Here is a 255009-nt window from a genome sequence, read left to right as displayed (position 1 = left end):
GCGGAGGGCGGAGGGCGCAGTCGTAGTCCGAGGCCGCTGGTGCCGGGAGCGTGGGAGGGGGTAGCGCTGCCCACGACTCCCTCCCTGCCTAAAGGGAGGAGGCGCTGGGAGCTAGGGAATGGGGACCGGGTGCAGGGTGGGGATGGGGTGGAAACGGGGTGGGTGGGGGTAGACCGGGGAACGGGGTGGGGGTGCAGGGGCGCGATGGGGGGACGGCAGGAACCGGATGAGGAGACCCGAGGAGCGGGATGGGGAGTGGCGCTGGGCGGGATGGTGGGCAGGCGCGAGCCCCCGGCTAAGGGATGGGAGAACCCGGGGGTTCGAGCCGGGTCGTCCTCCCAGCCTGCAGGCCTCTTAGACCTCGAGTAAAGGCCGGAGAAGATCATCCAGGTTGGATTCTTCCGAGATTCCTTCAAGCCTCAGTGCCCAGCAGTTCCAAAGGCCAGAGTGCTGACTTGTGATACCTTTTTTATTTGCTTTATGCAGAAAAAGCAAGTCTCTTTTTTTCTTTTTTTTAATTTGATCTCCACAACCTACAGTTCAGACCCGAGAACCTGCCCTGTTCCTTCCTGCCTCCCTTCTCCACCCAACCCCAACTGCCGTGAGCCGGGCCTAGGAAAATGGCAACAGCCAGGAGCTGTGCAGTCTGAACTGACTGGCCTTGGCTGTTACAACCCAGCAGTTGGAGGGATGTGCCGCGCCCTGTAGGACTGCCATCTGGGGTGACTTGGAGTGAACAGCTGCCGCCTCCCTAACGCGGTGTCCAGAATCTTGGGAGCATGAGTCAACTCCCAGGACTCTCCGAAAATGAACAGCAATCTGATCACGCAGCTTCGTCTGCCTTTCACTTCTGAAGGAAAGCACCACCAAACAAAAACAGTGTATCAGCCACTCCTCCCTGGAGATCCAGGGCTGCCCTGCTTTTGAATTGCATCTCTGTTGGTCCGGCTCACCGTCGCACTGAGATTGCAGTATTATGGCAGGCAAGCTATGCCTGCACTGCTTTCCCGAGCTGGGAGGCCACCGAAAATTTGCCTGAACCGTGTGTTTTGAATTTTGCATCGGAAATGTGGTGAGATAAAAGGAAATTTAAAATGCTTTGAGATTTAAGGTGCTTTTGTAGCCTTAGTCCTCCACATCCCCAAGGTCCTTTTTAAAAAAAAAATAGTGGTCTCAGAACAGTAAGCAATCAGGCAGATCAGGAAGACAGCTTCTCCTCAAATGTTCCCTGACCACCTTCCTGTGCCCAGGAACCCTCTCCACCACGGCCAGCCCACCTTTGAGGAAAAGTCTTTCTAGGACTCCACATGCTCTTTCTCCAGAAAAGTACCCATAAGCCACTGCTGTGTGTGGTAGAAATAACATCCCCAGCTTTCCACTGCCAGGGCTTCTGTGAACCAGGCTGGGAGATTAACTTTGGTTGTTCCGGGATGTTCTGTCTGAGGGCTGAACAGGAGCCTGGGAAGTAATTTGTGGAACACATATGCCTCTAAATTGGGGACATCAGTCTGTCCGTTGTTAAGCCTCTCCAAACCCTGCAAGACTATAGGAAAGTGAGTGCTTGAGTAAGCATAACCCCAAATGCCAGTTCTGCCAACCTTCGTAGTGTGCTGGTTCTGGGAAAATTCTCCAGGCTTTCAGCTCCGTTCACAGCGTTTTGCTTTTGAATGACAAAGTGTCGCTCCTTTCAAAGACCTCTTATCCACGCTCTGACCTCCTTGGCACATTTCCAACAATGGTCCTTTCTTCTGCAGGCTCAAGTCCACGGATAGGGTGACTTATTCTTACACAATCATGGGGGGATCCCCTCGGCCCACACACTACTTTACCTCTACTGGGTCTTACAAAACAGAACAGGCACACAGTTCCTGACCGCCCCCTGTTCCCCACCCTATAGTGTTTGCCCTGTTCCCTTCCTTGTCAGTCTGCTACAGGTCCCCGGGAATGACTGAACACCTCTCCGCTCCGACCTCCCTGTGGGGCCCAAACCCCATTTCCTACATCCTGTCGCGGTTTCTGTGAGTATATCGGACACTTCTCTTGCACTCAGCATCGTATGCCCCCAAACCATTCAGCGTCCAGCCCTGTGGGCACAGCTCCGCTACGTCCATCCCGCCTGGCAGTCCTGGCGGACACTTCTTACTTCCTCAAGGCCCCTGTTTTCTGTAACTCCTGCCCTTCTCCGGATGGGTGTCAGGGTTCCAGCCTCACGCCCCTCCTCCCCACTTCTTCACAGCCGCATTGAAGAGCGGCCTTGGTCCCGAGGCTCAATGCCCCGACAGGAAACAGACCACGGGACACATGCCTTAAACTTGAGTGTGACGGCAGTGCCCCAGATCAAGTGTATTTCGGAGCCAGATAAAACTGGAGTGTGAACTTTCTATGTCGGGAATAAGTTAGATAGGAGCGGGGCTGCCCTCCAGGAAGAGTGGGAGGAAAGATAGAAAGGCCCAGGGCCCAGGGCGGGCAAGGACCGTCAGCAGCCAGAGGGCGATGAAGCTAGAAGGGCCTCCGGGAGGTCTGAGGGCTGCTGGAACCCCACCAGTGTGCCCTACTTCCCCTTGCACATCTCCCCAAGCTCCCCTGTGTCCTCAGTGCACCTCCACCACCTCCCCGTGCCCAGTGCTCCGAGTGTCCTGGGTACCTGCCTGGCCACCTCCCTTTCCTCAAAGCGGGCAGCTGTGATGACCCGTGATGGATAGATCATGTCGGAGTAGGGAAACCAAACTGTACACGCGCCCCCAGGAGGGAGCGTGCAGCCTGTGCAGAGGCAGCCAGCGCCTGGTCTCCCCAGAGCGCCCCTTCCTGGTGCTCCCGGTAAAGCTGTGTGGGGAACCCGCTTTGCAGCACTAAATCTTCTGGACACCGGGGGGCTGGTCAGTCCGGTGTATGGAATGCCTGCACAGGGGATCCAGCTCCTCCGGGGAGGCTGCACTGAGAGGGGCTGGGGGCCTCGAGGGCCACTCGCAGCCCAGTCTGGAGTCACCACCCAACGCATGTCCGTCTTCCTGCAGGAATTCCTGTTCTCATTACGTGGTTATAAGAGCTGCTAGAGTGCCCCTCCCTCCAAGACTAACAGAACATCTAGGGGACAGTCATAGACCTGCAGGTGATGGAGGGACAAAGGTGACATCTGAACTTCTGACCCATTGCCAATCACTGCAGCAGCCCACTGGACACCGAGTGCTTCCCAATGTGAGGCAAAGGGTGCCCAGCGCCACGCTGGGTCTGCTTGCCATGTCCTTAGACCCGAAGCCAATAGAGCTTTTGCACATGCTGTGGGGTTGCAGGAGTCACAGGTGTCGGGGAAGGGTGTCTTACCCAAATTACAGCTGTGCTGCTCAGACGCTCACCTGGGAACTCAGCGAGATGTGGATCCTGATTCAGCGGGGCAGGGCAGGGCAAGGCAGGGGTGGGGTAGTCTGAGACTCTGCATTTCTCATAGGCTCCCACATCTGGTCCATGAGCCATAGTCTATACAACAGTGTGACCCACTGTTCAGCAAAGGGCTGGATGGGGAGACCATTACAGATGAAAAGAGGCTTACGAGAGGGGACAACCAGATGCAACATGCGGCCAAAAACCAAGAGTAAAGGTGTTGCTGGCTACTGGGAGGGAATTTAATATGGACTGGGTAGTAGATGAGACTAATGAACTGTTAATGATATCGAGTGTGTTAATGATATTGAGGTGATGTTGTTAAGCCTTTATTTGATCTACACGTTGGTATGTATGTGCGTATTTTAATGGAAACTAACTGTTGAACTTTCCGGGCCCCATGGCCTTGGAAAACAGTAAAGGTTAAAACACAGCCCATCACTTCGTGTTCTGGAAAATGGCTCACCAGAGAGAACCCTCTGTCCCATGTGATTTAGATGAGACTTGGGGTGTTCCCTGTTCATCTAGGACAGGGGTGGGGAACCTTTTTTCTGCCAAGGGCCATTTGTGTATTTATAACATCATTCGTGGGCCAAAATTATCAACATAAAAATTAGCCTGCTATATTTGGTCAAACATTTAATTAACTCAGCCCTAATGCCTTGGCAGGGCCGGACCAAATGATTTAGAGGTCTTATACAACTCTCAGGTCGGACACCCCCCCCCCCCCCCCCCCCCAGCTCTTAGGTTCTAGACCTAATGGTCAGAGTTCTTACTATGGCTATAGTGCCCCACACACTTGCAATCATCCTTTTTTTTTTTTTTTTTTAAATAAGGTACTAAGTCCAGATTTGTTTTTATTTGACAAAAAAGAGTACTTATGGATGAAGTGATATGAAGTCTAGAATTGGATTTAACTACACTCCAGCAAGGAGAAAAAAAGGAAGAGGGTAGATGAAAAAAAAAGGGGGGGGGGGCGGCAAAATTGTTGAAGATGGGTATTAAATACCTGAAGGGCTCTTTGTGTCTATTTGAAAATTTCCATAATAATATATTTAAACAGTAAAGGAGGGATGCCCTCTCCTTCTGGGGGAAGAAGGGGACAGCAGGGAGCTAGAGGACCTTGGAACTGATCCTCTTGCCTTGAGGCCCAGCCTTGACTTTGGCCCCCATCCACCTGGCTGTGCACCTCAGCTCCCTGGTCTGGGGCAGGGCCAGCACCCAGCCTTATAGGCCTATTTTGACTCTGGGGATTAATGTGCACAAATGTATGCCTCCCACCCAGAAGGTCTGAATGGGTTCAGAACTGGCCTCTTCAAGATGCACTGTTTTGGTAGGTGAATTGTTTTGAGCTGAAGGCAATTGAGACCCCGCAGGATCATGAGAAACTTTTACCTCTCCCTTCAAGGATTTAAATTAGGGGCTTTGTCCGTAATAAAGTTATGATCAGCCCTGGCCAGGTAGCACAAACAAGAAGCAACCAATGAATGCAGAAAGGTTGATTTGTTGTTCCACGTATGTATGCATTCATTGGTTGCTTCTTGTTTGTGCTACCTGGCCAGGGCTGATGACGAGGCTTCGGTTCTTGTCTTCTTGAAGGAAAGATTTTCATCGAGAGACAAAGTGCAGCCAAGCAAGCAATCATTTATTGGCTGAAGCAAAAACACACTCAGGACAGTGAATCAAGGAAGGGCATAGAAGAAGCAATAGGAGAGCCTCGGCTGGGCTGCTTTGGCTCACTGGGAAGGGGGCCTCGGAGACAGGTTCAGGGGGTTAGCCCAGGATCAGCTGCCACTGCCCATTGCTCCCCTGGTTGCAAGTCTCCTGCAGTCCCTTAGAGGGAAGAAGGGGGGAAGGGAATGGCGTGGCCTGCTCCCCGAGGAGAGAGCTTACTCTGGGTCCTTCATCCTGCGCGTATTTATCTCTCTCTTGCAGGTGGGACTCTTAGGGGAGGTTTCTGGGGAGATTCTCAATAGAATATTTATCAGCTCTCTTTCAGGGTCCTGCTGTCACTGATTAGTTGGAGCCAGGCCACAGGGTTATTAATCAATGCAGCTGGTCCTGAGGCAGCCATGGCATCACTTGTCTGGTTTTGCTGGTTTTCTGGGCCAGGAGTTGAAATACAACTGAGGCCTAGATGTTATCTTTAGGGAGGAAAGGTCATGTGGTCTAAACTGCGTGATCATGACCATCGATATGCTGGGGGAGGAGAGATTAGCCTGGGCGAGGTCCTTGTTTTCCCAGTTTTGCCCCTTGCTGGGCACCTGACTTGGTGGGTTTCTGTCCCTGGCCCATCATCCTCGCTCTGCTCAAGTCCTCTAACTGCCTAGAACATTATCCCCAGAAGTAACTTTATATGGCCTATCTATAGGGCAGGGCAAATGGCTAATTACTGAGTATCTACTCTTCTTATCGTCCTGCCAATATCCTTCTCCCCCAGGGAATATTATCCCACCCTTAGCTCAGAATGTCACAGATACCTCATTTTCTCTTTCTGCCTTTGAACTCCTCATGTATGTGGGATTCCCACACGCATGTATGTAATTAAATTGGGTCATTTTCTCTTGTTAACCTGTCTCATGCCTATTTAATTATTAGCCCAAAGAACCTTGAGCATAGAGAAAAGTGTTTTCCTCCCCCACAGGCTCTTATTAGGCCACCTGCTCCTGCCCTTCCCAGAAAGCAAACAGAAACATATGCAGATGTTATGAGTAAGGATTGAGAACTGGGGTGGGGGACATAAAAAATGACCAAAGTAGGGAGACTATGAGGTTTCCAGTGACCACCCAAATGCCCACATCTTCACGTGGAAGCTGAGCGGGGCTCCTGCCTTGAGCAAGCACAGGAGGCTTTGCTTGGACAGATTTCCCTTCTGTCCCTCCCGCCCTTCTCCTTATTCTCTAGGTGAGGTCCAGGCCAGGACAACTGGGTGAAATAATTGTGCTGGGACCCCAGGCAACAACCAGAACTGTCCCAGAAACACCAGGCCACAGGGTCACCCTACGTGGGCCCTTGTCTTTGGGAGAGCCGCCCTCTTCGAGACTGCAGTGAGTAAGAACGGGGGCCCCGGAGACTGTGCAGGTTCAAGTCATCGCTTCTGGGTGTGCGACCCTGGCTGGGCCATGTCACCTCGTGCACAGAAGGAACTTAGCGATGTCTGGTGCATGGAACATGCTCAGTGGATGCTTGGCACTTTGTTGTTCCTGTTACACATCCTCCCAAACTCAAGTGTTTCGCATGCGTTTTTGCCCAGGTGCGTTTTTATCTGAGAGAAGATTCCTGGCTCCGAAGGCCCCACATGCCCCATGTGCCCTGCAGGAAATCACCTTAGAGTCTTCCCTGAACACATTTAAAGAAGAAAAACAGGTTTAGGGAGATGGCAGGTCCAAAGTCTTCTTGCACTCTGCTATGCCCCAGTAGTTTACAGCTATCTGTAGGGAGAACTGTGCAAACAAGAGGCATGGTTATAAAGCAAGGAGATGGATTTTGAGTATTGCTTATAAACCAGACTCTTACAGTTTGTTTTGGTTCCCTTGTTCTTTCAATACAGATTCGAATGTAAGGTATTTTGTAGGCTCTGAGCATTACAGGAAGCTTATAATTAGGTTCCTGAGACAATTTTATGAGTGTTACTCATAAGCAAGATTTATTTTTATAAGGTAAAATGAACATTTTTTTTTGGTTTGTTTGTTAGTCCTCACCCAAGAATATTTTTCCATTGATTTTTAGAGAGAGTGGAAGGGAGGGGGAGAGACACACACAGAGAGAAACATCGATGTGAGAGAGACATCAATTGGTTGCCTTCTGCAGGGGGATCGAGCCTGCAACCAACATATGTGCCCTTGACCAGAATCAAACCTGGAATCCTTCAGTCCATGGGCTGACACTCTGTCCACTGAGCCACACCGGCTAGGGCTAAAATGAACATTTTAAAGAAAAATATTGTGATGCATGACATTATGGAACAACCCTAATAAAGTTTATTTTTTACAAGATACTATCATTCATGAGAGGGAGCAGGTACTTACCTCTGTACAGGTCAAGGAGGCCTCACCCAGGAAGTGTTGTTTGTCAAGTCTTAATGGACGGTGGGGACCTGGGAAGTAGACTTCTACCTCCACCTGCGCCCCTGACAGACAAGTCCTCAGGAAAGGCAGAAGGACAACAGGTGAGGACACTCTGCAGACACTGTGGTGGTCTCCACCATCTTTTCTCCTCTTCTTCCTTTCATAATAGAACCCCCAAGTTTTCGTTTTGTATTATTCAGCTCAGGCCACCGTAACAAAGTACCACAGCCTGGGGTGCTTGAACAACTGGGGTTTATTTTCTCACAGTCCTGAGGACTAGAAACCTGAAGTCAGAGCATTGACAGGGTTGGTTTCTCCTGAGGCCTCGCTCCTCAGCTTGCCGACAGCCATCCTCTCCCTGTGTCCTCATATGGTCATTCTTCTGTGCATGTCCGTGTCTTACTCACCTTATCTTAGAAGGACACCAGTCGTATGGGATTAGGACCTGCCATAAAGACCCCATTTTAGCTTGATCACCCCTTGAAAGGCCCTATCTCCAAATGCAGTCACATTAAAAATATTTCTACTGTTGAAAAAGAATGATGCTCTTAACTTTGGCAATTAAGGCAAAAAAATAAAATAAATAAAGTTCCAGCCCTAGATGGTTTTGCTCAGTGGATAGAGCGTCAACCTGAGGACTGAAGGGTCCTGGGTTCGATTCTGGCCAATAGCACAGGCCCGGGTTGGGGGCTCAATCCCCAGTAGGGGGCATTCAGGAGGCAGCTGGTCAATGATTCTCTCTCATCACTGATGTTTCTATCTCTCTCCCCTTCTCCTTTCCTCTCTGAAATCAATAAAAATATATATATTTAAAAATATGTTTAAAAAAAAATGTTCCAGATTCATGACATGGAAGTTACACACTTGGAGAAACCCACTTCACTTACTTCTAAAATAGGGCTGACAGATTTAGCAAATGAAAATACACATACAGGGCACCCAGTATGGGACATACTTATACCAACAAGGTATTCATGTGCGTCTGCGCTTCCGATTTGACTGGCAGTCTGTATCTCAGCTGGCAACCCTTTCCTGAAGGCATGTGGGACATGGTGACCCAGATTTCTTTAAATAAGAGGTCAGATCTTTTTTCCTTGAGAGTTTTTCCTTAAGAGGCCATTTGTCAGAAAACATAATAATGTCCTTTGTTTCTCAGCTTTTTTATTTTGATGTTTTCTAGCAATCTGAGCACCGACCTGCCTCTCTGTCACTCTAGAAAAGCTGGCAGCGCCCTTCGCCTCGGATGCAGAGGAGGGCTCACTCTGGTACTTAACCCGGGGTTTCAGGTGAAGAGGGATTGGGACTTCCTAGGTTAGGAAGCAGTGAGGTACAGTGCCTTCAAGGCCAGTGGGGAATGCTTTGAATACACAAAGCTAATTATCAACCATCTAGACTAGGAACCCAATCATTAGAATATGAATTTTTAAATAAATATTTGAATTTGGAATTAGTGTCATGTCAAAAACTTATTCAAAATCTTATTCAAACCCAAGAGCACAAACTTCTGAGGGATTTCTGTGTGTGATCAGTCAGTCAAACAAATCGATTCAAGGCCACTGTGATTACTGTCAAGGTAAATGCAAATCTAAACAATAAATTTTAATTTAAAAATGTCCCTAATGCCCAGTGTGGCTCGGTGGTTGAGTGTCAACCTATGAAGCAGGAGGTCACAGTTTGATTCCTGGTCAGGGCACATGCCCGGGTTGCTGGCTCGATCCCCAGTGTGGGGAATGTAGGAGGCAGCTGATCAATGATTCTCTCTCATCATTGATGTTTCCATCTGTATCTCCCTTTCCTCTCCTCTCTGAAATCAATACAAAAGATATTTAAAAAAATAAAAGTGTTCCTAGTTCCAAAAAACGGAGCAATAACTCCCACCTCCTTATCAACATCTTCTTTAGAAAACTCAACACCATACATGCTCCCTCCCTCTTTGAGATGCAGGTAAAACGTTCTAAAAGCCGGAGCGGCCTTCAGATAGGCTTTCGTCTCAGGATGTCTATCTTGGGCGTGCAGCCCTGTCTTTGAAATGTGAACGTGGAAGAGGGGCCCCTGTCTGGAGAAACTTAGCCCAGGAGCTTGTCTGCACAATGCAACTTCCTCTGGTCGAAAGGCAGAAGTTTCATTTCTCCTTTGGAAAAAGACAACCGACATGTACACTGTGGGTGACTTCACAAAAGGGTGGGATTCTTTCTGTCTTCACCATCTCTTGTTGGGCTGCCTGTAATGAGCACCATATTCAGGCTTCATGCTCATTCAATAACGCAACCGTTTCTTTCTTGCCTACCTTGGTGGAGAGGTTTTCTGGGCTAGGAGGAGATTTGGCTGGTACTTTCGTTAGGCTGAGGTGCAGGCTTGGGGATCGTTAAAACTCCTCTACGGTGATTCCCACGCACTGCCCCCATGCACTGCCCCCCATCCCGGAGAGTGAGGTCTCTGCTTAGACCTTGAAAGTGCTGAGTCCACTTCCTTTCCTGAAGTAAGTGCTGACTCCCAGACCTTTACCTCAGGCTCCTACCCCTTTCCTGAGCTCTAGTCCTGTGTTTCATCAACCGAATGGACATTGTCACCAAGATGTCGAGAGGGTACCTCCAACTCAACCCAGAAAACCTGGGCTCATCTCCCTGCAACACTGTGCTGTTCTCACGGCTCCTGCCTTGCTTTGGGGGCACCACCAATTAATCTATCTGCTCAAGTCAGGAGCCTGGGGGTCACTCCTCAAAAATACAAAGGAATTGAAATCATACAGAATTGAGGCAAAAAGAAAAGGTAGTCCTCACTACTCTCTCCTATTCCCATTTTTCAGGGGCCTCTGATAGTTAGACTTTTGTGTATATTTCCTTCCAGACTTTCTATCCTTAAAGGGAATAGAAGAGCATACACATGCACACACCTGCACACACAGATACATGCACACACACATGCATAAAGGCAGACATAAACGTGTGCACCCACACATACACTCTTTTTAATGGGCTCTCATTCCACATAATGTTAGAGCCTCTCTTGAATCCTCAACCCACATTCACTCAGTAACCAAAGCCCACCCTTTCTACCACCTCTAAGACCAAGAATAAAGGTTGTTGGATGAATTCCATTCAATGTATCCAAATTAAAATTCAAAATTAACAATACCATGCTAAGTAAAAGAGCCGACCCAAAAGAGTATATAGAGTACAATTCATTTGTATGATGTTCAAGAATAATGAATCTAACCTGTAGTGATTGAAATTGGAGCAGCGGCTGCCAAGAGGGTTGGAGACGATGTCAAAGGGAACGAGGGAACTTTCTGGGCCAAGGAAAATGCCTGACCTCGATGTGTTATGCGTGTCAAAACTCATTAGATTATGCACTTGAGATCTGTGCAATTCACTGCATATACATTTTATCTCCATTTTTTAAAATGTGAAAATATGAACTGCGGTGCTTTATCCGGAGACCTGCATCTATGCAGAATAAAGGCCACGCAGAACTGGCATAATACCGAAGAAGAGACAAGTGAAAGAGAGCATCCCAATCAGATATCCAGACTTGTAGTAATTACGTTATAGTAATTCAGGCAGTGTGTCATTTTCACTAGGATAGACAGACTGACCAAACGGATGTGTTCCCTGTGGCTGTCCTAACCAAATACCACAGACTTGGTGACTTAAACAACATAAATCCATTTTCTCACAGTTCTGGAAGCTACCGTAGATGTCCAACATCAAGGTGCTGGCAGGGCTGTGCTCCTTCTGAAACCTGTAGGGGAAGGTTCTCCCTGCCTCTTCCTGCTTCTGGAATTCCTTGGCTTGTGGATGCATCACTCCAACCTCTTCCTCTGTTGGCCACACAGACTTCTTCCCTTTAAATGGCTCTTCTTATAAGGACACCAGTCCTTGGATTTAGGGCCCACCCTAATCCAGCATTATTTCATTTGAGCTAATTAAATAGGACACCAATGGAGCCAAATAGAGATTTCAGAAACAAACCCAAGAATATATGAAAACTTGACTGATGAAAAAAGGTACAGCTTGGTGGGGAAAGAAAGACTGTGCTGGGACACTTGGTTGGGGGGCGGGGGAGAGAGAGAGGGAGAGAGAGAGAGAGAGAGAGAGAGAGAGAGAATGCATTCTCAGTGTTCTGTACCAAGTTGGCCAGTGGATTTCAGGGCCTGGTAGCTTTCTCTGGAGCCTCAGCACAAGAACTTCTTTTTAAAGAAAACTTCATCATCTAGCAGGTCAGTACCTCTATATCAGCCACGGTTCTTTGGTTGCCGTGAATGGGTCATCAACGAATACAGTATTTGTGACCAGAAATCCACTTATATCCCTTAGAATCCAGCTTCCAGAACAAACGCCCTTTGATGTGCTTTCACACCGTGAGCAGATGTCTGTGTCTTGCTCACAGAGGGAGTGTCTGCTGGGCAACCTTCCATCTACAGGCTCCACTGTCCCCTGAGGCGTTGGGGTGGTGCATGGAGAGAGTGCACACCTGCTTCCTAACCATGCCGTTCCAGCTGTGACATGTATGACTTCTCTCATATCCTACTTGGGAGCATTTGTTACAGGACCGGGAAGCCAAGGGGGCCAGGAAAGGTGGCCTGGCTGACAGGCTGCTTCCAGCAAAGACGTCACACTGTGGAAAGAAGCATGAATCGTGGGTGCAGAGTCCCCATCACCCCCACAGCATTCAAAACAGCTTAGACCACAGCCAAGCTCCCAGGAAGGCCTGCAGCTGTCCTGGAAGAATTCACTTGCTCCACTCCATAAGAGACGATATGTCCTATTTTATGACATTTTGCCTCTATGTGGGCATCTCTGAGTGCGCCCTATCATGTCAGTGCCGAATGATCAAAGTTAAAAACGGGTCGGCACCGGGCTTGACTGTATTGGTGCCGTATGTGTAATCACTACAGTTTTCATCTTCCTCTATGGTTTTTAAAAAAATATATGTTTTTATTGATTTTTAGAGAGAGAGGAAGGGAGAGGGAAAGAGATAGGAACATTGATGAAAGAGAAACATCATCGATTGGCTGCCTCCTGCACACCCCCCTAGTGGGGGTCAGGCGTGCGCCCTAACAGGAATCAGAATTGAACAGGTGACCTCTTGGTCGATGCTCAACCACTGAGCCACACTGGCTGGATCCACTATTGTTTTTATATCAAGAGTAATTAGAATTTGGTGGCGATATCTCACTACAGGCCCCACCTCTGCCAATTCCATGTAACCCGCAGACGAGTGTATGTCTCACGGGAAGTGGCATCTCTCAGAGGTGGGGTACTGTTAGCCTAGTATTTACTAGCTTTTCTGCAGCTGGGGTTTGGTTTTCATGAACTTCAGCTTCATTAACAGTCGGGTATTTCTTTTTTCCCCTTTGAGCTTTTTTTTAGAAAAATGAAATAAAATAATCTGCATAATCTTGGGAACAAAGGTGTCATAAAAAGTTCAACCAGAAAAAAATGAGAAGCTTGCTTTTCATGTTTTAAAGCTTTCTACAAAACATCCTAACGATTTTCTCAGATTCCTTGGAGGGTTTCACATAAATTGAAACTGTGGCGAACAGCCTGGGAAAAAAAGGAGTATAAAGCTAATTTTGTACACTTCCCGTTCCTTCAAGTGAACAGTCAAGCAAATTGCTCACAATGACCCAAAGAAACCAAATCAATAAAAAAGTAAATGTGCTTATTTTCCCAGGATTTGCTTGGAGGCATTGCTTGGGGAAAAAAAAAAAAAAATTGAACAAACAGTCTAGAGTGGCAGAAGTTCAGGAGGATGTTTATTTTTAGAGACTTGTTGACATTTCTCAACAACCATCTCCAGGCTGGGTGGCCGCAACCCCGAATCTTAACACGTGGGGGCACCCAGCTGTTCCCAAACACAGCCAGCCAGGAAAGGGACCTGCTGGTGGCCTCCGCTCCTCCCCTCCTGTCAGGGCTATCCCTTCAGCCTTCCAACCTGGACGCACCCCCTCCTGCCCATCAGTGCCAGGTCCACGTAGTGACCGCTCCCCCATTGTAAATTGTGGTAAATTACACTTAACATAACATTGACCACTGCGACCATGTTTAAGTGCACTGTTTAGTGCCATTAAGCATATTTGCATTGCTGTGACACCATCACCACCGTGCATTTCCAAACTTTCTCCTCTTCCCAAACTGAAAATCTGCACCCACTAAACAACTCCCCATCCCCCCCTCCTCCAGCCCATGACACCCACCACTCTACTTTCTGTCTCTGCAAATTTTACTACTCCAGAGACCTCATATGAGTGGGACACAGTATTTATCCTTTTGTGTCTGGTTTATTTATCTTTTTTAAAAAAACATAATTTTATTGATTTCAGAAAGAGGAAGGGAGACGGAAAGAGAGATTGAAATATCAATGATGAGAGAGAATCATTGATCAGCTGCCTCCTGCACGCCCCCCCCCCCCCACTGGGGATCAAACTCGCAACCCCGGCATGTGCCCTTGACTGGAATCGAACCCAGGACCCTTCAGTCCACAGGGCAATGCTCTATCCACTGAGCTAAACCAGCTAGGGCTGGCTTATTTATCTTAACATTAGGTCCTCAAGGTCCACCCACACTGTGGTGCAGGGTGGTTTCAAATAGTTTTGTAGCCCACAGAACCTTTCTACAGCTGGGAGGTGCTCAAGACATAATTTCGGTTGATTCTATTTTCCTCTGTGAGCCTACCGGACACGTTTCTGGCTGGGTGGGTCAGGGCACAGTGAGAAGAAATCGCTTTGTGGAGAAGGAAAGAGTGAGGGTCCTACATCTCTGAGAGGTCAGTCTTCAACCTTGGAGAAAGTCGGGAAGGAAAGGGCTCCACCAGAGCATGCCAAAACGGACCAGTTTAACCTCCATTTGCCAAAGCCATTGGAAAGAAAAGCATATCCAGAAAGAGAATATCAGGCCCGGTCGGTGTGGCTCAGTGGCTGAGCATCAACCTATGAACCAGGAGATCACGGTGTGATTCCTGGTCAGGGCACATGCCCAGTTGTGAGGCATGCAGGAGGCAGTCAATAAATGATTCTCACTCATCATTGATGTTTCTATCTCTCTCTCCCTCTCCCTTCCTCTCTAAAATCAATAAAAATATATTTTTAAAAAATAAATAAAAATAGCCTATCAGCATAAAACCTATTGAATTTTCCTAGGAAGAAGCTTGAGACTTACAGTGGATTACCCTCCGAAAGGGCATGTTTTTCTCAGAAAAGGTGTGGAGAAGAAATATTAATTGGCTCATAGGTTAGAGAGAGCTGACAGGATTCAGGGAAAGTTAAGGCCCACGGTGCTAAGGTTTCCTGGAGAGCGAATGCAAGAACCTAAGAGCTGGCGTCACAGGAGGTAACACGAGGGGTAGGGTTGGGAGTTTGTCCTCAGCAGAGAGCACTGATGGCCACTCCTGCATTCACTCACCCTGAAGAGCAGCGGCGACTTACTCCTGCGGGAAGGGCACCACCGCTGGCCTGTGTGTCTGCCACGTGACCCTGTTTATCTCTGAGCCTCAGGGATGCTGACCGAGTCCTCTGGCGCCTATGACTGTCTCACAGACAAGAGGACAGGACAAAGGAGGTAAGGTTACATCCTTGCTCCCACAGCAAACCCCCTATAACTGACACCTGCCAGGGTCAGGAGTCACGGGGCAGAGGCAGGAGGGTATCCCACAGAGGGGCCCATGGGTCAGCTCAGGTGTGCCAGGCCAGTGCCAGGAGCTTCCGTCCTCCACAGACAGGAAGTGCTGAGCCTGGACGGGCACCTCCCGAATGACCACTCCTGGTCAGAGAGAGGGAGGCCCCCACTCTGCTGTAATAAGGATAACAGCCACGCTGTGCCAGGCAGTGCCCAGAGCTGAATGCACGGAGCCTGGTGCTCACACAGCCCCATGGGGTAGATGCTACAATTCTTATCTCAGTGTAGAGGAAGCTGAGGAGCTGAGGAGCATGCACCCACACGAGGATCTCCCCCCCCCCCACCTCAGATACACCCCCACACACGTACACACTTATGCACACACAAGGAACTTTCCCGAGGTCTGTGGCAAGACAGGGCTCAAAACCAGCAGCTGGCTACAGGGCTCCATCCTGGTCCCACAGCCACTGCACCTCTCTGGAACCCCAAGGGAAGGAGAGAGCCCCCGAGGCTGGGCCGCTCGTGCAGGCAGGGTCAGGTCCAGGAAGGGATGGAGGAACCCGTGTGCCTGTGCCGAGCCACGCGAAAAGGCCCTCTCGGGGTGCACAGCTGAAAGCAGGGATCACCAAAGCGATGTAGGACTCTTGTGCTCTGACTCCCATGCACTCACTCCTTTCTAGCCTGGCTCTAGCAAACCCCATGGGCCACAGATCTCAGGACCCAACTCACAGGAGCCCACAGTGCCCTCTGGTGGCCATGGAGCCCGCTGTGGCTCTGTCATTTCCAGAACTAGGGTTTCTGAGGAGGTCCTGGCTGAAGGGCTTGTGGGCGATGACCGCCATGAGTCCTGTCCCTGAAATGCCCCCATGCCTCCCCTGGAAGAGTGGGCACGGAGCGTGGGTGAGGGCACAGGACGTGGGCCAGGACAGGGCTGGAAAGTCCAGCTGGACCCGCCCTCTGTCTAAGGTGCCTTCACTCTATCACAGACCCCACATGACAAGCCCTGGACCCAGTGACCACATGACCATCCGGAACCTGACAGGCAGGACTGGTTACCACCCCAACAAAGAAGCGGGGAAGCCAAGATCTGGAAGTTCGCTGACTTGGGCAAAGTCACGCAGCTGTAACAGAGGCTCTGGGTTACGTATGCAGCGCTAAACTGGGTCCCGGGACACTTGAAAACATAGGTACTTCATTTCTGGTCATAAAATGTCTCCATACATTTAAATTAACTTGGAAAACAGTGACAAATACAAAGACGAGAGAAAGAAAGTACCGGTAGATTCACCATCCAGGATAACCAATGCCTGCTTTTCTGTTTATTTTTTTTTTTTGTTTTCTTCCCCTTTTGATAGGCAGTTAGACACACATAAACAGAGCAAGGACGATGAGCCAGGTACAGAGGTCACCTGGGTAGAAAGCCCCATGTACCTAGCAAAGGACAATTGTAAGGTGGGACTTTCCCTCCCCTAGCATCATATCGCTGGTCCTAAGGTTTGGACCCCCTGACCTTTCCACCCTAGAGATAATATCTAGGCCTCAGTTGTATTTCAGTTCCAGGCCCAGAAAAGCAATAAAACCAGAGAAGCTACGTCAAGGCTGACCTCAGGACCAGCTGCATTGAATAATGACCCTGGTGCCGGCCAGTCAATCAATGGAGACCACAACCCTGAAAAGACACACCTGGAAAACTGCTGAATATTCTATTAAGATCTTCCCCTGGGACCTCCCCTAAAATCTCCACCCTTAAAACCCTAAGGACAGAGGACCCAGTGAGCTCTCCCTCCCGGGAGCACAGTGCCTTTCCCTTCCCCTCCCCCTTCCCACCCACTAGGCACGTTACCCTTAGCTTCCCACTCCCAAGTTCCTAGGTCCCGCCGCTCCTCTGCCTTCATACCTTGTTTCCTAAGCCCATTACTTCTTCTACCTCTGTGATTTACCAAATAAATGTTCTCTTACAGTCTGGGTCTTAGCTCTGAATTCTTTCCTAGCCGGAACCTAAGCACCAAGGTTGCTGAACCCAGGTTTGGTGTGACCCCACGGGTCAGACACCTGGTGCCATTCCCACCACCTACAACACCTTTACATGTAGTTTATATGTGTAGATCTATTGTTTTTGTATTGAATTTTAAACATATATATATATATATACTGCCCTAGCTGGTTTGGCTCAATGGATAGAGTGTTGGTCCGGGGACTGAAGGGTCCCAGGTTGATTCCAGTCAAGGGCACATGCCCCGGTTGCAGGCTCAAACCCCAGTAGGGGGCACGCAGGAAGCAGCCAATTAATGATTCTCTCTCATCATTGATGTTTCTCTCCCTCTCCCTTTCTCTTTGAAATAAATAAAAATATATTAAAAAAAATTAAATGGTAAACTATTATCCATTTCCTAAAATGATTTTTAAGCATGATTTTAGATGACTGCATATATCTCACTAAGTAGATTATGCAATAATCCATTTAATCCATCTCTGTGGGGGGGGGGGCAGACATTTGTGTCATGTATGTCTCTGTCTTGAATAATATCATACTGAATGGATTGTTTTTTATATGTCTATGAAAAAAAAAAAAGAATGTGTCCTTAATGAGATCCCTAAAAAGGTAGAGTTACTGGGCTAAGGACCCACACTCTCCAAAGGCTCTGGATACTGATTACCATATCGCTTTACAAAGGGCGGCACCAATTTGGGACCCATTAGAAATGCCTGTCTCAGCGCATTCTCCAAAGTAATGAGTGTTAATGTTTCCTTAAAAAAAAAAAAAAATGGGGGCAAGGCGGGGGAAGAGGGGGGAGAAGGTTTGCCAGTTTGCCAGCCCAGAGTCATATTCCATCCTTGCGTGCTCAGGCCCATCAGCCTATCCTGATTTAGGCCCTGTCTGCACGTGTGTTCTATTGGGTGTTGCTGTAGCCCTGCACCTGGGCTTTGGCTATAGGAGCCGAATCCGCACCAGCAAATGTCAGCAGAAAGGGAGTCAGCAAGTGGTATGAAGTAGCCAAAGGTTCGTTGGTGGGAGTGTAAGAAGGCCTGTGACCCACTGGGGGGTTTGACCTGTGCAAAGGAGCCAGGATTTGCCTGTGGGGCACTGGGAAATGTAGAAAAATAATAAGATAGTTTTCTGTACATCAGGACAACACTAACCTGTGGCCCTGTAGTATTGTGATTGAAGGGGAGCAGAGTTTGCTACCCCAAAATATGCCTCTTTGGGGTATTGATTATTTTAGGCTGGTTAATTTTAAGAAAGAGCAGACGTGGGAGAAGCTGCGAAAACCAAGTAGAAGGGACCCTTTGTAAAGGACATTTACATTTGTCAGGGAAACTTCCGTCTGTAAGGGTGACTCCCTCACTGTACCAGGCCTACCTTCACCATCAAAGGAGAAGGCTTGCACTTTTAAATCTGCATAACCAGCTTACCTTGTATACTGTATTTTTCCTGGTCACCTACTGTAACAGAATCTGCACCCTCAGCATCTTTTGTCTTTAGCTGAAGGTGGTATTTAAGGTGATTGCTAACGCCAATTTTCCTGGGTGTCTCCCATGGATACAGGAGGCATGCACGTTATTAAACTTTAATGTGTTTTCCTGCTAACCTGTCTCATGTTAATTTGATTATTGGTCCAGCCAGAAGAACCTTGAAAAGTAGAGGATAATTTTTCCTCCCCGACATAATTAATGAGAAATAGGCATTTGGTCTTTGTCCCCAGTTCCTGGCTCAGAGCTCCTAAAACCTTGGGTATTACCTGAGTGTTGGGGTGAGGAGGGTATCTTTTGTTATTCATAATAAGCCCTTTCAACCCTACCTGAGTTTATGCTAACCAGGTTACCCTGGGAGGAGGGAGGCTGGTTGCCTGGGAGACCGACTCTGTGACTAGAGAGTTGGAACTTTTAGCCCCACACTAGATCTGGGGAAAGGTAGGGGGACAGGGCACTGGAGATTGAGTTCATCACCAATGGCCAATGATTTAATCAATCATGCCTACCTAATGGGACCTTCATAAAAACCTTAAACAACTGGGTTTGGAGAACTTTTTTTTTTTTTAATATATTTTATTGATTTTTTTACAGCGAGGAAGGGAGAGGGATAGAGAGTTAGAAACAACGATGAGAGAGAAACATCGATCAGCTGCCTCCTGCACACTCCCTACTGGGGATGTGCCCGCAACCAAGGTACATGCCCTTGACCGGAATCGAACCTGGGACCCTTGAGTCCGCAGGCCGACGCTCTATCCACTGAGCCATGGGTTTGGAGAACTTCTGGAGGGAATAGTCATGTGTGGAGGGTGGCACACCCCAACTCCACGGAGACAGAAGCTCCTGCGCCACAGGCCCCATCTTCTCCCCGCACCTGCCCCACCTGGCTCTATGGACCTCTTCATCCGCCTGTTCATTTGTAACTTTATAATACCCTTTATAATAAACTGCTAATAGCAATTCTCTGAGTTCTGGGAGCTGCTATAGCAAATGATCAAACCTGAGGAGGGGGTCATGGGAACCCCTGATTTGTAGCCAGGTTGGACAGACGTGTGGAAACCTGGGGGCCCAATGCTGCAATTGGGGCTGAGCACTTAACCTGTGGGGTGTGCACCAGCCCCAGGCAGATGGTGTCAGAATTGAATTGAATAGTAGGACACCCAGCTCACTCACAAATTGAGTGTCCAGTACCTTCCTGATCTTGGACTGAATTCTGCCCACCACCCAGGGGCTACGGACCCCAGCCAAGTCAGTTCTCTGTCCTCAGAGAAATGAGTTAGCTGTGGGCCTTTTGCAGGTTCTTATCCAAAATCCTCCCCTGGCAGGAGGAGAGGGGACTGGGTGATCTCATCTTAGGTAGCTCCTGATGCTAAGGAACATTTTAGGACCTTGGTCTTCCCAAACCCTCTTCCAGGAGCAGCGCTCAGTGCCCCCTTGGGCCAAGCCGCCCTGGGGAGGACAGGGGCACAGGCTCACCCTGAGGAGGGGGTTATGGGAACCCCCTGACCAGGTTGGACAGCCTTCGTGCTCCCCACCGTGGACGAAGGAGCTCTTCCTCTCCCACGATGCTAAGAACTCGCAGGCCCCGCTCAGGGCACAGCAGTTTTTCTGAAGGTCCTGGAGGGAAGTGGAGTTCGAATTACTGTACCCTGACCCCTGGCCTCCCACGCTCCTCTTCTGTGCAGTCTGTCCCGGGCATCTCCCAGGGGCGGCTCGGCTGGCACCTGAGCTCCCCCTCCACTTGGCCTGGCCTGGGGAGCAGGGTTGTTTATTCTCTTCTGGCCCTAGGTGGTGTCCTGGAAGCCCTGCTTGTTTTTACTCAGCATGCCCAGAGGGATTCTCCTCCCAAGTCCGGGGCCTCCCAGATTGGAGGATGGAGGAGCCACTCCTCTCCTTTGCTGACCGAATCTCCCCACACTGTGGTCAGCACTCCAGTGCTTGCCCCTGGCCCCGCAGCTGCTTTCTGACATGAAATCCCTACCTCCTTCAGGCAGTCCCTCAAAGAGGCAAGGAAGAGTGATATATTTTATTTTCTTTTATTGATAATATTTCCAGCTGGATAAAGTTAGTAAAAATTCAAAAGAGAATACAACAAAATATATTTGGTTTCTTTTTTTCCTAATGAATCCATTTTAGAGTTTGTATACAAAGGAGAATAAAACGAAGAACGTTGAGCTGCGGGTTAACCTTTTGCACTCGGATGTACACGGTTAGCATTAGAATAAAGGAATCGAGAAAAAAGCAAGCGAGTGCAAAGGGTTAATACATAATTCAATAATTAAAAGATTGTAACTCAAACGGCAAAGATGCCCTTGTAAAAAATAAAATAAATAAGGAAGTGGTGCTGAATTCGTAAAATTCTAAACAGTGACATTCCCGAAGGAGCGTCTAAAATACACTGTGATTCTTCATAGGAGTTTCCTCTGGGAGCCACCCCTCCCCTGCAGGCACATACCACAGGCGTGGCTCACAGATGAGTCTGTAAACAGCAGAAGGAGCTGTAAAAATCTGAAGTGGGGTGTAAGTTGATAAGCTGCTCAGATGTGCAGAATCAAGTGGGCCAGCTAAAAAGTTCACAGATATTTACTGTGGGTTTCATTGAAGGTGCCCACCACCCTTCTGCAATAATCATTTCAACCCAGGAGGCCTCCTGGGTCTTTGGCAGAAACGGCCGTCACGTCTGCACTGTAAACTCGTACTTCAAGTGTATTGTGAATGCACACTGACCACTAGGAAGTCCTGATGAAAAACCGCTCCTGATTCTTTCCCACGGAGTGGCTCCAGCAGTGGCGTGGAGGGCAGCCTAACCTGCGACCGTATTTGGTGAAACCAGAGCCAGGCCCCTCCTGCTGGCCGGGTCAGGGACTCGCCCTGCGCCTGCCAGATGTCCAGAGGAACTCGGTGTACGACTTCTTAGGAGCCGCAGCCCGGAGGAGATTCTGATCGTTTTTTCCCCCACCACTTAAAAATAATACTCAGTTCATTCTCCAATGGGCTTTCTGGACTATTTAAAAATAGCGTCGGAACTCCACTGCTTCTTATTTTAAAAAGGGAACACCCAGTAAATATAATATTTTTATCTCCTCGGTCGGTCATCAAGTTCTTTGCCAAACACTGCTTTAAATCCTTTGTGAAACAAAGGACAAATAAAGAAAGAAAACAAATAAGATGGCGCCCCACCAGGTGCGTTATCAGAAAGTCACCTTCCCCGCTCTAGCAAAGACACCCCTGGGTGTGAGCAGGTGTGGGCGATGGGACTGAAAAAAGCCCCAGCATCTGTGGGCCTCTTCGGGGACCCTGAGTATTTATTTGTCTCACAAGCCTCCTGGGTTTGCAGCTCTGAGAAGCTGAACCCAAGTCTAGATGCAGCCTTCCCCTGGAGTGGGGACACCTTGGATCTCCGTAGCCTGTGCTCTTTGAGACAATGGGCACCCGACGGCTCAGTGGAGGTGGAATGGCACCAGAGCCAGAGGTGCATGGCCAGCCCTCAACTCCAAGTGGAAGCAAAAGGCACTGAGTGAGGTGTCTCCCCAAAGCTCCCCAACACAGAGGTTGGGGTCCTCATCCAGATGCCCAGACACTAGACACGGGGCAGCGCCACCCATGTAAGTAACTGTCACACACACCGCCTCCTGCTGCTAACAGCTAGCAACCAGGCACACCCCCTCCTGGTTAAACCCAGGGCACTGGCCCTGCTGTACATAGGAGCAACCCAAGCAGCCCTCTGAGGGGTGACCGAGGGAGACCAGCACCCTAGTCCACCATCAGCTCCCATGGGGCTCTCAGGCTCACCTGACATTGCAGTTGAGGAGCCTCTAATCGGCCTGATTTTAAATTAATTGCCTGATTGGAGAGAGGAGGCTGCCAGGAAATGAGCCCCGCCCCTGGACAAAGCCCAGCTGCGTGCACGGACCTCACGTTTCCTGCTTAGCCTCACCGAGCTCAGTGCCGCTTTGGCCACCAGGCACGTCCGGCACATCTGGCTGACCTGTCCTGAGAGGAGACACCACAGCGACCTGGCCCTCACCATGGACAGGGTGAAAACTGACAAACCCAGCTCTTCCTAAGCACCCAACCAAAGCTTAAATAAAAAAAAATCCCTTCTGGCCCTGGCTGGTGTGCTCAGTGGTTAGAGCACTGGCCCGCCCACTAAAGGGTCTCAGGTTCAATTCCGGGTCAAGGGCACACACTGGGTTGCAGGTTCAATCCCCAGCCCAGTCTGGGTGCATGGGGGAGGCAACCAATCGATGTCTCCTCTCTCTCTCTCTCTTTCTCCCTCTCCCTCCCACCCTCCCTCCTTTCTAATCTCTCTAAAAATCAATGGAAAAAATATCCTCAGGTGAGGATTGACGACAACAACAACAACAAAATAAAATAAACCCCCTCCTGTAAATGAACATCCAAGTCAGAGAATAAAGGAGGTTGCAGCACACATCAGGGAAGCTTCTCCGGGAAGAAAAGTCTAGAAAATCGCTCAGTGGCAAAGGCAGCAAACATCAAGAAGTCTTCAAAACACAGAAATCCATCTTCTGCAAGAGAACAGCATCGACAAGAGTGTGCTGGGCAGGGAGGGCTCACAGCGTCAGCTTCTCTGAAAACCCGGGGCCCACGTGTGTCCACAGAACCCGAGATGCACACGCGTTACGTTTCAAAGACACTCTGCGGCCCCTGAAAGTGCGTGCCCTGTAACATTCAATCTTAAAACTGGACACACGACGTGGCTCCTTGTGCATCTGGGTTATAGAAAAAGTAGCCGAGGGAAAAGTCGGGAGAAAAAACAGTCCAAGGTAGTTCCAAAAATCCTCTGAAGGTAACGTGGTTATGGGTGATTTTTATTTCGGTCCTTATACTGTTACTAGAGGCCCAGTGCATGAAATTCGTGCACGGGGGTGGGGGGGTGGGGGGAGGTGTCCCTCAGCCCAGCCTGCACCCTCTTCAATCTGGGACTCCGGGAGGCTGCTGTGATGACTGTGAAAGACGGAGACGGTGTGACATTGTACTTTCCTCACCACAGCGGTTCCTAAACGAAAACTTCCTTGGACTCGTGCACCTGGAAACACGGTGCTGAAAACGACCTTCCGATCACTCTGCATCCTCACCTTCCTCTGTAATTGACTCGCGTATTTCCCGTGATCGGTTCTGCTCCGGACCAGCTGGGCCCAGGTGCAGGAACAGGATGTGCCAGAGCCCGGATCCCAGTGTCCTCACTCCACCTTCCTGACCGTCATCAAGAAGGTAAAGATAGATTATCTTCCCCCGGGGAGAAGCTGCGACAAACCGAAGCTCTTAGCCCTTATCCCAGAATGTGTCAGGACAGGTGTCTGCGTTGAAGTCACGGCCCCTTGGCCGAGGCCCTCTGTGTGCGACTCGCCTGCCCAAGTCACACGCACTGGCTGTGTCTGAGTGAGGCAGGGGCCACAGTCTGAGGCCCACCGCATCCATGCCTGCCGATGACCCGCAAGGAGACGGTGCCTTCAAAGGCCGAAGCTGGCGGAGCCCCCCAAGAGCGGCCAGGACAGACACATGCCAAGTTCAGCACCAAACCTTAAAGTGCCAAAAGCAACTCGGCTCTGTGAAAAGGTAGAAGTGTGTGCTTGGACGAACTCCAAGTATAGATGCCTCAAGTGACATAAGGAACAGACCCACGGGGACAAAGGCCTGGTGTGCCTGGCACTTTCCTCGTCCTCGCTGTGCACAGCTCCCGGGAAGCCCATGTGCACTGAGAACACGGAGCAGGGCTCCACAGCACATGCAGGCAACACGTCTGTCGCTGTGGGGTCAGTTACTGTGAGAGTGAAAGGAAACCACTATCCAGGGGGCCGTTCAAAGCTCCTCTGGAGGCCGGAAAACAGCCTGGAACCTGAGTGAGGAGCAGAAACGGAGGCCTCAGACGTGCCAGTGGTCCCGACGTGGGGGTGGGGGGTGGGGTCCTTCACTTTGGAAGTTCGAACGTGTCATTGGCCCTGATAACTTTGGCTCTAAAGGACAAATCAAAGGACCTCTGGTCGCAGAAGCTTTGGGCTTTATACTTTGCAAACCTTCTCTGATGTTCGCGGTCCAGTGTGCTTCTTCCTGCCCAGGAGATGTCTGGGGGCCCCTCCTGGGCTGGGGCACCGGGCGTCTGGCCGCCCCCAGCCTTGGGCGTGGGCACTGCAGAGCCTTGCGCTGGCTCGGGACGGGCGGACGGCTGGCTCTTGGCCACCTGCAGACTGTGTTCTCCCGCCTCCTGTGGCCCTCCAGGTGGCCCCTGGCCACCCGTGGGGGCTGGTCTCTGGGGCTGCCCACTTGCACCTGTGGTAGGTGCAGGTGCCACAGCCAATGAATTGCCTGTGGGCTGCACCAAGTGGTGGGGTGCCATCCTGCCGGCCTGGGCCTGTGCCGGGCGCCCCTGCCGCTCTTCAGTGTGGACACCGTGTTGCCCTGAGGGGTCCTCGACAGTCTGCACCCACTGCCCTGGGGGGCGATCCGGACCCTTCTCAGCGTGTTGGCAAGGAGTCTCCACATCAGCGGTCGCCCTGTCACTGCCCACCACGTCATCCTGGGGCTGTGTCTGAGCCTCTTCAGAGCCACACAAGGGGGTCTTCTGGTTTGAAGGAGGGACTCCCTTCTGACCAGGACCCTTCGGCCCCACAGGCCCTGACACCCTCTCCTCTCCACCCCCCAGGCCTGCCTGTGTCTGTGGCCTGTCTCCAACCTTGATTTTCCCTGGGTCCAAAGGAGCAACGCCCTTCTGATCAGGACCCTTCGGCCCCACAGGCCCTGAGACTCCCTCCTCTCCACCCCCCAGGCCTGCCTGTGTCTGTGGCCTCTCTCTGACCTCTGTGTCCTGCAGGACACCAGCTTGTGTGCGGGATGCAGGCAGCAGGTGTGCCTGGAGGCCGGGACACGTCTGGGGGGCCCCTTCTACTCCTGTCGATGGCACTGAGGGGAACGGATGGGAAACCCCAGCAACAAGAGGAAGCCGTTTTTCAGACACGACATGCTTCTCATCCCTGGCCCGCTGCTCCTCAGAAGACGCTGGGGGCTTGTCCAAACCGTGGCGCGGAGGCCCCACTATGCCACCTTCCTGCGGTGCGGGGTGATGTGAGGGTGGAACCGCGGACTTCGTGTTATTCCCCCGAGGACCTACTTGAGCAGCCGCAGTATTTCTGCTTCCTACTGCGGCATTCGCTTTGTTGGCTGCCGGTTCATTTGAAACCCCCAAGCCGGGTTCGTCAGGCGTGAGTGGGGGGCCCGCGGCTGCCTGTGGGAGCGTGGTCAGTGATTCTGAGGTCTCAGGCAGGCGCTGCCTCGAGTCTCTGCAGCCATGACCCTCTGCCACTCTGCCGCTGGGCGGCTTCGAGGACCCTCCTGGTGCCAAGAAGAGGTGGCTGTTGGGTGCATGACCGAGATCCTCTGCTACAAGACTGTGACCTGTTGGTGAGGAGCCAGATTCTCTCTTGTGTAAAGGGCTCCCCGGTTCAGGAGAACTGATTTCGGGGTCCACGGTGTTCCCTGGTGCTGCTGCTGTGTGACTCTTGGTGACCTCTGTGGCTGCCCCTCGTCCGGGGGCTTTGGTACTTGGTTTGGGGCCTTCATTTAAGGAGGTTGGTCTGTTCTCACCAACGTCCTGGCTGGCACCCCTTTCAGCCATCAGTAGGCGCTGAGTGGACTCAGTTAGTGGTGGCCCCCTGCGTTCTGCTTGCTCACGCAGGATGTTCTGACCCGCTGTGGTCACAGGCTCAGACCTCGCCCAGTCCTCGGCCGGTGTCGCTAGCAGTGTTGGGGCGTCCGTCGAGTCTCCCTCATTGGGAGGTGGCACTTGCTGACCACACAGGGCAGAGCGGCTGTTTCCCCTGGGACGATTTTCCGAAGCTGTGGAGTGATGTGCTGGGTTGCCCTCGTCACGGACTGGCATTCCCTCTGATTCTGGCAACGGATGCTTCTCAGACCTGAGCTCAGACGCTTCCTGTCCTGAAATACGCTCATGGTCCTTGAGTTTGTTTGAATTCCCACGGCTGCGTTGGTCTTCCTTTCCGCCAGCAGGACTTGGAGGTTTCACCGTTGGAGCTGCCTCTGGGGTGTCACCATCAGTGCTGGCAGCACCCTTTAGGGGCGTGAGAGACAGGTCTGCCCAGGAGTCCTGCTGAGAAGGGGTGCTGAGTCCCCTGGGCGTCCCGGCAGGCTTGCTCGCTCCCATCGGGGCCACCTCGGTGCTTTTACTCCCTGGCGTAGTGGGAAATAGCGCGGGTGTCTGTTCAACCTTGCCCTCTCCTCCCCGCACAGGAGAAGGTCGGTCTGCATGACCCGCTGCCGTCTGCAGCGCGACGGGAGGGAGTGGCATCTCGTGGACCACCGGGAGTCTGACGGTTATCTGCGGAGGCTCGCAGGCCAGCTGGGTGCGCCGGGCAGCCTGGGCGGCCGGTACCCTGAGCGGCGGGATCTGCCCTGGGACTGGCTGTTCCGGAAAATTCTCCTGGACGGCAAAGAGAGGGTCTTGCTCCGAGTCTGAAATGACTCTTTCCGTTTCATCCTCTGAACTGCAAACCATGAGGTCCACCTGCGGGGCCTCCTCTGCTACCTCACCTGGGGGTCCAGGGCGGGGGCCTGCCCTTGGCCCCTTCGCCCCCTGGGTATCATCTGAGGTGATCCCTGCTCGGGGGCCCTCCATCCTGTCACCTCCCAACACGCTGGCGTGCCCTGGGCTGGCTGGCGTGAGCGAGGAGAACTTGGGTTCCAGGCCAGGAGGGGCTTCCCCGCTCGGGGAGGCGGGCGAGGGGGCGGGCTCAGGGAGGCACTCAGGCCCTGCACTCAGGGAGGCTGCTTGCAGGCTGGGAGCCATGGCCTGCGCTGCCAAGGCCTGGGGGGCCCCCCCATCCAGCAGCTCCTTTCCTGGTGTTTTGTTCCCATCAGGCACCATCTCCCCCGCGTTGGGGGACCTGCTGGTTTCTTTTGGGGGCATGCGCCTCAGGTCCGAGTGTCTGATCTTGGCGCAGTGGGACAGCCAGCTCCGGGGGCCGCAGACGACGGTGGCGATGCTGAAGGCTGGCATGGGCTCCGCCGAGCAGGCCAGAAAGCGGGCAGCGGGCATCCTGATGCAGGAGCTGGCCCAGGTGGCCGTGCAGAGCACGCGGGTCTCAGGCCGGTGCATTTTCTTCCTCTGCAGGTTCTTCTTCTTTCGCTCCTCCGTGTGGAGCGGCAGCACGCCGGCCTCGGAGCAAAGACACCCGCTCTGCTCAAACCGCTCCCGCAGCTTGGCGAGGACCGAGCCCTTCTTGCCCACGATCTTAGGCAGGAGGCCCCTGGAGGCTTTGGACTGCTGCGCCGGAGGTTTCTCGCGAAGCCTCTTCTCCTCGGCCTCCTTCTCCTCTGCGGCCAAGAACTTCTTCAGAATGTTTTTCACGGTGTTTCTCCCGGCGGGCAGGCCCCACCGGGGCTTATCACCGCAGAGGGGCTCCTGGCCCCCCGCGGAACTGCCGGCCCCCTCCCTGGTCTTCTCCAGGAGCTTGTTGATGGTGGCGGCCACCACGTTCCTGCCTGGGCCTTGCTTGTCCTTGATGATCAGCCTTCCCACCTCCCGGGTCTTCTTGAGCCAGGGCTCCCGGCCAGTGCCCATGAACTTGGCCTGCAGGAGCTGGAAACGCGTGGGCCGCCGGTTGGCGTCTTGGGGCTCAGGCTTCCGGCTCCCCTGGCTGTCTCTACTCTCTGCCCTCTTGGTGGGAGGCGGCCCCTGGGGCCCGCCCTCACGGTGGGTGATGTAGAGCAGCAGGCTTCTGAGGACTGCACGGACAGCGGGGTCGCAGGTCGCCTTGCTGAGCTTCTTCTTCAGGGCTTGGGCATCAACAGGTGTGTTACGACTGAAAATCTTGACACTCTTGGGGCTGTAGGGAAAAAACACACACACAGTCATCACAGACATCATTTTTTCCAAGGTGACTCCATAGAACATTTCTTTTTTATTAAAATTTTTAAAAATATATTTTTATTGATTTCAGAGAGGAAGAGAGAGGGAGAGAGAGATAGAAACATCAATGATGAGAGAGAATTATTGATTGGCTGCCTCCTGCACACCCCACACTGGGGATTGAACCCTGACTGGGAATCACACTGTGACCTCCTTGTTCATAGGTTGACACTCATCCACTGAGCCACACCAGCTGGACCACAATCCCATTTTAAATACCCAGGGATTCCAGGGGGAAGAACGGAAGAGTGGGAGGCAAGAGACTTGTATTCTAGTGCATCTCCGCCCACAACTCAGAGATGTCAGGGACGCCCATTGCCTCCCTGGGTTGCTGTTCCCTTTTCTGTGAAAGAGCAATCATTTCTGACCTAATGTCCTCCTAGCGGCTTTGGCTAGTTGACATTAAATAGTTTTGTGAAAGCTGTTTTGAAAACGACTTTACATGTGGAAGGTATTTAATAATAATGGACAATATCATAACTTGAATAAATGGGGGGAAAGCAAGCATAAAGAACTTATATTCTCTGTGTGGGTCTGTGCATATCTCTCACTTTAAGTATGAGAGATGGGGTTAACATCACAGTTATATCCTGACTCAATCACAAACTGAGCCTCTGAGAGCAATCAGTGAGATCCCCAGCCCTGGGTATGAGGGGACTCAGCTTCGAGGTGGGGGTCACTGGGGCAGAACACCTGGGCAGTGGGTGGTGAACCCCAAAGCAGGCGGGAGAGGGCTTTGCTACGGAGTGGCAAGAGGTCTGGGGCACCGGTGGGACCTGCCTTCCTGAACCCCTTTGAAAATGCTCCCAGAGAAACCCTCAGGCAGAGGGAGCCCGAGCCATCAGCAAGCCATTCTATGCCTGTGAGACCCTTCTCAGCAAGGCTGCAGATTCCCTCATCTCAGCCAAGCCACTGGCAGGCTGTGACCTCAGCTCTCTTGGGGGCCGGGTCTCTGATCTATGACAAGGTTACTCAGCATCCGGGCTGAGCCGCTCTCTCTTGAGCAGCTGGCACCCAGGGGTGCACCTGCCAACTACCCTGTCAGAGCCAGAGTGTCCTTCCTGGTGGGGAGAACCACCTCCAGCCTCTTCAAACGGTATTTTGTCAATCTGCACCCAGAATTATAGCCTCGCCATGACACGGTCCCGTAGGATTAGGTCCCTCACCAGGTCTCCAAGGACATGATCAGGATGTAGAGCAAAGATTATGTAGTGCATGGAAAGTCTTCACAGCTCTTTAGAATCCTCTCTAATAAAATGGCAATATGCAAATTAACCATCACTCCGCTACATAAGCCACACCCACCAGCCAATCAGGGCGAGCATGCAAATTAACCCAAACCAAGATTGCTACAGCCACAGAGAGCAAGGTTTCCCAGGTAACAGAGCAAGCCAAGCTTTCCATAGCCGTTGCAGGCCTAAGCCTCCACTCAAGCTACAAAGTTTCAGTTATAGAAGGTAAACAAATTCAAACAAATGGCGGCAGAATAGAGCTTGAGAGAGCAGGCCAGGGTTGCCGGTGGCAACAGGGGAAGCAAAGCTTTCCGCACACCCTGGCCGGGCTCACCCACTTAAGGCTACAAAGTTTCAATTGTAGAAGGTGAATTAACTGCCACAGAAATGGCTGCCGCCCCACAGGGAGCAGCAGGCTTGGCTCCGCTCCAGGCTACAAAGTTTCAATTGTAGAAGGAAAATAAATCCCAGATACCAGGGCCTCCCCTTGGGTTGCCAGGGGGCGTGGCCGGCCTGCAAACCACCACAGGCCCCTCGCTCAGGCCGCCCCACACCCCAAGGGAACCCCCACCTGATCCGGGATGCCCTTCAGGGCAAACCAGCTGGCCCCCACCCCTGTACCAGGCCTCTATCCTATCTAATAAAAGAGTAATATGCAGATTGATCATCACTGCAACACACAATATAGCTGCCCCCATGTGGTCAAAGATCCTGCCCCCATGTGGACACAAGATGGCCACCACAAGATGGCCAGCAGGAGAGGGCAGTTGGGAGGCACCCGGCCTGCAAGGGAGGGCAGTTGAGAGGGACCAAGCCTGCAAGGGAGGGCAGTTGGAGGTGATCAACCCTGCAGGAGAGGGCAGTTAGGGGTGACCAAGCCGGCAGAGGTGGGAAGTTGGGGGCAAACAGGTTGGTAGCAGAGTGGTTAGGGGGTGATCAGGCTGGCAGGCATAAGCGGTTAGGGGCAATCAGGAAGGCAGGCAGGCAAGCAGTTGGGAGCCAGCAGTCCTGGATTGTGAGAGGGATGTCCGACTGCCCGTTTAGGCCCGATCCCAACAGGATCGGGCCTAAACGGGCAGTCGGACATCCCTCCAAGAGTCCCAGATTGGCGAGGGTACAGGCTGGGCTGAGGGACAACCCCCTGCCGTGCACGAATTTCGTGCACCGGGCTTCTAGTATAAAAATAATTGAAAATACCCTACATATCTAACACCAGGCTGCTTAAATAACATGAATATTTACAGGAAAATAATCTGGTGCAGGAAAGTGCTTGTGATGTAAAGTTAGTTAGAAGTGCAAGCTGCAAAGCTGTATGTGGACTTTGGCCCAACTGTGTTTTTAAAAAATTGCGCAGACACACAGAGACGGAAAACAGATGGGAAGGAAATACACTAACACATTTTTCTTTTTGTGTTTTTCCAAAAAAACATGCATTTTTCCAAAAAAAGAGAGTTCTATTTTTAGAAGGCACATACAAATGTCCTTTTAAAAAGCTGTCCTGATCACGTATGGGGGAGCACCAGCAGCCCTCCCCTTCAATGGCCCCCCTCACGGACAGGAATGGGGGGCAATCTGACCCCGCCCACTGGGGAGCCCACAGGATCACCCAATGCCGGGGGATGGATCTCAATACAGAGAATTTCAAGGCAAAGATAACCTTGGAGTTCTGCCTCCGTAGCTCCCTGGCAACCTCCAATTCACCTCCATGCAGTGAATTCACACAGAGAGTGCCTGATGTCTCGGACCCTCAAAGACATCAGAGCCCAGAGGGGACTCCTTAAAACCCAGAGCGCTGGGCGGCCCCACCACAATTCTGACTCCGTCTGTCTTTGAGGGCCCAAGAACTTGGCATTTCAAACAAGTTTCCTGCGTGGCCAATGTGGCTGTACAGGGACCCCAGTTTGAGAACCCCGGATTAGACTGAGATCTTTCTCAACCTTAGACAACTGGGGATTTGGAGAACTAAAGCAGTGGATTAGGCTCCTAAAACAGAACAATATATGAACCCACTCCTAAGCCACGACGTGGTGTGAGCCAGCACGGCCTGGAAGTAACCACTGCACAGAAATCACGGGGACACGGCCGCCCACCAGCACCAACGAGGCTGAGAGGCCTGATGCTCACTGAGAACTGGCAGGAGGGGCCAGCCCACCCGGGACGGTGCCTGGCTGTGTCCTCGAAACTGGAAAGCCCTCCCCCGCCCCCCTCCCCCCCCCCCCCAGGCCACTGAAGGTCCTGGACGAGCGTCAGGGATTAGGGAAGACAGAGGAACAGCTGAGTTCTGTGCTGTTTCAGCCTTTGGTGCATCCTGCTCCATTTGAGAAGGTTGGCATCACACCTCGCCTGTCTGTGGCCCCGGGATCATTGCCACATTGCTCACTTTCCCTGAACCCCCAGGTGGTCGGCCGGGACGGCCTCTCTCCCATAGGATTAGGTCCCTCACCAAGGGCTGCACCAGGTTACCTGCGACCTCCTTTGACCTGAGAACAGCAGCCAACACCAGGGACTCAGTGGCCCAGCCCAAAGCATTTCAGGGGCTTCCTCCACAGCCCTCAATGCATCTCTGTCAGTCTTACAAAGGCAGCCTGAAAGAGACCTGGCCCAGGAGCCATAGGGAGGGAGAGCGGGGGGAGCTGGTCCCTATGGCTGAGTGCTGGGGCATCAGGGGAAAGCCCTGCTCAATGCAGGTGCTCTATCCGTGATCTGAGAGTTGTCACGTCTCACATCTCTGAAATAAATGAACGTAGTGACCGGTGGCATCATGGCCTGGTGGGTAGCTTGATTGGCTGGTGACATTTCTTGTTTCCCAGAGGCACATGGACCGTGGGCATCTCTGGGTTGGCTCAGTGGAATTCACCACGATGCTCTGCCACTAACTCCCTGGGCTTTTCCAGTGCCTGCTGGTGAGCGCTCCTGCTCCTCACACTGGAGGCTTCACTGTATCTCGTTGTCTCTTAGGGATGGTTGTCACCCCTTCCGCATCTGGGAAGTCAAAGCTGGAGATAGTCAGTGGCTTGCTGGAGTTCACAGGGCTGATGAAGTGCAGAACCGGGATGAGGTGGGTGTCCAGCTTCGTGGAACATCATGGGGATCGCCCCTGGGCACTGCCCAGGTCTCAGCACCTCGTGGACATCTAGGGCCTCACGGGCACATCACACGTGGCTGAACTGACCTCCCTGCACCCCAATCCCTCCTCCCGTTTTTTCCTGCCTTGGCAAATGGCTCCAGCTGCCCCTAGAAACACCAGAATCATCATCCTTGGCTCCCACACCCACACCCACGCGTGGCTGAGCTCTGCAGTCCTATGGCCTGAGGGTGGAGGAATCGTCTCTGCCACCCTCGCCGACGACACAAAAACCTCCTCTACTTGCTCCGGCTCCGCTCCCGCCTGCTGTTTTCTCTGGATCACGCCAGTGAAGGTTGCGTCCCAACAGTGGCTGCCACTGACTTTAGAACTGAACGTGAACTGCCAGCGAGCCCCCAGGACCCAAGCCTCACTTTGTGCCAATTCCTCCCGTTTACTGGGCCTGAGCTGCTCGGCCCTGCCCTCTCCCAAGTGTTCCTCTTTCTTTCTGCGACTCTACCCCACCTTCCTCATCTTCCTTGCTCAGATCTTGGCATAAGTGCCACCGTTCAAGGAGGTCCTCCCTGACCCCTCTTGTTTTGCTTTGTTTTGTTAATCCTCACCCAAGGATATTTTTTCCATTGACTTTTAGGGAGAGTGGAAGGGAGGGGGAGAGACACAGAGAGAGAAACATCAATTGGTTACCTTCCGCACAGGCCCCGACCAGAGACTGAGCCTGCAACTGAGGTACATACCTTTGATAGGAATTGAACCCGTGACCCTTCAATACCCAGGCCTACACTCTAACCACCGAGCAAAACCAGCTAGGGCAAAAATATGTGTGTGTTTTTAAATTGATTTCAGAGAGAGGAAGGGAGAGGGAGAGAGAGATAGAAGTGTCAATGATGAAAGAGAATCATTGATCAGCTGCCTCCCACACATCCCCTACTGGGGATCGCAACCCGGGCATATGCCCTGACCGGGAATCGAACTGGCTTCGTGGGTCGATGCTCCGCTGAGCCATGCAGGCCAGGCTCGAGAGCGTTTCTTTGGCAGCACTCTCATAGTGATACTGAATTCTTGGCTTAATTACCTAACATCTATCTCCGCTATATTACGTGAGACTCTTCACACAGAGTGAAACACGTAGCTCAGTTCCTGGCACATGCAGGGTCCTCCATAGGCTTTTATGGACTGAATAACACACCTGTGACTAAGCGATGTGCTGAGGGCCTCCTGCATCATCATCATTCCCTTCTATCAACGAGCCTCCCACGCTAACTGTGACGTGCGGAGAGTCCAGCTAAATGGGGAAGGGTTACAGCAGCGGTTACAGCAGCAGTGACAGCGCATTCAGCACCAGAGTCGGCTGTCCACACACCACAGGGGAGCCTCTGGGTCTAGGACTCAGTTTCCAGGAGGGGCCTGGAAGCAGCCTGGTCTGGTGCCAGGTAGGACCAAGCTTCCGGGCCTCTCGAGTCACGTTGCCGGGCGGACTCCCAGCTTGGAGTCATTTGCTCACTTGGTCATTTCAATCATCTTTATGACTTCGCAGGTTGAGTCATTCAGATAACTGAAATAGTTACCCTGACAGCGTCCTTTGGGGACATTCGGATGTCTGAATAACGGCCCTGAGGGTCAGCCGTGTCTGAGCTCATCCGCCACTCCGTGGACCTTGCCAGCAGGTTCTGAGTCTCATGGTCTAAATAGAAAGATGAAGAATGCAGCTGACAGCACGCTCCTGTCAGCCTCCTGTCTTAGGAGGCGCATCGGAGAGCACATGAAGCTCGATGCTGATTTTATCCGTTCCTCTCTCGTCCGTCTGCGGCACATCTCAGTGACCAGATACCACTTCCCCATGCTCCACGCCACGGTTTTGATGCTGAGCATCCGTCTCCTCTGGGAAGGACAGTGGTGCTCCGGCATGATGACAATGACACGTACCCGGTTGGACTTGCCATATGTCCTTATGGTGCATTATCAGGACAAGTCTTAACCCACGCCAGTTCACTGTTCCAGCCAGCTCAGGGCTTCCACATCACATGTACATTTGTGAGCCAGTTATGAGGTTGATTGCGTTATCAAGACATTGATCAGCATCCCACTAAGCGAACAGCCCCCCAAAACTCCATGTCTCAGAGATGCTCCAAGCTGCCTAGGAGAGCCCCAGGTATATATCACAACTGGCTTTCTCTACCAGCCCACGGGTAGAGTTTCAAAACATTCTGAAATGCTTCCATAATCAGCTAAGAAGTGTCTTCTCTCCCAGAGAAGGTCAGGATGCTTTTCTAAGATTTATAAGCCAAGGAATAGGAGCTTCACCAGGACCATAAAGTTCTTTTTTATGTGAGCCCCGCCTTGCCAAGGTGGCCTTGCCCATGAGCCCGTGGCATCTGAAGTATGTCAGATGCAGGACGACATTCTGGGACTGTGACAAGAGAAAGGGCATGGCATGACCTCCTTCCATAAGTCATTACTGAGCTGGGCTCTGCGTTCCTTGCAGGGATGCCCTACCTGCTCTTCAGGCCCATGAGCTCAGCCCATCTGGCCCTTTGACCCCACCTTGTACTATGCTCCAGCTGCACTGGCCTTCGAATGTTCCCAGCTCATTCCTACCCCAGGGCCTTTGCTCAAACTATTCCCTCTGCTTAGTGCAGTCTGCCCTCGGGGCCTCCCGCATCCCCTCCCGAGGTCACTCTCTGAGCACACAACCCACAGTGCTCTCCAGCACATCCCCTGGATAACTGTCGCTGGAGCATTTTTAACCCTCTGAGACGCATGGTGTGTTTGTGCAGTTTCAAACACACCATGCATGTTTTTGTCTGCCCCCCCCCCCCCACTAGAATGTGGGCTCCACATGGGCAGGAACTCATTTTGTTCCCCACTTTCCTCCGGGGCTGTCGGCAAGGCCTGGCCAGCGCAGGCACTCAGCAAACCCCTGTGGAAGGGCCTTGTTTGGAGGCTTTGGGTCACCCTACAGGTCACTGCCAGGTGTGCCTGAAGCTTCGAGCAGCAGCAGGTACCGCTCATCCACCCCGGACCTTCTTCCGGGCTCCCTCCCCTGCCTCACTCCATCCCTGGAGTGCCAGCCTCCTGAGCGTCTGTGACCTGACCAGGCCGTGCTCTTTCCCATTTCCAGACTTTGCCAGTGCTGAGCCTTCTGGCCTGGAACAGCCGCACGCCCGACGAGCTCCTATTCATCCTTCACAATCTAGTTCAGATGCCCCTGCTCAGTGGAGCCTTTTCCAGTGGCCCAGCTGTGCCAGCCACCAACCCCCAACCGTTTCCACGGAGGCCTTTCAGTATCCTTCATGGGGTGACAGTAGGGACCTCTGGACCCCTGGACCCCCAAAGTCATTGAATCAGAGCGTGGGAGGGTGAGGGTGGTCCCTATTTTGGGGCACCCACATCATTCACCAGGGACCAGACAGCAGCCTGGGGTGGGCAGCTGAGAGCCAGCCCATGTGGCTATTACAGCGGTGACTCATAAGGCCAATTCTAATGTTGAGTATTCATCATAATTTGTAGGCTCATTTTAACAGTAACTATTTTTTCTAGTAAAGCACGATAACCAATGTCTGTTGGCCATTCCATATTTTTTGTTAGTGACTAAGGAGCTCACAGTTGAAACTGTGCCAATGAACCAGTCAGAGAACTGAACCTCTGCATTTTCCTTGAAATAAATCTGGCTACAAATTGGTGGGTGGCCTTCTGGGCTGGGGTACCCCATGGCCATGCACCTGAACCTCACAGGCGTGGCCTTGGCTGTGGTGGACAGAGGGGTGCCTGTCCAACCCAGCTGACTGAGGCCCCTGAGTCTTGAATACTTTTCCAGGCCCTGAGATTTATTAAGTGAACAAGCATTCTTAAAACACTCCTCTCACACTTACTTACAACTACTGCTGTGTGTGTGTGTGTGTGTGTGTGTGTGTGTGTGTGTATGTGTGTGTGATGTATATCTCTGTGTGTGTCTATGTGTACACCTCTCTTTGTGTGTCTGTGTGTAAGTGTATACCTGTGTGTGTGTGTGTGTCTATGTGTGTCTGTGTGTGCAGTGAGAGGGAGATAAAATGATAAGGCAAATGTGCCCAGTGTTAACAGTTGATGAAGCTGGGTGAAGGGGAACATGGGAGTTCTTGGAGCTATTTTGGTAACTTCTGTGTGTGTGAAGTACTTAAAAACAAACAATTAGGATGGACAGGAGGAAGCAAAGCCATGGGAGACAAGTGCATTCCAGGGTCCTGAGAGCACAGATAAGCCCTGGTCCGCGGTGACACTGGGGATCTGCAGTGCGCTGACACCGTAGGCCTGGCGCCAGGGGAGGACTCCGGGTTTTCTCAGGAGTGAGGGACATGAGGCTGTCTACACCAGTAGCTTCGGGCTCAGAAAAGGCCCGTGTTCCCAGCGTCACCCTCCTGTGGGGTGTCCCCGTGGCGATGAGGGTGGTGGTTGGGTGGTTGTTGAGGCCGAAATGCTGCCCTTGGGCCGTGTGATGGGCTGTGAGCCCACCTTTTTGCCTGCAGCTTGGGCACCGTCACAGCGCCCGCTGTGCCCATGCAGATGAAGTGGGGTCAAGCACTTGGTGCCAGAGCTGCTGCACGTGTGTAAGCTCCCATTCGCGGGCTTGCCCACTCGTTCAGTGCTGGGGCACCCGGAACCCACCGGGAGGCTCAAGGCTGACATTTTCCTTCCCGTGTTGATTCCCCCTAGAATATTCTGTGGGAGCTTACCCTTTATTTCTACTTGAAAACTGGAAATAAGTCAACACGTGAAGGATTCTTAACCCAAGTGGTCACAGTGCCTGCACTGTTACTTAAAAGTTACCCCCACTTAAAGGAGCTTTTGGGATGAAGTGTATAAAACCCAGATGTTTGGAGGGGACAGTAATTTGGGCAGTTCCATCAGTTGACATCTGATCGATTTTTCCAGTTCTGTCTGCTAGGCGTGCTGGGGTTTCATAACTCACTGAGGGTCTCCCTGGGGGATTGAGGACTGTGGTCAAGTCTCGCTGAATTAGGGTGGCCGGCTGGAGATTGAGAGGTAGGAGCTGGGTTGTCAGACAGGCTGGATTTAAATTTCCACTCTCCGTTCACTACCGGCTCCAACCCCATGAAATATAAATCCCAAACCAAAGAGTTTGGGGACACGAATTCATCAAAATCAGCCTGAAGTCGGAAAACTTGTGAGCAGCGCAGGGAACCTACTCCAACACTGGAGCCCCAGGAGCCATGTGCCTGTCCGTGGGACACGTGCCGCCAGAGGGCAAACCCTTCCTGACGGCCATGACATTTCCCAGCCACGGCCCCTGTCCACAGAGTCCCAGGCTCAGCCCTCACCTCCATGTGCTGCGTCAGCCATGGGGCCATGAATAAAGGGGTGTGGGCTGTAGAGGTAGGAGGAAAACAGGGTGTGGTCAGTCACATCTCAGGACACACACCGCCACTGAGTCATCCTTACTTGTCCCCTGGGAATAAGAGGTAATAATACCCCCTCATCTGAAGTTTACAGGGGCTGTGATTTCACATGGTGTTTAACAGCGTTCTTGGATCTAACGTGCTATGGATTGTCAGAGGGCTGTTACTTTGTAAATCTCAGGAAAAGAAAAATAAATTCTGCCAATTAAATGATCAGGCACAATGAAATATTAAATGCAAAAAAAATGCATTCTGGAATTAAGAAATCACTGTGCTATTGGTTATGTTTAATTTCTTTCCAGAGGAGATGGAGAAGCAACATTTTGAAGTAAACATGTGGAGCAGTGTTTTAAAATGCCCCTTGGAAAATGAAAACAACCTAAGGATGGCATCAATAGGGGTCATTATGGTCCCTATGTAAATGGAATAAAAAGCAACATGTAGAGATATATAGGATGATACTGAAAAATATTTAAAAACCCATTAAGTGAACAAATCCAAAGGAAACCATTATGAATACTATAATCTTATTTGTGGAGAGTAATCGTATGTGTGTGTGTGTGTGTGTGTGTGTGTGTGCACAACACACAGATGCAAGTGTGCAACACACACAAACCTCTGATTGTCTGTGTAGAGGAGGTTTCTGGAAGGAGACACAGGCATCATCACCTACGGCTTTCCCTGGGGCCTGGTGATGGAGTCGGGCTGAGGTTTGGAAGAATCTTACTTTCCGCATGCGCCATTAATGACATTTGAATTTCTGAAGCTGTGCCCGTGTACGACTTTTATCATAAAAATGCAATCAGCAAGTGTTAAATTTCTAAAAGTTCAAGGAAGTGCAGTATTCATTACTTTTGGTAGTTTTTCTTTTCAACTTTCACATTTCCCTGTAATAGGAAAATGTAATGGGGAAGCAGTTTCACTCATTTGTGATGCTTATAAATTTTTCCTCACATGTTTTAATTTATAATTAATCTGTAAATAGACTCATTCCCTGATTCTTATAGTTCCTAAAAATCCTCACCCGAGGATATTTTTCCCATTAATTTTCAGAGTGAAAAGGAGGAACGAGGAAGGGGAGAGGGAGAGAGAGAAAGAGAGAGAAACATTGATGTGAGAGAGACACATTAACTGGCTGCCTTTCCTATGGGCCCCCATCAGGGGCAGAGAGTGAACCCACAACCGAGGTACATTCCCTTGACGGGAATTGAGCCCATGACCCTTCAGTCCACGGGCCAATGCTCTAGTCACTGAGCAAACTGGCCAGGGCCACTCCCTGATTCTTAAGGGTGGTTTGAATTCTCCTAAATCGTCAATAAGGTAGACACTGAGTGACTTCCTTCTAAACCATTTGCACTCAACTCGCTTGAGATCCACTTCTCTTTTGCACAGCAGAGTCAAAAGGGCCACTTTTAAGGTAAGCTGGTAAAACCAGATATCCCTTTAAAACAGTAAGCCGCTGTGTTATGTACCTCTAGGCCAGTGATGGCGAACCTATGACACGCGTGTCAGCACTGACACACGTAGCCATTTCTGATGACACGCGGCCGCTGAGGCGGCCGCATGCCGAGGATGAAACATTTGTGAAATAATGTTTTTTCCTCAAAGTGACACACTACCCGAGTTATGCTCAGTTTTTTGGCGAAGTTTAACACACCAAGCTCAAAAGGTTGCCCATCACTGCTCTAGGAAAAGTGTCAACTTACCTTAATTGGGTTTCTTTTCCTGGAAGATAACTCTCCGTTAATTTCTGCACACCCACTAACCCTGGCTTGGACCCTGGAGTGATGGGAGAACCCTTCACCCACTCTGTCTTTCTGCCTCTCTTGATTGAAAAGCATCAGTAGCAGCAGTTAGTTCAGTTATTCAGAAACCTGATGTGAAAAACACTTTGGTGCAATAGGCTTAGTAGACAATGGCCCACAGGTTCTTTCATCAACATAGAGGGAGGCCTTCACACTTTCCTAAGAAATGGAAAGAGATGTATTCTATTGAAAACTATCCTCTCCTGTTCCACAGCCCAGGACACCAGGGTGCCCCGGGAGGGGAGGCAGGGTGCCTGGGGGAGACCAGGTGGTCTCAGGAAACCTCAACGTCTGAGTGTCCTCCGAGTGTCTGTGAGCAAGCATCCCCGAATACCGGGATCCCGAGGGCTCTGGGGGCCGCGCCTGGCTGTGCTCAGAGGCAAGCTTTCAATGAAAAGATGTCACCATCAACAAGATAGAGCCCAGCTAAGCCGCCAAAGCGCCATGTTAAACGTCAGTCACCAACTGCTGTTTTATTCACACCAGATGCTACTTGGAAAAGATAGCGTCCAGGGTTATTTTTAACAAGAGCAGGTTATCTCCTTTTCAAGATTCTCAGAGAGAGAGAGAAACATGGGCCACAGGGAGCAGCTCTGTTTCCTTCAGCAAATCCGGGTGGAGCTGGCCACAGGCCCTCTCTGCGGCGTGGGCCTCACCCACGCACGCGTGACAGCTGCAGACCCAGAGCAGAGAGATGCGGGTGCCGGCGTGAGAACTTGGTTGCCTGGTTTTCTCACTTAGTTGTTCCAAAAGGTTGGCTTTAAGATCTAGTGTGATTAAAAACGTGGGCTGGCGGGTTAAACGCAGTGCTTTTGGCTGCATCCCGAAGGCACCCATGCGGACTGTTCTGATGGGGAAACACGGCCGTGAGAATGCAAGTGCAGCAGGCGCCTGTGAGGGGTGGCACGGCTGGGGCGGGGGAGCAGTGGGCAGTAGCTGAAAGCATGTCTAAGGGCTAGACACGGACAGTGGGGGAAGGTTCTGCAGATGGAGGAGGCCCTTCTGAGCAGAGCCGTTGTGGTTAGTTGGAGTGAGTGAGCGAAGGTCATTAGCTATGCAACAGAATAAAATACACCAGTTGTCCAAGAGACTATTTGCGACCACTGTAGGTGGAGGTTTGAGGGTAGCAAATCCAGGGTGACCTCCAGCATGCACTGGATTTGGGCCAGGAGGGGAAAATACTCTTGTAGGACAAATAATGTATTTTATAAGCATGGTCAATTGGGCATGGGCTCTCAGCACGCGGAGAGTCGAGGGAGCTGCCTGTGGGCTCCCCTGGGGCCCCGGGGCTGGAAGGGCTCCCTGGCAGGGGCGATGGCTTTACTTCTCCTCCGTGGACAGGCGGTGGAGAGCCTCGCCCAGGTGCAGCAGCTCCGCCCGGTGCTCCAGCTCCCGGTGCAGGCCTTCGGGAACAGCGCCCAGGCCGTGGAGCAGTCCGAACAGGCAGCCCGCGATGGTCCCTGTGGCCCCACTCTCACCTGGAACGGAAACACAGGTCCTCAGGGATCCCAAGGGCAGCGTGGGAAGGGGCACATCACCGTGAACTTGACACTAACCAGGGCCTCTTTGCAAGGGCCTGTCTCAGAGATGCTCCTGGGCTGATGGCTCTATAGCAGGCAGCACCAGGGCTTTCTCAGCCTCCTCCCCCTCCCTCTGCCAAACCCCAGTTTTGCCAATGGGCCCTGGGTGGCTTTTGCTGTCCCCAAGTAAGGGGATAGGTGTTCCCCTTCCGTCCCTCCCCAGACACCCTGACAACACACAATGTGTGCAGATGCCTTTGTTTTCAGGGGTGCTGGGTGCCCAGGAAGTCCTCCCCTCCAGGCTCTGCAGGTGGCCAGAGTCTATGCGGGCTCCCTCACAAGCTGTCTGCACCTCACGAAGACTCCGGTATACCCTCCCCGCTGCTCTCAGCTAGGGGTGCTGGGTTGTGTGGGTCACTGCGCCCCTTGGAAAGTCCCCTTCTCCCAAGTTCATGGCCACCCTGCTGCCCTTGGCTCCCATCACTCTCTCCTGGGCTCCTCCTCCCCCAGTGGGAGCCCCCAGGCTCTCAAAGAAGCACCCCGTTGGCCTCCAGGAAGTGCAAACTTCTCAGTCATCTCAGTCCCAGGAGCAGCACTCTGCTCTGACAACAGCCACTCTGATAGTGATGGAACCCATGCCCACCCGGAGGTAACATGTACAGGTATCCGCTTTGCACTCACAGGAGAAAATGGCACCAGGGAGTGAGGCAAGGCTCTCAGCCCTGCAGCAGCCATCACTGCTGCTCAGTGGTGCAGTGGGGAACTCCTGGCACCGTGTACCCAGCTGCCTCACAGCCCTGTGCGTTGGGTTTGATCCTCTGACCTCACAGAGAGACTGGCCTGGAACTGCCTTTGAGCCCAGGACGGCCTGATTCTAAAGTGCAACCTCTCTGTGACTGCAGAGTCTGTAGAGGTGAGGGACAAGACGATGGTGATTGCAGAGGTGAGAATGCTGCACGGCCAGCACCAGTGGAATCTGCGTGCTCTTCAACCAGCAGCCACGAGGGAGAGGACCCTGCACCCCAGCGACCTGAACACTGTATCTCTCCCAGCTCAGACCCACAGGGCCACCCAAGGCAGCGCGGCAACCTGCCTGCCGTCTGTGATGTCTGTGCACGAGTGTGCTGGAGCCAGCGCCCTGCCCAGAGAGGAACCCATGGTCTGGGGCTCCCTCACGCCTGAAACCTCAGACATCCTGACAGAATGCACAGGGATAGGGATGGGGTGCTGGCCTCTTGGAAGTTCACGGCCATTGAAGAAGGACATCTCACCTCCGTGAAACATGGCCCGGTGACAGAGCTCTGTCCAGTTGTTCCCGGCTCCTAAGAGAGCGTCGTAGGCAATCATGGGGGCATCATGGCCCCGTCGCCCCCCTCGGCCTTCTGAGCTCCATTTCTTGTAGGTCTGAAGAGAGAGCCAGGGGTCAGAGGCATGAGCCCAAAGCAGAACCGTGTCAGAACCTGAGCTCCCCGGGTCTGTCCAGTGGGCTGTTCGTGTACTCACTGAGCACTGATGGAGTACCACCGAGTGCCAGGCTGGCGCTGCCCGGGGCTGGGGAGGGGCAGCGAGCAGGAAGGGCTCACTGCTCATGGCTCCTACATGGCAGCCATTCGCAGATAAACAAGCACTGACAGCGTGTCAGGCAGCCACGAAGCCCACGAGGAGAAATCGAGCCGGGCAAAGGGGCTGAGGGTGCAGTGACAGGCGTTACGACACCACATCCAGGAAGCCACTTGCTGGTGACATTCGGTCTGAGTAGGGCAAAGGGACAACGAGATCTTCCACGATCCCTCCCACATGCAGCTGTTCCCTCAGGCCGTCTGTACTGACTGCTTGGGGCTAAGATGGCAATAACAGCCCAGGTGCAGGTGGACCCCGTGGGCAGTGGGACCCTGAGAGCTCCCGGTCCCCGGCTGCCACCTCGGACCCAGCAAGGCTTACCTTGTCCCTCTCCTCTGCATCGTAATGGTCAGGGAAGGCGGCTTTACTTTCGGTGTCTTCACTGAGCTTCCTCTCTTCCAGGTAAAACTGCCATTTAGCTTCAAAGTAAAACCAGTGCTCCTGGTACTCTAAATGCAGAGAACAGGGTGGCAGGGGGGTTGGGAAGCTGGGGAATAGAGCGCTGACCAGAGAGGGGCTAGGTGGTCACGGGGTGTGGAGGCCAGGGGGGTGAGTGGGGCTCGGGGCGGAGGGGCTGGGCCCAGGACGTTGTGGGCAGTGAGCGGGAGGGAACAGAAGACACAGGGCAATGCCCTTTATCCCGGGTGGGGACAAGGGGACGGAGGAGACCTGGCATCTGGCTTTCGTGATGGCTCTAGACATTCAAACATGCTTATTATTTGTAGCTACTCTGAAACAAAAGCAAGCAAGATGGTGATGGGGGACAAAGGCCATTCAAAGAATTGCTTAACTCTCTTCTGAAACTAGACAGCGACTGCAATATTTTTAAGTGCATTCTTTGAAAATTCTGAACCTGGGCATTTTTATTAATTCAACACTGCCCGCAAGGTAGGGAGAGAGGACGTTTTACTATCCCAATGACCACCAGCTCGACATCTAAACCCCAGAAGGGGGTGAAGCAAGTTTTCTGAGGTCATTTGGAGAAGAGGATGTTGACTCAGAAAGGAGCTGGAGCAGCAGCTACACTTGCTGGTAGCAGATAGGAGATGGCTCTCTGAGTCTCAGAGCTCCTAGGAAGTCACGAGGGCTTCGCCATCCCTCTGGGTTAACACACTTGACTTTGTCCTCCTTGAGAGCAGGCAGAACCACGGCTCCATGGCTCGCCCAGGATGCCAACTGAGTAGAGTGGTGAAGTGGTCAGTGAGGCCCAAGGGAATCAACTAACTCAGGAGGAAACACAGATTCTGCCGTGTCTGCTTATGGTTGGGAAGCTGGGGAATAGAGCGCTGACCAGAGGGGGCTAGGTGGTCACGGGCTGCAGAGGAAAGCAGTGTTCCTCTGCCCTTCTAACCTTGGGGACAGCAGGAGGTGCCTGGGGTGGGTCGTGGGATGACATTCCAGATGACAATCTGTTTTATAAAACTAAAGGTGAGGCCCATTTAAGGTCTATTTCAGTGAAATAAGATTAAAAGTGAAAGACAGAAGCAACAGGGCGGGGACCAGAATCCACAAATCCCATTAGCCCTGCAGAGACCTGTATTTCTAACAGAGAGCTCATGCTGGTGTGGGTGCAAGCTCTGACAGAGCCTCCTTCCCAAGCAAATGGCCAGTCACCTTCGGAAGTAGATCTTCAAACACAAAAGCATGGAACTTACTTGCTAGCTGTCCTTGCTGCCGATGGATGTTGTCCTAGACTTAGCAGAGGCCCCAGAAGAATATTTTCCAGGGGTGCTCTATAGAACATTATTTTTCTAGATGATTTTTGGTATTTTGTTAAAAAGGGATTAAGAAGAATGAATGGAGAAAAAAAATGTAAAGGGGTCGTTACAAAATAGTCATGAGGATGTAAAGTACAACATAGGGAATATGGTTAATAATATTGTCATAATTATGTATGGGGCCAGGTGGGTACTAGACTTATGGGGGGAAGCTAACCACTATGCTGGTACACCTGAAACTGAAATGAACTAATACTGACTGTTAACTGTGATTGACAAATAAAAAAATAAAATTGAAAAAGGGTTCTGCCATAGAGGTTCATAAAACTCTGAGTTAAACAAATTTAAAATTAAACAGAAAGAATAAAGTCTCAAAATTATCTGACCAATGACTCTTTTCGTTTCTGTTCATGGAACATCTTTGACTATTTGTTCTTCAGAAAACACTGGGGAAAACCATTTTGATACTAGAGTTCTGGGGAAATGTTGATTAATATAATGTGAATAATGCAGTGACTGTGTAGTTTAATACACTCATGTTATTTACCTCTTTCAGATGGTTTAAGGTGAACCTACTTGAGGGGGGAGGGGGATGACTAACCCAGTGACCACAGACCAATCTCCCCAGGGCGGGAGAGAAGCCAGGGATAACAATGACTTAGACCAGATGAAAATAAACAGGGTGGGGTTGCCTCCTGTGTTCTATAATTAAGCTTATAGAGTGACTGCTTAGGGACACTTTGACTGCTGTGAACATGGAGGCTTCTTATTTCTCACTGGAACAGGGACCTTGTGGAGAAGTGTTTCCCAGCATTGGGTCCAGGCAGGGATAAATGCAAAAGTCTCCTTGAAAAGTTGTTCTAAAGCTCCCCACTCGGCCTTCTAGAAGTTCCTAGGGCTTGGAGGGTGGCAGTAAAGTGATTTGTTCGTTTTGTGTTTCAGGACTTCAGCCTCAGGCTATTATGAAAAATCAACCACCCTGCTCCTACATTCAAACCCTTCATCTCCCTCTCCTCCAGGACAAATTGGATACTTTATTCTAGAAGTTCTCCCCCACAATTTTAGAATGTCAAAGGCCACATGAAGCTGTCTGTGTTCCTCAGGCAGCCCGTGACCCTCTGTGGGTCAGCCGCCCGAGGAGAAAGCCATGGGTGGCCTGGTCCTGTGCCCGCTCTCCCTCGGATCCCATGGGGAAAGGGAAGCAAGCCGAGAGGAGCTCAGAGGCCAAAACGCCAGCAGCACCGTGATCCCCTAGGACCTTTGCTGGGCTGGCTGCGTTTGGCTGGGTTGACCGTACTCGTGGCCAAAAGGAGTGAAGCATTTAATGAGTCAACTGGGACAGATGGAACTTCCTGGGACTTAATGTCATCAGTGGGCACAGACCTCTGTCTGGCCTTCATGTGAGAGACTTTAAGTCCCCTGGGTTAGGCACAGCTGTCCATTAGGTCCTTGGAGCAGTGTCAACTAGCATCTCTCATTCCCCTCTGAGACATGGGCTACTTAAGGATAATTTGGAAAATTAAATCTAAGTACAGTAAGTTCTCACTTAACATCTTCAATAGGTTCTGTGACTTTAAGAGAAATGATGTATAAGGAAACCAATTTTACCATAGGCTAATTGATATCAGCAAGACTCAAGTTCCTCATCAATGATTTAACAAAATGCCATTGAATGAAACACATACTTCAAGGATCTGCTGTATGCACCCCATTATTGTTGGTACCTCTGTGGCTCTCCGTGGGCTTCTTTGTGGGATCCGCCTGCTCACATGGACCCTACGGGGATGCTCTTGGTTTCACTGTGGGGCAAATAGACCTTGACCTCTTTGGGAGCCAGGTCTGTGCAAATTTGCACTGAGTGTGAATTGAGACCAAACTCTGCCTCCTTTCCTATAAGTGGCAGGAAAGGAGAGGCTCACCTGCCAGGTGACGGATGGTCTTCTTACAATATTCTTCAGCCAGTGGGACCGTCTTCATCATGTCTCTCCCCCACTGCTCCAGCGGCTTGCCTTGTATGGCGTAAGATGCAAACAGGGCTGTGCAGAGGGCCCCTAGGAAGCCTGGAGGGCGGAGGGGAGAGAACAACAATGGCACCTGAGCCATACCCCTGCTCTGGGATGCTGGATGTGTGTTAACAGAGGTAGGACCATGGGCAGTTGCTTCATGCATTTTGACCTTTGTGACCTTTTGTTTCCTCTCTGCACAAAAAGGCACAGTACCCATCCTTCAAGGCCTTGTAGGGACAGATGATTCTAATCACAAACGAGTGCTTGCCAGCTCATAGTGATGGCCACACCAAGACTGTGCCCATCAGAGGAAGGGCACTGCCATCTTTTTTTCTTTCTTTTTATTTTATTTTATTGATTTCAGAGAGGAAGAGAAAGAGAGAGAGAGAGAGAGAGAGAGACAGATAGAAACATCAATTATGAGAGGGAATCACCTATCGGCTGCCTCCTGCACGCCCCCCATTGGGGATCGAGCCCACAACCCAGGCATGTGCCCTTGACTGGAATCGAACCCGGGACCCTTCAGTCCGCAGGCCGACGCTCTATCCACTGAGCAAAACCAGCCAGGGCAGGGCACTGCCATCTTGCTGAGACACTCTTGTGGCTCTTTGGTCACTCCTCGAGGCATCAGTGAGGGATCATTTCAAGGGCAGGGGATAAGCATCTCGTTCTCAAACCCACGGTTCAATTACTGTCCTGCCATCACTCCCCCTCCTCTCATGGAGTGTTTCAGCTCGCATCTGAGATAATGCACACTGAAATAAAAGTTCTGACACTTGCTGTCAAAGGTGGTTCAAAAATTGAAAAGGAGCCCTAGCTGGTTAGGCTATGTGTTAGAGCATTGGCTCAAGGACTGAAGAATCCTGGGTTCGATTCCAGTCGAGGGTATGTACCTTGGTTGCAGGCTCAATCCCCACCCCGGTCAGGGCCTGGGGCAAGTGCAGGAGGCAACCAATCGATGTTTCTCACATCGATGATCCTCTCTCTCTGTCTCTCCCCCTCTCTTCCACTCTCTCTAAAAAAAAAAAAAAAAAAAAATCAATGAAAAAAATATCCTCTGGTAAGGATTAACACAAAAAAATTGTAAACGAGAGTGGACTTAATTGAAAAGGAGAATGCACATCTTAGTGTTAATTGAGTACAATCAACCCTTTAAAACATTTTCAGTCATCATTCTAGAAATACATAAATAAATTAGCTATTAAACATGGAAAACAACATTTCTTTAATAAGATTGGGTAATATATTAGCCAATGTTTTAGGTGTTCAAATTCTCAACCCAGATTCTTTTTTTCTTTTTTTTTGGGATACAATTTTAAATTTAATTTTACTTGAATTTCACAAAAGAAAAAGAAAGAAAAGTTAATGGAATTATTGAGTTAATATAAATATTTCCTCTAGACAAGAGATTATTTCCCCTAAAATATCCCTTCAAGATTAAAAAAAAGAAACTGTGAGAACATTAGAGGTTGAAGTCATTATGATTTTCCCAAGGACATATTTCCCTTTTTGTTTGTATAGACTGAGTTCTTGCTGTGAAAGATGAGTTCGTTGGCCCAGCCACACTGGCATGAACACGCAGCTCTGAAAATATTGAGCCCTTCTGTACCAGTTAGTAAATATCAGCCACCGACTCTCCCCAGGGCTCTCCCCTCTCCTGGCTGCCCCACCCCACCGCCAGGACCAACCCCAACCCCCATCTCCCCGGACCCCGAGCTACAAGGGAAAGGGGACTCTGGTCCCAGCTCCCAGGCGCCTTCAATACCCACCACTTGGCCCCAAGCAGCTTAGTTTCCACCTGTTTTATATAATGGCTGTCAGGTAAGGCTTTGTTTGCTGAAAGTATTCCGTGGGAAAACCCCTGCTCAAGGTCAGCCCTCAGGCCCTTGAAGTTTGCACTGTCCAGGGATTTCTGAGACTGGAGGGAGGCCTTTCTCCAAACACACTAGCTCCTTAGGAAGTCAAGTGCACGTCTGCATCCTGTTGTAATTACCTTGCATCCAAATGGGCACAGTCACAGGCCTGGAGACTGCCCCTGAGCCGGCTCCAAATTGGATGAGGCAGAAGGTGCTGGAGCCCAGGCTCAAGGGGAGGCGGCAGGAAGGGAGTGGGCTTTGCTCCGTGCCCAGCCCCGTGCCAGGTGCTCACGGTCCAGATCCCCTCCAATCCTATGAGAGGTGTTTCTTTGCTCCCTTCCCTCCCTCCCTCCTTCCCTTCCTTCCGGATTTACTGAGCACCTGTCTGTGCCAGGGGCTGGGGTTCAAAGGCAAAGCTAGCATCACCACCCTGTGAGAGCATCATCCAGAAAACGGCTGTGACTGGGGTGGGTGCAGGATGCAGGGGGAGCCCCAAGCGACTCAGGGAAGGTTCTCCAGTGGAGTTAAAGCCGAGCTGGGATTTGAAGGATGAGGAAGGGCATTCCAGGTGGAGGGAACTGCATTGCGAAGGCAGGGAGGCAGGAAATAGCCCTCCTGTGGGAGGGTGAAGGAGCCCAGGTCCAGGAAATCTGCTGGGTGAGGTTGGGGTCCCAGAACCCACACCTGGACCCTCTGCCTCCTTGACCTCCTTTGCTGCCTGGCCAGGAAGAGGCCCTCATCTACCTGCACAAAAGGAGGCTTTGAAGTTGGAGAGAGGGAGTGAAGAAGGAGGGGCCAGCTGCTTTGTATTTTGGGGTTGCTTCTCAGAAATCTCCTCCTCCTCCTCCTCCTCCTCCTCCTCCTCCTCCTCCTCCTCCTCCTCTTCCTCCTCCTCCTCCTCCTCTTTCTCCTCCTCTTCCTCCTCCTCCTCTTCCTCCTTGTCTGACACCATGGCAATCAAGTGACAGCTGGGGGAGCCACCTGTGAGCAGGGCTGCGTTGAGGGGGAGGTGGGCTGGGGGTAGGGGCCTCAGTTTTGGCATCTAGAATATGTGCACGACAACCCAGCTGCTGGCTTCTCTCAATCCAGGTGCTCCAAGAAGCGGAGGCCCAGGCTGCACTCATTAGGGGGAAGGCCTGGGAGGTAAGGACAGGGCTGGGGAGTACCCTGCCTCTTCCTGTAGCTGGGGTCCCCAACCCCTTGTTCATGTGCCCACTTCTGGTTGATCACGTGGCCCTGCCCCCTTGTCCACGTGACCACTTCCAGTCGATCATGTGACCTCACCCACTTGTTCACGTGCCTACACTCGTGAGTTCATGTGGCCCCATCCCCTTGAGACCTGTGATGGTCTCTGTTTCAGGGGTGCCACCTCCCTGGTTGGCTGTCTGCCCCTGCTCTCACACCTGTCAACAGTCCCTTTGCCAAAGTCCTTCCAGAAAATCGTTTGAGTGTGCCATCTCTTTCCTGCTGGGACTGTGACAGCGGGGATTGAGAAGGAGACAGGAGAGCAGTGGCTCGTCCAGAGTCCATGCAAGAGGTCCAGAGGGGCCTGTGCAGTCCCTGGAAGGCTGGGGGAGGGGAGGGTGGTGAGGCGAGGGTGCTGATTAGGGAGTGGAAAGCCCTCAGGGCAAGTGGGGCACACACACAATCACCCCACACTCCTGTGAGAAGCAGCTGTAGCCCATTGTACAGGTGAGGCTATTGCAGCACAGAGAAGGCGAGCAACTTCCTCGAGGGCACACAGCAGTAAAAGGGCAGAGCTAAAAATGGAACCCTGGGCTGCCCACAGCCTGTGTCTCCTTTACCTGTGACCTCTTGGTAAACGGCCCCTCATCCTGTGGCCATTTGCTCTGATGGGCTTCACCCTTCCCCCCACCCCCTCCTCCACCACTAGCAGACAGGGGTCCTGTCATTGCACCAGTGCCTCTGGGCAGCTGCTCTCTTTGTCCCGAGGTCCCTCCCAGCTGGTAACCTTGGCGGAGTCCCGCTGCATTGGGGCGAGGGCCTTGTGTGGCAAACACCCCACCTCCCCTCCCCATCTGTGGCTTAGATTACAAAGTGCCATTATTTTTCCTGTGTCTGGCTTCCGCCACCTGCCTCCCCTGGCAGATTTTGTTTTACCTCGAAAAGAAATTGATTCGGGCACTGCAAACCGGCTGACTTCCTAAATCGCTCTGTGAGATGTGGCTCTGCCCCAGTGCTGCCTGGTCCAAGTCCCTGATGCCACCCGACCTCCGTGGCAGCATCTCTCATTCCCTAGTTCTCAAACCCAGGGTTCAATTACAGCATTTCTCATCAGTGCACAGCACCCTCAGCGCTCCCTGCAGCTCCAGGGACCTGCTGAGCCTAGGGCCCCAGCCTGTCACTAGTCTCCCAGGTCTGGCCTGTAGCCCTCGGGTCCTCAAACCAGTTTGGGAGGGGCTGGTGGGTTGATCCCTTAAACAGAGGGGTGCAGACACCAGGTGGGCACCCCGCCCTTCCTACCTCCACCCCATCTTCTGGAAATGCCCTGAGCACTGAGTCTGTGCTGACATCCTACCCCTGAAGGGCTCGGCCTGCGCAGTGCGGCCACCAGAGGGGACCTGTCTGCAGAGTGGCTTCCCAGGGCAGCTGGATGCCCACCTGGCCCCAAAGCCATCCTTCAGCCTCCCACTTACCCCTTCTGAAGGGTAACCGGGTGTCAACCCAGATTCTTGTACTCATCATATTGTTTCCATATGTTCAACATTTTCACGTTTGAGGTTTTTTAATGTTTAACTTACTTCTAATTGAATCAGTTAGTGTTAATTCCTTTTCAATCATCCCAGATGTTGCCAACTGGCTGAATTACATGCCTTTCTGTGTAAACTTTAAAGATCTAAAAAACATATTTGTAGAAGTTATGGCTTAGCCTGTCGCTGCCTTTGGTGAACTCATTGGCATGTTTTGCCACATCCACTTAGTAGGGGTTACATCGCCCACTACAGTTCACACCCACGAAAGAGTACTTTCCAGAAAGACACGGGATAGCCCCTGAAGGTGACCTTGCAAAAGGACAACAGTCACCGGAGAGCAGCTGGCAGCCTCAGGACTTCGGGGCGGGGGGGCGGGGGGGAGACTGGGGCACACCACCTGCACTGCCATGACTAAGGGCTGGCCACAGGTACAAGAGTTTCAAGTCATTCTTTTTTTAAAAACCAGGAGCTGATTGCTTTCTAAGTCACATCTCACAGTCAGGCTCTGGGGCTGCCCCCCTGCCCTCCCTCTGTGTGATGGACATGTGGTGGGGGATCCCAGCATGCAGCTGGCCCCACTGTGCACACCGTGCCGTGAGCGTGTGTGGGGGATGAAGTGAGTAGAATAATAAAACCTCCTAGCCCCATAATCATCCCTGTTGCAGGTGAGGAAACGGAGGCACAGGTCATTAAGTGACTCGGTCCAGCTCACATAGCCAGTGGGCCTTGGACCCAGGGGCAGGTCGTGGCAGCGAAGGACGCCTGCTGTCTGGGCTGGCTTCTGTCTTGACAGCAGAACATAAACGCTAGCTCTCATGACTTCAACCCAGATCTCAGATTTCAGCTCTTTTAAGTTGAAAACAGAATTTAAGCAGAACTGAAGATGTAAAAACCCACGTCTGCCAACAAATAGCAAACCAGATAGTGGATGTGGCCACGTAAGGTTCCAGCCTAGTCCGCTGGACTGAGAATGACAGAGCAGGCACCTGTCCTGACGCCAGCGTTACCTGTGGGGTGGTTGTGCGTCATCCTGCCGCACTCGATGCTGACTTCAATCAGGGTCTCCAGCCGCTCGGGCTTCCAGTACCGCATGCCGATGCACATGGCTTTGGTGGCAGCTCCAAACCCCGAACCTGCATGGACCATGAAATACCTCATTTTAGACTTTTGCTCCAATAATTCCACTTCAGGCAATCTGGTTTTCATAAATAATCTTAAAAATGTATAAAAATGATGTAATAACATGTTTATCATAGTGTCATTTGGATGAGTGAAAAATAGACACATCATCCAAATGCCTGACAAAGAAGAGATTGAATAAATTGCAAAGCATCCATGTGTTGGAATGTTATTTAGTCATTAAAAACAGAATTTTTGATGGCATGGAGGAAAATGCTCATACTATGCTTCTACTGGGGACAATGTAGAAGACAGAATTGTGTACACAGTGTGCTTTCAATCACATATATTTCCTCTTTTTAAAAACAACTTCATGAGTTATAATTGACACATAATCAACTGCATATATTTGAAGTATGCAAGTTGATGGTTTTTGACATACCATATACCCATGAAACCAGCTCCTAAAGATAGTGAACATATCCATCACCCCAAAAAGTTTTCCCTGTCCCTCCTGCCATGCCCATCAACCACTGATCTGGCACTACGAATTAGTTTGATGTACATCAACCACTGATCTGGCACTACAAATTAGTTTGCATTTTCTAGAAAGTTATATAAACAGGATCATACAGAATGTACTCTTTCTTTCTGACTTCTTTCACTCTGCATAACTACTTTGAGATACACCACTGATGTGTATCAATAGCTGACTCCCTTTTGTTACTGAATAGTACTCCACTGTATGGATGTACCACAACTGATTTATCCATTTACCTGCTGATGAACATTTGGGTAGTTTCCAGTTTGAGGCTATTACAGATAAGATGCTATGAACATTCATAACCAAATCTTTGTGTGGACATATGCTTTACCTCAGAGTGGAACATGTAGCTCACATGGTAGATGAATGTGTAACTTTTTAGAAACTGAAAACAGGTTTCCAAAGTGGATGTACCATTCCACATCCCATCAGCAGCTCCTCCACGTCTTTGGCCACATTTGCTATGGTCAATCTTTTGTTGTTGTTTTTTTTGAGACTTTTGTTTTTATTACTCAAAAAAGCTTCATTTTTAAATTTATTTAGCTTTCTGACTCTGTGCTTGTGCCTTCACACTTTCACAACAATTTTCTGCTCCTCAATAAGGAAAGCACGCTTGATCCTGTCACGGACACATTTAGCACACATGGATCCACCATAGGCCCTGCTGACGTGTTTTTTCGTTTTAGACAACCTCATTAGAACTTTAGGCCTCACAGCACGAACTCCTCGAAGTTGGCCTGGGCACACACCACATGCAGATTTTGGTGCTTTCCCAACCTTCTGGGTGTAAAGGTAAACAATTCTATTACCAGGGGTTCGGGACAGTCAGTCTAGTTTTGTTAGAGGCTGTATTGTAGGACAGCCTCCGACGGTATGTCAAACGCTGGACCCTGGTGAATACCTGAAGTCACCGTCCCCGGAAGAGGAAAAGGAAAGCGCTTGTGAGTTTAAAGGTCAAGTCGACTGCGCAGGACAGGAAGTTCTATGGTCAATCTTTAACTTCAGCCATTCTCTTAGGTATGCAGTAGTTTCTCATTGTGGTTTTAATTTGCATTTTTGTAATGACTAAGGATGTTGAGTATGTTTTCACCCACTTATTTGCCATCCATATCTCTTCTTTGGTGAAGTGTTCATGTAAACAGTTCTCCCATTTTTGTATTGGATTGCTTGTTTTCTTGTTATTTTTAAGAGTTCTTTATACACTCTGGATTGAAATCTTTTATCAGATATATGCTTTGCAAATATTTCCTCCCAATATGTGGCTTGCCTTTTCATTTTTTTAAAAATTTTTTATTGATTTCAGAGAGGAAAGGAGAAGGAGAGAGAGAGAGAAGTATCAACGATGAGAGAATCATTGATTGGCTGCTTCCTGCATGCCCCCTGCTGGGGACCAAGTCTGCAATCCAGGCATGTGCCCTAATAGGAATCGAACCATGACCTCCTGGTTCATAGGTCAAAGCTCAACCACTGAGCCACATCAGTTGGGCAGCCTTTCATTCTCTAGAAGTGTAAGTTAGGTCTTTTATTATACCTCTTAGTTTCTACCTAACTTTTTATATTCTTGTCAGATAAGTCTAACACCTGTGAGGTTTCATCAAGTTTAATGTATTGATTTTTCTCTTTTTAATTGGCTTTATTTGATTGGATGTCATCCTTCAATGTAAACCCAGAGGGGCAGGTCCCACCTTCAGTATAAACCCAGAGGGGCAGGTCCAGAACCCCAGGAGCCGAGGCCCTGGAGGCAGAGCCTGTGGTTACCTAAATACATCACCCATAAACACGTGAAATTTTCATGCAGACAGACATTTATGCAGGTGGTGTATGTTTTCCTTGATGTTTTAGCAAAAAAAATTTTTACAAACTTAACGAGAAACCAGTGGCAAATATTTCTTAAAATAAACCAGGGATGGATGACAAAACTGCCGGGGAAGCTGGCGTCCTCTAAATAGACGCCCATGCTGCAAGCTGGCTCCCCAGGCGGCACGCTGCCCTGCAAATCCTGGCAAATCCCTCTCTACCCGCACAAAGCGGCCGGGCGGCCAGCTAGTGGGAAGACAGATGGCAGTGCCCCGGGGCGGTTCTCTAGCAGGCGGCTTTAGAGGCAGAAGCAAGCCTTCCCTCACCCTTCTCGTTGAAAGGTGTGTGCCAGGCAAGGAGATAGTTATCCGGCTTCAGCTGTGAGCAGCCGTCAATGGTAGCGGGGTCTGCTCGATGTTCTGGAAGCTTCTCCAGCACTTCCACGTAGTGCTTCACCATCTCCCGGTACAGGTCGTCCAGGCACCAGTAGTCTGGGGGAGGAAGGGGAAGGCGGGGTCAGAGCGAGTGGGAGACGCATCTGCCGGGTAAACCCCAGCACAGCAGTGACAACAGAAGGGCAGCGAGGCGTTGGAAGAGGAGGAAGATTTTAGTGACCCATCTCACACCGCCTGGGCTTCCCAGAGAAATTGGACATGCAGACAAATAACTCGCTTTAGAGTTCACCCAGATTTCAGACATCCTAGTTTGTGGTTGTGTTTATTATTCCAATTACACACAGGACTCTAGAAAAAAACCAAGATGCCCATACGCTAACAGCTCTGTCCATGTGAGGACAAACTAGACCGACATCTGCCTAGTCCTTGGGGTTTCAAGGACCCACGTCGAACGCACCCGGAGCGAGTCTCTCCCATCTCCAGTTCCCTCCTTCTGACACCCATGAAGCAGCCAGTGCTCCCCAGGCATTGTCCCAAACTGCACCCCACTGCGTGAAGGTGTTCTGGGAACAAGTGTGGCCTCAGGCCCTAGAAGATCACAGGGCAGGAGGACAGAGGGGCCAATGCACAGAGACCACCCGCCGTCTGCCCCCGCCGTCTGCCCCGCAGGATACCTTCGAGGATCCCATGCAGTCCTCCCAGGACCCTGTCAGGCTCCTACTTCACACCAAGCATGTCAAACTCGCGGCCTGCGGGCCGCATGTGGCCCAGCTAATATAACAGTATGTAGGAAACGTTTTAATAAAAATTTTGTGATTAATTTTGTATTAATTTTTACAATTTCCTGTTATACATAATTATTAGTAACGAACTACAACGTTCGCTAATGACTGATTACTATAATCATGTTGCATTCATTTCCCTTGTGTGCCTTATACACAGGTGCACCATTTCTCTCCACTAATACTAGCAGGGAATATTTTAGCAGCTGACTGCCACCTCATTAGTCTTATACTGACTTGTATGGTGTGTGCAACAGGAAATATTTCACTTTTGGAGAACAAGAAAAATAGGTTTATTTGTGTTACGCTTATTAATTTGTGCAGTTATTCAGTGTCTGGTAAGTTAATGTTCAAGAAAAAAATATTAATTTTTATTAAAATGTTCTATTATTTTATGTTAATGATTACTCATTTATTTCAGCCCTTTGTACTTAGCATGCCTCTATTGAAATAAACCTACGTTTCTATGAAAATTGAAGCTTTCGTTTATTTGTGGCCCGCATAAACTTAAACCTTGTTTATTTGGCCCATGTTAGCCTTTGAGTGTGACATGCTTGGGTCACACTGTTCTTTTTCCAGATAAGGCGCTGGGAGGTTATGTGACTTGCCCAAGGCCAGGGCTGATAAATGGGTTTCGATTGCAAAGCCTGAGCATTTCTGCCACTAAGTTAATCCACAGCACGGTGGGTTGGTCACATGGGAGAGCAGGCCCTGTGGGTCGGTGGAGGGGCTGCTATGCCAGGCGTGGCAGGCAGGTATGGGGCGCCCCTGCCCATGCATCTCTTACAGCCCCCTCACATTCGCCTGTGCTAAAACTGCGTTTCAGGCATGTGGGCTGACATCAGGAGCCAGCTACTGCCCCTCCTCTCTTTGGGGGTGGATTTCCCATCTCTGGTGGCTGGTGGGGGAGGGGGAGAGAGACCACCTCTTGACCTCCCTGGGCTCAGAGCAGGCAGTGAAGTGTTGTTGGCATGAAAACCCACAGCCCTTCCCTGGATCCAACCAGATCCTCATCAGGCCACCTCAGAGCCAGGGGCCCAGCACAGAGGGCGAGCAAGATCAGAAGTGCACTTGGCAAAACAAAATACTCCCTGGTCCAGGGCGAGGCCTCAGGCCTGGCAGTGGCCATGGCAGGTGGTACCCCGTATCCTAGAGTTGTGACCCGTTGGAGATGGGACCTGGTGAAAGAGTGGCTCTGAGTCCTTTGTTGCCATTCTCCAATCTCTTAATAGCAAGGGGAGTCCCAGGAGGCCCAGCCCACAGCTCTGATACTTGGCATTGCCCCAGTCTTGAGTAGGGAACAGAGAGGATGCGGCCAGACCTTGGTTGGGGAGGAATGAGTTCTGCTGGTCACAACGCCACCAGAATAAAATTAACCCCTGGCCGGAGGTGCGAGCCACTGGGATGGGTCCAGGCTCTGGAGCCAGCACTATCAGTTACAGACAGCCGTTCGTAATTAACTCAATCCTGGATTAACTCAGGTCCAGCGTTGAGAAGCCTGGCCCTTCCAGAGTCCTCCAAAATAATTCCTTTTTATTCTGGAATACCTTTTTAAGGAAAAATAGTCCCTAAAAACAAAATGGCAAGTAAAAGCCTTGTGCTGGTTTCAGGCTAGAACTTAAAGTAGAAACAGAGTTTTTTCCAAAGCTGCAGAGCCTCAGATGCTCTCCCCTGAGTTTCTCCACTTTGTGAAAACACAGATCCTCAACTCATTTCTTCTCTCTCTTACCCACCCAGTCTCCTAAAAGACAAACCAGGTTATAGCATGATCCGTAACTGATCTCATGATAAAGACAAGTCACAATACCAATACCAGGTTCCTTTCAAAGAAAAATGTCAACTTTTCAACATGTTGTACTCAGGGAAACATTGGTGGAGGAAGAGAAATCCGGAGCTGAGTCTGGACAGGCCTCATCTGCTCTTCCTTGGGTCAGGCCCCATGTTCCCCTGCGGGTCATGGACCCACAGGTGGCACTTGCTGTTGTCCCCAGTGGGCAAATGACCCCCCCATTCTTCCTGCACCAACAGTGACAGGGCTACTTGGCTTGGCCACGACAGTTGGAGCTGCTGACCCTTAGACACATAAGACATTGTAAAAATACCGACAGTAATTAATTGCCATGAGTCACCTTCCCATATAACCTAAGCTGTCCCATTTAATCCTCACATAACCTATGACGAAGGTATTACATCCAGAAGTAAGGCTCAGAGAGGGGAAGCGGTTTTCTGACCAGTGAGTGGTAGAGAACTAGGAGTGTCATGCTCCAGAGCCCCTCAAGGGGAGCCCCCCATCCTTGGGTGACGGGCCCACAAGGGAGCCTTCGGTAAATGCGTGTCGAGTGAGCTCTTTGCTCATCAGCTGTGTATACTGGGTTGCCTACCTACCTTGTGGAGTATTAGCTACTTCCTAAATCTGGTCAGTATCTGCTTTAAATTTAACACTGCCCCTTTTAGAGACACACCCAAAAGTAGGACATCACACAGGCTGCACCTGACCTTTCTCATCCTGTTCACTCTGTAGCAGAGCAGTGGCTCACCAGACCACACGGGTACATGGCTTATGGGCTTAAGGCACTTGTTAGCGAAACTTAAGTCTGCCAAGATGTAGTTCCACTTTGTGAAAGTCTGCTTGTCTTTGGAAAACATGTTGAAAAACCACTGTTCATTGGGACCCTTGAAATATTTGCATGTCCAGTAACCTCAGGTGGTCGGGACAGAGCTTACCAAGAATTTAGGCGTTGGAGCCAGGTTGCTTGGGTTCCAATCCCTGACCTGATGCTCACTTGGCTGTGTAGCATTGTGTTGGCTACTTAACCTGTCTGTGTATCGGTTCCCTCATCTGTAAAACTGTGATAATAGCCCGCCGGTGTGTTCAGTGGTGAGCGTCGACCTATGAACCAGGAGGTCATGGTTCGATTCCCGGTCAGGGCATATGCCCGGGTTGGTCTCCAGTGTGGGGCGTGTAGGAGGCAGCCGATTGATGATTCTCTCTCATCATTGATGTTTCTCTCTCTCACTCCTCCCTTACTCTCTGAAATCAATAAAAATATATATTTTTAAATGAGCTGTTTGAAAACTAAATGTAAATGAAATTTCAACTGAAAAAAATATGCTTGCTTGGGTTTTTGAAAGAGAACAATTCAAGGCAGCAGGCTTCTCGCATTTTCTCTCATGACCCCCGAGCCAGAGGGTGCTGCCATGTATAGCAACTCCCCACTTCCCAGGGCTGCTGGCTGTGATCACGTAGCGTGAACTCATATACCTCCTTAAAAGCAATGTCCCAAACATTCACAATCCTCTTAAGTGCATACATTTCACGTGCAGGGTAAATGAGGTCCTATTTCTACCAACAGGACTTGACCCCATCTAACCTCAGGGAGCAGGTTATGGTCAGAGGTGCCCCAACCTGTGCCAGGTACTGTCCTAGGGGTACCACACAGGACAGAGACACACTGTGGATTCTGCCATTCACAAAAACTTATTGAAGAGCTCAAGGAGATGAGGGCAAACACGTGTGGACTGTGGACTGTGTGCATACAGCATCAGTCAGACACAAATGAAGGAAGCAAAGTTTAAGCGTAAGGACCAGCTGCGTGCACCTGACACAAGCCATGCTTTTGTTTTGAAAGCCATGCTCTCCAGCAGGTGCCTGGGGGTGGGCATTGCTGCGTTGGGTTGCTGGAATGCTACTGAGTACTGTTAAACACCAAGCCCATGGGATCTTCCTGAAAACAGACAGGCAACATTTGGATGTCACAGCTGTGTAGACTCAGAAAGACACTTCACCATTTTCAACACGCGGTGACACTTTATCTTATCTGTGGTGCTTTAGCTCGGCTCCTAGCTATTTAGGAACCGGTCACAAAGTAGATGGCATTCTTGTACAATGACCACAGAACTAAATAGAGCGTGCTCACAGCAGACCCATGGAATGGTGAGGTGAGCTCATAACTGAGATTTCATTGACTTAACAGTTGCTCTCAGATTTTAATTTTGCAGCGACATACTAATAACACAGGGTTTTAAAGAGCAAATCACATATAGAAAAACTGTGCTACGTATTTATACACCTGTTTATCTGAAATTCATATAAAAGCTTGTTGATCCTAAAATCAACCTGTTGTTTAAAGAATATTTCACTAAACTTTGTTTCCCCATTCCCCAAATTCAACCAATTTTATAGCATTTTCTTAGGTCATACTTATATATAAGCAACGAGTCAAGCTAAATCATATTTTGGTAGGTGGCGTTTCAACCCTAGTTCAGTGGAATTTAGAAGTAATCCCCAAACGATATTACCTTCATTTGTCCAAATTTCAAAACTGGCATCTTACTTTCTATTCTTTTGAAATAAATTCAGAAGTAAGCTTAATATCTGCAGTGAAAAGTTGAGCCCTCACCTGGAAAGCCCCAAAGTCAGATTGAATTGAATTGAATTTTAGAGACAAGAGAGCTCAGCTTAGTAAACACTTTACAAATGGAAAGCCATTGTTTAAGACCCTGACTTTGCCGATAAGCAGAGTAAAACAATATTGTCATCCAAAAAGACTGCATGAGAAACATGATCTGTGGCACGCCCGATTTGCGGAGGGACACTGGTGTATGTTAAATTGCCACTTTTAGCAGTGGCATTGGGTGACACCACGGCTGAAAGGCCACATCGCCTTCAAAGCTCCAGTGCTTATCACAAGAGCTCGGGTTCACCGGACAGGCCGAGGGGCAGGGGCAGGGGCAGGGGCCGAGCCTTACCTGTGGTGAGGGCCCTGGCCGTCGCCAGGTGCATGATGGTGTTGTCACTCACAGGCCACTTCTCCGGTGAGAGCACCAGGTGGTCCAGCCCCCCGAGTTTTTGCAGGTCCTCCTGGATCTTTGTGCCGATGGCACTGTTCTCCTTGCGGGCGTTTCTGTAACCGAGAGCGTCCCCGACACTCGCCAGCAGCATCGCAGCCTGAAACTTCTCCATTGCGGAGTGGCTCCTCTGTCCGCCCAGCTGCTGAGCACGTCCAGCCCCTGTTGCTTCGCGGCAGTGGCAGCCCTCAGTCCACCCCACTGACCTCCGTTCTGGCCATTGTGTCACTGTCAAGAGCCTCCTCAAATGGCCAAGCACTGCTTTCCTGTCTGCAGGTGGCACCAATGAGAAAACCTCTCTGGACCCCGCAGCTCACAGCGCCTTCTGAAGAGCCACGTGGAAGTGTCAGCTTCCTTCAGCGTCTGGACAGACACTTCAACAGAGGAGCCTGTGTGCTTACCGGGAGCATCTAGGCAGCATCCCGAGCAACTCCAGACGCTCTCTCAAACGCAATGACTTTCCAGTAGTGAGTCTTTCATCCTTGAAGAAATGCACTCATTTCTAAATGCTTTAAAGTGTAATTTACACACCAGGAAATTCACTCATGTCCCGTGCACAGTCTGATGAGCTTGTGTAAAGGGACACTGCTGTGCATCACACCACAGACCAGCTTTAGAACACTTCTGTCACCCCCAAGTCTCCGTTGCCCATCCACTCCCTGTTCCCCCCAATCGCATCCCCAGGCAACCACTTTCCTGCTTTCTGTCTCTATAGTTTTGCTTTTTCCAGAATTTTAAATAGAGATATGCATTATGCAGCCTTTTGTGTCTGGCTTCTTTGACTTAGCATAATGTTGAGATTCATCCATCATGATTCCATTTTTGGGGAAAACTTTTTGGATTATAAAACGTGTTTCTGATAGAACACTGAGAAAATGCAAAGTGTAAAGAACAAAGCATACCCGGCTCCATCCAGTGGGAAAGATTACGAAGTGTTCTCACAATTCAATGTTCAACAAAAGGCTCCAAATAACCAGGCTTCAGATGGCAATGCATGTGAGCACAGAGCAGAGCCTCGCCGTGGCATCTGTGATGGTGCCATCAGCAGCGGGTACTTAAATCAACACCCTGTCCATTCACAAGAACGTTCAAAGATATGAAGAGGCCGGGGGGCGGCGGGGAGAGGGTAGCTGAGATGTCTAAACCAGGGATCTTGATTTGAAACAAGGCGTTAGGAAAGCAGTCATCTCACTGTCCCAGGCCCTCGAGAGTGACTGCCCCCACTGGGACCGTGCTTCCCCCTTGTCCCTAGGACCTGGGCACACATCATACCAGAAGAGGGAGGGTATCATACCTGGACTTCCGAAACACATCTGCTAAAAATGGAATTTCTTTCAACAATAAGAGTATGCTAGGGTGCATTAAAATGAACACATAGCACTATAACAGCCCTTGTTAAAAATAAGGTTCTAGATTCTAGAATTCTAGATTCTAGAACGATTCCAGCTAGCACAGTTCTGAGAGATCCTGAAGCAAATAGTCCTTTAAAAGCCAGTACAGGTCGCCCTGGGTTTCTGGGTAAGCAGATTTCTTATCCACCAGGACAAGACAGACGACAACAGTCCTATTTTAGACAACTCCCACTGTAGGTAGACCAGCACCATTGGGCAGGAACATTTATTGTTGAAGGCAGAGGTATAGTCTAGGGTGAGATTCATTTGCTAATTCTGAGGCAGTGGAAACCTTTATCACAGATGCTAGAAGGAACTCCATACTACGTGGCCTATGTCAGCAAATAGGAAGAGATGAGTTCACTATTTGTTTGTGCAACATTTACTGAGCCCCAACTGTGTGGATGCAGCAACTAACGAAAAAAAATCGACTCTGCCTCCAAGGCGCCTGAAGTCTGCGATAGGCATATTACGCTTAAACTTTTACTGAGTTAAAGTAACACAATGGCATGTATCCATGTATCGTGCCACCAGGACAAAAAAAGCGACATCTATTCCAAAAATTCTTGGCAGGCACTGTATGAAGGCACTAATAATATATACTTATTAAACCTATTATGTTTGGTTAATTTGTGTTTTTTCAATGTATCTATAGCTTGCATTTCAGTGTATTCTGGGTTATATGATTCCTATCAACTCAAGGGCTGTGTATTATGAGATCTGTAATTTTTCACATGAAATTCATATTAAGTGCCACTATGTGACACTTAAAAAAACCTAAATGACTGCAGCTGCCAATGTTGGGACATGACCATTTAACTAGGGTGGCAGGCTCGGCACAGGTAGGAATGTCCCTGTCACTGGGCTACGGAGGTGGCTTTCCTGTAGGTAGCCACCCCATGACTGATCAAGAGGCTGACATCTAGTGGTGAGTACTGGAATAACCGAGGGTAGAATTAAATGTAGACCACACCAGAGAAAATAATTTATTTTAATGTTTCCAAAGTTCTTAGCACTTTCATGGCATGCATGACTTAAATGTATATCATAGGAGAAAAAGAAACCCACCGTTTTTTGAAGACCCTTAGTCCAATTACTAATGTTTTGATATCTACTGAGCCCATAGAACATTTTTTCCTCATATAACTTTAAATCTTAAGAATAAGTCTCTGAGCAGAACATTTACATGTCAAGAATGCACGAAGCCTGAAGGATGCTTTATATTTGTTGAAGTTTTTATTGAAGCTAGCTTTTATTATATAAAATAAATGCTCTCTGAGAATCACAGACTTACAGATAGAGCTGGCCTTGCTTTTTCTTTTATAGACATGGAAGTGGCAGCCTGGGAGAGGTGAAGTGACTTACCTGGGCCCTGCACCTAGTCATGGGCGGGTGACCCCAGCGTAGCCTGTGGTCTCCAGGCCTCAGCCCCCTTTCCAATCCTCCACTGCCTGCTGCCCTCTTTGAAAGACTCTATTCAAAAGTATAAATAGTTCACATAGAGTAAGTATACGCAAACCTTGTGTTGCACATGGGCACTTCCTAAAACACAGTGAATCACACTTTTGGAAGTCAAATCAAAATGACACATTTTAGGCACACCTTCTTTTTACAGGAAATCTGAGTGAATTTCCTGTCCTGAAATAACCCCAATTCACTTGTCTCCTAAACCAGGTTGCGGGCCGGGCAGCAGGCACACTCATGGCGGAAGATCTTCTCAAATAGGAGGTAGGGTCCACACAGTGATTTTTCAAAACTGCAGACAAAACTCCCATCTATCCCTGTGCCGCGGGATGATCCTCTTTGACAAGGCAAACACCAGAAAAATCGGAGGGCAACGTGAGGCAAAGACAAGACTGCAGCTCACAAATGAGATGAAGGTTTCTGGTTCGGTTTTTGGGTTTTTTTGGACAACGTGTATGTTAGCTTCCAAATGTGTACAACCATACGAAGGGCTGGAGAGTGGACATTATGGAGATTACAGGTATGTGAAAGGAACCGACTCTCTTGATTTTTAAATCTATAATTCATCATTCATAAAAGAAATATTCTTCATGGAAAAATGTCTTTTTAAGTGTAATAAAATACATTTCTTTAAAAAAACATACTTTACGAAACTTCTTAGGAAGTTCAAATGACATTATTGGAAGTAAAATAGACCTGCTGACTTGCAAGCTGTTTAAAATAAAACTTTCCTGGAATTATCACATACATGTGCCATCGCTTTGGAAACTAATAGCTATTAAGAACTATAAAATGATTTTCAGATGAACATCTAGAGAAAATTAAAACAAAAATAGATCTGATAAATCTAGATATTTGATAATTCAAAAAATATAAATCTTGAATTCCTGGCACCAAGTTTAAAAAAATGTTAGAATCCACAAGATCATTTCCTTCTGGGCACACACTTTAGCTTTGACTTTATAAAAATACAATATCCTACCAAGGACACAAATACTTTTTTTAAGTGTAATTACAATATAATTCAGTGGACTGTGGTAACTGCTGGTGTTCACCTGAAATCATGAATTATCAGCATGCTCTGCAGTCCTGCTAACAGGCTCTAGTACTTTTTCATAAATAAAAAAATCATGCAGAAATCTCCTAAAGCAACAGCTATGCGACCCATCTGCGGACATTCCACAGCAGCTCTCTTCTGAGGGTCTCCCACGGTGTCCAGGCTCCGCCACCGTTTCCTTTAGGCAGAGTGAGATGGTCATTCCAGTTCCATGGCTTCTGAGATCAGTGACATATGTGCACAGAAACTGACCAAAATGTCTCCTTGCAGGTGGCAGTTCATTTTACAATCCCAATCCATGTTCATTTTCTGCCTAGAAAGGGCTGTGTTTGCCACCTGTGACTACGGGCCGTGCATATTCTACGAAATCATCTATAAGAACAGGCCATGCTCCTAAAAACAAACAAAAAGATTTTTTTTAAATGTACATTTTAGAGCAGTATTTTTTATTCAAAGCACTGTTTTCATAATCTAACACTTACAGTTAAAAAACTCAAATGATTTTTAGTTTCCACAGCTTGTGCTTCACTTAACTGCTGAAGTTATCCACTTCTTCTGCTCTAGCTGCACCAGGGCTGGCAGATCATGGTGTGCTCATGTGGGCATGGCCCTCACTAACAACAGTGGCACACAGGGCCAGCTGAACACTTGGGGGCAGGGGCTACTAAGTGTGTGGTTATGTTCATGTAGGTAAATATAAGCTGGACTCATCAAATTAGCTTAACCAGCCTAACGACCTGAGGCACCAAATGGGATTACGTCCTTGGAGTAGCCTTTTCCAAACACCTGTCTGGTTCTACGGTTCTGCCAGGGGCTCTCTGCACGCCCATATTTTAAATGCTTTAATTTAGAGAACTGTCTTCTTGATTAAATGAACCCTATTTTTCTTTTGTGTGATTTACAAGATATAATGAAGTGGATACTATTATTTTCATCACCACCTCCATTTCAGCAATGGGGTAAAGCCAGGAGTCAACTGGGTCTGTCTGACCCCAGTGTCTGTGTCACCATCACTGTCCTCTATCCTAGGGTTCATCCGACCCCAGCGTCTGTGTCACCATCACTGTCCTCTATTCTAGGGTTCACCCGACCCCAGTGTCTGTGTCACCATCACTGTCCTCTATTCTAGGGTTCACCCGACCCCAGTGTCTGTGTCACCATCACTGTCTTCTATTCTCAGTTCATCCGATCCCACTGTCTATGTCACCATCACTGTCCTCTATTCTCTGGTTCATCTGACCCCAGTGTCGGTGTCACCATCACTGTCCTCTATTCTCTGGTTTGTATGACCCCAGCGTCTGTGTCACCATCGCCGTCCTGTGCTCTAGGGCAGGAGAAGTTAACATACATATCAGCATTTTTGGTGATCACCCAAAGTACTACAACTTCAACTTCTTGTACCTTCTTCGTCATAGTTAGACATGTCATCTGCAATCATATTTCCAAAATCCAGCAACAGGTTCCAAGTGTCCCTTGGGATTGACCTTTTGTGATGCTCCTGATACATAAGAGAAGAAAACCACCAGATTTAAGACAGAGCCATAACTCTCAGGTGTGCTAGTGATCTCAGTACATAATTGGATGAGGAATAAGTATCATAAGAAAACTGTTAAAAGTTAAAAATAGACAAATGTTAAGAGTTACATAATACCGATGCACAAATATAGAAAGTAAACTTTTTTTAAAAACAAAACATGTAAAATACAAAGATTATAAGCTCCTTTTACAGTCAAATACAAGGGTAGCATTTTTAATCTCTTTGTCTCACCCAGAACCAATTCAGAAACAGTGCAGGGCAATTGGCAAGTTGTATTTTGATACATTAATTTTCTATACACTAGATAGGTTTTGCAGTGTATTGGGACAATTTTCTATAAGTATCTTTGTCATTCAATATTCCAGATCTACCAAAGACATGGAGAATAATATAACACCATGTTCTATGGTTCACCATCCAGCTGCAGGGGCAAACCTGCAACCCCAGAACTTCTCTCATCCTGCTCTTTCTTCTTACAGAGGTACTCATCCCCTGGTTAGCATTTATCATTCTCATGCCTGTCTTTGTACATATAGTACATGCATGTGTATTCATAACAACTTAGATGCTTGTCTTACTTTTTTATAATATATTTTTATTGATTTGAGAGGAAGGGAGAGGGAGAGAAACATCAATGATGAGAATCATTGATCGGCTGCCTCCTACACACCCCCTAGTGGGGATTGAGCCTGCAACCCAGGCATGTGCCCTTGACTGGAATCGAACCCGGGACCATTCAGTCTGCAGGCTGATGCTCTATCCACTTAGCCAAACCAACTAGGGCTGTCTTACATTTTAAAACATTTATATAACTACTACCAAATCCTATGTAGTCTTCTGCAACTTGTTTTTGTTTCACTCAACACTGTTTGAAATGTATCCAGCCTATTGCATGTAAATCTAGATTGATTCGTTTTCATTCTCTTCAGTTGTCTTCTATGCATTTATACTCAGTTTTTACCCCCTCTCCTGCTTATAGACACTGGCTGTTCCCAGTGTTGCTGTTAAAAAAATGTGAGAGGCGCTGGGCCGGCATGGCTCAGCAGTTAAGTGTCGACCTATGAACCAGGAGGTCACGGTTTGATTCCTGGTCAGAGCACATGCCTGGGTTGTAAGCTCGATCCCCAGTGTTTGGTGTGCAGAAGGCAGCTGATCAAAGATTCTCTCTCATCACTGATGTTTCTCTCTCTCTCCCCCTTCCTCTCTGAAATCAATAAAAACATATAAAAAGCTATTTTTTAAAAATATGGGCGCAGGTTCTCAGGGGAATATCTGCAACGGAGGTTACTGGCCACAAAACGAGAAAATGTGACCTGTTGTTATTAAGTTGAATGTAGGCATTATCATGCTACTTCAAGGAGGGTCTTAAAATTCAACTGTTCCCAGTGGAGGGGTTTGTCCTCAGCCAGGTCAGGGCTCCTCTCACATCACAGATGGAGCCGACAAGGGAGACCTGGGCACATCTGGTATCACAATTGTCTGTTTTGGAGTCTGGAGTGTCCTTGTACTCCACACACTCCAAATAGCCCAAAGCGACACCAGCTTCCCTTGTTTCACACTGAAAGGAGCCCTCTCACTAAGAAGGCCCAGATGCCCTGGCTGGCTTGGCTCAGTGGATAGAGCGTCAGCCTGGGGACTGAAGGGTCCCAGGTTCGATTCCAGCCAAGGGCACATGCCCAGGTTGTGGGCTCGATCCCCAGTGGGAGTGTGGGGGAGGCAGCTGATCAATGATTCTCTCTCATCATTGATGTTTCTATCTCTCTCTTTCTCCCTTCCTCTCTGAAATCAATAAAGAAATGTAAAAAAAAACCCAAAAACACAATGGAGGATTTTTATTAAAAAACACACACAGAAGGCTCAGATGACTGGAATGTCTGCCTCCAGCATAGACGGACTCCCTCCTAAAGGGGCCAGCTATGCCCTCCTTCCCTTCTAGGCATCATAAAATACATCTTAAAATGGCATCAGACTATGAACCCACACACAGTGGCAGGGTTCCACTGGACGATACAATCCCGCATCTGAAACCCCAGCCCAGAAGGAGTCACTTTCGCAGTCAGCCTGGGAGCAGCCCTGCCTGAAACTCACGGGCTGCCTCACTCCACAGGTGGCTAAACTGATCTTTGCATAGGGCTTTGATTTACCTCCATGCCCAGGTGTAATACTTTGGTGAGATAAAATGCACAGCCACACAACCTGCTGACCCGCTTCACACTGGCTCACATGGCAAGAAGCAGGAGGGCACTTACCAATAAAAAGGTGTTCCAAAGATCTAAAAACTTAAACCTTCCAGATAATACTAAATTCCAATATGCAACAGCCATTTCTAAATCTGGCAAGAAGAGAGAAAGAGCAGTTAGTAAATCCCAATTTCTTTTTCTACTGCACAAAAACAATCACTTCTTAGCACACTGATATTCACTTAACAAAAGAGTAGTCTTACCCAAGAATAATATGAGGCTTAATCCTTACAGAAATGTTCTTTTTTTAAAAAAATATTTTTTTATTGATATTAGAGAGGAAGGGAGAGGGAGAGAGATATATAAACATCAATGATGAGTGTGAATCATCGATCGGCTGCCTCCTGCATGCCACCTACTAGGGATTGAGCCCTCAACTCGGGCATGTTCCCTGACTGGGAATCCAACCTTGATCTCCTGGTTCATAGGTCAATGATCAACCACTGAGCCATGCCAGCTGGGCCAGAAATGTTCTTGAAATTATGGTCAATCTAATTTTATAACTCTAGACAAATATCTTCAAAAAAGGATCTGCATTTTATGTTATTTGAACATGTCAATAATTATCCCCTAATCAATAATTTTTGGAGACTCTCATTTTCATATGCACCGGGCTTTCTTTAAACCTGAGCTAACCTGGATACTATTAATGCATATGGTGTTTTTTTTTAAGTAGGCCAATGTGCTTTCTAAGTGATGAACTACAAGTTAAACAACTTGTTTAGAAAGAAAGTGACAGTGTTTTTCAAACTGACTTGCCTTGCTACTATAAAAATTAAAACAGAATCTGATTCCAAAGTAAATCATACAAGCTTTGTAAGGACTTTGAATTCCTCAAGACACAGTTAAGACAAATAAGCAGGTTTAGGGGAAAGCACTTTCACTGATGTAAGGAGAGTTAAAAATCTAGACAGTTATTAATCAAAGTCAATGTCCTCATTTACCCTCCACTGGAAGGTAGTGATCATTTCACCACTTCTATACAATACTATGTTGTAGAGCTCAATCTTAAGATGACATCTTAATGTAATATGAATGCTGGCTTTTAGGACTGTGTTATGTTATCCCTAATTCATAATTTTTGGAATATTGAGATTCATTCTGTTCAACAGAAGTTTAATATCTTTACTTTTTATATGCTTGACATAGAAAGTACATAAAGAGGCCAAGAAGTTTATTTCTTAAAAATTGATAACCTTTAATCATGTTGAATAGTGCTCACCACTTTTAGATAGTAAAAGAACAATTATAATGACATAATTTCCTAATTATATATTTACATTTGTATGTCAGATAAAACTAATGTGAAGAGCAGGTGAATAAATATTTAAGGTAACATTTTAAATGCAAAATACTAAAAGATTTTCATTTAAATCTTGTTTGGTCCCACTTGGACAAAAATTATTAAAGTTACAGCTCTAACCTGAGATTTCCAGGATAGCTCATTATTAAAAACAGGTGTATGAACAGCCATCAACCTGAAACAACATGCCCATATTTCCTACATGTTTGAAGTCCATGATAGACTTTCTCAGTCTTAAATATCCTGGAGTCTTAATCAGAAAGAAATAAATGGTCAGAAAATGTCAAGGAATCAATAGCATGGAAAGGCTCGCTGAACCTTACCTATGGGGCCCGCAGTATAATGCTAAGATGGTTAGTCTTGTCCAGCTAAGTCTACATCCTTATCACTTAGGAAGAACGTTAATTGAAATCTATACTCAACTCATCTTAATGATGAAAAGTCTCACACTGAGAAATGGAGGTAAACCTGGGAAGGAAAGAAAAATAATTTTATGGCAGACATTTAATCTAGTTAATTCTGGATTAGTTTGGTCCTAGAAATCTCTTATAAAGTTCCTGATTTGTATGTTTGTAAACCATACAACCAAAAGTAAAAGTATGCATTTTCAATATTTAGTATTGCCTATGTAAAAATGTTTAATATTATCCTAGTAAACTCAGCTATTTGCAAGATAACAGCAACAAAACTCAAAATGATAAAACTTGAGAGCTGAAATCATGAACAACAGCTACTCCAGTGGCTATAAAAATAATTTTTATAGTACCTAGATTCTTTCCAATAATCTCTGAAAACTCTCATCTCCTGAGTAAGAAAATGTTTAGATGAAGGTGTTACTACTTTAAATCTATGTTTGTGATGCTCCATTTAGAATTAGATAATAAAAATGACCCTTCTCTCAAAAAAAAAAGATCTTTGAGCGGATATAAAAATTCGCTAATGCCGAAACCGGTTTGGCTCAGTGGATAGAGCATCGGCCTGCGGACTCAAGGGTCCCAGGTTCAATTCCGGTCAAGGGCATGTACCTGGGTTGCGGGCACATCCCCAGTAGGGGGTGTGCAAGAGGCAGCTGATCCATGTTTCTCTCTCATCGATGTTTCTAACTCTCTATCCCTCTCTCTTCCTCTCTGTAAAAAATCAATAAAAAAATATATTAAAATCATGGGACTATTCCTTAAAAAAATCAATTTCCCAAAGCCAACTAATTCCAGACTCTAGACAGTATGAAACTACGCTAAGCTTCTTACATTAAAACTAAGAATCAAGTAGCTTTAATTATCTTCTTTATTATGTTGACTATCAGTTAAGTATAGGCTAAAGAATAATCATACATAAAACAATACTCGAAATAATGAACAACATAAACTGATGAACAAAAACAGATCCAGAGACAGGGAAGCATCGATCAGACTGTCAAACCTCAGAGGGAAGGTAGGGGAGGGTGGGAGTAAGGGGGAGAGATCAACCAAAGGACTTGTATGCATGCATTTAAGCCTAACCAGTGGTCACAGACAACAGGGGGGTGGGGGCATGAGTGGGAGGGGGGGTTGGGAAGGTAATAGAGGGATGAGGACAAATATGTAATACCTTAATCAATAAAGAAATTAAAAAAAAATAAAACAATACTCATAATCTTAACACATACACATAAACAGACACACAAACATGAAGGAAATGAAAGATAAATCTCTTTTTATTACCCTTTCCACTGACACCCATGCTTTTTCTAGGAACTACAGGAACACCTGTATCAATCTCTTTAATTTATACTGAATCTGTTAGGAGGCAGACCATATAATATACTTTGGAAATCATAAATTAAATTGTTCTGTTTAGGGTGTGTAGTCATAAAATTATTTGTCTTGCTTTATTTCTTTAAAAAATACACCTTCAAAACCTTCTAAAACAGAGACTGTAATGTATTTGAAATGTTCAAATAATTTAATCATTTCCTGAAGAGGCTGTTATTTTCTTTAATACAATTTCATATTCTCTCTCTCTTTTTTAATCCTCACCAGAGGATATTTTCCCATTGATTTTTAGAGAGAGTGGGAGAGGGAAAGACAGAGAGAAATAATGATGTGAAAGAAACACATTGATTGGTTGCCTCCTGCACATGGGCCCAGGCTGGGGAGGAGCCTGAACCAAGGTACATGCCCTTGACTGGAATTGAACCCGGGATCATTTGGTCCACTGAGCCAAACCAGCTAGGGCCATGTTCTCTTAATTAGCCTCATAAAGCAAAGAAACAAAATCAGTAACTGTTTTAATTCTCTAGTGATTATTATTTTTTAAATCCTCACCTGGGAAGGAGGCTATTTTTCCCATGTTCTCAGTTAGGACTACTGCACACACACCAGGGACATATCCTCAGTCAGGACTGTACACACACCAGGTGACATGTCCTCAGTCAGGACTGCAGCTCACACACCAGGTGACATGCCCTCAGTCAGGACTGCACACACACCAGGTGACATGTCCTCAGTCAGGACTGCTGCACACACCAGGTGACATGTCCTCAGTCAGGACTGCTGCACACACACCAGGTGACATGTCCTCAGTCAGGACTGCACACACACCAGGTGACATGTCCTCAGTCAGGACTGCTGCACACACCAGGTGACATGTCCTCAGTCAGGACTGCTGCACACACACCAGGTGACATGTCCTCAGTCAGGACTGCACACACACCAGGTGACATGTCCTCAGTCAGGACTGCTGCACACACCAGGTGACATGCCCTCAGTCAGGACTGCACACACACCAGGTGACATGTCCTCAGTCAGGACTGCTGCACACACCAGGTGACATGTCCTCAGTCAGGACTGCTGCACACACACCAGGTGACATGTCCTCAGTCAGGACTGCTGCACACACCAGGTGACATGCCCTCAGTCAGGACTGCACACACACCAGGTGACATGTCCTCAGTCAGGACTGCTGCACACACCAGGTGACATGTCCTCAGTCAGGACTGCTGCACACACACCAGGTGACATGTCCTCAGTCAGGACTGCACACACACCAGGTGACATGTCCTCAGTCAGGACTGCTGCACACACCAGGTGACATGTCCTCAGTCAGGACTGCTGCACACACACCAGGTGACATGTCCTCAGTCAGCACACGCTGCAGCAGCTTTCTGAGAGAGCAAGAAACCTTCTGTCCACACACAGGAGGGAATGAGCAGCACATCACTTTTAAATGGCTCCAGCCCTGGTATAAGCAGATGAGGCAACACTGCATGAGGAAATCACTGTGCTCTTTGGCAATGTCTGTGGCTTTTAAAAGTTGAGGTGAAGTCATTTATGCTAAAACAGAACTGTGGACATTTTAAGAGATTTAGAATTGTAATATGCTCATACAATATATATGCATAGTATATTAAACTGATAAGAACAGATACTACACTTGATCTTAGCCAAAAGGCCAAGAAGCGATATATATACATAGTATAAAACAAGTAAATTGAAACCAAATAATATCAAATGCAAGATGGAGGTAGAATGGGAAATACCTTGGCACAGAGGGTGGCTATAGCGGAGACCTGGAGTGTTTGGAGAATGCGAGGAGGCTGGTGGGAAAACGGCCAGACAGGCTCAGAGGAAAAAGCCCCAGAAGGCAGGCAGTACCCGGGCATGTAGAGTGACCAGAGCGGATGCTCGGGCCAAGACAGACCTGACCCTACTTTGATCATCCAACTTTTCCCTGTTGAGGCCCATGACAGTGAGATGGTGAGACAGGATGCGTGCTGCTGCTCTCCTGTATTAGACTCCCGGTGCACCCCAACCTGGTTCCCTGGCTCTCAGCTCACATCAGGCAGCCTATCAGGCAGGTGTGAACAAATGAGAGGTGACGGTGGGTTCCAAACCCCCCGTCACAGACTGTGTTCATCCCTCCAGAATGTCCTTCCACCTCAACCTGTTTCCCTGTTTATAAAGTGGGCATGAAGCTTGTGTGAATCAGATAAAGGCACTTGGCTGCCACATCGTATGGGCTTCATAAATGCCAGTTTCCACCTTTCTTTCCAGTAACAGGTAAAAGGTAAAAGCTGCCACATACATACAAAAGCCACGCTGACTGTCGCGATCAGTCTTGCATTTGGACATCTGAGTGGCAAAGACACAGAGGGAGACAGCGTGTCCAGGGCTGAGGCGTCTGTGGCGACATGCTATTACTCCACGCCGATGTTAGTCCTTGCTGCTGAGTAGCCCTGCAGGAATTATTTATTTTTAAAGTCTGCCAAGTATTTTAATTTTCCCAAGAGCACAAGACCGTGCTCCACTCTGCACTAACACAACTGGAAGCATCTGAAAGTCTAATTTAACCAGGGCCCTGCTACCAATGCCTCGGAGTCTTGCTTCCTTGCGGTCCTCCTGGAAGCGTCAGGAAAGCTCTTCTCCAGGTGGCACCCCGGCGAGCCACAGAGAGCGCAGGGGCAAGTCAGGGCTCCAGCCGGCAGTGGTCCCTCGGCCCCTTAGCTCAGTCAGCTGACCCATGTCGGTCTCTGTGAGGGGCGAGGACAGACAAAACCCAGCTTCTGCTTCTCCTCACGGCTGATGCTCAACCGTCAACCTGGTGCTGCCGTGGACTCTCCTTTCCATTCAGTCTGTGCACTTGGTTATGAAACCAGATCCTCACTGATGTCAGACCAAACTGGAAATCGATAATTTTCTTCCCAAACAAATGTGTCAGAACCCTCTCTTCCTGTGAGGTCCCACAAATAGTTTTCCATGGCCTTGGCTCTGACTCATGACAAAGAGGACTGTGCGAAGCCCTGTGGTAGGAGACTCCTCGCTGCTGCAACCTCATACAACTAACAGCTCTATTTGCTCACCGGCTTCCTTGCATAGGAAAAGCTACATTCATATTTTCCCAGCGGTTCTTGCATTTCCACCTTCTGAAGTTTTAAGCAGATCCATTCAAGGAAGTTTCTGAACGGGACCCTTGTGGCAGAGGCCTTCTGCAGCGGGTGAAGTGGCAGGTGCATGATCTGTGAGGTGACATGCAGGGCCAGAAGCCCATCCATGGAGGACCAGCCAAGAGAGAGAGGGGATCTGACAAGAGACTCATCCCACATCGATGGCCCACTGGTAAAACTGGTAAAAACGAACGACCCAAAACACTGCAGAAAAACAAAGAAAACAATCCCTGCCATAGGAACCAGGAAATAGTGCTTGGGAAGGACAGCTGCTGGTCCATCTGGTCAAAGACAGAAGAGCCTGCAGCTCCCTTCATGCTCTGAGCATAGTCCTCAGTGCCCCTTCCTGCTCTGAGCACAGTCCTCAGTGCCCCTTCCTGCTCTGAGCACAGTCCTCAGTGCCCCTTCCTGCTCTGAGCACAGTCCTCAGTGCCCCTTCCTGCTCTGAGCACAGTCCTCAGTGCCCCTTCCTGCTGAGGCACAGCCCTCAGTGCCCCTTCCTGCTGAGGCACAGCCCTCAGTGCCCCTTCCTGTTCTGAGCACAGTCCTCAGTGCCCCTTCCTGCTGAGGCACAGTCCTCAGTGCCCCTTCCTGCTGAGGCACAGCCCTCAGTGCCCCTTCCTGCTGAGGCACAGTCCTCAGTGCCCCTTCCTGCTGAGGCACAGCCCTCAGTGCCCCTTCCTGCTGAGGCACAGCCCTCAGTGCCCCTTCCTGTTCTGAGCACAGTCCTCAGTGCCCCTTCCTGCTGAGGCACAGTCCTCAGTGCCCCTTCCTGCTGAGGCACAGTCCTCAGTGCCCCTTCCTGCTCTGAGCACAGTCCTCAGTGCCCCTTCCTGCTGAGGCACAGTCCTCAGTGCCCCTTCCTGTTCTGAGCACAGTCCTCAGTGCCCCTTCCTGCTGAGGCACAGTCCTCAGTGCCCCTTCCTGCTGAGGCACAGCCCTCAGTGCCCCTTCCTGCTGAGGCACAGACCTCAGTGCCCCTTCCTGCTGAGGCACAGTCCTCAGTGCCCCTTCCTGTTCTGAGCACAGTCCTCAGTGCCCCTTCCTGCTGAGGCACAGTCCTCAGTGCCCCTTCCTGCTGAGGCACAGTCCTCAGTGCCCCTTCCTGCTCTGAGCACAGTCCTCAGTGCTCCTTCCTGCTCTGAGCACAGCCCTCAGTGCCCCTTCCTGCTCTGAGCACAGTCCTCAGTGCCCCTTCCTGCTCTGAGCACAGTCCTCAGTGCCCCTTCCTGCTGAGGCACAGTCCTCAGTGCCCCTTCCTGCTGAGGCACAGTCCTCAGTGCCCCTTCCTGCTCTGAGCACAGTCCTCAGTGCCACTTCCTGCTCTGAGCACAGTCCTCAGTGCCCCTTCCTGCTCTGAGCACAGTCCTCAGTGCCCCTTCCTGCTCTGAGCATAGTCCTCAGTGCCCCTTCCTGTTGAGGCACAGCCCTCAGTGCCCCTTCCTGCTCTGAGCACAGTCCTCAGTGCCCCTTCCTGCTCTGAGCACAGTCCTCAGTGCCCCTTCCTGCTCTGAGCACAGTCCTCAGTGCCCCTTCCTGCTGAGGCACAGCCCTCAGTGCCCCTTCCTGCTCTGAGCACAGTCCTCAGTGCCCCTTCCTGCTCTGAGCACAGTCCTCAGTGCCCCTTCCTGCTGAGGCACAGTCCTCAGTGCCCCTTCCTGCTCTGAGCACAGTCCTCAGTGCCCCTTCCTGCTCTGAGCACAGTCCTCAGTGCCCCTTCCTGCTCTGAGCACAGTCCTCAGTGCCCCTTCCTGCTCTGAGCACAGTCCTCAGTGCCCCTTCCTGCTGAGGCACAGTCCTCAGTGCCCCTTCCTGCTGAGGCACAGTCCTCAGTGCCCCTTCCTGCTCTGAGCACAGTCCTCAGTGCCCCTTCCTGCTCTGAGCACAGTCCTCAGTGCCCCTTCCTGCTGAGGCACAGTCCTCAGTGCCCCTTCCTGCTAAGGCACAGTCCTCAGTGCCCCTTCCTGCTCTGAGCACAGTCCTCAGTGCCCCTTCCTGCTGAGGCACAGTCCTCAGTGCCCCTTCCTGCTCTGAGCACAGTCCTCAGTGCCCCTTCCTGCTGTGGCACAGTCCTCAGTGCCCCTTCCTGCTCTGAGCACAGTCCTCAGTGCCCCTTCCTGCTCTGAGCACAGTCCTCAGTGCCCCTTTCTGCTCTGAGCAGAGTCTTCAGTGCCCCTTCCTTCTCTGAGCACAGTCCTCAGTGCCCCTTCCTGCTCTGAGCACAGCCCTCAGTGCCCCTTCCTGCTGAGGCACAGTCCTCAGTGCCCCTTCCTGCTGAGGCACAGCCCTCAGTGCCCCTTCCTGCTCTGAGCACAGCCCTCAGTGCCCCTTCCTGCTCTGAGCACAGTCCTCAGTGCCCCTTCCTGCTGAGGCACAGTCCTCAGTGCCCCTTCTTGCTCTGAGCACAGTCCTCAGTGCCCCTTCCTGCTGAGGCACAGTCCTCAGTGCCCCTTCCTGCTGAGGCACAGTCCTCAGTGCCCCTTCCTGCTCTGAGCACAGTCCTCAGTGCCCCTTCCTGCTCTGAGGCACAGTACTCAGTGGCCCTTCCTGTTGAGGCACAGTCCTCAGTGGCCCTTCCTGCTGAGGCACAGTCCTCAGTGCCCCTTCCTGCTGAGGCACAGTCCTCAGTGCCCCTTCCTGCTGAGGCACAGTTCTTAGTGCCCCACTCCTGCCCATCTCCCTGATCTAACACAGAAGTGTCTGCTGCCTCAATCTGCACCTTCCCTGGATCTGTTGATAAAAGGAAAGAAAGAATGTCAGACAGAGGGTAAGAATATCTACTACACACACACCTGCAAACATTCATGAGTGAAAATCAGGACCTGAGACCAAATGCTTACAATTGATTTTTCTATGAATTTTCAAGTCCCTTTCTGGTTTTCTACCTAATTTTTGTCATCCTATATAATAAAGATGTAATATGCAAATGGTCATTATGCCATGAAGCGTAATGACCGGATCACGGATCAGCAGGAGGGTGGGGCAGTGAGCTACAAGCTGGCGGCGGAGAGCTATAGGAGGGGGCAGGGCAGTAAGCTATGAGAGGGGGGCAGGGGGAGCTACAGGAGGGCAGGGCAGCAGGTGGAGAGCTACTGGAGGGCGGCAGTGAGCTACTGGCGCACGAATTCGTGTGCAGGGCTACTAGTCTTATTATAATGCTTTTATTTATAAAAACTTTTCTTAAAAATGTACTTTCTAATATACCAGCTTAATCCCTATATAATTTCCCTTCCAAACTTATAAGAGATTTTAATGAATGAGACATAAATAAGTTTGCTACAATAGGCAACAAAATGTACGTCAATATAGATTTATTTTTATAAAGAGAAAAGACAAAAATAAACTATATAGTACTTAGGGGCCAAACAAATGAAAATAAGCAGAATAGCCCTGGCCGGTTTGGCTCAGTTGGATTCAGCCCTCAAAGAGACCTGGGTTTGATTCCGGTGAAGAGGACATAACTTGGTTGCAGGTTCTACCCCTGGCCTCTGTCGGGCACAAACCAGAAACAACCAATTTATGTGTTTCTCTCTCACATCAATGTTTCTCTCTCTCGATCTCTCCCCCTCACTTCCACTCTCTCTAAAAATCAATGGGAAACATATCCTCAGGTGAGGATTAACCCAAAAAAAAAAAAAAGAAAAGAAAAAAAAAGAAAAGAAAAAAAAAGAAAAGAAAAGAAGCAGAATAAAACCTTCAAATAAACAAAAAATTAAACTAAAATTTTAAGTTAAAAAATTTCCGAATGTACCATACACAATAACAACACAAGTTATAACAAATAACTGAGCGATGTTGCAGGTTCGGTTCCAGACCACCACAATAAAGCCAATTTCACAATAAAGTGAGTAACACAAATTGTTTGGTTTTCCAGTGCATATAAAATTTACGTTTACAATATACTACAGTCTATTAAGTGTGCAATAGCATTATACTCCCCCAAAACAATGTACATACCTTAGCTTAAAAATACTTTATTGCTACAAAATGCGAATCAACATCTGAGCCTTCCGCCGAAGCCGGTTTGGCTCAGTGGATAGAGTGTCGGCCTGCAGACTGAAAGGTCCTAGGTTTGATTCCAGTCAAGGGCATGTACCTTGGTTGCGGGCACATCCCCAGTAGGGGGTGTGCAGGAGGCAGCTGATCGATGTTTCTCTCTCATTGATGTTTCTAAGTCTCTATCCCTCTCCCTTCCTCTCTGTAAAAAATCAATAAAATATATTTTTAAAAAAACACACAAATAAAACATCTGAGCCTTCAGAGAGTCATAATCATTTTGCTGGTGAAGGGTCCTGCCTCAATGTTACTAAAAATACAGTATCTGTGAAGTACAATAAGACGAGGTGGGCCTGTACTAAAGCAATCCAATGCACATCAGAATTGGTTTCAAGTAAGTTAGTCTAAATCTCCAGACCAGGACAAGACTAATGTCACCTGGCAATCTTAGCAACACCATAGGCGGGATCACACACCTGGCCAGTACAAACGTGCCCATTGCAGACATTAATTACTGACCTCTCTACCTCATTAGTCAATTAGATACCAATATGAGAGAACACAGAGCATTTGCAAATTCATTTACATTTTAAAATTCAAACCCAGAATGTGAGAGTAATATTGGTTGAGGTATTCAAGTATATGGTACTACAAACTGGCCTATCTGCACATGGAGCAAATCAATGGAAAGGGGGGCAAAACGCAAGGAGGGATAATAACATTACAGCAGGCAGGACTGAAATCTTGTTGATCATGTTCACTTAGTCTCAAGATGTGGCTTTTTACAAATTTGGATTTTATACTCACCTAAACCTTTTTGCCCAGGGTTCTTAGCAAAGGTAAAAGTAAACTGATAGAAATCCTTAAACTTCACCGTGTCCTTAAGCTCCTGCTCCAATCTTGGTAGAAGAGTTTTCAGCTTTTCTGTGCTGTCACACCTGTGACGAGAGAGAGAGAGAGAGAGAGAGAGAGAGAGAGAGAGAGAGAGAGAGAGAGAGAGAGAGAGAGAGAGAGAGAAAGAGGGCGCTTTGTTAAGGGGAGGAGACCGGTCTCCCCAATCCCCAGCAATTCTCATCTTCACTGTAATGTGGTGCAGCCTGAGGCTTAGGTCAAAGCGGGGTGGGTAGGTGGAATTCTCATGGGCCTCTTTCTCTAGCTAAAAAGCCTTAAAAAGCCTTGAAATTCTCTAAAACTGATTGTGGTGATGACTGCACAGTTCTTTGAATACACCAAAACCACTGTAAATGAGTGAATTGTACGGCATGTGAATGATGTCTTAAATCTGTCATTAAAAGAAAAAATACAAAATTGCTTGCCCTCCTCTGTGTGAACTGGAATAGGAACATGTTTTATGCAGCTTCAATCACAGAGGCCAATGCCCGGAGATGACAGAGTGACACACCACTTCCTCAGTGACGTCGTGGAACTGAGTTACTCTGCCAGCCCGTACCACTGCTACCACCGTACTGTCCCCTACAGAAGGAAAATAAACCTGTGGCACTTTAGCTACTGTATCAAGGGGTTTCTTCACTACAGTGGCTTAGATTTAAAATATCCAAGTATAACGAAACACAACTCTATTGTTTTAAAATTGAATTTGCCTTCCAAAGTCAATAACCTTTAAGATATTAAAAAGCCTTTAAAGCGGACTCTAGAATAGCAAAACATAAAGTTTGTCGTTTTTATCTTGATTGCACAGCAAGGAAGAGAACAAAAGCAACACTTCATTTATCCACACACCCGAGTAGAGCAGGGCTGAGGAAAGACAACTGAGCAAGTCCTGGAGAGGCCGGAACTATCGGGCCAGCAAGTCCATGAATACACTCAGAGGCACAAATGCACAGCTTCAAGGGCTGTCATGGGTGCTCCGGACAGCCCCCAGCCCCGCCCTGCCCCCAGCCAATCAAGAACCAGCAGGCAGCAGCACCTGGGGCGTGGCTGTGTGTCCTTCCCCATTACAACCCCTTTCCTCCACGTGGCCACTTCCTCGCTCTTCTTTAGGCCTCCATCACTCCAACAAGCATCCTTGACAGTGTGTTAGTTATTCCTGCGTCTGAACTTTTTAAATGGGACCTCACGGTGAGTATTATTCTGTCTCTGACTTTCTGTGCCAACATTATGTTTGTGAGGCTCATTTGTGCTGACAGTGTGGCTGGGGTTGATTCATTTCCATTGTCATATAGCATTCCATTAAATTCCTATTTTATAATTTATATATTCTACTGATGATAAATATTTTGGCTGCTTCTAGTTTTCTGGTTACAAAGAATGTTTAAAATGTTCTGTACATGTGTCCTGGCACACATATGCATGTGTTATGTTAGACACACCCAAGAGTAGAACAGCTGGGTTCACAGGGTCTGTGCACCTTCAGTTTAATAAGTAACGTCAAACAGTTTTCCAACGTGATCATCCCATTTCACATGCCACCAGCAGTACACTAGAGTCCCTGTTGCCTCACATTCTCACTAATATTTGTGACTGTCTTATTTTAGCCACTCTAAAGAGTGGGTTGTGAGGTTCTATTTCATTGCAGTTTTAATTTGTACTTCCCCAATGAATGAGATTGAGCACATTCTTGTATTTTCACTGATCACTTGGAAATTCTCTTTTGTGAAGTGCCTGTTCAAGTCTGTTGCCCATTTTCAATTAGGTTATCCTTTTCTTATTGTTTTATAGGAGATTTTTAAGTATTTTCAAAGTACTTCAGAATATGGGATGCCTTTCTACTTCCTTGATGGTGTGTCTTGATGAGCTGTTATTTTTAGTATAGTACACTCTATCCATTTTCTTTGTAGTGTTTTCTTGGTGATATTTTAAAACTTTCCCAACTGAATAATCATAAAGATATTCTCCTACAATATTTTCTAGAGGCTTCTGCCTTTAGCCTTTCAAATGGAGATCTACAATCCACTTGGATTGTTGGTTCATTTCCATTGTTATATAACATTCCATTAAATTTTATGTGTGGTGTGAGGTAGGGATCAGATGAATTTTTCCCCCATATGCCAATTCTCCCACTACCATTTACTGAAAAGATGTTCTTTCTCCACTTTCCTAATGTGCTGCCTTTGCCATAATCAAATGTACCTGCATACATGGATTTTTTCCTGGGCCCTCCATTCTGTTCCACTGGTATATTCATCTATTCTGGTACTCAATATAGTCTTACTTATTATAGTTTGAAGTCCTGACTAGCTAATAGAGCAAACCTTCTCACCTTGTTCTTTTTTTCTTTGAGAATTGTTGGCTAATCTCGACCATGCATATTCATATACATTTAAAATCTGCTTGTCAAATTACACACACATAAACCTACTACTTATTAGAGATCATATTAAATGTATAGATAAATTTAGGGATCAAACAAAAAGTGTTACAACCTATAAATGAGGTATATTTCTCCATTTATTCAGGTTTCCTATCTCTCAGTGAGTTTTCTCTATGGAGGCAGCACACATATTAAATTAGATTTATCAAATAAATAAATAAATAAATAAATAAATAAATAAATACATAAATTAGATTTACCCTTGGTGTTTTGTATGTTTGATGCTACTGGAAATGATATTTTAAAAAATTCGTTTTATTTTGTTTCATTATTACATTCATTGTTTTGAAATATCAATTTTTGTTTGCTGACCTTGTGTCCTGTAGTCTGGTTAAACTCAAGTCTGAGGTAAATCAAAACTGTGTGGTGTTGGGTGAAGGACAAACAGACCATGGAATACAACAGAGAACCCAGAAATACAGCAACACAGTCAATTTTTTTGTTTTTACAAAGATGTCAAGGTACTTCATAAAGTTTACTCAGCCTACTTAAGAATCCTCAAGCCCCCAATTAAAGTATGTAAGATGAATTGTTAAAGGCAGGTACTCTAGCCACAGTCAACAGTTAACAGCCAGGAAAAAGTATGGAAAAAAACCAAAACAGAGCAAACACAAAAGCCAAAGTATATTTTAAAGCTTAGTGCTATTTAGACTAGAAGCCAACAGTCCTCTGCATCCCTACTAGTAAAAGCACTGAGATTGTCTTTATAATACACTTTTTGAACACATGAATGATACTTTTGCTTGGTACATAACATTTTAATATTTACAAAATGCTTTCAACTTTAACTTCCCTGTGAAATGTGGAGAGCGGTACCATTAACAATCATTAACTGGTAATCTTAAATTACACTCTGTATACTCCATATAAGAGGGCATGAAATATCTAACACATTTTGCAAAGATTCACACTCAAAATCTTTAAAGTATGTTTTAAAAGTTATGACACTTAACAGGATAACAGGCAAGAATTTAAAACATTTACTTGTACAATATATTTCTAGACATTGTCTTAGAAATGCCAGTAAGTGTTTCTATAAGAAGCACTTATTTCCAAATCTCTCATTTTGGGGAGATTTTTAACAGATAGGATAGTGTATAGTATCATGCTCACTTCTTTAATAAGTTGTTTTCCATTCTAAAAGTACTAGTAATTCATCTAGGCTTTCCTAGTGGAAAGAACATGAAGAAATACACTATTGCACCATTGTCACAATGTTCTCTTTTGTTTTTTTGGTTTTACAAAACCACCAGGAATATGGTAAGATAACACTACAAATCAAAGTCTTGTAGAGTTTATCATTTAAACAGACAAGGCTGACAAACATCACAGTTTCATCAGTTTAATGGGAAAAAAGCAAATGCTCTATTCCCCCACCTGCCCTGGAATGCTGAAGCACATGCCTTAAGAACATGTTTACTTTAGGCTTTCAAGCTCCTTGAGCAGCTAAAAAAAGCTAGTTTAAACTGTCAACACTGAAATATCAGAATATCAGCAAGTCAAGCAAGTTGGCTTTTACACGGCCTCATGAAATAGTTCAATAAGTTTAATGATTAAAAGACATTTGTAATGTGCTTTCATTTACTTCTTGGACTTGTCTGACAAGTGAGAAACATCTTAAGCTATTAATGAAGCTTTAATCCCAACCCTGTAGGTGGAACAGGGAAATACTACAAGCAAAAATCAAAATGACATTTTATTAGTGTTTAATATAGCGACACACTAAACTATACATTTAGTACACAGTATTATGAAATAAGCTGAAGAGCTGAAAACAAACAAACAAAAATACCCTGATGCTTACTGTCAATTTAAAACTGGGGAAAAAATTAAAAAGTAGAAAATAAGTTACAAAAGGGATTAATCTAAGAAAAGATTATTAAATAAAACTTAAATTGGAATTTAAAGGGAAACCAAAGGCTTAATATAGTGTAGCTGCATAAGAAATTTATAAGATATACAAATAAAATAAATTAATATGAAATTAATATTTACAGACTGAAAAAGAATTAATGTTGAAAGTATCTTCTTTATGAAAAATTTAAACTGAGACCAATTTACTTACCCAAGATCAGTCATGCCATCTACAAATTCCTTTTTGCTAAATTCACATTGAGTTGCTGCCCTGAATTTCCATGCTATAACCAAAACGCTGATACTGGCAGGATCTAGGCTTAAATCATCACAAAACTGTTGAATCCCATCAATTCCAATTTTATTTTCATCTTGTGGGTCTATAGTTAAAATTAAGGAAAAAAGTTATACTATTTTGGAAAGTATTACTGAAATGTTAGAATTATACATCTACTACATAGTTCTAGAAAGCTTGTTTCAAATACATCAGCAGACTGTAATTTTCTACTCTATGAGAAAGATAGCAACAAATAATAATTTATCCAGCAAATACTCCTATTTTTAAAGTCTAGGTTTCTGGGCTTTAGTGAAAAAAAAAAATCATTGAAACTTCTTTGAGAAGATTTCATCATTAACAAAAAATGTAATTTCCCTAAAATAAAATAAAATTCAAGTTTACAAATTTTTAGTTGGCCCAACGGCAAATTATTACAAAAATACTGCATTGTTACTCATAATATTTTAAGTTTTTATCACAACCCCACCTCAAGATTGCCGCTTTTCTTTTAAAAGTGATTTCATTTGCTATAGTTCTAATGTTACTATACAATACCTATTTTCAAAGTCATTTAGTTTATGCATCCACAATTAACAGCTTAGAAATTCAGGTTCCCGCTCCCCCCCCCTTCATTTCTGGTTTGTAAATAAAATTAAGAAACTTAGCATTTCCCTATCAGAAATTCAAAAAGTAAAATCTCTTAAAAGAAGAATCCCAGCAAGATCTCATCAAACTAGATCTAGTAATTTCAGACAGACTGTGTGTAATCATAATATATTATCATAATGTATGTATTAATTCTGTTAGTTAGAACAGGGGTAGGGAACCTTTTTTCTGCCAAGGGCCATTTGGATATTTATATCATTCATGGGTCATACAAAATCATCAACTTAAAAATTAGCCTGCTCTATTTGGTCAAACATTTAATTAACTCACCCCTAATGCCTTGGCAGGGCCAGACCAAATGATTTCGGGCTGGACATTCCCCACCCTGGTTTAGAAGGTGGAAACAGAAAACGTGTAGCTCCTTTACTTAAATAAAGATTAAGTGTGATAAACTTTTGTCATACAAGATTTAATTTTGGTCACTTAAGTACTATGTATTACATTTTAAATATATAAAAGAAAAACATGATTAAATGAATGAAACCACAAATATCCTTTTACTTCTATTCTAATAATACTATTTCAAAAGTATTAGTGACAGAATAACTGCTGTCATGGGTTTACAGGACAAAGGTTCTGTAAAACATTCTCACTTGTCTTTCTTTCAATTCTATGCTCCTAACACGATAGATTTTTAGGATAATAGAAAAACTGGTCTACAATGCTCTCACCTAATAAGCAATCTTAATAAATGTTATATACAATAATATGAATATTTTAAAGTAACTTTAGAAGCACTTATTCATTTGTATATATTAATGCAATAACCAACATTATATTTGTCCTTGAACAACACTGTATATTTATTTTTAGAACCCCAAATGATTATACCATATATCTACTTTAAATAACTAAAATTACATGGATAATATTAAATGAAGGGATGAAGTTTAAACTAAAGAAAAATGACAATTTTCACTTATATAACTGTATTTTTTCAAAGGCAGCTGCACATATTTGAATAATTTTTAAACTCTGCATAGCATCTGATTTACAAAATTAGCTCAACAATTAACAGCCAAAAAATTTAAAGCACACTAAAGCTTAATTAAAAATGTTCATTTTTTCAAGAACTACAAGTACAAATCTTCTTTTAGCCACAGAGTATGTTTCTGAACCAAGATTTTTTAAAAAATGCAATTCTCAATCCATTCTTCAGATCTAGACAGATTAAAATATACACACAGTATTCTCAAAAGTAAAACATGAAAATAACAAACAAGAATTTAAAGCCACAGGAGTTATACTGTTTGAGTTAATACTTGCTTAAATTAGTGTGTTTTTTTTGTTTTGTTTTACGTTTGGGAAATAAAAGGATTTGCCTTAGAAACTCCTAGAAAAAAAAACACAAGAACAACTCAATAAACTCTTGAATCTTGCTGCCTCTCCCATCACAGCACAGATGTGACATTTCATATGAAATCTAAAAGCCTGCCGAGTGATTTGAATCTGTATACACTCAACATGCAGACTTTTTTTTAATGCAGACTTATTTGTGCAGTATGACTATATTTTTGCTGTTGTTGTTGTTAATCCTCATTCAAGGATTTTTTTCCATTGATTTTTAGAGAGATTGAAAGAGACGGGGAGAAACATCTATGTGAGAGAGACACATGGATTGGTTGCCTCCAGCATGCGCCCCAACTGGGGCCAGGGATCGAGCCCACAACTGAAGTATGTGCCCTTGACTGGAATGGAATCTGGGGCCCTTGGGTGCGGGCCTACTCTCTGACCACTGAACCAAACCAGCCAGAGTGCAGTATGGCTGTATTTTGATATGGAAAGCTCCATTCTTGGTGTTGCTTTCAATAAAAATAACAACTGTTCCCAAGTTCCAACACAGGTTTCTTTAGTAAGAGCTTTTCCCAAAGCTCATGCAATAACTGAAGTTGTTTCAGTGTTACAACACTGCTACACTGTGGTAAGAGATGGATGACTTTTCCTGACACATCAGAACTATTTTTATGACTTGGTACTGTTTATTTATTTATTTATTTTCATATATATTTTAATTTATTTCAGAGAGGAAGGGAAGAGGAAAGAGATAGAAACATCAATGATGAGAGAGAATCATTCATTGGCTGCCTCCTGCACCCCCCCAAGGGGGATCGAGTCCACAACCCGGGCATGTGCCCTGACCGGAATCAAACTGTGACCTCCTGGTTCATAGGTCGATGCTCAACCACTGAGCCACGCCTGGCAAGGCATTTTTGGTAGTTTTTAAACAACTTTCCACTACCAATATTCAGCCTAGATGGACTGCTTGGGGAAAAACACTCTATTCACAGGTGTAGTCACCTGGCCACGACACTATACCATTGATGCTCCCTGCCACTAGTGATCCCAGTAGGGAGAGCTGACTGCCAATCAGTCTTTAGACTCCTCTCTTTTCATCCCACCCATAATCTATATCAACGAATAGTCACAGTTCCATTTAAACTGGATTTTGCAGCTGAGTATTAACACCATCATGAAGGTCTTTTGAACACAGCATCAGAAATTCAAGAAATAACCTTCGTCTGTTCCCTAGGATGGAAGCGAGTTCTTTATTGTCCGCCCTGTTGTCACCGTCACCCCTTACCTTTGTACCTGTTATACAGCTGCTCCAGCTTCTTCTTATCCACTGTGTTTTTCATGGATTCCTTGTGGAACGAGTCTGGGTTTTGGAAGAAGTTGTCGGTGGCCACGTCTAGTTTCCACTCATTCTGTGTTAAGCAGTAGATGGCAGTTCTTTCGCCAGCCTGAGTAAATGCCATAAACTGGCGGACCTTGTCCTTCTGAGATGATTTAAGCTTATGCTTTGGGATGCAAAAGAAGCAGGAAAGCCAATGAAGCCAATCCAGAGGTTTGTTTCAGCATTCTATTCCTAATGCCTATATTTTAACTGGACTTAGTTTTTTTTTTTTTCTTGTTGGGTGACTCAACTTCACTTCAGAATTACAGGAAGACAAAGGCTTGTTCTTCATCAGTTAAAAAGACTGCACAGTCTTCTGAAAATTGAAACGACAGCATCTATATAGCAACAGATATGCAAAGTCTAATCTTCAAAACATTATGAGAATCAGTATTTTATACAAAATACATTTTGATCTCTACCCACTTCAATTTGCATGAAGCACCTTATTTTTCCCCCTAAGTCTCAGTAAATCCCTCTTTAAAACACACGAGGCCCCTGATGAAATGAGGCTGGGTGCCTGACCATATCACTGCCACCCAACTGTTCTCTTTGGCTACAATTAATTTCAGGCTCTAATGAACGGGAGGAGGGCTTCCCAGTTTGAAAACATCTTTTTTTTTAAAGTTTTTCCCAGTTTAAAATCAGCAGAACCACATTGATCAAAACATACACACACAATTAAGCATAGTGAAAAAAATTTACGAAAGTTCCAAAAGCAGGCACAAAAAGCTTGTTACGACTAAATGAATATGATACTAATAGCAAGAATGTCTGTGTACATGAGACAGAAATAAAATAGAAAAATAGGGCAGAGGCTGTGAGGCAGTAAATAGCAAAACTGCCAAGTAACTGTACTATATATAGTATATAATGAAACAAAATAACATCTTAATACTTCCCGATATAGGATGGTAAAGTTTCCATTTATCTAAGGTAACTTGATGAAAATGACACCAGAGATAAAAGTAATACACTAATTTCTGTAAATCAAAATGGACTCAATCTACTAGATGCTAATACTTTACACATAAGGGGGAAATTTTTACTTAATTGAGAATTTAAACTCAATCTTGTTTTTAAAAAGATGAGACTGTTTAAAGAAACACAAAATAAAATAAAACTTACAAAAATCTGTAAATGGAAAACAAGCTATAGATGAAGAAACTGAGAGGAGGGAAAAAGGAAAATAAGAAAGCCGAGGACACGATACAGACATGCACACCATACACAAGAGCTGAAAATTAAGCTCCAACCTTCCCATTTGCCAAAGCAGAGAAGAAAATAGGACTAGTTGGAAAATCTGTTTTTATAAGATTAAAAGACCTACCGGGGGCCCAGAAGAGAGACAGCTCCTCCTGTCACTGAAACTCAAAGGAAGCGTCCCCTGCGGCTGCTCATGAAAGGGCAGTGCGCAATGTCCCCTTCGTACCAGACCAACTCCTCACAAAATGCCAACCACTAACAGCAGGGCAAGCTTCCAGAGCTTTTCTTAAGGCACCCCTCCGTGCATGCTGAAGCCAGAGGAGCACAGCATACATAATTCAGCAGGAGCACAGATAATGCAGTCCAGTACACTGCTCTCCACTATGGTCTGAGGACCCCGGGATCCATGATGACACAACTATCTTCATAACGATTCCAAGCCACTCTCCGCCCTTCTCACTCTCAATGGTGTACCCTAGAGGCTTCCAGAGGCTGCACAACTTGTGACATCACAACAGAGTGAATGCACAACACTTGAGAACCTATCTTTTATTAAGCTGGACATTAAAGATAATTTGCAAAAAGGTAATGTAATCCAAATACATAATGGGTTTATTATTATTGTTATTATTTTTAAGTATATAAATATTTTTAAACTTTCCATTTCCATTTCTAATATGGTACATACCAATGGCTACAACCCCCATAAACAAAAGCTCTTTGGGGTCCCAATAATTTTTTAAAGCGTATAGGGGATGTGGGACTAAACCATTTGAGAACTGATCTATGGTAACACAGAAAATAAAAGACTTGGCTACTAAGAACCATGTTGATCATTTTGGGTGTTAGGTCCCATTTGGAATCTGATGAAAGTCACAGAACTTTCTCCAGGAAAACATATGTGGTACATGTGGTACACACATGTGCATGTAGCTTTGCATATAATTTCAGGGTTTTCACAGAACATTTAAGCCCATCTATTGGTTCCTCAGAGGATAGGGGAAGGTGGAACTCCGATTAAGAACTGATGCTCACAAACAGACTGTCAAATTACAAGGGGAAGGTTACGGAGAGGTGGGGGAGATAAGAGATCAATCAAAGGACTTTTATGCATGCATATAAGCATAACCAATGGATGCAAAACTCTGGGGGGTGGGGGCATATATGGGAGTGGGGTGTGGGGGGGGCAATGGTAAGATATGTACACATATAATACCTTAATAAAAAAATTGGAAAAAAAAAAAGAACTGATGCTCAGCTAGTGTGACTCAGTGGTTGAGTGTCAACTCATGAACCAGGAGGTCATGGTTTGATTCCTGGTCAGAGCACATGCCTGGGTTTCCGACTCAATCCCCAGTCGGGGGTGAGCAGGAGGCAGCTGATCAATAATTCTCTCTCATCATTGATGTTTCTATCTCTCCCTCTCCTTTCCTCTCTCTGAAATCAATTTTTAAAAATGCAGATAAATGCACTTAAAAAAAAAAGAACTGATGAGCAAGATCAGAAGCTGATTGGTCTCTATTGCAGCTACTTAACTTTTCCATTGCAGTGAAAGCAGCCATATACAACATGCAAATAAGTACACATGCTGTGCACCAATAAAACTTTATTTACAGCCAAGGTCAGATGGCTCGGTTGGTTGGAGCATCATCCCCTACACCAAAAGGTTGTGGGTTGGATTCCTGGTCAGAGTGTGTACAAGAGGCAACCATTAGATGTTTCCTTTCTCTCTCTCTCTCGCATCCTCTTTCTCTCTCTCTCTCTCAAATCAATATAAATACATCCTCGGGTGAAGATTAAAAAATATATATTTACAAAAACAGGCAACTAGCCTGTGGTCTGTAGTTTATAATCTTGATCTATATCCTAGGGTTAATACATGGAATATGTATTCTACACATTATTTCCTGAAATTGAGCCTTTGGAAAGAACTAGAAAAAAGAGTTCCAGGTATATTCTTTGGTAAGATCAAATTTATCTAAATTAGGGCAGATCCCATAAGTTCTGATAGTAAGCTGATAAAAATAAAGCTAGCATCTTTTTATGATAGTCTCCCCCAGGGAGGGTGGGCAAAGCCAAGAGTTACCTCAGAAAGCTTAAGATAGAAACAGATGTTCAATCTCAAAATGGCACACCATTAAAAATAACCATGATATATTTATTATGGAAATTGCCATCAATGCTAGATTTAAAAATTTTGTCATGGTTGTAAAACAAAATTCAGTATATACACACCATGAAGCATAGTCATAAAAAGAAATAAAGTACTGATGCTACGATGTGTATGAACCTCGCAAATATGCTGAGTGAAAGAAGTCAGTCACAAAAGGTCATATATTGAATAATTCCATTTTTATGAAATATCCAGAAGAGACAAGTCCATAGAGATTGAATGAAGCAGATTGGTGATTGCTAGGGGCTGGCGTGAGGGGAACCGGGAGTGAGTGTTAATAAATGTGGGATTTTCTTGGGGGTGATGAAAATGTTTGGAAATATACAGAGCTGGTGGTAGTACAACATTGTGAATGTACTAAACAGTACTAAATGCAACTAAAACTCTATACTTTTTAAGTTAATTTTATGTTATATAGATTCCACTTCAAAAGAAAATTCAACGTAGTACCCTTGGAACCTTCTAGATTAATCAACAGAGTAATATACTGTCAGGTAACTTAATTATTTAACCAATTTATATAATTGGTAGATCCATACCAAGTAAGTGTTGACAGACAGCTGGAAGATATGATGATGCCTGATCTCAAGGCACTTTTCTTGATAATCAGCTCTTGAAGCCTTTCCTAATATGTGACAAAAAATTATATCAACGTGTAAAGGAGAATGCTTTCTGGAAACCCTGGAAGAGAGATGCAGGAGTATATGGGCCCAGGCCCACAAAGTGGTCTGAAATGTTACCATGTTAAGTTACAAAATGGGTAGACCTGCAGTTAAGAGAAATAAATAGATCCCTCTTGCATTTATTCCAAGTGACTGCTATGTCATAAGACAGATCCTACAACCTTGAACCTCTGTATGAAGGTACTAGTTCTTAATGAGCAACAGTAGCCATGGGTCTAAGTATAGCCCATAAGTCTCTGGCTAGAATGAAAAGGAAGGGGACTGTCATTAAAGTTGCAACAATTTGATGTTACCCATTACAAGTTTCTCCACAAAATAATAGCAATTAAAAACAAAAATCATTAAGCTAAGTCTAAAGATTGTATGCTAAATTTGCAAACTGCAAGTTGCAATTTGTAAAAAAGGGAACTGGCATAAAGCTGTCTAGAAGAAAAAGCCTCATAAACGAAGTCATTATAGGGGAAAGAAGAAAGCTCTGGTCTATTTGAACAGAACTAAATCCATGTAAAACTAACAAAAGCCCATAAACTGGCAGGACCAGAGCTTACCCTGTCAAGAGAATTAAATTAATGGTAGCTTTTAAGGGGGAGAGGGACATTTTCTATGTTTCATTGTTTTAGAATATTAAATGTACAAAATTCTTGAAATAAAAACTTGGATAATCCAGTAGAAACGTCAAATAAAATCCCTAACCTATGGAAAAAGTCTCAACTATTTTAACTGTGACCTTGTGAAAAAATCATTTACATAATCTGGGCATCAAGACTTAACCACACATAAAATGAAAAAAAAAAAACAACAAAGTTATTCTTACAATGAATGCCCTGCCACTTAATACAACAAATTTTCTCTTAGGGTCAACTTACTAGGGGCTGCCAGGGCAACCATAATGATCAAATTAATTACATAAACTTGGTCACTCTGACTCTGTTTCAGGCTGGGGGCGGTGGTAAACTCAAGTGTTTCCTCGCACACTCTTGGACCTCCAGCCTCGGCCGTGGTTGCACAGACCTCTTCTGCAAGTTAAGCCTTCCTTCCCCTTAAGAGCTGGGGAGAGTGGTCTCTGCCTGCTGAGGGGGGCACGTCCTGCCTAAGTCATCAAGTGCCTCCTGGCTGCACTGCTGACCACCCCCCTGGGTTTCTATGACCCCTCTCTTCAGTCTTCCTGCTTCTCTGACATGACCGTCTTCACCTCCTTCTTGGCCCATCTTCCCAACCTGAGGTTCTGTCTCAGCCTCCACTCTTCCCACTGCACATTCCTCCAGGACTAGTTCTCTCCTGCTTGAAACCTTCTCGCCGGCCTCCCAGTCCCCTGAGGACCACGACTAACACTTTCTTCCTGTGCCCTGGAAGACGGCACAATCTGGTTCCAGTCCCCTTACACGCTTCCTGCTGGGTCGCCTTTTCCCTGACTCTTCGTGCTGAAGCCAGGCAGATCTCCTACCACCTATTCTGTTCTTTCCACCCGGAGTACCGCACACCTCTGGCTGTGCCTCGCAGCCCACTCATTTCCCAGAGCTCAGCTCACACTTTGGCTAAGGCTTCCTTGCCTTGGCATCGGACACCACTCACCCACCCCACCACAAGGGTTCCTGGAACCTGTGCCACTCCCTAGCACTTATCCCAACTGTAATAAAATAGTTGCATGCTTAGTGCTTAGCTCGCCTGCTAGACAGACATGGGTCAGAATACCAAACCCATGTCTGGCTTGCTCACCATCAAACCCCCAACATCTTGCGCACTACCTTCCTCGCAAAGAGAAATCACTGAATTTGCTGAATGACCGATGAAACCCATCGATTGCCATGGTTTCCACTACATTTCCAAGTAATCAGACATTTCCTGAAATGTCTTTTCTGAGCTCCAGATCTATATTTCCAACTAACACATTATATGACCCTTCTATTTCCCCCTCGTTACTATAGTGTCTTCCCGCACAAATCTGTTCTTCCCTCTATATTTCTCTGTTTTGGTCAATAATATCACCAGCTGCTCAGATGCCTAAGCGAGAAACTGCTGCGTCCTTTCTTTCCTTTATTCTCCCTTTCTGAATAGTTCCCTAAAAGTCTTCCCCCCTCCCTCTTTTTCTCCTCCCCCTGTTCCTACAGACAATCTTTGGCTCAAGTCCTCACTTCTTCTGCTCTAAATTATTACAACTTCCTAACTTGTCTCCCTGCAGTCCTGACCACCACCGATCCAACCTATCCTCTTTGCCAAAGGCTTTTTTATAAAATACGAACATGATCAAATCACACACGATCCCACTTCTTTAAAAAATCTCCTAGGGCTCCCGTTATCTCCTAAACTCTACACTCAGCGTCCAAGAGAGGCCCTGCCATTGTCGACCCTGAACTCCGCGTTCCAGCCACAAATGAATTACTGGCCACGCTCAAAGGCACCGTCTTGCCCATTTCACCTCCGAGAGGATGCTGCGTAGGCACGAAACGTCGCCCCTCCTCGGTCACCCGGCTGCTCGTGCTTCGGAGGAGCAATGGTCCGAGCCCCCACGCTTGCCCGGTGCCTCCATCCCGACAAACCACATCACTGCACCGAGGTCACCGCGCAGGTCTCGCCCCAGGTCCTGCGGTTCCCACCTGCGTGCCCCCCTCCAACTCCAGCGGCGCCCACGGCGCAGGAGGGCGGACCGCGACCCGCCGCTCCGGTGACCTTCGAGCCCGGCGCTCCCCGGCCCTCCGACCCCCGAGCCTCCCTCTCCCCCCTCGTCCCCCCGCCCCGGGTGCGCGGGAGGGGCCGGGAAGAAAGCGACGCCGCGGGCCACTTACCATTCTCCCCGGCGCTCCCCGCTGCTCCCCGCTGCTCGCTGGCCCCGCCGTCTGCGCAGGAGCCGCGGCCGCCGCCTCCCGCTCCGCTCCAGCCCCAGCCGCTCCTTCCTCTTCCACGGCTCCCTGGACACCCGCCCGGGGAGGGGCGCAGGGGAGGCGGTGACAGGTCCCGCCGACCGAACTCCAACTCCCGGCGTGCACCATCCGCCCGGGAGCCGACCGGCCCAGGCCTCGCCCCTCTCGACCCGCACGCCCCGCCCCAAACTCCGACTCCTTAAGTGCTAGGGCCGCCCGGTCCCCACAGTCCTCAGGCCCGCCCCTCCTCCAAATCCGGACGTGCACTGCGCCGCCCAGAGCCCCAAGGTACCCGGATCCCGCTCCCTCCTACAAATCCCAGCGAGCACCGCGCCGCCCGGGAGTCGACCCCGGTGCCCACCCCCTTAAAGGGGCAGCTACTCCCTCTTGACCGTGTCTGTGGAGACGGCGACCGCGAGAGGGGGTCGGGCGGCTCGGGGCGTCCCCGCGACCGGACCCGGTCCCTGTCCCTGCACCAGAGGCGGCCCCGCCGCCTGCGAAGGGATGCGGGGAAGCCGCGTCGCTGACCACCCTTCGCCACCCGGCGCCAGAGAGCCGGACCCAGGATGTGCGGCGTCCGGAGCATCCAGGTGAGTGCTGCACGGGGTTCGGGCGCGAGGCGCAGAGCCTCCGGTCCTGCCCCAAGTTCGGGCCCTCGGGGCTCCCTCCCTAGGTCTCTCCTCCCGGGCGTCTTCCCTTCCTGGGGCTTCCCTCGGGGCGGGCCTCCCCTTCTCGCCTCTCCGAGGGTCCCTCAGACGAGGGCCTTTCTGCTCCCAGCGCCCCGCTCTTCATTTCGCCTCCTGCGCGTGTGGCCTGCGGAGTGAGAAGAGGCTTGTCCAGCCTCCCTCACGGCCTCCTGTAGAGACCGAGGGCCCCCGGCAGTGGACCCGGGATTGCGTTCCGGAGGGTGTGATGGGGCCGTGGCGCGAAGTGCCGCCTTGATGGGTAAAGCTGGGGAAGCCGCCCGAGTCAGCAGTTGCACAGCCGGTGGGTTTGCAGACCCTCAGCCGGCTGCATCCTCACTTAGGTGTCCAGCTCCTGTTGCTGTAGCCGGCCTACGAACAGGGTCACACGGAAGACCTAACGCCCTCTGCCAACTGGCTGTTCTGGGCCATCATCACCCAGGAAAGACGGGGGGACCCGACGGGGGGGACCCAGCGATGGCTGGAATTCAGCGGCCAGCTCATCTTCACGCGCCGGAAAGCGGGAGGTGCCAGTGCGGGTCCCTTACTCCTTCCCCTGGACTCCTGCAGTTCCCTGCTTCTTCCCCCACGTCCGCTTTGCTGGCTTTGAAGGAAGAGCAAACGCAGGTCGCTGACCTCCACCCCACCCTCGTAGGCCCTGGGTCTCGATTCTTTTTGGATCTCACCTGATAGCACCTGAGTAAACGTAATGGCTATGGTAAACACCCCTTTGGAACACACGCTCTGACGTTCCCATATTATTAGATCGTATGATGACCTAGGTATAAGGTAGCCCAGCCTTTTCATATTTATACTTCTTTTTTCCTGGTTATTCTTTGGATCAGAGCATCTTACGGGTTTCAAATTTCTCCTGCAATATTAATTTTTTTAAAGTAGTGTCTCAATGATTGGATTACTCGATGGAATATTTCGTTTTTGTAGAGTTTAACTAACAATTAAATACCTTAAAGATTTTTAATGTCCATAAGAATTTTCTTTCTCCCTTTCTTAACTAATTTCCCAATTCTTTTATTAATCGGATATGAATAACCATAGATTGTATTTTCAGGATAATAAGTGCTTTGTTTTTTAATAAATATACTTTACATCCTTCAATTTGTTAAATTTTAAAATAAGCTTTTTAAGTTAAATCCTCCATAAATTAGATTGCGGTAGATTGTGTTGGGGAGTTTCCTCACTAGATCTTTCCACAAGCTCCTCATTTGTTACCAAACAGTTACTGTTTTTTTGCTGAACCTGGAAGTGTTAGTTTTTTGCTGAACCTGGAAGTGTTAGTGGTATCATGAAGAAATTCTGATTTTAAACCATTAAATAGAAATATTCTTCATATTTTAGTTTTTCAGAGGAAGCTAAATAACTGGTACTGGACCCCCTGTTCTTGCCACACCCACATTGCTTGCTCCAGAATTTCCTGCACATAACCCAAGCACCAGGTCAGTACCCCCCACACCTGGGGCCAGGTTCAACTGGGTGGATGGGGCTAGCATCCCCGCTTGGGCTGTCCTGTGAATTGTGGGGTGCAGGTGGCCTGTGCCAGGCAGACAGTGCTGCTGCACTAGTGCAGTGAATAAATTAGACTCTTTTTCAGCAGTTGATCTGGTAAATCTGAGTGGTCGGGAATGTCCCGAGGCAGAGAAGTGAAGGAGGGTCCTGTGACTGCACAGGAGCCAGAGGCTGGGCGGCAGAGCTGCGAGGTTTTCAAATTTTAGCCCATTATAAAAAATTGAAAAAGGACTAACTGCTTCTGTTCCCCTCTGTTGGCCTCCCCTGTCCCTAAAGGGACTCCATAACCCTAGGGCTCTGGGCTCTGGGGGTCCTAGCAGATGTCTAAGAAGAAAGTTTCCTCACATACTCTGTAGTCATGATGGGGCTCACTGTTAGAGGTGTGTGGGAGAAATCTTTAACTTTAGTGACTTTGTTCTGAAAAATCCTAATCTGAGACTACATTATTATGCTTTGCTTTTCAGCTTTTTGTCCAATAAACGATATGTGACATTTCTGAATTGTTAAAAATTTTCTATAGAATAAGAATAATGTGATTTTAATGTAAAATGACAATGAATTAAAAGTATCAGAAGTTCTTTTGAGTGGGCTTATTGGTGAACCCATTTGCCCTTTTATTCTAAATCATTTTAGACATTTATTACAAATATTTTTCTTCTTAACCAAATAACCTTATCAATTTAAAAGTTTTGAGATACCTGTTCTGCACTTACAAAAACAAGCAAAACTCATTAGAAATTTGGTAAGTTGGGGAAATGTGTGTGTGTGCGTGTGTGTGTGTGTGTGTGTGTGTGTGTGTGTATTTATTTATTTTAATCCTAACCTGAGGACATGCTTAAAAAAAGGAAGAGAGAGAAACATTGATCGGTTTGCCTTCCATACTCTTCCTAACTGGGGATCAAACCCACAATCCAAGTATATGCCCTGACCAGGAATTGAACCGGCAACCCTTCAGTGCACAGGAGGATGCTCAACCAAGTGAGCCACTCAGGCCGGGTGGGGAGATATATTTTAATTAATGTTGGAATAGAAACTTTTTCAAATAGAAACTTTGGGGGAGAGGTTGTGCTCACAGTATTGATTTTGCTATTGCTCTAAGTGAAAAGTAACCTAGGGTTTTACTGTAGCTGAGTCATCCTGAAAATGATGACTCTGGCTCTGTTTTAGGGCATTTTCTAGTTTTTTAAAGATAAGAAAAATGTCATGGGCTTGGTTTCTTGCTCTGCAATGTAAAAGGTGGTCATTACATATAATAAAGATTTAATGGGAAAAAGTAAACATTTATATAGAATTTTAAAAACTCTTTTGAGGTGATTAGTAGATTCACATGCAGTTGTAAGAAATAACGCAGAGAAATCGTGCGTTATTTGCCCAGTTTTTCCCAGTGGTAGCTCCTTACAAAACTAGCATAAGCAGGAAATTGCATTGATATAATCCACCCCCTTATTCAGATTGCACCAGTATTACATGCATGTATGTGTGTGTCACGATCTGTACAGTTCTATCACATGCGTAGATTTGTGTTCCCACACCATGCCGGAAACAAATCAGTTTCACTAAAAGAGAGATGTTGACAGGAAGCCAGGAAGGCTGGTCAACAACCTTAATTGCTCTAACCACTCACCCTTTAGTTGTTTACATTGTTAGCTGAAGCAGCCTCCACCTTTGTTTGTCCCATGTAAGTTTCTGTTATTTACTGCCTAAGGGCTACATGTAAGTTTCTGTTATTTACTGCCTAAGGGCTACATGTAAGTTTCTGTTATTTTGCCTAAGATGTTTTCCCCAAAACCTCAATAAAAGGGATGGCAGAGCCAGAGCAGTCGTCAGTTCTCCCACTAGAGGTGGACTACCGCCTGGCCCCCCATTTCGCCAAATTGAATTTCTTCAAGTCTCCATTCATTTGTGTGCGGCCCTTCTCCAGAAACTCGAACCCTGAACCGGAACCCTGGACCACGCTGGACGTGGAAAGGGATTCCTACAACACCACTGTCAAGATACAGAACATTTCTGTCCCACAGGACCCTCCTGCTACCTTATTATAGTCACAACCACTTCCTCACCCTTCCCTGACAACCACAATCTGTTCTCCAGCTCTACAGATTGTCATTCAAGAATGCTGTGTAAATGGAATCGTGCAGTGTGCGTGACAGGCTTGAGATCTGTTCCAGGTTGTATGTATCAGTAGTTCAAGATATAGAAACTTGAAGAATCTATACTAGTAAAAGGGTAATATGCTAATTAGACCGGGAGACCTTCTGGACGTCCTTCTGGACAAAACCATGGTGGTGGGGCCGAGGCAGAGGCAGTTAGGGGCGATCAGGCCAGGAGGGGAGGGCAGTTGGGGGTGATCAGGCTGGCCGGGGGGGGGGGGGGGAAGACAGTTGGGGATGAGCAGGCCAGCAGGAGGGGGCAGTTGGGGGCAAGCAGGCCAGCAGGCAGAGTGGTTAGGGGCGAGCAGGCAGGCAGGCAGGTGAGTGGTTAGGAGCCAGCGGTCCTGGATTGCCAGAGGGATGCCCCCCAAGGGGTCCCAGATTGGAGAGGGTGCAGGCTGGGCTGAGGGACACTCACACAGCCACCCACCCCCCCTGCATGAATTTTATGCACCTGGCCACTAGTTTGTTATAAAAACACAACAAATCCCAAACGTGTCTTTTTAGTAATGAAATATAATAACAAAATAACACTGAAGCTAAAAATGCTTACTATTCACTCAGGAATAAACATGTTACAATTTAGTAGTCCATAGGATTTGGTAGTCAAGTTTGAAGGGAAAATGAGTTTATGAAAAAGGAGTGATTCATGTTTTAAGGGTCTATAAAAAATTTCAGTTTCATGTTGACAATTTAAGCTTGTTTCAGTGGAAATATTAGTTTGACTACAACTAAAATTCTCAAACATTTCTCATAAAAATCAATAACTCCCTCGGGTGTTATGGTTTAGAGGAATAGTTATTTAATTCGAGGGACTTGTTTTAAGGAAGGAACCAGGAATTAAAGAAGGGGTGTTAATTCACACACAAACTATGCAGCAGGTTATTTTTCTGAAGTTTGAAATCCATAAAAATCACTTTGGTGGGGAAATGAGGGGCATTAATGAAGCATCTGAAATTTCTGTCTTGGTTCTGAAATATACTAAAAGTGTACACTTCTGAAGTAACGTTTCAATTCTTGCTCTCCCTTTGGACAATAGAAGCTTAGCAATTAAATGAGTCATTAAACTAACAGATCAACTATATTGTAGGTATTACTGTGATTGGTTAATCGTTTATTTATTTTTAAGGTGGGAACATTTACTTAAAATATTAAAACTGTAACAAACAGTAAGTTCTCATTTATCCTATCTTATTAAGAAGTGAACTGTTCTAGGTAAGTGAATTCTTATAACATTAGGAGCTGAAGTATCTAAAAATGTATTGAAATTGAATAGTCTCCTGACTTTTTAACCAGAATATAGTCTTTTTTTGGTGACTTTTCATTGTTATTTTGAACCTTGGTGGCTCTGCTAGCCTCCAGTAGTGGTATTTTTAGGATCTGCTGAAGTGCATAGAACAGTTCGGCCCTCACCAGGTCACCTAGGCTGCTAGTCTTTGCTGAGTTCTTGTGTTTCTTTTTCCTAAGCTCTGTTTTGTCTCCACTCTCTATTGGCTATCATTTCTGGGTTTGGTCAGAATTCTAGCTGTAGAAATACCACACTTTTATATTTGCTGCATTTAATCTGCTTTACTTCGGAAACCACATTAAACTGATTAGAGTTAGGATTATCAGTGAAATTAAAGTATCAATAAATATTTTAGTAAACAGATCCCCAGGTAGGGGAAATGCTGGTTTATTTTACAGTTGAGTAAGAATTCTTGACATGATAGTCCATTGGATGCTACTATTAAGAATGATTAGATGGTGTATGTGAATGTTTTCTTTCCTGTGTAAAATTGTGTTTTGTTTTCTTTTTTGGCCTATCCTCTTGTGCCCAGTGAGCTCCTAGTTGCCAGGTTAAGTGGATATTTTTTAGGGTGTATCTTACTGGCCTCTCTTGCATTTGTTACTTCTTCCTTCTTTAGTCTATTCTACTACCTCTGAGGTAATTTTTTCTTAGTGACATTGCTGCCACAGCTGCCTCCTGCTCCTTGATAAAGCTTTCCTGCCCTCTAATCTGGACACCACAGCTGCAGCTCCCTCTGCTGCCTGTACTGAAACCTTCAACTTGTCGTGTCCAGGGTCCTCTCTGTGCTTCAGTTGCCAGATAAAATCATATACATTGCTGGAGGCCTTCCTAAAGGGATGGAGCTTGAATTTGGGTGATTGGAAATGTTTAAATGTTTTATAAAGCCCTGGAGACCCAGATGTGATTATATTTGGAGATTTTATTGTCTATCCTTGCTATTTCATTAGCACTTAATAGACTGACTTTGAAAATTTAGCAAAGTTCCAGCTGATTTTGGAAAGCAAATGATATGGCAAAGCAAGCTAATAGTACCTCAAAACATATGTCTGGAATGATCTGGAGCATTCTTCCCCCAGGTGGTTCACTGATTTGTAAAGTGTCTGGCCTTTGATATGTGGAGCCTTTTACATAGAAGTGATTTTGTCTTTTGTCTTTTGCACTTGGTAGACTTAGTAGATATATGAGGCTGAGTTTTTTCTTTAAAAAATATTTCCTTTAAATTCAGACATAACCTTTAGTCTCAGTTCTTACCAGGCACATATTTTAACATTCAGTATTTGAACTTAACCTCAGTGCAATAAATAGTTCAGATGTTAATATTAATATAGGAAAAAATAACTTTTTTCAGAACACTGATAGTTTTCTGGATGTAATTATTTAATACTTTAACTCTGATTTCAATAGTGATGAATCATCATTCAACTATATGTGGTAATAAATCTTTTTTTTTTTTCAGCTGAAAATGTGTATCTAAAATGCAAGCTCAGCTTAGCAGAAATCTTTGGACTGCCTTGCCCTGTCCTCTAAAATTGGATCATGAAGGTATTGGAAAAAAATTACTTCTGGATGTTGCTTCCATTGCTTCATTTGATAGCAAATGCTGCGGAACATGAAGAGGTAGCGAAACACGCCATCAAGTTACACCGAGGCAAAGGGGCAGCTATCATGCAGAGGAAGCAGTGGGTCCTAGATAGCTGCAGAAAGCTCTCCGGGCTTCTTCGCCAGAAGACCGTAGTTCTTAACAAGCTGAAAAATGCCATCAGAGCAGTGGAAAAAGACGCGGGCCTGTCGGATGAAGAGAAGCTGTTCCAGGTGCACACATTTGAAATCTTTCAAAAAGAGCTGAATGAAAGTGAAAATTCCGTCTTCCAGGCTATCTATGGACTCCAAAGAGCCCTGCAGGGAGATTACAAAGATGTGGTGAACATGAAAGAGAGCAGCCGGCAGCGCCTGGAGGCCTTGAGAGAGGCTGCCATAAAGGTTAGCCATCTCGCTCATTTACCAAAAGAGCCATTCACACTCTGAGCTGGGAAGTAGAGGGAAAGGGGAAAGCAGAGGGGGCTAATGCTTCAGCAGGGGTGGTCTGTTAGGGGCACCTGTTCATAATAATCATGCCCAGAGAAAATCTCTTGTGTGGGAAAATCTTTCCCTTTTGCATAATGTCTTAGCGTAGTTACATTTTATCACTTCTAGAAGGAGTCATTCTCTCATGCTTTTCTATATTGTGAAATACTCGGGTTATTAAAATACTTACTGAAGTTATCCCATAAACGGATGTGGAAATAAATATATTTGTAACTGCAGTCAACATTTTGAGTTTCTAACAAGAATTCCTTTCTGTGTGAAGGTTGACTTTCTTCAAGGATTTTAAAAGGATACTTTTAAAATGAGAAGGAACTATTACTGTATCAGATGTGATATTTATTATGTAATTTCTTATAGCCATCATTTAAGCCATGTATTAGGTGCCAGGCACTTAAAATATATAAAATATAATTTCATCTTCATAGAAAGGCTATGGTATTATTGCATAGCTTAAAAAGTAGAGAAGATACAGATTTATTAAACTTTCTTTACCAAAGTAGGGCATTTTGGGTAGAAATACAGTCATACGCCACATAACAGTATTCCCTTCTATGATAAACTGAATATATGATGGTGGTCCTTGACTTTCCCTATTGACGGGAGCTAGAATTATACATTTATGAGCAGGAATATTGGATAGCGTGTTTTGGTGTGGTTGGACCAGGTACCTGAATCGAAGTGATATTCTGGTTTATTTTTTAATAAACCGCATTCTTTATTTCTTACAAATGAATAGGAAGAGACAGAATATGTGGAACTTCTGGCAGCAGAAAAACATCAAGTTGAAGCCCTTAAAAATATGCAACATCAAAACAAAAGTTTATCCATGCTTGATGAAATTCTTGAAGATGTAAGAAAGGCAGCTGATCGTTTAGAGGAGGAAATAGAAGAACATGCTTTTGATGACAATAAATCAGTAAGTAACATTCCAGAAAAAGTTCTTCTTTACCTGCTGAGACTGAGCTACTTACTGAAAGATGTGTTGTTGAAATGGTTTGCATGTATATGTTTAGTGTAGATTGAAAACAAAGAAAACTAAAACATAAAAATAATTTGGCTTGGTGCTACAGAAGTATACTAGTTATCCTTTATTTTCTCATGTTTTGTCAGCCCCCCCTCAATGGCTCATCTTTGTTTTCCAGTTGTGCCCTCAGGAGGATTGGGACTGGTTTCAAGAAGGCTTGCTCTGGACAGTTGGGTGTCAATGCTGACTGGCCAGAGGAGCAATAAACTCCTTATGGGAAATGATCTCCATATCAGAAGCAAGATTTTAGACTGCTCACTGTTACATGTTCAGGATTCTTTGGGGGAATAAATGAGATTAGTGTTGGAAATTGTGAGTTCTGGAATGGACTCAGAAATGGGTTAGGTAATAAAAAGAAAAACAAACAAACAAAAAACACACACAAAAACTGAACAAATTAGAACAAGATCAGAGAAAAAAGGTGGGAGAATGAAAATTGAGTGAAAGGAATGGGGTGTTTTTAAAATTTTCAAATTACGGGATGGAGGAGAACTCATAAGCATTTTAAGGGCTATGAATTTTTGAAAGGATATGCCCTTGAAAGTAAAACACTCGTTCCCTTTAATCACTGCTCCCTGAACACTTCTATACTCCTAGGGCAGTAGTCGGCAAACTCATTAGTCAACAGAGCCAAATATCAACAGTACAACGATTGAAATTTCTTTTGAGAGCTGAAAACCGACTTCTGCGCATGGGCCACCACGAAGTTTCAATCGCACTGTACGTGCGCGCCCGCACGTGGTATTTTGTGGAAGAGCCACACTCAAGGGGCCAAAGAGCCGCATGTGGCTCGCGAGCCGCAGTTTGCCGACCACTGTCCTAGGGCATCAGGGTTTTCCCCCCATGAAACAGTTTTCAAGTTCTGACTCTGCCTGGGCTTAGCACAGACTCCACAGATAAGGGCTCAGTCCAAGACTATTCCCTCAATGTAAGACACCAACCCCAAGTCCCAGGTTGTCACCTTGGAGGATCCCACAACCCTCCTCCACGAGTTCCATAATTTGCTAGAGCAGCTCACAGAACTCAGGAAAGCAGTTTACTTACTAGATTGCCAGTTAAAGGATACAACTCAGGAAGAGCCAGATGGAAGAGGTTCATGGGGCAAGGTGTGAGGAAAGAGTATAGTGTTCCTATGCCCTCTGAACCCCGTTCTTGAAGGATTTTCATGGAAGCTTCATTATGTAGGTTTGTGATTAATTCAGTCTCCAGCCCCTTTCCCCTCTTGGAGGTCTGGGTAGGGCTGAAAGGTCAACCCTCTCATCATATGCTTAGTTCCTCTGATGACCAGCCCAGTCCTGTGGTTACCTAAGGGCTTTCCAAATAGCACCTCACAAATATAAAATCAGGTAAGGTTGCTAGGGCTTGTGCTTAATAATAAGATACTTCTTTCATCTCGCTCGGGAGCTATTTCAGGAACCAAGGACAAAGGACCGACTATAACAAGAGATGTTCCCATCGCTCATTATCCCTTAGAGAATTACATGGGTTTGGGGAGCTATAAGCCAGGAAAGGGGATGAAGACCTATGGGGCAGGCAAAAGTAGGTCTACAGTTCATATGGCAAAAGTCATGCAGGCTATGATTATGAGAATACAAGAATAAACTATTTCATGTACTCACAACTATAAACCTACTTTTGCCTACCCCTGTATTTTTACACATCACAATGTCACCCGCAGAATTAGGTAAAGTAGGTATTTAGAAGTAATAGAAATCTTAAACACTTCCATCCTTAAAATCACTTTTGTAATTGAAAATTTTCAAATTAATGCTAATGAACATTTATTGATCTTTCTTCACACTTGACAAAATACTAAAAACGTAACTATTATTCTTCTGTGTAAAATTTATTCTCTAGATCAGTGATGGGCAACCTTTTGAGCTTGGTGTGTCAAACTTTGCCAAAAAACTGAGCATAACTCGGGTAGTGTGTCACTTTGAGGAAAAAACATTATTTCGCGATATTTATAGTTTAAATAACATAAATGTATAATTGTTATATATAATTGTATTTAATAAACCTCAGCGGCCGCGTGTCATCAGAAATGGCTACGCGTGTCAGTGCTGACACGCGTGTCATAGGTTTGCCATCACTGCTCTAGATATTGAACTTGAAAACATTTTATTGGTTTTCATTACATAATATTGGTTATTCTTACAGGTCAAAGGGGTCAATTTTGAGGCAGTTCTGAGGGTGGAGGAAGAAGAGGCCAACTCCAAGCAAAATCTCACAAAACGGGAAGTGGAGGATGACTTAGGTCTTAGCATGCTGATTGACTCCCAGAACAACCAGTATATTTTGACTAAGCCCAGAGATTCAACAATCCCACGTGCAGATCACCACTTTATAAAGGTATTCTGTCTTGTCTGCTTGCTCTCCTCTCAAAATTGTGTGCTGGGCTTAATTTCCACAACTCCCCTCCCAGCTCCTGGTATACATGTAAAATAAGATCGAGCTCTATTTTCTGAGCATTATATTAGGGTATGCAGCCTTCTTTCTAGTAGAGAGAGTCTACTAGAATTCCCTACGTTTTCTGTAATTTAAAACATTTAATTTTTTATTTTTCCCCAAAAGAATGAAGCATTTTAATGTTTAAAATGAAAATTAATTTTGCTTTGGAGAGTTTGGAAGACTTTTTGAGTTATATAATGGGATTAAAGCTTCAGCTATCTAAAAACGATATTCACTAAAATAGAACATTCTTATGAAGCAGAGAAGTTTTGGCTAAGGTATCGCATATGGCTTTTTTAAATATATATATATATATACATTTTATTGATTTTTTACAGAGAGGAAGGGAGAGGGATAAAGAGTTAGAAACATCGATGAGAGAGAAACATCGATCAGCCGCCTCCTGCACAGCCCCCACTGGGGATGTGCCTGCAACCAAGGTACATGCCCCTGACCGGAATCGAACCCGGGACCCTTCAGTCTGCAGGCCAATGCTCCATGCACTGAGCCAAACTAGTCAGTGCACATATGGCTTTCTTTAGACTGGGAGTGGGGGTTGCAGTGTGAGAACTGTCTCCTCCAACAGTGACTGGCATTCCAGACTGAGTTAGGTACAGACCTCTGAACTCTAAGGAAACCATTCTAGAATATAGAATTACATAAAGGCTTGAAGTTGATGGTGTTATGGTTCAAGATCACTGTTTGGGTTTGGACAGAAAGAGGGAATAGATATGAGTGACATGGTTCAGCCTGCTCAGGGAAGGCTGGCAGGGTCTAGATAAACTGTCAGGTCTCTAGCAGAGCTCCCCGACACAGGAAAAGAAACGCAGGCAAATTACCTACTCTTAGAGATGGTGTCAACACAGACAGGCTGAGAGGAAGATCGGGCTACTGTGAGGGGCAGACCCCTATATTAATAGACTTGAATCATTAGATAAAACTCAGCAGATGTATTGCTTTCTTTGGTTGTGGCTGGAATAGCAACTGGGAAGGGCTGAGTCTGCAAAATGAACACATTAGTGCCCTCTGAATGGGTGCGGTCTCCACTATAAGTTGCTCTTGTTTTTACCTTTGTAGGTAATACATAATTTCTGGGGAAATATTTTGAGACTATAACTATTCTGCTCCTTGTCAAACTTTCACCAGTAGTTGTAGCACCCACTGATGATTCTTGCCTAAGTCAATTACGACTGTGATGGTTATATTGACTTTATGTGGTGGGAAAACCAATGGAGAAGGTAAGTAGTTAAACTAGGACACCAGCTCTGAAGATTTCCTAGATTAGAAGACTAAATAGAGCGCTAGTGCTCAGAATTCTAAGAATACTATTACAGGATTTAAGCAAAACAGACAAATTTTGCTATAATTGTTAGACCATTAGGAGCTAACCTTATCTATTCCCAGAATAGATTCTTAATGTTTTCAACTTCTCTATAGTACACTGTAGTAGTAAAAATTCCCTCCCTTAGTTTCATCATCTGTCCTTTATTCTCATTCAGTGAAATCATGATACTATCCCAGCCTACTTTCTCCATTAACCAGCCTTTCTTGCCAACTATTATCTTAAATTTTTGTATTTCTTGTTTATTCTTGCATTAGGACATTGTTACCATAGGAATGTTGTCTTTACCTTGTGGCTGGCTATGCACAACAATAGGATTGCCTACAATGTTTGGTTATATTATTTGTGGTGTTCTTCTGGGACCTTCAGGACTAAATAGTATTAAGGTAAGAACACAATTTAACCATTGCAGTGTCTGTTTAATAGTACAAAAGAAACATCCATGAAAACATTCATAAAAAGTTTTGAACTTGAATTAATGAAGATAACAATTTCTTATAATTCATATTAAAGAAGATGCCCTTTAACCCTTTGCACTCACTTGCTTTTTTCTCGATTCCTGCTACCGATGCTAACCGTGTCGAGTCACACTCGACATCCGAGTGCAAAAGGTTAATTTTTTAAATACCCCAGATTTTACAAAGCGCGGCAGTAGAATAAAAAACTGGAGTTTCTTTTCATACAAACTTATTTATTTGGATTTTTTTATATTTCAAATTATTGATACATTCAAAGAGTAATTTTAATCTCGATGCTAACCGTGTCGAGTCACACTCGACATCCGAGTGCAAAAGGTTAAAGTTTCATAAGAAAGCTCTACACCATAAGAAAATAATTTTGTTTGTTAAGGAAAGGGTGACTTGACTAGAGAAAATAACCCTGATCATGTCTTTAAATTATATTAGTTTTAAAGATTCTATTTCCATTAGTTGATGGGCTATATTATTCAGAGACTAAAAGCAACTAAAAATGCAAGATTAAATGTATTTTTTAAAATTCTTAGTACAAAAAAAAAATTCTTAGTACATTGAAAACTGATAGAGTAGTGAGGAATTATTAATCATAAATGTAGGGTATTGTGAGAACCCCGAGAGACAGTGAGGCACTGAAGTTGCTTTTGCTAGAGGCTGTTTGCTGAACAAATTGAAGTGAGCGTCATCTTACATTGACAGCATTTTTTACAGTAAGGAGGTTCCCAGCATTTTGGGGGTTTTAAAATTTCTCACTTAAATACGCACAATTTGGACAAAATGGAAAGAGTGCTCCAAGAATAGGTGCCATGAGCCCACACAGAAGGAACAATATAGGACAGTGAAAAATAGGCAACAGAATTTGCAGACCTCACTGACGCTTCCCAGTTGGATAGAATAGGAGTAGGCAAATGGGGGAGAGTTGTGGAATGCTCCACTTGCAGCCTCATTTCCTCACTGCTGATTAACACGTGTATCAGGTCAAAAGGACCTCTGTGATTTACTCAGACTGGAAAACAGCAGAAGAGGGTGCAAAGAAATCATCACACCAAACTAATTATTTTTACGTATTTACTTATTTTAATATATTTTTATTGATTTCAGAGAGGAAGGGAGAAGGAGAGAGAGATAGAAACATCAATGAGAGAGAATCATTGATCGGCTGCCCTCTGCACACCCCCTACTGGGATTGAGCTCGAAACCCGGGCATGTGTCCTTGATCGGAATTGAACCCGGGATCCTTCAGTCCGCAGGCCAACACTCTATCCACTGAGCCAAACCAGCTAGAGCAGCGGTCGCTAACCTTTCAGACCTCACAGACCACCAGTGGTCCACGGACCACCGGTTGGCACCGCTGCTCCAAAGGTTTCCTTAAACCAGTGGTTGCCAACGTTTCGGGCCTCATGGACCACTAGTGGTCCACGGACCACTGGTTGGTGACCGCTGAGCTAGAGCACATCAAACTAATCTTAACAGTGGGTAAGATTAGCTGGGTGAGAAGAAGTTGTGCTCAACTGCTCCAAGCTAAAAGCCTGGAACCTTAGTGAGTGGTAGAATAGCTAACCAATGTGGGAGTGCCCTCATGGACTGGGCTCAACTTGGCACGGTGACCTCTGGGAAGATGGTTTTAATTTAACTTTTTGAATAGGTAATGTTCACATGATTGAAAACAATAATAAGCTGTAAGTGAAAAATCTCTTCCTGTTCATGTCATATCCCTTCCTTTCCAGAGTATTTGCAAGCAATAACAAATACAACTGTTTTCTCCACCCCACCCCCCACCCCCGCTTAACAGCAAAGATAGCTCATAAGCAAAGAATTAAGGCTAACTAGCTAAATAGATACAACTGGATACTATAAATATTATAATTCTTAATAAATCAACTATAACATGGAAAAATAATGTAATTACAGTAGTCCAAGATAAAAATGCAAGAGCACACTAGTCAAAAATGGGAGGTGGGTAAGAGAAAGTATAATTGTACTAAAATATCTATCTTTTCCTAGGAGGAAGTTGATAGGCTTTCATTTATTAAGTTGAGAAGTGCAGGTTTAAGTATGTTACTTTGAAGTCATAGATTACAGCCTAATTTTTAAAAGGGAAGAAAATTAAAATTAAAAATAGCAGTCAGGAAACATAAAAATCAGAAGACATGAAAGAAGTAAGAAAAGTATCTGTTATAACAATAAATGTAAATAGAATAAACTTTCCTATTAAAAGATATAGGTTTGCAGATAATATGGAGGAGAGTACAATAAAGATTAAGTCAAAATAAAGTGCTGGCGAGGATGCGGAGAAAAAGGAACCCTCGTGCACTGCTGATGGGAATGCAGACTGGTGGCAGCCACTGTGGAGAACAGTATAGAGTTTCCTCAAAAAACGAAAAATGGAACGCCCATTTGATCCCGCTTTTAGGAATATATCCCAAGAAACTAGAAACACCAATCAAAAAGGATATATGCACCCCTATGTTCATAGCAGCACAATTCACCATAGCTAAGATTTGGAAACAGCCTAAGTGCCCATCAGCAGGTGAGTGGATTAAAAAACTGTGGTACATCTACACAATGGAATAATACGCTGCTGTAAAAAAAGGAATTCTTACCCTTTGCAACAGCATGGATGGAACTGGAGAGCATTATGCTAAGCAAAATAAGCCAGTCAGAGAAAGATAAATATCACATAATCTCACTCATTTGTGGAATATAATGAACAACATAAACTGATGAACAAAAACAGATCCAGAGACAGAGAAGCATCGATCAGATGGTCGAACCTCAGAGGGAAGGTAGGGGAGGGTGGAGGTAAGGGGGAGAGATCAACCAAAGGACTTGTATGCATGCATATAAGCCTAACCAGTGGACACAGACAATAGGGGGGTGAGGGCATGAGTGGGGGGTTGGTGGGGGGACAATGTGGGGATAAGGACACATATGTAATACCTTAATAAAGAAAAATAAAAGCAACTAAGAAATTAAAATTGAAAGGAGGAGAGATGCCAATAAAGAGGGCAGGATTCATAATGTTAATAGCTGACTGAGTAAGTGTGCTGGGGTCAGGACAGCATACAGATACTTGAGAGCCTGTACTTTATTATCAGATGTTCAGGGAACATTTAAAAAAAAATTGAACAATGAAAATCTCAAATGTAAATACATAATATAAATAGTACCAAATATAGTAGTATAAACAAAATTATCTACTATAATGTAATAACATTAAAAATAAATAGCAAATGAAGGATCAAAACAAATATAGAACCTAAGAACACTGTATATCAAAACCTGTGGGAATGTGACCAAATGTGGTACTCAGGAAGAAATTCATACACTTAGTCATGCTGAAACCCAAATGAGAGTGAACCACTCTAAATTACTTCATCCTTAACTCAGGTTTAATGCCTCCCCATCCCCCAAAGAAAGCTAAAGAAAGGAACTAATGAAGATGACAGATCAGCAGTTAATGAACTTTAAAACAGGTGAATTCATGAGCTAGTTCTTAGAAAATAAAACTATTCCTCCAGATAATCAAGAAAAAAAGAAAAACCCCCACTATAATCTGGAAGTCCAGGTTTTCTCGGATAGAGGAAATTCAAAGAATTACTTGTTTTAAAAATATATTTATTTGGGGGTAGTCCCTATGTTAGTACAAGATGTTCTGGTAAATATGCTTAATGTGTTAAATATATTAAATTACATGTTTTGAAAATTTTCTTGTTTTTCAGTCTATTGTGCAAGTGGAGACATTAGGAGAATTTGGTGTGTTTTTCACTCTTTTTCTTGTTGGCTTAGAATTTTCCCCAGAAAAGCTGAGAAAGGTAAGGATTTATCAATCTGTGTTATTGCCCCCAATTTAATATAATATGGTTTTGGTTTATTTACTGTTAACATCTGTTCATGACTTGGCTATCATTTTGCTGACCTCTTTTCCCATGTGTCTCCTCAGTTCATCCTGTTATTCTTTCACCTTGTTTTCTTTGGCCTCATTTTTTTCTATTGAAAACTCCATTTGTCCATCTTCTGATTAGGATATCACACAGAACAGTTGCACTGCCCTAAAAATCCTCTGTACTCCCCACTAATATCTAGCAACTGAATATGTGACTTTGGGCAGTGTTCTTTGTGTCTTGTGAGCTGGACTCTGTAATGTCCCTTCAACTCTGACATGGATCCTCACTTACCAGTCCCCAAGTCCCCCATGTGCTGTCCCTGAAACTTGACATGCACCAAGAATGCATCCTATCCCTTTCTAGGCCCCTGGGCTCGGATTGCAGAAGACTGATATCTTCTTAATCAACTACATTATTAATTAACACATTTCTTTTTATTTCTCAGATATAAGTAACTGGCAAAATGCTAGAGCACCTGAAGTGTCTAGTGTAGTCGTTCTCAGTTGATAGCGCTTCTGCTGTGTGGGTTGATTACCCAGGTGCTCCTGTAATGGTAGAAAATTACTGAATAGGGTTTTCTAAATAATAATTGTTGGAAGGGCCCTCTGAGGTCTTCGGTGAAATCTCTTAAAGGTCTGACTAGAAACTATTCAAAAACATGGAAATCTGAAAATGACTTCTTCCTTGTCGCTGAGGAAAGCTGTGGTCTTTCTGATCTGCCCACTGGTACCATTGGTTGAGTCATTTATTAGTAAGTCATCATCCATTGCCTTACTTCATTCTTCTAGCTTCACTTAAACTGTTCTTTTAGCTTTATATCATAATTAGTGGCCCGGTGCACAAAATTCGTGCATGAGGAGGGGGTGTCCCTCAGCCTGGCCTGTACCCTCTCCAATCTGGGACCCCTAGGGGATGTCCAACTGCCGGTTTAGGCCCACTGCCTGTGGGATCGGGCCTAAATCGGCGGTCGGACATCCCTCTCGCAATCTGGGACCGCTGGCTCCTAACTGCTCACCTGCCTGCCTGCCTGATTGTCCCTAACCACTCTGCCTGCCAGCCTTCTCGCCCCCAACTGCCCCCCCCTTTTCAGCCTGATCGCCCCCAACTCCCCCCCCCCCCACCAGCCTGATCGCCCCCAACTGCCCCCCCCCCCGCCGGCCTGATCGCCCTTAACTGCCCCCTCCTCCTGGCCTGATCGCCCCTAACCGCCTCTGCCTTGGCCCTGCCACCATGGCTTTGTCTGGAAGGATGTCCAGAAGGTCTCCTGGTCTAATTAGCATATTACCCTTTTATTAGTATAGATAGTTCACCAGCTTTTGTCTCTAAATAGATTATAAAATAATGGAGGCAAGAGTTGTATTTTCTTCTCCTTTATTTCTTATTTGTTCTCTCAACAAACATTTGTTGAGTGTGATGTTCCAGACCTTTGGTAGATTCTGAGTGTAAGGCATTATATACAGTCAACATGATCCCTGTCCTTTGGCGGAAGTCCTAGGAAAAGAAAGAGGAAGAAGAACTGGAGAGGGCAGTTTAGGCTGATGTGTGCATCTGGGTGTGTGGTCCCGAAGCACAGGGAGCAGGGTCTTGGCTGAGAGAACTTTTGTCAGTGCTTCTTAGACTCTGATGTCCGAGGAGTGGCCTGGGGCTCCTGCTGACCTAGAGCTACAGATATGGGCAGCCTGAGGGCCTGCATTTCTGTGAGGGCAAGGTCCCACATTGGACAGGAAGTTTCTGAAAGATGCTCCCTCGGGTCTTTTCTGTCGTTCCCTCCATACCTTGCTTCTCAGGCTAAATAGATCCCAATCCTCTAGACTAGTGGTTCTCAAGCTTTCTAATGCCGTGACCCTTTAATACAGTTCCTCATGTTGTGGTGACCCCCAACCATAAAATTATTTTTGTTGCTACTTCATAACTGTAATTTTGCTACTGTTAATGAATTGTAATGTAAATATCTGTGTTTTCCGATGGTTCTCAGCCTAAGACCATTGGAAAATACAGATATTCACATTACAATTCATTAACAGTAGCAAAATTACAGTTATGAAGTAGCAACGAAAATAATTTTATGGTTGGGGGTCACCACAACATGAGGAACTGTATTAAAGGGTCACGGCATTAGAAAGCTTGAGAATCACTGCTCTAGACCAAGGTGTAGCATGACACCTGACAATAAAGTCAAAGGTTCGCTCTGGGCCTCAGAAATTATTTCGTCTCACTTTTCTCTACAGAGAAAACTTTAGTGGAAACTAAAGAAGAGAGATTATTACCTATTCGAGGTGCACAGCCAGTTAGTGACAGGTTCAAGCCTGAACTCCAGGTGTCCCATGTGGGCAGGAATACTCTTAACTGAGGGCTAACACGACTTACAGAAGGGGCTACCTAATACCTGTGAACCCTACAATCCAACATACTCAGCCTCCTTAGTTGCTGTAGCTGGCTGTGTGGGTCTGCTCTGGTCCTTCATTGCTCCTTAGCTGTAATATACAGGAAGAGGAAGAATGATTTGGAAGAGATTCGTTTTATGATAACATCGCTGCCAAATATAAGAAGTCAAGAACATGAAATTTGAACTTTTGAGGAACAGCCATTGTGAGGGTAACTTGTGCCTTTCTGGAAGGAGAGAGTGGGGCCTGGGGGACCAGAATCACATGGCAGGAGACAGATTTGGCTCTGCTTGGAGGGCCGAGCACTCAATTGAGTGAGCACTCAGTTCAGTTACCTCTTTTGGTCTCCTCCAGTTGGGACTTTATGGAGTTGGGAGGCTCCTGTAATTGATTTCCTGAACAGGTGGACCAGCAGGCTGGCAGCCGGTCATGGCCGTGGTGAGGGCCAGCGTTGGCTTCTGCTTGTTTGGCCACAGCAGGAAATCAATACCAGCCTAGAAAGAGCCTCCCAGCCGCCCTGATTCCCAAAGAAAATGTCATTGGTTTTGCAAGAAGTATTGCTTTGATCACGAACCAGAGCAGGGGAAGGAAAAGCTCACACGCTCTAGGGCACCCAAAGGTGAGTAGATGCGTTGAGACACAGACGAGGTTGCCAGCTGGTGGGGCCTCAGCGTTTGCCTTTGACTTCACTGTTCCAGAGCTGTGCTGAGCCATGCCTCTCCTGCCCCGTTCTTCTGGGCCTCCACGAGCTCTTTGAGCAGAGGGCCTGGATGAGGGAATCAGTTTTAATTGGGAGGGTGCTGTGAGGAGAACAAAACAAGTCCTTTAACGTAGACTAGGATGAGTTTCGGGTTAATTTCTTTTGTTAATATGTAATATTCACATTTGTATAAATATCAGACAGTTTTTATTATGTTGTCTCTTCAACTAGATTGAAAACCCCAGAGGGTTAGAATCAAACCTGATTTCTTTCACATTTTCTATCATGTTTAGTGCAGTGCTAAGTGCATACCGAGGTGTCTAATCAATTTGTGTTTGATTATTAAGCCAAGCTGCCTGGGTTTATGTCCTCACATTGTCTTCCATGGGACCCGGTCAAATGACCTAATAACCTCTGTGGTCTGGTGTTTTCACCTAGAAATGGGGGAGACAATGATATCTACCTCTGAGATGTGTCCTGAGGATTAAATTATATGCACACACATATGTATACACACAGAGACATGTTTGTTTAGTTCCTATAACAATTCCTAGACCTGGGGAAGCCTTAAGTTAGTGTTTACTGTCTCTATTGTGTTAACATTACGATGTTGGATTTGTGCTGATGTATCTACTGCAGAATTTCAGGCCTGCCCCTTTACTGGACAGTATGTATGCACGTGCTCAGCATAATGCTAGTCAAGAGATGGTCTGTCGTCACTAAAATGTATAAATAAATGTGTTCTTTTTAAGGTGTGGAAGATATCCTTACAAGGACCATGTTATATGACACTATTAATGATTGCATTTGGCTTATTATGGGGACACCTTTTACAGATCAGACCCACTCAGAGCGTTTTCATTTCTACTTGTTTGTCCTTATCAAGCACACCCTTAGTGTCCAGATTCCTCGTGGGCAGTGCCCGGGGTGAAAAAGAAGGTAGGTGATGACCTCTTCTAAATATGTGTTGAAGCAGTACATATTTAATTGACTTGAATCCACTCCGAAGGCCTGTTAGAAAAAAATTGCAACTCGTACTCCCTCCTTGGGGCTTTCCTAATACTTATGGACATTCCCTTAGGAATTATTGTCCCTGTAATCTCAGCTTCTCCAAACCTCCATTTGATTAAGCAAAATGTCTTTTTATATGCTCACAAATTGAGAATAGTTTGAGGAGCATTTTAAGAGAAGGGAATCTACATTGAAAACTGTACTGTGGAATTGGTGGGTTAAAGAGATTAGTGTGCTGCACCCAACCTGAAATCACCCAGCTCCAGAATTCTAATTCACTGTGCTTATTGACTACACTACTGCTGACTGGTGGTGTTACAGGCAACCTAAAAAACAATGTGATTGATGTATGTTGCTTTGATTCTGGCAAGTGTTGGGAATTGATGTACGTTTGACACCTTCTTCTATAAAATATATAAGGTACTTTGGTAATTAAAGGTACTTTCACCTCTTCTACTTTGGTGTTAGTGTCATCTATGTGTATGAAACGCTCGCATCTCTAAATCGTTGTGTATAGTGAAGTCAGACTTGATAGGACGCTTAGGAATGAATGTTCTGAGGTGCGGCTCGATGGCACTGTCTTTCGTGCAGTTAAACTTTGACAGCATTGACACTTTTTACATCATGTTTATCCATTATGGTAATTTTCACCGTTTTGCTCTTATTTTGTAAAAGTCAGTAAAAAATAGGGTTCAGATGTCATAGTACCTTCACACTGATACTCACCCTGCAGCAACACAGAGATGAAAGGGAAAACATGAAGAGAGAACAGAGCAGTTTGCCTGAACTCTGCAGTAAAACTGACCTGGCCGTGAGCAGAGCTGGCCAAGGGCCTGGGGCTCCGCGAGTCACAGGGGGCCACAAGGACCACACTTACTCTTTTTTTCTTTTTTTTTAATATGTTTTTATTGATTTCAGAGAGAGGAAAGGAGATGGAGAGAGAGATAGAAACATTGATGAGAGAGAAACAGTGATAGGCTACCTCAGGCATGTCCCCTACTGGGAATCAAGTCCACAGCAACCGGGGCATGTGCCCTGACTGGGAATCAAACCGGTGACCTGCTGCTGGGATAATGCTCAACCAACTGAGCCACACTGGCCAGGCCACACTGTGAGGCTGGAAAAAACTATCTGGTCTCTTCTGCCGATATGTGGACCATGGGTGCAGCCTTCCTGCTAGCAATTAGACTAGCTGTCAGCACCTTTGTGGTTTCATTTATTTCCAGTGTCCCTGTGGCTTGGTGCTTAGGACCTTCTCTCACAAGACCAAGTGATAGAGGGAGGTGAAGGGGTACACCAGTAATGAAGTAGGAAAAAAAGAGGAACTCCTATTATAACCTATCCTATCTAATAAAGAGGGGATATGCTAATTGACCACCACTCCATCACAAAGATGGCTGCACTCACAGCTGAGGCCAACTTCCCTTAAGGAGCCTTAACGAGCAATTAGCAGGGACCTGAGGCTACGCCCTCCCCCGCCCCCATGGGGCTTGACAGGGGACCTCAGGCCATGCCCCCCACCTGGCAGGGCTTGACAGGGGATCTCAGACTGTGCCCCCCGCCCTGGCATCAGGTTGGGGGACCTCAGGCCAAGCCTCCTGCCTTGGCACCAGGCCATGGGACCTCAGGCCATGCCCCCCACCTGGCAGGGCTTGGCAGGGATCTCAGACCTCGCCCCCTGCCCCGGTGACAGGCGCGGGACCTCAGGCTGCAACCCCCGCCCCAGCGCCAGGCCAGGGGACCTGAGGCCACGCCCCCTGCCTGGCAGGGCTTGACAGGGGACCTCAAGGTGCGCTTCCCATCCTGGTGCTGGGCTAGGGGACCTCAGGCTGCTCCCCCAACCCCAGCGCCAGGCCGGGGGACCTCAGGCCACGCCCCCCACCAGGTGGGGTTTGACGGGACTTCAGGCCGCGCCCCCCACCCAGGCACCAGGCCAGGGGACCTCAGGCCGCACCCCCCGCCCCAGCACCGGGCCAGGGGACCTGAGGCTGCGCCCCCCTGCCTGGCGGGGCTTGACAGGGGACCTCAGGCCACACCCCCCACCCAGCGGGGCTTGACAGGGGACCTGAGGCTGCGCCCCCCCGCCTGGCAGGGCTTGACGGGAGACCTCAGGCCATGCCCCCCACCTGGCGGGGCTTGACAGGGGACCACAAGGCACACCCCCCACCCCATCTGGGGGACCTCAGGCCACGGCCCCATCCTGGCACCGGGCCAGGGGACCTGAGGCTACGCCCCCTGTCCGGCGGGGTTTGACAAGGGTGGGACTGGCCAGGTCTGGATCTAGCCCAATGGGGGGGGGGGGTGCAGCCGGGTCTGGGTCTCACGCAATTTTGAAGCACATGTGGGTGGGCGGGGACTTGACTCTGGGTCCCGTGGTGTGCCCCAGACTCTGACAGGAGGAAGGTTTTCATATACATTTTACTAATTTTCTTTTATCTCTGACTTTTCTATTATAGATAAAGGGCAAATAGGAATATTAAATTATTTCCTCTAATTAATCCCCTTTTAATGTGCACGAATTTCGTGCACTGGGCCACTAGTCCTATAAAATAAAAGGCTAATATACAAATCAACCAAACTGTGGAACGGCAGGTCGCTGTGATGTGCACTGACCACCAGGGGGCACACGCTTGACACAGGAGCTGCCCCCTGGTGGTCAATGTGCTCCCACAGGGGGAGCACCGCTCAGCCAAAAGCCCTGAGCCAGGCTCACGACTGTGGAGCGCAGCAGCAGTGGCAGGATCCCCCCTCCCCCACCCAAGTGCATGAATTTCATGCACCAGGCCTCTAGTATACTATAATACCAGTACCTATGAAGACATCAGTGGCTAGAAAAGATGACTAACAAACTCAATTATCAGAATATGAATTCTCTTTATTTGTGGGAAAATCTAATAAACTCTTTAAAACAATCATGTTTGAAACACTCAAACATAAATGAAAAAACCACCATTTTTTTAAAATCTATTTTTTTTAAAGAAATCAAAAGTTCCAAAGCCAAGAGCTATTGGTTGAAAATGGAGACATTTTGAGGCCTATGTGAAGTATTGCGTTCCCCAAAGCTGCATCATTTTCTCTCCAGAGAAATTGTGTAGTCCCTTCAGCCAGTGCTGGTTGCTGCTTTCCTATTCTGTCCATATGAATCAGTATATCTATACCAAATCTGCTTTAGTCACAAAGGGAAGGGATCTTCAGTGTGGTGGTGATGGTGAGTTTGAAGGAAAGTGACCCGTGCCGCTAGGCTCTGCTCAGCAGATGTGACCAGAAAGGGATGGGGCCATGTCTCTCTTGAATAGCTTAGGGAAGAAATAAAGATCGATGATGGAGACTGCTGCTGCATGTGTTTCTTGGACACATTGAAATTGGTATGATTATCCAGGCCTATCATATTGTTTGCCATGCCATCTTTTCATAATGTCATTTTTCTGTAATTTTATAATTAACCAGTAACATGGAAATATTTGGGAGATTTTCTTTACAAAATTTTTTAATCTTTAAAATGTTACAGTGTTTGCTCTCAAATTTTAAAGTTTGTATTCTCATTTAAAGGATCAAAATTATTTAATTATTTTGGAAATATGCATGATGACTTTATTTTGATTTGGGACAATTTAAAATACTGGAAAGATTTGCTTTTCATATTTTGTTTTCTTAAGCAGGTGACCTTGACTATAGTGCTGTGTTGCTTGGAATGCTGGTGATGCAGGATGTACAGCTGGGGTTATTCATAGCTGTCATGCCAACTCTTATCCAAGCAGGAGCCAGTACATACTCTAGGTACATTTTTATATTATTTTATTTCATGGTTTTTCTGGTTTCATATCATTTGTTTATAAAAATACTATTTGATACCTTTTCCCAAAGATATGTTCAGAGCTTGTATAGCATTGTATAGCACAGGCTCGGGAATAACTAGACTCAAACTCTAGCTCTGTGGACATTGGTTGGGCAAGTTATTTAACCTCACTCTTCCTCAGCTTTCTCATCTATAAAGTGGGGATAATATCAGTACTTACTTCATGGAATAGTTAGGATTAAAAGAGTTAAGATATAAATGCCTAGGACATGGTGATGTGTGTGTGTGTGTGTGTGTGTGTGTGTGTGTGTGTGCGCGCGCGCCCACACTATCATTAGTGATTGTCATTGTCATCTTCATTACCATTTTCCCTGATCCTTCTTCCTAGTCTTCTATAAAATAATACCAGAACCCAAACTGTACTTGCTTAGGTTCATATTGGTGGGAAAAGCCAAATGAGAAAAATAAATTTACTCAAAAAGTTGTAGGTTGGGTTGCATATATAATATATTATAAAAATACCCACCAGAAAGTAAATACACTTGTAAAATATAGGGTGCCCTGTACAATTTAAAGGTACATTGCATGTGGGTTAGGATTATAAACTTGAATTTGTTTAAGCAAATATACTATATGCATGTAAATATTGTGCTTTAAATATTTCCAGAGGATACATTTTTTTTTACCTCTTACAGTAATGATACTTTTGGTCAAAAATTAGTAGACTTTGAAATTTCTTTTGGAACCACTTTAAAATGCTAAAATCTTTCTCATTTTACTTTATTTCTTCTGTACTAATCTGTATGACTTCATCTAAACCCAATCACTTCCCAAAGGCCCACCTCCAAGTACTGTCACATTGGGGTTCAACATATGAATTTGGAGGGACACAAATATTAAGTCCATAACACTTTTTGGGTTTATCATATTGGGTGTTCGCTAAGCTGCTTGCATCTGTAGATTTATGTCTCTTGCCTAATTTAGGAATTTCAGCCATTATTTCTTCATGTAATTTTTTAGTTCCATTTGCTTTCTCCTTCTGGGACTCCAGTGATTTGTTTGTTTGTTTTTGTCCCACAGTCCTCTGAGACTTTTCCTTTTTCCCCAGTTTATTTTCTTTCTGTTCCAACTGAATAAAGTCTTTTGATCTGCCCTCAAGTTCACTGATTCTGTCCTCTGTCATCTCCACTCTACTATTTAGCTTATCAAACATTTGGCTCTTCTTTTTATAACTTCTATTTCTTTTCTGAGATTTTCTTTTTTTTTCCCCAAGAGAATTTTTGAGTGCTATTGAGTTAATTTTATGATAGCTGCTTTAAACTCTTTGTCAGATATTTCTAACAATGATTCATCTCTATGTTGGAATCTTTTTATTATCTTTTCTCATTCAAGTTGTGTGTTTTTTTTGTTGTGGTGGTGGTGATAAGTGATTTTCAGTTGTATCCTGGACATTTAGTATGAGTATCTAGGTCCTATTCATCATACTTTTTAAAACAAGCAGTCCTCCATTGAGGTGTGATGTGACATTGTATATGTGCATGTTCATCGCCCTGCTAGGTTCCACCCAAGTGAAGCCCTGACTGACAAACCTACCTCATTGCACATGGGTTGGGTAGAAGTATTTTGTATTTTTAAGTATTTACCTCTGCCAGATATTATAATAAGTTTCAGCAATCCCAGGATGATTAAGATCTCTTCTCTGCTCTCAGATAACTCAGCTATGTTAAAAATGAATGCCTTTTTAACTGAGATTTCCAGAGGTCAGGGCTCATGGCCTGGAGCAGACCTCCCTAGAGTTCTAGCTCAGCCATTTGCCAGCTTTGACAACTTAGCAAACCTCTCTGGGCTTCAGCTTTTCTCACCTATAAAATGGGGACAATATGGAAATAGGACCTGTCTCATGCACTGTATGAGGGCTGTAGGAGAGGATCCCATAAAGCAGTTAGACCAGTCGCTGGTATATGTAACTATTAAAGGTCGTGTATTGAGGTCATTTTCCCTTGAAGACATTATGCTAAGGGAAAGAAGCCAGTCACAAAAGGCCATATATTGTATGATTCCAATTTTATGAAACATCCAGAATAGGTAAATCCATAGGGACAGAAAGGAGATCAGGTGTTGCCAAGCGCAGAGGAAGAAGGAATGGGGAGTGAGTGGGAGTGGATATAGGGTTTCTTTTTGAGGTGGAAATATATTCTAAAATTGATTGTGGTGGTGGTTGCACAACTTTGTGAATATACTAGAAAACCATTGAATTGTACACTTTAAATGGGTAAATTGTATGGAATAATGAGAATTATATCTCAAAACTATTAAAATAATATGCAATATTATCTGAACTACATAAAGAAAAATGCATGGAGAGACCATAAATATATGTATATATGAATAACAAGTATATAATAAGGTATTAATGAGTAGAGTAATAGATTATGGTACTTTTATTATCTATTATGCATACATTTCTATATAATTTGGGAAAAACTTCTTTTCCAATTTTGATAATCAGAGAAAATTTATAGTAAAAAATTTAAATAAAATCAGTTTTAATATTAATATAAACTTTGCCTCTTTAGGAGGCTTTATTCAGAATTAATCTTTTCTTAATCCTTATCCAAGGAAATGTTCATTGATTTTTAGAGAGGGGGGGGGAGAGAGAGAGAGAGAAACATCAATGTGAGAGAGGAACATTGATCAATTGCCTCTTATATACGCCCGACCAATATTGAACCTGAAATCTAGGTCTGTGCCCTGTCTGGGAATTGAACATGCTACCTTTTGTGTATGGGACGATACTCCAAGCAACTGAGCCACCCAGCCAAGCTAGAATTAATCTTGATCTTTCCTAAAGGAAAGAATTAACTTCTTTACCCCAAATATTTCATGGGTAATGAGCAGAGCACAGAGACTATGATAAAGAATACTTTTTAAAAATAAAGTGATTTGAATTATTAGAATTAAAATCTTGCAAAACCATGGAAGTTCTAGAAGAAAGTATGGATGAATTTATAATATTGAAGATGGGAGGGCCTTTCTGCTTCAAGCAGAACACAAATTCTAGAAGCCATAAAGGACAAGAAAAGTGATAAGTATTACTGCATTAAAGTTGTTTAAGTACACACATGTACATGTAAACAACCACACATACACATATGTGCACACATACACACACATATGTACATGTACTCGTTTGGTAAGCAGGCCAAAGACAAATGGAAAAAATATGTTTGTACACATATTGAAGACAGGGGGTTAAGTTTCATATTTCATCAAAATCTCCTACAAATTAATAAATTTTTGAATAACGCAATTTGAAAAATAGGTGAGTAATATAAGCAGCTAACGTAGAAATGAGTAAATGGAAGATGCTCCCTTCATACAATGGAAAAGGAATGGCTCTTTTACCTGTCATATTGCAAACCTTTATAAGTGGGATGATGCCCAGGATTGCAAAATGGCACTCTGGGGTCTTGGTTGGGGGTGGAAATTGGAGCAGCCTTCCCGGCAGCCCATTTGGCAGTGTCTGTCAAGTGTAGACTGTTGCACATGAGTATGCTCCCAGAAGCTCATCATTCAGCAAATCAAGAACCTAGAACAGCCCAGGTGTCTGGCTGAGAAAATGATGACATAGACACATGATGAAATGCTGACTCAGCTGTTGAAATGAGTGAGGCTTGTGCTAGCATAGAAACTTTGCCAAAACCTGATAAACAGAGAAATGGAGATGCAGAATAGTACCTTTCTGAGCTGTTTGGCTATTTTATCCGCACCATCATGCATCTAATAGACAGTGTGGAGGTAGATCTGGATGCAGGCCCTGGACATGGTGATTGCAGAGCCTGTGCAGCAACTAGGAGCACAAGCCCTGGCGCCAGACACCTGGCACGTGACCTGGAGTGATGGCTTGGCCTTTGCCTCCACTTTCTTGTCAGTAATATGGGGATGGTGACAGTGCTTGTCTGGCTGTGGCTGCAATCTCTTCAGAGGCTGCAATCTCTTTATCAGCTAAATAAACTGGACTGAGACTAGAACACTTGTAACATGCTGTGCACAGGGGAGGATGGCCGCTCTTAGGGAGTTGCCATGATGTCTGGGGAAGATATTGAATGAATGATGAGTAAGTGAATGGTCAACAAGAAAATGCCTAGTATAGGTAAGTGCTATGCAAAGAATTATAATGGGGTGATGAGTCCGCAAACAACGGATGACCACTTCAGATTGGCAAGGCATCTGAGCAGTTGACTTTGAGGCTGAACTCTGAAGGACACAGCTGAGCCAGTCAGCGCAGAGAACCTCGGGTGGGGTGGGGTGCACTGGCCCCACAGCTGGGGAGAGTATGGCCTGTCAAGAAGCAAAGGCCGGCCCTGGCTGGTTTGCTCAGTGGATAGAGTGTTGGCCTGCGGACTGAAAGGTCCCAGGTTTGATTCTGGTCAAGGGCACATGCCTAAGTTGCGGGCTGGATCCCCAGTGGGGGGCGTGCAGGAGGCAGCCAATCAATGATTCTCTGTCATCATTGATGTTGCTATCTCTCTTTCCCTCTCCTTTTTTCTCTGAAATCAGTAAGATAATAATAATGACTTCCCAAAAAAAGGTCATACCACATGTGACATCTTGATAAATTAACAATTGGTGCAATAACTTTGGCTATACAGACATTGAAAAAAAAAAAAGCAAAGGCTGGTGTAAGCTACTTTGCAGGTGAGGGAGAGTGGAAGGTGCCGCTGGGTGAAGGAGTCTGGGCTCATCTGAATGTCACAGGAGCTTTGGACATCTGATTGATGTTCCCAGCATGCTGTTTAGGCCTCTGGAGCATGAACAAGATAAGTTAGGAGGGTATCATCACAGTTTTGCAGGGATATTATCACTGATGTAATGTGGAAGACTGGTCAGGAATTTGAGGTAGACTCAGCCTACTTTATTCTGTCACAGTGAGCACATTATTCCTGCCCAGGCTGCAGACCCTGATTTCTCACACTGGCTCCCCCACTTTAAAGACGTGGAGTCATTCACAGTGACTTTGCTTCTTTGCTGCAATCCCAGCTCTGTTCTGATTCCCCTAAGTAATCATGTGCAACTTGAGATTTGTGTCCCGTGCTGCTATTTTAAGCCTGACTGCTGTAATGAATTCTCTCATAGTACAGTAGTCCCTGCTTATCTGTGGGATACGTTTCAAGACCCTCAGTGGATACCAGAAAACACAGATAGTACTGAACCCTATGTATGCTATATTTTTTCCTATGCATACATATCTTTTTACTTAAAGGAAGTATTTTACAGCTTCTGTTTGGCATATCTGAATTGCCAGCATCACTACTCTTGCACTTTGGGATCATGATTAAGTAAAATAAGGGTTATTTGAACACAAGGGCTCTAATACCCCAACAGTTGATCTGATCACCAAGACAGCTACTAAGAGACTAACAGGCAAGTAATGTATACAGCGTGGAGACACTGGACAAAGATGATTCACATACCATGCGGGACAGAGCAGGATGGTGGAGGATTTCATTATGCTACTCAGAACAGTGCACATAAAACTTATGAATTGTGCTGTTGTTGTTTTTGGAATTTTCCATGTAATATTTTCAGGCCATGGTTGACAGTGGATAACTGAAACCAATAAAGCAAAACCACAAATAAGGGGGGAACTACCAAAATAAGATTTGTATTCTTCCATTGAGACCTTCTAAACCGGAACTTTGGACTGAATGGTTTCCTAAATATGGTGGAGAGCCAAGTTTAAGAAAATATGTAGCTGTAGCTCAGTTGGTTAGCTGTCGTCCTGATATGCCAAGATGTTGGGTTCCATCCCTGGTCAGGGCACATACAAGAATCAACCAATGGAATGCATAAATAACTGGAACAACAAATAGATGTTTCTCTCTTTTTCTCTCTCTCTCTCTCTTCCCCTTTCTGAAATCAATAAATAAAAATAAAATATTAAAAAATCAAAATATGTATATTATTGTAAATGCTAGAAATTCATGGTGTCCCAACACATATATACACACATTGACAGCTGATAACTCAGTGGATGTTTCTTTCTTTTCAGCCAGACTAAGCTGAAAAACAAAGGAAATGAACAAAGGAAATTCATCCTAAAATGCTACTGGAAGTTTGAAAATGCAGTTGAAGTACAAACACTGCCTTTATCATTATTCAAAGTGTGTATACATTTTTTTGGGACACAGACTGTCCTTCCCCAAAATAAAGTATACATACTTTAACAGCTGATAACTCACTTAATTTTTACTCCTTTACAGGTCTAACTGATTCGAAATAATGGATAAAGCCAGACTAGCTTTGAACAAAGAAAATTTATCCACTAGACATTTTTATGGGGATACATAAAAGAAAGCTTATGGTAAAAAAATGGCAACAGTTGATGAATTGAGGGCACACAAATACCAAACATAATTGTTCTTAATGTTTGTGACTCCATTGCTTTACGTTATCAGCAGTGCCTGAAACAGAAACAGTCATCAGTTTGAAAACAGGTGTTGACAAAAAAAATTATTCACTTCTGTAGATCACATTAAATTTTGAAAATGAACTGTTTGTTAATAAATACTAACTTTGTAATCATTCAAAGTGTGCAGACATTTTTGGAGACATCCTATATATAGTAGTGCCTTTTTGTGAGCTCAGTACAGAATCCTTTTCTTTATGACTAAGTAATAGACATAAAATTCAGAATACTGACTTGGGATAAGAGAATATTTTGCTGAAAGTCACTGGAATTCTTTAGTTACACTTCTAATGTGAGCCTGCAGTGTAATATTACAGGGTGACTATCAGCTTATAAAGAATTTCAAATGGGGCTTATTTTCTGAGAAGGAATTTTATTATCTATCGTTGAGATATACAAGCTGTCAGTTAAGGATCGTTACATCCTATAAAACGCATTTGCTTCAAAGAATTGATTGCAAAGTAATCGAGCTTCTTTATTGATTCAAATAAAAATTTCTGCGATTAATATGATTGATAGTTTTTATCTTAATATTTGGAAATAAAAATATATGTGATTTGGGTCCTTTATTTTACAACATGTTAGAAAATAGTGGAAGATCATTTTACTGGGTTTTAGAGAAATATGTTTAGAGGTGAAATAACATGTCTCTTTTTTTTCCTTTCCTAGCATTGTCATGGAAATACTACGAATACTGGTTTTGATTGGTCAGATTCTTTTTTCGCTGGCTGCTGTTTTTCTGTTATGTCTTGTTATAAAGACTTACCTTATAGGACCGTATTATCGAAAGCTACATATGGAAAGCAAAGGGAACAAAGAAATCCTTATCTTAGGAATCTCGGCTTTCATCTTTTTAATGTTAACGGTAATTCTCATAATATTTGTTATTTATGTAATTTGACTTATATAATCTGTTCACTGAAAGCTTGTGATCAGTTTCTTACCTTTTTATTTTAATAATAGTTAAAATATTTAAACACTCATTAGTATTTTTTTATTTTATACACAGTTATCATGCTACACATCAATATTAATATGAGTTAAACCTATTTAACTGTTTTAACTCATACTCTTAAGCATTTTGCTAAAAAAGTATTTGTGGAGTGCTGCATTAAAAAACAAATCTAACCCTAGCCGGTGGCTCAGTTAGTTGGAGCATCATCCTGTACACAAAAAACACACACACAAATCTAGCCCTGGTTGGTGTGTTAGAGCACCAGCCGTGCCCCATCGGGTGCGTGCAGGAAGCAACCAATCTCTCTCCCTCCCTCCCTCTCTCTCTCTCTCTCTCTCTCTCTCTCTCTCTCTCTCTCTCTCTTCCTCCGTCAAAAAAATCAATATAAACAGTATCTTCAAGTGAGGAATAACAAAAAGCAAACCTGTGAGAATGAAAAGCCACCAGTGTCAAATATCTTACTCTGTCTTAAACTATTTTTTTAGTGTTTCTTTTTTTTAAATTTAATTTGTTTATTGATTAATGTCTTACATATATGTCCTTATTCCCCCACTACCCCTCCTATCCCCCCCACTCATGCCCTTTTAAACAGCTTTGTATCTGACAAAAGATCAACAATTTAAAAACAAATTTTAGTTCTGTTCCATAATGACAAGGTAGTCAACAGAACTTCTTTTGCCATAAATGTGAAAGGTTAAAAATAAAAGGTTTGTGACCTGGCCAGTTTGGCTTAGTGGATAGAACGTCGGCCTGTGGACTGAAGGGTCCCGGTCAGGGGCATGTACCTTGGTTGCGGGCACATCCCCAGTGGGGAGTGTGCGGGAGGCAGCTGATCGATGTTTCTCTCATCTATGTTTCTGATCTCTGTCCCTCTCCCTTCCTCTCTGTAAAAAATCAATAAAATATATTTTTTAAAAAAATAAAAGGTTTGTTTTGGAGGCAGCCTTCTCCTTATTTAAAGGACAAGCATCACATGAGAATGGGGGAAATGCTGGGAGACCCCCTCCTAAGTGGTTTAACCCTTTGCACTCGCTTTTTTCTCGATTCCTTTATTCTAATGCTAACCGTGTCGAGTCACACTCGACATCCGAGTGCAAAAGGTTAAGTACTAATGGCATCACTAGACTACCAGCACTTGCTCTCCTTGGCCTGTATCCCAGAGAAATGAAGACTAGGTTCATGTAGAAACTTACACGCTAATGTTTACAGCAGCTGCCCAGCTGTCCTTCAGCAGGTGAATGTTTCAGCCGGCTGTGGTCACTGTGGTCCACCCACATCAGGGAAGACTACCCGGTTTTAAAACCATTGGTACATGACTTACCACGGAATTGTGCTGAATGAGAAAAGCCAACCCCAAAGGCTGCATATTGTATGATTCCATTTGTGTGAGATTTATGAAGACAAAATTTCAGAACGGAGGGAAGATTGCTGGTTGCCAGGTATTAAGGAGGGCGTGGGGGTGAGAAGGATCCTCACGGGGACAGAATGTTCCACCTCTCTTCACTGTGACACGTCAGAATCCTGGCTGTGACCCAGTGCTATGATTTGTTAAGATGTTGCCATTGGGGAAACTGTACTTGAAATCTATGATTATCTCAAAATAAAAAGTTTAATTTTAAAAAGGAAATGAGCAAAAATGACTTCCTTATATATGATGTAATTGCCTGCTAGTATTTCATAATTTTGGGAGAAGACTATGATTTGCTTCTGCTCAAAGCTGCTCAAGTATATGACTTATGTAATTTTTTTACATTGCTTTATCCATTCCAGAATATTTTTCTCTTTGAAAATAGCACCCAGCACATTTGTCTTATCTGGATGACTTCCTTACTGTTTCCTCAGTCATTGGTTCTTAGTGTTTTGTTTTGTTTTTCTTCATTTGACTATAATTACTGAGCACCTGCTATAGTTGCCAGGTATGGTGTTAGGTGTTGAACATTTTGCATATTAGGTATTCTCTGTGAGACTCACTCCTCATTTATTGCTGTGTGATATTCCATCATATATTTCACAGTTCATCCTTTCTGTTGTTAGCTACTAGGGTTTGTTTCCATTTAGGGCTGTTATGAATAAAGCTGCTGTATATTCTCATATGTGTTCTTTGTTGGACATGTGATTTCACGTCTGATGAATATATGTCTAGGAGTGGAGTCACTGGGTTGTAGGGTATACATGTGTTTAACTTCAGTAATTTTCCATGCTAGTTTTCCCCAAGTAGTTATACTGGTTTATACCCTTACCAGAGTTGTGTTAGGGTTTAGTTTCTTTTTATCCTCACCAACACTTGTGTTTTCTGTCAGTGTTTGCAATTTTAACCATTCTTCTAGGTGGTAGTATCTCGTCAGGGTTTTGATTCTCATTTCCTTGATGACTGATGGTGTGAGCACCTTGCCAAATGCGTATTAGCCAGATGGACATCCTCCTTGGGGATGCGCCTGGTAGAGTCTTAGGTTATTTCTCTATTGGGTTGGTTATTTTCTTATTTGTATGAGTTTCTTATTTGTCCTGCCAAAATTTTGACAAATTTTTTATTTACTGATTTGAAGTGTACAATTCAGTGGTTTTCAGCATATTCACAATGTTGTACAACCATCACCACTCTCCAATTTCAGAACCAATTTCTATCACCCCAAAAGAAACCCTTTACCTCACAATTCTGTCTGTTTCCCACCCCCTAGTAACCACTTATCTTCTTTCTTTTCCTACGATTTGCCTCTTCTGGACATCTTATATAAATGGGATCATATAATATGTGGCCTTTTCTGTCTGGCTTATTTTACTTTGCATGTTTCAAAGGTTCATCCATGCTGTAGCATGTTTTAGTACTTTGTTCCATTTTATGGCTGAATAATATTCTATGTCAGATATATTTTTCCTACTGTTTCCCAGTTTGTGACTTTCCTTTCACTTGCTGAATGGCTTTTTTTGATGAACAACAGTTCTTAATTTTAATGAAGTCAAGTTACCCATTTTTTTTATGGTTAGCAATTTTTATATTCTATGTAAAAGACTTTTGCCTAGCCATGGCCAGTTTAGCTCAGTGGTTAGAGCATCAGCCCGTGGACCTGCGGGTTTCCGGTTCGATCCCAGGTCAAGGGCACATACCTCAGTTGCAAGGTCGATCCCCAGCCACAGTTGGGGCTTGTGTGAGAGGCAACCAGTTGATGTGTGTCTCTCACATCAATGTTTCTCTCTCTCTCCCCCCCCCTCTTCTCCCCCACTCTCTTCCCTCTTTTCCCCCCTCCCTTTCTCCCTCTCTCCCTCTTCCTCCCTTCCACTCTCTAAAAGTGAATGGAAAAAATATCCTTGGGTGAGGATTAAAGAAAAAGACCTTTGCCTACCCCTGGATCACAAAAGATACTCCCTTTTGTCCTCTAGAAGTGTTACTGCTTTACTTACCTTGTTTAGATCTGTCCATCTGGAGGTGAGTGTAACACATGATGGAAGGAAGTGGAATTGGTTTTTTCACGTGCTTTTCCCCACACTGTGTGCTGAAAGACCCCTCCCCCCCGTTGTGCAGGGTCACCTTGTCAAAAACCAAGAGGCTGTGTGAGTGCTTGTGTGCGTGTGTGTGTGTGTGTGTGTGTGCGTGTTTCTGACCTACACTCTGCTCCCTTGGTCAGCACACCTGCCCTTACAGCTGGCAGTGTAGTGCCAGCTTCCTTCTCCGTCGGGGTTGTCTTGGCTCTGCAGGGTGGGCAAAAGGAGGTTTACCGTTGTTCGTATGAAAAATAATTTCATAATAATACAAGAATAAACTGTATTTTTCGTATTCACAACTATAAACCTACTTTATTCCCACCCTGTATTTGTGGTCTTTCCAGTGTCCATGTATGTTTTTAGATTCAACTTGTCACTTTTCACACACAAGAGGTTTTGTTGTGATTCCAGGGAGCCTGTAGGCCAGTTGAGGGAAAGTGACCTTTGCCCTCCTGAGTGTGGCACACACCCTCTGTTTACCGAGGTCCTCATCTGCGTTTCTCAGCAACATTTTGTAGTGTTTGGTGCGGAAGTTGTGCACTTCTTTTATTTATCCCTAGGTGTTTGATGAGATTTGATGTTATTGTAAATGGTATTTCTTCAAAAGTTCATTTCCCCCCCATGTGTCTGATGCTGCTATTATCTATAGTTTTACTGTCTCAAATTAAAAAGGTATCTTTCTAGTTGTTTTGCATCAGTAATGTCACATAAAGAAGTCTGAAACTGTGCATTTAACAGAACTATACAGGTAGAAGCCTAATGATCCATAACTTTTCTGTCTGAATGTGGCATTATTGAATCTAGTCATGTCTAGATTCGCTGGTGCTTCCCTCTGGTTTCCTGCCATCTCCAGGTAATTGCTTATTAGCTGTGTCTGCTTTCTCTAAGCAGTTTAAGTTGGTGATGGGAATAGTTTTTTATACAAAACATTTTTCTAAATTTTTTTGCTGAATTGAGAGAGGAAAAAATGAGAGAGAGAGAAAGATAAAAGGAACATCGATGTGAGAGAGAGACACATTGATCAGTTGCCTCCCATTTGCGCCCAGACCAGGGATCGAACCTGCAACCTAGGTATGTACCCTGGCTGGGAATCCAACCCCAACCTTCTGGTGCATGGGATGATGCCCCAACCAACTGAGCCACACTGGCCAGGAATACAATACTTTTGTTGTTGTTAATCCTCCTCCATTGATTTTTAGAGAGAGGGGGAAGGAGAGAGAGAGACATTGCTTTGAGAGACATCGATTGGTTGCCTCCTGCAGGTACACTGACCAGGGCCGGGGATCGAGCCTGTGAGCAAGGTTCGTGCCCTTGACTGGAATCGAACCTGGGACCCTTCAGTCCGAGGACCAACGCTCTATCCACTGAGCCAAACTGGCTAGGACTACAATATATTTTTTAAGCCAGAGTCAGGCTCTTCCTTGATTCAAGGTAAAGAAAATGTATCACAAATATTTAAAATAAAATTTGGAAAATACTCTAATTCAAAAATTTCACAGCTATCTAGGTAAATTGTTTCAAATGTTTTAAATTAATTTTTTCTCCCTGTATGGTTAATTCAACTCACGTTAGCGTTCTCATGTCGTCTCTCCTGGTCATCCCCACAGAGGCACCACTGGGGATTTCACAGATGTACAGCAAGATTTGATTTTCACAGCTTTATTGTGATGGTTCTGCTAGACCTAACAAGGCTGTCTTTGGGTGTGAATCCTACTTTGGCAGAAGCTGTTGGTAACTGGTGGCACTGTGTGTGTGTGACGTGGTCCTTCCCTCCTCCCCAGGTCACAGAGCTGCTGGATGTCTCCATGGAGCTGGGCTGCTTTCTGGCCGGAGCGCTCATCTCTTCCCAAGGCCACATGGTCACCGAGGAGATTGTGTCTTACATCGAGCCGATTCGCGACTTCCTGGCTATCATTTTCTTTGCATCCATAGGTAACTTTCTGCTTTACATTGGAATGTTTGAATTGTGTTTGTTAAACACTTGCAGATTACCTCTGTAATCTCTTTATATACTTACTAGTGGCCCGGTGCACAAAATTCGTGCACTCGGGGCGGGGTCCTCCCAGCCTGGCCTGTGCCCTGTCACAGTGTGGGAGCCCTGCGATCCATCGCCCCAAAGAGGTAGGTCTCTGCAAGCCTCACGTCTCTGCGCCCAGCGCCGGGGACGGAGACCAAGCCTCACGCAAGTCCCCGCCCACCCGCACGCAGCCTCCTGCTGATCAGTCATTACGCGTGAGGGCGTCATGACCATTTGCATATTAGCCTTTTATTGTTAAGATTTTTATTTATAGACTACACCAGTGATGGCGAACCTATGACACGCGTGTCAGCACTGACACGCGTAGCCATTTCTGATGACACGCGGCCGCTGAGGCGGCTGCATGCCGAGGATGAAACATTTGCTGCTCCTGAGGATGAAACATTTGCGAAATAATGTTTTTTCCTCAAAGTGACACACTACCCGAGTTATGCTCAGTTTTTTGGCGAAGTTTGACACACCAAGCTCAAAAGGTTGCCCATCACTGGACTAGACAGTGGAAACAGTTCCCATAAAAATTAGAGTCTGAGGCGAAATCTTATTTAAAAAGAGGGAAAGTTTGAATTAAGGGATGTTAATTTGCTGATTGGTTGTCATGCCCCATCAATGCTAAGATGCACGTGTAGGAAGGCAGTGTAAAGGCTCAGGTGTCCTCAGGGAAGACGACTCTTGTTTTGACTCCATAGAAAGGGCCCCGGTGCTCAGCAGGTTAGCAGCTTAATGTCAGTGCATCAAAATGGGAAGTTTGGGAGGAAGTATTAATTTTGATACAAAAAAAAAGGTAAATTGGCAGTGCACGTACTACTCTGGAGATTCCCCTGTGTTGGGGAATCTTAGTGGCCAGTCCCGGAGAGGACCAGCAGTGCAGAATCCCAGCCTCTGTGCTGCAGCATTTCCGCATGGCACCTCCTTGTTCTCGCCCTCTTACGGCCTGGAAAGTCCACACACTCCCCACTGGTCAACAGGTTCTGTGTGGTCCCAGCAAGACTTTCAGAACATGGAAAAGCAGATTCTAAACTTTAAATGGAAATGTGAACGGCCCTGAGGAGCCAAGGCAGTTCTCAAAGGAAACACAAGTGGGAGGGTCACACTTGAAAGAGGTAAAATAAGCCCAGCCAGTGGGGCTCAGGAGTTGAGCGTTGACCTATGGACCAGGAGGTCACAGTTTGATTCCGGGTCGGGGCACATGCCTGGGCTGTGGGCTCGATCCCCTGTGTGGGGTGTGCCGGAGGCAGCCAATCAATGATTCTCTCTCATCATTGATGTTTCTATCTCTCACCCTTTCCCTTCCTCTCTGAAATCAATATAAATATATATTTTTTAAAAGAAAAAGAAAGAGGTGAAATAAGAGCATTCACAAGCAGTTTTAGTAATCGGATGTGTCCCTGAGAGAGCCCCTCTCAATGGATGTTTGCCCCGTCCTCTCTGCCCCTTCGCTCCTCATCCTCTCTGCCCCCACTCTGTGTCTCTCTGTCTCCCCTTCTCCCTCATTTTCTCTCCTTGGCCCTCTCTTCTGCCTCTTCCTTCCCCTTCACTCCACTGCTGGAAACACCCCCTCAGCATGCTAAGTAAGCTCTGCTGATTCTGATTCCTTGAACTTCCATTCCTGGTTGATGATTCACTTCTTTTCTGTCCGTTCTTTTTCAGACAAGGTCTAATAAAATTGATTAAATTGTAACCCTATTCTCACCGCATTCCAGTCCTGCGATCCATTCCTAAGGACCCCCCCCCACACCCCCAGTCACCCTGACTGGTTGTTCCACTCTGTGTCCTACCTGCTCGGGCCTCCTGGAATGCTCGCTTGTTAAAAAACTAAAACTTCATAAATATGTTATTTAAAACAGACATATTTGCTCTAATATTTTTCATTATTTGAAAATAATCATATCTTGATTATTAAGAGCCATGCTTTGTAACAATAACCATTGTACATATTTTTGCTTTGGTTATTCACACTCAATATATCAAAAGGAATTCAAGTTAATTTCCCTGCCAACTGAGAAACACATGTACAATCAGGTTTTTATTCTCTAACTGCTCAGGGACATAATTTTTTTTTGGTTCCAGGGTTCTAAGCAACAAGTTAATAGCATCTGTTTAAGAAGACACCTTTGCTTTTCTGCATATGTAGACCTCGATGTCATGTAAATGAATGGTGGGGTCCTGTTTTTAACAAACATTGATCGACCTCCTGCCCCCGCCAGGCCCTGTCAGAACCACAAAGATGACCTGCACCCAGCTGCTGCATCCAGTGCCCATTAGCCAGTCGGTTCTGGGTGATAAGAGTGGGTCCTGGGGTCACTGCCACCAGCAAGTGGGAGCGAGGGATTCAGGCTGAGATCCTGAGGAGAGGCCTCCTTAGAACGTCACAGCCAAGGGCAGTCTTAGGCCCAGAGTGAAGGGGGGAGAGCACTGCTCATGTGGTTCTTGGAGGTGCCCCGAGGCAGTTGTCACATGTCGGTGTTACCTAGCACCTTGCAGCCCTGGATCCTTGCTCACTTTCATATCTGTGGGCCTGGTGTGTGTACACAGTGACCGTGAGAACAATTGTTTATAAACACGGGTACCGGCTTTACATGTCATGCTGTGTTCATTCACTGCCCAAATCCACAACTACAAATGAGGAAGCTGAGGAAGAGAGAGGTTAAGAGGCATGCCAGTGTCTACAGTTGGTTAGTGGTGGACCTGGGATTTTAGCCCAGAGCCTGTACTGTTTACTGTTGTGCTATTCCAGGTATGCACTTGGTATTTGTTGCAAGAATGAGTGGCTTTAAGTGGAGAAACTGTAGCATAGCTTGCTAGCCCTCCTGTCACAGTTCTGTGTGACAAAGACATTGTAACATGGACTTCATCTCACTCCGCCTTGTTCATGTCACTGAGTACGGGCTCCAGTCGTTCGGTGTCCGCGTTGCTCTCCGCACAGGGCTCTGCTCACGGCCAGAAGGCAGGGGAGTGAGCAGCCTCCACCCTCAGAGCAAAAGCCTCTGCCATCTGGCCTGTGCTGAGCATCCCACTGGTGGTCGGGACAGTGAGGGACTCTGGGGGGGCCCAGGAGCCGCCCACAGCAAATGCTCGGAGAACGCTTAAACAGACAGCACAACAGGATGGTGCTTACAAGAATTCTTCCTTCCGCCGAAACTGGTTTGGCTCAGTGGATAGAGCGTCGGCCTGCGGACTGAAGGGTCCCAGGTTCGATTCCAGTCAAGGGCATGTACCTTGGTTGCGGGCACATCCCCAGTGGGGGGTGTGCAAGAGGCAGCTGATCGATGTTTCTCTCTCATCGATCTAACTCTCTATCTCTCTCCCTTCCTCTCTGTAAAAAATCAATAAAATATATTAAAAAAAAAAAAGAATTCTTCCTTCTATTGAAACAAATCTGAGGAGCTTGGGAGTTAATAGGTTTATCAGTGAGAAACAGGTGTGAATTTGTTCGGAGACGGGCTGTGTGATCCTGAAAGAATTCCCGTGCCCGTCTTCTTCCTCACAGGCCTCCACGTGTTTCCCACTTTCGTGGTGTACGAGCTCACCATCCTGATGGTCCTCACGTTGGCGGTGGTGATCATGAAGGTACGGAGCCTCTCAGTCATTCGTGATTGGTAAAATTCAGGTTATCTTGGGGTTTACATGTCACGCAGCACACATACTTCCTCCTGGGCCTGAGTGCCTGCCCACAGCGATGCCGAGTCTGTGAGCCCCCAGCAGGGCCACTTACCTGGAACACCCTCCTCCCCCTCCTGCTACCCCACCGCCTGGGGACAGGTCTGGGTTAGGATACAGGTGGTTTGGGTTTGTTTTCCTTTGTTTGTCTCAGAATTGAGTATGTTTAAATCTGGGAGTTAGAAAGCTGGAATGGGAGAAATAGCTCTCTGATCCCCTAGAGAAGTCCTTGCACTAGAATTTGACTTTAATCCTAAATGAGTCTGAAGAACCATAGAACCTGCTCTTGTGATGCCTGCAGATACACATCTTCCCGGTCATGAGAATTATTTCACCACTCTCCTGTGTCTGTCCTCCAAGACTACAAATCATTGCATTGCCTCTATTAACTTTTAATGTCCTGACCTGCTCTGTAGCTATCTGGCCTTGTGGATTATAGAAATTGACTTAAAATATTTCCACTGGAAGGAGCCCGAATCCCTGATGATTGTCTAGCTGCACTACTGGCTTCAGGCTGCTTACCCCTTTGGAGAGTACTTACATGAGAGAGATACATTCTCTCTGATTAAAAATAAAATTCCCATTTGAACGCTATGTAACATCTAATGCTGTTCATTTAGTTCTGGGGGCCGGGGAGGTTTTGTTTTCTGCAAATGAACCCAAACCTTGGATTTGGCCTTGGTGTTCTGTGTGGTTTTATTTCAGACATTTTGTGTTTATTTGGTGCCTTCAGCATAGAAGTGCCTTTCTGTGTGTTATTCGAGGGCTGCCCCGGCATTTGCGTCCTCTCTATCCCGGGTGCTTGGCCACCGGCTCTGATTAAGCAATAACACGGGCACTCTCGCAGTTTGTTCTGGCAGCACTGGTCTTGTCTCTCCTCTTGCCGAAAACCAGCCAGTACATCAAGTGGATCGTGGCCGCGGGGCTGGCCCAGGTCAGCGAGTTCTCTTTTGTCCTGGGGAGCAGAGCGCGCAGAGCCGGCATTATTTCTCGGGAGGTGAGTCTCCACCCACTTCCTGTCAGTGTTCTCATCGGGCAGGTGCTCCGTCAGTGTCCTGTTAGACACCCCTCTTGCTGATGTGTGAGCATCGTGTGTGCGCAGTTGACTGTGTGTCCACCTTCCATTTGCACTTACATTTTCCCTCTGCACTTTTTAACTTCATTATTTGTCCTTTTTTAACTGGCTATGAACTAGGATTTGATAAGTATCATTTGATGATCCATGATTGTCACTAAATTTGATAAGAAGGAGGTTTTTTTTGTGATGGGTGGTGGGGTGTGGCTCTAAAGTGAACAAAGGATTCCCAACCCCATGGGTAAATATGCCGCACTGTGTGCTTCCTGGTGTTAAAAGTTTAATGTTTAAAACCTGAATATGCTTTCAGGACCAGATAACTGAGTTGAGTATTAGCCCCGAGTGAGCTAAGGGCAAATTGATGCTGTAACTAGGGAAAGCATTTGATAACTAAAAATAGAGCATTACTGTTTCGTGAAAACAAGATGGAGATCAAAGAGAGTTTTGTTGTTGTTGAATGTATAAAATGTCAGGTAATAGTATAGGAATTTGAACTCCCTGCTTTTGAACTGCTAGCTTTCTAAGAAATCACATGTGTGCCGGGCTGGAAAACTGCGTACTATGTACTGTGGAAATCAGCTGTTTTTGTGTTCCCCAGGGTAGAAACAGTTAACCTCAGGATGTTTTTAAGTCATGGATTTGCAGATACACAAGTTCCTAATAGTAACTTCTATTTATAATAATTTTTTACTCTATAGCCCTCTTCTGCAATCTAAGTGTCACTTTTTGCCCCTTTGGATGTCTATGTCAGCACAGTTGAACTTCTGGGCCTGAAGGGGTTTGCCCTGCTTTCATTCCCCTCCTCAGGGCAGGGGCCACAGCCAGAGGGCCTCCTGACTGCCCCGCCTTACAGCGTCCCTCCCTAAGTTGTGATGGTGTCGGTAAAGTCCACCCAGCCAAGTGACACTGTGGGTATTTGGACCTGCACACCTGCTCCCTAATAAATGTGGACTGGATGAATATAAAAGTTCTAATTGGTACACGTGAAATGCTGGTAGGCATTCAAAATTAAGTGGTTGTCTCCTTATATCCATAAGTGTGAGGAAAGTGAGTCCTACTATTAAAGAGCACTTAAAACAATTGCGGAAGAATGGAATTTGTGCATGAGCTCCATCTGAGACCTGCCCTGAGGCTGTATCTCACTCTAAGTGACGCCCAAGGGGTCAGTCTGACTGCCTAGTGAGCCCAAGCGGTGACTGCGATTGCACAGACTCCAGTGTGTGCACCAGTGATGCATCGACCTGACAAGTTTCCACTGATGGTCTAACCTCAGTCCACCTCACATCCAAATGTTGAGGCACCTGTGTCTGTATGGGGTTGTACCTGAGAGTGTATCTGTGGTTTGAGGTGGACATAGTAATCCTGAGTGAGACACACCCAGACTTACCTGTTACAGGTGCACCTCTTAATCCTGAGATGACGCTCAGTTTTAACCTGTTGCAGGTGTACCTCCTGATCCTGAGTGTGACCACGCTCAGTCTCTTACTGGCCCCGGTGCTGTGGAGAGCTGCAATTACAAAGTGCGTGCCACGACCAGACCGGCGGGCAAGTCTCTGAGGGCACCAAGATGATAAACAATTTTGCAAAGCAAAACCCGTGTGCAGGGAAGCCTGATATTTCAGACAGTTCTGTAACTGCACTTTGGGGAACAAAATATGCTATTAAGGAGGGGGGTGTCTTATTTGCCCAGCTTTATAATCTATTACTGCCATATTTTAGAATCTTCCAGAGTAATTTATTGCGTTCAATTGATCATGCACAATATAAACATTACGCTGCATTTTATAAGTCGCCTTGACTATTTTGCCTGGATGTGCCTTTTTTTCGGAAATTAATGTTAACTTTCTATTGTTATTTTATCAGTTCATGATATCTTGGTAAAAAAATTAGAAAGCTTTTTTATTTATTGTACAACTTTGGTGTTGTAATCTGTTGGTCAGTATTTGTTATTAAAACATTTCTGTGATGTGAAGTTTTAATTCTGGTAATGAGTTTGAAAAGTTACTTTTAATCCTTAAAGCCTATGTTTTCTAAAATGAGATGTGTCTATTTGTTTTTTATTATAACAATTTTAAATAAAACACTTTCATGTCAATTTTTATTAGGTTATATAATTCTTTTTAAATATTTGGTTTTGGAAGTCTTTAATAAAGATCCTTTATGATCAAAATATAACTAATTGAAACTTATTGAAAATTATTTTAATAAGATTTTTGTGTTTTACTAATCTTCATCAATTTGTTGTTGTTGTTGTTGTCATTTGTATATTACCACACTATTCTCCAAGAGACCAAATTAATGTAGTGCTATTTGCAAAGCCTAACTTTTAACTTTCAATTTTAAAAGTATATTTTGGTGATTATGTGCCCCATTTTAGAAAACCACACAGTTGACGAGCTGATCCTTATAAAGATTTCCCTAGGGGGTACTTTAAGCTACAGTTTCCCTATAAATATTGGCTCTAAGAGCCTAAATATTTGACCAAAATACTTGGACAGACATGTTAGGTGGAATTACGTATTGCAGATATAAATTATGGATTGCAGTAATATAAATTAAAACACTTTAAAATGAAGTAAATTGCATCTAGTCTGAAATAAGTCCATGGAGAAATGATACAAACATGTGCTTATTTTTAGAAAATAGCATTGGTCATATTCATTTGTAAATTACACAGATGGTCCTGCCCATTCCCTTTGAGTCATTGGGTGTATACACAGCAGTGTGCTAGGCATCCTGGCTTGGCCCTCATGTGATGCTGCTGAGGCCTTCCTATCCCATCTGTAACACTATCTTATTCCATCCAGCAAGCTGGAACATGCTGAAGGCTTCTGGGATACATTTTGTTTTGTATCTCCAGCACCCCAACAGAGCCAGAAGTTCATTACGTTTTGTTGAACTGAATGAAACCTATTTGATGTGCTGACATCAAGTTTTCAACAAAACGTGGAGTTCACATCACTCTGAGAATGAAGTAAATAAAGATGCACACTGCCCGGCCAGCGTGGTTCAGTGGTTGAGCAGCAACCTATAAACCAGGAGGTCATGGTTCGATTCCCAGTCAGGGCACATGCCCTGATTGTGGACTCGATCCCCTGTGTGGGGCGTGCAGGAAGCAGCCAATCATGCTCCTCTCTCATCATTGATGTTTCTATCTCTCTCCCTCTCTGAAATAAATAAAAATATATTAAAAATATCCTATCTAATAAAGAGGGAATATGCTAATTAACCATCACTCTGTCACAAAGATGGCTGCACCCACAGCTGAGGCCAAGTTCCCATAAGGAGCCTTAAGGAGCAATCAGCAGGGACCTGAGGCTATGCCCTCCCCAGCCCCCATGGGTCTTGACAGGGGACCTCAGGCCACGTCCCCCACCCAGCAGGGCTTGATGGGATCTCAGGCCGCACACCCCACCTCCCAGTAGGGCTTGAGAGGGAACCTTAGGCCGTGCCCCCCACCCAGCAGGGCTTGATGGGGGACCTCAAGGTGCACTTCCCGTCCTGGTGCTGGGCTAGGGGACCTCAGGCTGCTACCCCCACCCTAGTGCCAGGCCGGGGGACCTCAGGCCGCAACCCCCACCAGGTGGGGCTTGACAGGGGACTTCAGGTCACACACCCCCCACCCAGCAGGGCTTGACGGGGACCTCAAGGTGTGCTTCCCGTCCTGATGCTGGGCTAGGGGACCTCATGCTGCTCTCCCCGCCCCAGGGCCAGGCCGGGGGACCTCAGGCAACGCCCCCAACCAGGTGGGGCTTGACGGGAGACCTCAGGCAGTGCTCCCCACCCAGTGGGGCTTGACGGGGGACCTCAAGGTGCACCCCCAGTGCTGGGTCGGGGGAACTCAGGCCGCGCCTCCGCCCAGTGGGGCTTGACGGGGGACCTGAGGCTGTGCCCCCCTGCCGGTGGGGCTTGATGGGAAACCTCAGGCCATGTCCCCCACCCAGCGGGGCTTGACAGGGGATCTCAGGCCATGTCCCCCACCTAGCGGGGCTTGACGGAGGACCTCAAGGCACGCCCCCTGCCCTGGTCTGGGCTGGAGGACCTCAGGCCATGGCCCCCACCTGGCGGGGCTTGATGGAAGACCTCAAGGCACACCCCCCACCCCGGTCTGGGCTGGAGGACCTCAGGCCATGGCCCCCATCCTGGCGCCGGGCAAGGGGACCTGAGGCTATGCCCCCTGCCCAGCAGGGCTTGACAAGGGTGGGACTGGCCTGGTCTGGATCTAGCCCAATGTGGGGGTGGTGCTGGCGGGGTCTGGGTCTCACGCAATTTTGAGGTGCATGTGGGTGGTGGGGACTTGACTCTGGGTCCCGTGGTGAGCCCCAGACTCTGACAGAAGGAAGGTTTTCATATACATTTTACTAATTTTCTTTCATCTCTGACACTTCTATTATAGCGAAAGGGCAAATAGCAATATTAAATTATTTCCTCTAATTAATCCCCTTTTAATGTGCACGAATTTCGTGCACTGGGTCACTAGTATAACTAAATAAAGATGCATACTTAATGACAAGAGGGAATGCCTTTAGAAGACTCTGCCTGTGGAGAATGCTCCTTGGAGAGTCTTAAGTCATCAGGTCACCATGAAGCCATGGACAGCTCCACCTTCACCCCCACCAGGGCCCACCCTCCTCCCTCAATACCTACCTGGGCCCACCCTCCTCCAGCCCCAGGACTTGGATTCTTTACCTTTTACTCACCTGTGTCTTCACCCGCACCGCTTGTGTCTTCTGCATCTATAAACCTGCTTCAGTCTTCCCCATATTGAACTCACAAAGCCCTCTCTCAACCCCATCCTGACTCCCCTTTTCGTCCAGACTTGCAGAAGGCTCAGGGAATTCGTCTCCATCCCTTCAAACCCCTGCACCTGGGAGCTCCAGACCACCTGCCTCTCAGATACCAACATTGAACCAACCCGAACCATCCCCCGCCCTCCCCCCACCACAGGCCTGCCTCCTCTCAGCATTTCCTGTGTGTGTGTGTGTATGACGAGTGTGTAGAGTGAATCCTATTGTAGATATGTCTGCCAAAGGAAACATGTGCTTGCTGACCAGCCCGGTGGTGACATCATCATCTTGAATTTAAATCCGTGTCTAAAGGTTTGATTCCATTCCTACGAGACTGACATGCTTGGAGAATTGAGCTTCCAGCCCTGAAAATTCTAAAGACAGATGGGAGAAGGGTGTGTCGGCCACCTTAACACCCACAAAACCTGAGCAGTACTAGCTGACCGTGAGTGCCTTGTGTCAGATGTCCCCCAAGCACTTCATCTGGGTGGTCAGGTGTTACATCTGGAGCTCTAACCTGAAACTCCCACAACCACTGCACGCCCCAGCTCTCCTGTTGCAAGTCCCCACACTCGTCACACGTGCTGCAACCTGTCAGCATCCATCTGTGGTGTTCATTGTCTCATGGGTCAGAATTCCATCTCCTAAACTTCTGACGGCAGGGCCATCCTCTTCTGTGGAGTCTAAAGCTTTGCTGAGGGTACGGAGAGCAGGCTAACAGCAAGTCAGCTTCCTCGGTTCACACAACTTGGAGCATCGCACTACACGTGTTATGGAACTTTACTCAGGCCTAAAGGAATCAAAAAGGAGAATGTCAAATACCAGGTAGCTACATACTTACACAGTAGAAGATTAAGGGGTGAGTAGCAGCTATTAGAGCAAATCTTTCATGGGAGGTCAGGAAAGAAACTTGCTTGATTTATTTAAGGAACAGATATAAAATCAAACATTAACGCATCGTTGCTTATGCGCAAAACAGGTGAGGGGTGTGTAGAAGTGAAGAAGAGGGTTACTGCCTCTAGGAACCCGTGATCTGTGTAGCAGACTCACGAATGAATGGAGCAAAAGGGACCTGCTCAGAAGTCAAAACCGGGTAGACCGGGAGAGCCAGGGAGCAGGCAGGAGGCGTTAAATGCTGACTGTGGTCTTCAAGGCCTCTTGGGAGAGGCGTATGGGCTGGACGTGCAGTGGTCAGAGGTCAGTGTGGAAGCGAGCAGGGAGGGCGTTGCCGACAACACACGGGCCTGAGAAGAGCCATGGCACTGCAGGGGTGCGGCTCTGCTGTGTCAGGGCAGCAGGTAAGAGAAGTGAACAGAGCCGAGGGCCTGAAGGGGCCCCTTGAGCCGAGTCTTCCTCTGCGTGCTAATCCATAGTGTGACAGGGAAGACAGCAGCAGTGCGGCGGGACACATCCCCTGGCCGTGAGAGTTCTCCAGAGACTGAGCATGGAGGTGACAGCTACATCTGCTTTGGACACATTTCCTGCATTGAAAACAGTCCAGCCCTGGCTGGTGTGGCCAGGTTGGGCATCCTCTGTGCACCGAAAGGTTGCCGGTTTGATTCCCAGTTGGGGCACATGCCTGGGTTGCAGCTCCATCCCTGGTAGGGGGCGTGCAGGAGGCAGCCCCGCTCTCTCTCTTTCTCTCTCTGAAAAAAAAAAATCAATAAAAATATTTTAAAACACCAATTGAGGTGTGTCAAAATCCAGGAGAGGTGAAGATGAGGCACAGACTCAGGCCCCCCTGCAGGGATGCGTGTGGAGCCAGGTGCGAGCACCGTGAGGGCAGACCCCACCAGGCAGGTGCAGATGGCTCTTCAAGAAGACAAGCAGTGGCAGGTATTCCAGAAGCAGGCAGGTGAAGGAGCTGAAGGGGAGAAGCAGAGTGAACGGGTTCTGCAGATGGGTGACTGCTCTGATACCTCGGACTTTGGACATCCTGCTCCCTAGAGCTCCTTGGATATCACTCTGACGTCCAGCCCTTGGCCGACAGCACAAATGTCAAGATACTTCTGCAGTGTCATTGATCACAGTTCATACGGTGTACCCCCTGTTGCCCCACCAAACAGCATGGGGGTTGCCTCTGACCCCTGGGCTGACACCCCACCCTTGGAACCTAGTAAAGAGCCCCAGGTCCATGCTCTCTACCTGTGACCTTGCTGTGTGGACTTTGCATATGCCATGTACATTCCAGGGATTGTGAGTAAGAACTCTTGTTTCTCAAAATTCCCTAATGATTTTTGCTGAACTGTATCCAGTGACCAAACTAAGACATAAGTGCCAGTTCAGCCACAATTTTGGCCCTAGTGGGAAAAATGTTCCTGGGGGCTTATTATGAGTCATATGGGCTCAAGGGCGTGCCTCGCATTTCTAACTGAGAGCATCACTACCCATAAACTGGGTGTGACATAACAGATGCAATCTGCCAAAGCTCACACAGAAGAAATAGGTAATCCGAATAAGCCTATATGTAAAACGGAATCAATAATAAATAACTTTGTACAACAGAAAGCACAAGGCTCATATGGGTTCACTGGTGAATTCTACCAAACATTAGAGGAAGAAATTGTATTAAAAGCTACAACAGGCTATAGAAAATCACAGTATCATTTCAATAGACACAGAAAAAGCATTTTATAAAATTCAACATTCATTCATGATTTAAAAAAAAAACTCAGCAAACTAGTGATAGAAGAGAATTTGCTCAACTTAATAAAGAACAACTACAAAAATGTACAGCAAACATTTACCTAATGGTGAGAAACTCAGAGCTTTCTTGTTAAAATCAGCAACAAGGCAAGAATGTCCTCTCTCACCACTCCTTTTCAACCTTTTCAACATTATGCTGGAAGTCAAAGCTAATGTACTAAGACAAAAAAAAAAAAAAGGAAATAAAGCATGCATATAAGCATAACCAAAGGACACAAATAGTAGGGGGGCGGGGACAGGGGAAAGGTCAATGGGGGAAAAAGAGGACATATGTAATATTTTCAACAATAAAGAATTTAACCTTTTGCACTCGGATGTCGAGTGTGACTCGACACGGTTAGCATTAGAATAAAGGAATCGAGAAAAAAGCAAGCGAGTGCAAAGGGTTAAATTTTTAAAAAAGGGTACTAAATTGGTAAGAAGGAAATAAAAGTAGCATTGTTTGCAGATTACATGATTGTGCATGTACAAAATCCAACAGAACTGCCAAATAAAACCCTCTGGGACTAATAATTATAGCAAGTTTTCAGGATATCTTAGCAAGATTAATATACAGGGTAGGGCAAAAGTAGGTTTACAGTTGCTCGTATGGAAAATTGTTTTGTGTACTCACAACTGTAAAGCTACTCCTGTCCCACCCTGTACAAAAGTCAATCGCTTACCTATATACCAGCAAGACCAACTAGAATTTGAAATTAAAAACATAATACCATTTACATTAGTACCCCTAACACTAAATAGGTAAATATAAATCCAACAAAATATGTACAATAGTTAAATATAAACCCAACAAAATATGTACATAAAGAAAGCTTCAAAACTATGATGAAAGATATCTAAGAAAAGCGAAATAAATGTAGAGATAGTTCATGTTCATGAATAGGAAGCCTCATGCATTATGCCAAGATGGTAGTTCTTCCTAACTTGATGTATAGATTCAGTGCCATCCCAGTGAAAATCCCAGGAAGACCTGGTACAGATATTAACAAACTGATTCTAAAGTTTATGTGGAAAGACAAAAGACACAGAAAAGCCAATACAAAATTAAAGGAGAACAAAGTCAGAGGACTGACACTAGTCAACTTCAAGACCTACTATAATCTTCGGTAATCAAGACCATATGGCCCTAGCCGGTTTGGCTCAGTGGATAGAGTGTCGACTGCAGATGGAAGGGTCCTGGGTTCGATTCCGGTCAAGGGTACATACCTCGGTTGCAGACTCCGCCCCGGCCCCAACCCTGTTTGGGGCACGTGCAAGAGGCAACCAATTGATGTGTTTCTCTCACATGAATATTTCTCTCTGTCTTTCCCTCTCTCTAAAAATCAATGGAAAAATATCCTCAGGTGAGGATAAAAAAAAAGACCATATGGTATTAGCAGAAGAATAGGCAACTAGATCAATAGAACAGATAGAGAACTTATCACTGGAACTTCTCTTTGACAAAGGAGCAAAGGCATTACAATGGAGAAAAAAGTGTTTTCGACAAATGCTGCTGGAATAACTGGATATCCACGCGCAAAAAGATGACTCTAGATGTGGCACCTATCCTTTTCACAAAAATTAACTCAAAATAGATCATAGACTAAATATAAAATGCAAAACTATAAAACTCTCAGAAGATAAAGAAGAAAATCTAAATGACCTGTTTATATACAACACCAAAGGCACAATCCATGAAAGAAATAATTGGTAATCTGGACTTCATTAAAATTAAAAACTGCTCTGTGAGAGATCCTGTTGACAGAATGAGAAGACAAAGCAAAGACTGGGAGAAAATATTTGTAAAAGACATATATGATGAAGGTCTGTTATCTAAAATATACAAAGAATTCTTAAAGCTTAACAAGAAAACAACCCAATTTAAAAATAAGCAAAAGAAGGGGGTTGGGAGGAGGTAGAAGAGAGTAAAGGGGGCTAAGTGGTGAGGGAAGGAGACTTGACTTGGGGTGGTAAACACACAATTAAATATACAAATAATGTATTATAGGATTGTACACCTGAAACCTATATAATGTTATTAACTAATGTCACCTCAATAAAATAAGTTCAATTTAAAAAGTAGGTAAAAGAACTGTACAGACACCTCATCAAAGAAGATATCCAGATAATAATTAAGCATATGCCATTAGAAAATTAAAACAATAATGAGATACCACTACACTCCTAATAGAATGGTGGAAATCCAAAATGCTGACAAATGCTGGTGAAGATGTGGACCAACAGGAACTCTCATCCATTGTTGGTGGGAATGAAAAATGGTACAGCCACTTTGAGTTGTATGAGCACTCTTTTTTTAAAAAAAATATATTTTATTGATTTTTTTACAGAGAGGAAGGGAAAGGGATAGAGAGTTAGAAACATCAATGAGAGAGAAACATCAACCAGCTGCCCCCTGCACCCCCCTGACTGGGGATGTGCCTGCAACCAAGGTACATGCCCTTGACCGGAATCGAACCTGGGACCCTTGAGTCCGCAGGCCGATGTCTATCCACTGAGCCAAACCGGTTAGGGCTGTATGAGCACTCTTATCTTACAACTCAGTGATCATGCTCCTTGATATCTACCCAAATGAGTTGAAAACTTATGTCCACACAAAAATCTGCACATGGATATTTATAGCAGTTTTATTTGTAATCATCAGAACTTGGAAGCAACTAAGATATCCTTCAGTAAATTGTGGTACATCTAGACAATTGAATATTACTCATTGCTAAAAAGAAATAAGCTATCAGTTTATTTTGTTCATCAGATTCCACATATAAATGAGATCATGTGATACTTGTTTTTCTCTGACTGGTTTATTTCACTTAGCATAATAATCCCCAGGTCCCTCCATATTGTCTCAAATGGTAATAGATTTTTCTTTTTACAGCTGCATAGTATTCCATTGTGTAAACATACCACAGCTTCTTTATCCACTCATCTACTGATGAGCACTTGGTCTGTTTCCAGATCTTAGCTATCCTATATAATAAAAGACTAATATGCAAATTTTTTCAATTCAACAAATCTTTATTGTTCAGATCATTACAATTGTTTCTCCTTTCCCCCCATAGCTCCCCTCCACCCGGTTCCCACCCCACCCTCTGCCCTTACCTCCCCCGAACTGTCCTTATCCATAGGTGTATGATTTTAGTCCAGTCTCTTCCTGCATCCCCCATACCGCTTTCCCCCTGAGAATTATCAGTCCACTCTCTTTCTATGCCCCTGATTCTATTATATTCACCAGTTTATTCTGTTCATCAGATTTTTAATTCACTTGATTTTTAGGTTCACTTGTTGATAGATATGTATTTGTTGTTCATAATTTTTATCTTTACTATTTTCTTCTTCCTCTTCTTAAAGAATACCTTTCAGCATTTCATATAATACTGGTTTGGTGGTGATGAACTCCTTTAGCTTTTTCTTATCTGTGAAGCTCTTTATCTGACCTTCCATTCTGAATGATAACTTTGCTGGGTAGAGTAATCTTGGTTGTAGGTTCTTGCTATTCATCACTTTGAATATTTCTTGCCATTCCTGTCTGGCCTGCATAGTTTCTGTTGAGAAATCAGCTGACAATCGTATGGGTGCTCCCTTGTAGGTAACTGTTTTTCTCTTGCTGCTTTTAATATTCTCTCTTTGTCTTTTGCTCTTGGCATTTTAATTATGATGTGTCTTGGTGTGGTCCTCTTTGGATTCCTTTTGTTTGGGGTTCTGTGCGCTTCCTGGACTTGTAAGTCTATTTCTTTCACCAGGTGTGGGAAGTTTTCAGTCATTATTTATACAAATAGGTTTTCAGTATCTTGCTCTCTCTCTTCTTCTGGCACCCCCATAATTCTGATGTTGGTACGCTTGAAGTTGTCTCAGAGGCTTCTTACACTATCTTCAACTTTTTGGATTCTTTTTTCTTTTTGCTTTTCTGGTTGAGTGTTTTTTGCTTCTTTGTATTTCAAATCTTTGACTTGATTCTTGCGTTCCCCTAGTCTGCTGTTGGGTCTCTGTATAATATTTTTTATTTCAGTCAGTGTATGTTTAATTTCTAGTTGGTCCTTTTTCATATCCTCGAGGGTCTCACTAAATTTATCAGCCTTTTCTAGGAAATTCTTGAAAAACCTTATAACCGTGGTTTTGAATTCTATATCCAGTCGTTTGTTCTCCTCCATTTCTTTCATTTGTGATCTGTTTCTTTGCCTCTGCATTTTTGCTGCTTCCCTGAGTTGGTAGTGTAGCTTTGTATGCTAGGTTTCCTATATGGCCCAGTGGGTCAGCCTCCCCAGTTACCTGAGGTGGACACTCTTGGTGCACCCCTTTGTGGACTGTGTGTACAGCCTTGTTGTAGTTAAGTCTTGATTGTTGTTGGTATCACTGGGAGGAATTGACCTCCAGGCCAATTGGCTGTGAGTGTCAGCTGTGTCTACGCAGGGAGACCTTCTCTGCTGGAGACAGCCTTATAGGACCAGACTTGCAAAATTGCAAAAGCCTCTGTGCTCAGCTTGGATGGGGTGGAGTCTCAGGGCTGAGCAGACAGTCTTGGCTTCCCATCAGCCCTGCCCTTGCGCACGCGCCTCCAGACCTCTGCCTTCTGCGGCTCCCCTGAGTTTCTGCCTGACAGTCCAGATTCCCCCTGTAAGAGCGTGGGTCCCCCAGGGGCTCGCCCGGAACTGGGTTTCAGTGCAGTCGGAACTGGGGTTCAGTGCAGTCGGGGGCATCCTTTCCCCTCCCGTCAGGGAAAGCCAGCCAGGCACTCAGCCGCCCTTCCTCTCTGCGCACGTGTCTCCATACCTCAGCCCTTTGTGGCTCCTCTGATTCTCCGTGAGCTTTTCTCTTTCCTTCTAGTTGTAGAATTTCCACTCAGCCAGCTTTCCTGTGGTTCTGGATGATGTCTGTTCTGTCTTTTAGTTGTTGTTTTGAAATTGTTGGGCGAGGCAGCAGTTTAGGTGCTTACCTATGCCGCCATCTTGGTTTCTCTGTAATATGCAAATTGACAGAACGTTGGAATGACCAGTCGCTATGATGCGCACTGACCACAGGGGGCAGATGCTCAATGCAGGAGCTGCCCCCTGGTGGTCAGTGCATTCCCACAGGGGGAGAGCCACTCAGCCAGAAGCCCTGAGCCGGGCTCATGGCTAGGGAGCCTCTCCCACCTCCATGGCAGTGCTAAGGATGTGGGCCTAAGCCGTTAGTTAGACATCCCCGGAGGGCTCCTGGACTGTGAGAGGGTGCAGTCTGGGCTGAAGCACGCCCCCCCCCCCCACTCTTCCCAGTGCATTAAATGCCTCTAGTTGTAAATAACACTGCTATGAACATAGGGGTGCATATATTCTTTCTAATAGGTCTTTCAGGCTTCTTAGGATATATTCCTAGAAGTGGGATCACTGGGTCAAATGGCAGTTCCATTTATTAAGTTTTTGAGCAAACTCCACACTGTTTTCTATAGTAGTTGTACCAATTTGCATTCCCACCAGCAATATACTAGGGTTACTTTTTCTCCACATCCTCGGCAGCACTTGTTGTTCATAGAATTATTGATGGTAGCCAATCTGGCAGGTGTGGGGTGATACCTCATTGTCATTTTGACTTGCATCTCTTGGATGATTAGTGATGTTGAGCATTTTTTTTTCATTTGTTTCTTGGCCTCTTTGGATAAGTGTCTGTTCAGGTCCTCTACCCATTTAAATATATATATATCTTTATTGATTTCAGAGACAAAGGGAGAGGGAGAGATAGAAATATCAATGATGAGAGAGAATCATTGATCAGCTGCCTCCTGCACACCCCCTACTGGGGATTGAGCCCACAACCTGGGCATATGCCCTTGACTGGAATCAAACCTGGGACCCTTCAGTCCACAGGCCAACACTCTATCCACTGAGCCAAACTAGCCAGGGCTAGGCTACCCATTTTTAAATTGGATTGTTTGTCTTCCTTTTGGCTTTGAAGGGCACTGGTCCATTTTTACGTGGATTTCTTTTTTTATTTGACTGTACAGTTCAATTGAGCTGCATAATTCAAACCAATGTTGTTCAAGGCTCAAGTCAGTAGTTGGAAATCCTCATAAGTAGAGAGCTAACTTAACTTATACCTGGATTTTTGACTGTGCACATGGTCAGCACTCCTAACCCCCACATTGTTCAAGGGTCAGCTGTGTACACTAAACATCAGAGCTTCTAAATATATGAAGCAAACATTGACAGAATCGAAGAAAGAAATAAGCAGCTCTGCAACAATATGAGACTTCAATACCCCACTTTAAATAATGGATAGAACACCGGGCAGAAAGTCAACAGGATACAGAGGACTTGCACAACAAATTGAACCCAACTGACATATATAGAACACTCCACCCACCATCAGCAGAATACGCATTTTTCTCCAGTGCACACGGAACAGTCTCCAGAATTAGGTCCCTGAGACATTGCCTACACTTTGCGAGATAGCAATGCATTAAAGAATAGGTCTTACTTGGAGTCTATTTCAGTGACCCCTAGTTTCTCATCAACCCAGAAGCAGGTCAGTCCATTGAAGAATTTTAAGCAAAAAGTAGTATGATCTAATTTCCATTTTTAAAACATCACACTGGCTGCGAACTATATATTAGAGCAGTGGTTCTCAACCTTTCTAATGCTGTGACCCTTTAATACAGTTCTTCATGTTGTGGTGACCCCCAATCATAAAATTATTTTATCTGTGTTTTCCGATGGTCTTAGGCGACCCTGCTAGCAGTTCTCAACCTGTGGGTCGTGACCCACAGGTTGAGAACCGCTGCTGTAGAGCCTAAGACCATCGGAAAACACAGATATTTACATTATGATTCATGAACAGTAGCAAAATTACAGTTATGAAGTAGCAATGAAAATAATTTTATGGTTGGGAGTCACCACAACATGAGGAACTGTATTAAAGGGTCACGGCATTAGAAAGGTTGAGAACCACTGTATTAGAGTTTGACATTTGGAGGAAGGGAGAAGAGATAGGTGTTATTTTTATAGCCCTCAACAAAGAGGGTAGTAGCTTGGCCAGGCTGGTGGCAGGGGAGATGGGGAAAAGTAGAGGATTTCACATTGGTGACTGATTTTAGTTAGTGAGGACAAGGGAGGTATTTGACTTGTATCTAATTTCTATTATGAATAACTAGGTGAACACAATTCATTTCCTGATCAAGAGGATATTGGCAGAGCAGCTGGTTTGGCAGAAGAGTCATGAGTTCATGATGGGCTGTATCAAATGACATTTTAAGGGTTAATTACATTGCCCAATTGCCTTACTGAGTAGTTGTGCTAATTAATACTGCCACCAATGGCATATGCGGGTGTCCAAGAAACCAGGATTTTAATGGTTTTCCCCAAAGGAATTTGTGTTCTAGTCATAGAATGGCAAACCTAAATTTGGAGAAAAATAAAGTATCTGTGGTGTGGGAGGGTTTAAAGAGTGTAGAGAGGAGCCCTAGCCAGTTTGGATCAATGGATAGAGCATTGGCCTGCGGACTGAAGGGTCCCAGGTTCGATTCTGGTCAAGGGCACATGCCCACGTTGCGGGCTCAATCCCCAGTAGGGGTTGTGCAAGAGGCAGCCAATCAATGATTCTCTCTCATCATTGATGTTTCTATCTCTCTTTTCCTCTCTGAAATCAATAAAAAAATATATTTTAAGAAAAGAGTGTAGAGAGGAAAGAAGGAATGGAAGGTCATATGTAATAGTGAATTTGGCAATTTTAGAGAAATTTCATGGCTATATGAAAGAAAACATAATTAGACTTGCCCTCATCATTCCCACTGATGTCAGAATACAGACTTTCTCAGTTTAGCCCTCCCTTCATCCTGTCTCTTTCTGACTCCCTTATTTCCTAGTTCCATCAGTCATGCTTTCTTTTTCTTTCTTCTTCCATCTCTATCTTTTTTAAAGAAATATTGTTATTGATTTCAGAGAGGAAGCGGGGGGGGGGGGAGAGAGAGAGAGAGAGAGAGAGAGAGAGCGAGAGAGACATCAATGATGAGAAAGGATCGATGCCTCCTGCACGCCCCCTACTGAGGATTAAGCCTGCAACCTGGGCATGTGCCCTTGACCAGAATCAAACCTGGGACCCTTCAGTTCATGCGGGGGCCTGATACAGCGGGGGCCAAACATGGTGGGGATCTCCCTTTTCCGCATCCCGCGCGGAAAGAGAGATGAATGAACCAGTTCTAAATGGAGGTGGCCAGGGATTGAGAAATATTAGAAATAAAGAGAGAAGACACAGAGATAGATTTGAAAGCTGGGAGCTGGGTGGGACGCCATCTTTCCTCTCTGATGGAGAGGCTGCGACGACGACGAGGACGAGGACGAGGACGAGGACGAGGACGAGGACGAGGACGAGGACGAGGACGAGGACGAGGACGAGGACGAGGACGAGGACGAGGACGACGACCACGACCGGAGCTACGCAGCGCGTTTATTTTATAGGCCTAGATTTACATATCTAGTCCCACCCCTGCCAACACCTGGGCTGCTATGAAGTCCAGCCTTTTTGGGGAAGCTTGTTCCCAGGGCGTGGCTCTGCCTACACCCTGAGTTCAGCTGACGATAATTAAAGGAAAATGCCCATGTGTCTTCCCTGGCGGCCCTCCACAAGTTCACAGGCCAACGCTCTATCTACTGAGCCAAAATGGGTAGGGCTGGTCTCTTTCTCTTTAGTGACTTCTACTCAGGCTCCAAAATGCTCAGGTTCTTCATGTCCCCCAAACCCTTCGCCTCTACACTGCTTTTACCTGAAGCTTCGGAACACCACCCCTTTCCTGCAAGACCTGCTGCTGCCTTCCCTTCTGAGTCCTCATCCCTCAGGACCTCCTTCAGGAGATGCTTCCTGCTCTTTGTCCCTCTGTGCTACTGAAACTGCTCTCCTAAATATCAACAATTATCTCATTGCCTCATTGAATAACCTCTTCACCTTTCATTCTACTTGATCCTTGTAACACATTTGACACTATTGATCGCTCCCTCTTTTTGGAAACATACCCTTTCTTGGTTCTGTAAATCAATTGATCCACATCATTAGCGACCACGTTTTACGTTTAGAGTTCGAATCAGACTCGGTCCTGGCAGGAGTGGAGGACAGAGGTTTTGTGAATGGAGGTGGGTGGGAGCACTAGTGTAGAGGTGTCGGTGGGGTTGATGACTCCTGTATGAGCTGAGGAGCATCTCCAGGCAGCCTTTTACTCACCTCAAGTCTGGGGAGCACGGGCAGGAAGCACCGCTTAATGACCTGAGGAGAGCTAGAGTTTTGGAAGAGGGGGTTTCCCTGACAGGAGCAGCAGATAGAGAGGGATGCACACATTGCCCAGTGTGGCCAGGTAGGAAGAGGGTAATATACCTCAAGGGCCTCTTCCTCTTCCTGACGACTCTGATTGGCTGAATCCAAGCAGACAGCATGGGAGAGGGATGCAGTCCCTAGAGGTCAGGGACAAGGTAGAGGGAAGGGCAGAGCCATACAGGGAATGGATGGAATGGGGCAGCAACCGAAATAATAGCACAGTGTTCTTTCTTGGGTGTCTCTGTCTTCATCTTAGAACAAAGTTAGCACTGAGCTGTGGAGTTCTGTCTTCAGTCTTCACCTTTTTTCCCTCTCTGCCCTCTCTCCTTGTGACTCCCACTCCCAGAGCATCCCAGCATCTATATGCTGCCAATGCCACAGGTGCATCTTTTTTTTTTTTTTTTTTACAGTGGATTTATTTATTTATTTTTAAATATATTTTATTGATATTTTTTTACAGAGAGAAAGAGAGAGGGATAGAGAGTTAGAAACATCAATGATAGAGAAACATCGATCAGCTGCCTCCTGCACACTCCCCACTGGGGATGTGCCCGCAACCAAGGTACATGCCCTTGACCGGAATCGAACCTGGGACCTTTCAGTCCGCAGGCCGACGCTCTATCCACTGAGCCAAACCGGTTTCGGCCACAGGTGCATCTTAACCCTGAGCTTGTACGAGCGTCACTCTTGCACTTTGAACAGTTTATTGATGTCTCACTTTCATATTCCTCTTCAGCCTGGAACCCAACTGTCAGAAATGCTTTTCCAAAACTACCCCTGTCCCACACTCTTTGCCCCAGCCGCTCAGCATGCCTACACCCGACTCTTCCTTGTCCCATCCATTTCAACTCCTGTAGATTTGGGCTCTTGGGTATGACCCTGCTCTTCCCTACCACCATATGTCACAGACCCTCAGGTCTCCTAGTGAAGCTCTCTGTAATAAAAGCTTGCATTTTGGAGGCTGTTGGTGAAGCATAATAATCCATCCTTTGCAAAACTGCTGCTTGAAACTGCTGTTTGACATTCTCTGCTATTTTTCTAGATAGTCCTTTGTTCTGTAAGTCAACTCTGCTATTTTTAGACGGTCCCTTATTCTGAAAAATAACTTTGCTTTTTAGCTTGAATAATAGAGAAGATAAACTTAGCTGTCTGACCTTGCAGGCTAGCCATCTAACGTAAGGGGCTGATACTGATAATACTCCCATATCCTCATGCCAGGTGTTTATGCTCAAGGTTACAAGCTGCCTGCAAAAATAACTTACACAGAGCTCTTTGGAAAGTTTGCAGACAAAGGGATGGAAAGATATAAATAGGGAAAGCTTCCTCCATGTTTTTGTTCAGAAATTTGGGAGACATCTCCCTCTGGGCCCGCTGGCGTAATAAAGACTCCTAATTAATTTGGGTTGTTAAAGCATCTTGTATATATCTCGCTGATTTACATTATAACATTGGTATCCGAAGCAACTCCTTATATTTAGGGAATCTGCTCTCATTAAATATTGGTTTGGGGCAGGTGCCACCCCCACCCTGGAGACCCAGAAGCTAGAGAATAAGAGGGAACTCACCCATTCCAAGCCTCCCTGACATGACTTAGACTCTGGAATAGTAACTCCAGTCAGGCCCAATTGAGAGCCATTCCTGCCTCTAGGCACTGTTTGTGCTTTAGTACTGCTGCCCCAGCCAGCTCTCGTGGTTGGTCAGCGTAGCTTCCTCAGCCCTTGCTGGTGTTGCTTCTGAGCCCGGACCTCAGCCAACCTCTGATCCTGTGGCCCCTTCTCAGTTTGTGCTGGCCAGGGTCAACAGGCCTCCTGACTCCTCACCTTCCAATGAATGTCCTGTCTCAGGTCATATCTCTCTCCGATCTCTTCTCCCTACTGTCATGGGACCTATTCCTCTGAAACACAAATCTCTCTTCATCATTTGGAAAAAACTGCTAATTGTTTTCCAATAGGTGCTCTCTGCCCCTTTCTCTTATAGACCTTCAAATGCTTAGGTAGCTGTAGCACCCAGAAAAAATGACATTTCTAGCATCCCTTATAGCAAGGGTAGGGAACCTTTTTTTCTGCCAAGGGCCATTTGGATATTTATAACATCATTTGCAAGCCATACAAATTTATCAACTTAAAAATTAGCCTGCTCTATTTGGCCAAACATTTAATTAACTCACCCCAGATGCCTTGGCAGGGCCAGACCAAATGATTTAGCTTGGCCTCATATGGCCTGCGGGCTGGGCGTTCCCCACCCCTGCCTTAGAGCCAGGTGTGGCTCCTGGGTAAGCCAATGGGACTATTATGGTCTGAATGTTTGCAGCCCCTCAAAATTCCTAAGTTAAAATCTAATCCCCAATGTGGTGTGAAGGATAGCAGAATATGCCACTCCAGAACAGTGCCTCTTTGGCACAGGATTGTTTTGAGAGGCAGGAGAAACTTTGAAAACAGAGTTGAAGTTACCCTTTTGAAAAGGAAATTGACATTTATAAAGGAAATCTCCATTTGTCAAGGTGTCTCTCTCTCCTTACCAGGAGGAGGTAGATGACTAAACGAAGAAATTTTTATCAACGGAAAAGGCTGGGACTTTAAATCTGCGTAACAAAACTTACTCTAGTTTACCTACCCTTCCAGGTCACCTCCCCATCATCTTTCTTGTTAGCTGAAGATGATTTTTAAGGCTGGCTCCTAGGCCACCTCTGAGAGTTACTCCCTTTTCCCTGGATATCTCCCATGTATATATGAGGTACACATGTTCAACTTCTTCTGTTTTTCTCTGGTTACAGGGGCACTAGCTAAGACCTTAATAAAGTGACATTTATTTTTTCTCGCATACAGGTAGTTTTTGGAGGTGAGGCCATGAGGATGGAGCCCTGTGAATGGAATTAATGCCTGTATCAGCGGCCAGAGAGCTAACTTGCTCTCTCTGCCATGTGAGGGTAAAAAGAGAAGGTGGCCATCTGCAAGTGTGGAAGAGGGTCCTGACTGGAACTGACCATGCCAGCACCTTGTTCTTCCAGTCTCCAGAGCTGTGAGAAATGTTTCTCTGCCTGCAGGGGGAAAATAGTTGTTCCTGGTTCTATGCTCCCACAATTCCCATTCCCAGTTATGAATAGAGTCTTGTCTCCTTATGTCATTTGTATGTCAAACTGTCTCCCCTGTTTGACTCTGAGCAATCTCTATCATATTAATCTGTACAATATCAACCCTCAGACTACTATCTGGCACGTATTTGGAGCTCAAAAATGTTTCCCAGGAAAGGAATGCAGGGAAGATAAATTCCTTTAGCTTTTGAAATTGTGCTTTATCTTTTCATCAAAGAACAGTTTTTATCTACTTATTTCTCAAAACAAAACAAAACAAAAAAGCTAAAGGAATTTGAGCCTCAGAGAGGCATTTACTTATCAAAGGTCATCTGACTTTCTTTCATCTCAGCTTGAGGTGAGCTCTAAGGTCCTCGGAATCTGTAAATGAGTGGACAGGTAGCAGAGAAGTGACCAAAGGCAGTAGGTTGTAGATAAAGTCATTTCTTATACTTGTGCAATAGGCTCCTGGTACTGCTTTTACTCCTGGCTGATGGTCAATGGATTCAATTGAGGAAGGAAATGATTTAAGTAAAACAGGGATCTTTCAACCTTATGTTGTAGGATTCCATAGAAAATCATCTTGATGTCATTTTAGCCACAACAATGTCAAATCACATAGAAGGAACACTTTAGAAGAATTGTGGAGTTAAATGGCAAAGGAATGAAAGGGATTTCTTTCTTTGCAAAAGCCAGAGAACATTTCAAATAAAAAGCAAACAAGAAGTGTCCAAGTAGCAGACAAGACTTGTAAAAGAAATTTAGAGTATTTTGAGTGATCTAGAATTTATTAGATCCAAGTGGTGCTTTTCAAAGGACTGTGGTGCAGCCTGTAAATGATTGTGCAAGTCTTTAACACATGATATTAAAAGCATAATAATCAAGAGGGCCAAGGGCTGAACAGTCTTCCAAGAGGACTTTGGATTTGACAGGAAATTTTCAAAAGGACTCATGATGCAAGGAAAAGTAAGAGAGAAATAAAGATGTCTTCCTGTGCTAGGTGGTGGGGTCGGGGCTGCAGAATTTCTCTGTAGATGCGGCTTAGAAGCCGTGGTCTTTCTGGAGAGAGGACCAGGGGCTTTATCTTTTGAGGTTAAGCAAGTACAGATTTGCTTATATTTTATGATACACACAAAGCTTTCTAAAGATGCCTTTGTTTATATTTCACCAAAGAAAGAAAAAATGTCACTTGTCTATATCCAGGAACATTCCACCCCTCCGATAAGTTCCATGAGCCCTTGTTGCTCTCCCTGTCCTCCCACCTCTTAAGGACACCATGGCTGTGGTGACTCTAACAGTGATGGGCAACCTTTTGAGCTTGGTGTGTCAAACTTCGCCAAAAAACTGAGCATAACTCAGGTAGTGTGTCACTTTGAGGAAAAAACATTATTTCGCAAATGTTTCATCCTCAGGAGCAGCAAATGTTTCATCCTCGGCGTGCGGCCGCCTCAGCGGCCGCGTGTCATCAAAAATGGCTACGCGTGTCAGTGCTGACATGCGTGTCATAGGTTCGCCATCACTGCGAAGGTGGAAAACAGAAAATGGCTGGAGAAAAGATCAGTGTTGAGGAGGGAACCAAAGACAAATTGGACATTTAACAAACAGATTTAGAATAACAATTTTCAAGGGATTAGAACATTTTCATTCTCTCTTTAAAGGACAGTTTAAGGGGTTGGGGATAAGAATCTGGATCAGCTCTGAGGCTCAACACAGCCGACACACAAAGAGGGAGAGCTCTTGGGATCTGAGGACTTTTCCTGGGAAGGACTGATCCCTTTCTTTTGATAAAACCTGGAACAGAATCATTTTCACATGGTATCCTGGACAATAATATGGGGCTGAATGCTAACTACTAGGAAGTGGATCAAGTCAATACCCAAATGAAAGCATCACTAAGTCATGCTCCTTGAACAACCTCCCCACAGATATAGATTGGAGATGGAAAGATTAGATAAATACAGGGAGTTATGGGGCTATTACTCATCAAGAAATTGCATTTCTGCAATCTAGCCCAGAGATTTCAAGACAAGGCAGTGTCTAAAATATTTGGATCTTCAGTCAAATAATTTAGAGAGAACTATTACCTTTTAACACAGAAACTGGACATTGCGGGATATTTTACTATTGAGAGGCCAAAAGGAACAATTTTTTTATCCCCTTTCCAAGCAAATCGGAGTCTCAATGAGCTTCTATTGTTACCACAGCTCTCTCTTTTTTTTTTCAATTGCTCTTGAGAGTTCAGAATAGTTCACTATGGTGATTTTTGTGCAGATTAAAAAAAAAATATTCGAGGTAGTTACCCAGTGTAAATATTGTCGAGTTACTGGAATCTTGAATCTGTAGGGAGAGGTTTAAGATTCTGTGCTCTGATCCTCCATTTCTTCCTAACTCTGAGTCCCAGCTTGCTGTCCTATGCATTTATTTACTTATTTTTAAAAATATATTTTATTGATTTTTTTACAGAGAGGAAGGGAGAGGGATAGAGAGTTAGAAACATCGATCAGCTGCCTCCTGCACACCCCCTACTGGGGGTGTGCCCGCAACCAAGGTACATGCCCCTGACCAGAATCGAACCCGGGAACCTTCAGTCCGCAGGCTGATGCTCTATCCACTGAGCCAAACCGGTTTTGGCTGTCCTATGCATTTAGGTCCAAAGGCTTGAAGGAGGTTTTCTGGCTGCTATCTGGGGGTGAATATTCAAATACAGTAATAGAACAAGGAATTCCTGTGAAAGAAAAATGGAACTAGGAACATATGACTACTTGAGGAACAAAACGAAGGAATGCAGGTTCAGATATCATGGGGGTCATGGGGACCTGCTAATGGGTGAAAAGCTGTATATATTTCACCAGCAGAGAAACAAGGTGTTAGGATGTGTAGGGCCTTCCCTCTCTGTAAGCTTTTCTTCTTTATTAAATACTTTTATTGATTTCAGAGATGAAGGAAGAGAGAGAGAAACATCAATGATGAGAGAATCATTGATCGGCTGCCTCCTGCATGCACCACATTGGGGATTGAGTCCTGCAACCTGGGCATGTGCCCCCACTGAAAATTGAACGGAGATTTCCTGGTTCATAGGTTCATGCTTAATCACTGAGCCACGCTGGCCAGCCAGCCTTCTGTGAGCTTTTTATTCACCCCATATCACGCCACCACCCATGTTTCGCTAAGTGTCCATTGTAGGTTGGTCAGAAAGAATGTGAAGATTTTTGCTGTCTTCAAGAAGAAACCAATACTAATTAAAACGTTAACAGTTTAAATGGTGCATTAGAGAGAAGCAGGAGTGGGTGTGATCAGCATAAAATGGTTCAATTGTGAAACCGTGGTAGGTGGGGTGTAATGCAGCAACATGTTGCCCATACAGTGCAGAGGCCTTTGCTCTGTGCTTGTCCTCTGAAACGTTAATTGAGCCTGAGCTCTCAGCACAGCTCCCCTGATACAGCCCTGAACTTTGGATTCCCAGGACCCGCCCACCCTCTTCTGGGTCTCCAGCCCCTCCAAAAAGTTGGTGGGGAGGGGCGCAAGGCCCTGACCCTGGCGGTGGTGGGTTGTAGGGGCCATAAGTCAGGACCCATCAGTCTCACACATAAGAAGCAAACTGGCTGCTTGGTTTCCCTTCCCAGCACCCTTCTCCAGGAGGACACGGGTAATCTGCGCGGAAGCGGTGCGTGGGTGTAGAGGTTGAGGGCCAGACAGGGAGAGGAGAGCGCCAGGTGGGCAGGGCCTTACGAGCTGCGTGCGCACACTCCCTGCCTCCTCCAAGCATCTGAACTCACGTGCGCCCTCCTCTCCTTCTTGTGCACATACACAGGAACTCAACCAAACATGCCCATGGGCACATCCCAGCCTGCCTTTCTCAAGTACACATACACTCTGCGTGCACACAACCTGCACGTGTTCACACACCCAGTCTCCCTTCCTCCTCCAAGTGCGCATACCTGCAGGTGGGCACACCGGTCCCCCTCCTCCATGTGTGCACATAAACACCCGTGGCCACAAAATCAAACCTTTTTCTGCCCGTGTGCACACACTTCAGCAAGTACCCCCATGTGCACAGGCACACAGCTGGCCCCTTTCCTCTCTGTGCACTTACACATGCGCACACACAGACATCCTCCCGCTCTCATCCATGTGTGCATACTCATAGGTGCACATCCATGGCTCCTTTCCTACGTGTGCATACACTCTCATCCGTTTCCCATGTGCGCACAAGTGTATACACACGCTGCCCCCTGTGCGCACAAATGCACACGCAATCTGGGCCCCTGTCCTCCTTGTGCGCACAGGTGCACACATCCCCGGCCCCTGTCCTCCGTGTGCGCACACGTGCACACCCCACTGGCTCCTCACTCCCGCGCGCGCAACCCCGCATCCCGGCGCCAGTCCCTGGGTCTCCATCTCCGCTCCGCGCGCGCACACACACGCGCACGCGCAGCCCATCCCCCTCCGAGCCAAGCGCGGGCCGCCCGGCGGGAGGAGGAGGAGGAGGGCGCCGAAGGCGCGAAAACGCGCGCAGGCGCGCTGCGGGAGCCGGGCCGACGCCCACGTCACCGCGCCGCGCACGTCACGCCGCCCGACGCCCGCTCGGCAGGGTGAGCCCCGCGCCCGGCGCCTTGCAGGGCAGGACCCCGGGCCGGAGTGCGCGCCGGGACCGCCCGCGTGTCCGTGTCCGCGTGTCCGCGCCCGCGTGTCCGTTTCCGCGCCCTCGTGTCTGTCCCCGCGTGTCCGCGCGCTGACCGTCAGCCAGGTGCGGCGGGCAGGGGGCCGGAGAGGGCCGGGGTCCCGGGAGGGGCGCGGACACGCGGGGTGCCCACAGGTCCCCGTCCCCCTTCCCCGCCGCGTGTGCGCGCCTCTCCGGGTTCTCCCGCCTCCTGCCCCCAGTCCTGGGCGCCACCGTCGGGGGTTCCCAGGTGACCCGGCTGTGGGGTCGGGGGGTCCCGGGTCCCCGGCGGGGCCTGCAGGTGGCCTTCTGGCGGAGCAGCAGCGCCGGCGTCTGCACCCGGCGGGGATTGGGGTCGGCCCCGGCGCACAAGGTCTGGGGGTCCGGGGTGCGTGGGGGCGGCGCTGACCCCGACTTGGCCTGCTCGACTGCCGGTTCCGGCGCGCGGGAGACGCTCGCGGCGAGGCGGCCGCGGCCTAGTGACAGGCCGGAGGCCGGACCCCGGAAGCCCACCTGTCAGAGTTACCGGCCGGCCGAGTGGGCGAGGGGATCGAGCCAGCGGGACCCGGGCGCTCCTGGGGTGCGCTTTTGCGCAGGGCCAGAGGGGCTGCTTCCAAGCGTTGGCAAGGGGTCCCCAGCTGCGCCCTGGGTGCGCGGGCGCAGGCTGGGTCCCAGGCCCGACCGGGTGCCGTGCCGGAGTCTTTGTGTGGGCGTCGGGGAGGACGGGGGTCTGCAGGGAGCGGGACTGGGCATCCTGGTGTTGGCTGCGTTTTCGTTCATTTAGATGACTTTCAAAATCTCAGGTGTGGATTTTTTTTTTCCAGCTGCCCTTTGAGGATGGAGTGTGGGTTTAGAAAGGAAAGTGCCTTTTACCTGCAGAGGCAGTCTGGATGGTTGGTGATGGTACTGGGGAAAATGTTGATATTTTATTAACTTCTTTTCTCATTCTTACTCATTTCTGTTTTTCCTTCTTACCAGAAAAATCATTTTTCTTCTCTGGAGGGCGAACATTTATAGCATCGATTTCACGGATCTGGTAACATGGCAAAAGATGTAAGTATATTTGCTTGGTTTTACACACAGATATTTGCCTCCTTTCTTTGTAGTTTTCCCACTTTATTTAAGAATGACAACACAAGCTGCAGTGCTGTTTATTACCAGACTTAAAGCAAATAATACAGGATAAAAGTGAAAAAGATGAAATAACTCTAATAGCTTTTACAGAGATGTGTGTGATTTGCTTCTGCACCTGGGTTTTGCAGTCTTGGCACCAATGACAGATGTTGCAAGAAGCTAAAATGATATCATCTGACTTTTCCTTCATCTTTTCAGACTGTATTAACTTAGAATTTTGAATATCTTTGTTGAAGGCCACCCTGAATTCAGTGGGACCAGGGGGGACTGGTCGTGGGCAGAATGCCCCTGTGCACCTGCTTTGTGGAGAGTGCAGGAAGTTCATTCAGCTTTGATCAACAAAGTTCTCCTGCCATTTAAAACCCACCTTGTTTTGGCCACATTTTTTTTTTCTTTTTCTCAGAAAAATGGCATTTGGTGATTAATGAAATGTAGAACATTTGCTTTGTATTTGTCATGAAACAATAGAATGTATTGAATGATTTTTTTAAACTTCTTCCAAGAAATAGGCTGTAGGTCTGAAAACATAGTCTGTTTCAGCGGTTAGGTAGTTCTCACTACACTTTGTAATATAGTCAGTTAAAGTCACTGAAACCCCAGTTCTGTCCTTTAGTGTTTCTCAGAATGCATTGTCCTGTAAACATTAGTGAGAAGAGGCTGTTTGTGTATTTACTTATTTATTGCACAGAGGTGGAAATACAGCTCAGGTACACTACATCTACCTGAAACACAGCTAGAGGAAGTAAAAATGTGTCCATATCTGTGGGACCAATCATAGGCATTATGCCTTTTCATCACTTCAGAGGTTTTCATAGTCTCTGAGAAGTCTGACCGAGAGCGCCCCAGGCTCTCACCGACGGCTGGGCGTGCTCTCACGTTTGGCTCCTGTCTTCCAGCGCTGGGTTTGATTTGGTGGAGAGTGTGTATGAACCACACAGTTGCATCCTGTGCGCCATGTTTTAAGTTGAAGTCGTAACCCGTATATCATGTTAGCTTGACTTTTATCATCTCTAATTGCATTTGTCAATGTATTCCCCAGAGAGGCAAGATTGGTTAGCATGTGCCCAGGAGCAGGTTAATTAGGCACCTTGAAGAGGGTACTGCTGGACCCCAGTGCCTCTGTAAGAGTGCGTGCAATTCTGGGGTTGTGTGTCTCAGGGAACCCATTTTATCTGTGCTTTTTTATTAAAGACTAGAGGAGAGGGGAGACTCCTTGTGTGAGGGGCTGTCTTTGATGCCTTGTTGGCCTCCAGAGGATGTAAAGAAATAGTCACGGCCCCTGCCATCCGGGTGCAGGGAGAAAGGCTCCTAAACAGCCTTTTCTGACATTCACTCGCTTTTGGAGAAGCAGTCCTTGGGAAGTGCAGGGCAGCTGAGGGCCGCCTAATGGCTGGGTTGTGGGGTGGTTGCCTTGGAGCTGATGTTTGGTCATGGGCGCTGTGATGATAATGGGGTGTGTAGTCCAGCTTGAGAAACAACGTGGGGAGAAACAGAGGGGAAGTGGCCTTCCTTGTCCCGAGAGCTGGGTGATGTCAGGAGTGGCTGCAGCCAGGTTCCACGGGGGCTGGTGGACCAAGCTGGAAATGGAGATGGTGGCCAAGTAAGGGCATTTACTTTTCTTTGGCCTTTTCTCTGGTTAACCTTCCTTGTTTAAGTAGGGGAGTGGCCTTTGAGCTTGGAAAGATGACTTTGGCAGCTGTGTTGCGGGGGAAAGGAGAAGTAGTTCACTTAATGAAGCAATGGTATAAGATCTTAGGTATAAGATCAAAGCCCAAAATCCCAGGTGAGAGCCGAGCCTTTCGGGATGAAGGGGGTGGCTAGGACCCCAGGTTTGCAGAGCTCTGGGGGCTCCATGGGAGGCTGTTGGGGCCCAGGGAGACTGGAGGGGGCTGGAGTTAGGTTTTGGGGGTCACAGAGGAGAACAAACTTAGGAGACTCTTGAGGGGTCAGCCTGTCAGATTTTGGTGAGGAGGATGAGGAAAAAAATGGTGTGGCAGCTTCCTATGTCCAGTGGAGGTCCAGGGCGACCAGCAGGTTTTAGGGATGTAGCCAGGGAAATGGCTGGGCAGGAGTGAGCCCATTGACTGGACGTGAAGGGGTGGTGGGCGTGGGTAGGACAGGAGCCACCTTTGAGGGGGAGAGGAAGTGGGCTGGGCTGGCAGGGCCTGCAGAGGGGCAGCAGGTCAGGGGGCAGCATGACTGTCCTGACAGGTGAGCTGCACTACACTCGGCCCGTGGGGTGTTGTCTGGGCACGGACGACTGTTGCCGGTTAACCTGCTGAACAGTGTCTTTGGTCTAAGGGGCCTGATGCCAACTGGTCTTCTGGAAAGACTTGGAGCTTTTCACCTGTCCTGTTGTAGATGCACCTCAGATTAGACTTCTACAGGAGCCCGGTGCCCTGGTTCCCGTGCGTGTTTCATCTGCCTCAGTGCTTGGTGTGTGGGACAGAGGTGGAAACACCTGAAGTAATGGTAACCTGCGCTCCTTTGTTCATGCATCCAGTGTTGCCATTGGTTGGGTGCCCGTGTCCAACAGTGAGCTGCTCACGAAGCTTGCCGTTTGTGGGGTACAGCCGAGTGGCAGGCCAGGTGTTGGGGGCCTCTCAGGAAAGCAGTGCCGTTTTCACTGAAATCAGAGGATCTGGAAGAGCTAAGGTGGTGTGTGGGGATCGGGGAAGAGCATGGAAGTGGGGCTCCCATACTGTACTCTGGCACCAACTGTACACCTTATGTCTTCTGTTTCAAGAACACAAATTAAATACTTGTGTATTTTAAAAAAAGATATTTAGACAAAACACTGTAATTCCTTTGTTTAGAAAACCCCCACACATTTCCCAGAAATATAGGAGAATGAGTCTGATTCCTTGGTGATTAGTGGTTAACATTTCATTTCCAAAGTGTGTCTCTTCAGCAGGAGGTGTGCTAGGATGTGTGTTTAAAATGGCAGGAATGAGTGGGCTGCCGCTAGGCGTCCTCACGGTGAGTCCCTGTCTGTCCCCCTGCTTCTCTGGTTTTACTCTGGTCAGACGGAGGAGGGAGATGGTGCCTGGGGAGGTATGGTGAGAGGGTGGAAGCCCAGGCTGCTTGAGGACCCGAGATGCCCACTCCTGCCAGCCTCAGTGAAGTCAGCCGGCCTGGCCTGAGAAGCAAAGATGAGAGCAGGCCGCAGGTTACCAGAGCCTTCACTCTTGCCTTCAACATAAGCTTATTTGAATTAAGTTATTATGTGCTTGAGGTGAAGAATTCTGATGGTAAAGTTCAAATTCACTGTTCATACGCGGCGTGGAGGAGGAGGAGGCAGCAGAGGAGGAAAGTTGCAGCAGCATGGAAACACTCTGTAGAAGTTAAAAAGGCCCCGAGCGTGGTCACTCAAAATTGACCACTAGCAACAATTTTGGGGGGTAGGTCCAGAAATTTAATGTAAGAGAAATATTGGCTGCTATTGGTATTTGGGGCAAGAATTCCCTTGCTGAGGGGACTGGCCTACACAGTGACAGTGGTCCCTTCCCCAGGCCCGAGACACCTGAGGGCCTCTTCTCCTTGTATTTGCCAACATCCTGGTGGGGGTTCGTGCAGCCTGGGAAAGAATACTGATTGGTCATTAAACTTCTCTGGGGTCTTCCATCATTGCCTTCACAGGATCCCGTGGCCCTGTGTGTGTGTGTGTGTGTGTGTGTGTGTGTGTTTTGGGACTCGCTGGCCACATGCAGGCTGTCCCTTGTTCTCACACCTGAAGCCCAGGGACCATCCTTAGATGTGCATCTTGGATGTTTTTTCTCAATTCCTGTAGAGAGAATCATGGCAGGTCATGCTTTTCAGTCACTGGAACTGCGTGGACCTGTGTTCCCGCAGCCATGGGCCTGTTCTCCATCATGGGGTCTTATCACCCTGATAGGTGAAAAATGTAGTTTGTTGTTTATTGATTTATAAAATTAGGTGTCTGTGAATTTTATTTTGTGCCAGCCACAGCTCCCATGAGCACAGGTCATGATTGGGAAGGTTTGCCTTGTTGAGAATGCAATTACATTTTCAACACTGAGGAAAGCTTCTAAGGTAACAGTAAACTGTAAAGAAAATATAAATGTTATAATTGTTAGATCTTCGTTATTAAAGGTTGCAGTTGCGTGAAGTAGAAAGTGGAAGGCATCTGACATGACTGTGCATGTGTTGCCTGGGCTGCCCCCCTTCCCCACCATCTTTTTCCAATCTGTAGGTCCCCGTGAGCAGTTTGATGCTGTTAGTATTTGGAAAACTAGTTATAAGATAAAGGACCTGCATAGCGGCCATCGTTCTTTGAGAACTGGAGCTAGAAGGGGCAGTGGGTGAGGGAGTGTGGTTCAAGTACTTTCTCAAGGTCACAAGGCAGAGCCTGTGTCCCCAGCTTCCAGTTTCAGAAGTTCCTCATGGCCCCGGGAAGGAGGAGGAGAAGGAACAGTGTCACCTCCATCCCCACTGGAAAGATGGCATTCGCATCCTTGTCCAGTATCGTGAAGGTTTGTAAAGAGCAGGGAGCTAGGTAGTTGATTTTTTAAATTATAAGGGTGCTTTTGCCAAGAGATGTTGAGTGGCAGGTTCAGACTGTGGTGGGTATTCCTGGGCCCACCCCCCCATTGCAGGTGTGAGAGCAGAGCGACAGCCTGGTGTGCCCAGTGAGTCCTGACCCAGACCCCAGGCCGCTAGCCCTGAGCACTTGGCCAGAGGCCCTCCTGAGGGAGGAAGACAGCTGAGATGCCAGCATGATCTTGGGGTGGGGGCAGTGCTGGGTCAGCTCCTGGCCGGGAGGGTGGCCATGTAGGTTTTTAGTCACAGTCCATGGGCCTCAGTTTGTTTTTTTTTTTAAATATATTTTTATTGATTTCAGAGAAGCAGGGAGAGGTAGAGAGAGATAGAAACATCAATGATGAGAGAGAATCATTGATTGTCTGCCTCTTGCACGCTCCCTACTGGGGATGGAGCTCACAACCTGAGCATGTGCCCTTGACCGGAATCAAACCTGGGACCCTTCAGTCCACAGGCCGACTCTCTATCCACTGAGCCAAACCAGCTAGAGTGATGGGCCTCAGTTTTGAAAGCTGCTCTGTGAGTCCTCTTATGTTCCGGGGGGGAAAAAAAAATCCCTAAATTGTATTATTGAGAGCTGGAGACCAAAGAAAAAGGCATCCTATCTAAGCTTTAGAGGGATGCTATAATGAGGCCTGGTTTAATACCAATAGGAGACTAATGTGCTTATCTAAAAATACATGTCCTGAGTATCGTTTTACAGACCTAGACCTCGGTGATGAAATCCAGGGCTGAAGAAATAAACCTGGCATGGCAATAACCTGCTGTTTCCGCCAGTCTGATGCAGTGAGTTCTGGGAACGGACACTAATTCAGTCATTTAGTACCGCCTTTTCTTTTGCCTGCCCTCATAAAGAAACAACTTCACATTTGAGATTAAGAGGGTGGTACATTTAGCCCGAGTTACTCAGGTTTAAATAGAGAAGAAATCCATGATGGTGTGCTTGTTTTTGCAACAGGGTTTTCATGTTTCAGAGTTAATTTTTTTCTACGTGGAATGAAAATGGAGAACTCTGAGATGGTATTAAACAGCAGAAAGATAGAGCTTAATTAAAAGTGTTGCCCTGAAACATCTTGCTTTAAAAGAGGTATTATACAAACACCTGGTATAAAACTCAAAAGATAAAAGGGATATCTTTTCCCCTCATATAATCAGCTTTTTTTTTTTTAGCTTTGTCCTTCTGCTGTGTAAAAAAATTATCTTCAGAGTTGGTTGTGAAACAATTAGGAAATTCGCCTGTGATATTGATGCATAGCCTGACTTGCACTGTAACTCCTAGATGATGTCTTCCTCACATAATCGCCTTTTCAAAGAGCTCTTCTCTCTTGGTATTTAATAAATTATATTATTTTCCAGTTAGAACAATTAGAAAATTCTCATTTGTCATTGATACCTGGCTTCTCTTTGCCTGCATTTTCATACTATTTAGGAGGGGCTGGATTTCTAGGGAAGAGCGACCAGGGATGGGTCAGAGATGGCACATGGCCTGCATCTATCATGACCCTGTGGATCCTTGCTGAGGGCACCAGACCTCTGGGATGTATGTCATCTGGGATGTGGGGTGTTGGCCTTGTCTGAACTGCAGGTGGGACTGACCCCCAGGCACCTCCTAACTGAAATGATTACCATTATTAGGGTATCGCCACAAATAGTGTGGATGCTGTGTCTGCATGGCACCTGGCCTGGAAAGGAGTCGGCCGTCGGTAAATCCCTGCTGACTGCCTGCGACTCCTGCAGACCCGACTCTGCGTGAGGACTTGTATTTGGAGGCTGACTAGCTTTTCAGTTGTTGCAGTTTACGGGTGCTGTTCAGATCTACCACAGGCGACTTGGAACCTCCAGGATGAGGAGTTGTGTTTACCTCTTCTTGTCAGGGTCTGTTGTTTGAACTTGGGACCCTGTTCATCAAAATCAGTTTTTGCACGATCCAGTTTTGAAGGGAATGCTTGTTTGATGGGATGAATGAAACTGCTCTGCATCCTCAGGTTCTAAAATGCAGCATCTTTTAACACACACGCTTGAACTGTGCACCCTGGTGTCCCTTACATAACATCACATCCCAAAGGTCTAAGACAAGGAGACAGTGAATATCTCTGCTAGGCAAGAGCCAAGAAGGTAATTGCCTGTAAGTCAGAAAACCAGACAGTTTCCAGAGCTCGACGTCTCCACAGTCCCCCCCAGCTCAGCTCTGTCCTGTGCCTCCCCTGCCCAGGTAACAGGTGACAGGTGTGCTGGCCTCCTTCATGGTTCATTCTGCAGAGGAACTCGTCATTCCCAGGTTGTTCTGTGTGGCAGCTCAGCATAAACCGTGAGTTTTGTTTTTAATGAATGACAGTCCTGTGACACCAACAAGCTTTTCTGTCACAATCATTGGAATGCACATTTAGCAGAATTTCCATGAGTAAAGAGTTTGAAGTACTGAAAAAGTCCAAGTAATATTTCTTCTGTTTATAAAAGTAATGTTAATTGTACAAAACTTAGAGAGTTCCAGGAAAGTAAAAAGAAGAAAAAAATATCATCAGCCAGTATCTGAGATGAATTGTTGGTATTTTGTAGTATGTTCCTGTTGGATTTTTATTTAGTCATATATAATAAAGGCATGTTTTACAAAGATGTAAATGTACTGTATGTTCTATTTAATCTTCCTTTTCTCTTTAATGTATCGTCAGTATTTCCCCAAGTCAGTCACTTTTTTCAACCACGTTATTTTTAGCAGCTCTACGTTTATTTGACATGTCGGGAAATTATAGATGGTCAGTTCTTGAAAAAGTGAGTTAAAATGGGAAATGATAAAAATGATGCATACCTTTACACATCATTTTAAATTCAAACATGTGTATTCACTCCCTCCCCACTCCTTTGCCTATAGAGCAGTGGTTCTCAAGCTTTCTAATGCCGCAACCCTTTAATACAGTTCCTCATGACCATAAAATTATTTTCGTTGCGACTTCATAACTGTAATTTTGCTACTGTTATGAATCGTAATGTAAATATCTGTGTTTTCCGATGGTCTTAGGCTCTACAGCAGCGGTTCTCAACCTGTGGGTCGCGACCCACAGGTTGAGAACCCCTAGCAGGTTCGCCTAAGACCATTGGAAAACACAGATATTTACGTTACGATTCATAACTAGCAAAATTACAGTTATGAAGTAGCAACGAAAATAATTTTATGGTTGGGGGTCACCACAACATGAGGAACTGTATTAAAGGGTCGCGGCATTAGGAAGGTTGAGAACCACTGCTATAGAGTGAAAGTCCTTTCTAGGTGATGGGTCCACTGTTGCTGAATCTCTTGCATAAACCGTACTCATAATATCCAGTTCTGATTTCTGTAAAATGGATGGAGAACATAAAAGACATTTAAAGACACTGAACAACCTCCTAGATTGATTGCCATTTTCCCCAGACTTTTTTTCCCCTTTTTCCTGGATTTATTGGGATTATGCTGGTTAACAAAATTACACAGATTTCAGGTGCACAGTTCCACAACCCATCTGTATACTGTACTGAGTTCACCACTCCAAGTCAAGTCTCAGCGCATCACCATTGATTCCCCCTTTATCCTCCTCCATCTCCCTCTACCCCCGTCCCTTCAGCAATCACCACGCTGTTGTCCGTGCCCATGAGTTTTTTCTCTTTTTTGCTCAGTCTCCCCACCCAGCCCCACCTCCTGCCCCCCTCTACCTGAGAGCTGTCAATCTAGTCTGCTCTCTATAATCTGTTCTATTTTGCTTTTTAGATCATTTTATTCATTAGATTACAAATATGAGTGAAATCATATGATGTTAGCTTTCTCTGACTGGCTTATTTCACTTAGCATCATGTTCTCCAGGTCCATCCATGAACTGTGCACCTTGGTGTCCCCTTATATAACATCGCAAAGGGTAAGATTTCCTTTTTTATGGCTGAGTAGTATTCCATTGTGTAAATGGACCACAGCTGTTTTGTCCTGTCACCTACTGATGGACACCTGGGCTGCTTCCAAATCTTGGCTATTGTAAATAGTGCTGCAGTGAACATAGGGTGCATATAATCTTTCGAATTAGTGTTTTGGGTTTCTTCGGATATATTCCCAGAAGTGGAATTGCTGGGGCATAGGCAGCTTCATTTTTAATTAAAAATAAATATTTTTATTGGTTTCAGAAAGGAAGGGAGAGGGAGAGAGAGAAACATCCATGATGAGAATCATTGATCGGCTGCCTGCTACATGCCCTCTACTGGGGATTGAGGCTGCAACCCGGGCATGTGCCCTGACTTGGAATCGAACTGTCACCTCCTGGTTCATAGGCCGACGCTCAACCACTGAGCAACACCGGCTGGGCTCCATTTTTAATTTTTTGTGATAACTTCATACTGCTTTCCACAGTGGCTGTACCAATCTGCATTCCCACCAACAGTGCACAAGGGTTCCCTTTTCTCCACATTCTCGCCAACACTTACTTGTTTGCCCCAGGCTTTTAATAACGTACGAGGGGCATAAAGGGATTTTTAGAAATGAGCACACCTGAGTGTTGGATAGCACGCTGCTGAACTTTCTGGAGCACAGATGTGTGGGTTATCTGAGAGTCCTGAAAGCCATCAGCATCTTATAAGAGAGTAGAGAATATCAAGATATTTGACAAACCTTACTCCATGCTGATGTACCTTAATTCCTCAGTTCCCAATGTTGGGGATGCCAGTGTTTTCCGGTTAAATTTCACATTTGCCCAGATCCATGATGATATCTTAGGATAAAATTCTTGGAAGTGTAATTCTGTGTGGATGTTTATGGCCGTGCCTGGATAGGCATGAGTGTGCATGGATGGATGTGGGTGTGTGAGGACACGGGTGATGCAGCACATATATGCACTGTATCTTTGAGAGGTTATCAGATTACTTTCCAAAATTATTGTACCAGTTTTTACTTCCATCAGATTGTAGGTGAGAGCCCATTTTAACCTTCTCTTTTCAATATTGAATTTGATAATTTAAAAACCCACAAATTTGCTTCATTGGATAGGTGAAATATTAAATGGCATTTTGTTTTAGCTTGCATTTTTTTATTTAGAAGTTGAATATTTTCCTTTTAAAACAGTGTTTCACTGTGAATGGATGAACATACCCTCTGCTCATTTTCTTTATTCAGGTTTATTTCATGTTGATTTGCATCCACTCTTTATATATTAAGGATATTAAAGTTTTGTTCTTCATTTCACAGCAAAATGTTAACATTAGTTTGCTTTTGTCATATAGCGAGAGTCATAAGTATAAAATCACCTCAATATAAACCTTGGATTTTAACATTAAATACAGATAGTATTTAGGTAATTTTATTTTATTATTATTATTTTTTAATTTCTTTATTGATTAAGGTATCACATATTTGTCCTCATCCCCCCATTCCCATCCCACACCCCTCCCCACGCATGCCCCCACCCATGCCCCCACCCCCCTGTTGTCCTTAACCACTGGTTAGGCTCATATGCATGCACACAAGTCCTTTGGTTGATCTCTCCCCTTTACCCCCACTCTCCCCTACCCTCTCTCTGAGGCCCGACAGTCTAATCCATGCCTCCTTGTTTCTGGGTCTGTTCTTGTTCATCAGTCTATGTTCATTATTTCCCCTAGATGAGTGAGATCATGTGCTATTAGAAATACACTTATAAGAACCGAAAATGAGAAAAGCAATAATGGTTATGCTGACAGGCAAATGAATCAGTCTGTAGTGAGTTTCTTTTTGGGCCAACAGTTCTTTTGAGACCCAATTTCAATGTCAAACAGTTCCTTATGTGTACTGCAATGACATTTCAGTTCTGGATGGTGGACAAATGGTGGTAATGCAGGTCCGATTCTCTCTGGTTTGGTCCTGGGCAACCTGCAGTGACGCACAGCTGCTAACTGCTAGTATGGCAAGGCGACGTCGGCGTCTTCCATCTCTGGACTGCTTCTCTTCTGTCTTCATGGCTGGAGTAGTCCTGTCGATTCCTCTCTGTTGCTGGAATCCACATGATCTTGGAGTTGTTTTCTGAAAATATACAATCATATTCTCGACCAAAAGTTAATAAAGGAATATTTTCTATAAATTTGACTTGGGATCCTATTTCATTAACCCAAATGATTTTCCTCTGGCTTGTTTTGACACCTTGTGTGTTTTTCATGGGTGTCTTGCTTTTAGCCTTACAATTAATTTTCTAAAGTATTAATTTTCTAGATGTAATTTACTTACAGGATATTTTTCCTTACATGATATTCTTCTACTATCCCCCCTTTCTTGATTTAAATATTAGGAGGCTTTTGAGTATTTAGGTAATTTTAATGTTTTTCCTTCACTTGAGTGATTAGTATATATTTGTTCATCATTATTCAGTGTAATTATCGAGACTCTGAGGCCCGAGTTCACAGTAGTAGTAGTGTGCATTCTTGTAGCTTCTTGGGTAAATGATTACAGCACAGCATAAGTATAGCCCATCAGATCTTTTTATCTGTTGCATAATATCTTACTTCCTTTGTTTAAAAGCATTAATGATTTGGAGTACCTAGTATGGATCTTATTTTTCTGTTGTTTCATTTGCTTTTCAGAAAAATCAGGGTTTGAGTGAAAATATCTTATGCCACCTATAGTGATAGGTCCTAAATCCTGTTTTGCAGGGAAGGGAAGAGGGACAAGGAAGGAGAGATGTATGTGAGAGTTCAACCTCTAACTTTGTCTCATAGCTGAGTTTGGGGGTCAGTTATAAAGCCACACTTGTCTTTGACCTGGTGAACTTTTAGATTAATCCAGATAAAGACATTATTTATTTTTTGAGGTTATTATAACTTTAGCATTTCTTTTGAAAACCTGTTGTTTTTTAAATTTAGATACCTTGTTTGAAATGATGTGCAGCATAAAAGATAAAGGTTTGCCTTAACATTATCCAAATATGTAGCCTGTGAGTTAAGATGGCTATGGAATACTTGGGTGTTTCATTCTCCTTTTATGATGCCTTGAGGTGCCCCTCCCCGAACACACACAGACACACACACACACACACACACACACACACACACACACACACGCACGGCTTGGGTAGGAGGGAAGTCACAAAATGAAACAATCTCATGGGGTTTTGTAACTCTGGAGAAATCCTGTCTGTAGACGTAGGTGTTGCAGAGCATTTCCAGGCCGGAAGTGGGGACGGTAGAGACGCCTTCCTCCCACGGATGTAACCCCTTCTTTTTCCTAACAGACTGTAAAGTGGCTCCTATGGGAGCTGCACCACCGAGTCTGACTTTGGGGTGGAAAGGATAAGAGCCGGTTAGTGTGGAGGTGGGTCTCTGTGATGACTGTAGGCCTGACCTCTCGTGCAATGATGGTGGCCTTGTCCGCCCCACCTCATAGGCCTTTGTCTGAGGCAGGGGTCCTCAAACGTTTTAAACAGGGGGCCAGTTCACTGTCCCTCAGACCGTTGGAGGGCCGGACTATAGTTTAAAAAAAACTAGGAACAAATTCCTATGCACACTGCACATATCTTATTTTGAAGTAAAAAAACAAAACGGCAGAAACACCCGCATGTGGCCCGCGGGCCGTAGTTTGAGGACGCCTGCTGAGGTATGGGCAGGTGTGGACCATGGTCCTAGAAACCCTGCCTCCCCCTGGGAAGGGAAAGGGCCGATGGTGGCGGTGTACTGTGCTTGTCACAATTGCTCGTCCCCTGCCATCTACCCACCCGGACCCCGTGCAGCCTTCAGACCCTGGACCCTGCAGGCTTCGGGGGCCTTCCGTGGGAGTTGTGGAGGACCACTGGCCCTTGTTCAAACTCCCAGCCTTGGATGACTTTGTTTTTGTTGAAAAGAGAGTTAGGTTTGTTGTAAGAGGGAAAAAAGTATGCTGCAATAAATTTTCCAGTGGAGGAGTCAGGTTAGTGTGTTGTTACTTTTAAAATCAGCCAATAAAATCAGTATATTAGATGAGCAGACAATGTCTCTGCCTCCTGTTGTGTGACTCTCAGGAGAAACCCCAGGCCTCCGTGCCTAGTGCATGCGAAGCCGCAGGGTCGTGGGTGTTCTGGAAACTGTTTCTGCTCGAGGACCAAGGCAGTGGTTGCGAGTGCACCTACACTGCCTGGTTCTGAGTCCCAGCTCTGCCGCTTCCGGTGCTGTGACCTCAGGCAGAATCTTATCCAGGGCTTGGCGACTCGTCTATAAAATGAGGTAACAGGCATCCTTTTCTCTCAGGGAAGCAAAGATTAAAGGACCAAATGTACCACGTGCTCGGCCTGGCCCCGGCCACTCTCAGATGGGTTCTGAAGAAGAAAAACGTGAGGCTTGGAAGAAACTTGGAGTTCACCACAGGCCTGGGCCTCTGACACATGCTTCTTGGCCAGGAGTAGTTGGTCCAATCAGAGCTCTGGGGGTAGACCTCACTCCTAGTGTGATCGAGGGGGTCGGCTCCTTGTTAGGACCTGAACTCCGGAGTGAAGTAGGCAGGCCAGCAGAGGTGGGGTTCCGTGAGCCACAGGCTGCCAGAGACGAGGTGTGGGGGACCCACAGGCCATGAAGAGGACACTGGTTCACCACCGAGTGCTCGGGACCACGTGGCCTGTTTTGGCCCTGTTCCCTGCCTCTACTACGGTCTTTCTGTAGGCAGACTTCTGCCCATCCCACCTGCCGCTGCTGTGGCTAGGATTTTAGAGGAATCCTGTGGGCGATTTTAGAGGAATCCTGTGGGCGGTGGGCAGCAGGGACTCACCCTGGGGAATAGGGTTGGATGGGCAGCACCTATGGCTTCCCCTTTAGGGGCTGAGGCTAGGAGGAGGGCGGACATGGGGCAGTTAAACACAGTACAGGCTTTGTTTAAGAGAAGCACTCAGTGCATCGGCTCATTGGTTCAGACTTTGTCATAAAAAACAAGAAATAATAGGGAGCAACTTCCTGACAAATCGGATCCTAGCCTGCTGTTACGTGTCCCCATCAGGTCCTGGTGAACAGTCTCCACCATGCAGCAGGTGAGAGATCGCAGTAGGTGCTTTCCAGAGCAACCCAGTGCAAATCTGCCACAAACATCAGAAAGTGGGACATAAACAAATAGTTAAAAATGGTTTTGCAACCATGTTATGTTCTCTTCCAGGCAGTTTTACATTTGTGCCTGTTCTAGAATAGGTTTAATATTTTTCTGACCGAAAAGAAAGAGTTAAGATGCCTGAAGGAGGCAGATGATGGATTAGAAGAGCAGATGCTGTGGCTCAGTCTGCTTCTTTCTAGGAAGGATTGTAATTGGGGAGTGAGATACTGAATTCAGTGAGAAACAGAACTGCACAGCTTGGCATGGGCAGGCGGCAGTTCCTGCGCTGTGCATTTTGGAGTGGCATGGAAGATAATAGTTTAAGTGATTCAGCATTTGACTGACCTTCAGGTCCAGCTTGGACGGCAGGAGTGGGACGGAAATGCTAACTTATACCTCACTCTGAAGAGGTGGGCTGTGGTGGCGGAGGCAGGAGGCCGATGGAGGCCTACTGCAGAGGAACTGAAGAATCTTAGCACTGCAGAGCCGGAAGAGACTGGAGAGCTCCGAATCCAACTAAAGAAAAAGTAACAACGGAATTTAACCTGGGCTGTCCATTTGAGTCACAATTTTGCTTATCATGGAGGAGAAGAATAATTGTAACGTGTGCTCATTGCTGATGCCATGGCCCCTGGCAGAGAACTCAGGGTCTCACTTGAATTTCAGAAACCCTGGCAGTCTCAGCCCCCTGTTCCTGGCACCAAAAGCAAATCCCTTCCTTGCTCCTCGCCCCCCCCCCCCCCCCCCCCCCCCGGTCTGCCACACCTGTTCCTCTTCCTTTCCTCTGAGTCTGCTGGAGTTGGTCAATTTAACTCCTGCCTCTTCCTCTTCCCTTTGCTGATGGACCTGAGATTTTCTCCTGAGGACACGGGTTTCTTGTGGGGGAAGGATTGGTGCTTGCCTGGTCATTTTTTCTCCACACGGTTGCTTTTCTGCTCCCTGCGCAGGCCTGTGCCTCGGCCAGCTCTGTGGTCCTGGGCTCTGCTCCATTGTCTCGTGCTGTCATCTTGGTTACTTTTCCATGGATGCTCCGTGGGGTCCTGAGCTCTGGTGCATGGCTTTCTGCCTCCATCCTCATCTCCCTCATCATCCTTAGATCTTGTTATCCTTGCGACTGTATCTTTTGTTAGAAAATGACAATAGTTTTATGCTTTAATTACAAAAATACACTAAGTCCTCAATGTTGCCGATAGGTTCTGCAACTTTAAGTGAAATGGACGTATAATGAAACCAGTTTTACCATAGGCCAGTTGATCTACACAAGAGTTAAGTTTTTACGGCATCTCATCAATGTTATAACAAAATGACATTGAGTCAAATGTCATTATTCGAGCACCTGTTATATAGGGTTTATTTAGAAATTCAAATGGTATCAGAAAATCATAGTCCAGGGTGACTTTTATTACCTTTTGGTGATGATTTTGGGGACTAACTCCTTAGATGTGTGTGTGTTTAAATGTACACATGTACTATACAACTTCACATAAATGATCTCGCATTCTGTTCCCTACTATTTTATTCCACAAGTTGTCCTGGGCTTTTTCATGTGGGTAAATATAAACAGATAATTAAAAAACAAAACAAACAATCCCTGTCACCATCCTGTTACCACCTCATTTCACAGCCCTCTTGCCCGTCCATGCTTCTCAACCCCAGCCAGGTGATTGTGAAGCCAATGACAAACTTGATGTCATTTCATTAAATATTCTAGTATGTATCTCTTAAAGATAGAAGCTCTCACCGAAACCGGTTTGGCTCAGTGGATAGAGCGTCGGCCTGCGGACTCAAGGGTCCCAGGTTCGATTCCGGTCAGGGGCATGTACCTTGGTTGCGGGCACATCCCCAGTGGGGGGTGTGCAGGAGGCAGCTGATCGATGTTTCTCTCTCATCGATGTTTCTGACTCTCTGTCCCTCTCTCTTCCTCTCTGTAGAAAATCAATAAAATATATTTAAAAAAAAAAAAGATAGAAGCTCTTACACATACTCAAGACAACAATAATTCATTAGCATTGCCAGATAGCTAGTGTTTGCATTTCTCCATTTATCTCAAAATTTGTAAGCTTCATTTGCATCAAGATCTAACATGGTATTTTGTTTGGATGTGCCCTCGTTTATTTGAACCTACTGGTGGGCATTTAGGTTGTTTCCAGTAGCTTGCCTTTGTGGTAAGCAGAACTGTGGTAAATATCCTTGTGGGGTGGACTCTCACAATGGCATCTTCCAGGTGATGGTGCTGGCTAGAGGCATTGATTTTTCGCTTCCCTGTGCCCCCCTTCCCTGTCCTAGGAGTGCCCTGATCTTGCCACACAGATTTAAATATAGACATTTGTATTAATTTATTTTGTATTGTTTTCAGTAAGAGCCTTGATCTGAAGCTCCTGTTTGGCTATTGCCAGATACAGCATTCCTAGCTTTATTTTTTCCACTTTATTCTTTTATTCACTTGGAATCTATTTTTTATGTGATGAACCATACTGCTAACTCAGTTTTTTAAAAGATGTTTTTATTGATTTTTAGAGACAGAGAGGAAGGGTGTGAGATAGATAGAAACATCAATGAGAGAGAAACATCCATCGGCTGCCTCCTGCACACCCCCCTACTGGGTATCAAGCTGGCAAACCCGTGCATGTGCCCTTACCTAGAATGGAGCTGGCAACCTCTTGGTCCATGGGTTGATGCTCAACCACTGAGCCACACCAGCTGGGTTCTAACTCGGTGGTTTTTTTTTTGCATAGTGCTTCATATCTCATTGTTTTGTAATCTCACTATGATGTTCTTTCCGTAGCAAAGGCAAGCCCACAGCAGGTGGCTGACATCGGAAACAGGCCAGCACACGAACAGTTCAGGAGATAGCTGCGTCGTCTCCAGCACCTTACCACTCTCCTTTGTCGGTTCTGTAACAGTTACCCAACATGTAGCAACCTTGAGCTTCGACATTGTTACCCTGCGGTTTCTGTGGGTCAGGAGTCTGGCTATAGCTGCACTGGCCTCCCAGCTCAACACCCAAAGGTGTTTTACCCTGAGTGTTGGGGGGTGACCGTCCACTCACTTGCCTGGTTGTTTGCAGGATTCCGTCCCTTGAAGGTTCTTGGCTGGGGGTCACCCTCTGTTTCTGGGCACGTTGGCCCCTCCATGGGGCAAGTTCACATTATCAGAGGGACTGAGTGAGCCAGGGAGAGGGAGAGGCAAGAGACAGATAGACAGACAGACACACACACACACACACACACACACACACACACAAACACAAACACACCCTCTCTCTCTGACAAAGGGAAGAGAGAGAAGTCAGTAAGCCAGAAGTCTTGGTCTTTGAGATCTAACCTGGCCTTTGCAGATTAAGCCACCAGATGACCCTAAGCCAGTGGTTCCCAACGTGGGGCACATGCCCCACAGGGGGGCTATTTGATTTTTAAGGGGGGCAATTCGGGAATGAGTTATTAACAGTGAATTTTTTGCATTTCTTATGGTTCTAGGGGGCCTCGTATACAGTATATAAATATATAGTGACATTTATGCATTTCAGTTCTCTATTATATGTTTTGAAACTTGATTTGCTGTTTTTTCATATCCCTTCATATTATTATTATTTTTATAACAATTTCTTAGTGATTTCTTCCTCAGTACTTCAGCTGTCCTTTTGTTCTTTTATTTTCCTCTTGCATGGATGCCATGTTCTTTGGAAGCTTGTGTAGACCAAGTTAATGGCCTTTTTGGCTTCCTCCACGTGAATAGGAGTTCACTTTTTTTTAAAATATTTTATTGATTTTTTACAGAGAGGAAGGGAGAGGGATAGAGAGCTAGAAACATCGATGAGAGAGAAACATCGACCAGCTGCCTCCTGCACACCCCCTAACGGGGGACGTGCCCGCAACCAATGTACATGCCCTTGACCGGAATCGAACCTGGGACCTTTCAGTCCGCAGACCGACACTCTATCCACTGAGCCAAACCGGTTTCGGCAGGAGTTCACTTTTTGAATAATAAGAATTATGTGTCACAGAGGGGGCATCAGGATTGTAGAGATGCTTACGTGGGGCACGGCCAAAAAAGGGTTGGGAACCACGGCCCTAAGGCCCAAAATGCTGCCTGTGAGCCCCTTCCAGGGCCAGCCTCTCCTCTGGGCTCCTCGACCTCTTCAGTCTGGGCTTTGGGGTCCTTGCTGCCGTGGTTTTCTTTCCATACAAACATCCTGCTCTTAGAGGTCTTCTAGTCTAGTGGCAAGAGTAACTAATTAGTAACCTGGATAGTAAATTAGGAAGTGCACAGAATCAGGAAGTAGTAGGAAGCATGGGGGCTGCACCTGGAGGAGGGCGGTGAGAACAGGGTGCCAAGCGGGCACTTTTCTCCTGGGTAACGTCCAGCCCTGCTGGTCTCTCACCAGCAGCTGACTGTCCCTACCCTCTCACTTTCCACGTAAAGTAAGCAACCAGCTCAGACCACCTCCCTTTACCTCCTCGCCCTGAGCTGTGCCTTGTCTGGTAGTGAGGCTTTATCTCTCTGGCAGCCTTCTCAAGGGGTGTGGGCGGGCAGGCGGTCCTTGGTCTCAGGGTCTCTGTCTTGCTGAAGACGGTACATTATCCTAGGGCCGTGGTCAGCAAACTGCGGCTCGCGAGCCACATGCGGCTCTTTGGCCCCTTGAGTGTGGCTCTTCCACAAAATACCACGGCCTGGGCGAGTCTATTTTGAAGAAGTGGCGTTAGAAGAAGTTTAAGTTTAAAAAATTTGGCTCTCAAAAGTAATTTCAGTCGTTGTACTGTTGATATTTGGCTCTGTTGACTAATGAGTTTGCCGACCACTGTCCTAGGGCGATGAGAGGCAGTCATGGCTGAGTGTGTTTTAGAAAGAGGGAGGACAGGAAGAAGGAGACCAGTGAGGGGATTCAGAGTGTGGCTGGCGGTGGGGAGCTGGCCTGTGGGTTAGGTCTGTCCTCTGCTGGGCCACTTGTGAAGTGGTGTGGTCATTAGCACCCTTCTTGGGGCTGTCGCAGGTTAAATTGGTTTGCATTTCTAAAGCCTGGAACATGGTAAGCACAAGTAAGGTTCTAAATTAACTAAAATAATCGTATTCAATTTTTTAGTTTTCATTTTTAATTGGTTCAGCTTTTTCTAGCAGCATTATGTTTTGGTAATATGTTTTACTGTTATTGCCACTATTTTTTAAATCTTTGTTATTGCTACTGTTAATATTAGCTAATACAAGAATAATCAACTTTTATTTTCATTAAATATGAGCATAATAGGCTAATTATAGAAATTAAGAAAAACTACAGTTATGGCAAGTGAGTACCTTTGCTATTGGTTTGGATGTTAATATATTTAGCAGTTTGAGAGAGACACATCTATTGGTTGCCTCTCACATTCGCCCTAGCTGGGACCGGGGATTGAACCTGCAACCCAGGTATATACCCTTGACCAGGAATTGAAACCTGTGACCCTTTGTTGCATGAACCGATGCTCTAACCACTTAGAAACACTGGCCAGGGCGGCATCTTAAGTATAAGGATTTTGTAGGAAAATAAGTCCAATGCTCTTATCTTAAAATTAATTGCAATTTCAGTAATGCCTTTAAAAAAAAACAAAAAACAACCTGTTTTGATGCTTATAATCAAGTACCTGCAGGTCATAGCTCTGGGCTACAAAGTGTAAGGAAGAAATCCAATGGGTAACTGTAATATTTTTGTTAATTCAATGTCTGTGGTTGTGTGATTGAAGTTGAGTACTAACTGTAAACCTGTCGGAGTGACTTCATGTTGGAAAATCCCAAGGAAGGCTGTAATGGGATTCATTTCCTCATGCTGATAATTGTGTTCCCAATGATGAGGCATGTTGCATGGCCTTGGACTGTCCTACTGTCTGAAGAAAGAATGGAGATGAAACAGGTCAGGCCTCCTTCACTGCCCACATGCCTAACGCCCTGGAGTCCTGGGGTGCTGAGAGGAGACACTGAGCAGGCCGGAGTGCGGTCCAGGCGTGCGGGCTCCGTACCAAGGAGAGTGGCGACTCTGAGGCCACGGCGGGCTTGCCGCAGGACCTCATAAATCTTGCTCACACCAGCACTGTCATCAGTGGGCAGGTTTTTGAAGGCATTTCTGTCCACAGTGACAACTTTGCAGCTGGCCTGGACCCTTCCTGCTTTGAGCACCGGCAGACCAGCACCCCAGGGGCCCTCAGAACTTCCTTGGTCCTGGGCAGACCAGGATGACTGGTCACCTGTGTGTGGGTTTTTAAAGGTTTGCATGTCATGCTGTGATTCTTGTAGAAGCTGTGAGGGAGGTGTGGCTGGTGCTGCTGTCCCCGGTCTGCAGGGAGCGGAGCGGCAGTGGAGGCTGGGACTTCAGACTCACCCAGGCAGGGGAGCCAGTGGGGATGAAGCAGAGCAGATGTGGGGAGTGCACGGTCTTCTCTGCAGGGGACAGGCCAAGTATCAGGACTCAGTGGGTTGTCTTAAAGTTGACCACACATGAATCAAATCAATAGGGAGGTGTTTTTTTTTCTTTTCAGGAAAGATGACAGTAATTCCCTATTATACTTAGTTGATTCTTGTCACACTTCACCAGTGAGGTCTTTGTTAGGATTTTCAGTTGTCCTTTGGAGCTTATACTCCATGAAGGGGGCGGTGTTTTAGAGAAGCACCATTATGAAGGCTGAAGCTGTGATTCTGGGTAGGTTTTGGGTGATGACGCTGGACCTGAGTTAGTGTGTGTGGGTTTGCGAGAGACCCGCTTTTCTCCTGAATTCCACAGTGTCATCCGTGGTTCTAGTGCAGTGTTCTTAAAGGGCTGAGGCGGGGCTTTGCCCAGCGATGTTAGTGCTACAGGGTCTCCCCTGCACCAGCCGTTGTTGTCAAGGAGAGCAGCCCCGGAGGAGGTGTGCACCTTCAGATGGGTGGACACACACATGTCTGAAGACGCTGTCTGTTCCCACACATAGCCTGGAGCAAGCCGAGTGTGTGTCTGGTCGGGGTTGGTCTTCGAGTCCACAAATAATTTCTGTCACCTTCAGAGAGAGCAAACTAGAAGGAGTCTCTTGGTGGCTGAGATGAGGGGGTTGGGAGAGGCTTGGTTTCAGGTGTTATTTGGGAAAATCTGTTGTGCTGTATCTCTAGGCATTTAAGAGTAGGATGAACCCGTATCGGAACTGGTTTAGGTTAGTCGTATGTGGAAGCTAGTTGTATGTGGACCTGTCCTGTTCTGGTATTTCTCGCTATAATATCTTTAACTGCTCAGTTGTTGAAAACAATTCTGCTTTGCTCTAGCAACCTGCCACCTGGTTGACCAGATGCCACTGTAGTTCATACGTTCCCAAGGTTCTTGCTCCTTCCAGAAAGGACTTGTAAAGTGTTGTGTTTATCTAAGATCAGGAAACCTAAATAAATTATTTTGGTCATAACCTTTGGTCTTGACACTTTGCAGTCAGTCATATTACATAAAGACATTTGAACCCACACATTCCCTCTGGGGAGCACGACCACCATGCCATCCCTTTCCCCCTCTTCTTCCCCCACAGGCAGCATCTCCTAAACTCTAAGGGACCCTACAGACTTGCAAACAGGGGAGCAATGGGCAGCAGCAGCTCGTCCCAGCCTAGTCCTCTGATCCTGTCCCAAGGCCCTCTTTCCTCTGACTTCCCAGAGAGCTAAGGCAGCCCAGCCTAGGCTCCCCTGGTGCTTCTTCTATGCTAGGCCCGTCCTTGTTTCACTGTCCCCAGCTTTAATAAACGTTCCCTCATAGAAAAAACAAAAGAACCAAAGCTACATGTAGCTGTTAAGGTTTGCTTCAAAAGTACATTCAGTGACTTACCCGGGTCATGAAAAGAAGCACGTTTCATTTTTTTTTTGTTCTGTTTTGAGGCTCTGACCAACTCGAAGGCCCTTGTTCTGTTCTCGGGCTGAATCACCAGGTTGCTTTCAAGATCGTCAGATGAACTTTCACGTCCACCTGCAGTACGCCTTTGCCAGCCTTTAGACATTACCACTTAAAATACATGTGCCATTTCGTAAATAAAAACATTCCTTCATTACTGTCTCAGGGGCTAAGCTTTAAAGAGTAAAATCTTCAAATGACCTCTTTATGCTAATCAAGTAAGTAACTCATGGGCTAAGGCAGCCACATGTGGACCTGGGTGTTTCCCTCCGTGGCTTTCTGCAGTTCTTTGCAGAGTGGTGACCGTTTTGCCTTCTTTTTTTCCTCCCTTTTCTTTGAATTTGTTGTGGTGACACTGGTTAACAAAATTATACAGGTTTCAGGTGCACAGTTCCACAGCATACCATGTATACACTGTATTCTGTGATGTTATTTATACCACCCTCTGACAGGGACGGTGTGTTAAAAACCAGCTTTGTCGCTCTAGTAGCTGTTGTATTTATTATGACTGTTGTTGTTTTCTCAGGCCGGTCTAATTGAAGCCAACGGGGAACTAAAGGTCTTCATAGACCAGAACCTTAGTCCTGGAAAAGGTAAGGGCACCTACTTTGGAAATGTGAGTTTGTTGATAAATGTGCGAAGTTTGCTGTATTCGTGAATTTCTCTGACAGGAAAGCCCTTGTCAGCTGTGGAAACCCACCTTGGGAGCCCTCTTGCCTGGGAGCCCCCAGGATGGACCGGGAGGAGTGGCATTCGGAAGTCACTCAGACACACCACCTGCACACACACATCGGTGGCTGAGTTTGTTTTGGTTTGTAAGTCGCATACCATTGGCAAACATTTAGGAAATGTGGAAAGTGTAAGGAAGAAAACTCAGGACACTTGTGTTCTGTCCACCTCATGGCCTGGAGCTGGGGGGTGCTCTCCAGGCCTTTGCTCTGTGGCCAGCCCTGAAGCAGATGGACACAAACTCCAATCTAAGGGCTCACGGTGCGGGCCACACCTCAGAGTGTGAACGAGAGTCCACGTCCGTGTATCTTCGTTAGTTCTCTGGGGATCAGTGTTGCTCTCCATCACTAGAATTCAGGGAGGATCGGTTAAAGCCACGCCTTCCCAGCGGTCCCTCAATTTGCAGTTTCCCTCTGAGAACATGCTGGGTACTTCCTCAGGTAAAGTCGTAGCCGTGGAATTACTGGATCCACGTCAAAGATATGTGCCTTTGAAGCGTTGATGTGTGATGCTTGGCTGATTGTAGAGCTGCGTTGGTGTGGAGCTTTGATATCAAGTTCGAGCAAGCCCATTTTGGTGCAGCTCATTATACTATTGCTCAGAGCAGACCCGAGGGAGAGCCTGGTTTGTCTTAAGGAGGTTTTGCTTGCAGGGGTGAATGAAGTCCAGGTGTGTGGCTCTAGCTGTCAAGTCCACTGTCTGTGTCAGCCAGGCTGGGCCCAGAGGCCTTGTGCAGTGTTAGGGCTTAGGTTCTGTTTAAGGATTACTTCTTTCTGCTTTTTCTAATGATTGTCATACCTAAGATTATCTTTTTACTCTAACAATGAGGCCCTAATAAGTGATCTTTTGATGCCTGCTATAGCCTTGGGGATTTGAAACTGGTGCGGGGCCCTCACTAGGTCTTCCTGCTGTGTCCCAGTCCCTTCACGTCTGTCCATCCATTACTGGGGAGCACTGGACAGGGACCCAGCCATCTCCTGCCCCATTCATTCCCCTCTCCTGGAAAGCGAGGTCCCTGTGTGACTGAGCAAGTCTGGTGAGTTGTGGGCTCACACCCTGCCCCCTCAGTTGCATCGGGACTTACCTTTAGATGCCCATGGAGGCTCGTGCACACGGCCATATGCTGGCTGCCCGTGCCCTTGGCCTGCACCCTGTCCAGGGCTTGACTGATCTCCTCTTGCTCCAGGCCTAGGCTCACGCCTGCTCTCCTGGTTTCACTGGTGGAATGTCGTGGGCGTGCCCTGCACTTCTTTTCCCTCTGTCCGAGGAGGGAGAGCCCACTGATGGATTCAGTGTTGGCATACTTTTTTATCTTGATACGTTGTGAAGGCTAATTTTTGGCATTCATAGATTGCGTGAGTGAAAAATTCAGTGTAAGTAATTGAACATTTAAATTTTTCAGAAATTTGAGGCATGACATTTTCTATTAAAGCGATGAAGCAGAAATAATAATGGAAAAAAAAATCCACAAACTTTGCTCCCTTGGAAATGATGGAAGCCTTTCATTCTGGTGTTTATTTTGAGTTTCTTTCCAAGTAAGCTTACTTATAACCACACATTGGCTGTCTTTTTTTCCTTTTCTATTGAGTTTAATTGTGAGCCAAGGAATTGAATTGGAAGGATTGGAAAAATAATCGTTTCTTGACTCTACTAAAATATGTTGGTGTTGGCTCCCTGCAGCGTTTAAAATACTTGGTGTCTCCCTGGGGCATGGTCTAGCTTCTCTGCAGCCCCCTCGTCTTACCCTGTGTGTTCTCCAGCTCATTTTTTCGGCCTTACTCATCCCACTCGCCTTGACATTGGGAGTTCCCTGACCGCATGCCCAGGCCTCGCTCATCCTCCTGACCAGTCTCGTCTGGTTGCCCCGTGGGTGGTGGAGTCCAGAGCCAGTCCTAGGACCAGTGCAGCCTCCAGGAGGTCCAGGTTCCTTCCTTCTCCCAAGGCCCCTGTCCCTTCTACCCCTCAGCAGTGCTTTAGTGAGAAGGCACATGGCGACGTCCCCACAGCCCCACTCTGCAGCTCTCCCCGAGCCGCCACGTTTCTCCTGCTCCTTCCAGAGAATTAGTTTTTAACAAGCGGAGCTATTTGTCTGTTCATGCTGTTCTGGCCGGTGGGGACTTAGATGTGGAGAGAGTAGGACCAGGCTGTCTGGCGGCCACTCTTGTACACTGACAGACAGGTTTTCAGCAGCATCGTAGCCTTTTGCTTCTGGTTCATGAGTTTAAGGGTAGTTTTAAGCAGTGTTGTACTAACTTGAACTGTTCACTTTGGGTTATTTATTAGTATTTCATTAGCTTGAAGAGCTTGAAGAGCCCCGTGAGCAACACATTGGGGTGTCATTTGATTCAGTGGTCACCATGGGCACTTCCCAAGGGGCAGTTGGCAAAGGCTTGGGGTCACAGTGAGTAAGGCCCAGACCCCCCACAGCTCTCCGGAGTCCAGGGAAGTGGTCAGCAGCATGTCCTGGAGAGCCAGTCTCTCTGGAGTGATTGTGAAGGAGGAGGGGCTGGTTCTCACTGTGGAGGTTTCGGTAGTAAGGATGGGATGGTCCTGAGGAGAAGGCTGTGGCCCAGGCCAGGAGAGAGGCTGGGGCATCCAGGGGCAGGGACTGGCCTCGCCTCCTGCCCTGCACCTTGTACCTGTGGGACTAGTTCACCATTGCTCTCATGCCCACCCACCGGGAATTCAGGAGCAGGCCAGCGCCTGATTACTGCCACTTCCTGGGAACCTTGCTGCCCTCAGCTAAGAACCCAAGACATTCTCAGATGAGGCCAGACCCAGCATCCAGTTCCCTCCTCGTCTGCTCCTATTGGAGTTCTGGCTTTGACTCACTTCCTTGCACCTGGATCCTACTGTGCCCCTGCTCTGGGCCCTGCCACTCCTGCCCCATTGGGGTTCTCATCCTCACACCACTCCCAGTCTCGGCCCCCCTGCCCACCCTGCTCCTGGATCGCTCCTTTTCTTAAAGCTGCTGTGTTTCCAGACCCCTGTGCCAGCCAGAGTTCTCTCGAGAGGCAGAGTTGGTGGAAAACATGTCTGTATATGAAGGAGGTTTGTTTCAAGGAATCACCAGCCTGTGTGCTGTGGGGCTGGCAGTTTGAAATGGGCAGGGCAGGCCTGCAGCCTGGAAACAGGCAGGAGCTGGGGCTGCAGTCTCAAGGCAGAACTCCTTCTCAGGGAAACCTCAGGTTTTGCTCTCAAGGCTCTCAGCTGGTTAGATGGTTTATCCAGATGTTCTTCTTTACTTAAAGTCTACGTTTGTCGATCTCACCACGTCCACAAAGAGCTTCTAGACCAGCCCCTAGGCTGGTGTTCGATTGGATAACTGGGAAATAGTAAGTGCCTTGGCAAACTGACACATAAAGTTGACCATTACACCCTGCGAGACTCAAAAATCTACTTCCCCCAGAGAAATGCACCGACTTCACAGCCTTTGCATCCACAGGCTCTGAAGACAAGAGTCCAGATGCAAAGTTTTAGACAGTAAATTCTGGGTGCAGTTTAGTTGTGACAGCCATCTGGGTTGCTTCCGATTGTTTGCTCACGGCTGTAACACTGTGTGAGTCTTTGCACGCACGTTTGTCTTTGTGATTTGGGCAGACGCTTAGGAGTGGAAACTGGGTCACAGAGCAAATGTATATTTGGCTGCATTGTTTTGCTTCCAGTTGCTCCGCATCCTCACTAATGTGTGATGTCGTCAGTGTTTTCAGCTTCATGTGCCTGTGGCCTCACACGGTTGGAAGGAGTCTGTCCAAGGTGCTGTGCCTGTCGCCTAAGGCCCTGCCCCTTCCCTGCACCTGGACCTGGATGAGTTCCGGGCCCGGCTGATCCTCTCACTTTGTTTCTCATGGTTCTTGCTTGGATCTTCTCTTCCAGCCAAACAGTGATGGTGCATAGGCAGCCTTCCCCCACCACCCAGGTGCCCACACAACCCTTCCTGCCAGCCTGCGCCCTGCCCTTCCCCTGCACAGACCTCACCTTGGACCACAGCTCAAGTGTGCCCTTTTTTCTGTACTCTGGGTCTCTGTTTGCACTTCATCACGCTTCCTGCCTTTTCAAACTGAACACTTATTTATTATCCAGATAATATGTGCTCACTGAGAAAAACCGCAACTGTGCCTGAGAGTGCAGTTAGACATGTAAATGTATGTTAAAGTGCATACTTACTAGTTTGGGAACACTTTCTGCACCCGGTGTCCATGCACGCAATGCATTGACGTGTGGTGATCCTCTTCATGCTGAGTGTAACTTCAGTTTGTGGTAGCTGGGCTGTTCTGTCAGTTTCTGATGCTACCTTTTGTCACCTGGCACCTTGTTAGTGGGGAGCTCTAATGCCTGTTGATTGATTCGTGACATAAACCTGTCTTTTTTCTGAAGAGCTCTAAGGCCCCTTATGCTAGACATGTGTAGGTCACTGTCTTCAGCTCCTGGGAGGTAGGGCCCATCTCCATGTGCTCTTGCTTTAACCCGGAACATTGCTTCCTGCATCGTTGTCCTTGTCTAACTGGTGAGCGGGCATTCTCCTGGGACGAATGTCATTTTCCCTGCTTCAGTACTGTTTTCCAGCTTTAGGGTTCTGAGGTAGGAAAATGAAAATTTACCAGTGATGTGTGGCTGAAACCTGAGTGTTATTTTGTAATTCTTGAGCTGTGTTAACTGTACCCTCCCAAATGCAGGCATACGTGCACACGTACACATACACACTTGCACACACTCGCACACGGTGGGTAAATTCAAACTGGTCTCTGTAGTGGTTGGGAGGGGAGCCCAGTTGTGGGAGGAAGTGGCGGAACTTTTGGTTAGCCCCTCAATGGCTGCCTTCCGGGGGAACGTGGGACAGAGGCATCAGCCTGTTCTCTCCTCCTGTCCTGTGTTGTAACCCAAAGGACATTCACAGCACGGTAGTGACATCCTGCCCTGTAAGCCTTGCTCCTGGGCATGAGGTGGTGACCGTTCTTCAGTTAAGTGCTGGCCAGGGAGCAGAAGGGCTGCTACACAGTGAGGCGGCATGGAAGTCACCTGGGATGCGGGTTCTGGGCTGGCCCAGCTGATGCAGCCAGAGCGCAGCCCTTGGGCCGTGGCACACCTCAGCTTGGATCCACGGAGGGGCCCCTGCAGAGCCCATTTCTCCCTGGTTTTCCTGGCTGGCTGATGAGCGGCATGTCTGCGTGGGTCGGGTGTGGCTGCTGTGATGGCCCAGGAAGGAGGCTCCTCCTCGGTGCTCGAGAACTGAGAAGAAGGTTGTTGTGGCTGCTCCAGGGCCAGACAGTGAAGGTGCAGCACGCAGGGTCGCCACGGTCTAGTCATGTTAATATAACAAAATATTTGTAGCATGGTGGGCAAAATAGTAACTCTTAAAACATTAGATTTCAAGACTTCAAGATGTTTGGTTAAAATTATTTCCAAGAAAACACTAAACCATATGCTTTCATAATTTATCTTAAAAACCTATACAGTATATAATAATAGAATATGATTACTAATTACAAAAATATGCTTCTATAGTATTTTTAGAATTCTTTTTCTTTTAATGGTTATAGCAATCAGACCATGTATGTTCTTTTTAAAATATATATATTTTTATTGATTTCAGAGAGGCAGGGAGAGGGAGAGGGAAAGAAACATCAATGATGAGAGAGAATCATTGATCGGCTGCCTCCTACACACCCCACACTGGGGATCAAGCCTGCAACTCGGGCATGTGCCCTTGACCGGAATCGAACCTGGGACCCTTCAGTCCGCAGGCTGATGCTCTAGCCACTGAGCCAAACCAGCTAGGGCAGACCATGTATATTCTTAACTCAATTTTTTGCCAAGAAAGGAATTCTCCATTGTATAATGTTATATTTGAAAATATTTTGTTATGGAGTTTCTTTAAAAAAAGGCTGTGTAGTACATTTTACAGTTGAAACAATATTATTTCTAGTCAGTAGATTCCTAGACTATTATAATTTAACCTATTTTGTAACTGAAATGTTAATCCGCCCATAAATAGATTGCGTGTGGCAGTCTTTATTAGAAAAATGTGCTAAACATTCTAATTTTTATCGCTAAATTAAACAAAAAATGAAATACCATTTTATTCTTGAGGTTGTCAAAAAGTGACAAGTCTTACTGAGTCAGCAATTGGCAAAAGCCTAGGAGAGGAACACCGGCTGTTGGGGGTGTGTGTACATGTGGTGTGTGTACGTATTTGTGGTGTATTTGTGTTTGCATTTGTGGTGTGTGTGTATGTTTGCGTGTACACACATTTGTGGTGTGTGTGTTTGCATGTATATGTTTGTGGTGCATGTGGGTGTGTGCGTGCGTGCTCACAGAACAGCCACGTGGAGGTACTGTGGTGAAGCCTGTAATACAGAAGGCCATCTGGGACCTTGGCACATCTTCATGAGAAAACGCCTGGGAGGAACCCCTGCTCAGCAGTGGGAGGCCCCCAATTTAACTGCCGCGTTTTAGTAGTGACATACTGACATATTTTCGTATGACATCTAGGTATTAATAGGTGAAATAGCATCGCAGCATTGAAGGAAATCAAGTAGATCTATGGATAAGTCTCAAAAACAGTGTAAACAGAGTTGCAGAATTCCTTGAATATATGTCATTTTCTAAATCTTAAAGGGTCACACAAACATTTTTCTTGGATTCATATGTGGACAGTATGAAAATGGACTGAATGCATCCATCAGGCAGTGATATTTGCAGGCGGGGCCCATCAGGGAGCAGACAGGGCCCAGTCGGGGAGAGGTGGGTCAGTCTGGGAGTGTAAGGTTAGCTCTACTGCTCAAGTCTCTTTAGCAAATACAATAAAATGGTAATAATAATTCTAGGTGTACTGGAGTAAGACTGTTTGCAAAAATAGTTCTTTATATTTGAAGAGTTTCTCAATAAAAACACAAGGGAGAAAGCCTGGTGGGAACGACAGATAGTGTCGGCAAGCAGATGGAAGAAGGGGGCCCTGGCCCCAGCCCACTTCTGCCTCGAAGCTCTGCCATTGTCCTGAACCCCCCAGAGTACTCCTCGTTTCCCTAGCTGGGGCATAAAGCGGGAGTCCCAGATTGGGGCTCTGAGCTTGTTAGTTTATGGAAAGACAATAACCGTGGTTCTGGGGTGGTATGTGTTGTGCCGTGTAGTGGGTGGCAGATGTGGCTGGACCAGGTCTAGCACTAGAAGATGCCCGCCTGCCTGGTCCTGTCTATTGATGTGTTGACTTCCATAAGTTTGATGTGCAAAGTAAGCTTTAAAACAATGATGTCATAAGCACTGCCTGAGCTGCTGGTGTTGGCAGTGATTGCAATCTCTTTTCTTCCTTCAAATTCACTGAAAATTAGATCATCACTTGCATATTAAAACAAAACAAAACTAATGTTACCTTTTTCAATGAATCAATTTAGTATTTCAGAAACTTATTTGTTATTAATCTATATGTGTGAGTCTGAAAAGTAATATATTTGTATTTTAAATCTCAGTGTAAAATAGAATAACTTTATTTTTGTCTTTTGAAATATTTTTACATATCAAACAATATTCAAAATGTTTGCTTTTGTTAAGAGATACAGTTGTTTGTATGGAAAATAATATAATCTATACTAATAAAAGCGTAATATGCTAATTAGACTGGATAGATTGGACGTCTTCCAGACAAAGCTGCAGTGGTTGCAAGGGCCGAGGAGGGCCGGCAGCCGCGGTGGCCAGCAGTGGCAGCAGCAGTGGGGTGATGGGGGCAGCGCCTTCCCCTGATCAGCCCGGTTGCCTCCCGCATAGGAGCGGGCCTAAGTCATCAGTAGGACATCCCCTGAGGGCTCCCAGACTGTGAGAGGGGGCAGGCCGGGCTGAGGGACCACCCCCAGTGCACAAATTTTTGTGCACCGGACCTCTAGTCTATATGTATAAAAGTCTAAGTGACCGTTCCACGGTTTCAACTGTTTGGTAGCTATGAAACACACTAACCACTAGGGGGCAGATGCTCTGACCGGTAGGCCCCATCGGGACTGGGTGAGACAGGCTGGACATGCCCTGGAGCCCTCCCGCGATCCCTCCCCGGCCCCAATCGTGCATCAGTGCAAGGGACCCACCGATGCAGGAATCCGTGCACTGGGCCTCTAGTACTTAATAATAATACAAGAGCAAACTGTGTTTCGTGTACTCAAAACTGTAGACCTGCTTTTGCCCCACCCTGCAGATCTCTATTCTTAGAGGAAAATAAAAAATTCAAAGCAGATAGATTTATTTACAGAAAATAATTTAAATATGTTTCTGTTGGTTAGATATTCATGTTAGCCAGCTGGTCAGTTTCGGTTATTAAAGAGAAATTAATGTGTTTTTATGTAGCAGCAAAATTCATTGGTTATTGAATTTTGAAGAGGTCTGTTCTTTAAAATGCATGGATTGTAAAGGGTTCAGTGAAACTTTAGGCCAGGCTACATTGAAGACGATGCCTCACTAGTTATTTGGAGGTCGTCATGATGCTGAACTGGGTGGAAATGAAGGAAAATGGCACGCTGGCCCCGGGTGAGGCCTGGTCGTAAAACCACCACTTCCAAACCCCGAGAGGATAGGTGGCTCCCCGCTGGTCTGCTTTAGGGAAACCAGAAGGGTCTCGAGGCATGACCAGAACAGGAGTTTCTCCTCTTCTCTTGTGGTAAAGGCCCGGAAGTCAGCTTAGCTCTCACCTGAGCGTATTCTATTCTGTGATTGTCATAGAATTAGAGCCTTTTAAGAGCTGTTATCTCTACAGCTTGTAGTACCACCAGAACATTCTGTGGATGGGCTGACAGGGGTTTGGGGCAGGTTGGTGATAAAACCTCTGGGCACCGGAGCCCCGGCTCCAGAGAGGGGCTCATTGTAGGGAGAGCAAGCCGTTGTGTCCATGCAGCCCCCTTAAATCGAGAATTAAGCCTGGTAAAGGTGTGTATTTTTGTCTATAGATCTAAAATGGTAAAAGTGGGGAAGGACTTTCTAATTAGGAGCATCATTGACCTGAAACTCACTAGTAGCCTTAATTCAGCAAAGAACTCACCTCTCGTTTCCTTGCGTTGCAGGTGTTGTGTCCTTAGTAGCTGTTCACCCCTCCACAGTAAACACGCTTGGGAAGCAGCTCTTGCCAAAAACGTTCGGACAGTCATCCAATGTCAACATTACACAGCAAGTGGTAAGGGGCCCCAGGTAGGGTGGGCTTGTGGGTTCGGGACAGTGACCCTTAGGTTCCAGCTTGGAGTCTGGAGTGTGAGGTCTGCTTTCGCAGTTTCCTGTTGAATGCTCGCAGTGCTGGGACGGTCGCCTTCCTCGGAGATCGCAGGAGCGTGTGGTTAGAGCGCAGGTGGTCTCCCCCGCTTCTGTGTTCTGCTCCTGGCTGGCCTTCCCCTCTATGCGCGTGGACGGTGGGACTCAGCCCAGGCCTGGCAGCTTCCCCTGTCGCTACGCGCTCCCTGCCCATCCTGGATCTGCCCTGCAGGTTTCTTAGGTGTGCCACGGAGAGCTCAGGTAGAGTGGCATGGAGTTGTGTGGGGGCTGGCTGCACCTTGGCTCTGGCGCTCCTTGGGGCGGATGTTACCTGCCAGGGAAACGAGGGTGGTGTCCGTGTCCAGGTCACGTGGGGTTAGGTCAATGCAGGCTATCAGGGTACATTGTGACAGGTGTGTCCTCGCCCTTGCCAGTTCTACAGGAGGGGATCCAGAGGTGGATCTGCTCTCCTGGGACTGTGTGAACCCCCGATCCCATGTTGCCCCCCCGCCCCCCCCGCCACCAACCAAACAGTTCCCCCCTCTTCCCGCCGTGACTCTGGTTAGGCTGAAGTCATTCCTACTCCTGGGCCATGCGCCCCCATGAGAAGAGAAAGGTGTTACCACCCACCCGAGCTTGTTCACATCCCAGGCCCCCATTTCTGGGTGATCACCCTTGGTAGGTATATAACTGCTCCCTGTCACTTAGCCCCTCAATAAAATTTGGCCATGTTTGCTTAGCAAAATGGCTGTGATTTTTTTTTTTTTTCAAAGCAAGTAGTATGTAGACCACATTTGGTACATCATGGTTTTTCAGTAAATGTCTTTTTGATATAAGCTAATATTCCATTTTATGTTTTAATTTATAATTAATATTTTAAAGTACTGTATATTATAGCAGAATTTAGCTTGGGAGTACGTCATTAATTATAGGAACAGTTCTATTTTTTAAAAAAATATATTTTTATTGGTTTCAGAGAGGGAGAGGGAGAGAGATAGAAACATCAATGATGAGAAGAATCATTGATGGGCTGCCTCCTGCATGCCGCCTACTGGGGATTGAGCTCGCAACCCAGAAATGTGCCCTTGACCAGAATCGAACCCGGGACCCTTCAGTCCGCAGGCCAATGCTCTATCCACTGAGAGCCAGACCAACCAGGGCAACAGTCTTATTTTTATTAAGTGTAAATAGTTGGGAAGAAACTTACAGGGAGATTTTCTGTTGGTGCACCGTAAACTTTGTCAGTCCAAAAGTTAAATCACTGATTTGAATCAAGCTGTTTTGGGTGGAGCTAGTAGTGGTAATTATCCTTTGCAAAACCCCAGGACTGTGAATTAAAGCCTACACATTGCAAATGTCTCTTAAAACTTTATGTACCAAGGAATTAAAAACAAAGGACTGGCTGATTCTGACATGAGAGGTGAGACTTCATTGAACTTCATGTGCGTGAAAATGTAACCTGAGGTTTGTTAGATCTTTCCACATCACCTAATCGGTGGTCTGGGTGTTTGGCTCACAGCCCAGATGGAGGTGTTCCCCATAGGGCAAAATCTCCATATAAAACAGTGAAAATAAAAAAGCAAAGAGAGAAAACCCGCAGGTGCTGCTGGCCTCCACTCCTCCACGAGGATGTGGGTGATGCCAGTGAGTGCAAGGAGCCCTCCTCGCTCGCCTGTCCTATCATTAGGAAGGCTGTTCTCACAGTGAGCAGTTACTGAGCCCTTGCTATGTGCCTGGCCTTCTGGCTTTCTGTTCTCATTGCAGAATAATTGGTCTGAGGAAGAGACGCAGGTTAGGGAGAGGACAGTAGAGAGGGCATTCGTCTCTGGGCCCCGCCCGAGTGTCCGGTGGGGCACTGACCCTGAAGTTAGGTAGCCCTCTTCTGAGCGGAGCTGCAGCACGTGAGGCCAGTAAGTCCTGCTGGTGCCCGCCCACGTGGGGTGTGCTGGCATCCTAAATCTACTCTCCTGAGAGCGTAACCAACTGGGTCCAGGAAAATGTGCTGGGTAAGTGCTGTGAGTGACAGGTCTCCATGTTTCCCAAACTGGACCACGAGCCTTAGCAGGTGTGCATTCTCCACCATGACCCAGCCCCCCATAAATGGTAAATGCACGTACCTGTTTAACAGAAACAAAAGTGTCACAAGGCATTCCTCCTCTCTGGGAGATTTGTTATCTTCTCTATCCTGTTTAATCTTTCAGAAAATTCACTGATTTATTTGACTTCATGGCTTTTGAGTGAGGGTGATCTACAGTTTGAAAAACACTGTGATGAAGCGCTTATCATTGGAAATGTGAATTAAAAGAATGACATTCACTTGAGCTCTTTTTCTTTCCATGTTTTGTGGATCATTAACATTGACAGGTGACCTGGGCTTAGGGATAATTTACAGAGTGCCGGGTCAGCTGTCCCGGGGCCACTGCAGGTAACACACTTATCCCGCTAAGAAGGGGACTAGAAGGAGCGTCCAGCTTAAAATAGCCCGGTGGCAGCCACAGCAAGTCCCTAAGGCCACAGTTCACCCTCTGCCCTCGGGTGAGGCTGCCCTAGCATTCGGTGCCTGATGTTAACATGTTCAATGACATCAGGTCGCTGTGTAGTAACTCAGAAAGTGTTTCTCAATGATTTCCGGGCCAGTTTATCAGTTTAGAGAGAGTCAGACAACAGTATTGAAGAAATTGAAATTAGATTTCACTTATTGAGCTATAATTGACATACAACAGTATATTATTTCAGGTGTACAACATAACGAATTGATATTTGTATACACTATGAAATGATCACCATAAGTCTATATATTGGTCATCATATATAGTTATAAATTTTTTTCTTGTAATGAGAGCTTTCAAGATCTGTTAGCATCTTTCACACATGCAATGCAGTATTACTAACTGTGCTGTACATTACCCCATGACATTTATTTTATAGCTGGAAGTTTGTACCTTGTGACCTCTTTCACTCATTTTGCCCATCACCCTCCGCCACCCTCCACCTCTGAGCTTGAGTGTTTTTGTTTGTTTGTTTATTTATTCTTTTAGATTCCACATATTATAAATGAGTTCGTACAGTTATTGCCAGAAAAGTTGGAATTTTACTTGGCTGTACAATGTCTCTATGTTCCCCAAGTTAATATTTGAATATTAATGGATAGGACCAACGTTCTAAGTGCTTGTTAAAAGATGAAGCAAGGTTTCCCTTCCTTTGGTGAAGAGATGGGTGCTGGGTGCTCAGACAGCCAATGAGGGGCATGTCGGCCCGGGCACCCCAAGTCAAGGGCTTGTCCCAGGCTATGCTGTGGGCATTGAGACTCCTTGCCTTTGTTCCCAATGCTGATCGTTTCCCTTTCCCCTGCCCTGTGCTTTTTGGGGTGCCTGGGATCCCCCCAGAAAACTACCATTGGGATGGGCTTCCCACACTCGGACAAGCTAATGGGGCACCAGAGTCGCCTTGTGTTCCTTTTCTTCTGAGAGCTGTTTTCTGTTTTTTGGCCTCATTTTAGTACCCCTGAAGGATAGATTTTTATCCTTATCTATATCACTAAAAGGGAAGTAAAAGAGGACAAGAGGAAAAATAGAAATGTGCTGAGTCCTCCCAGAATTCTGTACCTGGGATATGTGATTTACACCCCACGGTTAAATGCACCTGCCCCGGAGGTGCACGCTGTTCTGCTGGCTTGTTTGTGCTGCCTGATGTTTCCTGCTGCTGTTGTGTAGCTGGAGAAGATGCCTGAGGTTGACGAAGGGAAATAAAGACACGTTCAGAATAGTGTGGCCATATCTTCGTAGTTCAAAGGGTCGGCTGTTGGGTTACTCACATTGTCATTGTTCTTTCTGATATCTGTGGTCATTGCCATTCAACAGCGGCTGTAGGTAATGAGAAATGATAAAATGGCAGCGTCATATGTGGGAGATTTCTGATTGTGTTCTGAATTGTCTTTTTTGACTGTAGGTAATTGGTACGCCTCAGAGACCTGCAGCGCCAAACACTATCGTGGTAGGAAGCCCACACACCCCTAACACTCACTTTGTCTCACAGAACCAGCCTTCAGACCCCTCACCTTGGTCTGCCGGGTGAGCACATTGCCTAGAATTGTAACCCCCTAGCTCTCTGTGGCCGTAGGGGCTGAACGTCATGCCAGAGGATTTTAAATGTCCCATGTGTGCCCAGAAGAGATGTGTAGTCAAGGCACGCTTTTCCTCATAAAGGAGGTCAGGCTGCGGGAGAGCCGCTCCCCTGTAGTTTCGGGGTGATGGTTATACTGTAAAGGGCAGAAGAGCTGCCCCCCTGTAGTTTTGGGGTGATGGTTATATTGTGGAGGGCGGGAGAGCTGCCCCAGTAGTTTCGGGGTGATGGCTATATTGTGGAGGGTGGGAGAGCTGCCCCAGTAGTTTTGGGGTGATGGTTATATTGTGGAGGGCGGGAGAGCTGCCCCAGTAGTTTTGGGGTGATGGTTATACCTTGACGGGCTGGAGAGCTGCCCCCCTGTAGTTGGGATGATGGCTGTGCTGCCCTATAAGGTGTGGTCAGCTTTTGGGGGAAGAAGAGGAGGGAGCTGACCTTTCAGCACAGTGGTAACCCTGACACTTTCCGTTGTCTGCACTGGAAAGTAGCTTTCAGGGAATGATGTGTAAATGTGATGGACTCACAGCAGCTTCACCCGCTGCAGCCACATGGAACTGCCTTTTCATGGCGCTAGTCCCATCGGACGGCCCCACCACACTGTCACTTTGATCCTTTCTTCCACTAAAGCAAACCAATTTGAGGACAGTTTTATTTGAAGGTCAGCTTTGCGACTTTCTTTAAAAACTAACAAAGAGACAAAGCTATAAAATCATGTCATTTGGTTCTCAAGCAAAAATCATCAGTCCCCAAATTCATCCAGTTAGAAACTCAGAACCACCCTTTTCCTTGACGTGGTGACTTAAAGTTCAGACATTTGGGTTCACTCCTAATCTGAAGCACGCTCCGTTCTTCAGCATTCCCCTTGTCTGTTAGCTTAAATTTGCCCTAAAAAGTCCTAAATTTGCAGTAAAATTTTCATAATTCCTGATGTTGATGGACATTATTTTAAGAAGCAATTAGTATATTTTAGTGTATTGATACCCATCAGATATATACTGGGTCCCATCCTTTTGGGTGTCTGCCCCATTTTCCCTGAGAGTTGAAGATACAGACGTGAGGTCTGGCCTCTGAAGAGAGAAAGGAAACGTTGGACACCCATTGGTGGTGCCGAGTGTACTCTTTGGAGACGGAGCCAGGTTCCCCTGCCGTCTGTGGCAGGAGCTCCAGCACCTGCAGGACTCGGGCCCTTGTATAGGTTGTTAACCCTTTTAGGTGTCTTAATTCAAGGCTGCCTCTAAGAATGCTAAGGGCATTACTTCTCCTTTGTATTTTTGAAGGAAACGCAACAGGAAAGGCGAGAAGAACGGTAAGGGCCTGAGGCACTTCTCCATGAAGGTCTGTGAGAAGGTGCAGAGGAAGGGAACCACGTCCTATAATGAGGTGGCCGACGAGCTGGTCGCGGAGTTCAGTGCCGCCGATAATCACATCTTACCAAACGAATCCGTAAGTATGTGTGGTGTGGGTATGGGGCGGCCAGGAGTTACTGGACGGCCCACTGTGTTATCATTTGAGACAACTTCATATATACAGAAAGGTCCGAGAACAGTACAAAGGAATTTTTTTCTGACCCATTTGCAGATATGATGCCCCATTATCCCTAAATGATTTTGTGCGTGGTTCTGGCTCTGCCTGCCGGGCGACCTCCCCCTGCAGAAATGCCCTCTGGCCTGGCCCGGCTGGTTCAGTGAGGATGGGTTAGGAGTGGTGCCGGCGGCTGCAGTGGGTTTGTATGACACACAGCAGATTGACAGTGCACTTCCTTGATTGAGTTCAGGGTCTAACGTTTAACGTTGATCTGTGAGCTGTCCTGGATCGTGTGGAAAACTGCTTCACCTTCCCCAGGCTTATGATCAGAAGAACATAAGACGGCGAGTCTACGATGCCTTAAATGTGCTGATGGCCATGAACATCATCTCCAAGGAGAAGAAGGAAATCAAATGGATTGGTCTGCCCACCAACTCAGCTCAGGAATGTCAGAATTTAGAGGTACACAGCTAACCTTTTGTGTTCGTGTGTCCAGGGAGAATCATGCCTCCAAAGCAGGTGTTTTTTGTTTGCAGCCTTGGTGCTGCTAAGGGTCTTATGCTCTCTGCCTGGCCTGGACCAGGTAGACAGGTTTTTCCTAGTTTCCCAGGGTCTCTGACGTTGGGGGGCTGTCCCGTCTGTGTGGGCTCTGCAGGCCCTCACTGTGGGTGGGGAGGTGGTCGGACCAGTGAGGGCAGTGAACTCTAGTGTAGGTCAGTTCTGAATCCTAACTTTTGGGATTTTTACTAATTTTTTAAAAAATTACATATTGAGTTGAGAGCGAGAGAGACAGAAACACCGATTTGTTGTTCCAATTACTTATGTACTCATTGGTTGATTCTTGTATGTGCCCTGACTGGGGATCAAACCTGAAACCTTGGCGTATAGGGATAACGCTTTAACCAACTGAGCTATCCTGCCAGGACCCAGATTTTAAAAATATTCTATAGCTATATGCAGAAAGTGAGAGAAGACAGGAGAAAAACATGCAGATTTTGGATTGAAGAAAAACTTGCCTGTGTCTTGTCTCATGTGCTGTGTTCTAGATTGGTCTGCTTCCCATCATTAGATTCAGGGTGAACATTTTCTTCAAGAGCCTGCTTGGGTGACATTGTGTTGACACGGGCTTTAAACTCTGCTCTATTAAACCAATTGCGATGACTTCTCGTATTGGTGGTTTGTTTTTGAAGGTAGAGAGACAAAGAAGACTTGAAAGAATAAAACAGAAACAGTCTCAACTTCAAGAGCTTATTCTACAGGTAATGAAAGGCTTATCTTTGGAGGCAAGGTAATTGTAATGTCTTTAGTAACTTGCAATTCATTCTATTCCTACATGGTGAATAAAATCTCTACTTTGAGGTTTTGGATGTGAATTTCATAAATACTCACTGGGCTCATCCTGTGAGTGTGTCGTTGATACGAACGCTCTTGAACATGGGCCTTGTGGCCGCAGATTGTGTGAGCGTTAGTATGTGCAAGTGTGCATGCTTGTGAGAGTATGCAAGCATGTAAGAGCACATGTATGAGCATGCATGCTGTGTGAGTGTGGCCATGAGTGAGTGCATCACTTGTCACAGAGTGTCCAAATGGCAGGGGTGATAGCCCCTCAGGAAGGGAGCATGTACAAATTCCCTGGGGTGTGTGTAAAGTGTGCTCTGAGTACCAGACCCCAGACCAGGGGTGTGAGATGCAGAGTGAGCCTGAGGTGGGTCTTGGCAGTTACTGGTCAGAGGTCAGCAAAGATGGTCAGAGAATAGGTGTCAATGTGCCCATTTCCTGCAGGCGGACAGTGAGCTGTGTTTGCATTTCCTGGGCCTGCAGAGATATCCCTGAGCATCAGCCTCACCCCTGTAGGGTCCTGAGGATGCATGTTCTGGGTTAGAAGCAAATATTCAAACACATGTGTAAGGATCTTGGTGGAGGGGGACTGGCTGGTCCCTAGACTGAGGCAGTGGGTCTAGTGCTGGGGTCGCTGCCTGGGGCACGAGGGCCAGAGCCAGCAGAAGTGGTGATTGGTCAGTAAAGGGAAGGATGGCTTAGCAGCAATTTATTGAGATATTTGTGGACCGCAAGGGCAGCAAGGCCATGGACCCTGTGGTCAGGTTGGAGGCCACTGTGGAGTCTTGGGAGCATGTGTCCAGAAACCAGAGGGTCAGGAGTGTTAGAAACTGTGGTAGCGAGACCCTTGGGGGTGGGGGTTGGGCCTGAGGGCAGGCCTAGCAGCTGAGATTGGAGATCTCAGAACATGGGAAAAGTCCAGGAGGGGTCACTGTGGGGCTTGGTACATCTGCCCCAGCGTCCAGAGAGCCTAAGGTCCACTGCAAAGGGTGTGTGTCCTGCCAGGCCAGGCACGCTCAGCATGGGGACGCCTTACTGTGCTCTGGGCTACTCCATTGCCCTTAAAAGAAGTGTCTAGAACCCTCTCTGTGGGGGACCAGCTGAGGGGGTGCTTTGGCAGGAGGAGAAGTGGTCACAGCCAGGGATGCGGGGCAGAGGGGACTTGGGAAGTGGAAGAGCAAATAAATGGTCGCAGATTTTGCTGGGACAGGAGGTTGCTCCAGGCAGTGGCCCCTCTGGACTTCCAAGTTCTTCCATTCAGTTGCTCCCTCTAGAATGAATTGTTTTCTTTTTCTGCATCCATAGCACATCATAGCTACTTAAAAAAAAAAAAAATCCAATTCGCTGCCTCTCTCCCACTAAGCCTGGAGCTCCTGGTCCCAGTGCTGGGCAGCTCTGCAGAAGGCTGGCTGGGGAGGGAGGGAATCCTCCTGGCTTTACATTAACAGCAAGAAAATTATCTTGAAGGTAAATGTCATTTCAGGGCCTGGGGCCCTGGCTTTCTGGCTTTAGGCCTCAAATTGAGGACCCATGTCCCCAGAGGAGACACCCTTTACTAGCAGGCCCATCGAGCGTTTCTGCTTTCTCAGGAAGTTACAGATCCACAACTGAACGTCTGCCTTCTAAGGCCGTGATGCGTGGATGGGACAGGCGTGGGCACTCAAAGAGCCCTTCCCAGTCAGGGGTGGGAGGAGCATACCCTCCAGAATGGATGTGTTTCTCCTCATCCTTCTCTGCGAGGGTATTTCTGTCTAAATGGTGTGAGTGTGGGTCTCAGCAGTCTCAGTTCTCGGGGGATTTGGTTTTTTAGGATGCATTTCTTTGCTGGGCCGCTCACCGGGGCCTTCAGCCCCTCAGTTGTTTTCTCTGATCTCCAGAAGTGAGCCCAGACCCTCTTGCTGTCTTGTGGGGCCCAGGGAGGGTTTTTGAGGATGCCTAGGGAGAAGGTGTTAGGTTTGGTGGCGACTGATATGAGTCATGTGTTGATTGCTCTTTTTTTTTTTTTTTTTTTTTTTTAGCAAATTGCCTTCAAGAATCTGGTGCAGAGAAACCGCCAGGCAGAGCAGCAGGCCAACCGGCCACCTCCGCCCAACTCTGTCATCCACTTGCCTTTCATCATTGTGAACACCAGCAAGAAGACCGTCATTGACTGCAGCATTTCTAATGACAAGTAGGTAGTAGATTGTCTGTTGGTCCCATGGTCTCAGCTGGGAGTCGGGTCAGAAGTGAAGAATGCCATGGTCAGTGGTGTTAACAGCTGGTCAATTTATTTATATAAATATCTATAATTACTAAATATAATCTTTTTAGCATCATTAATTTAGAAACTTGCTTCTCTTTTCCCTGATTAGGTATCTCTCTCTCTCTCTTATTTTTAAATATATATTTTTTATTGATTTCAGAGAGGAAGGGTGAGGGAGAGAGAATTGGAAACCTCAATGATGAGAGAGAATCATTGATTGGTTGCCTCCTGCATGGCCCTGCTGGGGATCGAGCCCACAACCCGGACATGTGCCCTGACCGAAAATACAACTGTGACCTTGTGGTTCCTAGGTCGACGCTCTACCACTGAGCCCCCATGGCTGGGCAGGCATCTCTCTTTTAGAAGGAAAGCAAATCGCACCTGTTAGAATTGTTATTAGGACAGCTGTTCAGACGTAGCACAACCAGTAGAGGGTGCTCACTGCTGGTCTTGTGGGGCAGGCAGGCAGGCAGAGCTGAGGGTAGACCAGCCCGTGCCGGGATGTGCCCGCAGAGTGTGGACGGTGGTTAGCGATGCTGCCTGAGTCTCTCGGGTCATTGTTTCTTAGTTGACGGATTTTGTGAAGACGCCAGATGGAAGGGCACCTGAGGAATGGTCAGAGCCCCTGAACCAAGCATGGCCATCTCCGTCTTGAAGTTGGCACTTTTCTAACAGGGACTTTCTCCTCCAGATTCGAGTATCTATTCAATTTTGACAACACGTTTGAAATCCATGACGACATAGAAGTGCTGAAGCGCATGGGGATGGCCTATGGGCTGGAGTCCGGAAGCTGCTCTGCTGAAGACCTGAAAATGGCAAGAAGCTTGGTGCCGAAAGCACTGGAACCCTATGTGACAGGTCAGTTGGCCCCGGTGACTGTGGTGGCCGAGTGGCTAGAGTGAGGACAGTGGCTCAGCCCCGGGCACCTGGCCCTCCTCTACTGAGGATGGCTCAGGTGTGTAGCACCAAGAGCAAGGACAAGTGGGGACGTGAGAGGGTCTTGGGGACTGCAGGAATGGGCGTGGTCGGCAAGACAGCCATCTGGCGGGCCCCTCCCCGCTGGGAATTCCTAAGTGGCATTTTGTGGATTTGGCCATGCAGCTTATATGATAAAGATGTTGAGCCATGACTTCACCCAGGTAGGGCCCCAAAAAGGAGGAGATGGAAGCTCTTTGAGGAGTCTAATAGGGGTGGACATGTCTCCTGAGGTAGTTGATTGGTCACTGCAGCAAAGTCAGCATTTGTCAGTCCTCCCTCTCAGTTCCTGCTTTCTGCTGTATGACGACATGAAGTTTCAGTGGAATAGCTTTGTTGTCATTGGTGACTACACGGAAATTAAGGACTTCGAGCCTCCTTACAGAGGACTGGCCCCGTGGTCACGCCCTGAAGAGCAGGGCTGCTTCCCGGCAGGTGGCACAGGGCAGAAAAGGCTGGGCGGGTCAGAGGTGTCCAGGCCCTCTTGCTTCAGCAGGAGCGCCTGTTTCTTGTGGTCTCTGCTTCATGACGTTTGCTTTATCTTCCTTCTCGTTTCAGAAATGGCTCAGGGATCACTCGGCAGTGTATTCCTCACGTCAGCAGTTTCGACCTCTAACGGCACAAGGCTTTCTGCCAGGTGACTGACTGCAGTTCTGGGCAGGTTGGGTGGGCGGGGGGGGGGGGGGGGGGGGCACCTTGTCACCTGGTAACGGGAAGCTCCCCGGCTTTCATATAAACAACCTCAATTCCTCAGCTGTTCAGAATTGGACTCGCTGTGCAGACAGTGGGACCTGAGCCCTAGAAGCAATGTCAGTCCCTCTCTCCCACCCAAGGGAAGGTCACACATCCATAGCTTGTCCCCTGAGTGGAAGGAAGCTTTCTTACTGGTTTCTTCATCCTAAAAAGTCACACATAGTGAAGTGGGGGCAGACACCCCCTGAGCCCCACTGCTGCAGCCTAAGTGACAGTATTTCTCTGTCATTTCTTCCCTGTTTTAACACACTTGAAGTCTCAGCGTACATGTATAATTTTGTTCTCTGCTTTTTTTCTCTTTACCTTCTACTGTTGTATTTTTTCTGTTAATGAAGCTTTGTTATTTAAATCCGTGTATATTTATCCTTTGACTGGCAGTCCCACAGAGGATTGTCATCCTAAGCATTTCTCTTAGTATTTTAAAGATAAAGATGAATTTATTAACTTTTATATTGTATATCATTATATATTATACATCTTTATATTAATCCTAAGTATTAATAAGTGTTTAATTTCTTAAAATATATGATAAATTAGCAGCTTGGAGGTTCAACAGAAATGGGATTGAGCTAGTAAACTGCAGTGCCATGCCTTCGATACGGTGCCCCACAGCCTTTGAACAGGGCACTCTGGGTTTCTGGGTGACACAGACGAGGCCACCGGTGGCCCTGAGGGAGGCGGGCATAAGCAGCGAGGGTGCGAGGCCCCGGGTCAGCTCTGGGGGAGGTTCCAGGCGCTGCAGGCCAGCCGGGAGATGGGGACTGGCGATGGGCTAGTCATTGATCTGCTGCAAGGCTTTGTGAGGAGATGGAGTCCTTTCTAGGGCGTCTGGCACGCGGTCAGGTTTTGACGGAGGGCAGCTCAGTGTTTAATTCTCACTCCCCTGCTGTGTGTGTATGTAGGGGTCAGTCTGTAAAATGCTAAATGTTGGTTACTTCAAGGTGGAATTTGGGTGTTTTCTAAACTTTTCATCATGAAATTTTATCTTATTGATGAACTTTTCAAAAACTCATGTCACTTTTTATGAGGGCCACAAAGCCATTACCATTTCAGAAGCAAAGTCAGCATTAATGGTAGCATGATACACTATTTTATGAAGGCAGGATAATTTACTGATCTGCTTTCTGTTGTTGCATATTTAGGTGGTTTCCAGTTACAAGAAAAGCTGCAATGAGCAGCTCTATGGCTCAATTTTCCACCCCTCCTGACTTGTTTTGCTAGGCTGGATTTTCCAGATGTTGAGTTACTTTGTTAAAGGGTGCAGTATTTAATAGTTTTTATTGTACAGCTTAATAAATACCAGTGAAAGGTATTAACATATATCTATAATAATAAAAGCATAATATGCAAATCGACCGAACGGCTGTCCGGACGTCTTTCTGGATGACCTTCTGAACGAAGCTGGGGCTGCAGCCAAGGCTGCAAGGGTGGGATAGAGGCAGCCTCCGTGGCTGTGAAGGCCTACTCTCGCATGAATTTCATGCATCGGGCCTCTAGTGAATATATATAATATTGGAATATATTGCAGCTCTGGCCTCGGGTAGGGTTCCTGATGCATATTGTCAAAATACAGGAGCACTTGTTACTTAGTCATTGTGTGCCCCCAAACTCGCTGTTTTTCCAGTGTTCAATGGCCACATCTCCAATGCAGTCTGACCCTTTCATGCCCTGGTATCTTTAATCGGGTTTTCTGGGGCAACTCCAAGCCTCCGTATAGTTACAGGAAGCATCCTTGGAGGCTAGGATCTGCATGATCTCGATCAGATTTTAAATTCTAGATTGGCATCCCTTCGATACTTGATGTTTCTTGGAATCCTTTTCTTGCTGCTCAACTCAAATACTAAGAAATGGAAATGACTTTTTTTTTTTAAGAAGTAGAGCTATTTTCTTTAAAAAAAAATACTTTTATTGATTTCAGAGAGGAAGGAAGAGGGAGAGAGAGATAAAAACATCAATCATGAGAGAGAATCATTGATTGGCTGCCTGCTGCACACCCCACACTGGGGATCAAGCCTGCAACCCAGGCATGTGCCCTGATTGGGAATCAAACCGTGACCTGGTTCATAGCTTGATGCTCAACCGCTAAGCCACGCCAGCCAGGCTTGAAATGACTTTTGACCAAAACCGGAGTATGTTGTAATTCATGGCGGATTTGTGCATTTGTCCCTCCTCTGCGTGGCTGGCGTGGCCATCACCTGTAGGTGCCCCAGGATGGTAATTAACCCTTGGTGTCTGACTCGCTTTGTGCTGGGATGCTGGGTGGTGACTGAACCCAGGAGCCTTTCACAAGGATCCCAGCTCTTAAAGCCTCTCACCCTTTTAGGCCGTTTGTGGCACTGTTGACATTTTAGGCCAGACAACTCTTCGTTGTGGGCACCCTCTGTGCCTTGGGGGCTGTTTGGTAGCACCTTTGGCATCAGATGCCAGTACCCACACCCCTTAGTTGTGACACCAGATTTTCACATGTTCCTGGTTGAGGCTCCCAGGGGCATAATGCAGACCCTCTCTCCCCCCCTCTTACGCCCCCCCCCCCCCCCCCCCCCCCCGCCAAGGACCATGTGGAGGGTTGTGCAGCCCAGCTGCTCCCCCTAGGTCCTGGCCCAGGGCCAGCTCCACTGACTTTCAGCAAATGCCATTTTAAATATATTTTTATTGATTTCAGAGAGGAAGGGAGAAGGAGAGAGAGATAGATCGGCTGCCTCCTGCACGCCCCCTACTGGGGATCGAGCCCGCAAACTGGGCATGTGCCTTTGACCAGAGTCCAACCTGGGACCCTTCAGTCCGCAGGCCGATGCTCTATCCACTCATCCAAACTGGCTAGGGCAGCAAATGCCATTTTTTAAAACTGTAGAAGGCTGGGGGTCCTTGGAACCTTTCTGGAGTATAGGCTTCAGAGAGAGTGTCTGCATGAGACTCCCCTGTACTAGCTCAGCTTCCTGGGCTCTCTGTAGACACCAGAGGAGCTGAGGTTGGGGCCTAGGGATGTGATTTACACATGCATGCACAGATATGTGCATATACATGCACACACCTACCATCACAGGTACACAACACACAGTGGGCACGCTGCCACACGCTGCTGTCCAGGGAGCCTTGCTTTGGAGGGTCCCATGCCATCCTTGGGGCCTCTTTTTCCTAATTGTTTTCTGCCTCCTCCTTCCTGGAAATTAAGGAGTTCCTAAGTAAAAGGACTGGAAAGAGGATCTAATGGCTTTTCAGTTTTTAACTTTGGGACCCTGTTTCTGATGTAATGATAAGTGGGGGAGAAAGATGCAGTATCGTGGCCTTGTCAATTTCCCCTCGTCGTCTTGGTTATATTCAAGAGGACATGGTTGGGTGGGAGAGGGTATGAAAGGGGTGGAACTAGTAACAGTGTGGGGACTCGGTGTTGTGGATGTGTGAAACTTGCTGCTTCTGTTTGTATCATTGAAACTACCCAAACCTCCCTGAGATGCATGCCTGTCTTTGGCGCGGAAGGCAGATATGAGTCACTGATGACCTTGTGTCATTTCCTGTCCTTGCAGTGACTTGACCAACGGTGCGGACGGGATGCTGGCCACGAGCTCCAGTGGGTCTCAGTACAGCGGGTCCAGGGTGGAGACTCCCGTGTCCTACGTCGGGGAGGATGACGACGAGGACGAGGAGTACGAAAACGACGAGGAAGACTGATGTGTTTGCTCACAGGCCCCGCTCCCCTCAAGTTCAGCTTCAGGAAAAACATGTTTAGGAAAGAGAAACTTTTCTTAATGTGGGCTTTCCTGTTTCTTTTTGGCTTCCTCCCAAGAAGATATTGGTAAGCTATTGCATTTGACGTGCACCTCTGATAAGCAAGCGAGGGCTGTTTTCTGCAGGGTCTTAGACGGGCTGCGGTGTGTGGATTCTAGTTGCTGACGCAGGGCTTTTACTTCGTAGGATTTTGTGTTTTCATTTTTCTATTTTTTTAAAATTCAGAGTTCCTTTTTGCCCCTTAACAATTCTTGCTGAGTTTGCTGAAGAAGTTGTACTCCATCTACATCAGCGAAAATGCCGTCCTCCTGTCGAGGCCACCCCGAAGGCCACTTATTTGCAGCGTGTTGTGAAGGGTGCCACCCCATGGCGGAGTGTGAGGCTCCAGGCCGAGTTCCCATTTGTGAAAGTCTGGGGCGTCCGCAGAACCAAGCAAATGGCAGAGCTGCTTTTCAACATTGAGTACCACAAAGCCTATTATGACGTATTTCCCCTTAAATTATATTGACTGCGTGATTCCATATACTTTTCCTTTCTTTTTTCTTCTTTTGTCCACGGTGAAGCAAGCTTTCAAAGTTGTTCATTTGTGTTTGTGTGTTTGATTTGGTAGTTTCCTGCCGTGCTGGTGCAGCTGTGAAAACTCTGGAAATCTTGGGATGGTTTTTTGCTTATGGTAAAATTTGCCTGATTTCTTACAGGCAACATTTGGAAACTTTTTATTATATAGTTGTTTACATACTTATAAGTCTATCATTTAAAGACATGTACTGAAACAAATGTTGTATTTGTTTCATGAGCATCTTCCTGTAATCTATTATAAAGTTGAAATTAAATATAGAGAATGTTTTAACAGTTTTTTAACTCAAAATTTGTCAATCATTTTTAATAGTTCTTTTTTTATAAAAAGAAAAAGGAATTTCAGGACAGGCAGTAGCTTCTTTTAAAATTTATCCACAAAGAACCATTAACTGCACAGTTGCTGTTAGCTGCCTGTTCTAAAACAATAGTCTTTTTATTGAAACACAAATAAACTTTTCTGTAATATTTTATGGAATATAAAGAGACTTTAATTGTTTGACTTGTTTAACTTGGCACTGTTAGTTTTTATTAATAAAACGCGCATGGGCATTTTAAACAAGCTGTGTTTCTCTAATTCAGGATTACTGTCTAGAAGTTATTTTATCCTGTTAGTCTGGCTTTTTGCTGGAGTGAGGAGAAGTTGCCAGGCCCAGGAGTAGGGGGCTGGGACCCCACCACGGGCCCCTCCGCTTGTCCTGCAGCTTTCCGAGGGATGGCGTGGCCCCAAGAAGGACGTCACAGACCAAAGCTGTGGCCAGTGGTGGGGAGAGAGAGAGTTTCTTGCCTTTCTCCTGAATCCTCACAGTTGAGGCGTATTTTATGGGTTGACTTTCAGAAGAAGAAGATGGTAAGATAAGAAAAGAGATCGGACCTCTGACCTTCAATGTTACATTATCATAACATATCTAAGGGGACCTGACCTCTGACCTCTGATGTGACATTTCTGAGGTGGCTCAAGCGTTTTTTTTTTAATGTTTTTATTGATTTCAGAGAGGAAGGGAAAGAAACATCAACGATGAGAGAGAATTATTGGCTGGCTGCCTCTTTCACACTCCTACTGGGGATCGGGCCCGCAACCCCGGCATGTTCCCTGATCGGGAATCTGACAGGGACCTCCTGGTTCATGGCTTGACCACATGGGCCACACCGGCCAGGTTGGCTCAGAATGTCTTCACTGGTTGTGTCAGCAGTGAAGAACACCTGCTAGTGTCTTATGTAGTAGTGCTGCCCAACAAATAACGACTCAGTTGGCCTTCCAGAATACTCACAGGGTTTTGATCCTCTCGTCAAATACTGTGTTTGTGAGTGGGTTTCATGCTGACAGGTCTCCCTGGGTGCAGCTGTCTGTGGCGACGTGTCTGATACTCCTGTGGGAAGAGGGCCGCAGGCCTCGTGCTATGGTTTGGGTGAAAAGTGGGCGACGCTTGGTGAGAGCAGCTTCATTCACACAGAATGTTCTCATTTCAGTTTTTTCGAAAGGCCTAGATTTGCAGACTTCACATGAGTTCCTGGTGTTGGAGGAAGGACTTGTGCGGTGAAGGGAAGGTTAACTGGTTGTAATTACCTCTGGTTTGTACGACCTGAAACTGTGCCTTCTCTCAGGCGTCAGTCCCTCTGTAACATGGTTTTGTAATTTCCCTGACTTGCAATGGAAACTTTAAAAAGAGGATTTTTTTTAAAAAGTGGTGTTTGATATTTTTAGTTGATTACCCCCCCCCCCGCCCCTTATCAGGAAACACATGACTGTTTTATATAGAGGAAGAGTGACTTTTTAATATATTTATTTTTATAATTTAGAAACTGCATTTTTTTGAAGCAAGCATCCAGGTTGTACATTATCATGTCATGTTTTATATCAACGTATTGATAGTCTTTATATTAACATGGGTGGTAGTTCATTGACTTATAGAAAAAATAAGTTTAGTAAGCAAAGTGATGTTTGTATAGAAAGAGATAAATTATTTAGGGTCTCGTTAGATAGCTTCTGCCTTAGGGTTACCACGTTAACCCAACATTTTTATTGTAGCTACAAATTCTATCTAAAAAATAATAAAGACTTGATAAGAAAGAGTTGATTCTGACGTGAAGTGCTTGGCGTACAGGTGCCTGTCTGGCGTCTCGGAGCTGCCTTAGTGTTGGCGTTTGGGACATCTGAGGGCTGGCTTGGTGCGGAGTCGGCGGGCAGCCCCGTGGAGGGGGAGGTCTGTGAGTTACTGTGCAGGTTAAGGCTGGCCTCCTTGGTCCTTTAGTTCTGAATTTTAAGCTTGAATTCCACTTTCCCTTCAAAGGGGTCATGGGGGTTGTCATAGGTCACATGTTCTGCCAGGATCTTGCACACGACCACAACTTCTGTGTTCCCGGGGACATTGAGGAGCTTCGCGGCCACTAACGGGTTGCTGTAGTGGGGCTGAAATGGAAGCATGGGGAGGGGAGAGAGTCAGGAACCTTGTGCTGAGTGCCGGTGCTCGGGGGCAGAGGCAGTTCCTACATGCTCTCTGTGTGAGTAAGCCCACACAGGCTCTGCTCCAGGCCCTGGAATTCTCTGGGGTCACTGTCTACCCACTCAGAAACGAGAATTGCTCTGGAGAGGACAGACAATAACAGTGACAAATTCACCTTCCAATTAGATTTGGTGAAAATGAATATAAAAATCAGGAAAAAGCAAGAGATTGAGAGGAGGTGCTTTAAAATGGATATGCAGTTGTCTAAAAGGATTTGGAGGCTGTCGAAAACAAACAATTAGATTTAATATTTATATTTTACGCGAGAATACGTAATGTATTTTCAGGTAGTTAGGAGAACATGGGTCTGGGAAACAGCCAGAGAGTGGTAAATGGTCAGGATGGGCTAAGTAATGCCTTATTTCGTTTTTATAGGTAAAATACTCAGGGCTTTCCTTTTGCCAATCATGGCTAAGTTTGAGATGATTCAGCAGCTGTTGTAGGCGAAAGTGAAGCACCCACCTGCGCCTTCTTCCCGTAGTACGGGAAGTAGTGTAGACTGAAGGTGCCGTTGGGCGGGTAGTACTCCACCTGCAGGGGCTGGACGTCCTTGTGCTGGTCCTGGGGGAGGAGAGGCCACTGCCTGAGCAAGGCAGGATCTGGGTGCACATGTATGTGTGTCTGCATGTCTCTGAGCGCCAGTCTCTATGTATGCATGCAGGTGCCATGTGTGTGCATCTCTGTCCGTGCATGCCTCTGCATATGCATGTGTGTGCACATGTATGTCTGCATGTCTCGTGTGTGGCATGTGCATGCTGAGTGCGTGTGTGCACTATGTAGGGGACCACATAAACACTTTGTTGTGTAATTAGCATAAATGATCTAATCTCTATAATCAGCACTGGGCTCCCATTGGGGGTGTACTTTGTTAGTGGCAAACCCCCTGGTGACTTAATCAAACTTGTATGTTTACCATTTTAAGTTCTTGTAGGATAACCAAGGTGCAGAGAGTCCAGAATGCTTGTTTATCTGCACATGGGATGCAAGCAGATGAGACTGTACGGGCTGTTTGCCAGCACTGGCTGAGCGTTTGCGTGGCTTTCTGGGATCAGGACCTGCTTTCAGAGTAACTTGCCTGATGGATAGCTTGAGCCTCAGAGGAAGGCCATCCTGGTGTCCATTAAAATCTCAAGTCAGCCCAGCTGGCATGGCTCAGTGGTTGAGTGTTGACCTCTGAACCAGGAGGTCACAGTTCAATTCCCAGTCAGAGCCCATGTCCAGGTTGTGGGCTCGATCCCCAGTCGGGGGTGTGCAGGAGGCAGCCAATCAGGCAGCCAATTAGTGATTCTCTCTGATCACTGATGTTTCTATCTCTCCCTCTCCCTTCCTCTCTGAAATCAATAAAAATATATATTAAAAAAAAAAATCTCAAGTCAGCCTACACAGGTGTGGTTGAAATAACTAAAAAAGGGAAAAACGAAACAAGACGACCCCGAGCCCCACGGAGAGATCACAGGCTTGAGGGGTGTGGTGGTTCTGCGGAATACCCGAGGGGAGTGCCCACTGCTCAGAGCAGGAGCCTTTGGTTGGAGGCACAGTGGTGGAAACAAGCTTTGGAAAATGTTCAGTGAAGGCCAATTTAGGATTTTGGTTTTTTGTTTGTTTTGTTACTCCTCACTGGAGGATATTTTTTCCATTGATTCTTAGAGTGGAAGGGACGGATGGGGCAGAGAGAGAGGGAAACATCGATGTGAGACACGTCAATTGGTAGCCTCCCGCACGTGCCCCAACTGAGGCTGGGGATTGAACCTGTAACCCAGGTATGTGCCCTTTGACTGGGAATTGAACCCTGGACCCTTCGGTGCTCAAGCCAATGTTATAACCACTGAGATACACTGGCCAGGGCCAAATTTAGTTTTTTTTTCGTGTTGTACATAAAAACTAGTTTTGAGAAAACCTGGAATAAATTAATGCCAACCCTGAGCAGCCAATAGACATACACTTTACAACGATAGCTGCTGGTAGTCTGGCATGTTTTTGTAAATAAGCCAATAAAAAGGGCAAAACAATAGAAGTGCAAAAAAAAAAAAAAGTAGAAGTGCTTTAGTTTCTCCAAGTTGCCACCAAACATTTTGAAGTGTGTTAGTAATATACTGTCCCAGGTGCTTTTTGAATCAAAACAATAACACGTTTTTCTCTTCCTAGGTTTTTATCCCCTGTAATAAAACTATTTTAAACAATGATTCGTGCAATTTGTGTATCCGGTTTATTAGGCTGACAATTGTGATATTCCTAGGGAAAACCAGTTAAGTTATTCCCACGGGTTTTCTAGCAATACCAGGATGGCCATGGATGGCCACACTCACCAGGAAGGCGCAGTCCACCCGGGGGGCCGTTGTGTTGCTGGGGAGAAACCTGACGATCTGGAAGGGAAAGTGTCCATGTGGCCTCATGCTGCTCTGAGCGCAGGGAGACCTGCCTGAGCGGGGTTCCCGCAGGGCACTGAGAAGGGTCTGGAGGTGGTGGGTGGTTCCTGTTCTGATAACCCCCAGCGGGTGTTACCAACTCCTGCAAACCCAGAAGCCCTGCCCCAGGGCTGTGGTCTTGGCCGCGGGCAGGTGGCAGACCTGGACCGGAGGTCTGAGCCTTCACTGCCACTTCCAGGCCCTCCATGCTGCACTGAATCCGGGCACAGCATCCTCCTGTGAGGCAGCTCCCCATCAGCCCATCTGCTTCTCCCATCCAGGCCTTTCTCAGCCTCCTGCAGGCCTGGCCCTTGGGTGCCCACTTGTACACAGGCCTAGTATGGCACCTGCCTTCTCCCCACACCTGCCCCTGTGTGCACATGAGTGTGAGCTGCCATCACACCTGCCAGGCCGCTCTGACGAGACCCCAGCTAGGACCCGGGGCACGTGCATTGTGCACAGATGGGTGGCTTCCTCTAAGCCCAGGAAGATGCTCAGAGTCCCTGGCCCCAGGCCTCAGCTGCTGGCAGCATGGAGCTGTGCCCCTCCCTCACCCAGCCAGGTCCCACCCCTCCTCGGGTCTCTGCACACTCCCCGTCCAGCTGGGCCATGCCCTCCTTGTTTGCTCGCATTGGCTCTACTCTTGGTCTGCTTCCCTCAGCGCCTGGCCCTGGCTCCGTCATGGGTCCCTGGCTCAGGTTAGAAACCTCTGCTCTGGATGGTTCCCAGGTGCCTGCCCTCCCAGCGCCTGTACACGGCCCTGCTTTCTGGGTCTTGTGCACACGTGGCTGCCCCAGCCACCCTGAAGAGCCCCGTGCTCTGCTGCTCGGTGTCCGTCACCACAGAGCACCAAGTAGATGCTGTGCTTGAATGGGTTGTTTTCCTTGTATCTGAGAGAAATACTCAGCTTAGGAACCAATGTAATGGGCGTGTGCTGAAGGAAGGTGCAGAGCACGGAAGGGACAGCTGGGGCCAGTCTGACCAATCACCTCTGGAACCCTGGACTAGTGGGTGCGCTGAGCACTGACCCTCCACCCCAGAGCGATCTCCAAAGGGGCCTCATCCTGGACCTCTGACCTCCAGCCCTTTTATACTCACCCTGTTCATCTTAATGATGAAACACGGCTTTCCTTCCTCAAAGCCGAAGTTGGGGTCCTCCAGGCCCGAGCAGTTTTGCAGCATGTCTGTGGTGAACTTGCAGGAGAACTTGGTGTGGTTAGGGGCCCCGAAGCTTTCTTGGATGAACACCTTGTCGGAGGTGCAGTTGATGTTGTCCTCCTGGGCGGCTGGCGAGTAGCCTGCCAGCACAGACACACCTGTGGGCCCTCTTTCCAGCGCAGCCACCCCGGGGCGGTTAGTGAAGTTTTCTTAGAAAAGGGAAAAATTAAGGCTGCGGAAGCGTTTTAAACCTTACCTGCCAGGAAGTCGTGGAGGGTGTGCACTAGGTCCGTCCAGGTCCTGTTGTCAGAGACATTGTAGGAAATGTCCAGGCCTTTCTCCCCGTAGACATCTGGCCTTAAAGTCACCCCTGGAAAGAGAGCCTGACACTTACCGGTTTCCCCAAATGTTCATCACATCCAGGCTGGTGGCTGCGGAGCTGGGTAGTTGTGTGCAGAGCTGTCCCAGGTGGGATGCAGCGGGACCAACAGGGCCCAGGTCTTCGAGGGCAGCCAGGCCAGGAGGCCATGGTCAGGTGTCCTCTGTGCTCTCTGCTCAGGGAGGACCCTGCCCTCCAGCCCGGGAGCTGTGCGGAGGACTGAGCCTGTCTGGGTGCAGGGTGTGGTGCGGCTGAAGGCCGGGTGGGCTCTTCCCGCACACGAGGCCTGCACTAGTGCCATCCAGGGGGCCGTACTCGTTGCAGGTGACAGCTGGTCCAGGGTCGACTGGGTTTCTTTCTTTTTTTAAAAAAATATATTTCATTGATTTTTTACAGAAAGGAAGGGAGAGGGATAGTTAGAAACATCGATGAGAGAGAAACATCGATGAGCTGCCTCCTGCACACCTCCCTACTGGGGATGTGCCCGCAACCAAGGTACATGCCCTTGGCCGGAATTGAACCTGGGACCCTTCAGTCCACAGGCCGACGCTCTATCCACTGAGCCAAACCCCGTTAGGGCTCCACTAGGTTTCTTACTGAAGTTGTGTTTGCAAGATCTCCACTGGTGTTGGTTAAATACGAATGCATTCTAACAACATTAATTGTAAAAATAACAGTGAACAATTGCGGGAAGTTGAAGTGCCAGCCCTCAGTTTTCTCCATCTCAAGTCTAGTGTGCATCCTTAGGAAACGTTCTTGTTTCTGTGAATACAAAGATATCACGTGTTTCTACACATAAATGGGAGCCTGTTTTCCACATGCCACGTTCCTCTCTTCCTGTTCCGACACCAGTTGTAATCACTTTTCCCTGGCATTTCATATCAGCTCACCTCCTTCTTTCACAAATACCACATCAAGCTTTGTTGTGTGAATGTTTTATGACTTATTTAGCCAGTTCCCTGATTGTACAGGTGACTTTTAAAATAAGTAAGGTAGCTCTGGCCGGTTGCTCAGTGGTTAGAGCGTTGGCCTGTGCACCAAAGGGTCTTGGGTTTGATTCCCAGTCAAGGGCACGTACCTTGGTGGCAGGTCCCCAGCCCTGGCAGGGGCCTGTGCGGGAGGCAACCAATTGATGTGTCACTCTCACATCCATGTTTTTTTTTTTGTGTTTCCCCCCCCCCCCCCCTTCCCTCCACTCTCTAGAAATCAATGGAAAAAAACATCCTTAGATGAGGATTAAAAAAAAAAAAGTAAGCTAGGGTTTTTGTTGTTTTATGGAAGTTGTGAAAGTAACAGCTGTACATGGTTTCAAATAAAAACCTTCAGAAAGGTCTAAAACAGTGGTCAGCAAACTCATTAGTCAACAGAGCCAAATATCAACTGTACAACGATTGAAATTTCTTCTGAGAGCCAAATTTTAAAAATTTAAACTTCTTCTAATGCCACTTCTTCAAAATAGAATCGCCCAGGCCGTGGTATTTTGTGGAAGAGCCACATTCAAGGGGCCAAAGAGCCGCATGTGGCTCGTGAGCCGCGGTTTGCCGACCACGGGTCTAGAAGAGAAGAAAGCTCTCCACTCCCCATTGTCAACTAGTTACTCTGAGCGTGCTCTCAGGCTCTCACGTAACTTGTTCATCAGCTTCACCTGGCAGCTGTTGCCCGTTCCCTGCCTCCCGGTGACCAAGGGAACACATCTCCTGCCGTCCAGCCTCAGGGTTTTGAGCAAATGATATTATGGTTATGTTCTCAAGTTTGTAACATACGACATTCTGCTCTAAATTATAATGAAATCCTCTATGCTTCATCTTTTGGTTGGTTCTAAAATTTGACACCCAACAAAGCACGTGGGTGTTATTATTTATGGACAGATTCACCGAAGATCCCAGCAGGAGGGCTGGACCCGCTAAGCTCACCTGCTGGAGGCCGTCTGAGGCAGCTTCTCTTAAAAAAACTTTTGCCTTTTCTTTTCCTATGTGCTGCTGCTGGATGTTCCTGGGGGTATTATCTTCCTTAGAAAGTGGTAGGGATGTGGAGCGATAAACATTCTGAGTTACTGTGTGCTTCATTTCTTCCTTTCTCCTCCCTCCCTTTCCTTTATGCCTTTTTTTTTTTTTTTAAGACACCTTTGGTTAACGTGCTGGGTGTGAAAGTCTTGGTTCACACCCCCTTCGCCAGGACTGTGGAGGTGACGCCTCACTGTCTCGGGCCCTTGAGTCTTGTCACCAATGACCCATTTGGTGCCGACTCAGGAGAGGGGAGGCTCAGCCCACCTTCACCCCAGAGGACGGTAGACGGACTGCACTTGGAGAAGACTCCGAGTTCTGGATTGAATTGCTACTCTGGACTGAAGTACTGACGGGCTCGAAGTAGAAACAAAGCTCTTTCCCTCCCCAAACCCTTCATTCCTGTCTCGCTAGGAGCAGTTTTTTTGCATCTCCTCCCAGTAAAGTCTGCTGTGCATGTTGACCCATACAAAGCAAGTGGTATAAAGACGCGATCACAAAAACCTGTTTCAGTAATTACAACTAAAGCCGAAGTCAGACTTTATAATCTGGGGTCCTCTTCCTCATCAAAAGAAGCCGAGGGGCTGTCCACACCCAGGTGTACCCCTCAAAGCCCCGTGGCTGCTGCTGGGAGGAACAGAGGCCCCTGCTGGGTGCCCCTGGGGGCTTCGTTCCCTGAGCGTTTATGGTCTGACTGAGCACCCCCAGGACTGCGAATCGCCCTGACCTGCGTGGGGTCCTGATGTGCAGGCTCGAGCATCGCCCCCCGCACCCCCTCATTACCTGGTGACTTTAGCTGGTCTTGGTAGTCAGGCGTGTACGGGTCGAGCGTACACATCAGCGAGTAGATGCACAGGGCGAAGAGTCCGGTCATCACCACGTAGAAGGCCACATAGTAGAGGCTGATCCACACTGCGGGGAGAGGCCAGTCAGACGCAGCTTCATCGTGCTCGGACCCACACGGAACCCCACCACTTCAACCGTCTTAGAGTGAAAACCTCAGTGGTGTTTAGTGCATCTACACACAACGCTGTGCAGGCATCACCTCTAGAATGTTCTAGAACATTCTCATTGCTCCAAAGAAACCCCATACCCCTTGACTTCAAAGTCTCTTTAAAAACTGTAAAGTTTAGGAATAATAACTATAAACTGCTATTCTCCACTGAGCCAAACCGGTTTCGGCTATAAACTGCTATTCTCAAATCTAAGCCTGAAACTTTGGGGCCGGTCAATCCTCAGATGTTCCCACCGTCTGGGTGCCTGGTGCCAGGGGGCATAAGAGCCAAAATGGGCCTCTGGGGTCACCTGGTGAGGAAGGTGAGGCCTGGCCAGAAGCCGGGGCAGGGCCTGGGTCCCGGGAGCCTAGACCCCCACCCCGGGCTGCTGCTGGTGGTCCTCTGCCACTCCTCCCAGAGCCGCCCCTCCTTGCCCTGCCTGGCCGGACACATACCCCAGCGGGACAGGGTCCGGCCCAACATCTGCCCCGTGTCCGGGTTCCAGCAGTAGCGCTGGAACTCCTCCATCCTCTGGCTGCACGACTTCTTCTCGTGCAGCGCCGCCATCCTCCCTGCTTCTGGGGGACACCCTCCTGCAGAAGAGACTGAGAGGAGAAAATCCTCCCCTGGGTTTTATAGTCTCCTTCAGAGGTCAGAGGCGCCCGTGCCGGGGTGCGGGTTCCAGGGAAAGCACCCAGCGGTGTTATCAGGCCTCGCTATCCAAACACCAGCGGCTCCATGCGCTCTGCAGGTCCCCCTGCTATCAGGTGCCCTCCACCTCTCCCCTGGGCAAGTCAGGGCTGCCCCTCCTTCTGGGATGCCCTTGGCCTTAACTTTGTTAGGATAATGACTAAGGAGAAATATTTCCCTGAACCTACTTGTTCAGCTGGGGCCCCATTCTCTCACTTCCTCCAGGAGGAAAGATGTAAGTTCAGCACAAGGACAGGTCTGGTCCTGCCCCTCGGGCCGCTCGGACACTTCCTAGTCTGAGATGATGGGCAGCGGGTGACCGATGTCATGGTGTTGCAATCGCTGGGGCTCTGTGCGTGGCTCCAGATGCCGACATTGTGAAAAGGCCAGAGTGTGACGGAGGCTAGAAGTGTTGTTCCAGAGGAGAGGGTTCAGCGGGCTCCCAGGCCCCGTCCCCTCCCGTTGCCCCTGATGCTCAGTTTCAGCCATGAGGATGATGTCCCCTGAGATCTGTGTTGAGGGGACTGGGGCTTTTTAGGACTTTTTGTGTTCATGGGGGCATTTACAGCCATACAATCTAGAGATATTTTCAAAACTGAATGCAAACCACACCCCAGGCAGCTAATTGAAATGCAGATTCTGACCCAGTGGGGACCCAGTGGGCCTAGGAGCTCCTGGTGAGCCGTGTTCAGGACCACAGCGATGGCCAGGTGGGGGACGCTTTGCCGGGTGGCACATTGGAGTCCGCTGGAGCACCTTGAAAACTCCTGATGCTTGCCTCACCCCCATGTTTCTGTATGAACCAAATGGCCAGGTGATCTGAGCTACTGAGAGCCCCCCAGATTAATCTTGATGTGTGACCAGAGCCACTGGCCCAGAGACCTTGGTGGGTAGAGACATAGCTGGAGCCATGCCAGCTGCTCACTGCATCATCTCTGCGGTTAGGTTGAAAGGGCAATGTCAGGCAAATACGATGTGCCACAGTGGCCTTTCTACAAGCATTTTCATCAAAATCCAATTAAAATAATGGGTATTGTACACAAAAAGTCTGGAATTTCATTCACTGTCACATGTAACTTTTCCTTTTGCCCTAGCTGGTTTGGCTTAGTGGATAGAGCATCAGCCTGCGAACTGAAAGGTCCCAGGTTCGATTCCAGTCAAGGGCACATGCCTGAGTTGTGGGCTTGATCCCCAGTGGGGGACTTGCAGGAGGCAAGCCGATCCATGATTCTCTCTCATCATGGATGTTTCTATCTCTCTCTCCCTCTTCCTTTCTCTCTGAAATCAATAAAAATATATTTGAAAAAAAAAAGAAGAAATTTTCCTTCTAAGGGCCCCATGTAGCCAAATTAGAAGATTTCTTTCGGAAGAAGAAGAATGAAAACCCTATAGCCATTATCCAGCTTGTTTTCTCAGGGATGATTTCGAGTTTATCAGAAGAACGAGCACCCTAAAATTCAGAAGGAATTGCATTTGTTTTAGCTAGGACTCCTAATTTTATAATTGTCCACACCTGGGGGTCTGGGACCCCGAGTGCCAGAGCCCTAAGATAAGTGCAGCAACTGTTGCCCACGGAATAAATGCTGCCCTTGTCTGTGAAGTTATAGAGATGCTCTTGAAATGAGCAAAATATGAACTCTTTCTTGGAAGTCTTTGAACTAAGTCTTCCCCACTTAGTCTCTGAATTCCCCAAAACATGAAAGCATGTGCTGAATAGCACACACATCAAAATGACCTTTACTGGCCCTCACCAGTGTGGCTCAGCGGATAGGGCGTCGGCCTGCGGACTCAAGGGTCCCAGGTTCGATTCCGGTCAGGGGCATGTACCTTGGTTGCGGGCGCATCCCCAGGTGGGGGTGTGCAGGAGGCAGCTGATCAATGTTTCTCTCTCATCGATGTTTCTGACTTTCTATCCCTCTCCCTTCCTCTCTGTAAAAAAATCAATAAAATATATTTTTAAAAAAATGACCTTTACTGGACACGTGCCTATAGGGAGGACAGGACGGGAGAGGGACACTGGTAGAGGGCGCTTTTCCATGGCATGCTCTGAAAGTGTAAGGCCGATGCCCCAACAAGTGGGGTCCAGGCCAAGTGGGGAGCACACCCCCAGGTTCCCACATGGGAAGCCTAGATGTCTACCCGCACCTGGCAGTAATGAGGTGGAGCCCAGCTCCCTTCTACTGATTGACTGGAGTCAGAAACAGCCAGCTAAAACTGAAGGAATAAATAGTAGGAAAATGGTACATTTCAATTGATAATCATACCAAGAACCAGGATGATTTCAAAATGAATTAAAACAAGAAAATCATTGAATGTCAACATCGAGGTGACAGAAATGTTGGAATTACCTGATAGATTTTAAAGCACCTATGATAAAATGGCTTCAGGGGGCAATTATGAACATGCTTGAAACAAATGAAAAAATAGAAAGCCTCAGCAAATAAAAAGTTTAAGGAATGAAACAAGATACATACAAAGAAGAACCAAATGAAAATTTTAGATGGAAAAATACATTAACCAAAATAAAAAGCTCAAAGAATGGGTTCCACAGCAGAAGGGAGGGGGCAGAGGAAAGAAAAACCAATAGAAACATGGAAGAAAAACGCAATAGAAGCTACCTGATCTGAACAATAGGGAGAACATAAACTTGAACAAAAATGCACAGAGCCTCAGGGGTAGGGGGAACTGTAATAAAAATCTAACATCTGTGTCATCAGAGTTCTGGAAGGAGAGAAGTAAGAGGGCAAGGCTGAAAACTACTAAAAAAAATAATGACTGAAAACTCCCTAAAATTTGGCAAAAGCCATAAACTTACAGATTCAAGCAGCTGAGTGAACAGATAACCATGACCTCCAAAATCTACGCCAAGATGCATCATAATTAAACTTCTCAAAATTAAACACACACACACAAAACCTAGAGACAGACATTGTATGATAATAAATGGCCAATCCCCCAAGAAGATATAGCAATCTTAAATGTATATGCACCAAACAAGAGAGTTAAAAAATGTGTAGACTGATAGAATTGAAAGGAGAAATAAGCAAATCCACAATTTTAGTTAGAGACTTCAACATTCCTCTCTCAACAATTGACAGAACAACTAAATAGGAAATCAGCACAGATATAGAAGAGCTCAATAACATCATCAACCATCAGAATGTTGTTGGCCTCAGTAGAATAATCCACCCAATCACAGCAGAATATACTTTCTCTTTATGTGTTCATGGGACATTTGCCAAGATAGACCATATCCTAGGCTATAAAACAAAGCTCAACAAATTTGAAAATAAATGAAATAATATAGAATGTGTTCTACAATCTCAGTGGAATCAAACTAGAAATTAATAACAGAAAGATAACAGAAAACTCTCCAAACGTGAAAACTAAACAATACACTTCTAAGTAATATATGAGTAAAAAAGGAAGCCTTGAGGGAAATTTCAAGAAATACATGGAGCTGAATGAATGCTACAGCAGTGTTCACAGGGAAATTTATAGCACTAAATTAATATGTTAGAAAAGAGGAAAAGTCTCAAATCAATAAGGTAAGTTTTCACTTCAAAAACCTAGAAAAAAAAGAGGAAGGAAAACAAACAGGAGGAAGAAATAAAAGATAAGAGCAGAAACCAGTGAAATTAAAAAAAGAGAAAATCAGTAAAACTACAAAGAACTGGGTCTTTCAAAAGACCAATAAAATCAACAGAACTATTGCAAGAGAGAAGACATAAATAACCAATACCAGAAATGAAATATCACTACAGACCCTGAAGACTTCAAAAAGATAATAAGGGAATACCATATACAACGCTACATATATAAACTCGACAACTTAGATGAAATGGACCATGTCCTCAATACACATAACTCATTCAATTTGAAGTAGATCATTTGAATAGCCATATAACTAGTAAGGAAATTGATTTCATAATTGAAAACCTCCCAATTCACTGGAAAATTCTACCAAACATTTAATGAAGAATAACAAGTTATATACCATATCTTCTAGAAAATAGAAGAGAAGGAAAAATTTCCCAATTGATTTTATAAGACATGTATTACTCTTATGCCAAATCAGATAAAGACACTACAAAAATAGAAAACTACAGAACAATATTCCTCACAAATATAGACAGGAATAGCTACAGCAATCAAGGTGGTGCGGTATTGGTGGACGGATAGACACAGAGACCAATGGAACAGAATAGGAAGCCCAGAAACAGAACCACACTAATACGCCCAACTGATTTTTGAGCTGCAAAAACAATCCAATGAGGCCTAGACAGCCTTTTCAACAGGTGAAGCTGGAGCAATTGAACAACTACTGGCAGAAAATGAACCTTGACCGAAGTCTCACATGTTGTAAAAAAATTAACTTAAAATTGATCATGGATTTAAAAGTAAAAGTATAAACCTTTTTGAGTGGGAAGGTTGAATTTGGGAGAGGATGAAAAAAGAAACATAAAGAATTCTTAGGCTTGACACCAAAAGCACGATTCAGAAAAGGAAAAATTGATAGATTGCACTTCAACGACATAAAGAAGCTTTTGTTCTATGAAAGCCCGTGTAAAGTGAATGAAAAGACAAGCAAAAATTGGAAAGAAGCATTTGAAAACCGCAAGTCCAACAAAGGATCTAAGATAGATAAACAACACTCAAAACGCAACAGTAAACAAGCAAACGATTCAGTTAGAACATGGTCGAACAGCATGAAGAGACAGCTCTCCAAACAGATGGCAAATAAACACATGGAAAGATGTTCAATATTACTAGCCACGAGGGAAACGCAAATTAAAACCACAACGAAATACCACTACACGCCTATCAGAATAGCTAAAATAAAAAATAGTGACAACACAGAAAGCTGGGGAGGATGCTGAGAAGCTGTATAACTCATATGTGGTTGGTAGGACTGTAAAATGGTACAGCCATTCTGAAAAAACTTTACCCGTTTCTTAGGAAAACCAAACATGCAATTAGTTACCATATAACTCAAGAATTACACTCTTGGGCATTAATCTCAGAGAAATGGAAATTTACACAAAAAATATGTACATGAATGCTTAGAGCTGCTTTATTCCTGTTAGCCCCAAACTGGAAACAACCCAGGTGTCCTTCAACAAATGAATGGTTAAACCAACGGTGGTCCATCGGCACCACAGAATTTAGCAATAACACTGTTTGTGCACACAACAACCTGGGTGAATCTCCAGAGAATTATGCTGAGTATAAAGAGCCAACCCCCAAAGGTTATGTACTAGATGATTCCATTTATGGAACATTCTTGAAATGATGGAGAACAGATTAGTGGTTGCCAGAGGTTCAGGAGAGTATGGGCGTGGGAAGGAGGGGGGGTGGTGTCTACACATGGGCAACATGGGGATCCTTGTGGGGATGAAGTGCTCCGTGTTGCCTGTGTCAGGGTCAGTATCCTGGCTGTGAGCCTGTGCTTTGGTTTGGGGAGACGTTGCCATTGGGAGAAACTGAGTGAAGCGTACAGGGGATCTCTCTTGATCCTTTCTGGCACCGGCTGCTACAGAGGGTCCCGCCTGCCCCACACCCTCTGGCAGAATCTCACTGCCCTCAGAGACACTCTTCTCCCATCACGCACAGAAGGGTGGGCTGGGAGGTCCCTGCCTCTCCTGGCTACGACTTTCTTCGTCTCTGAAACCCTTCATTTCCTCTCCTCTTTAAACTACAACCAACCTCCTGCTCACTTCCTTGACACTTTCCCCCAAACATTTGCTGAGCACCTACTGTGTGGTAGAATAGACAGACAAGGCTGTGGCGTCATGGAGCCGACATTTCTGTTGGTCCTGGCCTCCCTAGGAGTACCCCAGATGTTCCTGGTGTGCTCAAGGTGCCTCTCAGTTGTGCCACAGGTATGCCCCGATGTGCCCTAGGTGAATGCCAGGTGTGTCCTTGGTATCCCTGAGGTATGCCCCAGGTGTGTCCTTGGTATCCCTGAGGTGTGTCCCAGGTGTGTCCTAGGTATCCCTCAGGTGTGCCCCAGGTGTGTTCTAGGTATCCCTGAGGTGTGTCCCAGGTGTGTCCTAGGTATCCCTGAGGTGTGCCCCAGGTGTGTCCTAGGTATCCCTGAGGTGTGCCCCAGGTGTGTCCTAGGTATCCCTAAGGTGTGCCCCAGGTGTGTCCTAGGTATCCCTGAGGTGTGTCCCAGGGGTGTCCTAGGTATCCCTGAGGTGTGCCCCAGGGGTGTCCTAGGTATCCCTCAGGTGTGCCCCAGGTGTGTCCTAGGTATCCCTGAGGTGTGCCCCAGGTGTGTCCTAGGTATCCCTGAGGTGTGTCCCAGGTGTGTCCTAGGTATCCCTGAGGTGTGTCCCAGGTGTGTCCTAGGTATCCCTGAGGTGTGTCCCAGGTGTGTCCTAGGTATCCCTCGGGTGTGCCCCAGGTGTGTCCTAGGTATCCCTGAGGTGTGCCCCAGGTGTGTCCTAGGTATCCCTGAGGTGTGTCCCAGGTGTGTCCTAGGTATCCCTCGGGTGTGCCCCAGGTGTGTCCTAGGTATCCCTGAGGTGTGCCCCAGGTGTGTCCTAGGTATCCCTGAGGTGTGCCCCAGGTGTGTCCTAGGTATCCCTCAGGTGTGCCCCAGGTGTGTCCTAGGTATCCCTGAGGTGTGTCCCAGGTGTGTCCTAGGTATCCCTGAGGTGTGTCCCAGGTGTGTCCTAGGTATCCCTGAGGTGTGTCCCAGGTGTGTCCTAGGTATCCCTGAGGTGTGTCCCAGGTGTGTCCTAGGTATCCCTGAGGTGTGTCCCAGGTGTGTCCTAGGTATCCCTGAGGTGTGTCCCAGGTGTGTCCTAGGTATCCCTCGGGTGTGCCCCAGGTGTGTCCTAGGTATCCCTGAGGTGTGCCCCAGGTGTGTCCTAGGTATCCCTGAGGTGTGCCCCAGGTGTGTCCTAGGTATCCCTCAGGTGTGCCCCAGGTGTGTCCTAGGTATCCCTCAGGTGTGCCCCAGGTGTGTCCTAGGTATCCCTGAGGTGTGTCCCAGGTGTGTCCTAGGTATCCCTGAGGTGTGTCCCAGGTGTGTCCTAGGTATCCCTGAGGTGTGCCCCAGGTGTGTCCTAGGTATCCCTCGGGTGTGCCCCAGGTGTGTCCTAGGTATCCCTCAGGTGTGCCCCAGGTGTGTCCTAGGTATCCCTCGGGTGTGCCCCAGGTGTGTCCTAGGTATCCCTGAGGTGTGCCCCAGGTGTGTCCTGGCCTCTTCCTTCTCTCACTCCTGTGTGGGGCCTCAGCACTGGGTGTAGCTTGCGGGTGTGTGTGCACGTGCGCACCTCTTCTGTTTCCCTGTCCTAATCTCACCTGAAGGCTCCTCTTGGCATTTTGGCTTTGCAGGCAAACCCAAGCGAGGGGCAGGAACTGATGCGGAGCTGTCCTCTCAGCAGGTGCCGGGGTATCTAGGTCCGAGCCAGCAGCGTGACACAGGAGCACCGCCCTCTCAGGGTCAGGTCAGGACAAGTCAGCCCTCACAGACTGGCCGGTTCTTCAGGGCCAGTGGTCTCTGGGGGATACCCCAGGATGCTGTGCACTGTGGGTTCTCTCTCTCTCTCTCTCTCTCTCCATATAACTCAAGAACTGACCGATTGATCTCTCTCAATTCCCACTTCAGCAGGTTTCCTTCTCCCTGGCTATTCTTCTTTAAGATAGAAATAAAATCTGCTGGGGAAAGAAACCAGGCATCCTCATACATTAAGGTTTCTCCCGGGGCCCCTCTCCCTTGAGTCGGTCTCCTGTCTCCGCAAGGAAACCAATGGGCGGTCTGCCGGCTGCTGAGGCCAGAGGGCTGGAGGGGCGGCTTAGAAAGACGGAATCTCTGGGGCTCCAGCGAGGTGCCCCCAGGTGTCCTGGGGTTTGTCAAGACAGCTGGTTTCTGCGGGAGGAGCCCGGCAGGCCGGCCTTCTAATCTTTCTGGGAGCGGCTTAGGGGATTGTCTTTTTCTGGCACCTGCTTGCCGCCCCACCCCAAGAGCGTCCCCCATAACCCCAGGCTGGGATTTAGCCTGAGCTGTGTCAGCTGGGCTCCCCGGGGGCTCCTGGTGTGGCCCCCTGTCATCCCTGTACCGGGATACCTCCTGTCTCTGCAGCCGGGACCGGGCACAGGCCAACGGCAGCGGGTCAGGCCCGCTCTGGACATCGGCGCCGAGGGCTAGCCCATGGCTCCCGGTGCCTGAGTGGCAGGAGGCGAGCGCCAGGATGGATTTCGGGTCCTTGGAGACGGTGGTGGCCAACTCTGCCTTCATCGCCGCCCGGGGCAGCTTCGATGGGAGCTGCGCCCCGTCCTCCCGGGACAAGAAGTACCGGGCCAAGCTCAGGCTGCCCCCGCTCTCCAAGTGCCAGGCCCTCGGGGCCAGCCTGGACCTGGAGTTCCAGAGCGTGTGCTCGGAGCAGCCCATCGGCAAGCGGCTTTTCCAGCAGTTCCTGAAGGCCGACGAGAGGCACGTGCCGGCCCTAGAGCTCTGGAGGGACATTGAGGATTACGACACGACCGATGTTGACCTGCGGCCGCAGAAGGCCCGGGCCATCCTGGCGGAGTACCTGGACCCCCAGGCCAAGCTCTTCTGCGGCTTCCTGGACGAAGGGACGGCGGTGAAGGTCCGGGAGGGGCCGGCGGCGAGCGGGGACGGGCTCTTCCAGCCGCTGCTGCAGGCCACCCTGGCCCACCTGAGCCAGGCCCCGTTCCAGGAGTTCCTGGGCAGCCTGTACTTCCAGAGGTTCCTGCAGTGGAAGTGGCTGGAGGCGCAGCCCACAGGCGAGGACTGGTTCCTGGACTTCCGGGTGCTGGGGAAAGGGGGCTTTGGGGAGGTGTCGGCCTGCCAGATGAAAGCGACGGGCAAGATGTACGCGTGTAAAAGGCTGAACAAGAAGAGGCTGAAGAAAAGGAAGGGGTACCAGGTGGGCAGCACGGCCAGGCACGGTGGAGGGCACCTCTGAGGTCTGGCAGGTGGGCGGGTGGGGTCCCCGGGCTGGGAGGGCCCTCGGGTGCTCAGGTGGCTGGCTCACCTTACTGTTTGGACACCGAGCCCCTCCCGTCGTGCAGCCGTGGCTGGTTTCTAGTTCACCTGCGTCTCCTTGACCTGAGCCAGCCCCAGCTGTGCCGTGCCAGCGGCCGGTGCCAGCAGCCGTGCGCCTGGCCCGGAGGGGAGTGGCCAAAGGAGGCGGTGTGTGGGCCCTGCGGTCCTCCCGGCCCCTGGCACAGTTTGTCCAGCTGCTCCTAACTAGCAGCCTCACGCTCGGCACACCAGCGGGTTGCTGACGTCCCTTCTTGGAGAGCGGCCTTTGCATCTGTGGGTGTGGGTGACGCTCCACACCCTGTCGCCCTCGGTTTTCACCGGCACCGCCAAGCGCAGCAGCAGTGCCGGGGAGGCTGTCTGGGATGGTTCTCCAGTCTTTACTCGGACTTTCTGGAACGTTCCCGAGCCCTGGCTTTTGCTGTGATGGCACAGGCACGGGGAATCGAGCCAGGGTGGGTGCTGTCTTTTATGTGAGGCTGAGCCTGTCGGTGACGCCGGGTGCAGGCTGCTCCCCCAGGGCAGTTTTCCAGGGACGGGGAGTGAGTGGAGGCACGGACAGGTTGCTCTGAGTGGGGTCCGCTCTCTCGAGCTGGAGTCAGACCCCATTTGGGCAGGATCAGCGAAAGCGGCTTAGATCTTAGGAGCTCATCTCTCAGCCCCACACTCTGTCCTGCACGGTTCGTTGTCCCTTTCCCGCTGCACAGTGCAGGGCAGGGGGGGAACACGCAGCTTCTCGGGGTGCATAGCAGCCTCCACAGAGCACCCTTCCCAGGTTTCCTGGATGGTGGGACTTTGGGGGGAAGGTGTTATCCCTCCCTCTTGGTTGTCTGCCTGTAATTTTAATCCAGCAATGAGAGTGCTACAGGCTCTTCTCGCCCGAGGTCAGGACGCTCCTGAACATAACACGAAGTAAAATCAACCCAAGGTCTTCTCCTGCCGTGTGGACAGAAAGGGGCCTCTCCCAACACCAAGCACTCCTCCTTCAGAAAGGAATTCCAAACACAACTTTAAAACACGTGTTCAATGGACGCCACGAGTTTTAAAATAAAGATAGAAAATGAACAGAGGTGCAGGATGGCTGGGGACCTCAGCTGTCCTCTGTCCAGAGGTCTGACCAGGAGGAAAGGCGCTGAGAGTTTGGCAGGATGATTGGTTAGATGTAAGAAAGGACGGGGCCCGGCCGGCGTGGCTCAGTGGTTGAGTGCCGACCTATGAACCGGGAGGTCATGGTTCGATTCCTGGTCAGGGCACATGCCTGGTTGTAGGCTTGATCCCCAGTTGGGGGCATGCAGGAGGCAGCTGATCAATGATTCTCTCTCATTATTGATGTTTCTATCTCTCCCCCCTCTCCCCCTTCCTCTCTGAAATAAAAAAGTATATATATACTTAAAAAAAAAAAAGGACAGGAAGGAAAGTCAGCAATGAACAGGCAGCTAGGGGCCGAGCTGGAACCCCCACCTGACACGTTTAAGATGGGTTGTCTGGAGTGCCCCTTGCTGGAGGCTGCAGGAAAGTGCTCTGTGTGTGACTAATTTGCACGTTTGAATTTGTTTATTTGCAATTGCTTTGTGCAAACCACTTTTAAAATGTATCTGCAACTCTGTGTCTATGTTGTCGGAATGCTTTCTGGTTTGCAGAACTTGGTCTTTTATGGCAATGTCACTTCCCCGCCTAACCCGGGGTGTTTTTCGACATCTTGCCTTTCAGGGTGCTATGGTAGAGAAGAAGATTCTGGCGAAAGTACACAGCAGGTTTATAGTCTCTCTGGCCTATGCGTTTGAAACCAAAACTGACCTCTGCCTGGTGATGACCATCATGAATGGAGGCGACCTAAGGTAAGTGGGGTTCCTCTCTTCTGTGTGGGAGCTGGGGACTGGGAGGGCTGGAGTGGCTCAGCTTAGGGAGGGGACTTCTGGGGCCAATGGGGCTGCTTCTCACTGCAAAGACAACGGTGACATCTGAGGAAAAGCCCCATCAAAATCCACTCCTTTCTGTCTTCCGGTTGCTGATACTCAAAACGATGTGTCCTCGGTCCCATGTGAAATGCCGGAACCTCACGAGGGTGGGGCTATGGCTCTCTAGTCCTCTGGTTCGTGTGGATGGGGGGTGGTTAGTAGGGTGGGCAGCACGGGGAACTGTGGGCTGAGTGCTAGTTGGGTGGGTGAGTAAAGCGGTAGTGGGGACCTCATGGGGGTTGAGGGCCTTGTATGAAAAAGGATGGTAAATGAAGATGACCTTCATCAATGACCCACTCTTGGGGATGGTGGCAGAGCTGAAAACATGATGTGGCCAACTTTGGGAACGATGGCTTTGCTTGTCATCGGCAGAGAGAACCGGGTGGCAGCAATGCACGGTGCCTGATTTGCCAGGGATCCGACGGCCCGGTCCTGGGCTCCCAGGGGAAATCAGGTCACTGGCTCTCAGAGGGGGAAAGACCCACTTGATAGCTGGGCGACCTGACAGCTCTTGCTTTAGTGTGCTGGTCTGTGAAATGGGTATAACAGTGATACTGGTGTTCAAAGGCTGTGGAGAGGAGGCTAATGCACGTGAGGCACTAAGAGGGTCACAGTTGCTTACACCCAAGGGGGGACATGGCTGTTGCTGTTACTTGCATTCTCCCATCTAGTTTCATCTCCCCTGAACTCTGCCAAGTACGTTTGTTGGCCCCATTTTCCTGATGAGGGTTCTGAGTCCTTGACTAAGTAACTCCTGTAAGGTCACACAGAAAGGGAGCAGAAGGGCCTAGGAAGTGCAAATAACATGACTTAGAGCAGAAATGATCATGATACTGTACTGTACTGTACATTATACTACTGTATGTTACACCACACTACACCTTAATATGCTACACTGCACTCTACAACATTATACTGTAGTATATACTATACTATACTATACTATACTATACTATACATCATTATACTATACTATACTCCATTCTACAGCATTATACTATACTATACTATACTATACTATACTATACTATACTATACTATACTATACTACATTACACTATACTATATTATACTATATTATACCATACCATACTGCACTACATTGTACTACATTATATTATACTCTAGTACATTGCATTACACTATACCATACTACACAACATTATAATACACTAGAGGCCCAGTGCACAAAATTTGTGCATGGGTAGGGTCCCTAATCCTGGCCGGCAATCAGGGCCAATCAGGTTCCCTGCCTCCCCGCTTCCCCCTTCCCTCCTTCCCTCGCTGCCTGCACGCTGCCACTGCATGGTTCCCCTTCTCCCCTGCCTCCTCCTTCCCTTGCCGCCTGCATGCCACCATTGCGTGGTTCCCTGGCTCCCTGCCTCCGCTCCTCCTCCTTCCCTCGCAGCCTGCGTCCGCTGCCACCCACCCCTGGTTCCCCGTCCCAGCCTGGGGCCTGGACCCAATAGGGCGATTGGGACCTGCTGCCAGGGGAAGGGACTGGGAGGTTGGCCAGAAGGCCAATTGGGGCCTGCCAGTCAGTGATTGGGGCCTGCGGGCTGGGGGCAGCTCCTTCTTCCCCCTGGTGCTCAGTGCACGTCATAGTGACCGGTCATTCCGATCAATCTGGTCCTTCCGTTGTAACAGTCACTTAGGCTTTTATATATATAGATACTGTATTACTACACTACACTATACTAAAATACACTATAGCAAATCATGCTATAGTAAATTATATTATATATATATTATACTACTAGAGGCCCGGTGCACGAAATTCGTGCATGGAGGGGGGTTGTCCCTCAGCCCAGCCTGTACCCTCTCCAATCTGGGACCCCTCGAGGGACATCCCTCTCACAATCCAGGACTGCTGGCTCCCAACTGCTTGCCTGCCTGCCTTCCTGATTGTCCCTAACCGCTTCTGCCTGCCAGCCTGATCACCCCCTAACCACTCCACTGCCAGCCTGTTTGCCCCCAACTTCCCTCCTCTGCCGGCCTGGTCACTACTAACTGCCCTCTCCTGCAGGGTTGATCACCTCCAACTGCCCTCCCTTGCAGGCCTGGTCCCTCTCAACTGCCCTCCCTTACAGGCCTGGTGCCTCCCAACTGCCCTCTCCTGCTGGCCATCTTGTGGTGGCCATCTTGTGTCCACATGGGGGCAGGATCTTTGACCACATGGGGGCAGCTATATTGTGTGTTGCAGTGATGATAAATCTGCATATTACTCTTTTATTAGATAGGATAGAGGCCTGGTGCAGGGGTGGGGGCCAGCTGGTTTGCCCTGAAGGGTGTCCCGGATCAGGTGGGGGTTCCCTTGGGGTGTGGGGCGGCCTGAGCGAGGGGCCTGTGGTGGTTTGCAGGCTGGGCACGCCCCCTGGCAACCCAAGCAGAGGCCCTGGTATCTGGAATTTATTTTCCTTCTACAATTGAAACTATGTAGCCTGGAGCGGAGCCAAGCCTCCTGCTCGCTCCGAGGGCCTAATTGAAACTTTGTTGCCTTAAACGGGTGGGCCCGGCCAGGGTGTGCGGAAAGCTTTGCTTCCCCTGTTGCCGGCGGCAACCCTGGCCTGCTCTCTCAAGCTCCATTCTGCCGTTTACCTTCTATAATGGAAACTTTGTAGCTTGAGTGGAGGTTTAGGCCTGGCCAGGGCAGGCAGAAAGCTTGGCTTCCTCTGTTACCTAGGAAACCTTGCTCTCTGTGGCTGTAGCCATCTTGGTTTGGGTTAATTTGCATACTCGCTCTGATTGGATGGTGGGCATGGCTTGTGGGCGTGGCTTGTGGTGTGTCAGAGGTATGGTCAATTTGCATATTTGTCTATTATTAGATAGGATACACTATCTTATACTATATACTAGTGGCCTGATGCACAAAATTTGTGCAAGGGGCTTGGGTCTCGCAGCCGTGGCAGCTGCCTCGGCCCTCGCAACTCTAGCTTTGTCTGGAAGGTCATCCGGAAGGTCGTTCGGCCATCCAGTCTAATTAGCATATTACACTTTTATTATTATAGATTATACAATACATTATATTAAGCTAAACTACACTGTAGTACACTACATGATACTGTACTAAAATATTATACTATGCTGCACTATACTATATTAGACCACACTATACTATGCTATACTACATTACACTCTGCTATATTACACTATAAATTCTATCTAATAAAGAGAGAATATGCTAATTGACCATCACACCCTCACAAAGATGGCGGCACCCACAGACAATAAGGAGGGAATATGTTAATTATCTGCCACACCCTCAAAGATGGCTGTGCCCACAGCCACAAGATGGTGGCGCCCAGTCCCCTCAGCCCTGCTGGGGTGGCAGGCACATGGCACGGCCTGGCCACTCTGCGCGCCTGCGTCCGGAGTCCCCCAATTCCCTCAGTCCCCCAGCCGCCCAGGGCCAGCCTGAGGTGCAGGCAAGCCTCGGATGATGGTTGCCCAGCTGCTCAGGGCCTCCTAAGGCGCAGGTAACCAGGGCTGGCCAAGGCTTGCACTGCCGGCAGTGGCAGCAGCAGAGGTGTGATGGGGGCATCACCTTCTCCCGATCGCCGGTTGCCTCCCACCCCTGAGGGCTCACGGACTGTGAGAGGGGGCAGGCTGGGCTGAGGGACCCCCCCTCCAGTCATGAATTTTCATGCACCGGGCCTCTAGTGTAATATAAAAGCCATTTATGTTATTATTCCAGCTGTCTCATTCTCAGGCTGATTTGAGGGTTTCTCTATTCTTTTTTAATGTTTCCTGGTCTGCCTCTATTCTCCCTGGTTGCTATCTAGTTTAAGTAATTTATTTCCTTTTAATTGTTATGTTTTGCCCCCGTGTAAAGCATGACAGTGGAAAACATGAGAAAGGACAGTTACAGGGGATTGAGGTTGGGAGGGGGTCCTGCTGCAGGCCCAGCCAGGAGTCTGCATGTCCGGGTTGGGTGAAATAGCCGACACGCTTACATGACTCTGTATTGACTGCTTGTATTTGGGTGACTCAGGCTGCCCCTCCCCCCCCTCCGCCCTTACTTGTTTGGTTGGTGATGGTAGAATGGCTCTGGGCCCATCTCTGGCATCTGTAGGCCAGGGCTGGGAGGCCAGAGAGGACTGCACTTTGCTGCCTCATTTCCCCCATAACACCTGTGGGGAAGATCTTGAGGGCGTGGGCACCAGCTGCCAGGGGTCTTGATGTTGCCACAGGCTCTTCAGGCTAAACACAGGCCCCCAAATGACCAGATGCTTTACTGACACAACATAGGATTCTGAGGCCCTCCCTGTTTTCCCAAGATTTTACTTCCACCCCAACCATCGTCATGCTCTTGTAGTTGTGCCAGAAAAGCACAGGCCTCCGCATAGTCTGCCTCCAGGTACCACATCTACAACGTGGATGAGGAGAACCCTGGCTTCCAGCAGCCACGCGCCGTCTTCTACGCGGCCCAGATCCTCAGCGGCCTGGAGCACCTGCACCAGAGGGGCATCGTCTACCGAGACCTCAAGCCTGAGAACGTGCTGCTGGATGACGAAGGTGAGGCAGCCTCCCCGCCCGGCCTCCTCTCCCGGCCTCCCCTTGCCCAGCTGGACTTTGTGGTCCAATGGGTCATCTGTAGGGGGCATGGGCTGGTTTTGACATATGCTTGTCAGAGGTTTAAGTGGCACCAAGACATTTCTTACATTTGTTTGCTGTTCCTTTAGCTATTTTGCAACAGAATGGCATTGTCTCCAAATGGAGTTTTTGGATGGACTTTGATGAAATTTGGTGCATAATGTAGCACCCAGAGTTACAGGGAGCTAAGCCAGGGTGTCTATCGTGTGTGGAACTATTGGTAAATAGTTAATATTTTATGGCCAAACTCTCACTCTGTCACTCTTTTCTTTCTGCCTTCTCTGTCAAATTGGGATTCTTACCAGAAAATAAACATAGAGATTTAGGCTTCCTTTACGTATATCCCTTTAGATTTACCTCCCTTTCTGTCACCAAGTCACACAAACGCATGGGCATTCTCAAAGACTGTTGCTGCAGAGCTTGAGGAAGAGAAGACAGAGGAGAAAACTGAACTTGGGTGGCTTATGCTCTGAATTCAGGTTGCAGGTGCTGATGGGACCCCTCAGTTCCTCTGTAGTTTGACTGGGGCAGAGGCACCTGGGTGCTGAGGCCTCGTGCCACCCCCCTGGAGTGTGCATGTGAGTGTGTGAATGCGCATGTGTGTGTATCTGCACGTGTTCACGAGTGTGTGTGTTTATGTGTGAGCAGGTGTGTTTGTGGGTACATTTATGTGTGCACATGTGCACGAGCATTTGTGTGCGTGTGTGCATGTGTGCAGAGGCTGGCTCTTGGCTCCTGTGGGCTCCAGGAACACCAGGTGCCTTTGTTCTGTGGAGCCACATATGACCTCAGCCCATGTTTGCTTTCCAGGGAATATCCGAATTTCTGACCTTGGGCTGGCCGTGGAGCTGAAGGAAGGGCAGACCAAGACCAAGGGCTATGCAGGGACCCCAGGTACGAGTCTGAGAGCAAGGATGGGAGCGGCGTCTCTCAAGAGGAGGGGTGAAGCCTTGGGGGTCCCCATGGCCTGGGGTAGGTGGCACGGTGAGGGCTGGGGGTTGGTAGGGCAGCGGCTCCCTCACCCCCAGAACAAAGAGTAAAACCAGAAGGGCTGGCTCGTGGGCCTGCACAGCTGCAGCAGGAGCCCGCGCCCACTGCAGGGACGAGCCCTCCCCCCTGAAAAACCATGAATGGTTTTAACATGCTGTACCCTCTGTTATGAAAGCTTCCACCTTTGATGGCTTTCTTGTTTGTGTCACAGAATCCTCCAAATCCTTGGGGTTTGGGCTTTTTTTGGTGTTTGTACCTGTCACGACAGTGTCTGTCCTCATCTGTGGCTTTATTTAGGGCAAGATTTAATCTTGAATTTCTAGATCAGGCGTCCTCAGACTACGGCCCGCGGGCCACATGCTGGTGTTTTTGCCGCTTTGTTTTTTTACTTCAAAATAAGATATGTGCAGTGTGCATAGGAATTGGTTCATAGTTTTTTTTAAACTATAGTCTGGCCCTCCAACTGTCTGAGGGACAGTGAACTGGCCCCCTGTTTAAAAAGTTTGAGGACCCCTGTTCTAGATCCTCAGCCCAAATCTATGAAGTTCCACTCCTGGCATGAGTATGTGAGTGGAAACACTACTCACGAATTTCAGGGTGATTCAGATCATTAGGAGAAAGCCCAGAAAACTCCAGAGCCAGGATTTGAAGTAGTTTGACCTCCAGGATATAGCCTGACCTTGTTTGTGCCGAGTGCGAGGGCCCTGCCAGCCACCAGAGGGCCCCATAGGCTTTGCTGTGGCCACTGAGCTACAGCTGTACTTTGAACAGAAGGGATGAAGCTTTCCAGGTGGGTGGCTCTCCTGACCAGTGCATGCAAGCATGGCTCTGAGCATTTGGGCTCAGGTGAAGGGTGTAACCCTCAAACAGCGGCAGCAGATGCTGAAGTTAGGGTAACTTATAAGGCTGGGGCCTCCAGCAAAGCCACAGGGGGCTGCCTTCTGGATCCTTCTTCTTCAGCCCCTCTGCACGAACCCTAGACCCCACCGAGGGCCAGAGCCTGTGAGCCTGTGAGCCTCTGCAATTGACCATGAACAGGGTGCTCACCTTGGCTAAGGCTGTGCCTGCCTAGTGGGATACTCTAAGAGCTATAAGGCATGCTCTCTGTCCTCAATGAGTTTCTAGCCAGGAGCGGGGGATGAGTCAATATGTGGAGGAATTAGTAACTAATTAATTAATTAATACAACAGGTATTTGTTGGCTCTTTGCCCAGGTGTCACGTAAGACCCCAAGGGTTAAAAAGGATGCATCGTTTGGGACTGAGTTGGGTGGAACAGACTAGAGGTGCCACTGAGTTATTTCTCACAGGAGATGATCGCATCCCTGTGGTCTGATTGGCCCGTCTCTTGGGTCCCATTTTAAATCTAGAAGTTGTGATCGGTTGAACATATCTTTTTCACAAAGTCTGAGCAGTCTGGACTATAATGTAATTCCTCAAAAAGCAGGACTTAAAAAGGTATATTCAGGACCAGGAGGTTCTTTGGAATTTGACTCCTGTAACCTCTTTGGAGAGAAATGATTCTTGCAATCACATCGGCTTGGCTGGTGTTGCCAAGCACACCTCCCTTTTAGAAAGTTACCATGATCATGGGTATACTGAAGGGCCAGGAAGAATAAAAAATAAGTGGATGCAATTAGCCTTGCTTACATCAGAATCTCTGAAGTCGTTTAAGCACAGAAGCCTGTGCCCAGCTTATAACACCTGCCCCTGGTCCCAGGGAGTGGCCCCAGAGACTGGCCTGCTTACCCTTCCCACATGCTGGTCTGGCCTCTACACAGGTGGCAGTTAGGGAGTGGAGATCCAAATCTTGTTGACCTTCAACATGTGCAGCTCAGCACATGGCCCTAATACCCAAATACGGCACAGACCTGGCATGGAAACAGACGCGGTAATGGTGGGCATCTGACCTGATCCTGGAAGTTGGACTAAGCCAGGCACAGGCACCTGACAAATTCTTACTTGCTTTGCTGAACATGGCATCTTCTGTCTGAGACAGAAGCATAAAGCATGTGATTAGGAGCATTTAACAGTCAGACAGCACAGGACTTAGGCACACGGACCCAACACTGGGCTCTACAGGTGGACTCCAGGCTCTCAGACCATCTATCTCTGTGACTTTGGAGAACTTGCCCACACTTCCTCACCAGTAAAAGTGTCGTAATTACCCTCCATGGGTAATATTTGAAGTGAGAAGACAATGGGAAAATGTCCTAAAAATTAGAGAGAAAATGATTTCCCACCTAGAATTTTATATCTCGCTCAACTATCAGTTAACTATTAAGGGGCAATAAAGGCATTTTTTTTTTTTCAGATACAAAAGTTCTCAAAAACTTCAGCACCCTTCCTCAAACTATTTGACCAAAATAAGGGAGTCAACGGAAAAGTTGACTTGGGAGGAAGATACAGAGAGAGAGACAAAAGTTTTCAGGATGACAGGGAGATTCTAGGCTGCTGACTGCACACGCGAATCCATATTAGAGCAGGTTGGAAGGTTCCAGAAGGCTTTTTGATGAGGATGAAATTGATAAAATATTTAATATATTAGAACATGACAGGTATTAGAGAATTGTTGGGGAATATTGGGTCAAATTAACTATAAGAACATAGTGAAAGAACTAGCAAGTGAAAGAAAAGATAAGATAATTTGGGAAAACCAATAAAAATTTGTCAGAAAGGAAATATAACTGGGGCTTAGTTTTTGGTTCAGTGGGGAATAGTTGAGCTGAGTGCTGACCAGCCAGATGATGCATCAGGAGAGGGAAGAAGGAGAATTGTGTGCATGATGGTGGAAGGAAGAGGAACAGGCCCTCAACTTCCAGAACGAGAAGTCAATTGAGGAGGCCCCGTGGGAACTACAAAACCAGCAATATAAGCTTGTTATTCAGAGGTATGGATATTAATTCCAAAATAACCATCTGAAAGGATACTGAGATGGGGATGAGGTGGAGGAGGAAGGGTTATGTCCTGTAGAACTAGCTAATTCTTTATGTGCCTGAATAAATTTGATACAAATGAAAATTAAGTTATTGAAAGACTATTAGGCGGAGTAATAGTAGGTTTAACTACCATACTGAAGGATAATGTAGTGGTTCAAAGCTCAGATGCCTGAGTTTGAATCATTCTCTGTTACCTATTATCTATGATATTGTGAACAAGTTAGTTCCCTAAGTAATAAGGGAAAGTAGTGGCACTTACTTCGGTGTTGGGAGGTTTAAATGAGATCACTTTGTATCTTCACCTGCCACACAACAAGCAGGGTGCTCACCTTGGCTAAGGCTGTGCCTGCCCAGTGGGATACTCTAAGAGCTATAAGGCATGCTCTCTGTCCTCAATGAGTTTCCAGCCAGGAGCGGGGGATGAGTCAATATGTGGAGGAATTAGTAACTAATTAATTAATTAATACAACAGGTATTTGTTGGCTCTTTGCCCAGGTGTCAGCTAGAATGGGGGTCAGCTAGAATAAGTGCTACTAAAGGGTGCTGATATATGGACCCACATCAGTCAAGAACAAGGCCTCCTTGAGTTCTGAGAGCCTGGCCATGGTGAGCACCCCTACGCTTCAGCCTCAAGTGTGGCCCCTGGGACAATACCCCTCCTTCTTTGAAATGTCTTGGCTTAAATCTCTCCTTTTGTGCCCTTTCAGGAAGCATCTTGGTGCCTGTCTCTGCTACCCTCACGACCACACACAGAGATAGCTCCCGAGGTCACACACTCGTGCCTGAGAGGCAAGAACCACGGCACTGTCTGTCATGGTGGATCTAAGGGGAGATGAGGCTTCACACCATGTGTATAGAGCAGTGGCTTCAACCAGAGGCAATTTGCTCCTAGAGGACACTCGGCAATGTCTGGAGACATTTTTGGTTGTCACAACTGGGGAGGGCATGCTAAATAGTGGATGGAGTCCAGGGGTGCTGCTCAGCACCCCACAGTGCAGAGGGCAGCCCCACCACAGAGGATTTCCTCCCCAGATGTCACCAGGCGCACATGGGAGCATCGGCTCTGTGCTCACCACTGTCTCTGTGCAGCTGCATCTCTGAGTCCACACTATGCTCTTCTCTGGCAGGTTTCATGGCTCCAGAACTCTTGCGGGGTGAGGAGTATGACTTTTCTGTGGATTACTTTGCCCTGGGGGTCACGCTGTATGAGATGATTGCGGCCAGAGGACCCTTCCGAGCCCGGGGAGAGAAGGTAGGAGGTGGCCTAGCCATGCCCCTGCAGCTGTCCTGGGGTTGACTCTCCTTGTTGGGTGGGTGTCATAGGAGGAGGTGTCGCTGCAGCTGACCTGGTGGGGAGCTGCTTAAATCTTGAGCACTAGGCTTCTCATGGAAGGTTCTTCATGGGCAGAAGAGAGGAGTCACAGTGACTCCATCTACGTAGCTCACGACACTGGGGAGCATTTCAGGAGAGGTGTCTGAGCTTTCCCAAGCCCACCGCTGTGAGCAGCACTCACAGCCCTCCCCTTGAGCCAGCCTGGTTCCTTTGACAGCCTTTGTCCTCTTCCCTGTAGACAAATACTAAGAGCCCCCTCCCACGATCCTAAGAAACCACAGGACCTGCTTCAGGTGCAGCACGGCAGCTTTTTTTAATGTCTTGGAGGAAAGTGACATCCCATGCTGTGCCCTGATCCCTGGCCTCCCACACTCCTCAATCCTTTCCTGTGTGGTCTGCCCCAGGCATCTCCATAAACCGGGAATGTGGAGGCTGAGTAAGAAAGGAGGCACCTCTGGGGTCCTAGTGTGAATGGCAGTCTTTAGACATGGCACCGCACCCACCCGCCTCATTCTGTATGGAGGTCACCCCCATCCTTGTCTTCTGCCTGGACCTAGAGTGTCTGCCCCAGGCCCCAATCCTGTCCCCCATTTTCTAAGAGCAGAGAGTGCTCCCATGACTAACACACCAGTCACTCTGTGTCTCTGCAACTCCATCTTGACCTCTAGTCACCAGTTCTCTCTCCTGACTTCCAACAGCTTGGAAGAGCAGAGTAAGACCAATGGTGGGGCTACAATAGGAGCTCCCAGCTCCCATCTCAGAACTCTTGCTGACCCACAGCCCCAAGCACACTCCCTATTTGCTGTGTGTTAATAAGCATGATGGGCTTTTATGAGATGCCCAAAGTGAACCAAGTATGCCCTTCAGTACCGTGGAACCTGTCTCCATAATGACATGAAGGAAGGAACCTAAATACACCCACAACATGAATGGGCCTCAAACTTATTAATTAAATGATGTCATTTCTAGGAAATTTTAGGAAAGGCATATCTATTCTACTGTGAGAGGAAATGGGTCTGTGTTTGCCTGAGGTCAAGGTGAAGGTGGGCTGTAGAGGACACAGGGGAATTTTGGGGTGATGGTGGTGGTGGAGTATCTAGGTGTTGATCAAAGCCCTTCACTTGTGTCACTGAAGATGGAGTTTTGTGGTATGTGTATTATACTTGATAAAGCAGATTCAAAACAAGGTGAAATGACACCCCTCAGGTTTCTATCTAGTTAGAAGACTTCTCTACCAGCTCTATGAAGTTGATTTATTGTTTCTTGTCATTCTTTTTTTCTCCAGTAGCTAATGAGTGATTATATATAACTAGTGGCCCAGTGCACAAAATTCGTGCATGGGGCGGCGGGGAGGGGCGCGGGTGTCCCTCAGCCCGGCCTGCACCCTCTTCAGTCTGGGACCCCTCAGACATTCCTCTCGCAATCCAGGACCGCTGGCTCCTAACTGCTCACCTGCCTCCCTGCCTGATTGCCCCTAACCATTCTGCCTGCTGGTCTGCTTGCCCCCAACTGCCCCCCCCGCCAGCCTGATCACCCCCAACTGCCCCCTCCTCCCGCCAGCCTGATCGTCCCCAACTGCCTCCCACTGCCAGCCTGCTCACCCCCAACTGTCCCCCACTGCCGGCCTGCTTGCCCCAACTGCCCTCCCCTCCTGGCCTAATCACCCATGACTGCCTCTGCCTCGGCCCCGCCACCAGGCTTTGTCTGGAAGGACGTCTGGAAGGTCTCCCGGTCTAATTAGCATGTTACCCTTTTATTAGTATAGATATGTCCACCAGAGCTCCTTAAACTATACTGCACCCCAACTTTGACCAGCACCTTTAGGGTTCCACTTCTTTCACTGGAGATGTTGAGCCATTCTATGCTGGGAAGGAGAGTGCACTCAGGTGTTCCCGTCACCTCTGCCTTGGTGTGAAGGAGAGGCCGGCCTCTTTCTGAGAGGAGCGCTAGCCCTGCCCAGACACCAACAGGGGCTGTCCAGTCTCCTGGAGCCTGAGGGGCCAGCTCTGATGATGTTGGTGGGCTTGGCAGGGGTTTAACATGATGTGTCCCACCATGCAGGTGGAGAACAAGGAGCTCAAGCAGAGGATCCTCTCGGAGGCGGTCAAGTACACTGACAAGTTCAGCCAGGCCAGCAAGGACTTCTGCGAGGCTCTGCTGGAGAAGGACCCGGAGAAGCGCCTGGGGTTTAGAGATGGGACTTGTGATGGGCTCCGAGTTAACCCCCTCTTTAAAGAAATTAATTGGAGACAGCTCGAGGCTGGTACTGTTGGCATGCCTTTGGATCTGGGTGGGGGGAGAGAGGGGTGGACCTGTTAGGTGACTCTTGCTTGCCTGACCCATCCTATAGTCATCATCTAGGCTTAGCTCAATGTCAGCAGAGCAAGGACACCTGGTTGATGCTCTTCCAATAGCTACTCTCAAGACCCCTTGGAAAACTACCATCCTCTAGTACTCTATTTATCCCCCATGCACCTAGGACTGTGTGTTAATGGATTAGGCCTTTTAGGACACCTGCTGGAGTCTGGAAAAGGTTGAATGTAATATGTAGTGAATATGCTGGCTGGCCTTTTATCCAAGTCTGCTGTTTTTCATTTCCATACACCGTTCTTTCATGGAACCCATGATCCACATCAAGGCAGGATAGCTCAATCTGTATGTTTGGGAGAAATTCATTCCTTCAACCAGCATTTGTTATCAGGTGCCATGTACAGGCTCCTGTGTGTGTGTGCATGTATATGTCTCTGTGTGTGCAAGTATGTGTGTGCTTGTGTGCATGTGTCTGCGAGAGAAAAGTGTAGGACACAATCACATGCCCAGAATTTACAGCCAGGGTATATAAACATGTGACTAGGTGGCAGGAGCCCCAGAACAGTGAGTAGTCAAGAAATTCCTTTGCAGGAAAGGGTCAGAGCAGAGGTGGGTCCTGGCTGATCTGAAGGGGGCTCACCAGGAGAGCTGTTCAGACCAGCCCAGGATGGGGTGAGGGCACACAGCTCTGAGTGATTAGAACCTGGAGTAGTTGAGTCATGGTTAGTCAATGGTCTGGCAGCCCATCCATGAGCTGAAAGGAGGGAGCGGGTGATAAGTGAGAGGGAGGCAGGATCAGTCCTGGGCGACTGAAGTTCTGTGTCTGGTGACTGGGGAATCGCCTCCTGAGTAGGTTTGAGAGAAAAGCTGGCTTTGGAAGGATGAGAAGCTCAGCTCTGAGCATGTGGGATTCCAGGTGTCTGACCTGCATACGGTGGTGCCCAGGGGAGGCTGGCTTGAGGGCATGAGTATGGGGTCTGCAGTGAGGAAGGGTAAGGCAGCATGAGGGGAGGAGACCATGTGGAGCAAGAACACACTGTCCTCATGTCGGGGCTCTGTGGGGGACGCCCAGGACCCTCTCAGGTGTGCTGATTTCTTTGTTAGCAACTCAGACACCCCTCCAGGAAGGGCAGCAGCAAGACCATGGCCCTGCTCCCCAAGCCATTTCACATCTGTGTTTTCTGTCTTCCGACAGGGATGCTGATCCCCCCCTTCATCCCAGACTCCAGAACTGTCTATGCCAAGAACATCCAAGACGTAGGGGCCTTTTCCACAGTCAAAGGTGTGGTCTTTGAAAAAGCAGATACAGAGTTCTTCCAGGAATTTGCCACCGGCAACTGCTCCATTCCCTGGCAGGAGGAGATGATTGAGATGGGCATCTTTGGGGAGCTGAACTTGTGGCGTGCTGACGGGCAGATGCCCGATGACATGAAGGGGATCACCGTGGAGGAGGCTGCTCCCTCCTCCAAGTCAGGAATGTGTCTGGTTTCCTAGAGATGGAGGAAAAGGGACCTCCCTCCGCAGCTGGCAGGGCTGAATAGGCCTTTGTGAGTCAGTGGAGCCCTCGTGTGGTGACAGGCAGCTCCCGCCTGTGTGGCCGAGCTGCTCACAGCAGGGGCAGGAGAAGGAGGCACAGAGTCACTAGACTCCAGGCCCAGGGTCAGGAGCTACAGCTTGTAAATAGTCCACTTCTTTTGCCCCATTTCACTATAAAAAGATACAACCATGGCTCCTGGACAGAGTGCAGCGACAATACAGAGCTGTCCAGGCTCCCGGGTGGACATACAAGTTGGCAGCGGTGTTGAGCAGCTGGGCAATGGCTGCTCAGATGAGAGGACGCTTAGTTTGGGTTTCCTGGCACCTTAACTGCAACTTCCAAGAGCCCCATCCTTGGTGGAGGCCTTCTCTTGGTTGGTCCAGGGGGTGGTAAACCATGGCCCTTGGGCTTTGGGGCACCGTGAGAGAGGCCTGGACTGGTCCCCCTTCACACCAGCTCCTGTTCCTCCTGCCACCTGGTCACTGGCAGGGCCCTGGGGACATGCCCTCAGCACCCCCTGACCCTCAGAAAAGGAGTGGATCTTGACAATCAATGGCTTTGGAGGGTTGCTGGCCAAAACTAGGACCCAACTACCTCCTTGTTGCTCTAGAGCAGTGGTTCTCAACCTTTCTAATGCCGCGACCCTTTAATACAGTTCCTCATGTTGTGGTGACCCCCAACCATAAAATTATTTTCGTTGCTACTTCATAACTGTAATTTTGCTACTGTTATGAATCGTAATGTAAATATCTGTGTTTTCCGATGGTCTTAGGCTCTGCAGCAGCAGTTCTCAACCTGTGGGTCGCGACCCACCGGTTGAGAACCACTAGCAGGGTCGCCTAAGACCATTGGAAAACACAGATATTTACATTACGATTCATAACAGTAGCAAAATTACAGTTATGAAGTAGCAACGAAAATAATTTTATGGTTGGGGGTCACCACAACATGAGGAACTGTATTAAAGGGTCGCGGCATTAGAAAGGCTGAGAACCACTGCTCTAGAGCCTGTGTAGGAAAGATGACCCAAGCCCTAAGCAGGTGTGTGTGGTCCAGATGATTGCTAGGTGTAGACTCTCTAGTTCTGTGGAGGTGTTTCAAGTGTGTTCCTTAGAGTTACCTTCTGCACATGAAGACTTTACAGCACCCTGGGACTGGTGAAATAAACCCTATCAGAACTGCCTTTCTCTCCTGACTGTGGTGTGGTCTTGTAGAGTCATAGGAAGCTCTGGATGGGCCTTGGATAGGCATCTAGTACTTTCTGGTCTGTGATCTGAAATGACCACCTGGTACATTTCCCTGGGCAGGCCCAAGATGAGGGATCCGGGGGTGGAGGGACGCTGAGCTGTTGGCAGGACAAATCACTGTACCCTTCCCTAAGTCTGGTTTGTTTTCTAGACTAGTACATTCGGATAAGGTAATGGCTATAAATTTCACTTCACTACATTCTGGTGCAAGAAAGACCCATTTATGATTTTCTGAAGACATTTATTCTGCACTAGGTACCCATGGCCCTGAAGGGTGATTTAAGCAGCCTCAGTGGTGGGAGTGGAGGCCTGACCCTTGCCCCCTCTGGCCACCATCCCCACCTGCCGTCTGGGGCCCACGGTGCCTGATGGTGGAGACCCTTCTGTTGTTGTACCAGATTCACCAGCGAGGACCTTTCGGCCTTTATCTTATGGTTAGATAAAACACAGCCCGTTACATTTGAACTTCAGATAAATAACAAGTCATTTTTTAAGTGTATGTCTCAAATTATTGCATAGGACATACACTAAAACATTGTTCATTGATTTTTGGCTAAATCTGGCATGCCCGTGACTTAACCTATGAACAAGTAGTTAGGTATTCCGTTGAACTCACAGGTCTGTTGGGTTATAATCACAAAAAGCAACTTATTTGTGACTTTAGCTATGTCTCTGAGTCTGTTTGGGCGTGTTCTTTTTCTATTCCCCGCCCCCACAAACTCAGGTTGGCCCCATGTATTCACACATAGGCAATCAAAAGTCACTTTATTTTTTAAAAACTTTTAAGCCCAGCCGGCGTGGCTCAGTGGTTGAGCATCAACCTGTGAACCAGGAGGTTACGGTTCGATTCCCGGTCAGGGCACATGCCTGGGTGCTGGCTCAATCCCCAGGGTGGGGCATGCAGGAGGCAGCTGATCAATGATTCTCTCTCATCATTGATGTTTCTATCTCTCTCTCCCTCTCCCTTCCTCTCTGAAATCAATAAAAATATATTTAAAAACAAAAATACACACGTTTAAAACAAAATTTCACATAGAGAAAATGAATTCTGGATGCCCAGTCAATGACCACACTGTGACACCTAGAGACGCCCCAGAGGTGCAAGAACCAGGACCCTAATGGCACCCCTCCCAGCCCCGTGCCCCCTCCCTGCTGCTCCCCTGCCCAGAGGTGACCATGCTTCTGCCTGCAGCCGCTTTAAGTAACAGCGGGCTCAAGGCATCACATTACATGCCCTGTCCATCCATGCGACAAGTGGGACTCCAGTTACCTCAAACTTCTGTCCTGGCTGGGTAAAGGGGCATTCCCGCCCTCCCCTCTGAGCTCTCCTGCCCTCCACAGTCAGCCTCAGCTTCTGGCTCCAGGGGTGACCCTGGTGAGGGAGGAAGACGCTCAGGGCAGTTCTGAGCTGCTGGGCAGGTGCTTACAGCCACTCTTCATTCTGGGGCTTCTTCATGGGTTTTTGGGGGCCTCCGCTGCGGGCGCCTCTCAGGTACAGCCCCCCCTGACCAGGCACAGTCCAAGGGGTCTTGCTGTTCAGCACTGTGTGACGGTCCTCACTCCAGCCGTCACCCTGCTCACCTGAGTCCAGGGCACCTGCTGTCTTGCTTGGGCTATGGGGCTGCCTGCTGCCCCCAACACAGCAGCAACTCACCTTGCTCCTCCCCAACTACTGCTGGCCTGTCTGGGCTTGTGTTCACCCACAGAGCACATCTTGGGGGCCCCGGGACACCTGAGGTGGGGTCCTCTGCAGAGAAGCCTTCGTCTCGGATCCCTTTTATGCTGCACGCTGTGAGCCGGCCAAGGATTCTCAGAAACCAGGTTCAACATCCCCGCAGGGTGGCTGGTCTTAGGCATCTGGGCTCGGCTGTCTACATGCCCTGCTGAAAGCCTGACAAGCAACGCCCCACTTTTACCATCTTGTGTGTGTGGGGGGGCGTGTTTAGACATCAATTGTGGTGAAAACGTCACGGCGGTATTTCCTTAGCAACCTAATCCCTGGGAGGGTGGTCAGGGCGGCCAGGGGCCCTGGAGAGGCTACGATCACAAGGGCTTCAGGGAGACTCTCTACTTGTAAAAACAAAAAACACAATTTCTGTTCAAGTGGAAAAGGGTAACAATAAAAGTTAAAAAAAGAGGGACAAACTGGCCAAGTGGCACAGTTGATCGGAGTGTCATCCCGTACACCACAAGGTTGTGGTTTCGATTCCCGGTCAAGGCACATATCCAGGCTGAGGGTTGGATCCCCAGTTGGAGTTTGTATGGCAGGCCACTGGTCAATGTTTCTCTCTCACATCGTAGCTTCTCTCTCTCCTTTCTTCTTTCTCTAAAATCAATAAATACATATCCTCTGGTGAGGTTTAATAAAAAAAAAAAAAGAAAAGAGGAACAAGCTCTCTAGATTGTGAGATGAATACTAGTTGCATTCTTTTCTTCAAAATCACATATAAACATATGCACACATATATACATATGCACATGCACACACATACAACACATGCACAAATATATACACACATGCACACAACCATATACACATACACATACAAACACATACATACACATGTGCACACACACTTTACCTTCCTTTTCATCTCTCTGTGGCTGCCAGATTTTAAAATTGCTCTCAAATTCTCTGTTCATCAGATTTTGAATCCCAGTGTATCTGATTTGCATGCTTCTACTTTGTTCTTTATCATGGCAAGTCTTGTGTGGCTTTATTCTGCTATTCACAGGAGCTAGCCAGTTCCTATTGTTTATACATATAAATCCCCTTTTCCAAACCCGAGTCATGCACTTGTTTGAGATTCTGCATAGTTGAGTGGAGCTGTGGCCTGTGAGAGACAGAGCCATCTTAGAAAGAGGCCACCCCCATCCACAGGGCAGGCCCAGGGGTTTATTGGGATGAATCCAGTGTGATACGGGGTGGTATGTGATCAACACAATAGCTAACAAAAACCAGGAGAGGTTGTAGTTAATGTGCAACAACTGGAAGTCTTTGGGTGCCAAGCGTCATATGAGATATCACGGAGAAACACAGATGCGCTCTGTCTCACTGGTTCCTGTTTTTCTCCTGGTCTCCTCCGTTGGACTGTGAGCTCCTCCAGGTGAGAGACCTGTCCTGGGCTTCTCTCACACCCTGCTGTGCCCACATCTGTGCCTCTTGCTCCATAACGCCTGCCCCACTGAGGGAGCCGACATTTCCTCTAAAGCCTTGAATCACTTGGCACTTGTAAGTTAGATTAAATCTCTTTTCTGTTCTGCCCCACCCGCCTGTTTACCCACGTGGCACTGTGTCAGAGGAGGGCTGCTGACATCAACAACTCCAACAAGAACCAGAATCTATAACATAGCACCCCAAATGTCCAGGATATGATGGACAGTTGCTGGTCATACCAAGAGCCAGGGAAACCCCAACGGGAATGAGAAAACACAATAAACCGTGTCAACGGTGGCATGACGCAGATGTTGGGATTCTCTGACAAGGGTTTTAAAGCAGACATCATTAAAAAAAATGTGTCCACAAGAAGTTACAAAAAGCTTGAAGGAAACAAAAATGCAAAATCTCAGGAAAGTGACAGGACAATGTGAGTGCGGGCACAGTTTGAGTGGGAGGGGCTATTCCACGGCTGTCTGGGTCGCGTGGGCAAGACACGGAGGAGACATGTTCGGCTCTCCCCCAAAGTCTGCACTGTCCCCTTCTTGGCTGGTCCTCAGGGTGGCCGTGGGGAAACCCCAAGTGGAGGCCAGCCTTGTGCTCCCAAAGGCCTGACCAGGGTGACTTGGGAGACTGCTCATTGGACATTCGGGGTCCTGTATGATCACCCAAACACGGATTACACGCTCCAAACTTCTCATTTACTCCTTTATTGGGTTATTTACTATATTCTCATAGTTTATTTTTTTCTTGTTTACTGTCTTTGTAGATTTGCTTACCTAACATGAGCTCTGTAGATGTACACTGAGTGGCCAGATTATTATGATCTCTGAACGCATAATAATCTGGCCACTCAGTGTATATCATATATAATAAAAGGCTAATATGCAAATTGTCCCCTCGACCAGGAGTTCAGCCAGTAAGCAGGCCTGCCAACCGCCCATGTCCCCTTCCCCTGGCCAGGCTGGCCGGACCCCACCCATGCACGAATTCATGCACTGGGCCTCTAATATATATATACTGAGTGGCCAGATTATTATGTGTTCAGAGATCATAATAATCTGGCCACTCAGTGTAATTACCTAACATGAGCTTTGTAGATATAATTACCTAACATAAGCTCAGCCAGAATGAGCCTCAGATTGGCTGAGCACTGGGAGCATCTGTAATAGTGTCAACAATAAAAAAAAAAGAAAAAGAAAGGAAAGGCTGGGCACACCTCCTTTATCTCATTGCAGGGTCCATCCCCTCTGGTGAGGGTTCAGACACACAGTGGGCCTCAGTGGGAAACAAAACACAGATTACAGGCATTGTGCCAGCTGATAGAACAGTTTTGAAGGAAAAAAACCTCAATTTGAAAACATCACATTAAAAAGTGAAAAAGATAGACACTGAGGTAATGCCCAGACAATTTAAAATGAAGATAAGAAGGCTTGATTTGATTGTATAAAAATCAAACCTCAGTTCCCCAGTTACAGTAGAAAAATGTTCTTCCACGTTCAACCTTCTCACTTGTGAGATCAATGGGCTGAGGGATACAGGTTATTAAGGGCGAATGCATGGGGTGGGGTTTAATGGAAACAGGTGTGGAGCGCTACAGCCTGGCTTCAGACCTCCCTTCCCCTCCTTCCCCAGGCCTGGGTGAGAGTGCTCATCGTCCCGGTTCCTGTCCTGTCCCTGTGGTTCTGGGGAAGCTTGGGGCACCTGTCCTTCCTGGGCACAGTATTCAATCTTCGCTGTAGGTAAGGGGGATGGGTCTGCAAGGGGCATGGTTCTCTCCTTCCAACAGGGCAACCACCAGGCTGCTGAGACGTGCCCTTGGCAGGTTGTTTGGCTAAAACAGGAGACACTGGGCAAGCCTGTGATTGCAAATCTAAGACCAGAAAGGCACTCTTGCTCTGAGGAGTCATGGGAGGTATGGGAGCAAAAGAACCTTGCAACGTGAGATGTCTGGGACAGTGGAACCTTCCTGCTTGGGCTCATTAGAGTGATCTGGATCCGGGAGATCATGGTTACAAAGCCTTCTAGCAAAGCCCGAGAGTGTTTTTAATTTAAAAAATTTATGTCTCTGAGAACATCTCCTGTCTCGTCTCTGCTGCCTCACCCACCTCATCTGCGTGGACAGACCGGCAGGGGCCACCTGTCGTTTCCCTCGTTGCTTGTCTACATTATTCATCCCCCGAGCGTCATCTCAGGGTTATTTGGTTACAGGAAGGAGTCGTGTTCTGTTCTCTTCAGGCCACTAACCCTTGAGAGCCCAGGGTCGGGCTGTGTACACATATGTTCCTGTGATGATTCGCACCTGCCCAGGGTCCAAGTGGCCCGTGGCTCTGGAACAAACCAGACGAACCAAACTATGCCTATGGCTGACAAAGGTGGCTTTGTGGTTAATTCATCTCATGGTAGAGCCCATGTCCTTGTTGTGAGAGCCTGTTGACCCTTATCTGCTCAAATAAACGGGTTTTCCCATCAGTCAGACTGAAGTGATGGCTCTTCCAACGAGTTCTCCAGCCGGTGGGGCTGAGGAGGTGAGGTTGCAGGTGGGAGAGGGCCGATGTGCCCAGCATGTAGCCCGACCTGGCAGGGAGCAGGTGCTAAGTGGTGTTTGGGAATCAGGTGTATTCAGTCTTCCTTCGATGTATTTTTATTGAGTGCCTGCCATGAGCTGGACACGGTTTGAAGCAGGGGACAAAAGGGCACAAGTCCCTGTTTTCGGTGAACTCTTTTCATAATAGAACTGAGTAAGTGTTGCGGCCATCCCTGCCCACCACCCCCTCACACCTGCTTTTATCCAAAAAAGGCAAAGCTTTTCGTTCTTACTGTCCCTGGGAAGGCCCGTCCCTGGCTCTCTGTCAGCTGTCCTGGCCAGTTACTGCTGAGGCAACCAGAGAGGGTCTGCGTGCATCCCCTTCTTGGGTAGCTCGATCCTGTTTTTTTTTTTTTTTTTTTAAATCACCCTGAGTTCTAAATTATCTTGTACTTCCGCCCCTGCTTCAAGCTGGAGCCTGTGACATTCATGGCTGCAGGGAGGGAGGCCTGTGGCAGGGTGGACAGGCAAAGTCCCTGCAGGGCTTTCCAGCTGTGGCTTCTCGAAAGCCTAAACCCAGACACCTGAGGGCAGTGACAGAGGGGGAGGGGAGAGGTCAGTCAGTGCCCAGAGTGGTCAGTGCCCTGCTTCCCAGGCCAGCCTTTCTGCAGTAGGACTGGGCGGTGGGCACAGGGTCACCCAGACCCCACCCTCTCACCTGGCAGGGAGGATGCAGAGGCATCTGGCCACAGCCGCCTGGGCTCAGTGACAGACAGGGGGCAATTGGTGAAGACTAATGGCCGGATGTACCTCCTTCCCCACCCCACCCCTCATCTGCCACTGTGACATAACACTGTCTAGGCTGGAACTGGGGCCAACTTGGTGTGTGTGTGCGTGTGTGTGTGTGTGTGTGTGTGCGCGCGCACACACGCTGACATGTTTGTGTGGGGCCCACAAAGACAATGGACTGACCCAGGGTCCGGGAAGATTAGTCTGGGGTGGAGCTAGCCTCTCCCATCAGCACTTCCATGCTGGACAGGTCTCCAGGGACATTAGTAGGTCACCCTGGCCTTCATGCGGGGAAAAGTATGCCACCAGGTATGAGCAGAATTCAAGGAGACCTATGGCCCAGAATTGTGAGACTTAATAGCAATTTTCCACCTCTCTGGCTTAGCTTTGCTCCAGAGTCTCTGAAACTCTGCCCGCCCTGCCCCCCCGCCCCAGCTCCGTCCTCCAGGCCTGAAACAAACACCACCTCTTCCTGGAACCACTTATCCTCCACTTCTCTCCCTTAGCATCCTATCTGTCCCGAACGCAGTGGTTCCCAGTCCTGGCTGATCACGGACCCACTCGGGAACCTCAAGTGCTCCCCACCTCCAGAGGCTCTGCTGAAGTGTCCTGAGCACCCAGCCAGTGGGAGGGAAGGTTGAGGATCACTGTGCTGGTCACCAAAAAGGCCTTGGTCTCTGCACATGCAGGACCATGCCCAGGGGGATGCTGGTAGTGCTCTCGTAAGGTAATTGCACTCACAGATACTATCATTGCTGTTTGCTTTACAGTATAACTAGTGGCCTGGTGCACGAATTCATGCACATTGAAAAGGAATTAATTAGAAGAAATAGTTTAATATCACTATTCACCCTTTCTCTATAATAGAAGTGTCAACCAAATTCACAATCAACAATAACAGATGGAAACACATGTGTGCCATTGACGCCAGCGAGAGCTTTGTATGTATCACGCATGCACAAGTCAACTTAGCCTTTTATATATACAGAATAAACTTGCTTAATTAGACCTGCTTTCTGATTTAGCTAAACTTTTTCCAGTCCAGTGAAGCACCCCAACTTCTCTTTCAGGTAATTGTTAGCAACACAGTAGTAAATATCAACATGAAGCAGATTATTATTGTAGATCACGCAGGGAGAACAAAGGGTGAACTATTTAACTGAAGCAGTGTTTGACTATATTCTGCACAGTGAGAAAACCTGAAGTCATTTTCAAGGTCCACCATTTCTTACTTCTTTTCAGTCAGGTCAAGTTTCTAAGCTTTCTAAATCTTAATTTTCTGGCTAATGAGAAGAAAATAGGATTCCACTGAGTCTCCTATCTACCTACTCCAGGACTTCTGTGAAGATCAAATGAGATGAGGCACAGGAAAACGCTTCACAGACATTTGGTTACAGTGCAAAATGTTTCCACCTGGCTATAAAGCAAGTCGTGCTCCTGGGCTGAAGAAACTGCAAGGAGGCTAGTTGCCAGGGAGAGGAAGCTGGCCATTGCTACGTGACATCATTACCTGGACAGACACCTAGCATGCTAGCCTTTTATATATATAGAAAGTACATTCCCCCATTTCTCACTTTTATTTGTGAATTTCTTAAAGGGCATGTCTGTATGATTCATCTTTGCAGCTCTTTTAGTATGTTGCACATAGAGGAAATGCAGTAAATATATGTTGATTGCATAAATAAAAAATTAAACTAAATGTCTGTAGTCAGGTAAATAAATATATTCTTTCCCATTTGGAAGATATAATTATGCTTTGAAATTATACTGACCTGTTTTATATCTTGTTTCTGCCATTGACCAGCTACTTGACTTTGGAAAAATTATTTAAATTCTCGTTGCCTCAGTTTCTTCATCTGTGAAATGGGTATAATACTGCATGGATTAAAGAAGGCAGCATTTGAACAGTGGCGATCACAGTGCGAGGCATATAGTAGGTGCTCAAGAGTAGGCATAGGGTAGTCCCACCCCCATCCCTATTGGACTAGCACCTCTGGGTGAGAGCCTCTGAGGAGACTGTTGTTTCTGGACCCGGCTGGGACCTGTGTTCATGTAAGGGCAGTCAAGGTCGGACAATGTAGGATATTTTAAACATTTACTCTAAGCTGGAGGAATTTGGTATTAGGGAGGACAGCATACATTTATCATAACTGTTTTAATAGGTTATCTTCATGTCAATAATAATTTGTTCAGTCCCTCTGATTATCCTCAGACTAGTATAAGACAGATTTCCTCATCTTCCCATAATTGCCTTTGTAAGAGCTAAATTACATTACATTTTAAAAATAACCTGATCCCAGACTATTGCTCCTTGCAGAGTTCAGTTTGCTATAGGCCTCCTGTGTCGGCCCGAGGCAGTGTGCTATACCAGCTGTCAACTGGTATAACTGGCACCAACGTACCTCACACACTTGGGGCAGGGAGGGGTTCTGAGGAGTAAATTCTAACTAATGTCCCTCCAGATAATTAAACACACAGGCTTTGTAAGAATTTTGGATCTGCTCTTGGTCACACCAATTAACCTCCTGGACCCTCAGTTTCCTCATCTGTGAAAGGGGAATGATCCTGAGATTGTTGGAGGATGAGGGGATGTAGGTGAGGTGGGGCCGCTGGACTTTTGGGGTGTACTTACAGCTGCCATGACCCTTTAGAGCTGTGCTTTTCGAGATTTTTGGCTCATTAGCCCAAAACGCATTTTCAAAATCTTGCTTCTTCAAGTTTGCATCTAAAATTTTCTGTGACAAATGTATTAGTTGGAAAAGGATATCATTCCTGGCGATACTCACACACATGTTAAAAACGTATTTTCAGTAAACCTTTGGAACTTCGGATCGAGCCCCTCCAGCTTCTGGAACAGGCTGTGCGCAGGGTGGTGGGCGTGAGCTGGGACCACTTACCTTGAGCCTCAGTTTCTTCATCTTAAAATGTTACCAGTTATTCAATCCAGACAAGTGGGCGTCTCCATGACAACCACTCACTTCTGAATTTACTTCTCCTGGCCCCAGTGGTGGGCACAGAGGCCAGGAAATCCACAAGTGTGCTCCACCCTGGGTCTGTCTCCCGCTCCTGGCGTCCTAGCTGGAGGGTCTGATTTCTGAGAAAGCTAGAGGAGGCTGGAGGCTGGGGGCGGGGAGGAGAAGGGAGAGAGGGTGAGAGGAGGGAGACCAGGAAAAAGGGGGAAGGATGAGGGGT

The 255009-nt window shown here is 47.0% G+C and overlaps 6 protein-coding genes and 1 pseudogene across 21 annotated transcripts; 3 read left to right on the top strand and 4 right to left on the bottom strand.

Annotated features, from left to right (window-relative positions):
• Positions 1-41310: 41310 nt before the first annotated feature.
• Positions 41311-61121, bottom strand: ADPRHL1 (ADP-ribosylhydrolase like 1; the record flags this gene model as incomplete). 2 transcript variants are annotated; one of them, XM_079778793.1, is made up of 7 exons in its annotated part: positions 60811-61121; positions 55211-55375; positions 52432-52557; positions 46768-46908; positions 43452-43579; positions 42782-42914; positions 41311-41468 (listed from the first exon to the last, which is right to left on the bottom strand). In XM_079778793.1, exons 1-7 carry the CDS (start codon positions 61022-61024, stop codon positions 41311-41313), a joined length of 1065 nt encoding a protein of 354 aa, XP_079634919.1. In that variant the 5' UTR covers positions 61025-61121. The 2 variants fall into 2 exon arrangements, with proteins under 2 accessions (XP_079634919.1, XP_079634920.1); XM_079778794.1 differs by lacking the exon at positions 55211-55375.
• Positions 53623-55044, bottom strand: LOC307104420 (large ribosomal subunit protein eL34-like; annotated as a pseudogene). The gene is made up of 2 exons: positions 55003-55044; positions 53623-53988 (listed from the first exon to the last, which is right to left on the bottom strand). The product of its transcript is annotated as a large ribosomal subunit protein eL34-like (transcript).
• A 2152-nt stretch (positions 61122-63273) lies between the features above and the next one.
• On the bottom strand, positions 63274-94623 carry DCUN1D2 (defective in cullin neddylation 1 domain containing 2). 8 transcript variants are annotated; one of them, XM_079779176.1, is made up of 8 exons: positions 94466-94623; positions 87528-87958; positions 84215-84383; positions 79626-79756; positions 70325-70369; positions 68608-68690; positions 66223-66319; positions 63274-65214 (listed from the first exon to the last, which is right to left on the bottom strand). In XM_079779176.1, the coding sequence occupies exons 2-8, from the start codon at positions 87700-87702 to the stop codon at positions 65135-65137; spliced, it is 780 nt and encodes a 259-aa protein (XP_079635302.1). In that variant the 5' UTR covers positions 87703-87958; positions 94466-94623; the 3' UTR covers positions 63274-65134. The 8 variants fall into 8 exon arrangements, with proteins under 8 accessions (XP_079635302.1, XP_079635301.1, XP_079635299.1 ...); XM_079779175.1 differs by having other exon boundaries at positions 87528-87936; XM_079779173.1 differs by having other exon boundaries at positions 87528-87744.
• Positions 94624-94904: 281 nt separating this feature from the next.
• On the top strand, positions 94905-139114 carry TMCO3 (transmembrane and coiled-coil domains 3). 3 transcript variants are annotated; one of them, XM_079778673.1, is made up of 14 exons: positions 94905-95130; positions 96580-96677; positions 101645-102168; positions 103010-103189; positions 105458-105649; positions 107348-107476; positions 111286-111378; positions 115287-115473; positions 119202-119322; positions 126480-126675; positions 132027-132177; positions 135771-135850; positions 136788-136937; positions 138459-139114. In XM_079778673.1, exons 3-14 carry the CDS (start codon positions 101725-101727, stop codon positions 138570-138572), a joined length of 2037 nt encoding a protein of 678 aa, XP_079634799.1. In that variant the 5' UTR covers positions 94905-95130; positions 96580-96677; positions 101645-101724; the 3' UTR covers positions 138573-139114. The 3 variants fall into 3 exon arrangements, with proteins under 3 accessions (XP_079634799.1, XP_079634801.1, XP_079634800.1); XM_079778675.1 differs by having other exon boundaries at positions 119205-119322; positions 138459-139113; XM_079778674.1 differs by lacking the exon at positions 96580-96677.
• Positions 139115-161400: 22286 nt separating this feature from the next.
• TFDP1 (transcription factor Dp-1) lies at positions 161401-209722 on the top strand. Of its 4 annotated transcripts, none has more exons than XM_079779304.1 (12): positions 161401-161592; positions 162484-162558; positions 184609-184675; positions 193850-193959; positions 197979-198100; positions 199430-199595; positions 199995-200138; positions 200867-200935; positions 203033-203184; positions 203948-204114; positions 204790-204868; positions 208509-209721. In XM_079779304.1, the coding sequence occupies exons 2-12, from the start codon at positions 162547-162549 to the stop codon at positions 208651-208653; spliced, it is 1233 nt and encodes a 410-aa protein (XP_079635430.1). In that variant the 5' UTR covers positions 161401-161592; positions 162484-162546; the 3' UTR covers positions 208654-209721. The 4 variants fall into 4 exon arrangements, with proteins under 4 accessions (XP_079635430.1, XP_079635431.1, XP_079635432.1 ...); XM_079779305.1 differs by having other exon boundaries at positions 161412-161437; positions 208509-209722; XM_079779306.1 differs by lacking the exon at positions 161401-161592 and adding an exon at positions 161620-161755 and having other exon boundaries at positions 208509-209722.
• Positions 209723-211514: 1792 nt separating this feature from the next.
• Positions 211515-219297, bottom strand: ATP4B (ATPase H+/K+ transporting subunit beta; the record flags this gene model as incomplete). 2 transcript variants are annotated; one of them, XM_079779311.1, is made up of 7 exons in its annotated part: positions 211515-211696; positions 212253-212369; positions 214097-214153; positions 215294-215493; positions 215610-215723; positions 218519-218647; positions 219186-219297. In XM_079779311.1, 7 exons carry the CDS (start codon positions 219295-219297, stop codon positions 211535-211537), a joined length of 891 nt encoding a protein of 296 aa, XP_079635437.1. In that variant the 3' UTR covers positions 211515-211534. The 2 variants fall into 2 exon arrangements, with proteins under 2 accessions (XP_079635437.1, XP_079635438.1); XM_079779312.1 differs by having other exon boundaries at positions 212253-212351.
• Positions 219298-227624: 8327 nt separating this feature from the next.
• GRK1 (G protein-coupled receptor kinase 1) lies at positions 227625-244054 on the top strand (the record flags this gene model as incomplete). Its single annotated transcript, XM_079779300.1, has 7 exons — positions 227625-228323; positions 230150-230277; positions 234755-234912; positions 235801-235884; positions 240045-240169; positions 242312-242513; positions 243756-244054. The coding sequence occupies 7 exons, from the start codon at positions 227625-227627 to the stop codon at positions 244052-244054; spliced, it is 1695 nt and encodes a 564-aa protein (XP_079635426.1).
• Positions 244055-255009: the final 10955 nt, after the last annotated feature.

This window comes from Cnephaeus nilssonii, assembly GCF_951640355.1.
Source record: "Cnephaeus nilssonii genome assembly, chromosome: 8".
NCBI classification, from domain to species: Eukaryota; Metazoa; Chordata; class Mammalia; order Chiroptera; family Vespertilionidae; genus Cnephaeus; species Cnephaeus nilssonii.
The sequence above is the reverse complement of the archived record's forward strand: the minus strand, read 5'-3'. Positions and strand labels throughout refer to the sequence as shown.

Bases quoted from the DNA above. Each gene is read 5' to 3' on its own strand.
- DCUN1D2 (XM_079779173.1), bottom strand. The intron at 84,384-87,527 runs GTAAGGGGTGAC...TTTTAACTATAG, and splicing joins GCTGTATAACAGGTACAAAG to ACCCACAAGATGAAAATAAA. The intron at 66,320-68,607 runs GTAAGTGCCCTC...CTTATGTATCAG, and splicing joins TTTGGAACACCTTTTTATTG to GAGCATCACAAAAGGTCAAT.
- TMCO3 (XM_079778674.1), top strand. From the start codon at position 101,725: ATGAAGGTATTGGAAAAAAATTACTTCTGGATGTTGCTTCCATTGCTT. The intron at 119,323-126,479 runs GTACATTTTTAT...TTCCTTTCCTAG, and splicing joins GGAGCCAGTACATACTCTAG to CATTGTCATGGAAATACTAC. The intron at 132,178-135,770 runs GTAACTTTCTGC...TCTTCCTCACAG, and splicing joins CATTTTCTTTGCATCCATAG to GCCTCCACGTGTTTCCCACT.
- TFDP1 (XM_079779305.1), top strand. The intron at 199,596-199,994 runs GTAAGTATGTGT...CACCTTCCCCAG, and splicing joins ACATCTTACCAAACGAATCC to GCTTATGATCAGAAGAACAT. The intron at 200,139-200,866 runs GTACACAGCTAA...TTGTTTTTGAAG, and splicing joins AGGAATGTCAGAATTTAGAG to GTAGAGAGACAAAGAAGACT.